Below are 288,358 nucleotides of genomic sequence, written 5' to 3'. Positions count from 1 at the left end.
GAAATCAGGGGACAGAAGGGATGACATGGGGCAAATTTTCCCGAGCCGGTCTAGAATCTGGGTCCGCTGCTTGAACCTGGGCCAACAGTTCTACCAATTGAGTTACAGTATACGACGACCCTCAATTATTATTTTTGTGGCATTTGGTAGATTTTGACATCCTCCTAGATCCATCTTTTTTTCTATACAATCAATTTGCCCTATATTATCATTTTATAATCAGTTTTAATCTGTACAGACAGCCTCTATTGCACATGTATCTATCCTTTGAGATGTAGCTGTGTTCTGTTGCTCTCCCTGAAGTTTCTTCCATTTTTTGGGATTTCCTTTGGTAGTTTTACCTTGTCTGCTCCAAGGGGTGCCGCATGCTGTAAACACCTTTAATCCACCTGAGACAAATGTCTAATTTGTGATTTTATAAATAAGATTTTATTGATTCATTCATTCACTGATTGATTGATGACCAAAAACAAGACTCACAGTATTTCAGTGCAATTTCCCATTATCCACACCTCCCTTATTTCAAAATTCTCTCATTTAAAATGTAATGTTCGACTGTTCAACCATCTACTGAAGTCAGTAGCACCTTTCTAATATCCATTACCTTTCTGACACTTCCGATAATAAAAATAGTTTCTAGTAAAAGGCCTTAAGATGTAGCCTATGGTGAATGACACACATCTTAAATTTCCACATAGAAAAAAAAGAAATGTATAATAACTTGTCATTCTTCATTTCTCTTTACACCAAACTCTGGAAATTAAGCTGCAGGGTTGTGTGTGTGTTACCTCAGCAACAGTATTATGGTCTTTTTCCAGCTGCATCTCCAGCTCATGTGAACGCTGCTTCTGCCGATTCAGCTCGCCTCTGAAATAGAGAGGAAAAAAAAAAGAATAAACCTTTATTTTCAAGTTTATCAAAATGTTCAATACATCTCTACAGTTGTTGCTGAGGGTGAAACAACTGTAAGTGGTGGGTCAATTTTTGTTTCAACTCTGATCAAAATCATTATTGCTCCACTTTAGCTGTTGCTCGTTCTTTGATCAAGTGTTTGTGATCAAACTGATGAAGAGCAGTCCTTGGGCAGGATCAGAACAATGTATTGTATTGCACCTGAAAGATTATTTTATTACATATTCTTTGTAATATCAAACTGTATCATATAAGGCATCAGAATCATTTTGCAGTCTGTCAGTTACCCACCAGTTTCCAGTGGACTGCTTATCTTTACATGCTTCATTTTGGTGGGTTTCTTCGACCAGACGCATTATTCTGAGCACAATGGATCATATTATCTACACCCTGCAAAGTCACACTGACTGATAATGTTGGAGAAGGTTTTCTTTCCCCCTCTATGTTCCCTTTCTATTCTAACCTCTTCCCTTGCTTTGGAAGCCGATGTTCTCAGCTTATCGTTAGTGTCTTTCAACGTTAGCAGCAGGCTACAGGAAAAGCTACAGGGAAGCAAAATCTAAAATGATGCTTGCTTTTGGTTAGTGGAAAAGGCAGCATGGCCATATTCAAAGGGGTCCCTTGACCTCTTTTCTTACATCTGGCCAATTTTTCTAAAATGACGTGTTGACGACTTTCTGCACTCTATGTGATGATGTTACTCCCCATGGAAGCCATTCATGTTGTAGTTTAGAGGTGAAGTGTCCGTTTATAGAAACTGCGCTATATATTGAGGGCATTCAGAGAAAGTATAGCTTTCCAATGAATATTGCCAGTAAAGGTGGTTTTTGAGCAGTCTTCTGAACATAATTGCTTGCCATTAGATCACAGTTTTTGATAATTAAGGACAGCATGAATGTTTCTATGGTGTTCCGCAAGGTCTTGTTGTTTTACTGTAGTAATTTAGAGGGACAAAAATACATTTCTGATCCCCCGCTACATTATGTACCATCCAGAAGGATCCGCCTTATGTCCCTAGACTCGACACTAAACATGGATAAGCAGCTCAGTTGTAACCCTCCATACATCTACAAAAAAAGGCAATGAAACCATTTTTTGCTGTATATAAATCTTAACAAGTCCTTACTTGAAGCCAGTGATTTTAGTCTCGAAGGCCTGAACAAGGTTCTTGGCCTCCTCTTTCCAGCGCTGGGTGCTTTTCTGCTGTGCCGTGAGGAGGCGCGTCAGATCAGCGCAGGAGCTCCGGCTGCTCTCTTCTAGCTCCTGCACACGTGCATCCAATCCCTGCTCCTTCAGGCTGTATTCCTGCTCCATCTGTGCCAGCTGGGGAGACACAATATTCGTTTTCAACGAAAAAATGTCTTGCTGGGTCTGAGAAATAATCCTAACAAACTAATTATCTCCTTCACAAAAAGTTGACCTCTTGTTTGGCCTTCCTTTGGACCAGCATGCTAGCCTTGCGCAGCTCTTCCATCTCTTTGCGGAGCTGCAAGTTCTCTCGCTGCAGTTGTAGCCGCTCCTCGCTGACACCAACACAGTCGTCCCGGGCCGCAACCAGAGAGCTCTGCAGGCGCCTCACCTCCTCCTGACACCGCGAGAGCTCCTCACTGTAGCTGCACACAGGGCGAGAGATCCCGGGTCAATCAAGCAATCACATTTTATTCATAAAACTTAATATCACAAATTATACATTTTCCTAACTTTCCTCAGGGGGATCTACAGAGTACGACATTCTCTGTCTTAATGACATCACGATGTACCACTTACAGTTCTATTGGCTAGCACTCCAACACATTGTAAACTAAGAGGAAACATGTCTTAGTTTACATCTCGGCTCTGTTTTGATTGGACCAGCTGACCAATGAAAGCAGTCTGGGCTCTGGTTTCAGACAGAGGGTGAAAAGAGGTGCTGCAGCACAGGCAGTATGAGAAAAATAAAGAGCTGTTTTTTTTTTTTTTTTTTAGAGGCACAAAATACAAATATAACCTTCAACCTGAAAATAAGCAAAACAGGGGAAATACAGGAAAAACAAGGACAACTCTGAGGATGGATCCCCCATATGTCCAACATATGTCCTGGGTAAAGGTTAAAAAAGTTAATACAATTAAAACATAGACAATCCGAGTGATACTAACGTGAATAATATTAAAGAATGGACTTAGAAGGATGCCACAAATGTTCCAGGTGCTGCCAAAATGTTTGTTATTAAAGATAATATGACAAAGTGTTTTTTTATTTTCACAAAACTCTCAAATCTGCAGCAATACCCCAGGACGTGAAAAGCAATATCAGTAGTGAGTTAAACTTACTCCATCTCCATCTTTTTCAGTCTGTTTTTGGTGCTCTGCAGAGTGCGACTCATGTCTTCCTTCATCCTCTCTGCATCTAGACACCTCTGGTGAAGAGCGTCAATCTTCCTGAACTCTGGTTCTGCACGCCCCTCTTTATACACCTGAAACAGAAACACAGCAGGCAGCATTAGAACAAGCGTTAGCCTCGCCTGAAGACATTTTTAAAACCATGTTATCCGCACTCTAGCTAGCTCTAGCAGCTTCTTTCCTGCTGTTCCACCGAGACGTTAACAGATACCTTCTCCAGCTCCTCCTCTACAGCTTTCCTCTCTCGCAGGGACCTTTCAATCTGAGACTCTTTATCTGCACACTCCTGCAGAGAGGTGAGAAGAGAGAAGGAGAGTCAGAAAGACCAAACATCTGGTGAAGACTGAAAAAAGGATTTAGTGTAATGTTGAAAGAGATTTGTCCTTAATAGGCCCTTACAAGCTGCAGCGCAGACAGCTCCTCGGCCATACGGTGGATTTGGACATTGCAGTGCTTGCGCACATTATCCACCTGTTAGAGATAAAAGCACACAGTTCCCAAATGGGAAATTACTATTGGGATCTGGAAAGTGCTATGATTTTATTCCTTTAGATAGACAGTGACGTTTTATTAGACAAACAATACGGCACTTGAGTTGGGAAATGTTGTCGAAACATATGTCAGGGAGGACATTTTGCTTTGATTGTGCATATTTGGCTAATTATTAAAATCTCCAGAAACATACAAGTCAACAAGACTGAGGCTATTAGGGTTTGTCAAGAGGATTTTTTACCCCCAGAGTTACAAGCAAGCATGTGCCTTTATTACCAAAGGAAGAACAAACAGACTGATAAAGGAAGGGAGAATCATGTGTGAAATATAGTGTAAATACTTCAGAAAGAGTATGTCAAATTGAAGTAGAGAGAATGTATGAGGATATAGGAGGAAAAACAGGCCTTAATTTTCCTTTACTGTGGTGTAGTAATATAGATTTTTGTGCATGTAAATAGTCTTTACAGGCTAAAATCCCAAAGTTCACGCCATAAGGGGGTTTCTCTCCTACACACTCCCCCTGTATGAAACCCATTTTTCGATATTTCTTGGCTCGTAGCATCCACCATTAGCGGAATCCGATGAAACAATGACATGACCTTTCTGTCCATTTGGCCTTTGTGCATCCTTAGGTGTGTAGCAGTGCACAAGGTACTAAGAGAGCAGGGACTGCTTTGGCACATAGTGAACGCCTGTTCACTTGTTCTAAATTAGAATGCAAAACTTGTACAGTTTACATATAACTCATCAGTATTCACTATATTGGCAACCTCAATCAAAGCAATAATACATCTCAACACGGGGGGATCCAAATCATGCTCAGCATAATAAAATAACAACAGAAAATGCATAATGTGTCGTGTTCTTATATGATATATAATATAAATGTGCAAAAGAGCTTCAACACCACAATTATCAACACGGCTCCATAACAGTACTAGTGGTGAGAATCTACAATGTAGGCTTTAGCTGAACAGTTTGGATGAACCTGTATTTCGGGAAATGTCCACCCTCACACATACATGTATCTGTGTTAAATGGTACATTTTTAATGCATTCATGTTGCACTTATCCAGTCTTTGCGAACCCCAACGCTTCTTCATACACCCATTAACCAGAGTGTGGGAATACTCTGTTACAAGTAAAAGTATAAGCATCAACATATCCTTAAAGTACCAAAAGTAAAAGTACTCATTATGCAGGTTGGTCCATTTCAGTATAATATATATTTGTTTTGATTCTAATTATTGATGCATTAATGTGTTATCAAAGCTGGTAAAGGTGCAGCTCGTTTTAATCTTCTTAAGTCTTATTTTTGGTTTCATTAATCCAGATCTGCACAGTAACTAAAGGTATTCAATAAATGTACCTCTGACTTGTAGTGGAGTAGAATTACACAGTAGTATAACATGGAAATACTCAAGTTAAGTACAAGTACCTCAAAATTGTACTTGAGTACAGTACTGAAATACTTCACACCACTGCCATTAACACACATTCATACAGAGGCACCCATACAAGGTGCCCCCTGCTCAGGGAGACTAACATTCACACACACTCATACAATGCTAGCCATGCCATCTGAGGCAATTAGGATCAGGTGTATCCAGTGATTTACGTTCCAACTGGTGGACAAAAACCCCACTTGCTGATTCTCAGGTAAGTCTGAGATCTGACTCACATTGGCAGAAGCTTTAGTATTAATTCTTCATTAAACTTTCATTTTCCTAAAACTTCCAAGTTAAAATGAGATTGCAAACGCAACGGAATGGGTGTGTAATTCTCAAAAGTCAAGCACATTATCAGTTGCTCTCTAAAATAACATATTTTTTTGAAGGCAAGTCAGAGAACAAGGCGACAGCCAGTTTGCAGTGCTACCAGGGCCTCATTAACAGGATTAAACAGTTTAGGACTTGATAGTGAAGACTCATTAATTGAGCATTAATCACCATGTCCCCGACTGAGGCTAGGCAGGGGGAAGAGCTTCTCTTTGCTTTTGGCTTCTTACATCAGCATGGGGTCGAGTCGCCGTGTTAGGCTAATTATAAAATCAAATATTTGGTGGTTTCTGACGTTTTTTCAGGGATTAGTTTCTTTGAGCATTTAAGTATAGAGTTGGTACCAAATATCCCGAGGGATGTTTCCATTGCATTTCATAAGATCTTTGGCAAACACACATTTATGATTCTTACACGTTTTGTTCAGCAGGATAATGTCCACATGTTAACACCACTTTTATAATAGTTGCAGTATGAATGCAATCGGGTCAGTAACTAACTTAAGTAATGCTATACATTAACTACATGACATTTGCATGAAGTAACGTCACCACTGCTAAGCTACAGTCAGCTAATGTTTTCCTTAATGATCAGTAGTCTCATTAAGCCGCTTGTTAGCAACACTTTTTTTTTAACGACATGTAAAAGCTTCAGATGTTCACCAGTGGGGTATTTACTGAAATGTTTTATATTGTAAAACAAAGAAAGATTATTGTGAGCCAGACCATATTTCAGGAATTAACCAAAAACCCATTAAAAATACATCTACTTCAAGACGAGGGAGCAAGGAAGTGCTAAAATGCTAACATACTTTTGGGTTTACGACTCATTCCACTTTACTACAGATGAAATGATTGAATGGAATGTAAATACTACTTCATCTCAAACAGAAAAAGCCCATCACTATTGTGGAACAGCCTTTTGATACATACGGGCAAAATATCTACAGTGAGATTTGCAATGATTTTATTTTCTCGTTGTCCCTGTTTTTAGTTGTGGGAATTATAAATTGTGATTTTGGATTTCAGTATTGTTTTCATATTTAAAAGGAGGCCATACTATGGTCATTTTCAGTTTCATATTAGTACTTTGTGACACATTTATATGCTTTAATATTCAAGAAGGTCTTTATTTTTTCTCATACCGCCTGTGTTGCAGCACCTTTTTTCACCCTCTGTCAGAAACCAGAGCCCAGTCTGCTCTGATTGGTTTAGAAATGTGTTGGAAATGTCCCATCCCTTAGCCTATTATTTCCAATGTGTTGGAGCATTAGCCAATAGAAATGCAAGTGTTACATGACACAGAGATGTCAGTATGTCATGGAAGTAAACAAAGGAATCCGGTTGAGGCGTTTCAGTCAGGGGGGGAGTTTGTGGGGGAGAAACTCCCTCTTGAGGGATCTTTGGGATTTTAGCTTTTGTAGACCATTTACATGAAGAAAAACATGTAAACACACTTAAGGGAGAACCCCAAAAAACATAATAAGGCCCCTTCAAGTTGAGTGTATTGGGCTTTACACTGTTTTCTTGGTTGTAAAACCTTTTGGCACAATGTTAGAAATTCAACCTTAATATTATCCATTACATAAATTGTCAGAAAATGTGTAAGTTAAATCAATGAATCAATCATTCTCTAAATACACACCTCTTTCCTTGTCCGTACTGCAGCATCCTGGATTAACTGTTTGATAGCCTCCTGTGTCTTCTCCAGGTCCTCTGTCTTCTGTTTCTCTCTTAACAGGATCTGACAGGAGAGGGTGAAGAAACACGCAACTACACTTTCAGTCGGCAGTGATTCGATTGTCAGAGGATCTTGCAGCTCAAGAGATTTGGAGGGAGGTTCAGCCAAAGGAAAAGATAAACAAATAAGGGATGGTTACAGAAAGCAAGTGTCACCTGTTCCTTCTGCAGTGCAGCCTCCTCGGCCACCTGAACACTCTCTCGAACTTTGGCCAGGGCTTCGTACTTCTCGTCTTCCAGGATGGTGCAGCGAATTTGAAGTTCCCCCACCTTTCTCTCCCACACAGTTTGATCCCTGCGAACCGCCTCAGCCTCCTGGGTGGCAGCTTTTAGTCTGGAAGAATGACGAAAAGTTAGAGCAAAATGAGTACACGCAGGGGGTAAAGACAGGAACTGCTGCATAGCTCTTCAATACTGTCATTTGGACTGATTCAGAAATGTTTTGATTCGATAACCAGAACGTGGTGTGATCACAGTGAACCATCGGTAAAACACTGCGACAACAAAGATTTATACAATGTTGTCACTAGTTTCAAAATGCAGCATTAAAACGGTTTCATTGAGTAATTTTTGTAATTTCATTTATAAAAAAACGGCTGAAATATGGAAGTTCTCTTATTTATCACATCACTTTGAATATCTTTAAGTTATGAACTGACAAAGAAGACATTTGAAGACATCAACTTGAATTTAAGATAGTGGGAAAGATAGGATAGGAACACAGATAGAGTAAAGCAGCGGAGGTTTTACTCACCTGGCCTCCAGCTGGCTCAGGGCTGCCTGAAGCTGCTGGAGCCGTCTGTCTGCTGCGTCCTCTCGACCCTGAGCCTCTGCCACATCTTCCTCCTAGATATAAACACATACATTTATTTGTCAATTATCCTGGGAACAGTTATTTGGTTAAAAACATTTTCAGGATATGGGTAAAAGGTGGCCACAATAGCCCAAAAGTGATACCGAATGCAAAAACAGACAACAAAAAATCAGATAAATGTTCTAAAAAGTACAAATAGCAACTGCTGTTTAAATTGATTAAAAATGACATTGCTCCTCTCACCCGTCTCTGCATCTGGTCCTGGAAACTCTGCAGCAATTTGGTCATCTCCTCCACTTTGGCTGTGGCCGTCCTCAGCTCAGCCTTGGCCTGCCTACAGGGACAGAGACAAAAATATTTATAGCAACAACGAAACCTGGCGGCCATGTTGAATTTATAGTCCCATTATTTGGTTATTAAAACATTGCTTATCTTTAAGAAAAATTCACTTAATTCAACGTTTGATTGGATGCGACAAATGATATGCAACATGTTAACTTGGGAGCTTTGGAGGCGTTCATAGATTTATTTAGCTAGGTTTTTAACAGAGTCCTAATGCTAAGCTAAGCTAATGGGATGCTGACAATAGTTTCAAGCGTATTTTATCAAAATGCCAAACTATTCCTTTAATTTGGATGCTTAACAACAATGAAAATATACAGAAAGTAAAGCTGCTATTATTAGTTAGCCTCTCAAAAAATATGGATCTCTTGCTTTTCTCTGTTTCACTTCCCATTGAAGTAAATGTATTTAGGGTTTTGACTTTGACATTAACTTGGACTTTGATAAACTGGGATGAAAATTTCTATTTTTGACAAAAGCCTTTTTATTTCACCCACAAATGTTTTCTGCCACAACATGGTTTGAGCCATGGGTAGGACTGCTTCAAAGCTAACTAATTGTGCATCTTGCATCTCATTGTTTTTCCTAGAGTCTCATAACCTCTATGATGCATCAGCCACGTTGAATCTCTCATGTATTTGGTTACCTGAGCTGGCTGTGTTGCTCCTCCATCTCCTTGCTCTGCTCCGTCACAGTCTTCAGGAACTGCTGGTTAGTCTGCGTGTGGCAAGAGAGACAAGACTGCCATTTGTGTGGCATGACTCCAAACACACACACACACACACCACTAAACTATATCCCAAAACTAACTTTCTCCAGTATCTCTGAATTGTTTATGTCCTTTTAGAACACACCCTAAGGAGACTCTGTCGGTCATTCATGGCTCACAAAGTAGACAGAGAAAAAAAAAGGCTGCGTGTTTCAGAAGTCAGAGCAGGGAAAGCCCAAGGCATACCCTCATTAAAAATGCATAAGAGGGATATAGTATTACCCTCCCCTCACACATGGCTTTGTGTCCAAGGTAAGCACCAGGAAAACTGTGTGAGTGTATCGGTTTGTGTGTAAATAGAAACGCACGCAACACTAAGCCTGTCAGATAACTACTGCAAAAGAGAGCCTTGTAGTTGGATGCTGAGTGTGTCTTCAGGTTCATGTTTGTATTTTGTGCCTCTACTATGTCATTCTTCCATGCTTTTATGTTCAAAAAGCTTTTCATTTTTCTCATACTGCCTGTGCTGCCTCACCTCTTTTCACCCTCTGTCTGAAACCAGAGCCCAGTCTGCTCTGACCTGATTAGCTGGCCAGCTCTGTTGTGATTGATCAGCTGTTAGAGATGTCCTGCCCCTTAGCCTATCATGTACAATGTGTGTGTGTGATTGGTTGGCTGCCCAGCTTCACTATACTTAGAGATGATAGACCCGGGTGTGTCAGAGCGGTAGCCAATAGGAGCGCGAGTGTTACATAGTGATGTCAATATATAACGGAAGTAAACAAAGGACTAAAATGGAGGCGTTTCAGGCGGGGGAGGGGGTGTGCGGGAGAGAAACTCTGTCTGGGAACTTTTGGATTTTAGCCTTTGCAGACCATTTAGATGCACATAAACCTATATAACACACTGCAGGGAAGGGAAACCCCTGAAAGAATAATAAGGCCCCTGTAGGAGCCAAAATGCTTGTTTTGCCATAGCTAATTATTTATATTATTATCTTCATTTCAGTTTGCACTACGTTTAAATCCTATTGGTTATCACTTCCGACAATTGTCACATGGGTGTGGTTTAATGGTAGACATCCACATCTATTTTTTTTTTTTTTTAACTAATCAAACTAGAAAAAATAAGACAAAGCTGCATTCTTATGCATTTTGATAAAAAGAAATGAAACTACTTAGAATCCTAGGTTTGTATATTCTGTTCTTGTAGTAGATTTGTTTATTATAGTGTTTTCTAACTTTATCTTTGTATTTTATATTGCGTTTGCATTTGATACTGTATTGATATCCGTTCTACTGCGCTATTCACGCTGTATGTTTATTTTTTTATTTTATTGTATCATTTGGGATGATTAAAACTAATCTAATTAGGGAAGCAGACTAGGCTGCTCAAGCTCAAACAGGCCTCCCATTTCCCAACGCTTTCCTAGTTTCTGTAATATATATTGTTTTTAACACTTAATGGAGTTAAGAAAGGGTACATACAGTGGGGAGAACAAGTATTTGATACACTGCCAATCTTGCAGGTTTTCCCACTTACAAAACATGTAGAGGTCTGTCATTTTTATCATAGGTACACTTCAACTGTGAGAGACAGAATCTAAAACAAAAATCCAGAAAATCACATTGTATGATTTTTAAATAATTAGTTTATTGCATGACATAAGTATTTGATCACCTACCAACCAGTAAGAATTCCGGCTCTCACAAACCTGTTAGTGTTTGCTTAAGAAGCCCTCCTGTTCTGCACTCATTACCTGTATTAACTGCACCTGTTTGAACTTGTTACCTGTATAAAAGAGACCTGTCCACACACTCAATCAAATAGACTCCAACCTCTCCACAATGGCCAAGACCAGAGAGCTGCGTAAGGACATCAGGGATAAAATTGTAGACCTGCACAAGGCTGGGATGGGCTACAGGACAATAGGCAAGCAGCTCGGTGAGAAGGCAACAACTGTTGGCGCAATTATTCGAAAATGGAAGAAGTCAAGATGACGGTCAATCTCCCTCGGTCTGGGGCTCCATGCAAGATCTCACCTCGTGGGGCATCAATGATCATGAGGAAGGTGAGGGATCAGCCTAAAACTACACGGCAGGACCTGGTCAATGACCTGAAGAGAGCTGGGACCACAGTCTCAAAGAAAACCATTAGTAACACACTACGCCGTCATGGATTAAAATCCTGCAGCGCACGCAAGGTCCCCCTGCTCAAGCCAGCGCATGTCCTGGCCCGTCTGAAGTTTGCCAATGACCATCTGGATGATCCAGAGGAGGAATGGGAGAAGGTCATGTGGTCTGATGAGATAAAAATAGAGCTTTTTGGTCTAAACTCCACTCGCCGTGTTTGGAGGAACAACAAGGATGAGTACAACCCCAAGAACACCATCCCAACCGTGAAGCATGGAGGTGGACACATCATTCTTTGGGGATGCTTTTCTGCAAAGGCGACAGGACGACGGCAGCGTATTGAGGGGAGGATGGATGGAGCCATGTATCGCGAGATCTTGGACAACAACCTCCTTCCCTCAGTAAGAGCATTGAAGATGGGTCGTGGCTGGGTCTTCCAGCATGACAACGACCCGAAACACACAGCCAAGGCAACTAAGCAGTGGCTCCGTAAGAAGCATCTCAAGGTCCTGGAGTGGCCTAGCCAGTCTCCAGACCTGAACACAATAGAACATCTTTGGAGGGAGCTAAAAGTCTGTATTGCCCAGCGACAGCCCTGAAACCTGAAGGATCTGGAGAAGATCTGTATGGAGGAGTGGGCCAAAATCCCTGCTGCAGTGTGTGCAAACCTGGTCAAGAACTACAGGAAACATCTGATCTCATTATTGCAAACAAAGGTTTCTGTACCAAATATTAACTTCTGTTTTTCTGATGTATCAAATACTTATGTCATGCAGTAAAATGCAAATTAATTAATTAAAAATCATACAATGTGATTTTCAGGATTTTTGTTTTAGGTTCCGTCTCTCACAGTTGAAGAAAAAAATTTAGACTTCTACATGCTTTGTAAGTGGGAGAACCTGCAAAATTGGCAGTGTATCAAATACTTGTTCTCCCCACTGTATATGGAGTAATGTTTTATCTGAATTAGCTTGCTATAGTTTATGTACACCGTTTTCCCGGTAGAGAAAAAAAGGTTAATTTCTGCTTAGTTCAAAATGTCTATGAACAGAGCTATTTTTTTGAAATGTTTGAACTGAGATTCATGCTGTATTTGTCATTATTTGTTCAATGCTTTGGCAGCACCTATGTCCTTAGGGTCATGCAAAAAAAAGATCTGAATTTGAGAGGAAGTGAGGACTGCATAAGGAAACAGTATGTGCTGGAAATTAGAGGATTGCCTACTGGGCTGACAGTCCATTACCCAGTAGAGACAGTTCTGGCCAACTACCAGAGTGATTTAGACTCATTGAGTTACACGATTCATTATTAAAGCAGGGGGTTCATTTCGGAGGAGTGCACAGCATTTTCGATCCGAAGGCTAATTAGGAGGTAACGATTCCAACACGGTTTTAATTAACCGTCACTTACCGATTCCAGGTTCTGATTGGCCACTTGAAGTTTGTGTGTGTGCTGCTGGAACTGAACAAGCTGATCCTGTGAAATAGGGGCGAAAAAAAGAAGAAGAGGCACTTAATAAAAGCTTACTGCTTGCAATTACCTTGTGCTTATATTGAGCATTAACTGGGGCCAAACTGCTCTAATTAACCTTATTTCCACCTGAATGGCTCCATCTGGTGGTGGAGGCCTGATGCGCTCCTGCATGCTCGTGTAAATATCTGCACCTAAGGGAAACCCTCATGTACCCTTTTCTTCTAGCTTTGTGAACTGCAAAAACTTGTTTGAACTTATTTATGGACTTGGCTTAGTCAGTCTTAAATATGATTTTTAAGTTAATTATATTCTAATTTTTTGTAAATTGTACTTAAATAAGTAAGAAAAATGTATGTAAGTGCATCTTAAGTTGTGTGTGTTTCATAATGATTTTCTTGACTTTATTAAGGCCCTTACTTTAATGATAAAAAAAAAAAAAGTACAGCACAATTATTTAGGATAATAGAAGAAGGGGATTTACATAAAAAGCATAGCCCTTTGATGCATTTACTTTACTTATTTATCTTTTAAATATTACATTTTGATGGTGTCCCTCTTTCATTTGTTCAGTCCTGTCTTCTGTACCTGTTATTTTATAGTGAAAAATTATTTTGTAAGTTCCTTTTTTATACAAAAACAATAAAACAAACCGCACCTTGAGCTGTTGTCTCTGAGCACCGTGGATCTGTCCGTCAGTGACAGTCTTCTGGAAGGTCTGCTGGAGGCGGTCCAGCTCCTGGGCTGCCGTCTGCCACAGCTCCATGGCCTGCACACGCTCCTAATCAAAGACACGCAAAAATATGCACGTTAAAAACTAAAAATGCTTTCTTAACGCAGGTTATATCCCTGAAAGGCAAAGTACATTTATTTATATAGTAACATAAGGCAATTCAAGAGACAAAATAAATAATTAAAAGCAGTGAGACAAAGTGCAACAAAAACACATAAGAAAACGTAATATCGTAAAACTAAAACCTTATAGTGCGGTGTGAGATATACAAATAAAATAAAAGGCAGTGGCTAATTGAAGTCCGGATTTAAATTAAAGTGAAATTTGCAGCAGATTTCTGGTTGACTGTTCCAGATATTTGGAGCACAATAACTAAACACTGCTTTTCCAAGCATGCCCATTCAGAAAAGGGAAGAGCAGACACTAGCAGTGTTTACAAAAACTAAAATCTGTAAAAAGAGAACTGCTCCAAAGTTATTTTTGTGTTGTGTCCTGTCAGCTATTGAGTGATTCACCACTAAATTAAATAGCTGTCCTGTGTAGAGCCATTGGGGACAGCTGTTGTTGTTGTTGTTATAGCTCTTGTCAGTAAGCCTGAGGCCATTGTTTTTCGTAGCTACACCTTAAAAATACACAATATAGAAAAACAATGGTTTAAAAGTCGTTATTTTCTTTGGCTGGAATGACCAGAAGCTTCTGATAGATAATTAAAGCAATTGTTAGGTTAATACACGTACTATTGAGTCATGTCACTGTCTCTTCTGCTACCCATAGATGTATTTCAGAAGTGAACATAGTTACTGCGATGTCACCCATTGCATAGTAAAGTACAGTGTTCAACCCTTGAGTCTGTTGTTTTGGCCATTGCCATCTTGTTTTGTTGGAGCCAGAAGTGACCATATTTGGAAAAAAAGGGTGGAGCTAGGGAAGCATCTTTCCTGATTGACAGGTCACAGTAGGAGCATAATTTACTGAATAAACACCATGCTGTAGGAACGACTTCAAACTCTGAGCCATAACCTCTTTAGAAAATGTTACCAGGGAATGACTCAAGAAAGAAGTAGGGTCATTTGTTCGTAGTCTTCTACCTGACTTGTTGTATGGCCTCGGGTTGGCCATTTACACTACGCCATTGGCTTCACTTTTCAATCTAGGGGCTACATCCAATTCTTTTACACAATCTATGCTGCTACTGTCACATGCGTTTTTTATTTCAAATAAATGCTTGACAGTAATTTGTCTATAGGATAATGTGTAGCGAGGCGGTCATTAGTGAATAAAACACAGAGAGCCCACACTGGGGTTCTGTTAATGTTTACTTCCTGTCTGTCTTGTTCTGTTGATCTCCTGAGGTCAAGTGTCTTTGAAAACTATTTTTCTGGTAGTTCAAGATGTAAGTGGGCGCATTCTTATCAAGAGGTCAGAGGTTAAATCCCTGCCCCTACAGGTGACTTGATGAAGTGTCCTCTGGCAAGACACCTGAATTGTATAGAGGTATGAACAGACGTATGGTTTCTCTGCCTGTCTCACTTGTTTAGGATTTTCCCTATTTATTTTTGGGGGTTTTGTGTCTCATTGGTTGTTTGCATTTTTGTTTTTTCTGTAGCTTTAAAAACAAATTGAGAGATTAACTGGTTTAATTGTATTAATATTGTATAATTGATGTTTATGTATCATTATTAAACATCTCACGACTGAATGCACAGAGATTAGAAAACGTATTAACTATTTTTTTCCCTTTGGTAAGACAGCAAACAAATCTGGACTTAATCCTCTTATGTTTAGACATAAGGAAGTATGCAGACCTGTTCACAGAGCTGGAGCTGTTCCTGGAGGTTTCTGATGACTGATTCCTCTTCCAGCGTACTGCCCTCCACTCCTGAAGCCCCCGGCAGCACATGAAGCTGCTTCTCAACAGACTCCCTCAGCTCTGCATGCAGCCTGGCAATGGGTGAAAGGTCATATTGAAAAATATGAAATTAGAAAGTTCATAATCTAAAAAAGAATACCAAAACCTTAATTACAGTCCACAAAGCACACTTTATTTGGTTGTAATGCTTTCAAGACGTCTTTTAACATCAATCAGAACGCCTTTTCAGAACTGTTTCTTGTGACAGTTGCTCTGTCTTAGAATTATTTAAAATAATATATATATGTTTTTAAAAGAACAAAATATGTATACAAATATATGAAGTTAGAGTAATAACGTGCATTTAAAAGACAAAAAAAAGATTTAAATGTAGATAAATATAACAAGGTCAAATACATAAGCATTTATTTTTTAAATTTAAAAAACAAATATTGTGCCAAGTAAAAACGTTGTAAACATTGCACTACAATACTACCTGAATAGTTTTTTTTGGGTGGGACATACAGATACAATCAAAGCCACTCAATGTAAATTAATGAAAGTAAACATAAATAAATAATAGAAGCATCTGATATTCTTTAAAAAAACATATTGAATGTCAGAAAAGAGCTTGCATGATGTTGACTGATTCAAGAAATAATTGCAGCCGTCTTTCTCTTACATATTTACCTTCCATTTGTTAACACCCGTAAAATTGTTATTTACCTTTCATTCTCCTTGACAACCCTCTCCAACTTTACTTTTGCGTCTGTCATCAACCCCTGTTGATTTTAGCAAGTAGAAAAACATATCGTTATGGTTTATTAAAGACAATCTTTTTTTTTATTTAGGAAGGGAAACACGCTACACAACCTCTTTCTTGATTGACAGGTGGGCATGGTACCATCATTTACAAACTGAACATCATGCTTTATTTAAGACTCAGAACTCTAAACCATAACTTCACTGGGAACATTTTTACTAAGGTAATAAATCAAGTGAGAAGTTTGGTAATTTCTTCTTAGCCTCCTCAAAAAATGACTTTGTTTTGAGACAAGCTAATTTGTCTCCTACTGGACATTTTTAAGGGATGCTTTATGACGCACTACTGCATTGACAAACCTCTGAACTCCACTTTGACATTTGTCATTAGTTCTTGTTAATTTAAATGAGTAAACAAACACAGCTTGTTATGACAGTTAAGAAATCCTTATGCATATTTTATTTAAGGTGGCCAGCACACTAAAGGACCCTCAGTCCTGACTGACAGGTCGCTCTCATATCTTAATTTACAAAACAAACATCATGACATATTGACAACTCTAGAACATAAACTCAGTAAGAAATGGCAAACAGCCTAGAGTTGATCAAACTCGGAGAGCTGGGCATTTTATTAATTATTCCCAGGCAGTGTTCTACTAGTTAACTTACCGATTCCAATCATTTATATTTATCCCTTAGTATGTATCTGTATTTCTCAGTCCAGATAAAGTCCACATATTGAATGTTTAATTTCACTTTCCAAATTGAATGTGTGTCTCGTTTTGCATTACCTCATATCTTTGCAGCTTTTCTGTCATTTCCTCCATGTGCAGATCATACTCAGCGATCAGAGGAGCCATTATACTGTAACACAGAAGAAGAATCATGCCACTTTTGTACAAACAAAATATCTTCTCACAATTATTTCAAAACAAGATTGTTGTCCTTTTTTTTAGGCCTGACCTTCTATCTGAGATCCAAGGTTTGGGAGCCTCGACCCGCCTTGCATCCTCAACCTGATACACATTAAGATGTAGGAGGTTAGAATTCAATAATGGTTGATAGATGTATATTTGCAGATGTTTCTTTACCTGCGATGATGTAGATTGAGTACCATGACCATTCTGATACTGGTTTAGAGCAGAGTTTAATCTGTGGACTGATACAACAAAACAGTCATACACATGTTCCCCACCAAATTGGACTGTTTTGAAAAGGCAAATCATCACAAATGGGGTCTGGTATTAAGCCTAGTATAAAAAAGCTGCTCTGATTTCCCTAAAAGAAAAACACATCCAGATCAAACAGCCATAAATTCATTCATTACGGCTGTGGCGACATGTCTTTGGAACCCTATGGTCACAAATTTGAGTCATAGTACAGCCAAAAAAAACAAAAACCTGTTGTGTGGATTATTTGCTAGAGAGTTGCCAGTTCACCTCCTCGGCCGTGCCAAAGTGTTGTGCAAGGCACTGAACCTCTCAACTGCTCCCAGACGCTGAAACACAGCAGCCTCTTTGCTTTGACAGCTCCATTAAATTAAAAATGTAAATTAAAATGTGTATTTGCTTGTGTGTATTTTGGGCCAAATGGTTATAGATCCTTTTGGCATGTGCGTTACAATGACTCATGCAGATTTCTTGATGTATAACAGCTATTTTTTTATATTGTAATTGACTCATGATATGGCTGCGCAGTTCATGAAATATGATTCAAAATATTGGCTGTGTATTTGGAACATTTTGTCTTCAATTTGAGTGTAAAGCTACACTAAGAGTCTTCAACATTGCACTCCAAACGATGTCAGTTTGAGTATTAATTAAGGGCTAACGGCCATTTCATCATAATTCAATCAGAATATTGATGCATAAAATAAATACGGATGTAAATCTATAATATTATTTAAATTGTCTCAAAACATGTTTTCTACAGTGTGTTGTGTGGTATGGTAGACAATATAGCAATGATGGAGAAGTCACCATGGCTTATGTTTAATGTACAGGCTGTTATTATTCTCCATCTGAACACTTGGGCTAAACAATTATTTCAAAAGGATTTTTTTTTTTTTTTTTTAAAGCTTAAACTGGACAATTCTGATACACAACATACTGTATGTCTTCCCTGGTTTGCTTACCTTGATCCCGTAAAAAAATAACTTCAGCTTCCATGTTGAAGGTGCAGTCTAGATAGAAGCAACACAACGATAACGTTAGACATTTTAAAACAAGAAACACTAACGATACCTTTAAATTGTTAACTTAATTGTGTCAAAAACACACGCCCTCTTCTAACGACGTTAAAAGAAAGCTGCTGAAATATAAATGAGTTTGCGTCACCTGTGGTTGCCTAGTGCTGCTAGCGCTTAGTGCCTCAATCTCAGCTAAGCTTAGCTAGCTAAACCCTCTGGAACGGTAAATAAAGTGGCTAACGTGTGACATAAACCATTCTAGAGAACGGTGACACTTACGGGTTGGATATATGTGTCATTTGACACGTGTTGATTTAATATACGGAGATATACGGCTGTTTTTACATTACTTTCGGTTGCGCCGTCAGTTTTGAAGCAAACAAATATCAACCAATGGCAGTGAAGATGTGCACCCGCATAATTGGTCCGTCAAAACAGGAAACTGAAAAGGTTCCGCTCTACATCGGGAAGCGTCAGTCGGATATATTTTGAAGAATGTGTTGATTCGGGACATTCATATCGTTAAGTTTCAGTGTTAGTGCTATATGTATGAAGTTCTTCCGGAAGAAACATATTGTGGTCTTACCCTGACGTGTTTGCATGCTTCGTTCTGATACAACAATAAACAGGTTAAACAGGATAGCTCTTTGTCACATGATTTGCTTACAGAATAAGAGTTAAATGTTACTATATATGTCTTGTCTTTGTAAATCACATTTGGATAATGTGTTGATGTTTTAAGAAAAGTAACCACAACTTGGACGTCACTTAGGTTCACTTTGATGGATTTCAATATCAGGAAAGACATTTTGACCACCTTAATAAGTTATTGAGTAACAGAACTTCATTTTTCATTGACCTAATTTGATAAGAAACTGTGGGAAGAGAAGAACAGGGTGTGCATTAAGCACACAGTTGAGAGCATTTTACCAGTGAGTCTTTGCAGCTGTGACAAAATGGGGGTAGCTCGTGGATTACATTTTCTGACACTTATCCAGTTTGTACTATGCTGTAATTCTGTGTAAGTTTTGCGATCTATTCCTTCACTGTGTCAAATAGCAGATTCTTATTCTGATAGATTGTTCTTCTTCAATCCTTTTAGGAAAATGCAGTTTTTGATCGAGCACACCTGGGATAGCAATCCTGTGAATCATGACCCTATCCGGATCAATTTCTCTGCTGGGCAAGGGGGGCTGAAGATAGAGATGTTTGGTCCTTTCTTCAATGACCCAGAAGGTCCTGCGAGCCCCCCCAGCCAACCCTTCCCTGGACTCTGGGATTATGAAGGTAGGTAGGAAAGTAAAGCTCTGGCAGTGCAACATCATCTATGTCTGCTACTGCAATACACAGTTTCCTGTACATTAACCCTGAGCAAATATATCTGTAGAAAAAACTACATTGGGAGTTATTTACAGTCTGTGATACATTTAAAACAATTTGCAAAAGTTACATATTGGTACAGACAGAGTTAAATGTTTGACCTATTTACCATATGTTTATTAGTTTAATTGAAATGTAATTGATCATGTAGTTGTCTTTTTGAATGCATCACTCATTAAATGAATAGGTCAACATTTAAGGCACTAACATGTTTACTCATTTCATATATGTCCGTACAACAAGACACCACAAACAGAAAGCTCGGTTCAGTTTATCTCCATATTCTACCTGCAAACAACTCCAAATCTTATTTCTTTACATTTCTAGTATTGTTTATTTGATTTGTGTAAAAACCAAGTGTCATAGCTACAGGTTGTGGTTTACCCTTTTACTCGAGGTATAGCAACACATAGATATGGATCGATGTATAGATTCATCAGATTAATGCAGAAAAGCAGTGAAAAGCAGACCTAATTTAAAACTCTTTTTTTTTTTTTGTTCTTTGTTGGCTGAATTCAATTAAACTGACAGTTCTACATGGAAATATAACATCATCTCATATCAATCGCAGGCCGCTGTATTGAATTAAATCGATATAACATCGTGGCAGACTCTTATGATATCAGCAAATGTGATATCATTGTCCAATAATCAATATAATATTGAATTGTGATGAAACTTGTGATTTAGCTACCTAGTCATTATGCTAAGCTAACCAAACTTTAGCCTCAGCTTCATATAGATATAAAGATATAAAATGTTTACATTTTTGCAGAAAACGCGAAACTCTGTGTAAATGAGAGATCGTTGAAGCAACATGTTGAGCTTTTCCTGTAAGTGTTTATTATTCCAGTATGTGGTGTTGATTCACACATAACCTAAACAACTTGCAACAGCTATAACAGACTGCATTATATTATACAAGTGTTGCTTTCACGGTTAAAAAAACCCAACAAGTTGTCTTATTATAACTTGTTATCACTGTCGTGATTTAGGGATTTAATCTCTGTGTGATGCAATTTTAGGCCAATAGAAAAGCTGAGATATAATCATGAAAATATTGCAATGATGTTGTAGAGATGAGAGACAAGCTCTGTTTATGAGGCCCTATTAGGGATTGCATTATCATTATTATGGTGACACAGCAATTAAACTTTGTAATGAGGTTGAGTAATAACAATCCTATCTAATTGACCTTAAGTAAGTTCGATTTCCGGTTAATGAGCCCCACATATTTGACCTCATTAATGCTACTTATTAGATTTGAAACCAACGTCATTATAATCTAGGTAGATAATGAGCATGCTGCGAGGTGAGCTAGTCTTTGTATCTTATTTGAATGTTTGTACATAATATTATTAGACTGTGACTCAAAATAAATGACTGAAATTATTTAATTATTCTTGATTAACTAGTTTTCTTCCTCTTATCAGTTGTGGAGTCCTTCTTCCTCGATAGCACTACAGAAAATTACCTTGAGGTTGAGTTTTGTCCGTAAGTATATAGCTAATTTCTAACAACCATATGTTTTGTTTTTAGACATTCTCTAAACATTTTTATTGTTTTACTTTAGACGTGGACAGCACCTAATATTGTTACTGTCAGGGGTTGGCCAAGCATTCCAGGTAGGCAAACATTGAGGGAGTTAGTGATGGGAGGAGCGGTACTTTGAGTCAAGTATTTATTCAATTTGTCTCAATATTCTTTCTCAAGCAACAACTTCCCATGATGTTTAATGCCACAATCAACGGGGACAGGTGGATGGGGGAGGCTCTCCTCCCCTGGTCGTACTTTCCCCCCAATATCAACAAGATGAACTCCTACGCTATCCATGGCTCAGGAGAGGAGCGCACATATGAGGCTCTCTACCCTATCCCGAAGGAGGAGATAGTGGAAGGCCAAAAACCCAACTTGTGAGTATTCAGACTCCTATGAGGTCATGTAGGTCATCTAAAAAGTGTTTATTTTAAATCCAACAATTTAGTATTTGACTTTCATGAAGTTTGGGAAGATTCATGAAAATCTAAATCAAAGCAGCAGAGGTTGAATTATTTTAATGTCAGTAACAAGTTAAGCTCCAAAAACATTAGATTCTAAATGGCAACTCCAGGGCGTCTTTTGGTAGACTTTCCCTCATGGGAAATGACTACATCTTCCTACCTTTAAACCCAAATAGTAAGTGTCAAGACCCATCAGAGATTACCCTGGTGACATCATGTAATTTTACACTTCAAAGCAAATATGATTTAAGATTGTTTAATGCCACTTAAAATGAAACAAATATATTTCATTCATTTTTGTATTGCAACACCATCAACTTACCTTTCAAGACAGATAACAATACAGGTTGCAAAAAACATTTAGATTCATTTTATCACTCTCCAAGTCCAATTTTCCACTATCTGGGATCTGCAAGACATTCATGTGACATGCACATAGTAAAGACACAACATTTCTAATAGATGTACCCAATTATTTTGAAATTCAACAGTGAATGGTCAGTACAGAAACTATTCAAAAACAGTTCTGAAAGATTGCTAAGACACATTCATACCGATTGAGGCCCCTTTTCCAAATTTTGGAAGTCCTTCGTCCAATTTCAGTCTGTTCATGAGTACTAAATCAGAAAGAACTTCAATGCTACTGTAAATATTTGCTGTTATTTATTGCCATAAAGTTTAAAACATCTTCCCCAACAAGTCTAGTCATACCAAAACGTTTGCAGAATTTACATTGTTGCTTCAACACAATTTTTTCTAGTTGAGAACTCATTTATCGAGTATTCCGACAGCAGCTGAATGCAGCACAAATGTCTTACACAATGTGTATGAAAGGGAAAAGTGATTTGTGTATCTACTCCATGGTTTGGATCCGCTCCAAAATGTAATATGTTCTTCCTATTCCCACGCAACGCACTTCCACCAAATTTCATGAAAATCAGGCCAGTAGTTTTTTCCATAATCCTGCTGACAGACAGACAGGCCTAGCGGAAAACACGACCTCATCCGTGGAGGTAATGACATGTGCAGTATATGTGTGTATGAATGTGTATAAGAGTTTTGTGCATCCTATATTAAATATTCTCTCTGTCTCCTAGCCACCGCCTGGAATATTTCAAAAATTTCCGCCTCCAAAGCATCATGGGAGAAGGTTGGGTCCAGCCACATTCTGATCTGTGGATTGGAAAGCCATGAGCTCTTAAAAAAAGACTCCTTCCTTCCTCTCTCTTGCACCCAAACACACACATAAACACGCTACGGCGGCAGGCCAATATTACAAACATTGATTGACGGGGAACAAAGGGCAATCAATCTTTATTAGTAAATGATGCCAAACGATATGATGCAAAATATGTTATCAGCCTGTCAGAGCGTATTAGCCTTCACACATGTTGGTAGGTACACGCACACAGTCACGCACACATCCCAAGGTATTGGACGTCAGCTTAATTTGCCTCAACAGAGTGCGACCTGCACCACTTAAACTGTGCATGGTGCAAATGCTCACTTTGACATTCTGCTCCTGTGTAGCCTGCGCCTTTCACTCCAGTAAAGTAATCCACAACAGGTTCTTGTGATTCCTTGCCCTGACCGTTAACAGACACACACATACAAATCCAACACACAGTGAGGTCAAAATGTCAGTGTGAAAGATTTTGAATCAGTCCTTAACTGTATAAAAGGTTATTTTGCATTTCAATTGCATTAACATTCATTGATTAGCATTTGCAATTAAAAGTGTTTATCTGCTGGTGAAGTGTTTTGTCTTTTTGTTCTGTTAATGAATTTTTGCCGCTTTGTCACAAAAATGTGTAAGCAACATGCAGTGCTTATGTGCTGGCTATTGCTCCATAGACATTGTAGAGACATGATAATTCATTGTATGAATCTTGTCATTTACCATTCATTATTTTCCCCAAAAGTTGTACTACCTGCTTGAATACCGTGGAATACCTGAGCCCCAGTGTCTGAACATTAACATTAACATAACATTACATCTATATGAGACTCACTAGGCTTTCAACATACTAAAATTGAAACCCATTCAGTATACTAGGATTGTGTTGGGTGGTCAAACAAATTCAGAACACTTCAGGAGACCTCTTTTTTGCCCACTGTGAAACCAGCACTCAACATAGACATTTTTTAAACAACTGTTTGTTATTTAATTTACAAACTTAACTCCCAAACACAAGCTAGCTAATAAACAAACTTATTTTAGCCCAATAAACTATATTTTCTTAACCAAACCAAGTTGCCTAAGTGGAATTGTTGCGAGTTGGTGAGACATCAAGGGGTCTTTATCATAGATTGGACGTATAATCCCAATGGCTCATGAATATGTATCTGAAGAGCAGTTGTGAAGCTCAAGAAGATGGCATCCATCAGTACAGTACCTTAAAGTGGCTACTTCTCTAATGATGGTGCATAACTTTAAGCCCTAGAATAACTAAAACAGATGCGTTAAATAGAGAATAATTCACTGTATCGTAATGAAAATGGAATTCAGCTGTAGAACAAAACTGAGTTTTTGTACCTGGTTGTAAACATGCATATTTTTTGCTGTAAAATGGGAAGTTAACAGGGGGTCTTTAGAGATTGACTCTCTTCTAGAGCTGGCCTCAAGTATCCATTCGATTCAAACTGCATTTTTGAAATATGCACTTCCTGTAAGCCTTTACTGCTCATTCCCTGGAGGTTGCAGCCTGGTCCTGATAAAGCGTCCGTATGTGATGAGTTGGGAAGGAAATGTGTTGGGAATATATGTTCCCTCATTATACCAAATGATTGTACGATATGGATTCCTAATGGCAAACTAAATAAAGTAGGTGGAAAGCTTCTTGGAATATTAAATGGACTCTGCAGTTCATCCTCCCTCAATTAGACATATATCAAAGTCCCCCTCACTTACTTTTCTACCTACTTTGAGATCACAGGGCCTCTGATCCCCAACAAAAACTGGCACACACACATATGATGATTTGGGACATGCTAATCTGTGTCTTCTCTCCATGACCTTGCACATCTTCCCCCTCTTGCTCGCCCCTGCTTCAGCCCCTTGTAGAGCCTGTGTATTTATCAGAGGCTCCTCTCGGATCACTGGCTGGCAAACTGCCTCTCCTGACCAGGAGACGGGGGGGCTGATTGATTTTCATGTTGGACGTGTTGCTCTTCGCTGTGGCAGCCCCAAAGCCCATATTGAGCCCTATCACTTTTAATTGGCGTTCTTACCTTTGAAATGCTTGCAGTGATTAGGTTTATAGAGCCCACTGCTTAAGCCCCCTTCTTATAATCGCCTGCAGTGCTATGCCACCACACTGCACACTATTCAAATGCACACATGAAGTTTGCACATTGTATAACCACAATGCAACATGGCTCTTCATCTAATACACCGTGGACCTACAAATACGGTTCTGGGAAGATTAAAACAAAATCGGGGTCTTCGTAAAACACTTTGATGAATATATATGACTACCCACACCCACCTGGGCGCAGGCTGAGGATGTGTGTCCCCACTAAGGTTTAAACTCAGTTCTCTCTAATTAGTGTGAAAAGATGAGAGGGGAGAGCAGAACAGGTAGCTGCCTCTCCTCTACCGCCAAAGCCCCGGCAGACAAGCAGACACAAGGGCTGTCTTATCACCGTCAGAAAAAAGAGACCAGCCTGCTCTGAAACATTCAACACCAGCTTAAGGGGTGATTCTGCGTGTCAGAAACTTTCTGGTGATCACCCCAGACCTGGTTCTCTTTTTTTCCTCTTTTTTCCAAGAGCCATGGGTCTCATTTCTGGAAGTTTAAAAGAGCGTTTGAGGGTATGAACAAGGATAAAGTTGTGATGAAAAATAGAACGCGAGGGATAAGGGGAGTGATCTCGGAAAATGAAAAGAGGGAGAGATTGAAAAAGTGGAAATGGTAATGGCTTTTTCTAGATCCAGGGATGCCGTGCATGATAGATTCATACAGGATCTAATAAGATACTAGAAGAATTTATGTAGCATTTGCGGGCCAACGCCAAACACGGTTTAAGATTGACAAAGAGATAGCACTTATCAACACTGTGCAGTACACAATCCTAGTATGGCTGGCTTCCAATAAACCACATCACACAAACAGAAGCAAACTTTGATCAGCGTTCATGTGGGACTTAATTGTACCAAATTACAGAACTTCCAAACAGGCCATAGTCTGCATGGATTGCAGTTTTGAAGCCTGTCTTTGCCATTGTGGATTTTTACAACCAGGACTGACTTTTCTAGGCTTCAGAAATGTTACAATTCACTTTTATAAAAGTATTTTACCCTTGACAGCCATCAGGGCCTTTTGCCATTCAACCAAGGAAGAATCATTCAACACAATAGCGCTTCTTTTTGCATTTAGTGGATTCACCACCTGAAAGCCATTATGAAAAGTTTATGGGCACTGTTGTTTCACTTTTAACACTGTGAGGGTCGCCATTGAGCAAGGGTAGAGTAATTTTCTCATAGACTTATATACTACGACACGACCGTCATCGGCCTGATCACAGACGGCGACGAGACGGCGTACAGAGAGGAGGTCAGAGCCCTGATATCTTGGTGCCAGGACAACAACCTCCATCTCAACGTCAGCAAAACAAAGGAGCTGATTGTGGACTACAGGAAGAGGCAGAGAGAGGCCACACACCCATCACCATCGACGGGACTCCTGTGGAGAGAGTCAGCAGCTTCAGGTTCCTCGGGGTAAACATCAGTGAGGACCTGACATGGACACATCACACCAGGGTCATATCCAAGACGGCTCGACAGCGGCTCTTCTTCCTCCGCAGGCTGCGGAAGTTCAACATGGACTCCAGGATACTCTGCAACTTCTACAGGTGCACCATCGAGAGTATCCTGACTGGCTGCATCACCGCCTGGTATGGCAGTTGCACCGCCCTCAACCGTAAGACTCTACAGAGGGTGGTGAAAACTGCTCAGCACATCACCAGGACGGAGCTGCCATCCATGGAGGACCTCTACACCCAGCGGTGTAGGAAGAAGGTCAGTAGGATAATAAAGGACCCCCATCACCCCAGCAACAATCTGTTCTGTCTGCTGCCGTCTGGCAGACGGTACCGCAGCATCCGGACCAAGACCACCAGACTCAGAGACAGTTTTATACCACAGGCTATAAGACTGCTGAACTCCTGACCTCTGTGAATGTCTACTCACATCTTTTTACACACATACATATATATATATATATATATATTATACACATCTGCCATACATATCTGTTTATAGTACACATATCTATATATTATACATATCTGCCATATACATCTGCTATACATAATATATGCATCTGTCCATACCTCCTCATTCCACAAGTATTTAAATACTTTCAATGTATTCCACATATGTATATATTTCACATCCTCAAATCTTTATTGTTGTTACTGTAAATATTCTTCTCTCTTTTTGCACTATTTTATTTATGTTATTTGCACCATGTATGTTGAGTTGTTGGAGGAGCACGCGACATAAGATTTTCATTGCCAACATATACGCTGTATCTGCTGTGCATATGACAAATAAAACCTTGAAACCTTGAAACCTTGAATTGCACTACTTTTTGCATACAGTTGAATCACCCCCGTGAAGGCCATTAGAAAAAAGTTAAAGGCACTTTGGCTTCCCTTTTAACACAGAAGGGTTGCCATTAGTCCAAGGTTAAACTGTAGGCACAGTATCCCCAACCTTTTTTCTATTATACCAGTTATACATATAAATACGCTTAAAATAAAGGCAGGTAAAAGGCATTTCAGTGTATCCTCAGAGCAAGCAAATGCTTATTAAATCTGTCTAATTTTTGTCCACCAAGTCCATCATTATTGAGAGGACTGCAGGGGTGAAGGATGGGGAGAGTGGTGCTGGGCACAAAAAAGGATACAGACCTAAACTATTTCAAAGTGTGTATGTGTGAGTGTGTATGTGAATGTGTGATGACCCAGGTACTAATTGCAGTTGAAGCCTGCTGGAGATTCGGGTATGATGGTGACATGGGTAGAATCTGGGATGAAGCAGTAAGAGCTGGGGAGTTGAAAAAAAGAGATGCAGAGCCAAGTGAATGCCAGCGACATTAATGAGGGCCAGACAAGTTCTTCTAGTGCTCAAAAAAACACTGCAGTGAGAGAGAGAGAGAGAGAGAGAGAGAGAGAGAGAGAGAGAGAGAAAGAGAGAGAGAGAGAGAGAGAGAGAGAGAGAGACATGGAGAACAGAGGTGTTTCATTAAAGAAGAATGCTTGACAATCATTTGCAAATTTAGGTAAGTAAAGTTCTTTTTTCTTAGACATCCATGTATATTTCTCAGGGCAACATGAAGACAAATTAGAGACACAAACAGGAACAGAAAGCACAATCTACTCCGACCAGATACATACAGCAATTGCTTTCATGTTAATGAATCATTGCTAATATATGCATTAACGTTTTCCAGTCAGCGTTAATAATGAACAATTACGTCTTCTTTACTTAGGCACGTACACAAAACACACGTACGTACACGCACGGAAATATAAAGACAGGCCCCAATGCTTAATTTATTTGTCACAACAGGGAATGGGATTCATATATTATCATCGCATAAACATTAGGAACAAATGATATCAGTAAGAGGGGAAAAGAAAAGTAAATTAAGCTTTCTTTGTTATCAACACAGAATATAAATCACGAGTGTTTGCCTAATTGATTCCATTACATTCCCACCTGCCTGCCGACTCTCTCATCCACCCGTACATTGTTTATCTTCATTTTAAGCTAGATGGATGAAAGGGGTGTTATTGGATGTGAAGCCCGCTGAATTTCATCTTTTTACCGTGCACATTAATTGCCAATTAGATGTGACACACAATTATTATTGGGAATATTTGTTCTTGTACAATAAACTCCCAAAGAGGCCAACTTTTTGATGCAGAACTTTGGGGAGATTCCCTCGCTTTAAAAAAAAAAAGAAGAAGCAAATAGACTGCATTATGCCGGAAGGTAATTTATGTGCAGCCTGATAATACTGCTCGTAAGTGAGCAAGTTCACTAACTCTTAATTGGGAAATAAATCACAACGTTGCCATGGTAACCAACTAGAAAAAAAAGGAGTAATGGCAAAATGAGAGCATGCTTATAGTGGTCCGGGCACGTTGAGGCGATGTGTGTGTATGTGTGCGTCCACTCATGCATGTGTCTGCACCCCCTTCAGCTCATTACCACAAAACCTTGTTAGTATAGCTGCTGCTATGTGCTGTACATGGGACACCGTTTCAGTCCATTAGCGCTTGTTTTGCCCATATTGCTCGTGCAGAGGGAAGAGCTGCAGGCTTGTTCATTTAAAACACTGACAAATGTTGAAATAACAATGTACTTGATCGCATGCAGTGACCCAAACAAGGAATTACATCATTCAGTATCACAGTCTACAAATCATTTTCTTCCGTTAGAATTATTTTTGCGCTCTATTTTTACCATCTACTATGAAGGTCACATCTGTGGTGCATTTCGAGGGCATTCATGGTGGATTTTATGACTTGACTGATGCACTTTATTAAAATAAATCATTATATGACTTGGGTGCTCTTAACCAGTGGTGTAATGTAACTTAGTATCCTTACTGAAGTACTGTACTTATATGAAAATATGAATTGACAAAAATCTTAAAAAGATTAAGCTACCTAGTACTCTATAAAGTAATTAAAATAAACCCCATCTTTACCAAGAGCAACACTGAAGTGATAAAGACATAAATGCACCATTCATTGTTGTGAAATAATTCTAACATTGCTGCCGCTTGTACTTTTACTTGTGGTACATAAAGTAAGTTTGAATACAAAACCTTTACTTCTAACTGAGTATTTTTACTCTGTATTGCTACTTAAGTAAAACATCTGAGTACTTCTTCCACCAATGCTCTTTACCAGTTATTAACTACATTTTAGAGGTTGTATACTGTAACATATTAGGACTACCTATAAACACCTCAACAGTGTAAGGACTTGCACGTTTTAAGTCAATTTAAGTACATATTAAACAATCTATGATAATTATACATGCTCTTTCATCATTTTCCATTGTTGGAGTTAAGAGTTAATACAAATTTGGTGCATCATAAATGTTTATTATACACAAAAAAATTCATTACACTTTATTGACTATAAACAATTAAAAGTTTTGATGAAGCATGCATTATTATTCATGCATCAAAATGTACTTCATACGGGAGGATGTGGCTCAGTGGGTTAGTGCTTTGCTCTTTGGATCAAGGGAGAGCAGGTTTCTGTACCACTGTAGTCAGCATGTCGTTGTGTCCCTGGGCAAGACACTTCACCCCAAATTACAGTATTGAGTCTGTAAGTGGCTTTGGATAAAATCGTCTAATAAGTGACACCCATTCACAATATCGCTAACTATAGGCAATAAAAAACGTCCTCAATATAGGCTCTTTATACAGTGATTCATTAAACACATAAATCATTCAAGTCATATCTTTAATATTTTATGACTGATGTTATAGTGGATCAGAAAGCATGACGTGAGAGCAGTCAATGTAAATGTCTTTTATATTCACAAAATATAGTATTGATTTGGAATTCATAGAAAGTGTAACTAAAACTTGAAAATGTTTCAGTGTAATCTTCTCCTAGGCCCTGTCCTCTTCTCCTTCAACTTGTAAAATGGATGGAGGCAGAAAGGGCATTAGCGCAGATGAATGAGTAGACTGGCCAAACACAATCTGGCCCACTTCAGTAGACAATTTAATATGGACTCGCCCACGGTGCGGTTACCCCGCCACTAAATCTCACTTTGACTTGCCATGATGGATACAGATCTAACACATCAAAATGTATGTGTGTGTGTGTGTGTGTGTGTGTGTGTGTGTGTGTGTGTGTGTGTGTGTGTGTGTGTGTGTGTGTGTGTGTGTGTGTGTGTGTGTGTGTGTGTGTGTGTGTGTGTGTGTGTGTGTGTGTGTGTGTGTTTGAGTAGGCATGATGGATACGACAGACGATGGGCAGACGGGTGAGCTGTGAGCGGCAGGAGTGATAATTATAGTATTTATCTGGGTTAGGTGTCATGGCTGCCTGTGTTGCATTATGAACAGATAAAAGGCTGAAATGACTTGCAATGCATTCCATCAATTCAACACCTGCAGCTCACTCTTGAAAAGGAGCAGACCATGCAGGAGAGAGATGAAGTGTATAATTTAAGGAAGACTTTTGCCTTATGCTGATTACAGAATTTTATTCCCCTAGAATATAAAGATCTATGCGGAGAATACAGGAAGCCAACCCAGGTGAAAACATGATTTATTCTGCCCCGAAAAAAAAGCAGTGCTGGAACGTATAAAGCAATAATATTATAAACTAGAAAAATGGACCTGTAGTCTGCAGATAACCTCCAGGTGTTTACCTCCCAAATAAAACAGAGTTAAGTCACACTAAGTTGTCCCGATAGGCTCCCTTAAAATTAAGATGATAATAGAACTGGGGATTTGCTATTATTCTCTTACCCTAAATTAGTGGATTTTAATGCCTGGTGTATGGAATTAACCTAATACTGATGCTCTGGTTTGAAATGAAACACAAGGGTTAGTTGTTGTTGACTTGCTCCCCTAGGGCTTTTTAAGAGGATGGAGTTGGCAGTTAATGATATAAGATCCAAAAATTGCGATTCAAAGTCCTTAAGCATAGAGTAATAAATGAGCACAAATCATATTAAAGGGGCCCTATAATGTCATTTTAGGTTCATGTTTGTATTTTGTGCCTCTACTGTGACATGTCTCCATGCTTTAATGTTCATAAAGCTCTTTATTTTTCTCATACTGCCTGTGCCTTTGCTTGTCGAACCTCAGATTGAAGAGATTTAGTCTCATAAGGATCTTGGAGGGGGCCTGAGAGTACGCTCATCCGGTCTACATGTGCTTTGTGGATTTGGAGAAGGCATATGAACGATTTCCCAGGGAGATACTGTGGGAGGTGCTGCGGGAGTATGGGGTGAGGGGGTCTCTACTCAGGGCCATCCAATCTCTGTACTTCCAAAGCGAGAGCTGTGTCCGCGTTCTCGGTAGCACGTCGGACCGATTTCCGGTGAGGGTTGGCCTCCGCCAGGGCTGCGCTTTGTCACCAATCCTGTTTGTGATATTCATGGACAGGATTTCGAGGCGTAGTCGTGGGGAAGGGGGTCTGCAGTTCGGTGGGCTAAGGATTGCACCACTGCTTTTTGCAGATGATGTGGTCCTAATGGCTTCATCGGTCTGTGACCTTCAGCACTCACTGGATCGGTTCGCGGCCGAGAGTGAAGCGGCTGGGATGAGGATCAGCACCTCCAAATCTGAGGCCATGGTTCTCAGCAGGAAACCGATGGACTGTCCACTCCAGGTAGGGAATGAAGCCTTACCCCAAGTGAAGGAGTTCAAGTATCTCGGGGTCTTGTTCTCGAGTGAGGGAACAATGGAACGTGAGATGGGCCGGAGAATCGGAGCAGCGGGAGCGGTACTGCAGTCGCTTTACTGCACCGTTGTGACGAAAAGAGAGCTGAGCCAGAAGGCAAAGCTCTGTCTACCGGGCCATCTTCGTTCCTACCCTCACCTATGGTCATGAAGGATAGGTCATGAAAGAACGAGATCGCGGATACAAGCAGCCGAAATGGGATTTCTCCGCAGGGTGGCTGGCATCTCCCTTAGGGATAAGGTGAGAAGTTCAGTCATCCTGGAGGGACTCGGAGTAGAACCGCTGCTCCTTTGCGTTGAAAGGAGCAAGTTGAGGTGGTTCGGGCACCTAGTGAGGATGCCACCTGCACCTCCCTAGGGAGGTGTTCCAGGCACGTCCAGCTGGGAAGAGACCGAGCGGTAGACCTAGGACCAGGTGGAGGGATTATATCTCTTCGCTGGCCTGGGAGCGCCTTGGAATCCCCCAGTCAGAGCTGGTTGATGTGGCCAGGGAAAGGAAAGTTTGGGGCTCTCTGCTGGAGCTGTTACCTCCGCCACCCTGATAGGTAAGCGGGAGAAGATGGATGGATGCCTGGCTGTGCTGCAGAACCTCTTTTCACCCTCTGTCTGAAACCAGAGCCCCGTCTGCTACATAGTGATGTCACAGGGAAAGCGTGTGCGAGAGAAACTCCCTCTGGATGGAACTGGAATGGGAAACCCCCAAAAAGTAAAATGAGCCCCTTTTAAAGTGATGGGTTTAGTAGTTAGCAAGATTTTCTGCAAACAGTGACACACACACACACACACACACACACACACACACACACACACACACACACACACACACACACACACACACACACACACACACACACACACACACACACACACACACAATCCCCCTATGAAGTATTATTTCTACTGTAAATATGTCACTAATGAGCAGTGTTGGGCAAGTTACTTCCAGAATGTAATACAGTACTTATTACTTATTACTGTCTTTTTAAAGTAATAAGTGACATTACATTATTACTGTCTCTGTTACTTTGAGTTACTTTCACCAAAATAACCAGGATTTGGCTGACAAGCTTTCTAAAAGTTGGCGATTCCACAGGGAACAGAGGCTACAGATCTTCAATACTCTGAACTTCTCGGGGTTCAAGCAGCATAGCAGACCGAGAGAAAGTTATCTTCTGTTGCTTTGGCCTGCGCACACTTGTGTCTTTTTCTTTTCTTTTTTCCGAGCCTGCAGCTCTGCACTGTGAGCCTGCAGCTCTCAATCGCAAATCTATTTGCAGCCCTCTTAACCAATAGTAGACAGGCTTAGCTACCGTATTTTCCGGACTACAAGGCGCACCTGAATATTAGCCGCACAAACTAAAATTAGGGGACAATCCTGTTTTATTCATACGTTAGCCGCACCGGACTAAAAGCCGCAGGTGTTTTAATGTTTAATTACCATATGTAAGAGAATATGCACAAAGGGGATTGTCAGGAAAGAGATGGCTATTTGGGAACACATCACTTTTATTAACATTTTGAAAAACAAGTTAACGGTACATATTTGCATAACTTTTTACGTATATGTGCAAGTACTTCAAGTACAAGGCACTTCATCCATGTTTATGATCTCGTCCGGTCCGATGGAATATTCGTTTATCTTTCTTAGTGTGAATTTGCGGAAGTTTATTATTTTTTCCGCGTAGTCGGGAGCATAGGCGCCGATTTATGTTTCTGCCGGTGGGTGCTCTAAAAAGTTTAAAGCCCGACCCTCGACAATCTCCGTGTGTGCGGTTAAATCTCCGTGGGTGCTCGGCAATCTCCGTGGGTGCTCGGGCCCCGAAGCACCCACGGTATCGGCGCCTATGGTCGGGAGGGAGTTGCTGACACACAGTCGTCCGCGCACTGATGGACAGTCCTTTTCGTTTCATAAATCTGTGACACCAGGATGGTCCACCTCTGAAATGTTCTATCTTCATTTCGGTGGCGACTGTTTTGGCTTTCAGTCGGATCTGCACAGTTGAAATACCTTGCCCGCTTGCTCTCTGTGTGTTCACCCAGTCTTCAATAAAGTCTTCAAGTTTTGGCCATCTACTTTTATTACATCTGAAAGCATTTTTCGTCTTTTTGGACTGAGCCAGTTCTTCACGCTGGCGTCTCCAACGCTCACCATTGATTTGTTTATACCAAGGGTACGTGCAGCAGCTTTATTTCCCTCGTTGAGAGCCAAATCGACTGCCTTTAATTTAAAAGCTGCATCATATGCATTTCTTTTGCTTGCCATAATGAGGGTTTGTGGATGAAAGCTTCCTTTGCTCCTGTAATACTCGTCTTGCTCTTGCTAATCTAGTCTCTTTTTCGCGCACTACTTTGCCTGGCGGACGGACATGTGACCAACATACCACTCTTTTCCCCCGTGACTGTGTCTGATCACATGCCCTTCCGCCAGACAAAGTAGTGCCGTACAACAGCGGAACAAACCAAAACAAAACCTCTTACGATGTCACAAAAATCATGAAAAATCCATAGAAAAGCCGCACCGGATATAAGCCGCAGGGTTCAAAGCTGATGCAAAAAGTAGCGGCTTATAGTCCGGAAATTACGGTAGGCTACTGAGTTACTATTCTACCTGCACAATTAGTTCTCTGGTGTCGGAATGTCTCGCAATGTTTGTGAATTCTTCAAAACAAAACACCACATAATTTCGGTTTAAAATGTGTTGCAACTGCGTTACTGAGAATTGTAACGGGTATTATATTACCCAAATTTCAGAAGTAATGCGTGATATTACTGCGTTACAGCAAAAAGTAATACATTACTGTAACTCCGTTACTTTTGTAACTAGTTAAACCCAACACTGCTAATGAGAAACATATTCATAATCCAAAACTGTTGAGCCAACAAATGTTCCTAGTAGGTTCAGATTATACAAACATACATCATTACTTGTAATATCTGGAAGGCTCTCCAGGAAATGTTTATTCCCAATTATAATGCATGCTGGGACGTGTGCTTGTTTCACAGGTAAATGGAATTCAGCCATTGTTCATTTTATTTAACATATAATATGTATAATCACACATGCTTTCCATTTGTGACATGGCAAAATGTGAAACATGCTTTAAACCATTACTTGCTACATTGCCTCTAAGAATAATTATTTCTCTGGTATAATAAAGTACTGCTTTTTGTTCAATCCTTCATAATGCTGCTATGCTAATGCTAGCAAACTATGCTGATGTTAATTATACTTACTGAAAAAACTGCCAAAGTTAAGAAAGAGGGAGCATTAGATGTCTTTGTTCTGAATAACCACTGCCACCCTGTTCTCCACTTACAGCGTCTTATTATCCAAGATAAGGGACAAATCAATGGTTTGAAAGTCACTCGATGCTGCAAAGTGCATGGCCATTCATCTCTACTGACTCAATTAATTCCGCTGCTATCACTAAGCAGATCAGTCAGTGCAACAAGGGACAGTGACAACTTCACTAATATGCCTTAATTGCCCCTCATTACTGGAAAATAACCACTTATTTTAAGAATGACCATATGTTATCCTGATGCCAATAAATTGTGAATAGAAACATTTCTCTTTCACAGCAAACTCCCAGTAACAGTCACTTTCTTTGTCAAAGGTGTTCCTGATCTTCTATTGAGCCATGCTGTGCTCCATCATGGCAAAACACAATATTATGTGAGACTAGGCACCTTTTCTAATGAGATAGTCGGAACCAAGGTTAGCATTTCTATTTCACTTGATCCAATCAGTTTTTTGTTCACATTTAAATGATTCAAGAGCGATAGAGAGCTACTGTTCTGTCATTACTGTATGTAGGTGCATATCTCTATTCTTGCATGGTTGGTTGGCAACCGTGCCCTCCTTTTTTTTTTGTATCCTCTCTCTCTCATCGTCACTCAAGAAAATTGTAAAGTATATGAATCATTTTAGGTATATTTTATCCAAAAGCTCACTATGATGTATTTTGTCATTTAATCTTTTCAACTACTGTGACGTTTACATGCTTAAGGTTAAAAAAGTGCATTAAATTCTCATTCTGCCTGTGCTATAAAACACACTTCAGGAAAGGGAAAACCCCAAAAAGCATAATCCTTTCTTTAAAAGCTATTTAAAAACTATAACCAAGGTAAAAATGTTTTGAGAATATAAATAAACAAACGGTAATTGCAATAAGAATATGAAGAATTACGCATAGATGTACTCAGATCTTTAATTTGACTAAAAGCAGTAATACAAAAGTGTAAATATTCAGTTTGAAGTAAAAGTACAGCATTATTCGCTTCACTATGTACTTTAAGAACAGCAAGTTAAAGCCCCAATTATGCACAGAGGCCCATTACGTGTTATTGGATTATATTGATCAATGCATTAATGTGTTCATCATTACATTTAACATATAATAAGACTGATATAAATTATTTATTGATTGTATCATTAATGATTCATCTGAATCAGCCAAGTAAACAACAGATTTGAAGTAAATAGTAAAAAGTAGTCTGGGTAATGTGAGACAGTTGTGAAAGGGAACATAAAACATGTTGATACATAATTTCGACAGAGAGGAAATCAGTGGATTCTAAAACACATTTAAGTGGGAATGGCTTGGTGCAACAGTGAAAGGCTTAAAAACCTATGCCCTATACAGCTTCAGGACATTTCTATACAGTGTGATGTGATGTTTCATGATTTCTCCCCACAGCCTGTCTTGTCTACTTCACTTAATGATGTCTTACATTACCAGAATGCCTTTAATCAATCTCCATGGAAATTGAATGTAAGTGCTGTACAGGTTGCGTTCACATGTACGTACAAAACATGTCAAGATAATTCTATATGCTTGTTTCAACATAGCATTCATTACACAAGCACAACAAACAAGCAGGCAATCAATCACATTCTGCACAGGGAATTCATGTTTAATGTTAATGTGGAAAAACCACCGCCAAGATGTCAGCATTAAGAAAGTAAGTGAAGGACTAAACTCTGTCTATTAGCCCATATAAATGTATTGCAATTTATTTTTGTTTTGTTGTTTTGTTAGGTTTGCCTTTGAGACATGGTCTAATAATACATGTTGAGTAAACCAGAAAAAACGTTTCAAGTAGGCATGATGAAAACATGTATATGATTAAGGTTTTCCAGGGAACTTGATCATTTCCATTTTATATTGAAAGGTAAATAAGGAGATCAATTTATCTCCCTGTGTACATCTAGTAAATATGAACCTATTGCCAGCAGCAGATTAACTTTTGCTAGCAGGTTAGTTTAGCCTGGCACAAGAATCAAGGGAAACTAACTAGCCTGCCTCCATTCAAAAGTATCCAAATGGTTAGCAACCTAAAAGAAAAGAAAGCATAGCAAACATAGCATACCTTAGCACACAAATCAGGGAGAAATAACAAGCCTGGTTCCATCAAAAAGTAACACACTTGTTACAAACAAACAAGTAAAACAAGCATAGTAAATATTTGCTCATTTTAAGGACCTTAATATGAATGCTGTTCATGATTAGCTTTTCCAGGAAACTTCATTATACACTTTGGGAGTTAGATGAGAACATAGATTAACTGTATATCTTTAAAGTAAATATAAACTTACTGCCCGCAGCAGGTTAACTTAGCTTAGTTTAGCAAGTTGTCTTACCTTAGCACAAGAATCAAGGGAAATAAAAATATCCTGTCTCCACCTAAAAGTAAAAAAAATGCAACTTTAAAGGTGGGAAAGCATGATCTCTGCAAATTTGAAGGATAAGACTCTTGAATGAACCATCTCATATAAAATGGGTCCTTAAGACGAAGCTACAGAAAACAATACACACACAAATAAAACATTCACACACACACACACACACACACACACACACACACACACACACACACACACACACACACACACACACACACACACACACACACACACACACACACACAAAATCTCTCCAAAGCGTAGCTTCACAGACACCATTTGAGCGGCCTTCACCAAAAAAACAAAGAAAAAAACCCTAAACAATACACAAGTAATATACGCAGCACTACAGCGGATGCAAATACAGTTTAATCAAACACAGCTATAACGTATCTAAATGAGCATGTGTCAACATATTTAGAAACGGATGAGAGACGAGGAAACAAAAGGAAATCATTGTGCTTCAAATTAAATTAGAAGCAAATATAATGTTTTCCACAAACACTGGCATGAACTTCATTTTGAAGCTTTTCTGGGGGACTTTATGCTTTGAGGAATTTGGCAATATAGCAAAGCGACAGGGCCGCATGAAAGCAAGACAGAGATAATGACTATGATGTCGAGACCCTCTGCAATGTGTCCCTTCACTGTGACAGTAGAGATGGCCCCAGATATGATGTACACCAGCAAGTATTCTATTATGCATTCATATATAAGGTGTGGAAGACAAGCAGGCAAACCCAAGGACAATGGTGCATGTACATGCTCCTTGGATGGTCTAAGTCATAATAAAGTGACTACATTGTTGCTACAAAGATGTGTCATATTGTATTGCTGTTTCAGAGTTGTTTTTAAAACCGTTTGGAATTCACATATAGTAGACAAATAATTTATTGAATTATTCCAATACTTATTGATCATAACAAAAATGGCGCTAAACTTGTACTGTTAAGGAAAGTGGAACAAAATTCCTATTCTGAAGCCCTTCTTGTGATTCGGCTCAACGTCAACGTTTAAAGGGTTCTTCCTTGGCCCAGGCTACACACCTTCACCATTAAAATTGATTCAGCATTGTTCCTGTAATACTGCTGATAGCCAGCTGAGCCAAAAATACATGTCCATACAGTGGCGATGTGATGCCATTTATTTGTAGGCCAACTCGGAGGTCACCATTGCAAAGGCCCACATATTAACACCACATTTATACTCTTTGAAGCATAAGTGCAACCATAAGTAAAAAAGTCAACATTAGGCAATCAACAAATTAAATCAAGGTCTCGTGACTTCACGTCACCACCGCTAAGCTAAAGGTGTACTGGTGTTCGGAGTGATAGCATTTTGTTAGTAATTGGGTTTTTTATGAAGTAAAAATCTCTTTAGCTTGTGTTAACCACTGATCTTTTTTCAGGTATCAAGCCAAAACACATTAAAAAAAACCTAGGACTTTAAGGTAACAGGAAGTGCAAAAACAATAACTAATTTCTGGGTTTTAGGACTCCTGCACCATTGAACGGTAGACAGTGAACCAAACTTTTTAATGGAGGCACTTCAACATAATGGGAAGTGGAGTCATGGTAAACTGAAGTAAGGGACTCAAACAGTATGAATATTTAGATATGAATTTAAAGCTAATGAATTAAAACTAGTAAGAAACCTGGTTTGTTGTCTAACAGTGATAGAAAAAATGTTCAAGTTGATACCCAAGTTTAAACAGGGTCATTCAGAATGATATTGCATAGATTGTAGTCACTGCAACTACTGCCAGCTATTGACAAGTAGCACTTTCATCATGTTGACATTGTGTCCTTTTCACTCTAACATGTTGAACTGTTGAACTTGTGTGGAAATATTCACTGTATTGCTTTTTTGCTCTGCAGCTTGTAGTAGGTAAACTCAGAACACTAAGTACTACCGAGTCAGAAAAACTGACAAAGAAGTGTTGTGTAGTTAGAAGGTCATAATGTGGAGTGTTAATATTCAGCCTTGGCTTTACAGCTTTGAAAGGATTATAAGCAAGTTTCATCACATGAAAGTGGTGCCTCCTGGAGGGGTAGCATCTTTGATATAAAGATGTGATCAGAATTTGATTGGTGCTGTACAAGCAAAGTGCAGCAAAGAGAGATGGGATATACAAAGAGGTGATGATAATATAAAGTAAGAGAGTTGAGATGGGAAGCGCACAAACAGCATGGAAAGAGAGAAAAAAACAGATGAAAGCAACATAAAAACTTGTCTAAGGCAAAGAACTTGCGTGAGAGAGAGAAATAGAGGGCAAGCCTAAGGAGAAACAGCGGAAAATGGAGAATATAAATGCTAAAAGTCAAAACTGTCTACTGGGACTGTGAACATGGGGAACGCACAGAAAAGAGGCCAATAGTGAGGTTTTATTTTCAAGTTATTTTCTATCATCGCTGATGTTTGCCGACTGGCAACCAGTCAAACTGCTCGGGTGAGGAGAGTCGCTCAGTGATGAGTGAAGGAGATAAAACAATCTCCACTTTCACAGATAAGAGGAAATTAAAATATCTATTATTTTACCCTCTTCATGGCCCTTTTCTTCTTCTCCAACTCTTGTTTCCGATCTCCACTGCCGTTTTTCTTTCTCTTTCATCGCTCTGTCTTTCTTCTTCCCATTCCTGCATCCTCTTCTCACTTCTTATCTTGCTGATAAGGTTTCCAACTAGCTGCCAGTCAACTCCAAGCAGACACTTATAATATTCTTGCAACTGCAATTAACTCTGGATCTGTGTCTTCCTCCAGAAGATTTTAGATTATTTTACCGTCTGTCTTTTTCCCTCCTGTCCACCTTATGAACATGTGATCAGAATGTTCGAACATGTCTTATTTTTAAACCTCAGGGACAGGAAGAGCTTCAGTCCTTTGCTCTGTACTGCGCCTCTCAGTATGTCCGTGACGAGGCAGACTTTAGCCAGCGTGGCTAATCCCAATTCCAAAAGTTAGTGTGTTTAATTTGGTTAGCAAGTGTGCGTGCACATGGCTCACCGAGTGAGTGAGTGAATGAGGATAAACTGTCACAGCTGCTCTGCTCCTTCACAGAATTACATGGGTAAGGTGTCGGGCGACTGCTAATAGCTCATTCGCTGCTCCAAATTAAAACACAATCACTTAATAGGGGTACAGGGAGAGAGGCGGGATCTAACAGGATTTATGAGAAAATGAAAAATGATTGGATGTGAAGTTTGAATTAGAGCAAAGCAGTCTGGTGTCAGATTCTATGAAGGTGACTGACTGGACTGGTGAGCGGGCGACTCTCAGTGGACCAAATCTCATCCAAAACCTGTCTGTCAAATTAGCATTATAGGTACTTCCCTCCAAATACTTACGCTGGGCAAGCAATTTGACATCTATTAATTATGCTTTAGTTTGAATGGCCTTGCGTGCCCTTTTCTGCTCTTCATGTGGAGGCAAGACATCTACCTGACTTTACATCAACCCACATCTACTCTATAAGCAGGTTTTAAAGTAAGAATGTGTAGTTTACAAAACAATCCTTTTAGGAATAAAAAAATAATAAAACCCTCAAACATTGTGGGAATGAGTAATAAATAATATGAAAACATGTAATACTCTCATGCAATTAGGAAGCTTCTATATCTTATCTTGTGGAAGGTAAAGATTGGAGGACTGGAATGCACTGCCATTTTTCAAGGAGGAAAGGTTGAAATGAGCAAAACACTTTTTGCCCTCTTGGTTGAGACGACGGATCCTTTATGGTGTTCAAAAATCCTCATTAATAAAACTGGAACTCAACCTGTTAATCATCACCTGTTTGGTTAATGGCAATATTCACAGTTGGAAGGCTCACAAAATCTGACCTTTCGGGAAAAAAATGTGCATGTAATAATCTTAAAATTGTTAAGTGCAAATGAATAGCACAAAAAGAAAAAGAAACAACCCTGGTGTGTAAAGGCCTTCTATAGGTCAGGTATGAGCAGTTTCTCATGGTTGATAATATCAACTAATGATAGACTGCCTTTGATAGCTGTGTAAGTCAAATAATGAGTAACTATCTTTGACTTAAGGAATCATCTCTTACACTAAGTAAATGGTTTATCAGAAAAATGAAACCAGGGGTAAACACCATAACCCTGACTCAGAAATATGTTTGTGGTTTCCTCCTGGTGATGATGTCTTTAAAGCAACTGACTGAAAAAAACACTAACAATTAAAGTAATCACAGTGGTACATTTTCTGTGCGAAGACTTCCTCTTCTGTGCAATGGTCATTGATTACAGTTCGATTTAAGTCAAATCATTGTCAGAGATTGCATTTCCACTTGTGTGTTATGCCTCTATTGCTCTTCACAGAAACTGTTCACCTGCATAAAACCAAAGCATGCTTCTTATACAACAACTACATAGAAACCAGAATGCTTTCAATACGAAATGGGTTTCCAGTTCTGATTCAGATATCTGTTTAAAAAGATGATACCTATTCCCACAAAATGGTGACAAGGGTGAATAGAATTGGTTGTTATTGAGTAAGTCAACAATGATCCATACATGTTCCTGTCTGTAGAACCTTTAACTGAACCACAAAGAAAAGACAGCACTTTATCAACTAACAGGACCAAGAAGTTTTTAATGCAATTCTGCATTATGACATTTAGTTTTTTCTCAAATAAGTTGTGATAAAAGCAAAACTTTCGAAACAGTTTCTCAATGCCATTAAAAAAAAAAAAGTAGAAACTTGCCGGTTGTTCAAACTTGCAAACCTTCTTTATGCATCTGACATCCTAGATGATTAATTTCTTTGTTGTTTGAGTAAATAATCTATTTCTGCCCTTGAGAGAGTGCCTCTCCTTAGAAATATCAGCTATGTTTTTTTGGTCTGCAGCTCTCTCTTTGATTTGAGTGGGGACCATTAACCGCCACCGCAGACATGCCCTAATGTTCACGAGGTCGTTACATAATTAGTCATGCTTTTTGGTATCATGTTTTAAACAGACAACATATTTTTTTTCTAATGGAAAAACATTCTGAAAAGGACACTTCACTCTAACCTAAGCCATCATCTTGTTGAGGTAATAATTTTGCAGAACACTGAGCACCATATCTAATCTATGTAATAGCAACAGTAAGTGCATCTCTCTGCTCTTGTACATCTTTTCCTTATTACCCTTAGGGTTATGACACCCCCCGCACATGCCTCTTACTAGACCCTCACCTAAATGCTCCCTCATCCTGTGTTGGAAGCCGCTATCATTAAAGTCTTCCATGTATCTTGGAGACCAGATGGGATTGCCTTGTTGCAGAGGAGCACTCCATCCATGGCAATGTAAAGAGGATACAAATGCCCCAGAACCCCATCTCCCTTCCCCTCAAACCTGCTCTTTTCCTCTGTCACTCTCTATTCTCTGGTTTCCCTTTGGGTGTCTCTTCCCCTTCCCCTTTGTGTCTCTCTCAAAAAGTGGCTTACATTGAGATCTTCTCTCTCTTTCGCGACACTATTGTTCCTCCCCTTGCTGTCCCCTGTCCTCTTTAGTGTAATTACCGTGGTGGATACAGTCAGGTAGGACGGGGGAAGGGGAAATAAGAAAGAAGGAGAAAAAAGTGGAGTGGTTGGAAAAAGGAATAAGAAGAGAAGGCACAGAGGTAATGTAATCTTACTGAGGGAAGTGAGGTAATATATCACCCGCCACAGTTAATAAAATGTCTCGATGCCACAGCTTTAGACAGGAAAGAAAGGTTAACTGGCGCTGCATATATAAATGTACTTCAACAAGCACAGGTGGGAGAGATAAAGCCTCTGTGCACTCACATGTACTATATACACATAAAGGCATGCAGGTTTGAAGGTAAAGTAGACAAATGAGCTCATAAAAACCAGCAAACGCTAACGGACAATTTGAAGATGTGCATGCTAATGTACATGCAAGCAGGTAGGCAGCACATTTTTGAACAAACACATGATGTTTCTGCACATTCACACTAAAAGACTTTCATCCTAATCATACGTGGTGGAAAATCTCATTTTCTTAAAGTGAGGATATTTTTTTTCGCCATCACTCTTCTGTTCTCTTCCCTTTAGTCTTCCTCTGCTACAATCTTTCCATTTTCTTTCTTCTCTCCCCTCTCTATGCATATCTCCACTCCTCATTCTCCACCTCCTATCTCACCCTCCACCTCCTCTCCTCCCTGTGGTCGGCTCATCCCTCTCTCCTACTCTTTCCTTTGCCCCAAGGATATCTTCCCTCCTACACGGCTCTCGCCTCATCCCTCTCTCTCTCTCCATTTATTTATATCAATGAGCAAAAGTCATCCTTTCATCTTCCTCCAGATGAACATACTCCGCTTGTGGAAGAGGACAGAAGAAAGAGGAACAGAGGAACACAGTTTCTCTTCGTCCATAAATTCAACTGTACCAAGCACTGGGAATATTATATAAACTCTCCCTTGTTAGACAAGATAATTCAATGTGCTTTTGGCTGGCCGGTAAAGGATTTGTTTCACCCCAAACACTCCGATCGCATATTAATATTGAATTGACGAAAATCAAGACTTTATTCGAGTCTTTACGCAATGGACATACAAATGTTGGCCTTACATTTACCAGCCTCACAAAGACATGTTGTTCGCAAAACTGTGAACTGAAAGAAAACACCCAAAAGCATTATGATCTTTTGAAAATACTGGATATTAGAATCGTTTCGAGTTTGTGGTTTTTACACATTTTAATATAACAGTCTGCACATTGTGGTGCAATTATTCTGCAATTATAAAGTAATTATGGGACATAGTAACAGAGCAAGTAAAAGGAAGGATGGGAATTAAACGCTAGTTAATGGTCTGAATTTTCCTTAAGTAGGATTAGGATGTATAGGGATGTACATTAATGTCATTTTCATAGGATTTTATTATAAGGGCACTAGCACCAACACACTTGGAGTAAAGAACCTATTGAAACTGCTAGGATTATTACTCTTATGATACATTTGTTTTTTTCTGTTTGGGCGGATTTCTTAGGTGCTGGCCTTGTTTGAAAATCTTGGATTGGGGGTTGGGCATGGGCACGGTAAGACCCCCGTCCATGCCCCGCCACCTCATCGAAGACATATCAAATGTGATACAGCATGGTGAGACATACAAAACAACCTGTGAATGTGGATCGTAAACCCAACAGGAAATCTGCCATTTTGGATTTCATGTTCGTTTTTTGCGAATTTTGGCCTTTTAAAGGGGTCATACTTTAACACACTTCTCATACAGATTTAGTCCCATCAACTTCAAATTTAGCCACATTTTTGCCGTACAACAAAAAATGCAAAATGTCTCAGGTGATTCAATAACTGGGGAACTAATCTGTGCTTTACCCTTATATATTCATGCAGAACTGTCGGTAGTGCCTTACGGTAAGATTCACTTTCAGTCAGACTCATTTTGTGTATTCATAGATACAGTATTTTTGTACATATTGGTTAAATGTGACTTTATTCCCAGGAGAGTACAGGTTCATTTTTGTAGCCCTTGTCTTTAATAAAAATGTTTAATTAGCTAGCTTAGCTTACATTTTGTCATACTTCCAACACTCCCAATGTAATCTTTAGCTGTATTTTCATTGGTATAATGTTACAGGCTATTATTCAAAACATACTCGTCTTTTACATTATAATCTTCACTAACATGCAGATGGACCACATTCCATATTCTACATACTGATGGTAATGTTATTTAAACGTACCCGTTTGTTAATTCATATAAAAATGGAACACTCTGTCTCTTCGGAAAACATTGGTGTCATTTTTGTGTAGAGCGTTAGATCAGATACGCAAACACACCTGACATCTTGTGTTTTCTTCTCTTTCTGAATGTTGAATTCTAGGCGGGAGGAAGTTGTGTTGGTTAGTGATATAAGTTTGTGTATTTGTAGCTTCAGTAGTCTGTCTGCCCCCCAGGGTGCCTCAGTATATACATTTTGTATGGGCTCTTTGTTTTCTTGCATCATTACAACAGACAAAATAAGCAAATGTGTTATTTAGAATTGTCAACTTGTGAAAGCTGTTAAAATCCTCCTAAAGCTGGTAAAATCCTCCTAAAGCTGGTAAAATTGACAGGATCAGACTTAAGAAAGCAACACACGATATGGCATAGTGTTGATGGCCAGCTAAATCCCATCTCTATAGCCTTTCTCTTACCAATAACCAACGACAGAAGGTGCTGACACAAAGGTTTCCGGCTGTGTTGCTGGTGTGGAGTATTATTTAATGATAGACTGAATTGCACAATGTGCAGGCTAATTGTCGTGTAAAAGCAATAAGCATGCAGGTTTATGGACAACACTACAGTCGGGATTGCATCACATGGATGGCACAACAGTAATGTCATGGTTTATCTCCTTTAACATATGTTTGAAATGTCAGATGGGTAAACCTTATTTTCTGAATATTATTTTAATGCCGTTAGCAAGAGGAACCGTGGGCTGAATATGAGACAATAGGCCCCTGGGCACAGTAAACCACCTCTCATACAAGACACACACACTTTAAAGGTGTTTAGATCTTTTATAGTTGTTTGGGTTGCTTTGTAATCATGAATCCCTCTGTAGTTTTTTCTCGTTTTGTGTCATTTTTTATCTGTGTCTCTCGTAGTCATTTTTAATCTCTTTGTAATTGGTTTAGTAATTTTGTATTCTTTTTGTGTCTCTTTGTGGTTGGTGTTTCTTTGCTGTGTTTTATGTCTCTTAGTAGTCATTTTTGGCCTCTTCAATTTTTTTTCTATACAAAGTAATCTTTAGTCCTTTTGTAGTTGCTTTGCCCCTTTTCATAGTTGTTGTGAGCCTCTTTGCAGCTGTTTTGCATCTCCTTGTAGCATTATTGTGTCTCTTTGTAGTCGCTTTATGTTTTTTAGGGTCTTTTTTAATCTCATCCTGGTCGGTACATGACTTTTTGAGTGACCTTTTGATTGAATGATAACAGTTACATTGTCATTTATTAACTGTGTTTTCATATTGTAAAATACAACAGACCCTTCACGTAATAGTATTCACATTTGTTGATTAGTCTGTGTAGGAAGCACTCGGATGAGTGTTACTTTATTACTCACGAGAAACATATCAAGCACCGCACATGTTAAGTTAATAGGTTAGTCATTGGGAAGAGGAAGACATTTGATAGGAAAGTCCTATTAATAGAAACATGTTCTCATGCAAGCATGCATGCAATCAGTTGTGGAACCAATACCAATACATATTCAGGGACTTCTTTTTCAGAACAATCAAATTGCAGGATTGCAATTTTCCTGATAAATCAAATTTTGGACCTTGTACAAATGTTTCCTGTTTGCATGAATTACCTTTACTTTGTTTATCAAGTGAAATGAAACAAAGGCAACCTGGAAATCAAACACAAAGATGAATTACCTCTCTGGCAGTTTTTTATTTTTATGATGCTCAGCCCCGGAAATTATGTCAACTTCAATCAACCACCAATGAGATGCATGTGTTACTCATGTGTCACTCTTTGCAGGAACAATGCAAAGCCTCTCCCTTGAGAAAAACCACAAAGTTTATTAATCCTTTTTTTTCAAAGTAAATGACAGTTAAGCAATAACCCGCATTTGTTGATACAGCTGCCTTATTGTTATACAAACTACAAAAAACACATTTCTAGAAAACTGCATCTGCAGCCAATCTACAATGTGTTGTTTGGTTCACCTCTGTTTTACATTTTCAGCCTATGTGTACAGCAGACACCCGGTGCAAACTCAAGAGGTTTTGCACCTGTGGTCGACAGGTGCAAATGGTGGTCTACATGTGAAACAACAGCCCACAACACTTCCGCCGCATAAACAGAACGCTTCAAATAAAAACTAAAAACACTGCAAGAAGCTCCAAACACAACGGAAATGGGGACACAAAAAGTACGCATGTTTCGTCAAGTTTGTGAAGTTGTTTCTTCAATTGCATATGTACAGTATTTGCACATTTGTGTTTTCTTACTGTATTTAACAAAGATGCAAGTGACACGGGAACAAAAAACACACATTTGCTTCTGATGCAGTTTCTCTTAACAAATGTCTTTAGCAATAGGTATTTAGTTTGAAAAAATGTAATGTTATCCTTGCAGATTCGTAACAAATGGGTTATTTAGACTAACTTTTCTTGGAATTCTGAGATAATAGTCTTAATATGGTTTTCTCAAGGGAATGCATTGCACCTCTCTGTACATATGTATGTATATAAGTCAATTCCTTAACTGCAGGAATGTGAACTTCTCTAAAGTGGATGGTTTCAGTTCAATGTGAGTGTACTTTGGGGGATGGCTAAGAGTTTTTTGATGATGTCTGAGACGTGTCATGCCAATCAGCCCTCCCGCCGTGACCGATTCAGACGGTTAAAAAAGACTCCACACTGTGACACCTGATAGGTCTATAAAGCTCCGCCGGGACTTCTTAGGGAATCACGCACGCATACACAGACACACTGGTGATAATGGAATAACAAGCTCTGTTTGGAGAGTTATTGCGTTAGACTCAGATGAACGCGGAATGAGCCGGAACACCTTTAGTATTCCATTAGGAGGGGCGATGTGAGGGAGGGGAGGCTCAACCGGAATCAACGGTCTGTGTCGGGGGGAAAATCGCAGAGCTGGATGGAGAGACAGAGAGCGAGAAAAGGATGATGATGTTATTGGATAACTGCTGGGACTGTGATTAAATCCTCCTCATTGCGATAGGTCTCTCCTTGTCAGCTTGCCTTTGCTTCTCAACACATCTCTGTCAGTTACTCCAGGTCAGCCCCTGCTCTTTCTCAGAGTATCTGTCTTGACACTTCACATAATCTTTCTCAACATGCATTTAACCTCCATCTGCCTTCACTTCTTCACTCTTTGGGCCTTTGTTTTCACAGGCTTCACAGCTGAATCCCAGTCATATCCTCACGGAGGATCACATCAAAGCTCCCCACCACATTCTATCCAAATCCCATGCCAATGCTTACTCTGTCAACTTGCTACCTACTGTGTGTATCAAAGAAAATACGTCTTAATCCCACAGCACAGATTAGATAGTTATGTCTTTACGGAATAAAAAGGATGGATAAGGACCCTATAAAAAAATCGCCTGTGATTTAAAAATAAGATTATTCCAACTGAGAAAATCAATATTAGTGATGATCATCGTGAGAGTTTCCTCCACAGCAAGCAGAGAACTGTGTTTGGATCCAATATTCTGTCAAATCGAGTGGAAAGAGAAAATTATTCATAATGCCATGCGGAATAAATGATTTAAAAATCTCCCTCAAATGTGTCAGTTTTTAAGTAAATGGAGAAGCGAGGGAGCAGAGGCGCATCCTTCACAGACTTCACAGGAGTCTCTTAAAAGGGAGTTTCACTTCTGTCTGCAGACTCTTTTTTCTCCCTCTGTTGCTTTTTTCTACTCCCCCATTTCTTCACAGCTTGTCATTTGTTCCCTAATGCCACCTTGCTCTCCAAGTGGAAGATGCATAATTAGCTTCCCACTGCTTTTGCTGTCACACCCTTTCGGGAAGCATAGGCAAAAAGATGTTGTCCAACAATACGAACTGGACAGATATGTGCAAGATAAACATTCGAGTGCCAAGTGCAATCACACACCCCACGTCCCTTGGCAATGTGAAGAAATGTTGAGAGTTCATGCACTAATTGTTGCAAGCAGTGGCTAAAAAAAGGATGCTAATTAGGGGAGCGTTTGTTTGTTTGAACTAACTCGGTAACATCGGTCAGCTTAGAGCGTGGACTAATTATGTTCTATATTACTGTCTGAAAAATGGAAAAAGGCTAAACACTGGAGAATTTCTCCATTAAAGATATTTACGGTGGTTTATAAGCAGCAAGACTCAAGACCATGACCAGAGAGGGTTGGTAGATTAGGCTACTTAATGAGACAGTAGGCGGGTGAGATATTTCTCACTTTCTGACAACATGTTGGAGTACTCTATAGGAGTGATTGATCAAGATACACAAGGCTCTCAAACAGAAACAAAGCTCTCTTAAGCAGTGTTGTCACAATCCAATTAACCATGCCTAGCTGGCTAAAAAGGCACGTTATGTTATTTGCCAATGTGACTTCACTGTCACTCTTAAGGATATCTCTTTTGACAGTTTAAACTAGAAGTGGGTTCTCTGTGATATCACCAACAGGTTTCTGGAAAAGTATTGTTATACTTTATGTGAATTGCTTCAGCCGGTACCATCAATAATATACAAAATTGCTAAGCAGAAAGCTAATAATGAGCAACTTCAATTCAACATTTTATTTTGATGGGCGAGTTAGTTAGAAAATGCCCCCTCGATACAGATATAAAAAAATAGACCCTCTGACTATCTATACTATATCATGACTTCAGAAGCACTTTTTCTGAGCATCTAATAATGCTGCAGCATTAAGTGACAGGTGACATCCAAAATGTCGCAAAAATCGCACTTTTTAGCAATGCCATTTGGTGAGAATAGGCTGTATTATCAGGCGTCAACACTGCCCAGATTCAATGGTGCTCTTGACCACAAAAGGACATAGAGAAATCAATGGGAATGCTAGTGCCAGGCAACAAGTATTCGTAATGCTTTTAGATGGCTTTTTAAAATGATGTGCAGTTCCTTTCATACAAAGCAGTGTCTGAATCAGATTTGATATGGTGATGGTACAAAATCTGGGCTCTTACCGTTAAAAAAATTGCCAGAGGGATTCATAACAACAGCACCTAGGATTTGATCTCCTGCCTGGCAGTTCTACAAAGTCTTTGAAAAAGGAACTGAATGCTTTACCATTTGTTCTTTTCACCTGAAACTTGCAGAGAAGGAGACATGCCAGAACTTTGAATGTGAATACTAAATTGATGAATGAAAAGGTGGAAGATCTATTGAAAGTAGTTTGAAGAGACGCAGTAGTGTTTCCCACTTAGAAAGTGACGGATAACATTTACTCAAGAGGGAAATTGTGGCTTTTGGCCCTGAATAGCACTGATTGTTGAGCGGCTTGTTGCTCTTGATTGACCTTCTAGCCTTTGATGAAACACGAGGACACACATATGGTAATCACACTATTATGCCCACACATACAAATGTGTGTGCCGCCACACACCTACAAGAGTCCATCTCATCACCATTGTAAAACTCACCAAAGGGCAGCACACTTCACACAGGACCTTTAATCATGCCTGTGAGAAGTTGCCAAGCAAGGCACCCTCACACTGAGCCAGGGTGATAACAAGATCCGTTTTGAAACTGACAACAACATCAGAGAATACTGTCCCCTCTCAACGCAACTGAGTCCACCTGCAAATGAGGGAATAACAGAATTAAAAGAGATTAAGGAATGACAAGCGCTCTCTGAAAGGGGAATGAGTCGCTCGTGGCCTTTTTGTGGAGAGAGCTGTACGGCGAAACCATCCTGTTAGCTTCTGATAAGGAAAGAGAGAAGCACGGGGACAGAGACAAAGAGAAGAAGAAAAGGAATGTAATGAAAGGAGAGGTAGATGTGAGGAAGACGAGGGGGAGGGAAGGAGCAAGAGGCTGGATTGGGTGCCAAGCTGTCTTTGAGCACGTACAAATATTCTGAAGAGAAGCTGAAACTGTCACCAGTGGAATGGACTTCTAACTAGTGTTTGATTAACCTTTCTCTCCTTGATCCACAGGAGTTGGTATAATCTCTGATGCCCTCCCGCTTCACCTCCACACACACTCACACACCCGGTGACAACACAATTTCCCCTCCAGGTATGAAAAAAATGGTCTAACCTTTCAGCATCTTTTCCCAGCTTATTAATATGCCACGTCGCTAAAAGGCAAAAAGGGAAAATGTCTCATTTAAATTTGGAGCGGCTATGAGATGGATGTGGGTTTCCATTAAAAGGTACCACTCTCTTTTCATTATATACACACTCACACTCATATGTACACACATCGGCAGTGTTCCACGCAGCATAGCATGACTCAATGATTAAAAGGATGGGGGTGAATCTCAATCCGAGCACGTTCTTACCAAATGTGGCATTTCAACTCTTTACTCCTCTCTAATCTTGTGTCCATCACACGCATCTAAGTAGCTAGTTGGAAAGCTCATGTTCTTTTTCGCTGAATAGTACTTTTTTGAGACTGATAAAGGACTCTTTGAACTTTTTCTCATTTATTTGACTATTAACTTCACTTTGTTTTGAGTTCTCCTTACCTAGCTAACCAGAAATACACTTTTGAAAGTGCAATTTATTGGTCACATAGCTTGTACATTTCTGATCATGTACATTTTTTTAAAGCCCCCTACTTCATTATTTTAACCAAATGTTCACTTTCAGGTACTGTAGTACTCCATTAAACTCGAAACATATTAGCAAGGCTAATAATGTGCATGGACCTTGAATTAAACTACATGCTTTGAAAAAAGGAAACCAAACTTTTGCCAATGTCAAAAAGATCTATAAGAACAAGGTTTAAAAATTCAAACTTTTACCACAATCACCTTAATGTTTCCCTTTTTTCAAACATTTTAATCTTGTTTTCTTCAGTATATCTTTTCAATTATTGGGAAGTGTAGCACTGCATTAGAGCTAGTAATGTACTGACCCTTTTTTTTAAGGGTTAACTGAGTTACAGGGATAACGATACATCAGAGACCAGAAAAGTTAAATTGGGTTTAACCCTGAAAACTTGGAAGTTTTATTACCTCATCTCACCTTTATGCTTTTAAAATATGCTCTTTCCTTCTTTAGTTTGTCCACAGAAGAAGCAGTTCTGATGTTTTTTTGTCCGTGACAGTGTAGTATATCACCACTTTGCTGATCCATTGTGAATGTCAAAGAGCTAAACCCAAAATTCAATGAACACAGATCCTTTTTTTTTACATTCTTTCGGAATATTCTTGTTGTCTAAATGAACTTGTGTCCGTGAGAGTATAGTTTCTTTCAGATATGTTTTTAAAGGAATATGCTTATAACAATTCATCTCTTTCCACTCACCAAGTTTGTCCTGAAAACGCATCTAATAGGTTTTCTTGTAATTTACTTGTTTCCCTAATGTAAGATAATTACCTTTAACAAGGCATTTCCAAAGTGACAGGACATCTCAGACCTGAAAATAACTTGATTTTTAGATCCTTAGTCATACTTTGGACAATGTTACATCTTACAGTCTGTCTGTTTTTTGTTACCTGCACATATGCTTCTGAAGGTAGCCCTATTGCCGGTGAGTGCACTTTATTAGTGCTGCTTTGACTAAAAGCTGCATTGAAGCCACTGACCATGACATCCTTGTTTACACTCAAATCCAATGGGTCGTCAATTTTGGAACAGTTGTATGGTGCATGGATAACTTTATGGACCCCGATTATGGCTCTGTTATATATGAGGTTAAGCTCTGGAGCCACTTTTGTTCCCTTTTTGTCAATGATTTTTCTTGATAATCTGTCAATTTCCCTGCTGCTATTTTCAATGCTATGAGCTATAGCCAGTATTGGGCAAGTTACTCTCAAATGTGATATATTTCATTACTTTCATTTGTAAGTTAACATCTTCACAGATTGCTGTTTGTGTACACTAATGTCCTTTTATCTAAATGACCGAAAATACTTAAATTGCCCTATAATCAACCAAGATTTGCATTGAAATGTATGGAAGTAGTTTTGGACAAAAGAGTCAGCGGTAATACGTGAAAGTCTATAGCCTTAGACAATGATGGGCAGGCTGACGGGATTCTTGCGGGGATGTTTCTTTTTGCGGGTGGATGTTCAGCAGACAGGATGAATTAAAGCATTTACACAAAAGCACTTCATTTTGCGTTACGTAAAATGCTTAATGTAATTGTCTCACTGAAATCCTTAAGTAACTCTTTACATTACTTCGTAATATGTTACAACTTTAAGTAATGAATAACTGTACCTCATACTGTGTTCTCAATAGTCAGTAAGTGTCTTGCAGTGACCTGTTTCCCGCCCATTCAACCACCTAACCTTTTGAATCTTTAAATGTGTTCTGTCTCATAAACGTTAAAATCCTAGAGGCAATTTGACTAGAATTAAAAGAAAAACATGAAACAATTGTGATCCTATTCCTAAATTAGAAATGTACAAAAGTTACATTAAAATAAATGATGAAAATAATTGGAGGGCCACAACAAACTGACTTCATACGTTACGACTTCACAAACACTTTGTGCAAAAACAGCAGCTATGTCTGTGCTCATTACCTTCTGTGAGCCAGTACACAGCCTGAGATCCCTGTGCAGAGCCCTTTTGGTTTTTATGTGACCAGATTTGCTGAGAGGACCAGTTCAGTTTAAATGTAATTGCCTGATCTTATAAGGCCGCTAGAAACAGTCATTGCATATTCTTCCTCTTATTATCATGCAATTTTATTAATATTATATTGCAGTAATATATCATTTTGTATCAAATTGTTTTATATCTAATATCATTTGGTGTATTTATTTTATCCCTCAATAAATCATATTGATTTAGGGATTAAAGAAGGTACTGTAAGGTCATTAATTAATTATAAGTGATTAACAGAAGAAAAAAAAAGTCTTTCTTTGAATGAAGTACAAATGGAGTAATTGTCCTGTTAGTCATGTTGAGTTTAGCGTTTGTTGAATTCCAGAAGAAAACCCTGAAAAGAAAAGCTGAATTTTAACTCAAGGAAATACAGTATTGATTAATAATTAATCAATTATTGGAAAATGTTAAATTGTATGTTTTTAAGACACATTTCATATTTTGTGAGCTCATCTGACCTGCTGTGCCAGTAATTAAGTAGAATGAATGAAACACTAAATTACACATTTCTCTCCAGTACACTTATAGGAAATGATTCACATGCAACTATTTAGCTCTTTTCTAACTTTCTACATTGGCCTCTCATAAACCCATTTGCAAATCAGAAGCAACTTGGGAATACATGTAAGAACACAGTGAGCCAAATTGCCAACTGCTCTACCTCTTTAGCCAATCCTACAGGAAATCCTGCATCCATTTAAATGAAAATGAGATTGACATCATCAGTTCTTCACTACCATTGTAATACCGTAGTTTACAATAACTGTCTTCAGACGGGAAATTGCCGCAGTGCTAAACATGTGGTCAATGTCAATTAGTGTAATCTGATGTTTGGACAGCCCTTTGGGTTACAGTTGGTATTTTGCTCAAGTTACTTAAATAAGATACAACTCTTAATGTAAGTAAGTTTCGTATGTTACATATGCCACGTCAATCAAGTGCCTTTAATACGTTTCACAATTTTAAATAAAAAACATTAGAGATGTCAAACAAAACTCGAATAGCGGACCCCCAGGGGTGATTTTAGTCTAAGGATTTTTTAACCTAATTATTATATCACGGTAGGTAGGTATGTGGCGTAAATCAAGTACCTTACAGACCTCATGTTTACAAAAGTTAGTTAAAATAAGTCAAAACTCTTGGTTTCACACACAAACAGCTGACCCCTAGTTGTAAGTTTGGTGTAAGTATTTTTGTGAATAAGTTTTATAAGATACATCACGTTAGTTAGGTAGGTTACGTACCTTTTGTAAATCAACTACCTAACATAAACTCCGTAAATTAAGTTACATACATAACTAAGTTTGATGGTTTCAAATGAAACTCAAACAGTGGCCCCTTAGGTGTATGTGTTTGAACATTCCACTCCGACCTACATACCTCACAGAGTTTGTCATTCTTTTAATGACTTAATGTAACGGGATCCTATTTTGCTCTAGTCATAATTACTATGGAGGTAGAGCAGGGCCCAAACAGATCAAATCTATGATCGTGATGACAACTGATAACAGCCTTTCAATCGGCTGATCAAATTTGAATCGTAACAGTACGATAAATAACCGTAACAAAACGTTTTACCGATATACTGTACGTGCAGTTGCTATATTCCTCGTGAAAACGGGGTATTTTCACCTGATACAATCCTTCATATTCACCTATCTGAGCGGGTTAATCCCTTTATGTTACAGCTCCTGACAGCCCATGTCCACACACACGTCCGAAATGTCCAAAACTGTGATGAGGGGTCACAGATGTTGAGAATACCGTAGAGTTAAACATCATTACTAAAGGAACATCATGACCACATATTCACTCTCACTGTAACACACCAGACTTGAGACTTGTCAGTGTTGACACACCAGTGTGAATACCAGCTGTCATCACTATTCTAGTCTTGCTGTCTCTTTTAAGCCACCCCCCCCCCCCCGCACCCTGTCACTCTTTGTATTCCTTTCATACACCCCCACCCATATTCCTTTTATGTGCCGCTCTCTCTCACCTCTCAGAGTGTGAGGCAGGATCTGACATTCTTTTTTTGTGTTGTTAGTTGACATCACCAACATCCAAGTTGTGTAAATGACACACCCACACAGCCTCATCAACAAGGTCTGCCCTGTTGTCAGCAAAAAAAAAAAGTTATCTACAATCTGATTTTCAACTGCCGCCACTCCAACTGAGAATTAAATACAACTGTGACAACTGTGATTGCATTAAACAGGCCCTATTATTACTTTTGGAGTTTCCCTTTCCTGTGGTGTGTTATGTAAGTTTTTGTGAATGTTAATGGTCTGCAAAGGCTAAAATCCTGGAGTTCCCTCCAGAGGGAGTTTCTCTCCCACACACTCCCTCCACTACCTGCAACGCCCCCATTGGACTCCTTAGTTTTCTTCATTAACATAGTGACATAACTAAGTAAACATTGCGCTTCTATTGGTAAGCGCTCAAACACATTGTATGTTAAATTCTAACCAACGAGACACCTCTGAAAAGAGGTGCTGCAGCACAGGCAGTATGAGAAATATAAAGACCTTTTCGATACATTAAATCATGTAAACATGTCACAGTAGAGGCACAAAATACAAATATGAACCTGGAAATGAGCACAATATGTCCTCTTTGTGTGTTTCTCAACTCTTTTTCCATGTGTCTAAGTGACTAATAGGGACAACATGTGTTTTAATTGTTGTAGCACTCAGCGAGGCGGCTTTAGCTAATTTAAAGTGTCAGAGAAAATTATTGACAAAACCACACAGAGAAATGAAAAGATTTGCTTAACCTTTTGCTTAATCTGGTCTGTTTGTTAGGTTGTTCTACCAACCAAGTATTGATCAGAAATGTTTCATTCTGAGACCCATGCGGGAAATGTGGACAGTGCAGGGTCAGGAGTGCCAGAAAGAGTTTGTGTTGTTGTAGCTTAGTGTTATCGAAAACATTTTTAATTGACATGGCCTAATTTTTAGCTGATTAAGACATGTGGATGATGCCAAACCCTCTTACAATATTTCTGAGACTTTTCTGAGCGAGACCTGGCTAGGCCAATTAAAATCATATGTTTTATTTCTCTGTAGGGTCCTTTCTGTAATGATGTCAACCTTCCTAACAATTGGAGCCTTTTAAAGTGAAAAACAAACACTTTCGGTCGATGTAGATCAACAGTGCGGAATTACCATACAATAAACTGTACAGAAAGACCACAGAAAAGCCCTTGGCCCTGTTAAGCAGATAAAACTCACAATTTATTTTTCATAAAGACTGAAAAGGCAGATACCATAACATCCTCTGCCTGACTGCACAAAAGCAATGAGGTGTAATAGTTTGTTTTACCTTTTCACCTCAGGAGTTGGATCCAATGAACATCTTCATTAGCTGTACTGGAGACATGCATTTATTGATAGCAAGAAAAAAGTTTACTGCTCAGAAAATGTTGCAGAATTTATGATCCCAGAACTGAAATCACACAGTTAAAACCCACAAAGCCCCTTGTCTTCAATATTTAACCACCAGTTAAAATAAATTAAGGTCATTCTAAACCTCAACTTCGGTTCTGTAATTCATAGTGACACATCTGCTTTATTCAGTTTTTTCCCCTCATTAAATATTACTGGAGAGCGGTTATTGCGTAGGATGATGGAGAGATACCAGTATGTGTTTCAACTCAAGGCTACAGCAGCAATGCTCTGTTTGCTTTCTTTTTGTTAAAAACCTCTTGTTTGTTGTTGTTACAAAATTCCAAATTTATTCAGCAGCATTTCTAAAAAGGTCAAGTAAAACAGAGAATATTAAAACAGAATTTGTAATTAATTCACGGCTCCCAATCAACTCAAGGATCTCTTAATTATTCAAGCTTTATACACTTGAAATAGCTGTACATGCTTGTTGCAGCTAAATCAAATGAAGTTGAAGTTGTTCTGCTTGAACAGGTTAAACAAAACTAACCACAAAATGAAAACGGTGTCAAACACATTTGTCTAATTCCATAAATGTGTAAAACCTGGATTTGAGCGCTATTTAAATGTAGGTATGTTAAGGGTATGTATGTATCCTTCAAATTAAATAGAATTTACAAAGTGCAAACATGTCTCAAGTCAAAAGCACCCCTTAGGAGATTGTTCTTGTGACAGGTTAGGACATATTATGCTAAATTTCAGGTTTATATTTGTAGTTTGTGGTGCTAATGTGACATGGTTACATGCTTAAATGTTCAAAAAATGCTTTAATTTATACTGCCGCTTTTCACCCTGTGTGTGAAACCAGCTGTTTGGTTAGCTGGCTGGCTCTATTGTGATCGGTCAACCACATAGATAATTCCTGCCCCTAAGCCTATCACTTACAATGTGTTGGTACGCTAGCCAATAGAAGTGCAAGTGTCACATAGTGATGTCACTATGTTATGGAAGTAAAAAAAGGAGTCCAATGGAGGAGATTCCAGGCAGGGTGTGAATGTGTGGGAGAGAAATGCTGAACGTTGGGATACACATATGTGTTTTAATCAACATCAGCTTCCCACAACAGCATTTAGCAGTTGGCTGACTTACCACGTGCCAAACTTGGATCATTGAGAAAGATAAATTAAAGTAGAATAAAGTGACACTTCAGTGAATAACACATTTGGAGTGACTTGTAGTGTATGTAGTAGCTCAGTCACTTTTTCTTAATTGCAATTTTATCTTATCTTATAATTACAAAAATACATGTGAAGCTACACTTGTAAGACTGAAATGTAAGTTATTGTGAAAAGTCCAATGTGAATTACAAGGTTGTAGAGAATAGTGCACTAGCTAGCAGACATCGTAAAGCTTTAATTATAAATATCCAGTACAGTATCATAGGTTGTGAAATAAAGTGTGCTGGTCTGAAACACGAACATCACCAGTTAAAAGCTGAGTGCCCTCTGTGTTTATGTCTCCTGGTGCTTGTTATTAAGTATAATTGTTTAACACCCACCAATTCCAATGTTAAAAATGTGCGAAGGAGGTGAAAAAAGCTGTAAACTTTCAAATGGAAAGGCTAGTGAGACACTTTGTTTTAGTTTGGTGTTGCCGCAAATTCGTCTTTGGAGTCAGAGTCATTGAAGCGTTCTGTGTGGGTTTCATCACAGTTTAAAACGAGCAAACTCTGTGGGAATCTATTCATCTGTTTATTCCTTCGAGTGTGTAAGGAATTTAGGCTGAGAAAAAAACAAAAGAAATGTACGCATGATAAATGCACAAATCCACTCTTGATCAAACTCAACCCCACCCATGATAGCAGGAATAAACTGATAATGAGAAGCAACTAAATTAAAATAGCATATCCGACACGTCACTTACATCACAGCATGTGAATTTCATTTATATATTCAAAAAGTTATACCGTCAAATTTAGTCAGTAATTTATGCACTCATACAACGCATGCTGGGAAAGGCTCATTTGATAGTCACAGCACGTTAAGGAACAAATGGTTATTGAACTCCACACAGACAAGAGAATGGTCTTTTATGATCACCTACACTTTCTGTAACTCTTTATATATTAAACAAACTCACACACAGAAGGTTTTTATGTTTAACTTGACTTGCCGAAGCACAAAAAACTTTTTTATTCACTCGCGCACAGTATGCCTGTTTCCCCATTGCCACTGTGCTTGTTTACTATCTTAACCAGTTTCTCTGTCAATCACATGCTTACTCTTGGCCCAAAAAAAAGATTCATTTATTGATCACTCATTCACTCGGTATGTCTGTCAGTGACTCAGCCTCCGCCTCGCCTCCAATTCACTTACTTTCTCCCCATCTCAGCTCCATTCTTCCCTTGTTTTTGTATTTCTCTCCACAGTGCCACAGGGAGGACAAACATAAGATCCCGAATGACTGTCTAAACATCGGAGAGTTTATGTTACACTGATGGACAAGCCGAGTGCAGCATAATAGTGGATATGGTGGTAGTACTGCAGAGTGATTAATAACACACCCAGATACATTTGTGTGCATACTTTATGTTCCACTAATTTTTTCGGAGTGAGGTGCACTCTGGTGTCTTCGTTTGATACTGAGTGTTGGTGCATTAATGGGAGGCTTTGAAATTGAATTTTAATTTTTGATCCGAGGCAATTAGAGGGTTGTGTACCAGATATAAACATAAACACACACCCTGAGGAGAGCACAGGGGATGCGAAATCTTTCACATCTCAGCAGGACTGTTTATGTATCAATGCACACACCAGGCCACACACACCACAGTGCTTGCCTCATAATTTGTCATGGAAACACACACAAAAACTATGACTCTGACTTTGGACTCGCCATTATAATACTGCATGAAATAATTTGATTGATGTGTGAATGGGTGTGAACCACAACCGGTGTCTGCTTTCTGAGCTCTCATTTTCCCCGTCCGATAAAATGTTTTCGTTTGGGGAGTTTTTCCTCCTCATCTTTTCTTCAAGGGGTAAAAAGGACAGCTGTCAGAGTTTGCTGCACTGTGGTTAGGCTCAATGGGCCAACATTGTGAAATTGGGTTTAATAACTTCACTTAACCATAAGATCCTGTGCTAAGATTGTCCAGTGATCCAACACTTTCAAAGTGCAAGCAGTTCAAAATAATAACATGGACAAATTAACAACTCGAAATGTGTAATAATGTTTGATACAATAAGATCTTTAAATCCAGAGAGTGGTTGAACAAAACTAGATTCTTATTTTGAGACGATTAATACCCATTCTGCCGGCTGATTGATTGTACATCTTTTGCTAGTAGATATCTACTATAGCGACCAAGCTAATAAAGATACTGTAGGAAGCTATTAGCCTGATATGCTAACTTAGAAATAACACTTGGACAATACTGTAGAAAAACTGTTAGTTTGATATGATATCTTAGATATAACACTTGATCAAAGCTGTAATAAGTTTTAAGTTGTATATGCTAACGCTTAGAGGTAATGTTAGAGCACACACAAGTATTTGGAAAGAGTATGTAGCTATACTGCATACTAAATTAAACATTACATATGCCATTATCAGGTGATATATCTACCTTAAGGTTCTAAACAAATGTTGTATTCCTGTCTTGCAAAAGCTAATTCCGTAAAATAATGACAACATTATGTAACACTCATGCTTCTATTGGCTAGCGCTACAACACATTGAATGGGATCTGACACGTCTCTATCAGTTGACCAACACCAACAGAGCCAGCTAACCAATCAGAGGCGGCTGATCTCTGGTTTCAGGCAGTGGGTGAAAAGAGGTGGTGCAGCACAGGCAGTATGAGAAAAACAAAGGCAACATTAAAACACATTAACCTGTCACAGTAGAAGCTGAAAAAATAGCATTATGTGCTCTTTAAAAAAGAACACCACCAGCACAAACCAGCCGGGCCTAGTTCTGGTTCCTCAGTATTGATTGGACAAACACCGTTTGGGGGACTAAATTAGCTAACTGTCAGCTGCATGGATTGCATGCAAATGAAACTCGAATAAACAAACGGAATAGGCGGGTGAGCGAAAGACAGTTTGTGAGCCAGTAAATGAATAAGACTGAGAAAGTAATCCGGTAAATGAGTGAGTGAGCAGGCAGCAGACTAATCAAGTGAGTGAATGAGTAGGTAAGTGACTATGCATCTGACTGATTAAGTCACCAAGCACTTAAGCCGAGAAAGCAGTCGAGGCATTTTATATGTTAATGTGTGCGAGAGGAAAAGTTACGAGAGAAGAATGTGGTGTGAAAAGAAATGAGAGAGCAAGCAGCGGTGACAAAAGGTGGAAGCTGGGCGGGAGGGAGGGTTGTAGGTAGCCGGGAGTGGATGAAGGTGGGGGAGCAGAGAAAGAAGCGAAAGTCATTGGAGTGTGGAGGAGGGATGGAGAGAGGGAGCGAGGGTGGCTGTGGAAGCTGGTGGTAATCAGAGGGCAGTGATGGGTGGTCAAGGTGTGCGTATATGTGAGTGCGTGCAAGCCCCACTGTGGTCAGAGCTCTGTGACAGGCCGACACCGAGTTCCCCTGCCCTCAGAGTGTGACGGTCTCACTGTGCACAGCTGTGTGTATAAGTCGTATTTTAAGGTGGCTGAATGGATTTTCAGACACTTTTTCTTCTCTCCTGCTGAATCGCTGGGTGCCTCTACCCGTGGAATTCATGTACCCTGCAACTGCAAGAGGTTTAAAGTTTTCATTGAAACTAACTTCCTGGTATTAAACAGGATATTTCACTCTTTTAATAACAGCCAATGAATACAACAACAAAATCAAAACACTATAATATTTTTTAACCTTTACATTTTCAAAATGTACTGACCCCACGCACTATGAATCACTACAGCTCCGTAATGATAAATGGTTGTACATTGTCGGCTAGATGTTTTCATATTTAGGAAATTACAAAAACAAACAGGTTATGTATCTCATTATGCTTCTATTTTTGGATGACCAGAGATTTTTCAAGGATTTAAGAAGTATGAGCAGCACTGTTTGTTGCCATAGGATAATGGACATTTAAGCTTTCTTTTTCATTAATATGTACGATCAGGTCAACATGTAATATGATTAGTTATCTTATCACACCACAAAATCAGCTAGAGACAAACACGCACTGTTAGCTAGCTAATGTACCCTATGATGCAGTGAAACAAAATGGATTGGTTTTTGATCGGGGGTATTAAAAAAAACAGGCTGAATATATTACATTTGGACTCATAATGGCAGGCAACTATCCGGTTTCAAGTATAAGAAACAGATTAGTTGAACAGTTGCCGGAAGTTTTCACGGTGGCTAATATGTTATCTTTTGTCCCATAAATCATATAGGCTCAGAACCCAATGGTTATTGGTCTGATGACGATAAAGCCTCCTTTGGGCAACGGCGGACATTTTGTCTGTTCCCGTTTAACCAGCGAATATCTGAAAAACGGGTCCATTCAAGACTTCCTCATTCAATCACTGGTCAATGTTTAACGTCCTTATCAACTTCACACCTGAGAAGGGAGTTGGGAGACAATACCTACATCTTCTAAAACAAAATATTTACATTTATATGCAGATAAAACATTTGTTACCACTTTACAATAAGACTACCCTTACAAAGGGTTTACGCATAGTTTGTAATTAATGTATTAATTAGGTTGTGAACACAAATCATTAATACGCTTTTATAAGACAGGACATAAACAGGGCAACTGTGACCGGTTGCTTAACATCAAGATGGATGGGGGGAGAATCAACTCAGTGAACAACAGATACCGAGGATGCTGGCTGCTGAAGAAGATAAAGTAAGCTAGGTAGCAATATAAGGCTTAGCCATCTTGCCAAATAGTGAGCCTGTGTTGGTATCTGAAAAGAAATGGTTTATAAATGGTTGTCAATGATTAATAAAGTGTTTACAACCTAATTATACACCTTTATGAATCCTTTATAAGGTAGTCCTATTGTAAAGTGGTACCAAACATTCTTTATAAAAAATAATCTAAAGTTAAAATATTCGTCAGACTTCTGCCACATGGACTGTTTACCTGCATTCAATCAAAGCTGAAACCGTGATGGTCAATACTTTTTGGACTAAAAGGGGTAAACCACATTGCTAAATAAATCTTATCCTGTTGCTTACCTATTCTGCAATCATATGCAGGTAGCCATTCATAAAGATAATTAAGAAATTATGCCTCTCATATTGGCAAACTAATCATATGAAAGTAGCCACTTTAACCACTTCCACACTAATGGGGCGAAACCTGAGAGCTAGTTCAGGCAGTCAACTCAAGCACCAATGATACATTCGCACATAACGCCCCTCGTCACTCTTGCAACCAACCAAACATAGACTCCTAATCTGGCGCTCTATTTAAGCTGTTGGATCCGCCTACCTCTGCCTCGCTAATGCTGCTGCCGCCACTGCTGTTTCCACGCTGCTAATGCACTCACCTCGCTGCTGCTGCTGCGTTCATGTTGGTGATGCTCGCCTGCCCCACCACCACCCCAGCTTCCTCCCCAGCTTCCATCTGTAGGCTCGCGGGATAGTTATCTAATCATCACTCAATGTTCTATGTTAATATGTGGAGTGATGAGGCCCGAGCCTAGACAAACTCAAACTATATACTTCTTCTAATAAATGTATTAATGAAACACGTGAGTTGTCTAACTGAAATAATTTAATCCTGTAGATGCCGGCCAAGCTCCATTCAAGTAAATGATAGGGCTTTGTTTTTCATGCAGAACTAAACTGGCCTCACCCCCACTGCTCTGGTTTGGGGATAGAGGTCCGGTAACTGATAGTCCCTTGTTTTACTTTCTAAATTTACAGATTTTTCCTTATTTACTATATTCTGCTACAAAGCTATTTGACCATGCATGACAAATGACTGTAAGATATCGGAAGATATTTTACCTCGAATCCCCAGGAAATACGAGAATATGAGAAAAGTTAAATCTGTTTATGTTTGTTTTAAGACGGATCACTTCATTTTCTCAGGAGCAAAGGCAAATAAATGTGGTTGGATTAACACTATAGACTGGGACAAGAATCAATTGGCAGTGCTGTGGAACAATTCACATATTTTTGTCTTGTTTACCCTAAAAATGTATATGCGATTCATCTCACCGTAAGTGAACTTTCAGTTTCCTGTCTTTTTATTCGTGTAGCTCAGCAGATCCTGCCCTCTTACTTGGTCTACTGGGTGATAAAATGTATGTATTCTGAATGCTCTATGTGTTGTATATGTATGCATACATGAATCTGTGTGTGGGAGGGTGAAAATGTATTTACTGTAGCAACTCTCTCTTAAGTGCTTGTTGAAGTCCCCTGAGAAAGGCTGTGTGGGGATAAGCCATACTTTAAAAGATTTAAAATCAGCCATTGTGCATGTTTTAGAGATCATTTCGCAATGCATTTACAGTATATGCTGTATGCTAACCTCCTAATATTCAACTAACACTTGTTTACTGGTTACTGTATTTCATGCTGGTAAGGTAAGTTATATCACAGTGAAATATAAGTGAAATAATAATGTAACCTCAGTATAATATGGGTGTAATAATGGTGTCGCATGGGTCAAATAGGATTCCATTAATGTGTACTGTGTGTGTAATAAAAGTGTAATATTGGTGTTACATGGGTGTGATACGGTTGCAATAATAGTGTCACATGGGTATAGCAAGGGTTAAATACGGGTGTAATAATGGTTTAATGTGGGTTTAATAATGTGTTATAGAGTATATTAGGAGGTTATTAATGTGTAATACGTGTCTGATTACAGTGTAATATGGGTGCAATAGGTGAATGAGATTGTCAATTTAATAGTTCAGGAATCAATTGGTGCCTAAAATTGCACCAGGTTTATGTTTTTATTATCACTCAAAAGAGATAATTTGTCCAAACATCAAAACTGCAGAATGGTTACCCAAAGCTCTCTGTCTCTGTGTTTTTTTTTTCTTCTTGTGGCTCCATGTCGGCTCACTGTCTTCCGACTGGCTAAGCTTTGAGATCACCTTTCTGTGATCATTGTACTTACTACTGTGTGTGGGCGAGTGAGACAGGGATGTAGACAAAGAGAAAAGCGAGAGAACGCTCTCTTGTCTGCGTTTTATTTCCCTGCTTCCTCTTTGCCACCGCTCTGCTTTGATTTCTCCCCTTCTCTCGTCTTCTTCCACTTTTTCCTTGGATGAAAATCTCACACAAACAACATCACGGCAGTGCATACATATTGCGTGTACACAAACTGGCGTCCCAGTAGGATGGTGGTACCCAAATCAGTATGAGCCCAGTCACAGATCTTCACGGTTGATCTATGCCCCTCTGTGTATTTGTGTGTGTACACTCATGTGGAGCTCGCTGAACTTTATGGTTCAAATAATGACTGTAAGCACAAACACAAACACACACACAAACACTTCTCCCACACTTAGACACGATAAGTATCATCCACATCCCTTGTTGACATTTGCTATTAGTTTAAATGCCAACATAAACATGTCTATTCCTTTTTATAGACACTCTCCAACACACACACACACAAACACACAGAGGGAAAACCTGCTACTTTACATTCAAATCTTACCTTGGCTCGGCTTGTGATTAAATTCCCTGTCTCAGAGGAGAGCAGATGCTATTGTTTCCTCCCTTTGGCTGCCATGAGCGGAATGAGACTTGAGATCCCCATTCTGGCTCAAGCGCCTCACAGTTGCACCACCTCTATGAGGCCCGACATGCAGTGGAATGAAACTATGGGGTAATATATGGTTGCCATTACACAGAGGCCCACCAGCTTAACCTCTATCATAGATCTCCCAGCAGAATCTCCTCTCGGTGTAGTATTCAGAGTTAAAGCCTTTTTCGTCTAAGTTTACTTTTGTGGGCGCCGGTTTCTACATTCCAGCTTTATTCATATATGTATAAGCATGTGGAAGTAATATGTCCTGTGTTAAAACAATCATTTTGTCCTCCCCCAACATCATGAATGTTAGTGCCAAAGCCAGCCAACGGGTGGCACTGCAGCTCTTTGTTTTTGTGCTTTGTGAGGAGCTATCCCTCGTGCTGAATGTAAATCTCCCTGATCTGCTGTTGCAAAGGAAGAAGAGATGGATGGGAAAGAGTAAACAACAGAAACAGATGATAGGAAAAGAAGGTAGGATTTAAAGGAAGGAAATGGGGAGTTAATGGTGAATATAAAAAGGAAAACATGATGGAAGAGGGGGCAAGAGAAAGGGCATAACGAAGGGTGATTATAATACAAAGAAAAAATATATATAAAGGGAGTAATGTAAGGACATTTGCAAAGGTGAGACAACATATGAATGGAAAGAGCAAGGAATAAGACACAACAGAGAGAAGAAAATAAGAGGGAGGCATGTTAAGTGAGAAGAAAAGAGAGGGATTATGCCATGCTTGCCACTTCAATGAGAAGAAGGTAGGTTAAACAGGAGCCAAGCGCACCCTGTGGGCATTAACCGAGGTACTTGGATGTGGGGGAATGTTGGACACTGAGGGAGGATGACCAAAAAGAAAGGAAAAAGATTATAAGAAGACCACAACGTGCCAATGATGAAGAAATATCAAACAATAAAATAGTAGGTATCTGTGTGTGTGTGTGTGTGTGTGTGTGTGTGTGTGTGTGTGTGTGTGTGTGTGTGTGTGTGTGTGCTCCTCAATATGCTCATTTTGTAGTGTGTGTTTCCTGCTTTTCTTTGTGTCTGTCACAGTGACAACAGTGTTTATGTGGCGCATGAGATGGGAGAGCAGTGGAACAGACGTAGACAGATGGGGCTAAGAGGGGTGGAAGACATTAAGTGTGTCGTGTCCGTCTGTGTTGGAGTGTGTGTGTGTGTGTGTGTGTGTGTGTGTGTGTGTGTGTGTGTGTGTGTGTGTGTGTGTGTGAGTGTCGATGATCTGTGTGTGTGTTATAGCTGATGATCTCTGATGCGGTGGCAGCAGCAGTGGTACAGTATGCATGACACAGATAGCAGGATTTATGCTCTCCACAAGACTACAGATGGTGACAGGGGAAGTCTCCGCTTCCCTCCATTCCCCCTGTATGACTCTTGTTCTCCGCCTGCCCCAACCAACCCCCACCACATGTCTCTCTCACCAACCCTTTCCTCAGGCCCTGCTGTGTATATTTGCTTTGCTTTGTCATGCTCTCTGACAATGATCCAGTAATGGGATTGTCAAAGTCAAAAGTACAGTATATCATGTCTGTCTCTATAGACTCTTCTGGAGTGGAAACGGTTAGTGGAGCAGTGTGTCAGGCTCCTTTGGGGTTCATACAATAACTTTCCATACACATCGATATGATTTTTAATCTGATTATATGTCTTTATATGATCAGAAACATGCATGTGTAAAAAAAAACAAAAAAAAAAAACATGCTAATGGAGAGAGTTTCGAGAACAAATATAGCCAATAGCACGCAAAGATAATGTACACCACGCCAGGCGGGAGTTTAATTTCATTGGTGAGATAATGGTGATACCAAAATACAGACGTAAAGCTGCGTTCACATGAACAGCATGACTATGTGATCCTAATGGGAGAGCAGTGCTGCAAGAATAAGCGTTAGCGCTAACTTTGGATATTGAACCTTTAACATTTTTGTTAACCACTTGGCTTAAAGTTTAAATTAATTCAACTTTGATTTTGATTTTGCTTATCTCTGATCCGCAACAGTACGAAGGGGTGCAGAATATGGTAAAGTACTGTAGCTTGTTATGGTCAATTACAAGTCACATGTTGCACACCTTGAAAAAGGAGATCGCTAATACAAAACCATCTGGGTATAGTCTGGAGTTAATAAACCTTCAAAAAGTGATTTAGAACATTCTATCATGTATGGCATCTGTCTTTATAGTGTATTCAGTAGTGGAAAAAATATGTTCTTTCCATGGTTAGTTGAGCAGTAATGGTATGCACCTTGTATCTTGGGTTCCCTTTGGAGTTCATGATCTAGGAGGATCTGTAGGAGGAACAAAAAAACGTGTTATATATAAATCCATACATGTATATTTAACCGTTGTGATACATGTATTTTTGTGTGAGCAGGTGACCTTTACAGATTTGCTGCTTTCTTCCAGTACTACATCTGATAGAGTAGCTTAAACTTCTTACATTCAATGCACAGTATATGTTGTACATCTTAAAAAAGTGCAAAGCTTTACAGCTGATAGTAAACTCATCTGGGTAATGCAGAAGATTTTCATAAAACTTGGTGGAAGGGTGTAGCCTTAGGACACACTATAATTATTAGAGGGCAATCTGAATAACACAGTGGATTTACTAAACGTGTTTGCACTTTCATTAGCATCGGTGTGGCATTTGGCCTTAGTGGGTATATGTTCTCTTTATTTGGAGTTTGCTCGACTACCTGGCATTTGTAAGTCAATTTATTCTCTTTAAACTCTGTATTTATTTGCCTTTTTCCTTACTAACTACTGAAAACACGTTTGTATCTTTAAAGCTTCACTATTTTAACCAGCTTGTCGCTAACCACTTAACTACTGTTTTGAGCTGCTAAGTATGTTTTAATTTTTGAGAGCCTTGTGTCCGAAAGCAGCTGCCATTGTTTTAGCGTAACTTAATTCCTTTGCGTCAAAAAAACTCCTCAGTGAGTGTGTCATAGAAGAAGCCAAACTCTCTTTAAACTGATATTCTCAGTACAGCCCCTTTGACATTGCCACGATGTCTTCCAAGTTTGAATTTAACCTTTACCGCTGTACAGGCATTCTGTCTCTTTGAAGTGTCAACGCAATGTAATGTCTTATTGGCACGATCCTTTCTTAAGTCGCTTTTTAAAATGAATTGATGGTTTCCGACTAGGCAGTACATACAAACAGGGATGACAGAACTTCAAATAAAAAATTGTGAGAATTTAACATACAGGTGGATAATTTGACATTGATGCCTAACAAGTATTCCTCCCTGAGTGTTTCCCTATTAACCATACAGACTTCCTTTCAGTTTATGTTACTGCTTTGAGTAACTCTCTTGGTTCAGGTGCCACTGTTGGACCATTTCATTGAGCCTTGCAAGTTCAAACACATTTTGCTACAGTACGTGTAACCACCCTGCATTTTTGTTTCAAAAGTTACATTACAAATGATGTGTCCAAAGAAATAACTAGTACTCTCATGTGCACCGGCACCTGTATGCCTAAAACAGACTCACAGATAATTTCAAAAAGAGTAGGTTTATAGCACCTGATTCTGCATCACTTGATACCGCTATTTGCCCTGTATGAAAGTTTTAAAGTCTTTTTGAATAGAAGGAAAATAATCTATGTTGCAAAGTTCAAATTGTGCCTTTGCACCGAGAACATAGTAGATAGAACAACAACAGAGAGCATTTTTCAAAGTCATTCATTCAGACCCCAAGCTACTATCTTTCCTCAAAGGTTAAGGTGAAAAAAGCTAAAAAAAAGCTACATTTCATTTGTGATTTCCCATCCCAGTCTGTCATTGCTGTTAGTAACAGCCCCTGTAAATGCACTCAGTTACACCAACTCTCTAAAGACACATACATTCAGCTTAACTGTGTGGCTATTATCGCTAATATTAGTGAACTGGACTATTTTTGGAAAGAGGCTCATTTGCATAAAATGAAGGACATTGAGCATTAAATGCATGCATTTTACTTAAATTAGATACCTGCAAACAGCACAGGATCCTTTGTGAGTCCTTTGAGCAATTTACATTTGTTTATAATTTGTTCAGGTTAAGCAGTCGCAACATCCTTCTGTGGTTTACTCTTTAGAGTACTCACATGCCCTGGTTCGCCTTCGTTTGAAACAGACGAATATGCAAATGTTGATGTGGCAAAAAAAAATCTGATATGTATGGCTTGATCTGGGGCAATGGAATAATGTGTATATCTAGAGTTTATATGTTTTTCTTTCCTTTGCGGCTTGTGTGTTTGAATACTGTATTTTCCTTCCTCGATGGTCTGAAGTCAACTGGTTTATTCAGCACTCTTTGTCTTTTGTACATTCATTTTTCTTTGTTCGTACTGCAAAGAGAATTACCTTTTTCCCTCACCTTTTTTCAGTCCTTCTTTCTTCCTCGCACACACTCGCACACACACACACACACACACACACACACACACACACACACACACACACACACACACACACACACACACACACACACACACACACACACACACACACACACACACACACACACACACACACACACACACACACACACACACACACACACACACACACACACACACACACACACAGATCAATGCCTCCCCCAGGTAGGCCGGGTCTCAGTTATTCTGCCACACTGTGTGGGTGAGTTAAAAAGGCAGACCAGTGGCATACTGAGTCAGATTTTATGCGCATCTCAATGCTCTTTGCATGTTTGCTGTATTTGAAAATCACTAAATTGGAGTGAGACTAGACATCTTCTCTTATCCTGCAAAGATCTGAGGGCAGGATTCAGCGCTGTGCTTTGGAAATGAAAATAGCACAAAGGTTTAGACAAGAGGGGGCTGTGAAAGGCAAGTGATCAGTTTGCCTTGGAGCTTGCCTTTGTGAATGTGTTCTGTCTTAAATGCTATTTTCAAGGATCGATAATGAATACTAGATGTTGAATACTAGATGTTGAATACTAGATGTTGGGTTAATTTTTTGTCTTGAGAAACCGGGCTCAGCTGGCGTTATAAATCCCATGGTGCACCAAATTCCACCCTTTGCTTGACCGCATGCTGCGGTAACTGCATGGTAGTGCACACAGCCATGTCATTAGAGACATACAACACAGCATTACAAGCTGAATCACAACAAACACCACCATTGTTTGCCTGATAGTGTGTGCAGGGCTCAAAGAAAAGCTCGAGATTAACTCAATAATGTTGCTGTTACCATAAAAAGCACCACTATGAACATATTGAATTCCATATTAACTTTATTTTAGCAAGAGAGTTAGACTAGCTCATTTCTATTATAGCGAATGGATTTCATCCATTTTGATAGTTTGTGTTTCCGTGTATGTTGGTTGTTATAGTCCTAAAACTGACACAACTAAGAGTGTACATAATGAGGCTAATTCAAAGCTGAACTGATATATTTTGTAAAATTGACCTTGTGAGTAAAATGTGAGTAATGTTAAGAGGGTGATGAAGCTATAGTGAGAATTATAACCCAGCTCTGCTGCTCCATTCTTCTCTGTTGAGCGTTTTAGCACCTTTCAGCTTTTTGTTTTGGTTCTGCACGGCTCTCATCAATGAAGTTTCCAGCCATAGATAGAATAGATAAAATGACTTTATTGATCCTAATTTGGGAAATGTTTTGTTGCAGCAGCATAAAAACAAAGCAATGTAATTACAATAAAATTAAATAGCATTTAAACACAACGTAAAAAATATACATTTGGGACCAAAAATGTACAGAAAATATAAACAAAAACAAAATATGAAGCAGGATATAATATGTACAATAAGTGGGAAGGTGTGGAATAGCATAGCTGTAAATCATTGACACTTAACTCCCGCTGCATAATTGAAAAACAAACAGATTTAGCGTCAAGCTGGTAAATACAAAGGAGCATTTAGCAGAGCCAGATATCTCCCTGAGGAGGTGGTGGAGACCAACAACAGAGCTCAAAGAAAATAAAAGAAGATATGCCAATGTTGTGTTTACAACTTGTTTCTGGAGGTTAAACCTAAATTGACATTTTGTATTATCAGAATTTGACTATGAATTCTACAGGGGTGTTCAAGAAAGTGGGATAAGAAAGGTCTTGTCCCACTTTCTGGAACACCCCTTCACCTCCCTTGTATTTGCTTGTTTTTGTACACACAGGTACACATAGTTTGTCTTTTTTTAACGTCAGCTGTTAAAGTTAAGGGACCTACACCCATCACTGCACACTTATGCAGGTCCTGAGGTGTTATCTCACTGTTCTTTCAGCAGAGCTGGGAGCATTTATCAATCTCAGTTTCACTTCACACCCACACACTATTTCAGTGTCTTTTTTTCCTGCTAATACTGTGTGAAAGTGTGTGCCTCTGTATTCATACCTACAATATGACAATATTGTTTTATTACCAGGAGGGCGAAGCGCCTAATTTCCCTCGAACAAGGTCATATCCTGCCTAGCGAGAAACAGGAAACAAAGGCCATGCTCGTCAGGAGGAGACCTGGATCCCAGTGCTGCAAATCACAAATGTCACGCCTTATAAGTGGAGCTGGTCCCCTTTCTCTGTCGAGCACATGAGTGTACACATGGTTGAATGCATAATGCAAGGTGATTCGAGATCTAACTCACTGCCGTTCTGTTTTTCGCCTTACTGTGACAGATAAACGCAAGTTGTGGTTTTGTGCGTCTGTGTGTGCATGCAGTGCCCACGGCACCTGTCAATCAGACATGTCGTTTCTGAATGAGCTTCACTGGGAGATGAGGGCCTATTTGATTTGATCGCTGAGGGGGAGCATACGGCCTGTATCACTGTATCACACACACAGAGGGGAAGAGAGAGTTGCTATTCCTGCAGTATGTCAGATCCTCTTGAATGCACACACACCGGCAGCATGCATAAAGACCATCAAAGACCCAGGCAGACAAAAAGGCGCAGACACATGTGCAGGAACAGTTCCTGGATCTATTCTATTGCAGCAATGCTCCATTGCGTTCAAATTAACACTCTCCATCCTTATCACTTAGGTAGGGAGAGAAAGAGAGCTCACCCAGTAGAAAAAAAGGATGGTAGCTACGAGCTGAAGAAAGTTGAGCATGCGAGCGGGGTAAAGGGGGAAGAATAAAGGAGTAAGGAACAGGGGAGGCGGTGAGAGGAAGAGTGACAGAGTGAAAGGCTGGTCAGAGGGCTGGGGGCTCGTCTCCTCCAGAACACAAAGTGCAGACGGAGTGTGGGGTAGCTTGGCCTGCTAACCTTGGAGTGCTAGTAATTGGCACTTAGCATTAAACAGCCCCTCTCCCTCTGGCTTAATAAGACTCACGGAATAAAAAAAAGGGCTGCAATCTGTAACAGACTTAAAAGAGTCAATCACGCTCTGAACAAAGAAATGCGTCACACAAATACAAATCAGTATATACAGTAAGGGACAGTTCATAATGGATCCTTATACACTGCACATACACACTTATTTAGATTTAATTATGGCTGTGAGATTAATTTGAACAATTATGTAAAGGTAAATGAGAAAACAAAAATGGTGTCACATCTCTTTTCGCAATGATGCTCTTGCTGTGTGTTCCAAATACTTCAAACCCTGCTTTCCTTTCCTTTTCTTTTTTTACAGCAGTTTGTTTTGTGTTACTAACAGGAATAGGATTAATATACAAATGTATTTTTAGTAGCTTGTGGCAGTTCCCTAAGACTGTTTGTATTTATTTGTTTACATTAATGTCAAATACTTTTCAGTATGTTATGGAAGTAAATTGAAGTGAAATTATAGTTGGATAATATTCTTTATTGTGAATCTTTGTTATTATTATTTAAGATTATTTATTTCAATGTTGGTCTTTATATACATAAATAATGTGTTATTATTATTATTATTATTATTATTATTATTATTATTATTATTATTATTATTATATTGTACTATATTATATTTTTATTATTTTACATTATATTATTTATTTTTGAATTAGACCTAAAGTAATTACATTTTTAAAAAGAACATTTCTTTTTTTTAAATTTTATATTGCATAATGGTTACAAAGTCATTGAGAAATCATGTGAAATAATCTTGTGATCTCAAAATTCAAATAAATAAGTATACCCTTGTTTGTTTGTTTTTTGCAATACTTTAGCAACCATAGATTTAAACATTCAAGGACCAGCAAAAGGTGTTAAAATGCGTCGAAAAAGGAGCTGAAGGTTAGTACACAGTTGGATATTTTTCTGCCCTGGCTTTGCCTCTTTTCATATTTTTCCAAAAATGACATGAATGACTGACAAAGCTTGAATACACTGTGTGCAGAGTGCAGAGCCACCTTCAAAGGGCTGTTCATCATGTGTGTACCACTTGGGGTCCAGATTGAGCCTGCTGTGATTCACTGCACTGGGCAGTAATATGTACTGTTATTTTTGGGAAGGGCGGTTATGTCTTACGAGTATTTGTGACAGATGATATCAAAGATTGTCTGCATTCCTATATATTTTTTATAGGAAAACAACTTAGAGATATATAGACACAACTAATGCTATTAACTTTTATCATTATTTAAAACTGTGCTAATGTTTTTTTTCTACCAATTGGGGGCAGATGTCAACAAAACACTGCCTCATCATATTATTACGTTTTTATGGTCACCTTGTTTTGCAATTGCACGACAAAAAACATCCCTCGCGGAATTAGATAAAATTGATTTGAATTCAAACAAGAGTAATCATCTTTTACTCTCCTGTGAAAGGAATAAGAATTATTGAAATAACAAAACAATATATAGATGCTAGAAAGTCACAAATGTTTTGAAATAGGCAGAAAAGCACAGGTACAATACGGTATTGTTATCTTATAGACGTGAAGGGATCACATGTCATTCTTGAAAAAAAAAAGTATGGTTAGTCTTGAAACAAGTTCTTGCAGTTCAAAAACTCCTCTAAAAGAGACCATGTGTCAATAATCAATACTTTTACACAAGCAGCTCTTGCAAATTACATTATTCCCTAATTCATCCGATATTTGTAAATATATTTAAATCTCTGACTAAAGAAACCTGACGATTGTTACTCTTTTAATCCATTAGGTAACTGAAATATATCAAGAAATATTAGACTTTTCATACCAGAAAGCTTTAGATATACAGCTCCGGAAAAAATAAAGAGACCACTCTAAATGTTTGTTAAATCTTTATCTCTACACGTATGGCAGCAAGCATTTATTCATTCAGACTTTAAATGGAACTAGATGCACTTGTGGTAAACAGGAGTCTGAGTGCGTGGAGAAGCACTTTGTCAATCACAAGTCAATTTATACAGCAACCCTTACTTATTTTTCATAACTACATTCAAGCGTTTGATTAAAATGTGTGTTAAGTACTGATCCTGATTCTGTGGAAAAACAATACATTAAATTAGTTTTCTTTTCTCTTTTTTTGAATTATCACAAAATGCCTCACCATGATGAAAATATCATGAACTAACCTTATTTTCATGATGAGCATGTTAAGCAAACAATACAAATACATGGACTTAATTATGTTTGAACGAAAATGTTAACCCATAAGACATCAACCTTAAAAGAAAACTATTGAATAACGACAACTTTTAACTAAACTAATTAAACTGCATTCCCCCAGTAAAATGTAAAACATAATCTGATTAGTTGAAAAGTAACTTCTCAAAGTTTTTCAAGACAAAGAATTCAAACACTTCTGCCTGCACTTCAAACAAAACCATCAACAAAGAATATGATAAAAGAGTTTCTATAAATGGTTTACCTGCTCTTACTATAATTGGGCAACATACTGTATGTGATAGGCTCATGGGCAAATTCTCTTTTCAATGAAAAGCAAACATTGTGTTCAGAATGACCTGAAATTATCACCATGTACTATGTAAAGTTGTTTAACACAGGGAAAGTTCAAATAATCATTTTAATTCAAAAGATGAAGAATTTCTTGATTGTTTGAACCCTCATAAAGAGTTTATAATGGGTTTGCAAAAGATTTCAAAGAAGCGTCTCAAGAATGACCCCAACTATATCAGTGTCAAATTTGAAATTCTGTTAACCCATCAAAGTGCAGAGAAAGAAAGACAAAAACACCAAATGGTGCGGTAAAGAAATACATTGTATTGTAGGTAAAAAGCCATTTGGTGCTTTTCACTCATCAAAGTAAAATGCTTCAGTGAATGTACCAACAACAATCTGACCATAAATTCATGTCTACTGCCCAGGTAGCTTTGCTTCATCCCATCATAATTATATTTTTCTCCAGGATTACGGCTGTGATCTAGTAAAAAGCCTGTGCCTACCTTTCCTGGGTCTTTTCTGCTGCACCTCACATCAAAGTGGACTTTGTTCCATCATAATGAAACTGTAATGATGCTATAGCACAATGTGGTTGTTTAATTGGGCTGTGCGGGAGATGTGTTGAACATTTTACGATGTTCTGTCCATGGCTGGTGTTGAAGCCCATTCGGAACGGACAGAAACGTTCTTTACCAACAAGCCATGTTGACACCTATAAAAAACACTGCATCATGTACACTATCTGTGTTTTCTGTTTGTTTTTGTTTTCTTTTTCTGTACTGTTTTGTCGCCATGCACCAAGCCTGCATCTCAGTACTACATTTGATCGAAGCAAGTTAGTTAGTTATGGTCATTTCTTCTATGTAAATAATGAATGCTCTGGGGAAGATCCTTAACCTTTGCACTGGTTAAATAGTAATTGACATACCATCAGAACATATGCACACAAGAGTCCCAAGAGTTTACTTTTTTTTTTTTAATCATTTGTCTCCTCTTCTCTTGCTTGATCTAATTATACTCTTGGGAGACAGTTCTTTAACAGTAGCTATTCTTAGTTTGTATTAATATTGCTTTCAAGCAGAAGATAACACTTCTACACATTATATATTTAACACCTTGACATAACATTTTGTTTGTTCAAAAGACAAGCTCGAAAGAAAAAAAAAAGGCAGAGCGATCAAAACTTAAATCCAATTTTTCCTAGGACGTAATATTCCCAACGTAACCTAATTCCCTCAGGATATACAAGGTATTGTATTTCTTAATTGTTGTTCAAAGAACATCAGAGTAGTTTCTTAATAAGGATTATGTGTGTGCTAAACTTTGATTGGAGAATAAAAACAATTTACCCTTTACAGTTAAGAACAACCCATACCATAACTTAGCTTTGCCCTAAACTAAGCATACCCTGCTTCATGTTATTCTAAATAGGAGCATCATTTGCTAAATGTACATAATGATTTAAGAAGACTTGAAACTAGCAGTTTAGACTATACAACTCATTAGGAAAATGTTACCTAAGGTAATAAATCAGGTAGGGTCATTTCTTCGTGGACTTCTATACAATACGAGTCCCTTTCGCAACCAGTAGAGTAAAATGCAGGTTTAAGGCACTTCCCTATTGGCTTCACTTCCTATATTTTAACTTTATAGAGGTAACATACACTTTATACACAAAAGTATTGAGACACTCCTCTTAATCATTGAGGTGTTTCATTCAGACCCATTGCCACAGGGGTATAAAATCAAGCACCTAGCCATGCAGTCTGCCTTTACACACATTTATGAAAGAATGGGTCGTTCTAAAGAGCTCACTGAATTTGAATGTGATACTGTATAGGATCCCACCATTGCAACAAGTCAGTTCATGACATTTTTTCTCTCCTAAATATTCAACGATCAACTGTAAGTTATATTATTACAAAATAGAAACGTTTAGGAACCACAGCAACTCAGCTCCAAAAGGTCAGACCACGTTAAGTTACAGAGTGGGGTCGCCAAGTGCTGAGGCGCATAGTGCGTAAAAGTGGTCAAAGCTCTGCTGACTCAATAACTGCAGAGAGTTCCAAAACAGCTCTGGCATTAATATCAGCACCAGAACTGTGCTGGGAACTTCATAGCATGGGTTTCCATGGCCAAGCAGCTGCATGCAAGCCTTACATCACCAAGCAGAATGCCAAGCGTGGGATGGACTGATGTAGAACATGCAGCCACTGGACTCTGGAGCAGTGGAAACCTGTTCTGTGGAGTGACCAACCTCTATCTGGCAGTCTGATGGACGAGTCTGGGCTTGGCGATTGCCAGGAGAACGTTACCAGCCTGACTGCATTGTGCAACTGTAAGGTTTGGTGAAGAAGGGATAATGCTATGGGGTGGTTTTTCTTGGGTTGGCCTAGGCCCTTAGTTCCAAATTGGGATCAATAAAGTACTTATCTATCTATCGAATGTTTCATCTTACCAGGTCATTTTGGACAATTATGTGATTCCAACTTTGTGGAGAGTTTGGGGAAGGCCCTTTTCTGTTCCAGCATGACTGTGCCCCAGTGCACAAAGCAAGGTCCATAAAGGCATGGTTGAAGGAGTTTGGTGTGGAAGAATGTGACTGGCCCACACAGAGCCCTTACCTCAACCCCATTGAACACCTTTGGGATGAACTAGAACGGAGATTGTGAGCCAGGCCCTCTCGTCCAACATCAGTGTCTTAGTGGAGCAGATAAGTGAAACAATCGTTCAAATAGTGATACAAGCACCAAACTTGGTAAAAATACTCCTTAGACATTACTCTTTTGAAAAAGTACGCGGGCTACTTGAAATTCAAGATGGCCACCCATTTTCCAACATGGCAGCCATACAGACTTGTAATAGTGCAGCAGATAAGTGAAACAATTGTTCAAATAGTGATAAAAGCACTAAACTTGGTAGAAATACTCCTTAGACATTACTCTTTTGAAAAAGTACTTGAAATTCAAGATGGCCGCCCATTTTCTAAGATGGCCGCCATGCAGACTTGTAAATGGGGATATTTGACACATAATCTCACCAATCTGATCAATTTGGATGATCTTGGTGTCTAAAAGTATAGGGAATTTGAACGTTTCCTAACCCTCACACTTGCAGCTAAATAGTCTTGTGCAGGTAAGACCATATCGGTAGCATTTGCACTTCCATAGCATTCTGAATGGCATCCACACTTGGTCAGCTGTTGGCAACTCTCTGCAATGGGTGGAAGTGTTGTCCAGAAGACCTTCCATGTATCTCCACAAGAGCATTCCTTTGTTTTTTTCCAGTCCGACAGAGGTGTAAAAGTCATGTATAGGAAACCACCTCAGGTTGCATCCTTGGCCAAAGGACACCAACAACTGCAGCAAACCAATCTGTTGAAGGAGTGGCAGAACACTCAGGACCTTGCTCCCCTCCTCCACTTCATGCCTGGCATGTACAACAATGTGTGTGTCAGCTTCCTCATGACTACATGGTGCTATCCCATCCAAGGTGATCGTGTTGTTGCAGGTAACATCTTCATCTTTGGTCACAGTGACCAAGTTGGGTGTAGACATATGTGCAATCTGGTCAGCCAGGAACCTGAACAGCTCAGTTTTGTTATCACTGTCTCGTAGGAAGTTCCGCCAGTTTGAGGGTTTTTGCCCTTGTTTGTTACTCTGCGTTTTACCCCACATCCACGCTTTGACCTGGTTTCAGCCTTGAGACTTGATGACTGGTAGACATTAAATACAATGTCTGTTCTCTTGTACTTTGGGGAGCACATCCAACATGGCATAGTCTCCAAACGTCTTTGAGGTTCATGGTGGCAGGGTATTCACCAGTGCTGAACCATCAATGATGATTGCATCAGCCTTTGGTTCCACATCAGGTATTGTAACATGGCTCAAGAATGGCTGCAAGCTGGGACTTCAGACTGGGGGAATAGTGGCAGCCTTTGACAGGATGGATGCAGCTGTGCAAGAGAAGTGGGTCAAATTATTCAACATCGCCTACTTCATCGCAAAAGAAGAGCAGCCCTTCACCCTATTCCGCAAGCTGATGACGCTTCACAAGACCAATGGCCTCGACCTTGGCTCAACCTACCACAACGATGTGGCATGCAACACCTTTGTTGAAGTCATAGCCTCATGCTTCATTGAAGACCTCAAGGAAGAGGTGCAAGCAGCCAGGTTCTTCTCTGTGATGTCTGACTCCTCAGTTGACCGTACGGTGAATGACCAGGAGATGATCTACTGCAACAAACTTGTGGATGGCAAACCAGTGAACCTGCTTATCCAAATTGTGACCCTGGATCCCGCCCACAGCCAGGGCATTTGGGATGCCATTCTGAAAGGGCTGAAAGTGGTTGGTAGTTGTGTTTACTTTTGAATGTAATGTATGAATGAAAGAATGCATGCTTCTATTGTATTCATATTATAACCTAATGTGAGGATGCTAAGTCTTTTTAAAATTCCAAATTTATCTCCAAGGTGGGGGTTCAAGAGGAGGACCTGAAGCTGCGTCTTGTGGGCTTTGGATGTGATGGTGCTTCCGTAATGCTGGGAGTGAACAACGGAGTCGCAGCCAGACTAAAGCACCTGTGCCCCTCCCTAGTGGCGATATGGTGCGCTCGATAGTTTGAAAGTGCTTCCCAAGCTGAAGGAGCTGAACGAGGTGCTACTTGTCATCCACAAACATTACACAGTCTCTTCTAAGGCATCACGGGAGCTGGAAGAGATCAGCAAGGCGATGGAGGTCTCTATTCTCAGGCCAGGGAACACTGAAGGTATTAATATAATAAAGATATGTTTATTATATTTTATTTTTAATTGAAAGAGACAGTGCACATTAATGAACATTACTGTAAATATGCCGGTTCAGCCAGGGAGGCTAGTTTTCAACCGTAGTCCAAGGCAGATGTTATGAGTACTACACATAAATAACATTGAAAATATACAATGTGATAATGTGACGATGATAATGATTAGTTAAAACCAAAGTGAAGCGGATTGTCTAATCGCTGCTGTCTGATTGCAGGTACCCGCTGATTACCACACACATCGCATGCCCTTGAGTCCCTCATGAGGAACTACAAGCCTCTACTTGTATACTTTGAGAACCACATCTGTGATCCCAATGACAGGGAAGCGAGTGCAGCCATGAAAGGGAGGGCAACGTTTATAATGAAGTCTCTGAAGCAGTACAGAACACTCCTCTTCATCCACCTCATGCTGGATATCCTTCCAAGAACTGAAGCACCTCAGCCTCTTGTTCCCCGAAAGACAGCCTCACACTCCAGATGGTCTCAGATGGGCTGCAGACAACATGCATGGTTTGTGTAGCTATGCAGGTGAGGAACAATGTTCCCTTATTTTACATGATTGCATATTCAATTTAGGCTGTAACAGCTGAAAGTCACAGCTGTATGATTTATTTGTGTTTTTTAGTGATGAAATTAGTTAAACTGTTTGTTCATGTTCAATGCAGGCAAACCCAGGCCCAACGCTGCAGCGGTTCCTGACTGAAGTTGGGACTGGATCCACCTGGCAAGGTGTTGAGATCAACAGGACCAGCGCCGATGATGACAACTTCAACAACCGCAAGCTTCGCCTCACCAACAGATTCTGTGAGTTTGTGTCAGAGCGTTTCAGGAGTCTCGAGACCGGCGTTCTGAAAGCGATTTCCACACTCTTCAACTTGTCCAACTGGCCAGAAGACACCAACACCCTGGCTACATTTGGCAGCGCTGAACTGAATGTCATCATGGAGCATTTCCGCCCAGTCCTGGAGCCATGCAAGGACTTTGAATCTGAGGATGCAGCAAGACGAGAGTGGCTTGACCTCAAGATCCTAGTTGCCTGTCACTACAGGCATCTCGATTCCCAGGTGAGTGATCCTCCAAGGGTTTCCTCCACATTAACAGCAACATTGTACTTATATAGCACATTTCCTACAAGTTGATTGCAGCACAGTGTGCTTGGGATCTACAAAGAATCCCACTTTAAAAACATGACAGATGAACAGACTTTCAACCCATTCTCTCAGGTGCTGTGGCAGCGGCTGATCCAGGGTGCCATCGGAAGAGCTGACCAGTTCCAGCACATGCAGGTGGTAGCAGAGATCAGCCTTGTCCTCCCCATGAGCAGCTCCTGCTGCGAGCGTGGTTTCTCCTGCATGAAACGGGTGATGTCGGACTGGAGGTCTCGCCTAGCCAATGACACTCTTAACAGCCTCATGCAAATCTCAATGCATGGCCATCCTCATGACGACCCACTAAATGCAGTCACTAAATGGTGGAATAGTGGCAGAAGGTCACGTAGGCCACAGCTCCGTGACTGCGGGTGTTGGTTGTCATCTTGAAGCTAAACAAATCTAGTCTGGAAATAAATATATTATTTTTATTAACATAATGTATTGTGTTTTTATTATATTATCAGTAAGTAACAACTCAAAATGTAAAAAAGATTTTCGGGAAAATTTGGGACGATTCGGGACGGTTCAAAATGTTTTTCGGGACGTTTCCGGGATGGTGGTGAAAAAAGCTAAGTTTGATCCCTGACAGCACCAAACTCCAGAACTGAAACTACGGACTTTGAAGCTTGCGACTATCACACCAAGCATCAAAGCATAGCGCTTCCTCAGAGTTGTCCGCTGCCTCAGTGCAATAGTCATTGTAGATCATCAACAGCTGGTAGAGACTGCATGTTGTTATCTGGTGGGCCTGGCATGTCTTAGTGATGCTTGCTGCTGATAGGAAAGAGTCTGCGGTCCCAGAGGAAGCCACCCCTGCTTCCACCAGGGCTCCTTTGCAACCACTCTCTTGTAGAAGTTTTCCAATTGACTTCAGTGCAGCCATCTCAATGTGTACGCCTCCATACATTATGACAAACTTATCCTCACCATACTACTCAGGCCAGTGCCACTGGATTTGCTTTGCCAATGCATAGATTGGCTGGTCGGCAGTCATGACAGGTATCTGACCTAGATTCAGGAAATATAGTCTCTTAAACTTTGTCCATGACATGTCTGATGGTAGCAACCGAGTGGGCTGGGTCTCGCAAGAGCGATAGCAGTGATGTTATGCTAACCTCAGCTTCAGGGCTTCTCTTGTTGGAAGCATGGTGGGTTGGCCAGGACATGTTCACTGCCCCATCTGTCTCTTCAGTTGCACTGACTTTTTCCAGCCTCTCCAAGTCTCACAGGTTCACGGTATTCACCCTGGTTGTCTTTGGTTGGATGTTGGAAAGCTTAGAAGCTGGTGCCATGAAAAGAGGTTGTTGCAGTTGTCGCAGTTGTTGCAGTGGGGTTGTGGTCAATGGTGTCCAAGGCTGTTGTGGTGAACAACCCTCTCCTCAGAACTTGTGGGCAGACCACCCCATCCTCTATGTACCTGTTGACCGTTGCATCTCCAAGCTGTGCAGATATTTCCAGTACTCTGTCATATGAAATGCTAAGGCCATGTTCATAAAGCATTGTCACCAGCATCCTCTTCCTAGTCTTGGCATATATTGACATTCCCATGTAGATGGGGAATGGTGTTTCCCGATCTTTGGAATGCCTGTGAGTCGATGCTCCTTCCTTGTGTCTTGTGTAGCAGTTATACTGCAGGGGCTGTGCAATTGCAAGGTCTGACTTGGAGGCACCAAATCTCAGTTGTGATTTGATGTCAGCCCTGTGTTCAATCATGCCTACAAATCGAAGAAGGCTGGGTGGAAAGGCATCCTCAATACATCCCTCATTGAAGGTTCCATCAAAGGAAAACTTGTGGTCCAGCATGTGTCTCCTCAATATCTTGGCTGCTTTGGCAAGTGTCATAGCATCACTATAGTCAGAGGCTTGTGACAGGGCAAAGCCTACATCATTTTGGAAAGCCAGCAGGACATCTCTTCCCTGAGCTTCCAGCTCAGGTATTTCAGCCAACGGTGTGTCCTTCAGTCTGGTGGCGTTAACATCCGGTGTCTCCATACCCAGCTGTTCTAGACGCTGTTTGTAGAGGTTGACCATATCTGCAAGTCTGAATATTGCAGGTCCCTTGGAACTTAATTTGGTCTCCACTTTGTAGGTTACTAGTTCTGAAAATGCCAGTGGGTGGACATCCCACTGCTGGCTGTGCTCACTCTTTACAACATTTCTCAGGTAGGCTCTCTCTCTGTTGTACATGGATGTCAAACATGCAGCATGATACTTGAGCTCCTGTGCTATGACATCTCCACCATTCAGTACTTTCAGGAGTCTTCCATCATTTAGAGTTTTAGCACAGTCATTGAGTCTTTTGTTAAGCTTCATGGTCTTGGCATGTCTCAGTTCTGATGCTGGCTCTTTTTGTTCACAAAGGAAGCACTCAGACTCCAGACCCTCGCGGCTGGTTCTTCGAAGTTTGTTTTGCCCTTCTTCTGATTGAGCACTTTGAGGTCCAAGCCTTCTCTTTCTTGCCCTGTCCAGTTTGGTGTTCTTGAAAAGATATCGGCAGCTCTGGTGGTACTGTGCCATGTTCCTCCTCAGTGTTTTCTCTATTCCACTACCCTCATCCAGTCTGGTTGGATCCAGAACAAGGGGCATCTCATTGAGGGCATGGAACAGGGGGATATTGGTCGCAATCATGGTGTAGCCATTTTGTTCAGATGCATAACGTTGAGGTGGGGATTTTAGATCCTCATTATCTTTGTTCTCTTGGCAAATACAACATTTATCCCAGTCAGTTTTCCATTTAGATGATCCTGGAGGTGAACTTGCCATCTTGTTCGGTAATTAATGAATTAATGGAGTAAGGCCGAGGGTTTATCCTTTTACCACCTTTACCACAGTATGACTTTACACATTCAGGTATGGGATACAACTAGGTTCAGACATAAATCCTACACCTGGCCCGATTGTTCATTCAGTGCCATTTAAGTCCGTGTGATCTGTACAGCTTCTGGGTGACTACATGCAAAGTCATGTAAAGCCCCGTCACCCTTGGCTCGGCTCTCCCGCGCTGGAACACCCTGTCGATTCAGGTGCGGCTATCTAACTACATATAACTAATATCTAACTACTAGCTAACTGTTGTGAGGCTTGAACTAGATAGCATTTGGGACACCAAACTATACTATTACCACTACTACTAGTTACAGTAAAGCTTGTTTAGCCAACACCGAACCCCATGCTGAGTTTCACAGCAGTGTGATGTCACCAGTGTGCCCTGGCTGTGCCCTGACATCCACTCTTTTCTGACTCTCTCTCCACCCTCACTGGGGGTGCATCCAATTCAGTTCTCATTCCTGGGATATGTTCCACATCAATCAGCTGTGGGTGCTGTCTTCATGCACAATGTGTTAGAGTCTGAAATGCTTAATCACACACAGAGACCCTCACCTGGTTTAGCCCGTGAGCCAACATAGTGGATTATTTTTATCTAAGGCCAGAATAAGGCAAAAGTAAGCTTTTGAGAGGTTTAAGGGTCCCAGAAATGGATTCTACATGATAAAAAATGTATTGATGTCAGAATCATCCATATTGGCCAGGTCTGTGCATATTTATTACTGCTTATGGCGGCTTGAAAATGGGCGGCCATCTTGAATTTCAAGTGGCCCGCGTACTTTTTGAAAACAGTAATGTCTAAGGAGTATCTTTGCCAATTGTGGTGCTTGTATTACCATTTGAACGATTCCTCTGAAAATATGATATTATCTGCTGCACTCTCTGACCTCACAAATGCTCTTCTGGATGAATGGGCAATGATTCCCACAGGCATACTCCAAACTCTTGTGGAAAGCTTTCCCAGAAAAGTGGAAGCTGTTACAGCTGCAAACGGGGGGACCAACTTCATATGAATGCCAAAGAATTTGGAATGGGATGTCATAAAAAGCTCCTCTAGGTGTAATATATAGGGATCCCAATACTTCTGTCTATATAGTGTATCTTGAAATGGCTTTAGCTGAAAAATGCTCACTATTATAAAAAAAACATGGTTGATTCCACGAAAATCTTTGCTACATTTTAAATATATAGCAAGAATCTGCGGGTTTTTTATTTATTTACATGTATTAAGTCTTTTACCACAGTTTTGAAATCCAAGGACTCCACCGGGAAGTATCCAAAATGTTAATATTTACTTGTGCCAAAATGTCATCTGTTGGGCCGAATTCAGTTTCTACAACAACCGCTCTGTCACACCACAAAGGCCCTCTGTAAAATCCCGTCCTCTCAGTGACTGGCCCCCGTCTGCATAATCAAGCCCGCAGATCATTACCATGTGTGCCATATTACAGTCCTGCCAAACCCCAATTAAGGTAGGATTACCTATGCATGGGCAGTTTTATCCTCATTGTGGTAGAGGCGGTCCATTTCCATAAGCAGCTCACAGTTAATTTGGGCTTAAATCTAACATGTACCTGTGTTTGTTTTCCACCATTGGCGTTTAATTTGCATATTAAAGTGCTAAAATAAATCCCATTTATGACCAATGGAAACTTTGTGTTACTTGGACAGCAATTACCGTAAAACTTTCCTCCCTTTGCAGTCTCAGTGCGGCCATGTAATTGATTCCCATTAATTGCAGGTGCTGCTGCAAGTGCATGAAATTAGCACAACGCACCAACGCTGTCCTCATCAGGAAATATATCTCCATATGATAGACAGTGAAGGTTGAATTAGGATTTTTAAGAAGATGAAGAGCTCATGCGAAAACTCATTAAAAATAGTTAACAACTGACATTGCTTTATTAAACATGTGCTTACAGTATGCACACGCAAAGACACACATTCACCCGGCGCCACTCCAGGGACTTAATTATTGCTACATATAAGCGGAAGCTTTCTTATAGTATTTACATAGTTTCATTTTCCTTTTAATATTCAAGGAAATCTTATTAAAGTAAAAAAAAAAAAAGAAAAACTCCTTTTGCTGAACAGAGAGGAGATCTTGATTAAACAAAAATATCTTGCCTTTGACATGTTGTAAGGATGAGGCCGGCAGGTTTAAGCCTTTGAAGAAAAGAGTTTTATCAATATTAACAAGACTTTCCTTACCCTCTACCCTGACCTCCTATTCTTCAATGAACACTTTTTTTTGCCTTTTTCTTTTTAAATTCCACTGGACATTTATATAAAACTTGGTCTTGTTGCTTTTGCAACAAATGCGCCAGAATTGTGAAGAGATCCTTTAAACTCCCTCACGACTGAGCCACGTTGACAGGCTCCTCACAACAAGGATGTTTTTATTTAAATGATGCACCCAAAGACAGCTGCATGCTGAATTAAAATCACATCCGTCCTGATACATATCTGAATCCTGTGATTTCATATTCCACACTTTTTCTGCACTGCATTTCATTTCAACATCTTACTTTCCAGGCAACATGAAAGGGCTACACAACACCCTGCAGGAAACACTATGTTATGCATTACGTACGTGTGAATTGTTCATGAAATGACATCTCGTCATGTACGGCATGTTACTTACATCAAATAGCATGCTAAATGATATTGAGCCTTTGTAATCACCACCTTAACTCTTACAGGTTGTTTTAATGTTGGTGCTACATTAAATGTAGTAGTATTGAGTAGTTTATTCATGAACAAATTACTGAGCAGGCCTACTGGGAATGGGCTCAGGGGTCCAAAACTCTTGAACTTACTGAAAAGACACCAACAAATATCAAAAGGAGAAGCCAAAAAACATAAAAAGAAAGAATAAAGCCAAAAATGGATGCAATATGTGTTCAAAGTGATGCCGGAGAACAAAAAGAGACAAGACATATACAGGTCATGAATATGTTAAGCAGGTAACCTGCTGACTATCAAAGAAAGGAATCCGTGTTAAACATACCTCTTCGTACATATGTTTCATTGGCTTATTTGACTATTGCCTTTTGTCTGTTGTATGTTGTAAGGCAATATCACAATTTTGTCTATTGATTGTCTATTTGTAGCATTTACCTATTTTAAGACGTGTTTATCATATAGACACATAGCCTTTGTGTCTGTAAGCATGCTGGTAAATGCAAAGGCAAACCGGGCAGGGTTTATTTTGTTTAGTGCATGTCACTTCGAGCTGTCAGGTTGTCGTAAATTGCTTTTACTCACTCATTCATGAAAGCCTGTTGGATGGTTGGTGCTTGTCCAAAGAAATGCTTATACCAAATTACAGTTGGTGCTCTTCCAGTTGTTACTTTACATGCAAAATTGCTCAGTGGTGGGGGTGCCTCGTCTATCATGTGGTGGCACACAAGTTCAAATTAAGGTCATTCAACCTACGATAATAGGGCCCTTCCTTAACATGTAAATTAAGTAAAGGCAAACAGGAACAAAGAACCCAGTGTGTCTTTGCTTGCAGGGCTGGGGAGATTGGCAGGAGAAAAAAATTGCATGGCCATAAACCCTTTCAGGTCTGTTTTTGAGCAGAAACAAATTATAAACCACCCACATTTATTTTCCTAGTAAATACACAGACATTTTAGCGAGTAGCCATTTCTCCATCCAGATGTATAGCAAATTAATCCGTATTCAAAAAGTTGCAAAGGAAAAGTCACATTAATGCATAAAAAACAAAAAAAAATGGCCGATTATTTAGGAGTCAGTTCATGGACAAAAGCAGGTGGTGGTATCATATCACCAATCAGAAAAAAATCAACAACGTAAAAATACAAATCTGCATAAATGACATTTACGTTTGAAGGTCACATCAGATTAGGTTACAAAAATATTTTTTGTTTCTTATGTGGAGCAGGACCGTTAGTGGACGTTGCACTCATGAGGCGTGTATTTGATTGAAAGCAACCAAAACGTTGGCAAATCTAAGTTTATTAACATGGTAGTTACATGTGTGTAAATAGAGCGAGTCACCTGTTTTCCATCTATTGAATGGTAACTTAAATCTGAAAAATATCGGCAAAAGGAAAATGCGAGCAATGCTTGTTTCTACCCTTGGTCCATAGTCGACAATTTAGGAATTGGTTTATAGAAATAAACAGCAGAGCCAGTCCAATTTCAAATGGTGAGTAAAGTAGATAACTGGATAGAAAACTGACATTTATGTTTGTGTATTGTCTTTAACATTTTAGAAGGATACAACAGATCTGTTTGGAGCCCTTAGAAGATAATGTGCGGATATTTTGGTACCATAACTTACAAATGGACATCATGATGTATTTAAGAAGACTTGAATCTAACAACTTGACACCACTTAGGAAAATGTTTACTAAGGGTCAAGTGAGAAGTAGGGTAATTCTCTCGTAGACTTCTATGCACGGTATATACTTTTTCTTATGTGGAACAAGAGCTTCAGTAGACGTTGAAGTCCATGTTCATCTTCAGTCATACAAATAAACTGTTCCCATTGCATTTTGCTTTCATCGACAGACCGACTTTTCAAGATTATCTTTGCCACAAAGGCTTTTCAAAAAAACGCAACTAATGACACCAGCTGCCCTCAATGTTCTACAGTTCTGGGGCTTCATTTATATATTTGGGTAGGATTCACGTGAAAAGATTGGGGTTTGCACATGTATGTACAACACAGTTGGGACTTAATTTAAAAAAAACTATTTATGTCTATTTCATGATTAGTGTTCCAGCTATCAATCAGCAATCTACCAGCAACTTAATCAACCAGTTAAAGGATGTAAAAATAAATGTGTTTAATACATCAGCAGTACACCTTAGCAAATACATGGTGGTATTAAGTTTCAATACCTCGTTTGTTTTACGAGTGATGTATCAAGTCGTGGCAAACGGCAAACAAACTAATTCACATAAGTTGTAAAGCACAGTTCAAAAACAAAGTTCTCAATTGCTTAAAATTGTAAACAGACTTTTAAACATAATTATATAGTATATAAACCACAGACTCGTATCTATATAACCCAGAAAAAAAAAAAAAAAACAGCATCAGCTTGAACTTAATTCTGTCCTTCTGTTTACCGCATCATTTATGAGAACATGGAAGTGGACATTTTTGTGTGTACTCAGGAGTATCAAACAGGCATTTGTTGTCAGATTGGCTTTTATCAATTGTTGCTAATGAATCCCTCATACATGATACACGAGAGGTAATATTTAGATTTATGGCATTATTTTAGATGTTTCTCTCCTATCATCCTTATGCCAATGGTGTTGCAGTTTCCAATTCCTCCCGTTTTGTGCGTACACATGGGTCAAAGTGTCCTTAGAGGACCGCACACTTTCCTGCCAAGTTTGCTTTTTATAAAATCACAAAGATTGCTTAGCAATTGGCGTACACCATCTTTTGAGCATACGCCACATTTATAAATGAAGCCCCTGATGATTAGAACCTAAGGTGCACATAGCAGCCAAAGTTGGTCATTTATTGGATGTAACAGAAGAGTCTTGGCATGAGGAGAAGGTAAGTTAACCTGGACTCTAAGAAAGTCCTTGAATTCTCTGAAGTTTAGAGCTGCTCTGTATAATTGGCAGCCTCTAAAATATGAATTGGAGGGATTCACTGGGTAGTTCGATATCTAGGGATGTGTTTCGAGTTTCTTCCACCTTGAGGATCTGTCTATTTGAGTGAAGGGAATCTAGACTAGAGGTGTACTGTAAGCAGGAGTGAGAGAGAGGAAGATATATGACATAATCCAAACTGAGATTGGTTGCTGTGTGATATCTTGTTTCTCAGCCCCACAGACTCAATCAATAGCTGCCAGAAAGGGAGAAGAAGGCACTCTCTCGTACACAACCACACACACACAAATGCACACACACACCTTCACACCTGTCAGTGTGGAGGAAATGTTGAAGCTAATGAGAAAAGCTTTAAGACATCTTTCTAGCTGTCCACTTCAGGGACATGTGGACACTTTACCTATTCTTTCTCTAAGTGAGTACACTTTATCCAATAAAATCTTTCAGATACAAAGCCGATTTAACAACTCGCAGAATATCTCTGTGATTGAAGGGACACAATAGGAATAGTTCTAAGTAGAGATAATTAATTCAATTAATTCTACTGAATAGGTTCAGTAGGTGACATAACGGGGTGAGGGTTAGCAAAAAGGCCATAATGCGTGCCATGTGTCAACCTGCCCAAAACCCTATCAGTAAAGAGAGAGCAGCTGAAGTTTAGCTGTAGATTATAAGCCAATCAAAGACAGAATTATTCTCCCAAAAAAAGCATTTTCCCCATAACAAAAGACATCTTTAAAACTGTTGACACTTCCAACTGCACACAAGGCTAAGGTAACATATAAACTTGTGTTTCTTTTTCTGGAATCTGAAAGTTAACTTCCCAGTGCGTAGAATCCCAATGTAAAATGCATAGGTTGAATAGAACATTGAAGTATCTCAGAAGTTAGAAAACTGGGTAAGTGTATGTGCAGTGCTCATCACAGAAACACCAACAAGGCGGGGGTCACGCCAGATGATGATCCAGAGGGTGAATGAAAAAGAGAAGGCCCTATCACAGGTACTGAAAGCAGACAGGAAAACCAGACACCTGGTACCTACTTGGCAAGATACAGATGTCTTGGAATCTATAAGCAAGACCCTCGGCCCACTGCTGGAATTCACAGACACGCTATCTGGAGAACAGTATGTCAGTGTGTCGTACATCAAACCGGTTCGCCATCTTTTCAACAACACTGAATCAGCTGCAGCTGATGATGACACAGAGCTGACCAAGGACATGAAAAGAATCGTCCTAGAGTACTAAACGAGAAGTACCCGGACCAAGAAATGGTTGACCTGCTGGATATGGCCTCATTGGTCGACCCACGGTTTAAAGATACATATATAGCTGATGACCGCCAGGGGTTCATGAAGACCAGAGCGGTAGCAGCAATTCAGTCACTGTTGCAAGCTGCAATGGTTACAGAGCCACACACAAGCACAGAGGCTGCAGCTGATGGTGCTGAAGTTGCTGAAGTAGCTGTTGAGAGACAATCCAAGAGGGTGAAACGGAGCCTGGGAAGCTTTTTCAAAAAGGCCTCTGATGGCACAGCCGCTCTCGCTGACAGAAAGGCCATCGAAGAGGAGTTAAAAAGTTCCCTGCGGACAATGCAGGTTGATGGAGAGACTGACCCACTGGATTGGTGGCGGCTGTACCAAGCTAATTTTCCAAGGGTGGCAAGACTGGCCCAGAAAAATCTCTGTATCCTGGCCACAAGTGCTCCTTCTGAAAGGGCATTTAGCACAGGGGGGCAACGTAGTTACAGGCTACCGGTCTCTGTTGAAGCCAGAGACAGTGGACAAGCTTGTGTTCCTAGCGAATAATCTTTAGGGCCTAACAAATGACAAATGGTGTAACACAAAATGTGCCCAATTTTAAGATTTGTGTTTTTCTGTTCTTTGCATCATGTTTTTTCCAACATTTGGTGCCTTCTGCACTGTTTACACTTTTTACTGTCTATGGCATGGCATTACTGTAAAGAACCTTTTATACTTGAAAAATGTTCTTTAGTTTACGTAGATGTGCCTTATACTGGAAGTATTTTCTTTATTCTACAAATGATTGTGCTTTCATTTTGCACTTTTATGTTTTCATTTGAAGTATATGTGCACTACACTTGGAATACTTTTCTTTACTTAAAATAGCCATGCCTAATACTGGAAGTATTTACCTGATTCACAGTATCCGTTCAGGTAAGAAAGTTTAGTATACTATCTATGAACGTATAGTATGTGTCATTACGCAGAAGAATTTGCTTTGCCTTGTACTGAAAGTATTTTCAGTACAGTGTCTGTTCCTTAAAAAGACACCAGTTTTTTATTTATCTGCAACATTATGTTTACAGCTTACTGTATGATTACAGTGGGGGCACAATACATGTTGTATTTCTACATACTATGTTCTATGTTTCTTTCTTTTTTAAATACATTTAGCAGTTTGGCTTTCCTTAGGGTCTATGTAACCTGTTCTGAAATGGTTCTATTATATCATTTATATATCGTGATATGTATCGTTATTGCAAGAGGCTGCAATGTATATCGCAATATGGATTTTTGGCCATATCGCCCATCCCTAATGTGCACCATCTTTGTGTCTAGTCTTCAGGATCAAGTATACATTTGGATCTATTTGTGGCACTAGGGAGTAATGGCTAGACCATTAAGCATCCAAACGGATCAATGTTGACATTTGCCAGACCCATTTCTAAGCTGTTGAATGTGCTACAGATGGTTGACAAATTAGCTGGCCTATTCATCTAGCCTTCAAATTGATGTCATCCCTGGTGGATCTTTGGTAAATTGCTAATAGAGTAAGCCGAGGTGGCACTAAACATGTCCCTTCCTGGATATGAAAAGGACACATAAGCTGCACGGCATTGTCATTGAAAGTCGGCTCTTTATGTGTAATGTTGTCAGTGAGTGACAGCCAATAGCAAAATGATGGAACAATGCTTAATATAACTGCAGTTCACTGCTAAATGCACAATGGCAGGGAACACCACCATGAAAAAAACCCCAAAACAAACTACAGTAGAATGGCAATCAGATAATGCAGACCAATGTCAACAGGCCAATGGTGCGTTCAAGGGTTCCTTGGATGGTACCATTTTCCAAATTTGGACCTCATTCTTTCAAATACCATTGAAACAACAATGCAAAAATAACATGGTTGTATTTCACTTACATTTTGAGTGTTTACACAACACTTTGACAGCTGTTTCCAAATTGTTTTTTCGACTTCAGTTGGCCCTTATGTGATTTCTCACAGTTGGGAACTAATTTGGCCAATTATTTCCCCATTGATGCAGCCAACAATTTTGTATCTCCCAATGTTAATAAAGTTGAAACATAATTTGTGTATCCAGCTCGCATTTGGCTCTAAAATGTCATGGGTTCTTCCTTGTCCCAAGCTACACCCTTGCAAAAAGTTTCACAAGTATTGTTCCACTACTATTTCTGTAACTCTACCGACAGACGCACAAACAAACTGAGCCAAAAAGTATTTTTACTCGTTGGAGGGAGGTAAAAAAGCACAGGATGTGTTCATTTTGAAGCACATCTGAGCTGTAGCAGGAAAAATAAACTTTAATGCACTCTAATTCCAGTTTAATTAGAAACCTTTATATTCTCGGTGAATTACGAAGTCAGAGACAGAACAACCTTCTCCTTTCACACTGGATTTAACAGATTTGCAACCTAAGGGGGGCAGAATAGAATGATGTGGTCAGCATAGATGGCAATGTCTGGCTGCCCGGCAAACTAATCAGTGGGGTTAGGCAAAAAGACAGGCTAGTGAAAATACAGACAGATGGTCATCACAGGGCACATGTATGCAGTCCAGGATCTACAGCTGCAGAGTGTTGCTATCCTGTATGCAATGAAAATTGAGGCGAATGGTGCGCCGTGATGCTGTCTGGTCCAGAGAATATTCTGCCAGTGCGTGAAGACAGCAGCAGGGAGCTGCGCCAGCTTCACCGCAGGAGAGATAAATAGACATTAGTACTGACGACCCAATTACCTGCAGCTGCGACTGCAGCAGCATGCCAGCTTCAGCTGCATGCCAGCCCAGACAGATGCACCACACCCGACCACCCCCGACCACCCCCGCCACGTCCCCCAGGCAGACTCCCACAGGTGCTCTCCCCCTTGTGAGGCTGAGCCAGCAGTGGAAAGTTTGTCAATTAAAATAAGAATTAAATAAATATATGGTCATATTCTTTTAGAATAGACTGTATTTATTTTATATGTTGATGAAATCATGTGACATACTCAAAAAGACATAAACAATAAATATAGTAATATAAAAGCTATCATTGTATATATTATCATTTTTGGGTCAAAAAATCTTGAAAACAAATGTACTTACGATCCTCAATGTTCAGGTTTACTTTTTTGCTAAATAAATGGAGCGCATCTTTACTTCTTTATCCGCACCTTAATTCGGATTTGTGATTGTAACAGACTTCACTTTATATATATATTCACAAGCAACACTTTAATGAGCTCGTGAACGCTTAGTCTGAGAGCTGTAGAGCGAGAAGGACAGTCCGCATGTGGAGATAAAAGAACACCTTCCTGTAGTAATATCCAGTGTGCACCTGGCCAATTGACTCAAACAAATGACATTTTCGGGCTTTGTTATGCTATTTGTCATCTGACAGACAGTAGAAACTGTTTCCACAATTTCTACATTGACCTCACCTCCACATTTCTGAAAAGTTAAAATATTGCATGCTCAGAAAAAAGACGGTGGCGCAACTTCTCTTTTCGAGGTGGCTACATGCTGTAGCATACGCAACACAAATCATAGAAAAAAAGGATGCTGGAGCTCATAAAAAGGTATTTTGTGGAAAGATGCCCTCAAAAGTAATTAAAGCCCAAACTTTGTTTAAAAAAAGCCTACATTTTTCCTATATCTTTAAGTGTCAGCTTTAAGAAAATCTGCCCAGTTCTATCTCATGTGTTGTGAATATAGGAAAGCACTGATTGCCAGACCACTTTTTAAAATCACTGATTGCCAGACCACTTTTTTAAGGCTGACAGATGTTACTAATTGGCAATCGACCACAGCAAGTATTTGCCATGCAATTAAGTGTAGCTGTGTTTACTGCGAAATTTCGTTCAAGATGCAGAGGCAGCAGCGTGGGTCATAGTGCCATCACTAGGCTCATTTTTCAAACCCTTTATTTCCTCATTAAAAATTTACAAAAGAGCAAGAGTGAAACGGGAGATGGACTTGAGGCCACAACACGGGTCACATACATCCTGAAACCACAACGCCTGGTACATTTGCACCACCACAACGACATGTCATATAGATCCAATCCAAACAAGAAATAGATCAAAATTGGAAGTCAGTACCCCGCCATCTTTACTGGGTAATTAATTATCTTCTTGTACAATAATATTACTGATATTTTAATCAGTGTTTAATTCTGTAAAACTTCACAGATACCTAAACATATTGGTAAAACTTTTTTTTCATTAGAAAAGTCTTTGATAAATAAAAAAACAGGGATGATATTTAAACCCAAACAGGTGTCTGGGGCTGTTCCATATTTGAGTATCAGTAAGCATAGAATACTTTTAATTCTCAGGAAAGAATAGAGTATAATGAATCCCTCTGACACCGACTTGCCAGATGCCAGAGATGCATGGGATAAACTAATATTCATTGTTTTTCATTCATTTAACTATTTATTTTAACCTTTCCACTTAGAGATCCTTCTATTTTAGGAATTCAAGGCCCCCTTATTTTCAAACTTTCTACAAGAAACAGGATTTTCTCTTGTCAAGAATTTCGCTTGATTATTCCTTTCTCTTAGGGTTCTCCATTTCTCTTGATGTCTCTCACTGAGTCGGAGGAGGTGTGAGTCTGAGTGGAAACACACACTGTCCGTGCCAGAAACAGGTTGTGATAATGCAAGGTAAAAAAAAAGTGTGAATATTTTTCATAAAATCAGGAGAAATGTGGGATAATTGTAGAAACCCAAGGAGGAAAATGTCTTGTGAAAAATCTAAGGGCATTAGGGTTTAGCGGCTAAAGAGAACAGAAAGAGATGGTGAATAGCAGAAGAGAGAGAACGAGTGAATATTGGACTTGTCCGATGGAAAGAAACATGACTTTAATGTATGTTAATGTTGCTATAATGTATGTCAAATGCTTGTTTAAATAAGCTAACACACAATATACACCATACTGTATAAAAAAAACAGCTGTTTGCAATCCTGATTCCAACATTGTGGAACAAGCTCCCCATCAGGGCAGCAGAAAGTCTACACATCTTTTTATGCAAATTTAAAGCCCAGCTGTTTTGCTGGTAAATTGATGTTTAAATAAAATTGCATAAATAAAGAAGCTAATAAATAAAAAAGAAAACACATTTAGATGATTTGCAACTAATGCTGAAGCACTTCAATGGTTTGCCATGTTTGAAGCAAATATTGGAAATGGAAGTTTGACTCTTCATGGTTTAGTGCTAAATGAAATGTAATTTGATGTAATGTAATCTTATCAAATTGAAAAGGTGATGAAAGTAATGATGCAAACATAACTGCTGTTACCAAACCAGTTTGATTTCACGCTAGCTTTATGTTGCCTTGATAATTTAACTCCTTAGTGTTTATGTGTGCTAGATGGTTTGATGATTTAATGGACGATCACTTTGACCAAAATGAGAGAGAAGCTCTTGTGCATAGGATAACATGAGACTAGTACAGTGTTTGTACTTTAAGTTTAAATATTAAATAGCTGATTAACAGACATTTATTTCTAAATGTAAGTCTGTCGGAATTATTATTCCAGTTATTCCCTCAAAAGGGAGTTTCTCTCCCACAGAGAGAAAGAGTTTCTCTTAATGGAAGTTTTCTGGGCCGTTGTAGCACGTTTGTACCCGTCAGCCACCATACTTCCAGTACATACGCTGCTCCAACTATAGTGAAATAAGAAAGTCCTTCTCTGAATAGAGTATCATTCATATTTGGTCTGTAGTATTCTCCCTCAGCAGGCTAACTGTAAACTGAACATATTTTTAAAGAAAGCCCTCTAACCCTGTCCCTCCAAAAAAACTCCTCTAATAATGTGAATGCGTACAATGTAAACTTACTGTGTAACATATAAAGGCATGTTGAGGTTATAAACTGCAATGACAGCACCCCCACTCACTTTCTCTCAAGGCCTGTCATCTTGCAATTACTCTCACCTCCTTTTAACCGCTACTTTTCTCCTGTGTTACCCTGTTTTTTTCTGTATTCCCCACCTCAATTCGGTCGATTGGGGAAACTCTTGCTTCTTTTTATTTTATCTCCATCACACTTGACAACTTAATAAAACTCACTGGCCTGCCTTTGCCTCTCTACAATCAATATGCTTTAGCTTTATGTTATTTAATATATAAAAGAAGAAGAAAAAAAGAAATCACATTAAATCGACTGGTATGTGGGACTGGTTTGATCGTTTGTAAATGTGTCCCAGAGTTTTCTGCGAGGATTTCATGTGTCACATATAAAAGGCACTTTTATAAATACAAGCTCATTAAAACGCAAATGTTTCTCTTCATTTCACTTCAGGAACCCTGGGTGTTATCTGAGAGCAGATGAGGGAGTGCCTTTAATATTTCTGAAAGCAAACTGTTCTCTACTTGATTTCTTTTGTATTGATCTGCGACAACATTTAGGCCCCTAAAACCACATTTTCTAATTGAAAAACAGATAATGAAAATGATTTATAGCCATAGGATTTATTTTTCTATCTAAATCAACTACCTAGTATAAACACTCACATTTGTAGGTCCTCAAAGTTGTAAAATGCGCCTACAGCCGAATCCACAGTTGTTTCTCCACTGAGACCGGCCGTGACGCTGCACAAAAAAGGCGGGGCTTAAAGACAATGCAAGTGCGCATACTGCAGCCGTGTCTCAATTCAATGGCCACATCCTTCCGAGGCTGCAGTCGTAGACCGCTTGCGTAACTTCCGCCGAGAGAAGGCTGTCCCAATTTTAAAAAAAGACAAGACTCCTCCGAATGCGGCCCACTTTTTTCTGGATTCGGAGGATACATCTGATGGATGCAATGCGCACTGGTGGCGAGTGAGTTTTATTCAAATTAATTAGCGGTCAGGTCTCTGCAGCAGAGTGGATTTAAAAGTAGCAGCAAGCAAAGGAATCACTAATGAATGTGAATACAAATAAACAACTTGATAAACACACAATCTGTTGGTATTTGTTTTGCTGCTGGTGATGTTAAATGACATGAAGGATTTCCTCTGTGTTAGTGATGGAAGTTCTCATAATAGAAGACATGGAGCTACAGAGAGATGATGGATTTACTCTTACCTCTACTTTGAAATAAGATGAAAATTTAAAAAATGAACCTAAAAAGTAATTGTTAAATACATTGTTTATTTCATTTACTCAGGTTTGAACCATCATTTACAACATGAAGTATACCAGTGGAATAACAGGATATCTCTAGGTCATTAAACAGTCTTACATTCTATTTTAATTATATTAATATGTCTAGGGGTAGAAGGAAAATATAAAGAATGATAACATTAGAAAACTAATATTGTTAATAATCAATCTATACGAGATGCGTTTGTTGATTAGTTAAACAGATATGTATTAAGAAAGATTAAGATTTATTTTAAAAAGGAAAGTATATGATTAAATGTTGAGGCCTGAATATTCCTCATGATAATGTTGGCATGATTTTGACAGATGGATTTTAGAGTGTGCTGGATTTGGCAGGTGATGCTGACTCCGCTTGCATTTGCCATTTTGTGAAATTCTCTTCTTGATGTGACGTCCATTCTTAACAACGGGAACATCTCTGCTCATCAAAGCAGCCTTTGCCATTTTAAATTGAAGGGACCATTGCAATATAAGCTCTCGTTCGAACACTAAATCTACCTATCAAATCTCCTTTCTACATATCCAACATAAATACAGTTTTCTTAAAATACACTGGCGTGTATTTTAAGAAAATTTGCCACTAGGTTCTACTTTCACCAGTCAATCATGTGTTACCTTCCGCCAAAGGTTGATTATTAATTAATTTAGCTTGGAGCTACTTTTTTGGAATATTCCTTGAGCCTCCATTGTATGAGCTCAATATGCATATTTGTACGTCTGTCAGGAGGAACCAAGGGGATACAAAGGAGGAAGAAGAAATAAAGGATAACATCTGGTGTCTCACATCTGCCCCAGGCCTGCTCACCATGGGGAATCATTAGAGAACACAAACACATATACACACAACCCATTGAAAGAGTCCTTCAATAGATATAAGAAGGTAAAGTGGATAGATAGATGGATGGACTTCTGGACGACATATTTCACACAGAAATATCAGTATCACGCAGGCCCCCTCAGAGTGATCTGTCGCGTTGCAAATTTCCATGCAGCCACGAGCTACGATCACTATCGACTGAGCTGGCTTTGATGTGCTCATTCCCCGTCCCTCTGTCTCCGCTTTGTCTCAAAGTAATCTTGATGACTACCATTCCAGGAGTGGGTTTGTGTTAGCGTTTTCTGTTTCTCTCTCCGTGTGTGTTTGTGCAAATGTGTTTGTACTTTGAGCGGAGATAGTGATAGTGGCTCATTTGTGGTGCCATTGCCTGGTAGGGAAATGAAGCTGGAGTTGGGCGACATCAAAGGATCGAGACAGAACACGCAGTGGCAGGAAGAGCCGTTTCATCACCGCTTATCATTGTTTTAGATAATTGCTTCATCATGGGGGGATGATGTGTGTTTAGTTTGCCATATGGACTGACACCAACGTATAACGCTGATAAATGGCACTGGTTTCTCAGCTCGTCTTTATCAGACAATCATGTGTAGACACACAGTCCTTTAGCGACTGTCAACCGAAGTTTTAGCACGTTAGCAGCAGCCTCACCGTATGAATACAGATGAGTCAGCGCCAGATAAGTCCATCTAAACCTTCTCTAAATTCATACACAGCAATTATGCAAAGGCACACAGACAAAAAGAGTCTTATACCGAACGGCACAACAATTTTGCATAAACATATTACTAGGTCCATTAAACTATGATACACTGCATTATTCTCTGAAAGTAATTTAAGTTCACAGACCTCCTAAAAACAAGGACACATGTATTAGGAAAGCGCATTGAAATTCAAAGACAATTAAAGCTCAGCAGTTTGACCTGAGAAATAACAAACCATGTAAAGCTGATCCACTGACAAAGAGCATGAAGAACAGAACTGAATGAGGAAAGTTTAAGCAGTTAGGAAAGACCACAGTGGTCAGTCATTTCAATTGTCTTTAAGTAAAACGTTTGTTCTGATTGAGCTAGCATTGCAAAAAATCCAACCCGTACATGATTGTACTACGTCGCACAATTAGGAATTTAAAAGATTGTATTTCATGTTGTATTCATCAACACTTAAGGAAAACAAAAGATATGTCATTAATACATCACTCAAGTTGTCAGATTTTATGTCCCGTGCCTTGCTCAAGGGTACCACGGCATGGCCCAGGAAGTGAACTGGGATCTCTTCATTAGCAGTCCGCATTCCATATTTCAAGTGTGTTCGGGGACTTGAATCGGCAACCCTACGATCCCAAGCCCCTACTGACTGAGCCCCTGCCGGACATGTTGGAAAGAGCATAATGGGTAGTGTGTGCAGTGTTCGATCACACTGCGTTTGATACCAGAAAGAGGTGTCGACATGTAACACATTCCATATTCAGTCTGACATTGACTCAATGTTTTTTTGTCTTTCAGGGTGATTTTCCCTAAATAATGTAAAGGTATTTAAAGTTGAAGCTGAAGTGTAGTCATGCCAACATATTGGTTTTGCCAGGTTTTAATACTAAGTTGCTTTGCTCCAGGATCTGGTATCTTTATAATCAAACAAGTTGATTGCAAACGTAGAGTAAAGAGTTGACCACTCTGTTACAGCATTAGGCCCGCCCTAATTCGCTGATTGGCTCATTTCTAGCCCCCTGCATAGCTCATTTGCTCTGTAGCTTTTTATAAAATCATGAAACACTTTCAAGTCGCTCCCTGCTCTGGGACATATAAACACATTCTGAATCCCTCAACTCGACAAGGTACATTCAACAATGTGGATCCAGGCAAACACTATAGTTCTTCTGTAATTTTAGTATACTATTTAATCAGTTTTATTTTTATTTGAGCTCTTAAAGCTGTTGTCATCTATTTTACTTGTATGTAATGCTTTTGAAACCCATTATGTCTTTTTAAATTGTCTTTCTTTTATTGCCTTTTCTATCTTTTATAAGCTGTCTTTTTGTCTTGATGAATTGCAATGTTTTTCAGAAATGTTGATTAAAATACATGTGTTCTGTTAATAGCAACCAGCTTTAATCATTTGGTATTGATGATAAACTGTTTATGATATGCCATTGATTCTACATGAATTATGTAGGTCAGATCCTGTGTGGTTGTGTTGTAAAAAATAAAATAGAATTGCTTTCTTCCTTGTGGTGGTTCAGCCTCCTGTGTGATTGATGGTTGCCTTTCATAGGTGTCTCACCAGTGACGACTGCTATTCTGTCATCTTGGGATGACACTGAAGTGGATCTCTGCCCCCATCCTGTGGCACTGATGTCTCTTTTGTGTGCGGCAATCAGTTTTTTTGTCATCCTTTTTAGGCCGAGCCATATTTCCTTCACTTTCTACACATTTCTTATCATGAGGGAGAGGTTTTCTTGGACATGTTGGTTTGGAAAGGGAAACTTTGGTTTACCCGTAAGTCAACCTCATATAGGTAGGTTTTCTGTAATTTATTCAAAAAGGCCTAAAGTTCCACCTGTTTTATATTAAGCAGGTGGATGATTTACCAAGCAATGTCATACTGAGATGCATGGGCATGCAAGAGTAGAAAACCAAATTGTTATGAATTGTGCTGTCAATATCAGTGCGTGGTTATAGTAAACTGATATGTGCCAAAGCTTATTAACACATACAGTATGTACAACGTGTTTATTTATACATTCTATGTACAAATAAATATGTTTTTTTATTTTTTTTTTAAGTATACTGAATTTACCAACAGAAAATAACGTTTAACAGCAAGCTTACTGATGTTTAATATTTGAATGAGAACTGTCAGAATCCAGGAAAATAATATTAGGCAATATGTATAACAAAACATAAATAGTCAATTTGGTACAAATAATAATAATAATAATAATAATAATAATAATAATAATAATAATAATAATAATGATAATGATAATGATAATGATAATGATAATGATAATGATAATGATAATGATAATGATAATGATAATAATAATAATAATAATAATAATAATAATAATAATAATAATAATAATAATGATAATAATAATAATAATAATAATAATAATAATAATAATAATAATAATAATAATAATAATAATAGTAATAATAATAGTAATAATAATGCTATGAGTCAAATGTATCTTTATTTGTGCCTGTCTTTAAAATGAATGAATTATCTCAGAGGCACTGGATTATGCACATAATATTATCATGTGTATTGTATCACGATATGATATGATATGAAGATCAATGTTATTTTTTCATTGTTGGAATATCATGTTTCTTGCATATAGCAAGTTGTGCTGTTTGTACTCTATTTTCTGCCTCTGCTGCAGTCAAATTGTTAATCACACATTTTCAGTTTTTCATCTTTCAATAAGTCAGTCACTTAGATTTTTCTGAGAAAGGCAAAGGTGTAATTCACAACTTAATGAGTACATTAAGCAAAAACATAAAGCAATGAAGTATGAACACAAGGGCCATTACTCTGAAATACAGACATTTAGTGTTTGCATTGTTTTGTAATAGCATGTGCCACTTTTTCCAGTTCCTCCGTCCCAGTGGGAACACTATGAGGTTGTTTAAGAATCAGTTTTCTACTTTATTGCAATAGCATTTGATCAGTGAAACATTTTTTTGTTGTTGGTGTACCTGTGCAAATCTATTATAGTGTTGTTATTATGCATCATGTCTAATTTATTTCCACTAATAGCATCTTTGAAAAAGATAAGGGGTATTGCACGGAGCAATTATGATGAGAGCGCAGCGTATCACATTTGAATTTTATTTCATGCAAAGGCATACGAGCGGTCTATTTGAGTATTCTCCGATGTAAAACCGAAAGCCTGCAGGAAGACAAACAGAGATTGCACTTCAAAAAGCCTGCAGTGGCAGAAAATGCCTGTGTATTCTCATATTCTTTTAGAAAACAATAAACACCGCCTTTTAACTCTCAAACTCTCCAATGGGGGCGCGGCACTGACTCACTCAACTTGGGCGAGGCAAGGATCTTTGAAGGGGAGCGGCGAGGACGCGAAAGAGACAGCTTCTGAGAATAAACATTTCTCCTGAGATGTTGGGTGTTTTTGTGTGTGTATCATTTTTGATGACAACAATTATTTTTGACTCTATGTGTAAGTGTGTATGTGTTTGCATTATTCATTGGCTATTCCTTCAGATGTTACACCTCCGCGACACAGCAACCTTCTTAGTGTTTGTTGGTATAAACCAGCATGTTGCTCACTTTATTTCCATTTATTCATGTAAGCAGGTGTAGTACAACCCCTTATTAAGGTTTGCATAATAGATAAAGAACATAGTGTACTTGAACTCAACAGTGTGAATAGTCATAATATCACTTCAAGGACTGACTGAGTAAATAATAGCCCTGAGGCTCTTGCACTCAAACTGATCCAGCTGTTCAAAGATGCCCTCACCGTGAACAACTCCTTGATGTATTGCGAGGGATTGCATTAAAGAAAGTTAGACTCACACACTCAAATTCTAAGCGTACGACATTTAGAAGTGTTTGAAAAGAGATTATGGTAGACGTGCTAGCAGTAAGCAGTTATGATTGAAGATACTATTTTATTTTAATCTAACAGATGTCTTCCAATTCAAATAGATAAGCATATCCCCATCCCCATAAAACAGGGATTACGCAAAAACAGGTATTATTAGCCAATGTTGGACTGGCCATCTGGAGTATTCCCAGTCGAAATTAAAAGCTATCTCTGGCTTTGATGTCTTGGGTTTTTGTGAACAAACCAACACAAAAGATCCTTTTTTCGGTTTTGAATGACAACAAACTTTGAAAATTAAATTCTTGTGACAACGTGGCAGTGTTGCGACAGTTACCTTGAAAAAGTAATCTGGTTACTGATTACTCCTTTAAAAAGTAACTTAGTTACTTTACTGATTACTTGATTTTAAAAGTAACTAAGTTTACAAGCTGCTTGATATTACACGTGAGTTGTCCTCGTGCTGAAAACGTGACTTAAATTTTGCATAGACGTCATTCCCCGAGACGCAAGAAGAAAGCAAACATATCTTTTTTACTAAGGGAAATGACAAAAATAGTAACGCATTGTGACTTGGATAAGTAACTTTAATCTGACTACTGGTTTGAAATAGTAACGAGTTACATTACTCGTTACTGAAAAAAGTGGTCAGTGGTCATTAGAGTAACGCGTTACTAAGTAGCACGTTACCGACATCACTGCAACGTGGACATTTTCTGACCAAAGCACGACCTCCAAAATAGGACGCAAGTTTCTTAAGAACTCTAAATGACATATGCTAATATTTAAAAAATTCAAAGTTCATACTTTAGGTATGTGATGTTACTGTTTGTGCCATTTTGTGTTGGATGTAAAAAAATATATATAGGTATTGTGCTTTAAATTGGTCGTCACTTTGTTGTTCCTGGGAAATGTGAGGTTTATTTGAAATATTTCATTTACTGAAGAAAAAAGTAACAAGAAAAGTAACATTTGCCTACAACATGTAGTTGGGTAAAAGTATAAAGCAACATACTGTGAAAATACTCATTTGAAATACAAGTACTTTTAAGTTGTACTTAAAGGTGCCATAGAATGCAGGCTATATGGTATTTTAAATTGTTCTCTGATGTCTACAAAGAAGGTATACAACTTTGGTTGATCCAAAAAATGTCCAGATACGGTTTTACAGACCCATTTACAACCCAATGATTAAATACAGTTTTCCATTCTATGGAACCTTTAAGACATGTATTTGAGTATCTGAGCTATTACAATATTTTGACAAAAGAAAAAAAACGTCTTTATTGCCAACATAATACTTCAAAGCATCAACATATTGATGATGAATATGGATAAATGGGCATCTACCAAGCCGATGGTCAGTGGTTGGAATCCCGAGCCCTCTCTAGGCAATGTCTAAGTAGGCATGTAGTCTACATGTATGGTATTGAAGTGTACAGTTTGCAAGTCAGATTGGTTTAAAGCATCAGTTAAAGGACACATGTCGAAATTAAATTAAATTAAATTAAATAAGGTCAAAGAAGGGTGTGTGAGAGAATCTGAAAAAGTATGAATGGGTGCCAAGAAGCACAGCAAAGAGAGTCATGAGCGAGAGAACTTGCATTCATGATTCAGTACTACTGAAGATGTCCCTATCAGGTTATACAACTTCCCTGGCAGAGCGTAAAGGTGGCGAGGTAAACAACTTTTTTTTACGTTTTGCATGCACCTCACTCTGACCATCTGAAGTATCTCTTTCTCCTATGACAGATCTACCTCTCCCTAAACTCCCAGGGGCTTTGATGCAAGAGGTCCATCAAGTGTTTTGAGGTGTGCATGACATGCCATCAAAGCAGGTCTGTTCTATAGCACTGGCTGCCACCGTTGCGTCGCTCTTGCATGTCCTTGACAACGTGCAGGTGTCAAAACAGAGGCCCACACACTTAAAGATAAGCGTGAACATCACACTGCCCATGGAGGGAAAATGTTGGCCCAACTCTAAGAGAGTGCGAGGCACGTGCAGAGAGATTGAGTGAAGATGAAAAAAGGATTGGTGACATTTATAACCTGAGCGATGGCACATCATACGCATCTATTCTGTCACAAGCTGGAGGACAGATGGAGTGAAATAGACTGGGGATGAAGAAAATAGTTTTTTCGAGTGAATGGGCATGATAAAACATCTAAGCCCGTTACAGAGGGAGAACATGAGCCTTTCAACACAAGTGTCTCTTTAATGTAGTGAGAACCATATTGTACAGGCTCAGGTGGGCTAACCTGCCCTTCAGTGCTACCCTGCATCCCTTTTTCCTCACAACCTCCCACACCTTGGATCTGCTTTTCATCATCTCCCCAAGCAGGGATGTGTCGCTGGCATCTGAAAAAGGGCGAGCGTGCTGGCCGAGAGGATATTTATTTCTCGGTATACTACCTTTCTGATAGTCAGTCTTTGTAACCATAGCAACAGGTGGCTGACTAAGAACCGGTGCTTTTGTAACAGGTTGCAATGGCTTGGCCAAGGATATGGCAGGATACGCACATTTCCACAGAGGATGTGTGATGGATTTATACTGCAAGACTTTGAAACTACAATGAAGCTGGGAACACTCTGTAGAACAAAGTCAGCCTTTAATGATCAAGAGATGTAATTTACATATCATAACCTTGAATGTAAATAAGTCCCGGGTTAATGTAGGAAACGTCTTTTAAGTGAAGTTTAATTAACATTGATTCAACGTGGATATCAATCTCAGTGCAATGATTAGATCTGTCCATCCTGACAGAAACTGCTGTAAACAGCTTCAAAAATGATGCAAATATAAAAACTTGCACACTTGCAAATGAAGAAACATCTTCATCAACTATAGGAAACACAATTCAGAATCAGAAGAAGCTCAAAACACAACAAAAAAAGTGATGCACACAGCTGGGACCAGATTAACAAGGTTGATGATATTTTCCCATCAGCCTCAGTTTTTGTCAAATATCAGCATGCCTACAGTACCAAGATAAGATAGTTAGCAAGAAAACACTACATCTACAAATGAATCTTTGTCAACAAATGAATATTCAGATATAATTCAAGTCCTTGGTCATTTTTCCGAGTGAGCTAAAGCGACTTCCTGTACAAACCACACATTTTTGAATAGTTGATTTACCATCAATTATGACCTCAATTTTCTTTCGACCTATCAACTGTTGACAAAACCACAACGTACACTACACCAACAAAGTGTATGACATTTCTCTGAATGGTTGCTAAGGTAAGGATTCAGCAAGTGTCACATTATGGTACCAAAAGTGGGAAGGGTCGAACCATACAGCGGAAACAAAGAATAAGTGTTGTTAGTTGCCTCTTTGGTAATCATATGTTTTACAGATGCTTAGAAAGTGCTACACATTGCTCACCAAGTATTTTCTTTTTACAGTACATACACCTTATGGATGAAAGAAAAGGGTTGCCTTTGTAAAATGAAAATGAGCTAATGACACAAGTATTATAGTTAAAGATCTATACAAATTGATCCATAGTAGCATATTATGGCCTCTCTTCTGCTCTTACTTAATTAAACGTATAAAAGACTAATGTAACTGCATTCCAATTGAGGGACTGGAATTTGTTAAGTTTGCACTTATAAACGGAATACATCAAGGCTCAACAATGTCTCTTTCATTTTAATGGCTTCTTCAAAAGCAGCTGTGTAAAACATAGTTTATTGGATTGATTTCAGATAAAATGGATGTAAATCTGAAAGGTATTGCAAAATTCACACATTGGTTACATGTTTGTAACCAGGATGGAAATGTCTACAGTATATAAATGGGAACAAAAATAAAACTGGTAATGACTGTGTATTGTCGAATGGATTTAACAACAATAGCTTCTATATTGGAAAAGGTTAGAACTGAATTATGATTTTAAAGGTCATTGGTGAAAACACTTTTATTGTTTCTTTTCTCCTTGAGGGGGCACTGTCATTTATGTTTAATATTAGTACCATATGTATAGCAGCATCGACCCGCAGCTATACACATCATATTGCCAAATCTCCACAGTGGAGATGCCAAAATAAAACAACTGGAAGGGCGGATGTGTTCTTAAAGAGGCCCATACAGAGTGTTATATAGGTTTATGTGTATGTAAATGGTCTGCAAAGGATAACATTCCAAAGTTCCCTCAAGAGGGAGTTTCTCTCCCACACACTCCCCCCCCAGCCATAAACACCTAGGTTGGACTCCTTTATTGTCTTCTGTAATATAATGACATCACTATGTAACACTTGTGCTTCTATTTACTAGCGCTCCAACACATTGTACGTGATAGGTTAAGGGGTGGGACCAATAACAGGGTTTGCCAGCTGACAAATCACTGGGCTCTGGTTTCAGACGGAAGGGGAAAAGAGGAGCACCACTGGCAGTATGTGAAAAATAAAGACCATTTTGAACATAAAAGCATGGAAAAATGTCACATTAGATGCCCACAAACTAAGAACTGAAGGTTTGTCACGACACTCGTAATTGAAATGTACTGGAAAGGTTAAAACTAAGTGATGTCAGGCTCTAAATCCTCTAGAACTCTGAAACAAAATTCCACATCAGCTATTAGAAAAAAAAATCCATTTAAAATGTCCTAAAATGATCATTTTTGTTAGAAATGTATTTCTGGTTCTATCTGAATACTTCTTGTGATAATTGTCATCACACACGAGAAAAGAGGAGAAAAGGGTGAAGGCCGAACAAACTTCACAGTGGATCCGAGAAGCAGAAAGTTTCAAAACAATGTGTGTTCTCATCGCTATAAAGTGGAGTACGCTGGCGTCCACAGCTGGATCCATAAACGCTCTCTGGCAAACACTCAGCAGGCAGATATTCACCCACACACACTGAGATGTGTCCTGAGCGCATGAAGAGGGGTCCTTTCTGCTGAGTAACAGGGGAGGTGGTGGCCACCCCACTGCCTCATTGATTTATCCGACAGCCTGCTACTGTTTAAAGCGCAGCTGTCTCTGTCAACACATGTAGTATGTTCACACACACACACACACACACACACACACACACACACACACACACACACACACACACACACACACACACACACACACACACACACACACACACACACACACACACACACACACACACACACACACACACACACACACACACACACACACACACACACACACACACCTGTGCTGCCATTTGCTGATATTCTGCCAACTGCTGCTTCTGCCACTCGCTGCTGAGCTTGGCCTGGCGCCAGAGGTGCAGCAAGCGTCTGCGAGTGCGCGTGTGTGTGCGCGCGCGTGTGTGTAGGTGGGGACAGAGAGATGAATCTGGAGCCTATTTGCTGTTAATATCTGCCGGGCATCGTCTCTACATCACGCTGACTTGGTTTATTATGGGCTGCACAAACACACGCGGGCTCTACTGACCCATCATCTCCGCTGATGGTCGTGTTGATGGCGACAATCTGAGGTGAAGCTGACCGTTTACATACGCCAATATTTCACTGCTGGGACATATTACTCTCCGGCAATTAGTCGTGCATGAAGGTCTCCATTACACTGCCTGAGTATAAAAAAAATAAAGTGTGCAAAACTTCTGATTATGTGCTATTTTGTGGAGTTGTTGTTTCTAACCTTTTCTTTCCTCTTCCATGTACCTGTGGTGCTTTTATTCAAGTAGTGAATCATTTTGGCTTGCACAATTTGGAAAAAATAACAAATTGCTTGACTCTTGACTCACAATATGTTAAGCATCATTATCTTTATCACCATTGAAAAACATGATGATCAGGGTTTGATTGTTTTAAGAAGATCTGTACCAAACAATCTTTGCAGCACCACAATACTTAAGAATAATATTTGCACATATAAAAATTGCTAAAAAAATATTTTGTCCTCCTGCAATTTCAATATAGCAGTAGCCCATATTGTGATTTTAATACAATTTGGATTAAATATTTTTTGTACAGTTATTTATTGATGCTACATCTTCCACTTTACTATACTTAATGTTATTTGAAATGCTTCCACCTATTTAAAAGGTGCCATAGAATGCATCTATCTGGTATTTTAAATTGTTCTCTGATGTCTACAAAAGGTACTGTATATAACTTTGGTTGACCCCAAAAATGTCCAGATGCGGTTTTACAGGCCCATTTACAACGCTATGATGTGGTCCTAGAATGAAACCAGCTGAATTGCCTTATTTGGGGCTCATTTAAATAATTATGATGAGCTCTGCTCTGATTGGCTGGTTTACATGGCTGCCTCAGAGCCCACAGAAGTAAGTGAAGTTCGCAAAACTGTGAGAGATGAACCATGGAGGCTGTTGGCATCCAACCTTACATGTTTGAGCATTTATCGGAGGAGGAAACCCATGAATTTGAAGAACAGCCAGTTGGTCGGAGATTGGAGAGCAACGTTACGGAGTGGTAAGTGTTAGTGTTTCCAGTAGCTGGTGTATGCAAATGATGGGGCTGGACTACCATGTGTTATGTCACACACAGGTGTTGTTGTAATTTGCCCGTTTTACCAATGTGATATGCATATTCATGATTTGCATGTGAAGGAGGAAACAATGGTGTTGGAAGTTCACGGTATGTCAGCTCAATGTACCAAACTCTCCTTATTCAACTATGCCAAGGTAAATACAGTTTTCTATTCCATGGCACCTTTAAGACATGTACTTATTACCGCGTGCTTACCTCCAAATGTACTATGTTTACTTATTGTATTAGCCCTCTTTATTGCACTGTTCCCTTTGCTGTAACAAAGTCAATTTCCATGGTGTGACTAATAAAGGATTTCTGATAATGATAAAGTTACCAAGTGTTTCCATTTCTGGAGATGTTAATGAAGGCCTTAGTATCAACCTGCTTGCCTCCACCTACAGGGAATAAGCAATCAACAGATATTATGAAATATTATCATGTTAAATATAGAGGCCTGTGGCAACTGTAACCTACAGGAACATATCCCTGTTCCAAATTTAGATGCCAGGTTAGTCCTAATCGTGTTACGAATGTGCGCGATCGCCAAGGTTGCTCAATTATACATTCTCCCTTGCCTTTCATTCGTTCTGCCACCTCTTTTTCTCTTTCTTCACCTCTACCCCGTCACACAGATTATGCTCCCCTCTCTCTATATCCTCGGTGGAGATGCAGGAATCACACACTAAGCTTTGAACATGAAAGGGAAGGCAGAAAAACAACAACAAGGACAACAGATCACCACGTGTGTCTGAGTGTGCTTTTCCGCGGGCGAGCAAATCTTCCCTTTCTATATGCGCATGTATGTATATTTAAGATGTCATTTGGATGTGTTGTTGGGGTGGCTTTCATGCTTTGCTTTTTGCATTTACCTGTGTCTTCCCGCATGTCACCGAAGATATGAAAGCTTTGATGTGTGTTCGTGTCGGGAAACCCTTTTTAGCATGTTCACAGACAGACATTTGCTAGTGTATTTGCAGGCTTGTACGGCAGTCAAGTGTTGTTGTCAAGTCATTAAAACGTTGGGTAGGCTCGGCGTGAGTCCCGGCCCGCGACATAACCAACTTTCTTAAAACAGTTCCCAGTTGTGTCCTTTACAAAAGTTCACATTCAGAAGTAAGTCCAAAGAGTTTGAGTAAAAGTGAAAACATTATATAGCTCAGTACCTGTATAATGTATTCTGCTCAGGGACCTTGCCTACTCAAGCAGACCTAACCGAAGATAAAGCGCCGTGTGAATATGATTTTAGGGTAGGCTCGAGGTACAATGCTTGCAATATAATTTTGACAGTTCTAGCGCACAAAGGAGCAACCCAGCGAGAAGTTAGACAGAATAAAGCTTGCCATCAAATGACACTCAGTGGGCTGTCAGTTGAAATGAGCCACTGGATGAAAGAGAAAGGCAGATAAAGAATGCCACGCACACAGCGAGTGCAGGTAAAACACTATTCCTTTTGCATACAGACACAGATTTGAGAAAAGCCACTGGTGTGAGAGTAAACGTGTATGTTTAGTCACAAATAGGAGATCTGAAAAAACTACACCTCCTGAGCTGACATACTCGGTTTGAACTCAGTCCATTCAACAGCCTGCCAGTGGAGAGTGGAAAAGTATTATCCGTACGGGTAGCTGTGTTTGTGTTGCCAAATTATAACCGTATTTGGGTTTATGTTATATGTCTGCCCTGCTATTGACCCCCATTTGAAATGAACAAAACAATGTCCATGGAGCTGTTCAATTCCGTAGCCTTTTTCGGCGTGGACAGATTTTTTTGTAAGTATTACTGACAGTTGAAGGGAAAAATCGAACAACCACTGGTTTCAGCAAGCGCTGGTTAGTGATATATTGTCAACCCCTGTCTCTCTCATTCTGCCTCCCCCTCTCTCCCTATAGAAAGATTTCCTCTCTCACATCCCCTAAGAAATTGCTCCCACTATTCTGTAAAGCAGGATAAAAACCTGCTCTTGTGTGACTCGGTGATGATGCCTCGACGGCAGGCAAAGAGAGTAAATGAGCAGAGTACAAGGAGAAATATGGATTTATTGGTATCAGGGCGCAGCCCTGCTGTCATCCCAGGACACGTTGTTGTCATCAAGTATAATGTATGGCGGTGTTCAGGCGGGCCCGGTTTTAGTTTTACATGTAACATCAATCACCGGGGATTGTCATTCGGCTTTTAACACGCACACAAAATGCACACATGCATGACTGGTCACACACACAACTGTGCTTTTAGAGTGAAAGCCAAGGCTAAAAGATGGCCACTGCAAACAACAATCCATCAGGCATACGAAACAAAGCTGATATGTATAAAAATCCTGCAATATCTGCAATCCCCCTGAGTACACAGACAATCAGTAATCACTGCGACAGCACTCCCTCTCTGTCTGCAGCTGGGCTACACAAGGAAATCTCTCTGACTGCTGTTCTGAGCCAATTGGTGCCACTTTTGGATTGTTAAGGTGGGTCCAATTTATCTGGTTCATTGTGCAACTTTGATTGGCTAATAAACACATTACGTCGTTCTTACTCTGTTCTTTTTCTGGCTTTATCAACTTCATCAACATGTAAACAAACCTCAAGAAACATGCATCGACATTACACAAAAACAGACACACATGCAATTGAGTATAAGCGGAGAGTTTTAAAAAGGACTTGACATTTGATAATTGATGAGATGAGGTGGATGGCATTGAAAAAATATCTTGCATTCACAAGATACGAGGTAAAACGGCTCTACGTCGGTGTTGCGTTCCTATGGAGAGTGTCACCCGACTCTGCGACAAGCACCACTCGAAATTGTAACAGAGCGCTCAAAGCTCAATAATGTCAACTTTGACCTTGTTCCAAGTATAACCAATCAGATGGCATTTGTTTGTGTCGCTCAACTTAGCAGGGTATGTAAACATAGAAACAAGTCTGAAGGTTTTGGCTGCAAGGCTTTGTGCCCAACCTCATGTTGAGCAATGAGTAAATGGCATATCATGTGAATGCAGCTATAGGAGTTTGATAATTGGGAGCAGTGCAAAAAAAAGTCAATTAGGCAAAAAAAAGTTTGCTGGAACGGATGGCTAAAATGAAAACACAGACATTTTAATAAAACTAAACAAAAAAGTACAAGAAAACTCACCAAACATCAGAAAATTGGAGCCTGACAACACATTGCCAATTCCTCCTTACTTCAATCAATGGAATGTAAGCTCCTTACCCTCACCAAACTGGATAATACCACCTGCCCAGGTAATCATAGGGGGAGCTTAGGTGGCAAGCAGCCACATCACACAGAATAAGGAACATACCATTAATACAGGATCTCTAAGTTATAACACACCTTTCAATCAGTCTCTGGGCACATTTTCACACCGATGAGAACACAAAATAAAATAGTATGTCATTACCCACAGAACCGTCTTACCTATCGTTCTACATGTTAACAGTGCCCAGCCCCTCCCTGATGAAAGGGCATGATTAGGCACACCTGTTGCAATTAACCTGATTGAGTTGCAGCTGATCTAGACCAACACCCCAGGAACGACAACAACAATCCTGTGTGAAACAACACACAAGATTAATATGAAAAGCAAAGTAAAAAGATTATATATTTTTGGGATATTGATGACACTAGTGTTCGTTCTTTTGTTATGTTTTTATCTTATAAGGAAATATTATTCAACTTACATTTATCTTATTTATGCTTTTAATGGTTACATTTTTTTTAGGTTGTATAATTTCTGGATTATATATAAGTATATATATACATGTATTTGTCTATCATTCAAACAAATAATAGGAATTTATAATACACAGCTCCGGAAAAAATTAAGAGACCACTTCAAATGTTTCTTAAATATTTATCTCTAAATGTATGGCAGGCATTCAGTGTCTGTTGAATTCCAACACATAGAAACACTGTCAGTAGTTGAAAGAATACAATTAAATAAAATTAAAAAATAATTTAACTCGAAGACATACCTATAAATAATAACACAAGGGAATATGATAGTGCTGAAGTGGTCTCTTAATTGTTTCCGCGGCTATATACCTACACTACCTGTTGTTGTAGCTATTTCTTTACTTCTTTTTTAAATTACTAATATTTTAATTTTAAGCTAAAAACAATTGATTTGATTCTAAAATGTATATGCTGTGTCACATTGTCAAATCCTTATCAATGGTGAATGAATTTGGGGGGGTCATGTGTTCAAGTTTTGGGAAAAATAAATTTGAATAAAGCTACATAAATATGAGAGGAGAAAATGACATTCTAATTGTGTCTTGCAATTTAAAGTGGGGTTGAACTCATTTGTTGACACAAGTCAAATATACAGTTTGACACAAGCCTCTCAGGTGAAGAGCTGAGTGACAGGTGTAGCCCAACTGTAGCCCAATTATTCTACAGCAGTGTGGTGCATGAACTACTTTGTCATCACCCCAGGGATTTCAGAAAACTAAATTTGATGTTCAGCTCCAGCTTTAGTGGTTGACAAGACCCGGATTGGCAGATTTTGACTCCAAGCAAACAGTGATTAGTTCCTCGTCTCTGGCTAAAGGCTTATTATCGATATTTGGCTAAAATAAAAAATCCAGATTTTAGAATATTTTAATAAATGCCAAAATCCGACAAGCTCATCGAGAGCTATAATTTATATTTCATGGCATACTGAGTTAATGAACAACCTTGGACCAATAATAGTGCATATTTTCCAGTCTAGCCCAAGATAAAATGACATGTATGTGTTTTTTTCAAATGCTAGATTACTCCTTTTGGAATAAATCTTACTATAAAATAGAATATAATTAATTTGATAAAAAGAGAGAAGTAAGTGAAAGCTCTTATCAAGGACCAACATCATCCCAAGCGAAAGCAATTATTTTTCACAGTTTCATTAAAATGTCAAACCAGCTATCCCAAAAAAAGTTGTCTCCCACTCTTTTTTTTTTATGCATGGTTTCAGACACATTTATACAAAGGTGTAAAACCAAGCTATGTTTCAAACCAATAAAATAAATAAATAAGTAACAGGTTCCATTTGGACAAAGTCAGGAAAAGTTTTTGGGGATCATTGGAAACCGAGCCCCAAACATGCGGGACAAATGATTCAACTGTCTCTTTGGAATACGATGTGATTGTTTGCACACCGGAATCCAAGAATACTTTTCATAAAACTAAAAGTCAGGGCTACCAGAGCAGTTTTTATACCAGTTGAGTGATTTTCGCCTGTTGAAACTCACAGAACAATTCAACCCAATACTGGAGCACGTATGGGGATTGCTGGCACATAGGTCAATCCCAAGGAAAGGACAAACAGTCTGTTCAGTTTACAGCAAGTAAGCGTTTCATACAATGATTTGGTCAAGCAATAAAGGCAAGTGAGGAGACATTTGTTTTTAAGATCCAACTCTGATCTAAATGGTGTTTTTCCTGTGTTTATGACCTACAAAGTTCCTATTTTCTTATAACTTATATGGACCAAAATGTTTGGCCTGCATGTATTTTTTCTTCTTTTTATTTGAGAAAAGTGTATGTTGTTGAAATACACATTTGAGCCACAGGAGCACACCACTACTTTGTATTCAAATGGAATAAAGTATTCATGTTTTTTCAAGGTAGGTTTTAAAGGTCATATATAATGCAACTTTTATGGTTGATTTTGTTTCTTGTGTATAATAAAATATGATGCTCTAATTGAAATACAAATAAACCTTTATTATTTTCATTATGCCATACTGTCGGCCTGAGTATTACGTTAGTCGCATGTGACACGTATCTCTTTGAGCCCCCCCTCCTTAAAAAGTACATTAAAAAAAAATGTTGATAAGTGCAGCTTTAAATTTGCTAAGGGATAGATTCATGGGTATATTTTGTTCATTTGCGACGTCGCGCATTTACAGATTGTACACAAAGAGCAATTCCTCATTGGGAGATCACCCTTTGGTTTGTGAAAGAACAAGCATATTTCTTTAAGACGTCTCTATATTGTTTTTGGAACTAAATGTTTTAGAAGAGAGTGGAGCAAAGTACAAATAAATTCTGATGAAGAGCTTTTAAGGGAACGCCATGTTAAGATTTATTTTCATGAACTGAAACACAAGTAGATGAATGACAACACCAAAATCAGACGACAAATTGGTAGAGTCATTTCCAGCTAGCCATGGCCAGGTGAACCCCTCTTTATAATACATTTTACTGTAAATGGAACAACAATTTAAAAAATGAACATCGTGCTGGAATGAAGAAGACTTGAAAGTAGTGATTGAGAAGAAAAACTATCATAGACTTCTATACAATTTGTATCCTTTGTTCGCCATTAAAAAGAATGCAGGTTTGAGGAACTTGTGCATTTTTTAATAAAGAAATGTTGGTGCTTTTTAATGTAGCGTGAAAAGGCTTTATTTTGTATTATATACATACCAGCTAATGTCTACAAAAGAAGCAATAAAATGTTGATAATCATGATGATGATGATGATGACGATGATAATAATGATGATGATGATGATGATGATGACCAGAGACAACACTTCATGTGCCACATAATTTTACTAATGATCATACCAACAGAGAAAATAGAGGAGGAAACTAAATATCAGCACTAGTGCAATGAAGGGATATTGCTATTAGACTATCATTGCCCTTATATAACTGTAGGTGAATTAGTATACAATCACCATAATCCCCCCACGGCCTGCCCTCCATTCATTCCATAGACTGCTGAAGCCACAGAGGATGAGATATTTGGAAAATAAAAACACACTTCTTCTTAGCCATATGCTGTTAATACCGTCACTCTAAAAACAGCTCAATAAGCAATCTGTATCTGTCTCTGCTTGGCCCCTGGCTCTGATGTGATCCGCTCGGGTCTGTTTTGTTATGCAGTGATTGCCTCCTTCCCTGCCCTCCTCACTTGCTGCCTCCGAGCCTCGCAGCTTCAGCGTACACAAAACTGCATTTCTGAGTCTCCCCAGACAGTAGACCAATCTATGTGCTCATATTCATCTTAGCTGGAACTGATCTGTTCTCTGTCTAATGCACTGGCCTTTCCCCAGAGGTTAGGTGAGGCCCCCATCATATTCCTCCCACTCTTCCACTCTGTCTCTCTCCTTCTCGCTCTCAGAGAAAATGAAAGATTTAATCCAGTGAAGACGGCGCAGACACTCAAACAAATATAGCGGTCGATATTCGTGCAGGCATACTGTACGTGCGCGTGCGGCTCCCGCGGGCTCGGAGTAACTCCTGGCTGCTGCTTGGGATTGATTGACAGGGAGATGGGGAGGTCCCACTCACTGTCAGCGGGGGAATGCTTGAAAGATTCAGACAGGGGGATTGGTCTCCATCAAATCCTTTTTAAAAATGGATGATTCGTCTAATGACTCAAGAGGCCAACTGCCCCACCCTAACCCCTCCATCAGAAAATAGATGTTTATGTTCAATATCCTTTGCTTATTTTCCCCCTCTCATCCCCCTACCCCAGCCTCATTCAATTCTGAAATTGTTTTGTTATGTGGTGGGCATAATAAGCTATGATCGATCTCCTGTGTGTGTGTGTGTGTGTGTGTGTGTGTGTGTGTGTGTGTGTGTGTGTGTGTGTGTGTGTGTGTGTGTGTGTGTGTGTGTGTGTGTGCACGTGTGTGTGTGTGTGTGAGTGTGTGGCTACAAGGCCTATGTCTCGGGGCTGTCCATATAATATCTGCTAAGCACTCCATCTTAGCTGCAAGACAAGGAACTAGAACAATAAATATAACCTGATACTCTCGCCGCTGTGATAATTGAAGGATTCATGGTCTAATGGATTTGCAAACTACAGCAGTGATAGGGCATTTACGTTAGCAGCAGATTTTGGTGTGTTTGTTTTTCCGTATTCAGAGCATCCTCCAAAAGACAAATGCCTTTAGCTCCAAACTACTCTGCTGAATGTTTTCACTTTCCTTTGGGCTTTTTTTATTTTTATGTTTGAGCAGATCTTTGTTTATTCAAGCAGTGTTGCATTCAAAGTTTGTGACATTGGATTGGTTCTGCAAGAATGTGCAGCCGGTAATGCTGTATATCCCCAAACCTCATAATCACCAAGGTACAGCTTGCTTCTTTGCTGTATTAAAGCCTCAAAACTCCTGGCAGTCAATTAGGGGCCGTTGTGTGTGTCAACGAAGCGAGGAGAGTTTGCTTGCTGATATTATGGCTAATTAGCTCAACTCAGCTCCCCCAAGACGGAGAGGGAGACACCGAGGCATTGTTGTAGTTTCACTGGCGTTCCAGGCGGAATCTCTCTAAGTCGTGTCTGCATAATCCCCTCCTCAACATTCCTTCAACTGAATAAGTGAAGATCGTTTGTTCTGGTGAGACTTGGATGTCTTTTTGGATACAGAGGCAAGCTGAGATGATTGAAATTCAATAGTTTCACTGCGTACTTCATGTGTTCCGGGATTTGTAAGGCAGCAAATACAGAAGACCAGAACTTTGCATTGAATTTCCTCAGGCTATTATGGGTTTGTTGAAAGGTCCATCAGTTGCCAAGTCAACTTCGTAAACCTAGTGTGATAAGGTAGCCCGATTGGAGTCGGATATCTACAGAGAAGTCATTTGTTAGACATGACGTCAATGAGAAACTTTGGTTTCTGAACAGAAACAAAATGAACACAGCTAAATGACTGGAAACTTATGATTTACTGCTCATATGTTACCTGCTCACTTTGACCGCTAAACACATTCTGAGTTGTATACACCATTAGAAATAAGGGGTTCTTAGCTTTCCAATTGTATCTTTACTGATCCCCAAATAGTATGCTAAATACAGTATGTCACATGACATGTTGACTTAATGTTCACAAGGTATCTTTTCGCTTAACACATTTTAAAGCTAGCAGCTACCATAGACAATAACGTTCTTTCTAGAGTGATGACGAACATTTCAGCAGAAGAATATTGGTGAGTGTGTTTTTTGTGTATTTTCGAAGGAAACATACACAGCCTCTGCTGTTGCTCAAATGTGCTGCTCGTCATCATATTCTTAAAGCTTCAACGCTACTGTATTTATTATATGAATTTGACAAAATTATAATATTTTGACAATATATATATATTTTTTTTCTTCTATAAATTAGACCAAAACCAACTGTCACGGAATCTGCCGTGTTACAGCTTATCACTCATTATTTCAGGAACGCATAGGGAGGGAGGGGGAGCGGCGATAACTCAAGTTTGTCAGTCCGTCTTTACTAGCTTCAAAAATGTATTAATTGTCTGAATATAGCATAACTGTTCAAATGAACCGAAACCCCAAAATGAACATAACAGAAGTTGTTGTCATAAACCCAATTTCATCTCGAAATGGGCCAACTGATTTTGAAAAAGCAGGTCGAGGATACACTTGACCAGTTTTGTTGTGGTTTGATCTTATATGTGTTAATGCAAGGACAGATAAATTATTGCTGTTGCATTGCTGTGATGTAATCAAAGGAAATATGTGCTATCTGGCTGTAGGATGGCATGCTAAAATAATCTTATGTCATCTGAACCTGTCATGAATATATCTTAATGTGTTGATACGCTCCCCAGCCGAGTCAAACGGATCACAGTGAGGGAAAACTGACAAAACCTGTCATCTCTGCACTCTCAGCTAAAATGTTCCCTTCAACAATAATGTCTCCTGCAGTGTCATATATCACTAAAAGGGATTCTTATCTAAGTTGATATTTTGAATGTTTTTTAAATGTGACAATATTTCTGAAATCTAGTGGGCGTAGTAAAGAAATGTGATGAACAAAAAGTGAATTGGGGTTTGACACTAATGTAAACATGTTCTTTAAAACTTGCTCTAACCTGATATTTCCCACTTGGTTTTTTGTTTGTATGTTAACATCTTCAGCATTCATCTGAAAAAACATTCATATTGGACGATTCTTGTTTCATGTTCCATGCCAACAATCAGTTAGAAGTGTGATGTTCTTTTTGTTAAGCAACACGGAAAGAAGAGAGAGAAACATCATTCTACTGTTTATAAGTGTTCATGCATGTAACTGGTCTGCAAAGGCTAAAATACCACAGTTGCCTCCAGAGGGAGTTTCACTCCGAAATACTCCCCCTGCCTGAAACGCCTCGTGGTTGACCTGATCGCAACAGAGCCAGCCAGCTAACCAATAAGAGCAAGCTGGGCTTTGGTTCCAGACAGAGGGCAAAATGAGAAAAAGAAAGACCTCTTTGAACATTAAAACATGCATGTAAACATGTCACAGTGGCACTACAACATACAAATATGAAACTACAAATGAGCATAATAGGGCCCTTTTCCAAATGAATGGATTAATTATTGTATGCTTTTCAGGTTATTACTACAGTCAAATTCAATGGGAAAGTTCACCCCATATATAAAAAAAAAATCAATCATTCAAGGCTTTTTTGCAGCAATGCTAATGATCTGATGTGAAGCAGCAACCATGTTTACCATGTTCACCATCCTGTACGCATGACATCTGCTAATTAGGATTCAACAGAAAGTATAGTAAGGATGATGGAAATGTCTTTAATTTTGCAGGTATCTGGACATAAATCAAAGTATTGAACCAATTAAAATATGAGCTAGATGAAAAGTCGGGGGATCACCAATGTCATTAATATTTACCCTGAGGGTGCTCATCCAATAGTTGGTCGGAATTGGATCAGATATATCTTCACCAAATGTCATTATATTGAATTAAATAGTATGATAAATTCAGAGTAAAATGGTGGATTGACCAACCAACCAACAGTAAGATATCATCAGCCATTCTAACAGCCAGGCCACATGAAATATTTGGAGCAAAATCACCCCACTCCATTGCTTTGTTTGGAAAATGGGTTTTAATGTTACATCTAGTAATTTACTTAATTGCAGCTAGAGTTATAAAACTGTTATTAATTTATGAATAGCCTGAGGGATGGTCAGGTTAGATCATACTTCTTGATGTGAGACAATCAAAGTTGGTTCTTAACATCCCTAAAGTCTCTCAGTTCATGTATTTCAGAGTCAATAAAAGTGTAAAAACTGGCAGCAGTCTTCCTCATAATCTCTCTGTTCACGTCTGCATTAGAGGCAGTCAATTAGTATAGATTGGGTGGCAGTGAATAAACTTTGATTAAGAATAAAGCCAAGAGACGGCAGTTGGATCCCAAGTCATTCGGTTTCCTGCCAGCCACTTTTCTTTTGGATCTTGATACCCTCTCTCCTTATCAAAACAACACTGCAGTATGATTGAAAGCAGCTCCAGTCTTCTCTTGGTGCATCAGATAAAGAGAGCAAGAGATGGAAAAAAAAAAAATCATTATTTTCACACAAGAAGCAACAGTCACAAGGCATTTCTGGAGACTAATGTTAAACGTGTCATCTGCAATATTAATCGAAAGGCTCACATAATCCACGGGCTGATATCACATCAGTGCAAATGGCCTAGCTGTGGTTTAGAGAGGGGGAGCAAGAGTGTGATGAAAAAAAACAAGGATCTTACTTTGAAAAGAGCGAACAGAAAATGATGAAACGTGGCTGACACACTGTAGTTTTGCTTGGCTGAGTGGGATGAAGGGGAAGGGAAGGGATAGAGTACAAAGACAGGTAGACAGAGGGCTGCTATGTGTGGGAAGGATAAGGAAGTAAACACACACAAAAAAAAGAGAACACACAAAGTTGGCGAGTATTATTAACTCTGTGGTAGCAATGGTATTGAGGATGCAAGGAGGCTTCTTTTTCCAATTAAACACGCAATTACAACACGCTGCACCGCTGGTATCGCCACTATAGACCACTGCAATCACTTCTGTTCCCTTCAGTGCTCCCTACTCCTTCGCAACATGGTGTGAGTGGACACACCTCAGCGTGCCCGGGTCTCTCTGTGAGTGTATGTGTGTGTGTGTGTGTGTGTGTGTGATTACCACAACAGTAACAATCAACAAGAGGGCGATCCATCAGCTGTCAGACCTGCTGTGAAGTTTTAATTAATTACTCAGAGGGAGACAAGGTCAACGCTGGACACCACAGTGGACTGCTAGCCTTGCCTCTCTGCAGGGGATCAATAGGGCTTTACACGCGCCTGTAGACTTCTATACAGAGAGTTATTAAGGGAGTGCGACCAGGCCTATTGTGTCTCCAGCAGCCTTGTCAGAGCGAACGGGCGTAAAGGATGTCAGCTTGGTTTAAGTTCACAGTAGGGGAGGTAGTGAATGAGACTTAATGGAGCTAATGGATCTGGGGGAGGCGGGAGTGCTGAAGAGGAGACGGACAGGAGAAGAAGAGGTACGAGAGGTTGGTTAATGTAGTGTGGCACACGCAGAATGGCTTGAGGATTCTTGTACAGTACTAGATTTTCATTATAAGCAACCTTTTATTTATCTACACAATATCAAGTGGTGAAAGACTATAAAATAAACAGTTGTTTAGCATTTGTTCCCAGGCTGTGTATCATTTAAAAGGGCATGCCTCGGCGCGGCAAAAAGGTTTTGCCGACATCTCTCAGAGCGCGACCCCGCCGTCCTCATCAGTCAACCCTGGGAGGATCGTTAAGCGAAAATGAAGCACTTCGCGGAGAGGGATTAAGACCTTCACTTTATTATGAAGTGCAAAGGTGTGAAAACACTTGAGACACCGTACAACGGCAAGCATCGCAAACACAGAGCGTGGGGAGGGAGAGAAAGAGAGAAAAGGACCGGAGTGAGGAAAGCGGGTTTGAAGGGGGTGATGCATTATTCATCACAGTAAAGCACACAGCTCATTGATTTAATGGAAATACGATTCTTATCTTTGGATCTCTCAAGACAAAGGCCTTATTTCTCACCATATGTCACTGTCTGATTGGATAATGCTCTGACCGACAGGCGGAGACAGTAAATGTCATCACGGTGTATACAGTGTAATGGGACAGTTCCCTTTTTGTTTTAAAGTCCACTTCATGAGCACTTACTTCGGAGACTTCCTGTGCAACTTTATCTCTTATTGCACAAGGAATAACAGCTATAAAATATAATCTACACACAGTGCATACTGCTACTTGTTATCGTTAAAACGCAAACAATTTGCCGCCTCTATTTAAGGCCCTTTTTTTTAATGATTTTGACAAAAAGAACTTCATGATTCATTTTGTTTCATAAAAGAGGCTCACAGCCATTGTATTTCTAGACAAGGGCTGAGATTTCCTTTGTGATTTCATAAAGCCCATGATATGGTTAAATTTCAGCAATCAGTCACTTTGCATGTCTACGTGTTACAAAAATCACACCTACTGTATTCTGACAGCTCAAACTGGTATGATTTAAACCAATACGGGATCTGTCTGTTTTGCATGAGTGCAGTTGTGAAACAAGCCACCTGGGCTGCTTTGAAGGGTCTTCAATCTCATATTCCTCAGTGGATGAGTCACTTTACTTGTACAAAGCTTGTTTCACATCATGTGCTTTCACAGTCCAACACCGTTTAAGCCTTTGTGTTCACGTATTGATGCCACTAAATGTATGCCGAATTAAGCAGTGCCTGTTTGCAATATACCCTTAGACGTACAGACTGCTATTAATGGACGACTGTAATACTGATGTAAACCTAAAAACCTGATGATTCTTAAGAAAGTTCTGTTCTTTTACTTTTCTATGATTTCTAAAGGGAATTATAGAAGTGTACTCGCAAAGGACATTTGAGATAATGAAATCCTTGGAGAGTACATTTCATACTTGCGATTTTAATAATGACTCCAAGAAGGATTTAAACTTATGACACTTTTGTTACAATCTGGGGAAGTAATGGTGCTGTGTCACTGCTAAATGAGTAAATGGTCAAGGCTACAATAACTGAATTTCTGTTGTTTTTACAGCTATGCAATGCAGCTGATATTTTAACCCCATGCCAAATCTTTGCTTCAGTTTTCTCTATTTGTATCTCTCATGGGAAGCATACTTCACAGTTTGAAAACCCTTGTTTTAAATGAAAGAAATGTGATGTCACCACATTCTGGCGAAAGTGAATATTGCTCCCTCCATAAATGAAGACACCTTGGACACAGATTTGTCCGTACAGGGAAAAATTAACGCTTGCTGGTTTAAGCGGTTTATTCCAACATGACATTTTCGAACATGAAGGATTATATTGTGTAACGACGGGAATGGGCAAAGTGTGTTTCCTCTGTTCCAATATTGACGGATCCAGTGAGAGGTTTGTCTCCTGGAGGGGGGTTTGCTTTAGTCTGAGAGACGCACTAAAGCGAGAAGAGCCAGGGGGTGATGCTCAAGTGTCTGTCTATTTATTGCAGACAGAAATGCACACACACACACACACACACACACACACACACACACACACACACACACACACACACACACACACACACACACACGGATACACTTCATCTCTTTTCTACAAAAACACACACATAAATGGGGCACGCACACTCATCACCAGTCATACACTCACACCAGCTCGCTGAAGCAAATCAAACCTTCATCTCAGTGGAGTGAATGTTTAACCCCTTAAGGCCTGCACTGGAGAAATAACGCAATCCTTTTCCTTTTACATCGCCCCAAGGCTTTCACAAAACAAGGCTTAACCCTTCCACACACAACAATGATACCAATATGACTTTTCTTCCGGTTACCCAACGTGTCCCGAGGCGGTCAATGCAAAAGCAATGGTCTCCTTTTGATTCTTCCGTGGGTTCATCCTCAGGTGGGCGTAATTCTCTGGGTGGCAATGACTTCTAAATGTGGTGTAAAAGGTGAATCTGTAGGTGGAGAGTAAATGACACTTGGGGAATAAATGATGGGCTCAGGATACATCAAGTTGGTGGTTTAGAGCACAGGACAGGCCATTTGTAGTCTGAATGGACAGAGCCAAAAATCAAAAGATTCGAGTGCAGCTCAGATGAAGGTTACAGATCCGGTGAATGCAAAAGGAAAAATGTACTTCAGGCAAAGCTTGAATTACAGGTATGGAGACTTTAAAACCTTATTTTAACACTGACACAGGCTCCATCAGATAAGAAATCGATCCCAAGAGAAAACACTTTCTTCGCTTTTTAAAATGACTCACCTGAATGTAACAGTTGGCTACAATCTCGGTCAAAAGTCTGAAAATTGCTAAAATGAGAACTTTGTTAAACTTTGGTGCAATCATCTGCTACACCAAAAATGTTAGATGAGCAAGTATGTGGGACAGTGGTACATGACAGAACATGCTGTTATCAGGTATTATACAATAGGTAATTTCAGCCTAGTAATCTTACTGGTTAAAGTCACACTTGAATGGTTTTGATAACTCCTGAACTTTTTTTTCTCACCAACTGTGAGATTGTTAACAGTTTTTCACTTTCTCCTGTTCGCAGAAGTATTACAATGAGGTGCCGCTCTAGACAAAATGCCATTTTAAACAGCGTGATAGAAATTTTGAAAAAGGTCTGTATAGTAGAAACTGCCTTTGCAAGAAAAAAACATTGATTTGTTGTTTATTTAAATTCCTTTCCAATTGCCCATTCGAGTAAAACCGATCTGACGCAGGATTAACATCAAAGGTCTGTGCCGCAACGGTCCAAACCTGTATTGGTTTCAGTTTGTTTGGGACCAGAAAAATGCCGTTGAGGAAGAATTGTTCCAAAGTGTGATGCAAACAAACCTGAAGGAACACAAACAACTTATTTTCTGATAATGTCAAATTGTGGACAACAACGCTGTGTTAACAGGGAGTATGTAAAGTAAGTCGCTAGCAATCGGTGGGCAGGACAGTCCTGCTTTGAAAAAATATGCCAACAGCTAACAACATAAGCTTCCGTTGAGTTGCATCAGTATGCATTCAAGCTCTACTCAGTAAAAAAGAAAATATTGGATGCAGGTAAGTTCAGTTTATCATGAGTTGTTCAATTGTTATTTGGCAAAATCTACTCTTTTTGTTTGTAATCTGCTTAATTCCACAAATGTCTTTTAATCACAGCAAATACTCAGATACAAACGAAACCATTTAATTCCCTATCATTTAAAGTGTGTGTTATTGCTCAAATTAACCTCAATCTAAGTCAAACATATGTGAAAACTAATTATTTCCTGTATGTATTCTTTTTCCACCAATTGGTTCAGCAGGAATATATGAAGAATTGGATTGACAAGAGAATTTGGTTATGAAATCATTATCGAAAATCTATTGCCATCCATTGTTACTTTCAGAGTTTTGGAGCATTTGCTAAAACGACTGAATGATACAACATTTTCTTAGATGCAGAGTGCCCTCTTTTATTTAAATTGCAAAGTCAGAAATATACAATGGTGTAATTAGTGCTGTCAATAAGGAGGTCAATCAGGAGACGATGTTCACTTCCCAAGTCCTACTGACATGTGAACATGTTAGGTATTATTAAGTTACTAAGTTATACCCTAACCCTAACTAAGACAAAGATCATTTCCTAATGATACCAAATATGGTGTTTTCCTATCTGTCCTTCACTTTAATCATTTTTCTTCTTCGTATCACAGCCAAAAAAAATATTTGATTCTCTTTTATGAAAACACCATTAGCAAAAACACAAGCTGTGATGGATAATGAGGTCAAAAGCGTAAGCATTGGCTACACGAGGGCTAACTTTGAAATAACCTGTTAACAGACGGATGCGATTGAGAACCTGATTATCTCTTTTATGCCCGGCTCTTTGTTCCCTTTAACCTCAATTAATCTGCACTGCTTTGTATCCCCTCTGCACTGGGCACCACTCAGCTCTCGCTCTAAATATCAAAAGAATCAAAAGCTCCAAGCGAATTGAAAGTGATACGGATAAAATACATCATGCACAGGTCTTCGACACGGGGAATCAGACCACTTTGACTGATTGTATTTGATTGGTTTGTTAGTTAGTTGGCTGAGTAGCTTCCATTGCTGAGAAAAGAAGCACATCAGTCCAAGGCAATGTCGGCAACTCTACTGCATTGTAAATCAGAATGGCCCGACAAGCCAGCTAAAAGGCAACGCAAGGGGTCCACGAAGACCAGCATAAAATAATTGCTCATACAACATTAGGAATAAAAATGCTCTATATCTCGGAGAAACAAAACAGAGCAGCTTAACAAATATAATTCTGTAACATACTGTAAGTGTCACTTCCTATGCGCGCTTCCATTTGATATGCAATTTATTTGACTACACACATACATGAATTAGATACAAACACGGTTTAAACAATTCCTTTTGACGACTGGTGTGAAATTAATCACTTCATTTGAATTTCTATATCGGAAAACCTAACACACGGCAATCCGCTGTGGCGCGTAGCTCCATTGAATTAACCGGCACATCAAGATGAGTTAGTGTTGTTTCCACTTTGCACCCTTTCCTTTCTCTCCCATCTCAACTGCTCACTCCTTTCATCAGGAGCAGATGCTGAGGTCCACTTGACAGATAAACAGAGGCTGTGAAGAGTCTAAAACAGCCCCTTCACTGTCACTTTGAATGTTCATTATCATGCTTTGTCCCAACTGCTACGTGCAGAACACAGTTGTCTCCTCAGCAGAGACCATTATAGACCACAGGGAACCATATCTCCTGATATGTCTTGTTTTGTTTTTTATTCACACACCAGCTCCACGCTGGGAGTGAATGTATAAAAGACAATGAACAAATGAAGATTAGTGAATCACAGAGAATTATTATTGTTTTACATATTGACATTTTTTAACTGCTGCGCGGGGAATTGTGTCAAGCTCCAGTCTTAATTGGGAGGCATAAATGAGAAACAGTTTGCAAATAGGAGCCTATTTAAATTAAACACATCTTTTTTGTAAAATACATGTTGTTCGTATACATTACTCTGCATTTAATCCATGAAAGGAGGATCTATCTTGAGGTATGAATGAGAGTAAGTAAATCAAAAAGTACAATACTGCATGTGCCGCAGCATCTCGTTTCACCCTCTCTCTGAAACCAGAGCCTAGTCTGCTCTGATTGGTTAGCTGGCCGGCTCTTTAATGATTAGTAAACCACTTAAAAATGGGTCAAAAATGTCTAGTCACTAAGCCTATCACATTCAATGTTTTAGAGTGATTTTACCCTTTGCAGACCATTTACATTCACAAAAAACCTTAACACACTAGAGGAAATGGAAAACTGCAAAAAGCATAAATATGGCCCCTTTAATGATAAAAAGCCTTGGTAAGCTTTGGCTAACCAGCAACAAGAAAATGAGATGAGCATATTATATAAGAAATATCAACTCAAGTAAATGCTGATACAACAATTAGCCCTGGAGCGAGTCAAAGACAGAGGGAAACAATAGGAAGTAAGGGGAAAGACAACATGCCAGTAACAACAATCAAACTGTGAATCAGTAGAAAGGTGGACTTTCTGTTCTGTTTAGATGGCCGCTAATTTTTATATGCTTCAGTAATCAAAAGAAAGAACATATCTGCTGCCAATTTATGAGCATGAACATGACTGCACAATTAGGACCATGGCACTATTTGCATGTCTGTAGCATCGATGTATAAAGAGAACTAAGTAATGTGGAGGCGGGCCTCATTCAGCCAAAATAACCTGACTGGGCCCATAGAGTATTCTCACTTGTTTTTGTCCTAAGCAATGCCTCCAATCTGCTCCGTAATGCAATTATACCAACTTGTAGGACCTAATGATCTAAATAAGGGCAATTCAAGTGTTTGCCACTTTTACCTAATGGATGTCAGTGGGAAAATGTATTTTTGGATCCAATGATGTCAAAGACTGATATAGAAGTTGTAGTACAACCGTTTGGCTATTGTGAAGATTTCCTTGGGGCTTGGTGTGGAGGCTCACTCTACTGAAAAGGGTTTTCAAGGGTCAACAAGAACTTAGATCTCAAATGGGACTAGCTTTTGTAACCAAACCGTTCTAAAATCAGTTTTTGTAATGAACAGGTTCGTGAGACATGGCACAATACAGCTGTTGTTTTTTTCTAGCAACCCACTAATGTTGAGGAAGCTCAGTTTTGCTAAAATGCTGCATTATCAAAACGTGTTAGTTCAGCCTGCTGCATTAGTTATTTTTGTCCGGCACCTTTTTATTGCAACACCTACCTTCTGTGTGTGCATACCGTATGTAAAAGCAAACAACACAAGTAGTAATGTGTATGGTAGGTTCAAAAACCCTAAGAGATTACAAAAGAAAATAGAATGCACTGCGGTTGCCTGATTAGAAAGCTTGAGATCTCAACCTCCGCTGAGGTAAAAGAGGAATTACTGGAATTGATCAGCCCCCGACTCATAAATTATGTTTAAAGCCTGCTATGAACATGTGCGTAAATTATGCAAACGGTTCTGGGGAAAGAGAATAGATAGGGACCACACTACGTCGATGTGAATGATGCAGGTTTATTGATTACATGGCATCTGTAGGAGGTTTTCTGTGATTTGATACTGTTGGAAAAGGGTTATATAACCTTTATTTGAAAGGGTATATCTGTGTCTGATTAATATAGTTTTTCACTAATATTACTCCAAGACAACCACGGTCATCAGTTGTGTCCAAGAGCCAATTGTGTCTGTCTAAAGTTCCCGAATAAGTCCTTTATTGTTATTTTTTCTTACAGTTATAATTGTCAGTTAAATTTGTAATGTTAGCATGTGTGGAAGGCCGAGAAATGTACCAAAATTGTGGATCCAAAAAACTGATGCTATTTATTTGTAGCTTTTCAATCATGTAACAAATAGTCCCCAAAGTATACCATGAAAAAGTATGGACTTTCAAGTTTTTGAAACTTTTTAACTGTGGTAAAAAACGAAAGGAATTCCAAAGGAATTCACTGAAGAAATGTTTGTCAAAGCCCTTTATAAATATAAAAGGAGTTTCAATGCTGTAGCGCCTTGTTTGCCTGTTTGAACACCGGGGGTTTATTCAATTGGCCATTAATCGGACACAGTGAAGCCGACCAGTCACAAAGTTGGTGTCTTGGTTTACAGAATGTATTACTATGTGCTTGTTGGGTGTGTTCCCTGTCTGATATCACAGGCTCATACCAAAAAACACATTGCCCTGGCCCTCTGATCAGTGTTCCTGGAAACAAACAGCTGCTGGCTGGCGAACACATCGTAGGCTTGATTGCTCAGACAGATTTGTGAAACTGCAGTGTGAATGTGTGATAAAGTGAACCGTTACCCATAGTGGGCTTTAAACCCAACACACTTTTTTTCACGTTTTAATTTATTTCGTTTTTTCTGTGCTTACGTGTTATTGTATGGTGTTGTCGATGTGTTTTTAGTTACTGAGCACACACCAAGACACATTTTTAACAATGTTTTATTCAAAAGGAAACAAATAATTGAATCTTGGAAATGTATCATGAAGCCTCAAATGAATTGGATCGGCTTATGATATATTAGGGATTCAAAATGGAGATGGTCTGTCATTATAGGTTATCAGAACTAAGCATACTGTATAGTGTTCTGTATTATTAAGATAACAAACAGCTTTATGTAGCGTTAAGGTATATTCAAATACCGTTGGTAATTGAGTGTTTCTGCGTTAACCATCAAACATAATTAAAAATAAACGCCTGTTTCACTTCTGGGCTTATGCCCATTACCGACATTACTGACTTAACCCATCTCATAAGCACAGAAAAGCGCAACTTCCATTTATTTCTCGCCTCTTCCAAAGAGCTTAAAGATCTGTCAATCCCTTTGTTTAGGTTTGGATCACGCACTGTGTCTTCAAAGAAACAATGCTATTCATGTTTAATGAAACTACATGTCATAAACAGATGTGGAAGCAAAAGCAATCATGATTAGTGCAGAGCCAGCCATTAACATGATTACAATTTAATTCATGCACGGATTCATTTTGTTTTTAGCTCTCTTAAGGGCAGATCTTCTCAATCATGCAGCTCAATTATACACTGATTGTTAGTTGGGCTTATATCCCCGTCATGTGTTGATCATGATGTGAAATCACATGACCTTAACCTAATTGTATTTCTGTTGCATGCCAGCATTGGTTGTGAGTGCTTCTCCCCAAGAGGGTTGTATTCAGATAAACCACCGACAACCGCACCATCACAGCAGCAGGCTTCCTGGTTTTAATCGTCCAATCAGAGCTGCGATAAAGGAGGTGTTACTAATTTATATTGCAATATGAGCCCAATTCAGATTCAGAGGATCATTTTCAATCTCACAAACAAACAAACAAACAGATTTCAACAATAGCTAAGGACTGACTTTAAGAACACATTACAACATTGAACAATAACACAAAAGCAGATTCCAGTGATTGCGATGCCTTTGTAAGATACACATTGAAGAAATAACACTACGGTTGAGGCATTTGTAGCTTGTGCCAGTAGTATTGTTACAGCTAGTGTTATCAGAATTAAGATCAAGTTTTACATAAACAAAGCTGCTCCCTTGTACAACGAGGTTAGCGCTCTCTCTCTGTGTTTTTCTTCACACAGAAGGAAACAAACACTTGGTGTTGTTTTCTGGTTTTGGTAAGTGTGGGGGAAGAGAAACAAGGCACTTTTAAAATACTTAAATCAGAATTACACCATGGATTACACAGCATGTCTAAGTGTTTAGATTTCAGATTTTTTTTGTTTTGGCTGATGTGAGGGTCTGAGAGGTGAAGCCAATATGGTGTCAGAGACCTGCATTTCAACATTTACAGTATGTTCTACATTCATGAAATGAATTTCATGAATGTAGATTTGTAATCAACCGGCTCCTGTTGGTGCATAACAAATAAAAATGGCTCCAAACAAGCTGTTAAATTTGTGGCTTCTGCCAATCATTGGGGAACATCTTTTGTCCACTTCTTATATACTGGTAATGTTCAAATATTCACCAAATCAGTTTTCCTCTTTTCATAAAATCCTGTAAAACACTATGAAATTCACAAAACTAGTTGTTATAGTAGATTAAACTAATAATTTCTTGGGAAATCAATAACATTCTCTAGACTAAAGTTTCCTTAAAACAGATTATGTTTGTCCTCTGCAGAGTTTTTCAGTTTTTCAGCTGAAAAAATTAAAAAGATGAAGTGAACTGAATAAACTCCTTCTGTGGAAACGATGCAGGACTTGGGCTTATTGTTTAGACACATGGACAATGGAAACCTCTCTATTGGGAGTGATCAAACTGCCTTTGTCGCCAAAACAAAACCTGTTAATCATGAAAGTTTCACAATTTTAAATTAAACTGCACTTTCCCAGTACTTCAAGACTCCCAATTTAGTTTAATTTTTGGTGCTGCAGTTTCGTGCTCATCTTTGAAGTAAGTGTTGGCAATTTTCCCCTAATTACCTTCGGTTCGGTCAAAATCGAAGTGAGATCAAAACAAAATCAACTTTAGATTAGAGGCTGCATCAAACTGTCACCTAAGCAACCCTTGATCCAATCAGCTTTCACCTTGCTTCCCTGTCTTCTGTCTCCTCAAAAACACCACTCATGCCCACCGGTATTCAGTATCTACATATATTCATTTACTTACTCCCTCACTCTTTATTTTCTGGGAACAATATCCGACATTCTCCCCTTTCTCATCTACCACCTACTGCATTATCTGCTAACAACCTGAAATTTGTTTGCCAGTGTGGCGATACAGAGGGACGCTGCACGTCCTATTACCCCTCCAACCTCACTTGGTTTATAACACCTCTTATTGAGTCTGATCAAAAGCCAATTGAATCCCAGTCAAATATTTGTATTTCCCCCTCGTCTGTTTGATTTAACTGCCGATTCTGTCAATCCCGCCTTCGCTGCTGCCTTCCTGAACCCTGCTACAGCTCACTGCCCCGCAATCTAGTTTCCAGATTTACTGTGTAACAGCTCCTAATGACAAAGAGACTCCCTGGATCCCCAAGTGGTGCATTCAATGCCAAGGCAGTCAAGGTTATTCAGGAATATAAATCAGGGATATGTTGGAACAATAGACTTGAGCGTAAAACCATGTGCATAGTATACCTTTGGTATGCTATGCTAGAGTGAAACACTCAACACGTGACAGAATGCGCATGTGGAAAGATGTTCTAGAAGTAAAGCATGCAAAAAAATTCATGCTGATTACTTTTTCATAGCTCTTCAAAAAAAGTCCCTTTAAAAAAAAATACCCATGAAATATTGATGCAAATGAAAAATTGGAAGTGCGTTACTGTACTGCTGTGCGTAAGAGAACATTCTTGCACACAGCAACATGTCTGTTTGTACATGTGTCCTGTACCCCTGCTATTTTCCCAACTGCTGCTCAAGCAAGCAGCAACCGAATCCCTCGGCTATTTCTCAGGCTAAAATGAGTGTGCCTGACTTCTGAATGGTCCTCATCTGTTTCCTTTACGAGTGTTGAGGCAGCGGCCTTACCCCCTGGCCAGCCATATCACTACTTTCTATTACACTCCGAACTGGAAGAGAAGGAGTGGGGTTATAGCTGTTAAAGTTTGCAAGTACCTGGTCCTACCTGATTCCTTTGCCTGTTGGAGTGGATGTAGCCATGGTCAAAGACACCCCAGGGAATAACACTGCTTACACTCACAACCACACAATCCTAGGCCCACATATCTCACCAAAGCTGACTCTTACTGTATGTAGGACAGGACATTGTACATTTCTAACATCTCACCATTCTCACTTTTGCAATCCATCAGTTTCATTCTTTTCTCAATGTTCTTTCTGTTTCACTGTCGATTGAACTTTCTTTCTCACCATGTCCCAATCTTATTTTAAATATGAATTTGTGTATCCTTCTTTCTTGTGCTAAGACTTATAAACCTTCTTAGAAAGCATCTGAACCCAGACCCTGAAATGACTGCTTTCTACCAATGTCTAGGTGCCTTACATCAATGTTGTGGCAGAACTGCTTCCCCTCCACTACTGCTTTAGAAGGATGTTATTTGTGTGAGGTGGTGACTGATCATTTAGGTGGCTGCTCTGAATGAGCGCTGGCACACTCCTATTACCATCCCCACCTGTCCCGCTGCAGCATAAAGCTAAGACTGCAATCTGTAGGCTTCTTTTGCCAATTGCTTTCAGACAGCAGAGACTGTAGGAATGCTGAGATGTCTTAATTTGCAGCTTTGGCGACGAATCTCACACAAAAGACATGAGGAAACCTCAGAAGTGTATAACGTTTTTGTTCAGCTTGGTGATAGAATACTTCTGCAGACCCAAAATATCTTTCTTTCATTTTGAGTCGACACAAACATCTTCACATACAATCATTCACCCTTCAGCTACCCAAGACTTTCTCAAAGAGTATGGACATAGCGCCGGAACCATTGAACCACACTGATGACAGTAGATGGGACGTGTGAAACAGATGAGTCTCACTTCATCTTCCAACTGGAGATTAAAACAGTATACGCTATTGTTGTGTTCCCCTCTGTTTTCAGTGACAGGCATCTTTTATGGCCATGATGCTATTGAAAAAAAGGCAGTATCAAAAACCACGTACCTGATCCAGGGGCACATTTCTCAGAGTGTTATGTCTGCTGTTTCAACCAAATGTAAAGGGGGATGTGTTTATGGTTGCACTCTGTCTTGAAAGGCTTTCATAGGTATTCCATTTCTATCCGATGTTTTAATGGCAGATTATTCAACAGTTTAAAGAAATGCTAGCAATGCTTAAGTGGAACAACATCACAGATAAATGATCCAATAGCAGCATGCCAGTTACAACTGATGACAAAGGCAGATGTGCATTAATTATTCAATATCATGCTATGTTGAATCGACAGCTGTGTTATAATGCAAGTAACGGTTCTTCTTCTTCTATGCTACCTGTAAGAGACCATCTGCAGTACTCATAGTCAGGCTCTTGTGAAGCATTGTCAAGAGACTGAGGCAGATAGGCCTGGACCAAGCTTGTGCTAAAGTGCTTTACTGGGTCTGCAGAGATCTGCAATTTCGGTTGTTTGCCCATCAAGGTCACATGGTTACTAGCATTCATCACTTTGACAGCACAGTTATTGTTGATAAGGTCCACAGTCAAACCTAATACTATATACAACAAAGCCTATGGCTAAATCAATGGGTGACTATGAACCATAAAATATAGCTGAGGTGGCCACCCAATTCCCAAAATGAGTCAGCTTTTATTCCAACTCCCCCTCCCCTTCACTTGAAGGATTGCTAATCAATGGAAGAAGTATTTGGGTGGATTGAAAACCTGTAGATGGTTGGCTCCCCATTGCACATTTTGGTCTCCCTTGGTATATATTGTAATTCATAGTGACCTATCCCATGGCCCATTGACAGTGCCTAGGGTGTGCATTGACACAGCAGGTGGTTCAGGTATCAAGTTTCACCCATAATCCCATAAGGGCCCCCCTCTCCACTGGTTTAGTTCAATAAATTCTTGAATTTTGGGGCTTATCGAGGGTTTGCTGGCTTAGTGTGCATTATTCAAATTTTCAATGAGTGAGTCTGCAAGCTTCAGAGTTAAAACCCATAAAGCCTGGATAGAGAGCTATGCCTGTGTTCATAAAAGTGAATTACAGTCATTATTACATAGCAAACCAGTACAATGTCAGAGATAGGGATCCTCGTTTTACACATTATCGTACTGGTTATCACAACGTTAATTCAGTGGATTGGAAGAAGAACTATTAGCTGATATCTACAGTAAGTCAGTTTCAGCGTTCTCCACCACATTATCATCATGACATCAGCCAAACCATAGTTCTCATTATGTCTAAAAGAAACATCAAACATCAACAAGATCCATATCCCTGCTTTTAACTCAACTGTACATAGAATGTGTAAGGAAACTAGAATTAGCATTGTCTCCCAGTAGGCCTAGCTTTCTGTGGAGAAATAACCACTCCTGACATTTTACGCTCTACCCTGTCAACACACACTATGCTTTCCCTTCTACTTTGATTTGCTCGAAGCCATTAAACTACAGCTTGTGGACCTCCCAAAGGGTCTCCGCGGGGTCTCTGAACCCTTTCTACCCCCATTTTTTTTTTAGCTCCCCCCTCTCGTTTTAACCCACCACGTTCTTAATACATGGAGAAGGTAATTATCAACCATCAGGGTACATGGGTCAGCACGATTACACCATTAACATGTCACCTTGGCTGCCTGCATGGAGTTACCCTTTGCCAATAGCCACTTGGCACCTGGACACTAATGAGGAGCTAGGTAATTAGAGGTTGGCTTGATCCTACCTCACTCACAAATATAAACACACAGTTTTCTTTTCCTAATGCAACACATATGTGGCTGTGGGTTTCACGTTTTCCCTCAGCCTGTATAGGTGGGCTAACCATATGTCAAAGGAGTTGTGCTATGTTAGTGCAGTGGGCGATAATGAACCTGGTTCTGAGGAGGAAAGAGGAGGCGGCGTGCTTCTGACATTTGTTTTAAATGGTAATTAATGTCATAGTTTCTAGAGGTGGGAGGGTCAATGGCTGTAGGGGACATATGGGGGTATTAGCCAGTAGTTAACTAGTGAGTGACTGATTGCAGGTGTGAATGTGTGAAACCATGTTGATTTGATGTATGTGATATAGCATGAGGACATGGTATCAGGGTGAATTTATATTGATTTTGTTTTGTTATATTACACGTTCTAAACTTCTACACAACCCTCACTTTGGAACTGGCAACTACTCCTGCAAATACAGTGTTTCACTTAAGTACAAGCTTGCTTCCCAACCTTATCTCTTCACAGGAAGATTGCCACCCTAACAATATCATAACAGCTTGACTGTAATATTGCACGCAGTTCCTGGCCCTGGTGTGTCATTAGAGGAAAAAGGAGCCACAGTCTCTATACTTGTCACTTTACTTTTTATCAAGCTCAGTCCCATTTTTATTCGGACTGTAAAATATGTAATGATACAGCGTAAAATTCATTTGTTACGGCTGTCAGTGGCACTCCCAGAGGCAGCGAGAATCAAATGGAAGCAAAGACCAAAGAAGGGAACATGTACAAATATCATCAAAACAACCTTGTACTCTATGTTTCCCACTGGTGGTGCAACCAAAGCCCTTTCTATGTAGTACTGTCACAGTACACTGAGTTAGATTCATCACTAGAGATCAGTCAGTATCCAACCCAGTAAGAATGACATGATTTGTATTAAATGTGGAAAAATGTGGAAGGCCTGGTCCTGAAAGTGTTCCCAGAAGTAAGCAAAGTAAAACTTGCAGAGCCTGCAGTGACTACATTTGAAAGAGACACAAATAAAATGTAAAAATCCCAAAGTTTCCCACAGAGTCAGTTTTGCTCCTACACACGCCCACCCTGCCTGAAACAGTGAGTGACATCACTATGTAACACTTGCGCTTCTATTGGCTAACGATCCAACTAGGGCTGCCCCCGATTAGTCGACTAATCGTTAGTCGATGGAAAAAAAATGAAAGTCGCTGCATGTGCGCAGATGGAACGTCAGCCGGAAGCTTCCTCAGACTTCATTCAGAGCTGTACCTGGTCCTGAAGTTAATTTTGTCGGGCAGGATATACAAAGTGTGCGATCCTTCAGAGCATGTAAGGGACGAGCCCCAAAAGCTGACATGCAAACTCCGCTGGAAAAAAGGTGCCCCCGTATCCACGCCATCATATCAAAACACAGAGCTTTATTATCCCCGACAACGTGTGTTCCTTTATCAGATTCGGAGGAAAACAGCAGGAGTGAGTCAGGCAGTAGCCTAGCTTTGTATCAACATATATAAACCTATAATATGTAATCATTCTGAGCTCACAAAACAATCGATTCAAGCTTTCATTTCATGATCAGCGCGTAATGTGCGGAGGGATTTTTGCCGACGAGCATATTTGTCGCTGTATCCATTTCCTGTGTAGTATTTATTGGGTTGTTATATTCAGATTTGAATAATAGAAACTACAACTAAATGCTCAGTGTGTGTGCTAACCTGCTTGTTCACACACACATTAAGGATGTGCTTTTCTATATCTACAATTTAATTTATATTTCAACGGTTAATTATTAGAGTTGTATTTTATATTTCATGTGAAGCACAACACCATCCTGTTACAATCATGTTCTTTATCAGTCTTTGAAACTGAAACCATTTTGGGAGAAGAAAAAAAACAATTGATTATGATTTATTTTTTCTTTGTAAATCATAATATATCATATACGTGAGACGATTAGTCGACTAATCAAATTAATTGCTGCCCTAGCTCCAACACATGTTATGTAATAGGCTAAGGGTTGGGACATGTCTAAGCAATTGACCAATCACAACAGAGCCGACCAGTTCACCAATCAGAGCAGACTGGGCTCTGGTTTCAGACAGAGGGTGAAAAGAGGTGCTGCAGCACAGGCAGTATGAGAAAAATAAGAGCTTTTTGAACATTAAAGCATGGAAACACGTCATTACACCATTGTAGGGAAATCCATCACTTTTAGCTGCCCTCATCAAACCATCAATCCTAATGTATTTGTAAAGCATCTTTCACACGGGTTAATGAAGTACAAGTGCTTCAAAGACGACTGACATGTTGAAAAAAACACATGGCAAGTGTCAACAATGAATCTTAAAAGTCAGAACAAACCTATACTGGATTTTGACAATTTGATACCAGTAAAAGCAAGACAATAAGAAATAAGTCAAATGAATAAACTATAATTAAAAGCTTTATAAAAACAGTTTAAAATAAATACATGTATTAAAAAAACGCTAAAATCATATCAACTACAAATAATAAATATACTAATATGGTGAAAAGAAATTGTAAAATGTGTATTTTTCTTCAGTTTACGCCACCTCAGATCTTTTGTAAATAATATACGTATAGAAAAAAAAAATCTAATAAACACACTTTATGTGAATGGGTTTGCTTAAAGTGACAAACCAAAAGAGTATTATCCTTCAGCACCAAAGGTCACTGTTGCCAGAAACATGCTATTTTGATTGAGTCTCACAGCTATCATCAATGTTGAAGATTTAGTACTGCCCATGAATAAACAGCACAGGGACAAAACACGTTTAACTGGTGGAGCATTTAGCAGCTAAAGAGCCAACCATTTTGTGACTTGATCAAAAGCGAAGTTAAAGGACAGCGATTATTCCACATGAAAGCAGGTAGACACAAACAGGACTCCGCATGAATGCTAATGTTACTCCGTGTCTGCTCGATGTGTACCATGATAAGACACTGTTTTCTAACACGCTCACATATCAATATATTTATGAGGTAACAATGTTAGTGTTGTGTTTACAGATTGTTGTGCTACCCCTTTGTAACAAAAAAAACCCCAATGAATACAGGTAGAAGAATAAACAGTTGTTCATCAGTGTGCTGTTACAAGCTAAATATAAGACTGAGCTGTATGGTAAAGGAAATTACTCATAAAGCAGAATGGCCCATTTAAGAGCAGATAGTTATGTTATTTTGTTTTATATATGGTCGAGGTAGGCCCCATTTATGTAGAACAAAAGTGACTAGCTGCAAAACAATTGCAATGTAGTAAATCATTTCATAATGAACGACATAAGGAGGTAAGTGTGCAACAGAATGATATTAAACAGGCATTTTTTGTCTTTTCTTTTCCTCCTTTCTTATCGATCACCTTCCCTTCAGTGATGGAAAGTAACAGTGTACATGTACTCAAGTGTGCTGTATTCAAGCATTTCCATTTAATGCTACTTTACACATTTACTCCACTACATTTATTCATTCTTAAATATTTATTGAGATTTTGTGACTTTTCAGATTAAGATGTTGCATTAAAAAACATCTTAGTTTTTAAACACAATGCATCTCTAATTAAACAAGTGACTAAATGTTTAAGGTAAGAAGAAGTTAAATTATACAATATACTACAAAACATTCTTAACATTAATAATGTGTGTATCAAAAACGTTGTGTGCAACACTAAAATGCTACTTTATGCAACAACGTTAATAATCAAATAATGTCATATATTTAATAAGATATCACAAATGGAGGCCTCTTCTCTGCACAGTGCTATTTATACTTTAAGCACATATGATCTTATGTTCTTTTACTTAAGAATGTATGACCATGGGTTTTTTTTTGACATTCAATTCTTTGCTATTTTTAGTCTAGTAACGGATCTGAGCATCCTTACACCACTGACAATAATCCATTAATGTCATATAGTATCTTGAAATGGGCCGACTTTTAGTTGTAAGTACTTCTACAATGTATTTTAAACTGCCTCCCTGGCTGCCCCCCATCACGGGGAACCCCTCATAACTCTCTTAAGAGCAGCCCGATCAATCACCCTGTATTTGAGTAAACATGTTTATGACCCATCTGTCTTGAAATCTGAGGCTCTTCCCCTGTGAATATACCTCCTTTCTTTTCTAAACGGACAGATTAATCTGACCGGCTCCCTCCAGTCATATGAAGCTGCTGTGAATCACGTTATAATTAAGAACATAAGGGCAGAGTGGCTGTTAATGCCAACCTTGTCAACTGATGGGATGGCTTATTGCTATGCACACGATAAAAGAACGCACACAACCTCGTGCATCATTCAAGATGAAAAGCACAATTGGCCCACACTACCTCTGAAAAAACTGTCTGACAGTGTCATCCCTGACATTCTCAATCCCTTCCTTTAGATGTGTGTGCACCTCATGCCCTGCAGTGGCTTAGTGTTTGTGTGCTCGTGTGTATTTATACCATTTCCTTTCCGAGATTATGCATATGTGTGTATTCATACATATGCATGCACCCATGTCTATCACTGTCTTTGTCTCCATGCCTGTGTTGAGGCTCCGCGCCCTCCGGATTCACCAGCCTTAATAACATTAGCCTCTCCCTATGCTGCGGGGATGGGACAGATCTTAGCCAGGGAGGAAATGAGGGATGGGATAAATGAGGGGGAAAGTGGTCAGCGTTGTCAGAGGAGGGTGCGAATATTGTCATGCAGAGAGTATGTGGGAGTGGAACTTCGTACACGGAGATAAAGATAAAAAAAAGGAGTGTGTATGGGAAGCCGAGCGGAGATTGTCAAGGAGGGAGCAAGGGAGGGAGTGGCAGGTCTTAGCGGGAGCATGGCTAAGTGGAGGGGGCATGTCTCGGTGTCACTCAGCTTGAGTTGAGTTTAACGAGTCAGACCCAGTGTACCATGTCAGTTTCACGCTAAGGAAACACTGTCAGGAGAAATATGTTCACTTCAAAAGCCATTTTCTAGCATAATTCTAAAACATGTTTGAAATTATTCTGATGGCACACTATTTTGTGATTAAATATGTGTTATTATTGTATGTTATATTATTAATATTTGACATTTTTAAGAACTGAAGCATTATTTTGAACAGGGATGGGTGAGGTCTGTTTTAAGTATAAGCATCAATACTGAGTTAAAAAGAAATGTTATGCGTAATGGCTTATTCCAAAAACATATATGTTCAGTTTTTCTCTTCTCATAAAGGTCTGCCTCACTGCACATTGTCCCGCCTATTACACGACCACATACTATATGAACCAACAACTTAAATCACAATATTAATTAAAAAGGCTTCCGCTAAGAAAAATAGTCCGTTCCACAGCGTACCAACAGCTGGAACAGTTTTCTGAGCTTTCTGTCTTTTAACCTCATCTCTCTTGCTCTTTTGTCTTTTCTTTACTGGGGACAGGTTAGTCACCGTGAAAAAAGAGTGTTGTGCTCTCCCCAAATATAAAAGTAAATATTTAAAAAGTATTCCGATATTGTTTTTTGTATAAGCTAATAATCTGAATTTTCCAAAAGTTCATGCTGTAGAAGTATAAAGAATTATGAAGTACAAGTACATTATCACTGTACCTCCATTATACATTTTAAATATACTTGGGTGAATGTATCTGTTTTTCTATTTGACTCGATAACTCCAAGTAGTCTGGATGACAATGTCTTGATTGAGTTTCACACACGTAATTTATACAACACAGATGTTTGTTGTTAACACATTTTCCAAAAGTTACTCATTAGACTGCACACCTAGAGTTGTTCTACTTTTATCAATTAGGAATTGCATTCTCTCTGTTCTCAAAAATCACCTAAAACAACTTTTTTCCTTTAAAGTAACGCCTTGGGTCAGAGGTTTTAGTTTTATAAATTAATTGAATTTTCATTCAGTGTGGCAAACTTATAATCACTGCCCCTATTTATTCACCAGTTCCTCCTTGAAGCATGAAACAAAGTCCCTGACCATTGGCCTTTCCATACATCTTTTAGCTCAAGCACCTTACAAATACTTTATCTGGTGAGCATTGAGCTGTTTTATATTGGGCTCATACAGCAAGTAAATAACCCTAACTAATAATTACCCTGACCCTTCAAATCTAATCACTATAATAACCTTTTATTAAGGTGTAGCCCAGTTATTCCCTAGTTTAATCAGGGAAGGGCCCTGAGTTCGTTAACTCTATAAATCAAATGTACAATAAAGAATACATAGGGTAATGTTGTCTTATTTCTCTTTCGTTATCCTGTTTATGTTACCAATGTACCCTTTGTGTTATCTTGAGTCCCTTTAAGCACCTTTAAATAATGTAACTTCACTAGTCACTTACCTTAAACACATTAGTTTAATTACCTCTATTAACAGAAATCACCAAATATCACACTGAAATCAGTTGAAGAAATAGAGATCTCAATTATTTACTGTATACTTGTTTACATATAACATGAAATTTACAGTCAGAATGTGCCTTCAATAATGTCAGATTAATAATCCCTTTAACTGGAAATTATTATAATATCAAACAGTTCAGATCACCTTTGTATCCATTTCACACTGAACTCAGTGGGCCCACACTCATTCACACACACACACACACACACACACACACACACACACACACACACACACACACACACACACACACACACACACACACACACACACACACACACACACACACACACACACACACACACACACACACACACACACACAAACTGATAAAGATCCTCAGGGTGTTTATGCCGGGAAACCCCAAAATGAAGCCAATAGCTGAGTTTGCTATAACATGGCTAAGAGTACATTCACTTTATTAATGAATGCTAACACTCAGTTGCTAACAAGCTAATATACACACGTGGGTAACTCTGTGACAAACTTTGAGTAGAAAGGTATCCAGTTCTTTGCAGACGGTGTGCAGAAAAGAATCCACATGAAGATTGTCGAGCCGACAATCCTGGGACACTAACTACATACTTATTTGCCACAAACTCTTAACGTTAATTCACTCTCGGTGATAAGAGCTTTTGTAAAGTTAAAAGTCAAATTTGACCTTAAGAGCACAAATGAAAGAAGGAAGCTAACTGTCTTTTGTTTCCCATTCCTCGCCCCTAACAGTATGTTCCTCTTCAGCTGCTCAACAATGTACATCCATGATATAATCTACTACTTTTTTGAAGCCTCTTTCTGAGCCATAGCTAGCAGGCTGAAAAATGAGCTAATAAAGCACATTCTTTTCTAACAATCAAAGATTTGAACTCTTTTGCTAGTAAATTAAGATTTGTATGCTCACAGTAGAAGATGGTGAGGTGAAATATGACAGAGCTCAGCAAAATGAAGCATGCAATATGGAAAAGACATAAAAAGGATAAAAATAGGTTGGCAAGATGTTGTATACTGGAGAAGTATGATTTACAAAGATAAGACAAGGAGGTACAGGTCGTGACTAAGGTATGATCAAAAACAGAACAAATTAAACATGTAAGTAGGGAAAGTTTCATAAAGGGGTTGAGATATGCTCATAGCAGGTGGCTGGAAGAACCCAAAGGTTTAAGAATGAGATGGCCAGGGGAAATCTCAGGAAAAAGGAACATTGTTGAATAAATCAATCTGAATCACTGACTGAACAAGTAGGTTCAACTCCCACTTGGCAGCTTTTACCTTTTTTTGTCTTTTTTTATTGTGAACCAAAATATGCTTGGATGTGCAAATCCCTGTTTTTGCTAATTCCATAATTCTATTTGTGTGCCTATCCTTATTTATATTTTTCCCTGCTTTGGTATTTGCTCTAACAACCTCACATTTCCCAACAGAAATTATTTGATCCTATTGAAAGGTTAACAGAGTAAGTCAAATATTAGGAACACCTCACAAATACTTAACAGATATATGTCACAGGTGATATAGTCCCTTAGTAATTAATAGTACAAACCCCCCCGGAAAGGATTAAAGCCACAAGGTGGGGCCTTATTTAATTTCCCAATTTCAGTCAACCATCTGAGTTGTAGAAACAAGTTGTTCCTAAAGCCGCTGTCTTCTGAATTTTTTTATTTCTCTATGTCAAGTATCAAGTCCTCTCGTCTAAATGGAGGTAGAGCGTAACCAACTTTTTGCTTTTTGATGCCAGTTTCAGCGAACACTAAAGTTATTTTATGTTGGCAGAGTTAACTCAAGGTTTTCATTTCCACAAAGGTAAAAATAAGGTTGACAATCAGAAGGAAGAATAGAACATGGAGCTGCTCATTGTGATCCTCAAGTTCGAAGAAAGTGCCAGCTGATGAAAAAGCACCGAAACAATGAATTCTCTGAATTACTGTTCAAGGTTTCTTATCACCTCTCTTAAAATTTTGATTTGAAGGAATTTGCTCAGAATCCTTGAATTACCTGAAGTCTTTGGAATACTGAGTACAATTCCTGTCATACCAGGTACCTGTGGCTCAGTAGAGTGAATATATTGATGAACCATCAGCTTTTCCATTGGCGGAGGGCTACTGTCCTAAAAACAACACCAACAATGTGCGTGAAAGCTAGTCTCCCTGCTCCGGTGGCTCTTGTATTAAAATATCTGCCTTTGTGAATGAATGAAAACGGGGGAATAGTAACCTGTATATGACTTGTACTCATCATTGCAACATTTCTTTTTCCCCCTCTGCCTGAAACCAGAGCCCAGTCTGCTCTGATTGGTTGGCTGGCCGGCTCTGTTGTGATGGTCAATTCTTAGAGATGTCACGCCTCTTAACAAACCATGTACAATGTGTTGGAGCACCACATATTGATATCACTTACGGAAGCAAAAAAGGAGTCCAATGTAGGCATTTCAGGCAGGGGGGGAGTGTGTGGGAGAAAAACTCTCTCTGGAGAGAACTTTAGCTTTTGCAGACCATTTACATGGACAAAAACCTAAATTACACAATACAGGAAATATAATTTTTTTTTTTTAAAGTGTCAATTCACGTTGGTGGTTGTTGTTAACAGTTCAACACTCAAATATCATTTCTTTAATTGTCTTTGTTTTCACATAAAGAAAACCTGACCTATCCGAACCAACCAACAGACTCATACATCCATTTGTTAAGCAGCCTCATCATCATCATCTTGAATCAAATCATAGATTATTTCACCATGGATAAATTGATAGCAATATGATCGACAAATAATTGTTCTTTTTGAGTTTGAATTCTTGCTCAACATTGTAATAAAGTAATCATGGAAAGAAGTACATACACTTGAATGAATATTAAAGGAGGGTTGGATGAGATGACTGAGTGCAGGAGCAGTGGCATTGAGATGCAGAGAAAATGAGGGCTGTGTCAGAGACAGCGGTGGTGTCAGATGGATTTACATAAGAAACGCAGTGATCTAAGAGCAGCCAGAACCCGGCTTTAGTGAAGGGGCTCAGCTAGGGCTGCTGTGGCATGACATGACACCATACCTCATTTCAATGCAGAGGGTCTTAAGAGCTTCTACACCAACGCGAGCACACATGTAAGAAATCTAAGTTGTTCATATATCAACATTTGGAGAAAATTCTGGGCTTAGTAGTATACCTATTCCTTCATTCTTCCATCTTTTTTCTGCCACATGTCCGGAACATAGTGGCAGAAGGCTTATTAAAATGGCCCAGATGTCCTCCTCCCCCCGCTATTCCATCCAGATCTTCCCTGAGACATCCTGAGGTGTTTGAGGAATATTTAGTATAATTAATTTCAGTGGAGTCGGCAGTGCATGCTCTCAGCAGGCAAAATAAATCCAAATTTATTTTAATCACTTTTATTTTTGATGAGATTTGGTACGATATTGTGAAGGATTAGTTTTTACCAAAAGCATGTTAGATGCTCCAAAAACAGCAATGGTTTGCAGACAGCAGTAAAATTGGTGTCTAATAACAATGTCTTTGCTTAAAGAGGCCCTATTATGCTTTTTGGGGTTTTCCCTTTTCCAGACAGAGGTTCTCTGCCACACCGATCGTAACAGAGCCAGCCAGCTAACAAATCAATCAGAGCAGACTGTGCGTTGGTTTCAGCCAGAGGGTGAAAAGAGGTCTTGCAGCACAGGCAGTATAAGAAAAATAAAGAGCTGTTTGAACATTAAAGCAAGTCAACATGTCACAGTAAATGCACAATATACAAATATGCACCTGAAAATGTGCATGATAAGGCCCCTTTAAAGTATGTGACGAAGCCAGAAACATTACTGTCAGTAAGCAGGTCACCAGCTTGGAAAAATTCTTTTAAAACTCTCTATTGAACTAAATGATCTGTTCCTGGATCGAAAGGCTTTTACTGCTTTTGAATGAAATAAATGTGACAAAGTTGCCAAAAAGTTATCAATATAGTTAAATCCGAAATATAGTCCAAATAGAAAAAAAAAGACAAGTGTTTATTTGAATTGTTAACTATTTAGGAAGTAGTTAATCTTAAACAAAAATAATGAAATGATGTTCAATCCTGAGAACATAATGCCATAGAGGTAGTAAAGGACCGGTACTGAAAAGAAGCTTCAAAAGCACTTACTGGTGCGTGCACACTTCCTAGATTGCTATTGTGTGATAGTAGATTACAGTACTTTACCAACTAGCCCTACGAGTAGACTCCACTTCACCAAGTTCGAAGAACCACATATAAATTATGGATAAATGTTGCTGTGCCATGTTTTCCTCTGACCAGACCTATAGTATTCTGGGAAACATTCTGACCAGACTGCAAAGCCACTTTATTCATCCATCTAGCCCTGCAAAGGACAAACATTTATATTTCAAATTACAATAACGCGATGGAACCATGTTGAATTATTTGCACACACACACACACACACACACACACACACACACACACACACACACACACACACACACACACACACACACACACACACACACACACACACACACACACACACACACACACACACACACACACACACAGCTTTCTTCACTTGACTGTGAGAACCTTAGAGTTATTTTTGTCTCCCAGTCTCACACACAAGGTTGTGCATTTACGCATATGACACAGATTCACATGTGCACACCAACATAAATGCACACAAACTAATTCATACTCTCCCACACATACACAAACACGCACACAAACTCACCATGCCGCGCCCCACGTTTAGGGAAAAAAGTAATTACTTTCTCTCCCTGCCTCAATGCCTTCAAAAGCCTCAGTGGGGCGATTCCCCGGTGAGCCAGTGAAATTCACTTAAACAGCTTTTGAGAGAGTAAGCAGTCTTATTGTTGCGCTCTGAAACTTTGATTGGAAAGGGAGAAAAAATGAGAGGAGGAAGAGGAGGGGGCAGGGGCTGATTGGTAAATAAAAGTGTTGGCCGGTATTATTTTTCTCTGTCATTTTTTCCCTTTTCTTTTACCCCTCAGAGTCTTTGTTCTTGGTTAACAACTGCAGCCAGACAACAACGGCAGGTTAGGACAATCTGCACAATATCATGCTGTTTTTTTCAGAAACACTGGGGGGCAGGGCACGTGTGTGTGTGTGTGTGTCGCTGTCACAATCTCTCCTCCTCCATTAAAAATCCATATCTCCTCAATCTTTCACAATCAATTCTCATCAAGTCTTTATGAGCAGACAACTCTATTTTAAGATTGCTCAACCTTGACTTTGAGCCGCTCACTTAAGACATTTTTAAGGTTGGGGCTCTTTAAGTGGCATCAAAGTGGGCACACACACAGCGACTAATATCCCGCAGACTCCTACCCGGGGCCGCAAACAGGAGAATCCCAGCGGTTCGCCCCGGGGAGAAAAAGTAATAAATAAATAAACAAAGCTGAGTCTAAAAGCTCTGATGATGCATCCCAAGATGGACTTCGGGAGTGGGGGGACTTCCTTTGAGCGAGCAAACGCTTTGTGACGAACTCTGGAGAGATTTCCAGTGTTGTGTTAGAAATTTCATCACGCTGCTGTCAAGCTAATACTTTGGTGAAGTTGTGCAAACAATGTGCAGCCGTTGTGAATATATTAAATGGACATTCTTAGAAGCGCACACTCTTGCTGCTCTTGATCATGACTTGTGTGTGTGTGTGTATCTGTGTGTGCGTGTGTGTATATGTGTGTGTTTGGAGACTATACAACCCTCTGGGGGGAATAGAAAGGGATGGATGAAGCAGCTTGGAGAACAAAGAAAGTCTAGAGGGACTTTATTAACATATAAATAGTTTGACTGTATGTAGGTGTGGGTCTGTGTAGTAGTGCATGCGGTATGTATCCTCACACAAGCCTATATTGCCATTTTTCCAAGTGTGTTCTTACGTTTTTGTGTGTGGTTTAACTCCCCCTGCTTTATGGTTAAACACAAAAAGAACAACAAAGGAAGCAAAGACACCAACACTAATAAGGCTGTTGAATTATGAAAAGAACATAGATGCGTACCCACCCCCCCCCCCCCCCCCCCCGGCAGCTCCTCAGGAGGCTGAGCATCTCCATGTATGTGGGAGCTAGTCTCTGTTCTTTCCTCTCATCGCTTTCTCTTGTGTGTTTCATCTTGAAATCTAGTGAATCTTTGACAGAGAGCTGGTTTATCTTTTGTGTGTTCCTCATGTGTCGGAGTGTGTTTCCAATGATCCTCCGTACTGACGTCAGCTGCATCATCGTGTACTCAGATCAGAGGAGAGCTGAAGGAGAAAAAAATGAGTGAAAGAAAGAGATGTTGTACAACGGGGAAAGACAACACAAGTGAGACGGCAAGATGGAAAGTGTACAAGAAAGAAGAGGTAGAATGAACAAGTCGAGAAGGAAGACTTGGATATTGCAGCAGGAGCAAGAAAAAAAAAGAATGTGCAGGCGTGATATGTGCGTGGGGGTTAGCGTTTGCCTCTCTCCATCTCTTCCTCCCTTTGATCTCTGTGACTTTTTGCCAGTAGGAGAAAGTGAGGAAGGTAAGAGAGAAGGAATGAGAGGTTGAGTCAGGGAGGAACAGAGATGAGAGGGAAGGGAGCAATTGAGAATTTGGGTGAAAAAAGAAACGACAGCGAGAGAGGAGGGAGAAAATTCATCATGAGTGGAGGAGAGGTGAGAGGGAGCTTGAGGTAGAGATGCTGAGTCATGCGGAGAGATGGAGACAGATGAGACGGCAGGGAGCAGTGTGAGAGATGAATGGGATGAGGCGAGATGGTGACAAAGTTTCGCCGCAATTATTACTATTAAGCAAAGCGATCAAAGTCACTTAGCATTTGAGATCAAATTACTCGATAATGGTGCCTGTGAGGTAATTCGTTGGAGAAAACGACGCTTAAAAAAGGCTGTGACCCCTAAGGAGGAGCTGTAGGAGCATCGTGGCAACACTTTCAACGTGCCACACTTTATCTATACTTAATAGGGAAGTTATGGCTGGCTTGAAATGAAAGAGTAGCCACCTGGAGACAAGCAGTTGAACTAATTGGATAGATTGCTTTGGAGAAAGGCAAGGATGTTATGTTTTCCATGATGAATTATAGAGTAGTGCTGTGAAAGAAGTTCAGTGGGTGTTCAGGTTTGATTCTTTCAAAGACAATGGGATATAGAAGGAGCATTCCCAAGACGGATACATGCCTTTGTATGTAAAAAGTTGCACTTCTTCAAATGGCTGTATGAATTATGGATCAAATCACTATGAGGAATGTGAGAAGGGTCACTTGTTGTGACAAACTCACAGCAACAAATCTCCTGATACTCTACTTCTGCTTCCCTCCTTTAAGCGTTTTAGCGACTTTGGTAACACTCCATAATAAGGGTCCATAATAAATAGCATACTAGTCATTACTTAACCCTTTAATTAACATTTGCAAATTGTTACTAAAATATCTATTTGCCATTACTTAATGTTTTTGTCATCATTAATTAAATATTAGTTATCTGCATAAAATCTGTATGTTAATGTTTTAACAAATAGAAAACAATCTATTAACTAATATTGTATTTTATATTTGTTAATAGTTAACTAAATGTATTTTGGCACTAATTAACAGTTATTTCTTACATTATTAAAATGTTAAATGTGTATATTCAAACTATATGTTAATATAAAAGTTATTGACATATTATTATTTAACTAATTGTTATTAAACTGTTTCTGCCTATCCCAATATGAACCACTCCTCATAGGACCCTTATAATAAAGTTGGTTAAGTAAGGGATAACGGCCGCCGAGAACAGCATTTCGTTCCAGAGGGAGATAAGCTTAATTAGAGTAATATATAGCTATCAGCGTGGGGCCCCTTATAATAAAGTTGGTTAAGGGTTATTAATATATTAGTAATATATAACTATCAGTATTGGGGACCCTTATAATAAAGTTGGTTAAGCTTAATTAATATATTAGCAATATATAACTATCAGTATGGGGGACCCTTATAATAAAGTTGGAACAGTAATTATTAATTATTTACAAATATTTAAAGACAACAAATATTTTACACTGGGTCTCTCACACTGGAAATGATTGATCACAGCACACACTGTTGGGAAGGGGGATGAAAACACTTTATTTATAAAGTTAAAGAACTCTCCAAAAGCTTTTTATTTTCTGGAAAACTGACCACTTAAAGGAGAATTCCGGCAGTTTTCACTTTTTGGGGTTAATATCCCATCTTGTGTAGGCCAAGGGAAGTTTTTGAAAGGGAAAACCGCGAGAAATTTTCATGCGTGCTGCGCAAAGTTGTCCAACTGCGCAGATTTCAATGAAAGCGCGGCCAAGCGGGCAAGAAGTTAACCTTCTCTGAAGCTCTTAGCGTGTATCAAAACGCTTTTGAACGATTTGGCCGTGGTGTCTGTATCAATACAACACTATCCAGTGGCTAACCATACCATTAGCTAGCACAGACATGATACATTTTGAGTTTTCAGAAACGGCGCACCTACCACTCTCAGCTTCCGTCTTCCACAGGCGTCCGCACAAATTGATCGCCGAAGTGATACATTATAGTAATCCATTTTATGTTTGTCCACCAAAGACGACCCTCAGGAACCGAACTACACGTCTGCCATGTTTCTTATTCTTTCCTAGCAAACAGCTGACTCGTTTGAACACCCATTTTCGCCGTGATGTCACAGCGTCACCTGCGCAGCGGGCGGAGAATACGGAGGGGAAAACACTCGCAGCATCTTGTGCCAACAACTCTTCATCTGTGTATTCCGGTTCAAACAGATAACCCCGACCATCAAACTCGTCAAACTCCTCCATTCCAACATCCGAATCTGACGAACTACTAGCCATCTCAAACTGGTAAAGAGTAAAATCCCGCAGGTGCTTCTCTCCCGCAGCTGAATAATGAGTGAATGTGCGCTCCTGCCCGCTGCGTTTTAGCGACTTTCAGTTTATTGTTTTGAGTTTAGTGATTTACGGTTTTGGTTCAGTATCAGAGACCTCATGATAGACGCTTGAGCTGTTGTTTTTAGAAGACATTCTGAACCTTTTGACCAGCAATATAATCTAAGAATGTCTAAACTTTGACACTTGTAGCCTTAAGTGGACACGATGTATGTAAAAGTAAGGAATTTTGCAGGCTCAAATCTGTGTCATTTCAACAAAAACATCTATTTTTTCAAATAAAATGGCAGGTTTGGAATGGAAAGGGCGAGCTAACGGCATTAACTAGGAGTCAAACAAAATGCTGTGGTGCATTTTCATGTGCTTTATAAAAAACATGGCTGTACTAGAATATATCAGACGACGACATTTCCATCAATGGTTTCCAGACTGTTTGGGCAATGCTTCTGTCAACAATGTTTCCAATGATGGCTTCTGAACTGTTTCAAATGACAAGGATTGCATTCAGAGCATCACCATGTGTTCAGCTTGAGTCTTCAGAGGTGATGTGGAGGACGTCCTGCCTGGTTTCTGTGCCCCAGACACTGTGCCTAAGATGCTGGCTCCCTGTGGCTACAAGCAATTTTATTGCACATTTTACCTCAATTTATTTCTATATAAATATGTATTTATTGTAATCTGATATGGTATAACTGTCACAAAACCCAATTTACCCCTTGGGTTAATAAAGTATTTTGATTGATTGATTGATTGATTGATTGATTGATTGATTGATTGATTGATTGATTGATTGATTGATTGATGTGTCTGGAGGATGGTTAGTGCCTGGCAAAGGCCAATTCTTTCTGAACAATCAGTGGTCGGTATTTAACTCCACACTTAACTCCCTCACTTGGAACAAAAGCTGAGTTTGTGGAAGAAAACAAAACAAAACAGGTGCTCTTTGTTACTTTTGCAGGTGAAAGAATATTGAGTTAATATGAGCTGTTCTGTACCATGCAGTGTCATTAAGTCAACAAGGGCCAAGATGGGTTTGTTTTTTAGCTGAAGAAAGAAACAGAGCTTTAAGAAGAGTCAATATTGGTTCAAACATGTCTCCAGAGACACACGGCAAAAGTAAAAGAAAGGTCCGAAAGGTCTGTAAGGGATAAATAAAGTACTTTATTCAACAGTGACACACCTATGATGTTTTCGGTCAGAATTCACCATCATAGGAAATGAATGGGTATGGGTATATTATGTTCATCCTGCAGATGGAAAACATCTCAACACACACACACACACACTGGGAAGGGGGGGGGGGGGGGTATGACCCAACGCAATGTTCCAACTATTCAGTATAAGGCTATACAGGATATCAAGCGTGTTAAATTCAGCTTGAGTCAGGTGAAAACCCCCAGATCTATCAATTTTGCTATTTAAGAACCTGATAAAACACTTACTAATTCACATTTGTGACAGCATTGGAGGTGTTGAGCATCAACAATGAAGAAAAGCAATAAAGCTCTAAATTCATGCCTTTGGCTTCTTCTCCATAGCAACGGTGGTTTTGGCTCAAAGCTAACTGCAAAACCAAACTGAGAGCAAAATAAACAGAGTGATAATTACAGACGACGGGAATAATATAAACCTGTAAAACTGTCAAAATATCCAAGAGATTTAAGGAACTCTGAGGACGAAATTAAGACTTTCAAGTGGAAATTTGGTTAAAAAAAGAACAAAAAATCTCCTACTCTATAACTACATTAGACATGTGTGAGGCAGGGGGCCCCGTGAAGTGAAGTGAACTTTTGCTGCGGCTTCATTAGCAGTTTAGAAGAAAGACGCTTTAATCATGAAAGTATTCCACTCTGGTCTTCCTCCTTTCATATCAGGACACAAGGCTTTCTATCTCATTCTGCCAATTTTAATATAAAATATAACTAATTCAACAACAAAGTCACAGGAATTAAACAACCGTGTATGTGCCAAGGATTTCCCTCCACACATAAAATGTCCCTATTTGAGACCTTTTCTTAATCTGTGCCTCCCAGCAAAGTCTATGGCTCAGGTGAGAGCATGACAACTTGCCCTCACTTTGTTGGCAAATCCGACAAACAATTGATCGGCTAGTCGAACTTGGTGAGCTCTTTCATGTTCTGACATGTGTTCCTGGATAGATGACGGTGATAGGACGTTTGAAGAAGAGAGCTGCCGCCGTAATCAGGACGCCCTGTCAGCTTCAAATGGATTAGCGCTTGAGTTGCGTGCCTCCACTTCACAGTTCAATTGCGAAAGGGGTGGAGTGATGAAGGGGCAGAGTTGCAAGGCAGAGGAGAGACGGAAATGCATTTTAGAGAAGGTGGCGAAAAATCAGGATGCTCATTAGCAAGGAGAAGCTGTTTGAAGTTGGGATGTTTGGCGGTGTTGGCAGCAAATACGACAAGAAGGCTTCGTAATATGTTTTAGGTTTCCTCACAAGCTTCTAAGAACGATGGGAACATAGCTAAAATCCCCAAATGACAAAAATCCTGTGGCTAAATGTTTGCTCTGAATAAAAAAGATGTATTTACAATTATAATTTAATTTCCTTTAATCTATTCACATGGGTCTGCGGTTGGGTTCACAGAACTATAGGGGCTTTTCGACAGTAGGTATCACTGAAGCTGTAAATTATACACAGTGTGATATCTCAACATTGCAGTAAGGTGCCATCTGTCTGACAAGATGTATTTGTTATGCAGCGCTGACTTACATTTCCGATTCACTTAGGATGAAAATTTGCTCATGCATTTGTTTGCTTTGTCTTTCTGTTAAAGATGTATAGACTGACAAAATGTTTTATTTATGGTATTCATTAATCGACTGCATTTCGATTAATGCATTTCTATACATAGTCAAATCATAATTCTTTGAATACCTAATGTAATGCTTCGAGGAGCTCACTGTACACACGGACTTTATTAAGTACAGTGAGCTTGATTACTGATGGGACTGGAAGCAAATAAAGGACATAAATAAATAAAATAAAGCAAAGAACTGCAGACTTGACTGGTGGGTGCAGCTCAGGCCAGTGTGTTAATTAGTTTGAATATGAGTCATATTATTAAGCAGTGTAATGAAGGAGGGCAGCCAGACCGTTTTGTCAATTCACAGGGTTGCGATCAGCCTACGTGGGCACGGGAAAAGGGTCAGATGTTAAGTGAAAGTAGGGGCAAAGAGTGCGGGTGCTGATTAGTAATAACACAAGTTTTTTTTAAAGAAGGTGTAGTTGTTTACTTTGGGAACTAACAATCCCCTTCTCTTGTTTAATAGACTCAGGTGAGTGACTTTGACAAAATACAGAAGATGAAATTCATGCTCACGAGATATGACGACCAATTAGACTGATTGGTTAAAAAACTGGGCGTCAAACATCGTCTTTTTTTTCTCTAAGCTTATACATGTTTCAACACACATTTCACACACATATTTTAAGTCAGATTATTCATCCATCTTAACTCCACAAATGTGTAGCAAATTTGTATTGAACTTTGAATTGCTTAATAGTGTCAGATAGCACACAAATTCAGCCTAACTTCAATTTTTTAAGCCTTGAAACATGACAACCATCAAATGAATGCCTATATTGAGCCATAAAAAAATTGCATGGGTGCAAATAAATTGATTGGAGACTTCTATTAACTATACTACTTTCATAGGATATTCTCTTTCGACCTTGGACCACAACTTTCTTTGAGTTTTACTTGTTTTGATATGTTTATTTACCATTTATAAGTACACATAGTAATTTTCTCAAATCTACCCCAGTAGAGTCCAAAACCACATTTTGCTTGAATGACACAAACATGCAGACTCACAAGTTAAACCCACCAATTTTAATCAAAAGGAAACCTAGCCAAAAATCAGGACCTTGTTGGTGGATGTACTGATGATGGTACATTTTGGTGTGACGTACGATGCAAATGAAATTAAATGTCGAGGCGAAGCAAAATGGGTCATGATATAAATTAAGAATCACACTAATTTTCGAACTTCTGCTTGGCCAGGGGCCAAAAGGCCTGGGGACCTTGGCCTCCACTGCTTGGTCCTCACCCATCTTTGAAATCTAATTATTATCGTGACCTAATCTTGCATTGCTACACACCATTTGCAGAGACCAATATGTCCAAAAACATTAATAACAACATCTGGCAAAGAACCCAAATCTACGCTGGTGGGAATTCTTGAGAAAGTAGTTTCCAAGACTGCATATTCCCTTAATGCTACACACACAGACACACAGGCTAACAACAATACCACTGTTGCTGTAGCTACTAACAGCCACCTCTGAAACACTAATAGCCCATCTGATGACTTTATCCACACTTTTTATACTTTCCTATAGTACCATTTTGTTCCCGGAAAAACAAAAGCAGCTCTGAGACGTTGTCTTGTTTTCTTTTCATATGTTGGCGAAGGAACATAAAGGAGAAAACAAGGACCTGAATTGCTCTTCCCCCACGAGAGCACTGAAGTGGTCTTCCCCTGGCACCACCAGGGACACCTTCCATCCGCCATCGCCCACTTCGGGGAGCGTTGTCTGTCCCCAAAGATTCCGCCACATCCAAGCTCCCTTGAAATAACTAGGGCATCTGGGAGAAAACTCTACAGCATAATTAAAGGAGGCCTACACCCTCTTCTTACTTTGTGTGTGTGTGTGTGTGTGTGTGTGTGTGTGTGTGTGTGTGTGTGTGTGTGTGTGTGTGTGTGTGTGTGTGTGTTTGTGTTTGTACATCACAGCACAAAGATACTTTTGGGACGAGAGTTAAGTGATTAGTCGCTATGTGAAACCCAAATGAGGATGACAGCCTTCTCACTACCTGCTTTAAAGACCACCCTTGATAAATAGTGCTTCATATAAAGCAACTGTGGGGTTTTTAAAGATCCAAACGGAACATCTTCTTGGGATTTAAGTGGTACAAAATTTCCCCCCAAAAAACTAACACAACAAAAGACTGTTGAATATGGTAAAGCCATTTGTTATAAATCAGGACTACACTGGCAGTAGCACATTGTCTTGTTATACACCCTTCAGTCATTCCCCTTCTTTTGGCCTCATTAGCTTTTGTACACTTCTCTTCATTTGTTTTATTCCCATTCCCTTCTTCTGCACAGCTCTCTCCGTCTCCCTGTGAGTTATTTTCTCTTCCTCAGAACCTTAATGACCTTCCCTCTACTTGTTTCTTTTGATTTGAGAGGTGACGGTGTTCAAAGGAAGAAAAGACAGAAGATGTAGGAGACAGTGGAAGCAGGAGCAGCCGCAGAAAAGAGGCCGGGCGGGCGTGAAGCTCAGTCATTTTCCCAGCCACTCACTCGTTAAGTCAGTCACTCAGTCCGAAAAGACTGTACCCGCACAGTGACTTCCTCTTAACTCTCCATTTCATGGATGTAGACAGAGAGGTAGCACTCACTTTGCAAAACATGAAAGAACACTTTACACGGCAGAGTCCCCTCGGATTCCCTCCTCTCTTCGCACTCGCTGTCAAAATATTGACTCAGGAGGGGGAAAGCAGGCTGCATTTTACTCTCATGTATCAGATGCTTTGTCCTTTTGAATTATTGATATTTCCGGAAGAGGGGTTCGCGCCGGACACAGTGTTATCCTCAGGTCTTTTTAACACATCTTCAGCTGTGGTACCTGTGGAACCAATCCATGGCTGCCTTGAGATTGCCGTCTCAAAGCTCTTCTCCCTTTTACAACTGTAGTGTAGCTCAAGGCTGAAAAGAGGCTGAGTGGCTCTTAGTGAAACACCTGTCCTCGGGGCTTGCAGCTACTTTCAGAGTGTTTAGCTAATGGCAAATTGTAGAGGTTTTATAGGTTCAAGTACACAGGATGGTTGTGTGCCAAATTGCCCTTAGGTGTAGGGACCGGCATATCCATTTGAATCAGTGTTGAGAAACATTCAGAGAGAGAAACAGGGAGTATGACTGAAAGTGACCTTAGACTTTCCATGAAATGCTTGGAGAGAAATAACACAGATTAATGCATTTGTGGCAGACCAAGCAGTTAGGTAATAGCCATAGTTGCAAGATGCTAGTGTTTTGTGGGGATAAAGGTTTTGTCTGCATTTGGAGAAGTTGTTCTTATACTGAGGGTCAAATTAATGGAATATAGCCAATGATAGCATCATGAACTGAGTTATTTGCAACAGTTATCTGGTTATTGAAGTTTGGATACACAAAATACATTGCACTCATGATATTACAGTGCAAACACGCCCTATAAAGTTGAGTTAAATCATTGCTTTAAATTATCTATGTAGAAACATAAGCAATATTAGGGTCAACATAACTGCCATAATTTAGGTTTCAGATTTAGGAGGACAGCATGGGCCTCAATTTCCCAAAACTCTATGAAGAGGCCAACAATGACTATGAGTATGCTCTCTCAAAGTGCTCTTCTAGTAGGTCTGTTTTCCAGGAAGCAAGCTTTTTTCCAAATCGGTCTCTCCTTCCTAACAGCTGGGGAGGACAATCTGTAATCAGTAGGAGAGTATAAATAAACAGGTAAATCAGTACCATATAAGCAGGAATGAGCCATCACCATGGATACAGGCAGACCCCTCGCATGCTCAACAGCTGGTGGTATATTTTGTCCTGTTAACCTGTAAATGCAAACATTACCTAAGTATTGAACACATGCTACAAACTATATATCAGTTATGTTTGTTGTTAAGTCCTGCGACACAGCTACAATACAGTAAAGTGTGCAAAAGTTGTCTATGCCTCACAAGATATGATGCTTAGTGAAGTCAGAATGAAACTAAATTATTATGATGGTCTTCCAATACGGTATAGCAGGTCAGCACTAGTTCAGATGTTGTCTGATAACTATTTAGCGTTTATTTGCTAAGAAATAAACGTCAGGGTGACTTGCCTCCCATGATTCCCAAAACAATCCTTGTATACATGTCATCTTACAAATCCAACCCCAGTCCCAATTTTCTTGTCAAACCTCAATAAAATACCAACGCATGAAAGAGTAACTCAAGAAATATTGGCCGTTGCCCTCAGAGGGAAAAAAACAATTGAAGCGATAGTCAATGAGTTACATATTTAATTATGAATATCTGATTATAAAGTGCAACTTTATAACACTATATATGACTGTTGTTGGTTTACTGCAGGTAATACTTGGCTGTTGATTGTGTAGGCAGCACACATATCTAGCACCCACTGATTAGGAACTCGCCCAACAAATGCAATTAAATTGTTTGTAAACAAGTGTTTCTGAATGAGCAAGGAATCTTTCAATTTATTATTTTTAATTGCTTAAAAATAACCAACCAGTTTATTGAAAACAAGGAAATGTCCTCTACAGTAATATTTGTTCAGATAATTAAATTAATTGCTGGCTACAATATCTAAAATACAAACACTCCCCTGCTGCTAAGGTTCAGAATCATTAGCTTCTGAAATCAGAAGACCACATGTTGTGACTGGCAAAACTCAATTGATGATCTCCCAACTAAACAGCCAACATACCTGACACCGCATACATAAAAAGAATCCTAGTACACTGTCAACGTTTAGCATGCAAAATATGCTCTCGGGTGCTATGCAGCGTGCTGTCTAGTTAATCAGGTGATATCAATCCCTGCAGTTTTTTACGCTCTCGTGATCATGGAGTTCAAAATAAAGTAAACAAACCAATATTTTTTCGCAAGGCAACTTCATTTGCAATTTTAATCTCACCATTTGGCAGTCACATGCGTATTAATAGATTTCAAAGCTGTCTAAGGGAAAGAGAAGTATTAATTGAAACATACAACATACCCTGCTTTATTTACTGTAACGAAGAAGAGATGTACTATTTGTCCTGATGAATCACATATTTTGCAACTTTGGTTTAGTTCTCAACTGAAAAGCAGACTGGTGTCTTATCTTCACCCTCATCTTGTACAGACAGATGTGCACCACTATAGGTTTGGTTTTAAACTGACCTGGAGAGTGAGATTGACCTCAGTGGTATCTCTGAGTGCTGCCTGGGGGTACGAGACAGTGTATGATAGGAGCAGGGTGGGCCCCTGACATTTAGCAAACAAAGAGCAAGCTAGCATAACCCCTGTAGGGTTGTAGGTGAGTCCATCACTAAGCCAGTGTATCAGATGAGCCGCTGACATTTTTTATTATCAGCCTTACAGGCGCAGTCACTGTCACTGCGAGAAGTCAACTCCACATCCACTTACCTCTCAATGCATTTACAATGAGTAACACGATCGAGCGAGTGCTTAGAAAAAGGGGATGGAGGTTGAAAGTCATTTTGCATTATCTTCACTTTTTTCTTTTTGCTTTCTTAACTGTGTCATCTGCTTTTAATGTGCTGTCCCCATTGTTTGATTTTTTTTTGTGCCATGGGTAGGGCTGGTGATGATCAATTCACTTTTCCTTAATGTATAAATCAAAATATTTTCAAAAGGCACCCTTATAAGTTATTATAAACAAATACACAGCTAGTGATAACAAGATTGATCAAAACCTGAACATTTGAAGGCTGAGTAATCAATTCGATACCAAGGGTTTTTCTACCAACTAAACAAACAAGTGAAAGTGAACATTGACGGGTTCTTTTGTGTGCAAACAGTTACAACAACTTGTTTAAATTAATGCAATAAAACGTTTTGGTCCTACGGTTTTCAAAAAAATGTTCACAACATAACCTACGTCAGTTAATGGCTAACTCGTAATGTCCAAAGCTTTTATGTGTCATAATAAAGGCAGTTACAAACAAGTGACTCAAGTCAACTATTAAACATCATAACGCTGAATATTATCCACATTTTAGAATAGTTGTGGTGATGTTGTGACATGTCTTATTTTATATCCTATAGCATCAGCATTTTACTACGTATATTCCTATATATTTTTTACATACTTGAAGTGATTTTAATACATGGAGACTATCCGGCTGCAAAAAACGTGTTCGTATCATAATCTTTTTTTTACCACAGATCTAATATTCCTAAATCTATCGGTATATTCCAATACATTCTGTTATCTGTGTGTCATGTCCCGGAAGATTATATAAGTGCTATTAGTTAAATTAGTTTTTGTCCTGTCCTTTTGTTGTCTTGTCCCATGTCTTATTTTGAAAAGTAATTCTCCCTCTCGTTTCAGATCGCTGTGCTCCCTGCCCGTGTCTCCTGCGCTTGTGATTGTCTGCCCCGCCCTGATTGTTTCCACCTGTGTCCCCTTGCCTTGTGAGTGTATATATTGTCCTTGTCTTCCCCTGTCTTGTGTCAGCTCACCTATCTGTTTGATGCAGACACACCAGCGTATGCCACGTCCCAGTAGTCCTTTTGCAGCGGCTTGTATTGAGTTCTAGTTCTCCTCGATTGAGTGATTTTGTGTTTTTTTTTACTGTGTCCAGTAAAATACTTTATTCCTGAAGATCTACCGTGTCCGAGTTGTGCATTTGGATTCATGCCTCAGAGTTCGCTCCTTGACACTGTGTCTTCTTACAAGACATATTATCGCTACACCAATGACTGAAGAGGCTGATAACAGCTGAAAACAACAGTTTGATGGGCTAAGAACATCCCAAAACAGGTGTTAATATTACTGTAGCATTGTTAACAGCAATCTAGTTTGTTAACTTTCGTGCTTTCTTCAGCACAAGAGGTCACGATTCTCTTTGAACTGCAGTCAATGGTGTGTTCTGGCAGAAAACAACTATTAGATATTTGCGAAACATGACATTAACGTATCTTAAAAATTCCAGCAAATTTCTTTTATTAATTTGAATGAATATTTAAAAAAGATTCCTCTATTGCTAAGGCCTTAAAATGCTAACCTTCTGTTAACACAACACTTGATTCGTGGGTTCAGTGCTTTCAAATAAAAGGTCGGTGTCAGAATTTCAGTGTTCACTATACATGCCTGCAATCCACTCAAAACAGACGTGTGACCCATTTTTTTGACCCAGCAGATAATCACAAAGGATACAAACGGTAAAAGAAATCTTGCTCAACATATTAAGCAGTACTAATCAAATCAGTAATTGCCTGATTTACATATAAATCGTTGCAGCAATAGATTTATTAGCACATTAAAAGTGCACCTATGTACACACACTATATTGCAATATCAAGGAAAAAGTGCATCATCCTTCATTGTCCTATTACTTTCCCTGTTTGCTCCCAGGCATGTGCTGACACACACAGACTTTGTTCCACGGTGCAGCGGCTGAATAATTTCCGTTGACTTCCTGGTGCTTTGGCCACCGGAGGCAAATTCATAAAAGCAAAGATCTAAGACATTAATTCACATGATTTCCTTAAAGATGTGTGGTTGCATTAAGCCCGTTCGTTACCCTGGCAGTGTGTATAGTGTGTGTGTCGCCTCCTGTTGTGTAATTTGATTCAGGGGATTTCCAAGCTTATTTCGTCACTTAATTAACTAGAGAGGAGTATATTTTCTTCTCCTGTTCTGTTTCAGTGTTGTTTATCTCTCGGCCACAGAGGTGCGGAGTCATTCGGAGGTCTGCTGTGAGATTAACACCTGTCTTCTTCGTGGAATCTTCCATTCCAACACTGATTAGAAGATGACAAAATCCTTTCTAATGAAGCCTCGTTCCTCAAAAATCCCCAGTATGTCTTAATGGGTAATACTCCCATGTGAAAGTGCCCATTATGCAGCAATTAAAGGTATTTGAGAGGTATTTCTTTTTCAAAGACAACACAATAGGAAATTTGAATATTGTTCTCAATGATATTTCTCATAATAACATCAACCTTCACAATTACCCCTGCCTTGTAATAATTACAGACAATTAGACGCAGGGACAGGTAGAGATATCAGACTCTTTCATTAATTATTATTTGCGGCCGATTATGAAAAAGAGGCACATTGCACTCCCCATAGGCATAATTGGGTCTTGGATGATTCCAGCGTTGTTTATTTAGCCCTGATTACACCTGGGATAAAGGCTTCAATTAAAACCAGAGCCGTAATGATCTCGTCTGAAATGCCAGCCATGCACCAGCAATGGCCTCTTACAGAAAGGTCACTATAGCGCTCACAGCGGCACAGTGTAGAATCATTCTTTTCTACAGATGAAAAGCTCCAGAGATAGTGGCCTTGTCAAACGCTAAACACCATAAATACTTAATCACAAACTTTCTTCTCCGAGCCATCAGGGAGGAAGACAACAAAGTTAGCAAAGGTACTAAAATGAGATATTTATTCTATCTGTGTTTATATCAAACGGCGCCTCAGGGCTACAACCATACCAAAGCCTGATTAACATGCCGACAACAACAGCTGAGGAGCTGTTTGTGTGTGTGTCCATGCATGTGTGCGGTGAAGAGGAAGAGTGCACTTGAACGTTTCTCATTTGTTTCTCTTGTTTACCTGTAGGGCATTGCACTAGAGCAGCAGCCTGAATTGCTTGCTATTGACAAATCACCCACAGCTGATTGCCGCATTAGCTCTGCTTTTAAAAATCACTCCTGGCTTTGATTGCTTCATCATTGCTTTCTGAAAAAGCTAATTGTGAATGTTATACATATATATCTTACGCTATTCCGAGGTGGCAAGAATTGATGCTACAATTTGTTTTTCTGACTTTTTTTTTTCCTGTCAGAAATAATAGGGTTATAGAGCCGTAGCAGCGGTGGCGACAGGCACACAGGAAACTGATTAGGCCACACAGGAAGTGGGCTTTTCATCTCCTATTTCTCCAGGTTGCATCAGCGTGGCTTGTCATTGACACATCCTTTCTCGATGAAAACACAAAGGGTCTAAACTAACATTTCCCACCTGTCAACTTGTTTCCTTTGTTTCTTCGATAACATCATTGTCGGCTTGACATCATGCACACAAATGTCAATTTAGTTAATTTTGACAGCGTGCACAGCTGTAAAGCCGCTTCCGGCTCTTCCCCCTGTGTCACAGATAGCCTTAGAAGACTTGTGTTCCACTTTTAATTGTCATTGGGAGTGCATGAAACATTCCTCGCAGCATGATTCACCCCGCATCCAACCTCCAATTGCATCATGGTAGTCCCTGGCATACATTGCGGTTCCAAGAGGCAGCTGCAGTCTGACATCCACTATCACCGTCTAGCTTATATGTCAACCTTAATAACGGAAAATGAATATAGAGATTTATATTCCACTCCGTAACATGCCCTTTTCACTGTTTAATGAAATATGACATTCTTCCATTGTGATGTTCTACTGGGGTTTTGTGTTTGAGGCAAATTGAATTTTTTAATAACATTAGGGTAAATGTACAACCTATTTTCTAAATAAGCCTTTGTGTTTTTTTTTCATTAGATTTTTAGATTATAGGTTTTGTCTGTGCTTCTCATATTGGTTTAAAATGGCGTCTAAAAATGAATCTGTTAGAATTTAGAAACATTTATAACAATATGTGATTAAACCATACACTCAATTCTGATAAAGCAGATTATATTACATTTGAGTATTAAAGCCTTACTAAAGACATAAATGTAACTTTGGTTATTGCAAATTTAGTAATAAAAAATTCAAGGAGCAGTAACTGCACTTAATAAAAGCTGAGGGACTCACAAAGACAACAAAAGTGTTACCTATTGTAAGTTTAAATGTGTAGTATAGGCTTCACTCCAAAAATACAGCATACAACATTTTCAATAATGCAATATTGAATTGCACTATCCTTTCCAAACTGAGATAACTTCCCAGAAATCATTCGCAATGTACCCCTGAGTGAAGTGTTTTCATTGTAATACCCTGATGGCCACATTGACAGCTTAATTATATAGCAGGTATATGTTGAAAAGGTTTGTTCAAGGCTTCATTTAAGTCGGCCAACACGTGCAAACACCTTACAACGGCCCAAAACACATCCATTAGGAGAAATTTAAACTATGCAAATACAATTTAAAAAATGAAGAAAAATTTGCACAAACTTGACAAAACATGCACGTTTACTAAAAGGGTGTGTAAACGTTATACTGCAAATTCCAAATGTTGTAAAAGATGTTTCTTCATTTGCATGTGTTTGGCATGTTTGTGTTTTTTAAGATTGCATTACTTTTGTAAGGTGTTTGCAACTGTCGGCAACCTTATACAACAGTGAAGATACAGTTTAAGTGATCTTATTGGATAAACAGCGTTATTCTTTTTATCAAAAATGTTAAAAATGTGAAACTGCATTTGACAGACATCTATGTTACCCTATTGTATGAGTAAAGTAGGTATACGATTGCAATTCTTACTTTCCAGGTCTACGTGCTACAGTATGTTTATGTATGTGTTTTTTGACATTGTTGGCATGTGTGTCATTTGCTGCAGCGGCTTGGAACTCAAGACAAATGTTGCTGCGGTTCAACAAAGTATATTGTTTTCTCCTACGTACGGTCCAATATGTGTAAAACCTTAAACATGAGCTTTAACCTTTCCAGTTGCCAATCACAAATAAACAAGAATTTCCTTTAAATTTCAGCGTTAATTCCCTTGCTATACATGTGGCCCAGCTTATTCAGTACTGTGGCAAACCCCACCCATCTGTTACTCCCAGCATGATACGACAGAAGCTAAGAATATTTTGCAAACACCCATTTAACCTAGCTCAGATTCCTACTTGCTCAACAGTGAAACACAGATGATTATGTGTATGTGTTGAGGAAAGCAACATACAGCCATATTCCATCCAGATTGTAGTATTTGTCACTGTGCTATTACTTGAGAGGCTATCTCGCACTCTTTCTGGCTCTCTTCTCCTCTTTCTCCCAGATATGCATGCCGTACTTAGACTCCACAAGCAGCATTATATGACTCACCAAGTTAAGATTTATCCCTTCCATTAACTCGCGCCCTTAGTGTCTTAATATTACACCTTCAAACTGGCTCCATAGTGATGAAAAACAAAGAAAAATTACAGAATATGCTTGCCTTATTTTGTTTTTCAGCATCCACATAATTTAAACAACCTTGAGATACAAATGTATTTTTGTTTACCGTAGAAGCATTTCCCCATCTCTCTTTCTCTGCGTCCCTTGTTGTCAGAGCTTGCTTGGGAAATGCGAGTGACAGGTTTGTGTTTCCGCTGATGTATTTGCCCTTTGCATATACAAATCCGATTCTCTACGGTGTGCAGGATGGCGCTTTTAAAATGTGACAGGTATCAGCGTTGAGATCAGCAACATTTGAGGGCGCGGCACTGCTTGCTTCTTTTCTGCTAATTCTGTTAAAGCCACTGGGATTCCTAATGAGGAACAACAGCGCCTTGATGTTTGGCCCTCTGGCGTGCAAGGTTTATTTGTGGGCGGTTGTGGGATGACACTCACACACACACAAAAAATATCTATGCACCCATATATACATGCTTAGCAAACACACATTTCCACTTACACTCCGCACACTCGCAGTCACACACTGCCACAGGCGAAAAAGAGGTGCAGAGATGCTGGAGCATTCATAACAGGCTCACAACAGAAATAGGGGCCTATAATTTACTTGTGCTAAATGCAGCTTTTTAGTAAGTGCCAAAGCGACCAGCATCCTGCTCTCCAATTCCACTCTCCTCTGCTCTTACTCCTCCTCCTCTTCCTCCTCCTCCTCACCCCTCCTGCCCCAGATTGTAATTGTCTCCTGAAAGAGCACACGGTAAATAAAGCTAATGCAATATTTTTTGTCTGAGTTCGTCTTGTGATGTAGTGTCGTGTTTGGCTTGCCAGGAGTTTTGAAATTGAACTTGGGGGCTGGTTAGATGAATAATGGCTTTTTCTGCAATAGTTTTCAAGGTTAGCATTTACTAAAAAGGACACACTTTCACATCTGAAGTCCATTTCCCTCGTGTGGGAAATAAAATAAAAACAGCTCCTGGAAATGTTCCGTTCCCTCTTTTGCTTTAGTGCTACGTTTAGTTTATAAAGAAACATATAGTGGCTGTCTGATTTTGTCTCTGCTTCTCTCTCGGTGTCAGCGCTTCTCTCACCTCCTCCCTCTCAACCCCGGCTGCCCCTGCACTGCCACTGTGACATCTCCTTCAGCATTTCCTCCACTTCTTTTCCTCTTTGTGCCTACAGTCCTGTTCCCTACCTGCCATCGTCCTTCTCTCATCCGTAAGTGCTGCTTTCCCCTCTCCACCCTCCCAGTCAGTTTCCCACTGCTGTCTCCATGGTGTAGTGATGGTCACCATGGCAACTGTCAGGCGAATGGAGGGTGGCTCACAGGACTGCATTGGAGTGGGGGGGGGTTTGCGGAGGTAAAGGGGCCGCTGTTGTATGTTGAAAGGGTTCGGCAATGGCACAGTGAGGCATTATCAGACTCCACTGAAAGCTTTCACACACACACACACACACACACACACACACACACACACACACACACACACACACACACAAACATCAGAGCACGTAGTGAACATACAGTATACTCACATACTAATTACGGTATAAGCCTACACACACACACACACACACACACACACACACACACACACACACACACACACACACACACACACACACACACACACACACACACACACACACACACACACACACACACACACACACACACACACACAGAAAAAGAAGCCCTCAGCTCAAGAGCATTAGAGTTGAGAGGCTTACCACTGGAAATGGGGCTTTAAGACTACCTGTGGATTCCCTTACAAAGACAGTGAAGCAATGTAAAATTGCCGTGGATGGAGTGGAAAATGCAACATGCAATTTTATGAACCGCATCAGAGAACTGAAAGTGAGTCGCTGGAATGAAATGAAGAGAAAGGAAAGTGCCCATTATCCGTGCCTGGGGAAGAAACTCCAAGCTATTGTTTTATTTACCAATCTCTCAGGATCCGTCTCATCCTTATTTTTTTCATCTCCGCTCTGTAATCTGAGTATGCAGCTGAGCTCCCCATGAGGAGGTATTGCATTACATCGGACAGGTTGGTCGAGGAAGGTAGAAGATGAGAAACACAAGCAAGATATAAAAAATACACAGTGGCTGGTGATGTGAAAGTGAGAGAAGGAGAGGAATGAGATAAATACGTGTACAGAAGAATGTACAACACACGGTAAAGTCATGACTACTTAAAAAGCAACTTAAAAGCAAATGCTAGTGGAGTTGTGGCCACAATTGTTGTAGCCATATCACAGTGATATACGGACGCCAATTATGAATCTTTTATCTTATAAATGATTGATTGTTGGTAAGAAATGTCAAATCAGTTGAGTATTTCTGATCAGTGGATCGATGTGATTTATAGAAATTTTGGTCAAAACTAAAATGGAAACATTGGGGAGAGAAATCCAAAATCTGCCAAAAATGTTATCTGATTGGGTAAAACAGATTTTTATTGACTGAACATTTTGCATTTGATAAAGAAAAAATATTACCAATATTTATTATGCAATTGGGTGGCTGTAGCTCAATATGTAGGGACTTGGTTTGGAACTGAAGGATTGCCGGTTCGAGTTTTGATTGGACCAAAAATAGCCTGTTGACTAGTAGATACAGTTTCCAGTTCATCTACTGGGCACAGCTGAGGTGCCCTTGAGCAAGGCAACAATCCCTAACTGCTCCCTGGTGTCACTCTACCACCTCTTCATCAGTGCATCTACTGTATATAGGTCCTGTTTGTTCTTGTGAGTGTATTTCTGGCCTAATTGTATACTAACACTACAGTGAAAAACAGAATTTCCCCTCTGGGATTAATAAAGGTTCATCTTAAATCTCCAGAAGTTGTTCATTATCGCTAACATACTGCTGATAAGAAGAACAGACTGGTGTTAAGGATGATCAAGGGACTATGTGCAGTCATTTGGTCAATTTAACGGACAACAAAAATGTGATTTCTCCATCAGAAAACATCATGGAATAATCTTTGACTATTCACATTTATATTTGTGGAGACCATGACGTCTTGGAAGCCATCACGGCTAGACTTCACCAGGTAAATAAAAGAGAAAGAACACAAAAGAAGGAAAGAGGTCTAAAGCTAGAGTGCTGGTCACTTAAGGGAACAGTAGAGGAAGACTTGTTGTTGCCGCAGATCCAGCCATTAGTACGCATACAGACCATGTTTGCTTTAGGGAAACAACAAGATTTTTGAATCAATAAAATCCTTTTTAATCAATAATTTGATCCGAGTCGCTGGTTTATTTAGTATCTAACTATGGAACTTCACGCCGGCATCATGATCACCCAGTTGGAGATCCTTTTTCATTAATGACCACCTCATACCCATTCCTTACCTAATATTGTGATTTGCATAGATCATTGGCAGAATGGTTTATTTTGTGGCCTCAGGTGATTTAAACCCCTAGCAGTTAAGTTTGACTGACAAATAGTGTTCTGAAAAGCACCCTGGCAGGTTGACAGTCCAAGTAGGTGTCAGACATGTTAATAGGTGGTTGTCGGCCAGTCAAGCAATCATAATCCATAATTCCTTCCTCATGCCATCAGAACGAATGTATTTGGGACCTGTTTTCATTAACCTTGAAGACCCTTGTGTTAGTGCAATGCATATATGCAACACTTGCAAATTAACTCAGGGCCATGCACTCACACACATACAACCCAAATGTTCTTGCACCGTGTAAGCCTAATGACTGGAGTTTATTTGTGCACAGAAACGTAAAATGATTGACCAGCCGGTGCATCATTTCTGCAAGGGCTGTCCTAGTTCCAGACCACATTTTCCTCGACTAGAGTTGGGAGGTAACTAAGTACATTTAAAGTCAATTACTGTACTGTATAAATCAAAATACTGTACTAAGGTACAATTTTGAGATACTTGTGTTTTCATTTTGTGCTACTTTGTACCTCTACTCCACTACATTGATTTAGTGCTTTTAGTTACTTTGCAGAATGATCCAAATATAACCAACAATTAAATAAGACTTTAGTTACACCTAGAGTAAATTCAAAAGCTACCCTGCAGCATTCAAAGTGATTAAACTATCCGCACGTATAGATAAATAAGTCAAGTTGACCTATGTGGCCTAAACAACTCGTTTGAATATGTTAATTAAGTATTCAAACCTTCAATTCCACGTAAATCAAACTGAAACTGTTCTCTTTGACAATCACCCCTTTTTTTGGCAATGACTATGTTCCTTTTTTTAAACAGACATCAAAGCAAAACAAATCCTGGTGTAACAAGACGCCGTTAAAAGCTAAACTGCATTTCTGGAAAGCTGGAAGCTGGACCTTCATGTATGGCTGGGATCTGAACAGCACTGAAAAATCTCTGGGAGCTAAAAGTGAAATGCTGTCTTAACTTGTTATGAAGAAGCAGCTGAAGGAGTATGAAGGGCTGGAATGACAGAAAAGGGAACGGGGTTGTGGGGTGGAGTGTAAGCATAAGCCATATAAGCACTCCTGTTTAATAGGCGTTGACTATAAGAAGAATAGTTACAGAGTTTTTCATTTTGAAATGAACAATAGTCATTAAGCCAGTCGTAAGGTCCTGTTACCTTGTTTGGGATCTCCGTTGAATGTTTTTTTTAAGCCTGGGGAAACTTTTCTTTTGAAAGTCAAGCATAACCCAGACCCCTAGTTATCAAGAAAGATTCACGTTTTAAAATACAGACTCTTGTAAAGTCCTTACAATAATTAGCAGAACGTATCTTTACGTTTTAAAAAAGCTTTCCATTTAACAGTGTCAAAGTATTTATCTCTTCAAGTTAGCAGTTCCATTATATGTGTCTTTGAATAAAGTAAGCTAATAGGACACAAGCAGGATCATACGGAGAGACCAGCAACATCATACTGACACGATTTCAGAGAAAATGAATCCACCTCGATAACTTTGAAAAACAGTTCTTAGAAAAAGAACAAAAAGAGCAAAGTGCTCGGAATAAGAGGAAACAGAGTCTTCGGTCAATCAAGGTCAGAACTTGACAAGGGTAACAGCTTTACGCAGGGACAGGTTCCATCTCTTTCATTTCTGTCTGTCCGGGAAGACAATGCAGCTGTAGTTATCCTAAAATCCCTGTTATTATCTGTGGGGGAGGTAGTAAGGGGCAAGCTGCCAAATTGAGAGAGTGAGAATGCATTGAATGTAGATTTTTTTAATAACCATTAGTATGTCTGCCATCACAGAATGCCTGATTTTAATCTATTCCCAGTTTTGAGCTGTGAAACGATAACAATCGAGGTGATGTACGTGTGTGTGCACGTGTTGAGTTTATGTAAGTACTGGGTATGTTTGTTTTCCTTGCTTGGGAGCACACATTTTGCAAGATATATGTAGAGTTTTTGGGGGACTGAAAGGATTAGTGTGGCTGTATAGTTCACACTACCATAAAGCTAGAGCGTTTTGCATATGCATCTGCACATTTATGTACTTTTTTCGGTGACATCTGCCTGCACACTTGTGCTTCTTGAGTGTTTCTGGTTGTTTAACTTTTCTTAGTAGTTTTGTATGCCAGCATGCATGAATGACTGTATCAGTGTGTGTGTGTGTATGTGTGTGTGTGTGTGTGTGTGTGTGTGTGAGGATGGGGAATGAGCAGTCTGTCATGCCTGAGAGGGAGCCAAGCCTGTTTAAATTGCCTTCTGGCTTCCAAGCCTCTCATCTGCAAACTGGCACCTCTTGTTCTCTCCCCCTCTACCCCCATCCCCTCTCTTTGCTCTGTATGTCCGCCTCTGTCTCTTCCCCTATTTTGTATGTATGCCTTTATTCTTTCCTTCCCCATTTCTTTCTACTTTTCCCCCGTCAGTTTTTTCCGTCACTGTCAGTTTCTGTCACTTCTCCGCCATGACGCACCTCTATACCAAAAACGGCGGCACTATCAACTTCACTCTTTCACTTTCAGACCCTCCTGCTGTCGAGTTGAAAGTGCACAGAATCACAGATACTGCATGCCCACTTGTTGCCCACATTTACTACAGTGCCAGACTAACTTACTAGCTATTTAACAACTTTTTGTAATTACACTAAAAAGCGGCATGGAGCTGCTAAAAGCAGTGGGCTTTTAGTCCCAGTGCTTTGTCCCCAATCCTCATTCATCACACATAGACTTTTGAACACAATTTCTGTGCACAAATCTGCCTTTATATATTGGTGTGTGTGTGTGTGTGTATGTGTGTGTGTGTGTGTGTGTGTGTGTGTGTGTACAGTTTTTGTGTGCATCTGTTGATACGCCGCTAATAACCCCCATTTGTTTGTCCTTCAGTGTAATGGCCTCCATAAATCATATCATATTCTCCTAAGAGATTGTCCACGGGGCCCTTCGCTCCCTCTCATCTAGCCTTGTGTCTCCCCTTCTGCCCCTCCCATACCCCTGCCTCACCTCCTCACACGTAGTTTTTCCATTTGTTCTTTACTCTTCTTGTTTCTCACATTTATCCGCTCAAGGTCTCCGATGAGGCCCCGCTTCGTCGAACTTTGTTGTTTGCGAGGCCTTTTTTGTTTATCGCCTTAAGCACTTCGACCCTCTGCTTTTCATTGTCCATTGATTATCACATTAGTGGGGGCTTGGTGTTTGAGTAGATTTTGGATTGCGTGAAGGTTGTTGTTAGGTTGTGGCGCTAAACGAGGTGAAAAGGCCACATGTCAAACGGAGTGATTGGCCTACTTTAGGATGAGGTACTCCAACTTTAATGGCTAGCGGTTTGCTTCAGGACCCCGCAGAAGGTGTGTGTGGGTGTGTGTGTGTGTGTGTGTGTGTGTGTGTGTGTGTTTGAGTGAGAGGAGGGTATTCATGATTGTCCTTGGATACTTTGGCGGGACATAGAATTCGGAGTGGTTTAAAAGCTTCATGCTGTTCCAGCCAAGGTTGTTTTTTACATCAAATAGTCCCCTCTATTTTTTTTCTTTCTCTTTCTTTTCATCTCTGTCACACACACACACACACACACACACACACACACACACACACACACACACACACACACACACACACACACACACACACACACACACACACACACACACCTACACATTTTGTACTTCTTTGTCCAAATCTTTGGAATCCTTGTGTAGGACTTCTTTGTACGACAGACTTGCTACTGTACAAACACACTGGTCTCACATACATTAGTCCACAACATAATGCTTTTACTCAACCTATTCAGTATACCCCTTATCTTTTAAACTGCACCCACAAACACAAAGAAGACACGCACACTTTTTCTCTCTCCTGTACACACACACAACCTGACACAAGATAAGCACATTTACAGTTTCAACTACGCATACTGAGAACCTTATATACTTCAAAAGTAGGGCAGCCTATCTCTTGAGCAGGCATCACTCTGGTTACAGCATTAGAACCTGGATAAAGAAATATTTACTCAACCTGAACATATGATCGGAAATTCACCTAAACCCTCCGGTGGAGAAGAAGGGGAGGCTTTTGAAGTTTGGTTGAGGGAAGCAAAGGTGTAAAAGGGAAAACGACGTGGCAGGGCATAAACCCACCCAATCTTATTTTATCCACCTTCTTTTATTTGATGAATAGGGTTAAGCTGGCTTTTGAATCCTGTGTGACTTTTTTTTAATCATTATTAAAATACTGTGACAAATAGTTATAATACCTTTTAAAAGTTGAATAGCCAAATCCCAATTTAATTTGCCAGTTTGGGTTGATCCTCCAATAATTAATAATGACAGCTTAACATGATATTCATGTGCTTGGGGGATCAGTTTTTTGAGATTGTTTGTTCTTCACTGAGTCACTACATTAAGTTAATTGATCTTAGTTGTAAATGCTCGCTACATGGCAGGAAATACAAAGTATAGCTGATGGTAAGGTTAGGGTTGGGAACGTCAATACAGTTCAGAACATGGTTAAGTAAAACTTATAACTACTGATTTCTGTAAATAAGAAATCCCTTTGTTACAGTTATTACAACAGATGTAATTGTATATAGCCAAACACATTGTTTATTATGTTCACCATTTTAAAGGTGCCATAGAATGGAAAACTGTATTTACCTTGGCATAGTTGAAAAAGGAGAGTTCGGTACATTGAACTGATATACTGTGAACTTCCAACACCATTGTTTCCTCCTTCACATGCAAATCATGAATATGCATATCCCAGCGGTAAAACGGATGAATTACAACAATCCCTGTGTGTGACGTCACACACGGTAGTCCAGCCCCAACATTTGCATACACCAGCTGCTGGAAACACTAACGCTAACACTTACCACTCCGTAACGTTGCTCTCCAATCTCCGACCAACTGGCTGTACTTCAAATTCATGGGTTTCCTCCTCCGATAAAGGCTCAAACATGTAAGGTCGGATGCCAATAGCCTCCATGGTTCAGCTCTCACAGTTTTGCGAACTTCACTTACTTCTGTGGGCTCTGAGGCAGCCATGGATTGCTCCTTGTAAACCAGCCAATCAGAGCAGAGCTCATCATAATTATTTAAATGAGCCCCAAATTAAGCAATTCTGGTTGTTTCATTCTAGGACCAAATCATAGGGTTGTAAATGGGCCTGTAAAACCGCATCTGGACCTTTTTTGGATCAACCACAGTTATATGCCTTCTTTGTAGACATCAGAGAACAATTTAAAATACCAGATAGATGCATTCGATGGCAACTTTAATGTGAACACTCGCTAAATGGAAGGAAATGCAAAGTGCAGCTATGGGTTAGGGTTAGGGTTGTGAATGTCATTAGTAGTCCTAATGAGGGAGCTATATAGAAGGTCACCCACTACTCATCCTCTGGGGACCATGACTGCTTACACAGTGTTTTACACAACAATCCATCCAAAAGCTGTTGGTGTCAACAAAGGAAAAACACTTTAGTTTTCATCTGCTGGGGATCATGCATTTATCTTTGAATTTATCTAACAACCCATTTAGTAATTGTTGAGCTGTTCCAGTCGGACAATGGAAAATACCTGCCCACAATTAGAATATATCTAGAGGTTTTCACTGTAAAAGTAAAGGAAAGAAGAAGCAGATCTAGTATAAACTTGTCATGTCTAAGTTGAAAAGCTTAATATAGTTTGCCATTTTGGTTTGGACTGCCATCTCTCCAAATTAGATATAAAATCCTTACTTTCCTCACAACATGATTTAGGCTTAAGTTAATTACAAAAACAACAGTTTCTAAAAATGTATTGATGCTAACGCCCAACTAGAATGGCCTTTTTTGCTCTGACAGTAACAATCTATGTTACTTTTATGAGAGATGAGTAATAACATTAAAGAAAAGTTATATTTATGGTATTGAGGGAGTGCCCTGCGCTTTTTAAATTACATTAGTCTTTATTGAATTAAATAAGCCTTTTAAATTTGATGATCTGCACCACCCTAGAATGTTGCTTGAGCAGAGCTTGTTGCAGTTGTATGTATTTATAGCTAGTTGGTCACCTAACAATACAGCAATCCTTGGCTTTAAGAATCTAACGTAATTTATCTAAGAGCATAAATGTTGTTGGTTACCTTTGATAAATGATTGTCACTCTTTTCACTGGATATTAAAACCTGAAATGACAGGAACTTTTTATCAGCAGAAACATGCACGTAATATCAAACCTGAAATGTGATTCTATACACATTACCCCTCGTAACCTCAAAGGTACAAAATGAATGCTTGATATCTTCATTGTTGTTTTGTTTATTTGATGTTTCACGTTACAATCACGAACTCCTGATTGAAATATTTCAAACAGCAATATGAAACTGCTGCCTGTTCACCTCCATATCAAATATCTCAAGATCAAATATTACAAAAGTCTGTTTAGTCTTGGCTCCTTGTGGTCTCTCTGGGGAGATTTATAAATGATTGTCCCAGAAACAGGTTGCAGGCAATGAAGCAGACCACAGAGCAAACTCAAATAAAGAATACAACAATGTTTGAAGTCACCACTGCAGACCGTCTCCTTGCAGTAAATGGGTCATGCCTCAATATTTCTTAAAGTTTCAAATTATTGCACAGCCTTGCCTTGTTGAACTCTTCCTTAATTTAAGGTAGAGCTGTCTGGGCAAGTGGAAATAAGAAGTATGTGAAAAAAAAATCTTTCTCAGGGCTCACGTTCTGTAGGATTAACTTTCTTCTCTCTTGTTTATTCTGTCTCACGCTCCTTCTTTTTCTTTAAGCCATTTCTAAGACATGGGGCCATGGGGATGGTAATGTTAGTTTCTTGGTTGGTTGCTCTAACACTTTGTTTCAGACTCTAATATCTCAACAACAACTAAACTGGTTGCCATGAGAAGGTGTAGAAAAAATGCATGGTTCCCAGAGGATGAACACTACAGTTTTTTTTCCTCTTCTGCCAGCACGATGTTACCAGTTTTGTTTGGACAATTATTGGATGTTTTCCTGTGTAGAATATGTTAAAAGCAGTTATGGTCTGCACTCTATGATCAGTTGGTGAATTTTCATCCCACCTTTTAAATACTTCCCTCATCAGCACGACATTCCCAACCCCTAACCCTAATCCTCAACTGTAGTTTGCTTTTCCAGCCATTAAGTGATTGTTAGCATTCAAACTATGAAGGTTGACATAATAAACATTGTGATGGGATTATAAAATTCTATATTTTGTAATAAGTATTTTTTCTATCAGAGGGTTTTTGTTTACTGAAATCAGCAAATCTACTTTTACTTAACTCTGCCGTATTTCCAGCCGCAACCATTACAGAGTCCTTGACATAAATCACATAAAAGTCCCGATTTACAGTGTCAGAATGGAAGGGAAGAAAGGAGTTCATTCGAGGTATCAATTTACATGTTTCAATGGTTAAATCCATTGGCAAGAGTGGTAGGGAGGCCTGAAAAGTGGTCACGGAACAGTGGTTTGCACGACTTTATGATGGGCTCTTTTATATCTCCATTTGTATGTTTGGTAATGTTTTATTCTGTTGTTGATTCTATGATAAGTATCAGGTTATTGACGTCATGTAGTTTAATATTGTTGGTTGCACCTGGTGCGTTGTACATTATTTTTGTTTTATTTACTTGATCAATTTTGCCAGAGTTTCTGGTCAATTCTAGTGACGCTATACTGCCCTGCACTGATGATCAGATGTATACACAGCACTAAAAAGTGCCTATCTATGAAATATAATCGAATGGCCTGTTGTTTAAGGAATACATTAATAGCTAGCATTAATAGAGTACTTGTTTACACTATACCTTTAGTTTACATTCACTAACCTATATTTTGACACAAAAACATTTATACTTTAAAGAGGATCTATAATGCTTTTTTGGGTTTAACCTTTCCTGTAGTGAGTCATTTGTTCATGTAAATGGTCTGCAAAGGCTAAAATCCCAAAGTTCCCTCAAGAGGGAGTTTCTCTCCCACTGCGGTGGAAACAGAAAGAACCGGAGCTTAATCAGGCTCTATACCGGAACTGGCCCTGGAACCGGTTTGGTGGAAAAAGGGAACTTGTAACACTTGTACTACAGTAGCTCTCCAACACATTGTAGTGCTATGCTAAGGGTATGCACATCTCTAAGTGATTGACCAATCACAACTGAGCTGGCCAGCTTACCAACCAGAGCAGACTGCTCTGGTTTCAGACAGAGGGTGAACAGAATGTAATGTGCTGTGTTTTATTTTATATCAAAGCATGTAAACATGTCACAGTAAGCTGAACATGTGAATAATATCTCCTCTCTACCTGGAGTAAAAAAACTTTCATTTAACAGTACTTTTAATTGAGAACAATGACCTGGTACTGTTTCCACCTCTGGTAAACATTGTATCTACTGCACATCAGCTTTGACATCGAGAGCATGGCGGCATGCTGAAGATAGTATTTAGCCCTAAAGTTGAGTTTTGTTGAGTATGAGCTTGTGGCCTTACATGATTAAAGTCAAAATGCCATGCAATATATTTCATTTTAATATCTATTACCTTCTAATGAGCGGGTGCTGCTATGATTTCTATCGTGATCAAATAAGCGGTTTTTGATTTATTCATTTTTTAACACACGACATCTCTCTACAGCTCTGCATCATGACCATGATGGGGGGTCAAAGTTCAGAACCAGGTCAGCAGCCAGCACTCATACTTAGCAATCCTACAGCGGCTGTTGTTGTCCCCCCCAACTGCTTTGTTTTTTCCATCACTCCCATGCCTCATCAACAACAACAACACCATCAACACAATATACTCGCAACATCTGAACTATCAAATATTTATACATCATAACTGTACGTAGTGCTGCCTTAAGCCCACAAGACCATACATCTTTGTGAGGAAAAACGTTTACCTTTGTCATTTTTACTATGCACTACAATGGTGCCGGAGTAAGGAAACATTGCAGGTTATTGTCCATATGTGGTTTGACTAGCCATAAATTCCGCTGTAGAGAATATGCAACAGCATCCGGTACGCTTGTTATGAGAATATTAACATAACGGGATAAAACGAGGTGAAGAAGGGAGGAGGGTGAGTTTATGAATCTTGTTTTAATGGCGTCACATTATTCAGAAGTCCTCTAGGCCAAATCCAGCTGTTCACATGTGGCCTCTCACTATTAGTTTCCTTCTCCCTATCCCCTTTGCTCTCATTCTCCTTCTCTGTCTCCCTGATGCACATTCTTGATTTTTCCCTATATTTTTTTTGAAAGCTGCTCCAACCAGCCTCGCCTTCTCTAACTCACGCTGCCCCTTCCTCCCTGTCTCCCACGTTTTCTTTCCTTAATCCCATCCACAGTAGTTGAGTGACAAACCTAATTGGAGTGCAGAGAGGGTCCAGTGGGAACCCAGACATGAAGCAAAAGAGACACTCACTGCTGTAAAGAAACATGCAAGACAGAGTGATGGCCAGTCAAATAGACTAGTGGGCGAGAGGCAATCAAAGTAGAATGAAAGAGTGACGTGTGTGTGTGTGTGTGTGTGTGTGTGTGTGTGTGTGTGTGTTGTCTGTGTGTGTGTGTGTGTGGGGGGGGGGGGGGGGGTGTGCGTGTGAGGGAGTCTGCAAGTGTGTGATACCTTGTTCAGTGCTGAAATGTCAGGAAACTATGTCCCCGCGGAAGCCATCAATCATCCTGATTTCACATTTGTTGTTAATAAGTCGTTTTGGATTACTTAGCTCTGTGTGAAATAACCACTACCTGCAAGCGTTGCAAACTTTCTTAAAAACTGTTGCTGCAGTGTCGCCAAGTACAGATTTTATCTCAGGTGTCTGGGTATTCATCCTTCAAAACGTCAGTGTGAAATGCTGTTGAAATTGCGAACTGATTGAAAAAATCTATTGCATATGGAAAGAAAAACACTCCAGGTTTGACGCACATGGCTTCTAAAAAGGCTTGGGAAAAATATCCAACTATTGTTCAAGTGGCACTTTTACTGCTTGTTTAAAAACATTGAAATACTTATAGAGACCAGTATCCGTGGTTGTTACATTGATCTTGGACAATTCTGCGATTCACAATTCACGTCATGATTAAACACACAGGCTACATGGTCACTCACTTTAAAGTGTTTTATTTCGACTCTGGTTGAAGGGTTCTTCGCTCATGAATCGAAATGGGGTTTTTCATTTTTTACAATTTACTGCTTTAATTCTGTTGGCTTTATGACCTGTTCTGGAAACCTTTCTTAAAAATGAAATGTTGTAAAAATGAAGTTTCTGTTGTATATAAAATGACATGATAGCCCTAAAGTGTAGATGTATATTTTAATTGTATTTTGTTTTGCTACATTTTCTTCTTTCTGTCTTTATGCACCACATATAGCAAAGCAAATTCCTACTTGGTAATAAAACCAATTCTGATTATGGTTCTGATTTTGAAGAGGATAATAAAACAAAAATAATTAAAATAGCCAACAAAGGCAAACAGAAATACCCCATTATGCCTGTGTGTTTTGTTTTTGTAGCCTTTCAAAAAGCTTTAAAACAGGAAGTAATGTGCTGTGTATCATGGCTGAGATGATATCCGTCATTATTTGGGTCAGCTCCATGGCTAATATGTACTTATATGTACTATTTATCAGTATAGTTTAAAGATTATTTGTTACAGATTCCTTACTACATAGATGATTCCAACCTGGACGGCTCACATGCTGTCAAGAGTGTAAACACTAAACCAACATACTCCATGTGGACACTTGAGACTAGAAGCAGAAAGTATAACATCAGCTATAGTTAGACCTGATTTGTAGGCAGACAATGGCAAAATAATTGGCCAGTAACTATCACCTCTCCATAATTTTTTAGGCTTTCAGGCACTATTTATTTTTATTAGGAGGCAAAAAGTCTGTCTATGAACCAACAAATTATTTCATTGACTACACTGCTATTTCTATCCCTAATTCATAGATGTTATGGACACACAACCTTCAGAATAAATAGCAAACAAAAAAGTAATGAAAGCTTTTACTTTTATTTCTCAAACCACCTGACGAAATTCAGCCCTAGTGCATTTGGCACAATCTTTAGAGTGGTACACAATGTGTCTGAATGCAAGAGTCTTTTTTGTATGCATGTTTGGTGAAGAGCAACTCCTCCGTCATTGACAGACAAGCAATGACAACCATACCCAGAAAGAGCGGTTATGAAAAGCTTGTATTGGCCCGTGTCAAGGCAAAGATTATGAGTCTTGTATAGGAATATTTACAGTCAATTGCACCCAGTGTGTATTGGAGCGCCTCGGGGCCTTAGCTGTTTTGACACCAACAAAAATGGTGTCAAAGAGAGATCTATGAGAGGTTTACCTTTTGCCTTTTATGCAACTGACACGCACACCACCCCCGTGCAAATGCAAACACAAACAGTACCCCATCAACCTCAAAGCAAAGGCAAAATCAATGTTAGATGACTGATTAAACCTTAACTAAAGTCCCATCAAACAAAACCAATGTATTCTGACACCACTCAACACTCTGCTACTGGCTGAAAACAAAAAGAGTGCGGCAGTGGGATTTAAACCAGCGTAAGTCATAAGAAAGATAAACGAAAAGAGCCATCAAAAGATGTTTAATGAAATAATTAGCTGTCAAAAGGCAGGCTGTGGAGTTGGCAAGAAATCCATCAAATAGAAGGGTAAAATCCCCCCGGTTTATGTTATAATCCAAGCTTTCAAGGGCCCGGGTGAGATGGGCTACTTTTTTCTTTGACTGCATTTTGAACGGATTAATTGACAGGCTTGTCACAGGAGTGAAAGCTGTTTGGGGCATCTGGAAAGTCAGGACCTTACAGGGTAAATCTGTGGCTTATAGAAACGGGCAGCAGCAGAGCCACTATTGGTTCCATAAATCCAGAGTGTGTCTGATTCTGTGTATTTTAGTTTTTTTGAAAATGGACGTTTTGATTTGCATCTTGAAACAACCTCTGTATATGCAACATGCTTTATAAATAAAACTTTCTTTCCTTGACAATCTCGGCCCTGAAATTCGCAACCGTCCATTATTGTTCCGTCAAATTTCTCTAGTAAATGCTACCCGACCACCTGAAGACTCACATTCTGCGCTGCGACAGAATGTCCTTCCTTGAACCTGCTTCTTATCTCTCTGGTTTTTTGAGGGTGAGAGGTAAATTCAAACCCCAGAAAAAACCTTATTTAGCCTTTTGAAGTTCCCAGACCTGTTTGCGTGAAATCAATCGCTGGCACCTTTTTTCAAACGCCTCACTTCAAAGTGCTCTCCTGTCCCACTGCTGCTGTTAAGGCCCCCTTTCCATTTCCATCAGTGAGAGATCGGTGCCTCTCGGTTGTTAAGTAAGATTCTGCTCTCTGATTACATTTCCCCTAGTTGAGGGATTGTTAATGGAACACAAAAATGACTGACCCTGAAACTGTTGATGGTTGGAGCATTTTTTAACTGCTCCCACCGTCTCCTCCATGGAGCCAAGGAAGGAAGAGGGGATAAGAGATGGACTTTACAGAGGAAAGAAGGTGAAAGAGTGCATACATAGTTGTAGCAAAGCAGCTGCGCAATGTAACTTACAACATCCCTCTGCTTGGTTATAATAATTCTTTAAGGGTCACACATCCTGATGTTTTTGTAATTGGTCTCCTGTGTGTAGATAAAGTGCCTCAAGGCTTTGGGTCTCTGTGTCTACATGTGTTACTGTACAAACAGGTGCTGGTGGGAGCAGGAGAAGAGGTGTAACAAAACAACAATGGCTGGACGAAACATGTTCATGGGGAACAATTCCCACCAATGATATACAAGCTATTCCACGTCTGTTTCATGAATAATTGATGGCAGAGCTCTTTTGTGTTTCCCATAACAAAAACAATGGGGATAAATGAGGAAAACTGGGCGAAAGATGGTCTTTGTGTAAGACTGTGTCTGTGGTTCATTATCAACAACAACAACAACAACAACAACAACGCATAATCTGTCAGTTTGTCCCTGTTAAGTCGTACTCTGATTTTAATAATGGTTGGCATATGGTACAAACATAAAAAAACGTGTGATTTGCACATGATTTATATTACACATATGGTGCCTTTTTAAAAAGGTGCCTGCTTGGAATGGGAAAATTGCTTTGCTTGCAGTTTTCTTGCAAACCTCCGGACCAAACTTCCTACTAGACAACTCCTGAACAATTCACCTGCATGATATAGTCACATTACCTAGCAATGCTAGATCAAATTGATAATGTGGGTACACCGATGGGGTCCTGTCTACATGGTAATCCTATTTCTTTTAGAACTCTAGCATAATGGTAGAGCATATTCCAAATGTACCTATTCAGAATGGGCAGATAGCTCTGCAAGCAGTATCTCAAAAACCTCTCAACCAAATTTCAAACTTGACAATGCACTTCCTTGGGTCCTGATCAATACATCTGCTATGACTGCATAACATGTGAGAATATACACTTTATTTGGGTGCAAAAGTTCACATGAACATCGATGGAGTCGTGTCTAGAAGTGTCTAGTGGCATAACTCTAGTATAATGGTGGTAAATATTATAACATGTGACAGAACAGTTCAATTGTTTTGCTTGACGTTTGTCAAGAACCCCTTGACAAAGGAGCTGAGCATTACATTCCCCATGACAAATTGCATCCCCAAGCAATGCTATATTTTACATGTCAATCATGTGCAAATTGTGGGTAATGTCTAGATGGTCACCCTCTATTTACGAATCTCAAAAAAAAAAAATGGTTTGGACAGGTGGTCAAGGAGCAAAGTTTAACACATTGAGGATTGCCATCATGACATGACCCATCGACAACAAATTGATGCTGTACCCAGCATGCCATTCAGAAGTGAACATTTACATTTTGTACGATTGCCAAAGAGCACTGTCTCAGAACACTACACGGTTTGTAAATAAGACCCTAATCATAAATATGTACCACAAAACATAAGACCAAAGCAGCAGCCAATCGGATGAAGGGCTGTCGAGAAAAACAAGAGACAGATGTACAGACAGAGTCAAGGAGACTTCATCCATTTTGTTAGATAGTGTCTTTGACACCACAATATCCCAGACAGTCTCATTTCATTCTCACTATATCTGTTGACCTGCAGGTATTATCATTCTCAGACATTTTGCTTATTGGTGTCTTGGCCACGTTTTATTATGGCCAGGACACAGAGATGTGTGGCTGTTTAGATACAGTTAAGAAGCTCTGCATCACAGCTGTCCTTCCATGGTTTTCTGTAATATGTCTTATAATGTCCTATAATACGAAGGTCGTAAACAGAGTCTCCTCAACACTTGCATGAATAAATCATGATTTTTAATCAACAGCCGCAATATTGTGGTGCATTTTACCTGCTTGCTGTCTTGTATTACATCAAAACTTCAGGCTGCTGTTAATATTTGTATTTTCTTGTTGCTTGTTTACTCACCGAGAGTGTCTTTAGAATAGCATAATTGGGCATTTTTACAGCTGTCCTCGACTAGAGCAAACATCTGACTTCATAGCAAATAACTAGGCCGTATGTATTATAATGTTCCCTGATTGGCCCTAATCTTGATCTTGTGGACCGCATGGGACTTGCTTACTATTGTACTGGAGCTGTATCCTGGTTTGGATCAAATAATAATATGGTATTACGGTATAATGTTTTGGGGGGTTTTAAAGGAATACGTTGATATTCCCAAAAGCGTCATTATACATTTGCTTTTCATGCATTAGGTTTCCCCGTTTACTGGTTTGCTACATTTTTAACCTTGGAGGATTCTTGACGCGAACAGTACATTTAATATTATGGATCAACTCATGTTGCTGTTGCCTAGAAGCACTGTTCTCGCAATCCAACCACTTGACCATGCATATTGTGAACAATACTTTGCATGTTGTAAACTGGAGCTTACAAGTTCCAAATGAAGACAGCATTAATGCCATGACAGAAACCATTGGCCCAAATAGTGTCCGCAGCATCCGGTGCATTGTTTAGTGTATTGGGTTTATTCAACAATGTATTGCGCAAAGTGACAGGCTGTCTCCAGCTGGTGGCCCTCTAGCTTGCCAATGGCTAAAAATGGCCGTGCTTGCAAAAAAAAATATTCATGAAGTCATGAAGGTAGGGGGAAAATATTCACTTATGTCAGATCTCTGCTTTGAACCACATGTGCATGCTCACATAGACACACAGTTATTAACATTCAGTGTCTGAGTGTATTGGCCATGAATGACATCGGTTGTCTAGCTGTGTCTTTCACAAGTCTAAGGATCCTTGGTTTGAATCTGCTTGGCATTCTCTATGGACAGTTTGTATTGTGCTCTAAAGAAGCATTGAGCTGGAGGGTCTGGTGCTCAGACACACATACACTCATGGTTATGCATACAGTACAAGCCCACAAACGTACACAAACATGCACACATTTTTCCACCAGGGAGTCTCATTCACATGCTGGACTTGTATTCCGAGTAACACAACCTCTTGCTTTTTTTCCTTCCACTCGCTTCTCAATTCAGTGTCATCAAGGGGATTCGCTTTTTGGGTCTCTAGATGGGTTGTGGATTTCTCTGTGTCCATCTGTCTCTCCACTTGTCTTGGCTTCTGCATGTCGTTTGCTCTGCTTCTTGCTGCATGGCGTTCTCTCTATCCTTCTGAGTGCCATCTATCTTCCTAAAAATGTAGTGAATTTTGGGACTTCAGAGTTACATTCAGTTCTGATAGCAATAGCTGTAATTCTCCTTTCTTTGTCTGTCTCCTTACCTCTCCTTTCTCTGAGCTTCAAATCACACTATCTATTGAACTTCAGACATCAATATAACACATGAAGACACACAGAGTGATTTATTTATGTGTGAAGAATTTAAAAAGGGAGTCTGGTGCAAAGCTTCAAAGATGGCACAAAGGAGAAAGGTATCTATAAACCCATCACACAGTCATTTATTTTGTCAAAAGTGAAAAAGAGTTATAGGAGTTAGCTACATTAGTTTACCGTACATATTTTGGACAATTAATTGAATCCCCCAGGACACTGAAACGATTTAAGGATTATAACAGAAGTTTCTACATTATTCTGCTTAGAATCTCCTTCTTTTAAAAGATACTATTGTTTTTAGTTTCTTACACCTTTGCCAGAGTATTAGTTAGACTGATAAACATGATTTTAATACAATGCCCATCTGTTCTCTCTGCACAGGTGCCCATCATTGATTTTCAACGGGGACAATGGCACAATGAAAGAAAACACTTATACACCAGGTAGGATCACATTAATATTCAGGGGAACATTTCCAATGCACTTGCAAGAGTGAGTTTAGTGAGAAAACATCTTTCTCCTAGCAGGATTCAACAGTACATGTGCTGTTTGAATGATTTGGGCTTTTACAATTTTGAAACCAGGCATGAGGTCACTGGCTTGGAAAATATCATGCTTTTACAGCAAGCCTTTCATCTCGGATCTTGGAGTGATCTCAAGTATTATACTTAGGTAAGACACTTAGTTGAACACAGGCCTTCAGATGAAAAAATAACACATACAATCTACCCTACGTATTGCACTCATCAATAATTCTGAATAGATACAGCATAATGCAACTTGAGTCACACAGACTTCCCATTGGTCCTTTGTTTTCCTCAGCAATAGAACAATAATCGGATGAATGGTTAAACAAATACCTGAAGGACAGACCTAATCATAACCCTTTCATTTGAGTTAGAAAGAGTGTCTTTGAACTCGTAATATTCCCCAAAATTTTATTTTCATCACAATTTCCGGCACTGACCTGAAGGTATTACGAGTATTCAACATTCACTTATTGGCATATTGGTTACGTTGTTATGATGACCAGCACATAAAATGGAGTAGCAATTTAGATACAGCTGAGGAACTTTGCATCATAGCCTTCCTTTGATGGTTTGTGTGATATGTTGCATAATGTCCTATATTAGGAAGGTCTTTGGAGATACTTTCTTCAACACTAGCATGAATATATTATAAGCACTGTTTTAGTGTGGTTCACCTGCTTGGTGTTTTGTAATATGTGAAAACTGCCAGCTGCTGTTTATTTATTATGTTGCTTGTTCATTCGATAGTTTCTTCAACAGGGGGTAATTAGGCATTTTTGAGAGCTGTCCTTAATTGATAGTAAATAGGCCATATCCACCAAATATTTCCTGATAGGCCCTAATATTGATCTTGCAAATCAAGTTGGGACAATTTTTTAAATTTTTTAATGGTTTGGATCAAATTATGTTATTTGAATAAATATAAGTAGGTCAATGGCTCAGATTTCAGTACATATGTTGCTTCACATGTCAACAGCTCTGACAACTGAAAAAAACAAACAAACAAAAAACAGACCTTTTTCTTTTCATTGATTTGTTTCCACATACAACTTCACCAGACCAAGTGTAGGCACATTTTTTGAATATCTTCTGATATTTGTATCTCTGTTGTTATTGGTTTTGGGGGCTTTAAAGAAATAACAACATGAGACTGTGGCTTTCCTATAGTGTACAAGGTAAAACTATATTTTAAAGTAGAGCATGTTTAATTGTTTAAGTGTTATACACCTTTCTGAGCTGCACATGTTGATATATCTAAACATGCTGGAGCAATCCCAATATTATTGATTGTTGTTGAGCTGGTGATAGGCATATTCCTTCCTTAGTGACATAATTGTAACTGAATTGCAACACCCTTCAAATGAACACATTGCCCTTCTGCTACCATATTTAACTAAAACTCAATCTTCACAACACCTTTTTTTGTCAGTGGCGCACCATTTGCTATTCACACAATAGTGCGATAAGATACTAAAGGAGTTGGCAAAGGCACTTTAAAGCTGAACTCATTGACATTTTGTGTTACCAATGGGTCTAATTACCTTGCGTAAGGTGTGAATGTGTCTCTTATTGATGGTGCTGCATGTAACTATGTCTTTGAATTTGTATGTAACCTTTATTTCATGTTAAGTTAACCAAGAAGACCCAATTTTTCTGACCAGAAACCATGGCCAAGATCGTATACAAGATACTGGTTGAATAGAAATAAAACACACAATGGACATGCACCAATAACATGGCTTTAAATTATCACTTAGATTTGTTTGTTTCCATGGATTGTTTCAGCATCTTGTCAGCTCACTGTTTGAGTTCAGAGTCCGCCAATGTACTGGTTCATTCTCACTACTCTCAGTATTGTTTCCTGATCAATAGTAAGTCCAGTGTCCAATACCTGCACACCAACAAAAAGCTAAAATAACAAACAACTAGCAACTACCAGGTGAACAGAGCGAAGCATTTGGAATCATAATATTTCCCTTATGGAGAAGACCAAAAACAGAGCTAAAAAAGAGCAAATATTGTATTGCCCTTCATTATATCACCTTATGCACGCCTCTTAATCAAAAAACGATTTGTCGTAACCTGTAAAAGTTAACTGTCTGCTGACAATAAAGGAAGGTCAAAATATATCTGTGTTGCGTTTACATCTTGTTATGTTCTACCTAAGAAGAACAAAACAATACTTAAATTCAATAAATAATTATATGATCAATTATAATTTGGCTTTGAAGGCAAGGAAATAGCATAAAGAATAAAATGTGGTACGCACTTTTGGTAGATCTGTTTTTGTAAGACCAAAACTCTCTCCCTGTTAGTCCACAAAACAATATCTCAAGTATGGGGTGTGTTTTAAACTAACCAGTGTAGAAGTGTCCTACAGAGGCAAGCTTATTTTTCAGGCTGGTGCACATAAATAACAGAGACGTCTTCACAGTTGGTCGAAAAAACGCCTGACATGTGGCGGGAAAGCCTTTGTAAAACGGCCATTAATATTTGTGAAACCTTTGTTCCCAGAATAATAACCAGCATACATACCCATCAGCCTGAAACCACACATACAATCCACATGCACACAGTGGATTTTTGAGAAGATGTATCAAGGCAAAAGCATGCAAGAGCCTGCAGGGACAGAGTCACATAATGAGCCAAATCTGAAATGTGTGAATCTGACAACGAAATCCATCAGTGCATTCTCAAGGCCCGTCTTACCCCTTTCTCCCTTCTCTCTGACTATCTCTGACTCCGTTCCCTTATCTTCTGCCGCTCGCATTCACACACACACACACACACACACACACACACACACACACACACACACACACACACACACACACACACACACACACACACACACACACACACACACACACACACACACACACACACACACACACACACACACACACTTTATCTAATCACAGTACCAACATAACAAAATTGACTGAAAGTTCTGAAAGTTGTGCCATTGTGTACACCCCCCGATTATTCCAGCTTCAATTTGCACGTGTGTGTGTGCGTGTGTCTGTGCATGTGTGTGTGTGTGTGTGTGTGTGTGTGTGTGCCTGTATGCATATGTGTATCTGTGAGTAAATATAGTCCCTCAGCCATGGCCTAATTGGAGTATTTGAGGCTTGGGACACAGCGCTGTGGAGTGCTAATTTGATTTGTGTCTTTTGGCTCTCTGAGAATGGCTTGATGGAACTGATGCAATTAGCGGTGTGTGTGTGTGTGTGTGTGTGTGTGTGTGTGTGTGTGTGTGTGTGTGTGTGTGTGTGTGTGTGTGTGTGTGTGTGTGTGTGTGTGTGTGTGTGTGTGTGTGTGTGTGTTTGCATTGCATTGCATTGATGGGCTGTATGTTTTTGTATTTGCATTTCACTGTCCAACATGTTCTTGAAGTTATGTTTGTTTTATGCATGCTGAAGTTACTTGAGAAAGACAGAGCAGGGCGGGGGAGCAAATCTTACCAACAAAGCAAAGTAAACATGGCTGATATCCTGTCTTAATTGATTTGTTTGTGTTTGTTGATTGAGATGAGAGATGCAGCCACAGAGTGTAAATGTTCAAATTATGAAAAGCAGACTCCATAATTACGTCTCTGAATATTTCCCTATGGGAAACTCGCTATGGGACTAAAGTAAAGAGAGGTAGAGGAGCAGAAAGCAGACACAGAGTGACAGACAAGCATTTGAACAAACTACCAAGTAAAAGAGAGAATAAAATAAGTTTGATTAGGGACATTTCAATCATTTACACATATCATGTCTCAGCCGCTGCCCGGGAGACGAGTGGATTAGATCTAAACACTGGATTAAATGAATCCGCAACCTGGGATTAGGATTATGAGTGTGGGGTTTTAAAGAGATTCATAGCATGTTGGATAATGGATTAACAAGATTTCTACGGGTTAAAACCAGTATATTGAGATCCCAAAGGGAACAGAAAAGTACAGTAGAGTGAGAAAGAAGATGCAATATAGAGTGGATTATTTTTTAATCACGTCAGGCTGAGAAATACTGAGGAAAATGTGTTTGAAGTTGGACTTGTATTTTTTGGAGATGCAATTTAGTCTAGCCAATGATTAATGTGTCATTTGATATTGAAATAACAAATGCCACAAAGGTGCCCAGGAGGGACAGGCTATGTTTTATTGGTTGCAAACAGTTTTTCACTCACAAATAAACAAAGAAAGGGGAGGCAGATAGACACTGTGAGATGAGGCACACATACAAATGAATATTCAGGTATTCCTGTTGTGCATTCGATAAAAACAGACACAACTAAGTACCAGGCAGATACACAACAGATGCTCTACCAGCTAAAACACTTGTGTTTTTTTGTCAACTTCTGCCATCTTAATCCACATTTAGATTATTAAATTAAGCAGAGTAGCACATGCAGGAGCTGAGTCATATATAGTTCAAGGGACTTTCCTCTAACTAGGCAATTCCAGCAACAGTTCTCCAACGAGCTAAATCAGTATTCACGCGATCACATAGAAATACCTATATAACAGGAAACACAAAAGGGCCCCTTTAAGCCTGCTACCAAGTTGTTGTTGTTGTTGAGTACTTGTTTTTGTTTTTTCTAGATGCCTCATTCAATCTTCAGTTATACTCAGCTCCACCCTCTTGTGTCACTTCTGGTTGCAAAAAAACTAAGATGGAACCGGTCGGGATGTCAGAATTGTGGCTTCAAAATGATGATCTGCAGACCAGTGGCCGACGTCCCAATTAATACATTATTGTTTAGGTTTTATGTGTCTGGCCCATTGCCTGTAGGCCTTAATTACACTATTGTATATCTACAGCATTTACCCTGTGCTTTGTGACATCAGAGTGGTTGTCTGACGTTACAATACGTTCAAGGAAGTTACGTTGTAAGTCAAAGTCCTGCAGGGTCAGCCACACTGCTGTCATACCTAGTAAAGTGGTATGACAATTCTCCTCTGGGGTCCACTTATGTTGCGCAGGATTCCATCAGAGAGTCTTGCACAGACACTGTTGCGCGAGAGGCAAATCTCTGCAGAGGTGGTATTTATGCTGGACTTTCGGGGTGTCTAGCCCCTTCTCCGTTATTGGCTGAATGATTACCAATCGACATGTGCGATTTCATCATTCGCGCAGCAATCCTGGTGCAACTACAGCATGAGCTACTTTCACAGTGTGGAACATGTTCATGGCAGTCTGAGCTGTTATCTCATCAGTGAGTGAATTTTGCCTAGTTTAGTGCAGGACCTTATTGCAATCAGTTGGCAAAGGTGCAACATTTTTGGCTCGATAATGACTCCCTAATTTCCATTCTCAGGTACAAACTGATAATATATAATGGGATAATGGGAAACCTGCTCTACAGCGTAAATGCTGAGTGAGGTCCTGTAGCACCTTATGTTCACATAATCACTGGGATGATCTAATCACCACCAAATGTCTACTCTCGACTGAATTTACTCAAAAATGCTGAGTTTTAACACCGGTTACTGGCTTGTGCCAAATGCGATAAATGTACAGAAAATGTAAATGCGACCAGAGCGGAGATAAAGTGGCAGCTGGTAGTTATGATGGGCCATACAGCACAGGACTTTTTTATGGGACCCAATCTAAACCCTGGAATGGATGCGCACATGCAAAATAGACATTAGAAATTCACAAAATCAAATTAGCATATTGCCGAATCAACATAATTTGATGTTTTTTAAATGTAGTGGGATTGTGGCGTGTGATGTAAAATACAAAATCATGACAGGGGGCACAGGGACCATACCCAATTTAATCTGAAAAAAGCACATTTTTATATATTTATGCAGCATCAGTCAGACATTGTAATGTGCAAAATCCTGAATAAAGACCCTCAACAATGTCTTCCAGCTCTGCCTTTTCTGTTCTAAGTAGAAACTGTAGTTTAACTATTTCATCCAGTGTCTTTCTGCAAGTTCTTTCTGATTAGATTCGTTTAAGAAAAGTATCGCTCCGCTGTCACAACTTTGACAGATGTCGCTTTGCTTGGTTTGCTTCACGCTGTGGTCATATGTCTCAGGGGAAATTATTCTGCTGTGAATTTCAGGGACTGGAGTCAGTTTGCTACGCTACCTCCAGTCAGCCTACCCTAGTTGAACATTATTAAGCACTGGAGTAACTCTTTCAACTGTAATGACATATTTTTCTCACTTGAAGAAATAACTTGGTGCAAACTGCAAATGGTAGGGTGCTCTTATATTAAGATGGTTTATCTTACATGTAAACAAACTAAAGTGCTGTTGCTTGAACACAGTCAAACACTCTCTCTCTCTTACACCCCATTGGCCCTTCTGTCTGAGAGATCTTTTTGAAAGCAGATGCAACAATTTCATTCTCAGGGTGTGTGCCGACTGAAAGTGATTGAAAATGTTCGATACAATTGCATATTAAGTGCATGGAGTCATGTAAAGGAATACAAAAAGAACATTATATTTGTAGGGAAACAAATGCTGAAACTGATTGGTTGCGCGTCGAAAGGTTGTTATAATTTCAACTTTGAGCGTAGTGCTTGGCGCCAGTTTTAAGCATTGTGAGACGCCAAGGTTAGTGCTCCCACCTAGTCGGCACCACCGCTCTATCCATAGAAACACAGCAGCAATGTAAGCACATTCATTTTGCCGCATTTCATGTAAATTAAATTGAAGTTAAAATGAATGTGTTTGTTCACCCTGGGATTCAGATCTTCACAGAAAAACATTGGTTTCTTCCTTTGCCCATGCTACACAGTTTATACATCCAACAAAATGCATACAGTACCTGCTTTGTCGGAGGCAATACAGCAGTTGATTTAACATGAATAAAACCGAGTGAAAAGTCCACATAATTCAACTGGAACACATATTCTGTTACTCAGATCTTCAGGGTTAAAGGCACATTCAATATACGCTACACTTTTATGTTCTTTCTTTGACCTTATTTTCACTCTCTGTCAATGCTAGAAACATTTCTACTAGCAGATTAATAAGTCATCACCTTAACCTCGTACCCCTTTGATTCAATAGATCTTCAGCTACCAGGTGCAAAGTGAGTATCACCATCCTAAACAGAAGTCATTCATCTCCTCTTCCAACCTCCCAACACATCAACACACTCACAAACTAAGAGAGAAACACTTACTGTACTTAATAGAAACACAAAGTATGGCAGGCGAATGGTGTTTTCACAAACCCAACCAACAGGTCGTATCGGCCACAGCTCGAGCAAGCTTTAAGTAATCACACCAAAAATCCCAGAGCATTCAAAAGATGAGAAGTGTTGACAGAGAGGAGATCACAGTATTCCACCGTAAGATTGTAACCTTTAACTGAGACCTGCTGACGCTGTGTGGTCAAACTAGAGAAAGAAAACAGTTGAGAAACTAAACCCATCCGCACAGGTGGTAAAGTATTGCACTTTCGTGTGAACAAACAAACACGTTATGGCATGATTTTTTTAGCATACTAGAGATGATCTGTGTAGTATTTGTATACTACAATACTTATATCCCAACATATGGGATTGAATTGCAACTGTTGCAAGTTGGCACTAAATTAAATATATCCATACAGCTTCTTAAAGGTTTCATTTTATTGGTCTCTCTGTTTATTTAAAGGAACCAATGTGTTTTTTGTTATCATTATTTTTCATATTAATCTTGTCGTATTACCGTTATTGTATGTCACTTTTGATGGGTTTTACACAGAAAAAGATTCCTTTCCTACACAGTACAACATCTATTAGAATGAGAATTAAGGGGATCATGGGTCAAGCTAAAGGCTTCATCACGGTCTGTAGCTTGTTACCAGTGCTGGTTAAGAAAAGAGGGTGGAACTAAGAAAAATGCTACGTTGAGAACAACATTTTAAGGAGACAAAAATGTCACCATGACCTTTCATGAAACACAAAGAGGCTTTGAAATGATTCTAGTTGTAAAATGAAAAAATGTAATGGCCACAAATCGGACAACACCATCATATGGCAAGGTTTACAAGTGCTTTAAGAAAACCCTGCTTTTTAATAAAATAAACATCATGCTTCGTGAAGAATATCTTCTAACCAGGGATTGAGACCATGAAGTTATTAGTTAAGTTTAAACTGAATAAATAAATCCAAGTGGGGTCATTTTCTTATAGTCCTCTTTAAAATTGGACTGTTTGCCATTGTACGTTTGCACCCTGCTGCAAGAAAATGTAAGTTTCCATATTTTCTTCCATTTTCAGACCTTCAAGCTTAAACACAAAGCTATGTAAATAGGAAACACTGCACAATAACAAACAATATGGTAGGTTCTATGAGATCCTTGATTCGCATCGTAAAAGTACTATTTATCCATCTTTATTTGTATCGCACACACCACAGTTAAAGTATAAACTTGCCAAATGACTTTCCATTACAGATAATGTTTCTTTTACGAGTCATCGGCACGTTGTTTGAAGATAAGAGCTGCGCTGTCCACTGGGTGTATTATGTTAATTACATTTCATTTGTCTCTGTCGTGATCATGGGTAAATATAAGATGACTAACACCAAGAAACAGACAGTGGCAGCTCTGCCTCTTCATATTAACCCAACTCCTGTCGCGCATACACTGCATCTGTCACAGGGCAAACGTTTTTATTAGCTTTGAATTCCATCTTTATTCTCTAAAAATGTATGATATCAATGGGGCAGCAGATATAAAGACACAGAAAGAGAGACACGATGTCCAGTAGACATTGTGATGTGGTGCCAGCAGAAAATAGAATTAATTTTGTGCCAGCAATCTTGTTAAAACTCCTACCCTAGCCCCACCCACTACCACACACATACACTCACAATGGTCCTTGCCAAGCAATCCTATTAAACAATGAGTGTGGCATTTAATCTCTTAACAAGAAGTGTGGGGGGGGGGGGATCTGTGGACAGGCAGAGAAGAGACAGGAATATTTGCTATTTCCCCCCCACTCGTACACTCTGTTTAGTCCCCACCCTTCAAACCCCCACTCCCCCTTGGTGTAGCAGCTCCTCATTATCGACTCGCTTTATTCAAGGTGTGTGCGAGCGATAACTCATAACAATGCTTCAGTAAGGTAATGCGCAGTAGGCACAGCACCATAGCCGGCCCTTGTATTATGTAATGAATAGATCAACAGGGAACATTTAAATGGTATCGGCTAAAAGCTGAAATAATCCTGTAGCAACAGCCTGTAGTTTATATGGTTCTAAATAAACAGCTAAGTGAGTTGTAACACACACACACACACACACACACACACACACACACACACACACACACACACACACACACACACACACACACACACACACACACACACACACACACACACACACACACACACACCTAACATGCATACCAAAGTAACCACTAAATAACTATATCCATACAGCTGTCTCACAGGTACTGTATTATATGCATGGTATGCATATGCACATGACGGCAGGTCTTTCATGGTTGTTCATGATTTGCTACAACTAAATGAGAATTCTTAAGTGTAGCAATGCAACCACTTGTGTTTTCACGAGCCTCAAAGCCAGATAACAGTCAACAAAAGCTGGGAAAAACATTTGAAAAGTCACCAAAGTTAAGAAGATTTGTCCATTTCTTCTAAATATGTCTGTATGAGCCTCCATTAATTCCTGAGTAGCACTTTAGGAGTGATTACACATTTCATTGTTATAGCTTCAATATTCATCCTTCTACAGACATTTGTCCTGTGACTCAGAACTATCCCAATCACAAAAATGTCTGAACCTTTAAATACGACCTAATAGCTGAAATCTGCCAACATTTAATAATGACAACTACCCTGCATAATACAGCCTGAGGTACATTTTATGGATTCCTTTTCAGAATTAATATAAATATAACTCTAGAAAAAAAATCTTTTGAGTTCCCGAGAAAAGGTGCTTCACTTAGTATCTGCCTCCAGTATGTTAACAGGACGATACACTTCTAAGTGCCCCATAGCCTTGGTTTATGTGAGCTTAGATTACAATCAACTCTTTATTTCTATATTTACCACAAAGTCATAATTATATTATGTTATTCCAATGTCCTATTTGTGCCTCATCAACTGCTTAAAAAGTTCTATATCATCCACAGATTTCATATAAAAAGATAAAAACGTTTTACTAAATCCTTTGTTCTATGAAGGTTATTACTGATAAGGCTTTATCGCCACAGCGTTGTCACAGAAGTGGAAGGCCAATCCTCCATTTTCTTTCTTTTAGAGAATTGTCATGAAATATGACGACAGATGTTTAAAGCTATATGTTTAACAAAGAACATAGACTCTAAGCTATTTAGCTAATTTGTTCTTAAGTTAAACAAATGATTTGCAAATTACTGAATAGCAAGCTTAAACTATGAAATTGTACTTGTGTAGGATGCAACTACTTAGTAGGACAACTTACTTTCTACCACTGACATTCTGTAGGATACATGTCGCTAGAGACCAGTCTCCAGACCACTTCTTAAAGGTCTCGGTCTAGTCTCCATCTCTGACCTATAGGACTCGAGATTTTAAGTGTCCCAAGATTTTAAGACGGTTGCACAAGAAAGAAACCCAAGGAGAGCTAAGTGCTAGATATCTCGCTTTAGCTGGGCACTGCCTTGGTCTTGACTTGATCTTGACCCCTTAAAGTCTTGGTCATGACTTGGTCTCGGTTAAGGTGGTCATAACTACACAACACTACATGTCGCCGGAGCGTGGTCATATCATTGGTACCTCTAGTAGAAAGTAATTAAGCGCATTTCTTTCAAGGAATGGTCTTTTGTAGTCTTAAAAACAATTCTATTCAAGTACAATTTATAAGGGAATTGTACTATTGACATCACATTTAAGAAACAGTAACTTTAAACATTCAGATTAGCAAAACAAAATTATTAATACCAATCTGTAAATGAATTTCAATGCTTTCTGAATCAATAACCACAATCGAAAAACACTTTTGAAACATTTCGTAAAGTGTATAACCAATCATCGATCCATTCTAGTATATCATCTTGGCAGACTAAATATCCTGTGCGCCTACAAACTCCTCCAACTTTTCTTTTCTATCCTCAAGTACATGGAAGACCACTGGGAGATTTAATCCCCCCAGCATGTCTCGGGTCTATCACAGGGTCTCCTCCCAGTCAGTCATGCCCAGAAAATGTCCACAGGGATTGACCAAGTGACATCTGTATCGTCCACACTTCCTTTAGCTTGTCTTAGTGCAAGAGAACATGGTTTAATAGCGCATTCCTCTTGAGTTTTTTTACTTTGTCAAGTTAAGTGAGGTGTATTTATGTAAAGCTTAACCTACACCAACATAAAACTGAAAAACCAGTGAGAACTGGTCAAACTGGGAGACGTGAATACAAGCTAAAACATATACCAATGCTGTAGAAAAATTGCAGAGAAAAGATAAGGAGAAAAAAAAATAGAAAGGTGAAAGAAACCACTTTGAAGGCCAACATTCCTCAGAGATCAATAAAAACCTCGGATGTCTTAACACAAGGTTAGACAGGTATACAAGAGGCTAGTGTGTATCTCACGTTCAATCCTCATCATCACTCTATCTCATTCTCTCCCTCACACACACGTACAATCTCACACACATACAGTCAGAAGTGATGGAGGCTTGGGTGATGTAAGTGTGCTGAAACTGAGCATGAAGGTCAGAGGGATGCTGGGAGAACACAGACCCACATTACTGAAGTGACAGAAGAGAGATCTCATTCTCACTCTTTCTGTCCTTCTCCCTAAAACACACAGAAATGCAGACAAAACACACACACACACACACACACACACACACACACACACACACACACACACACACACACACACACACACACACACACACACACACACACACACACACACACACACACACACACACACACACACATATGGGCACAAACACATGTGCTGTATGGCTGATGGATGCTGTTTGAGTTGGAGTGGAAGTATCCTGTTGTTTTCTACTAAGCACTTTCTGCTCAGCAATCATTGCCAAGAGTAATGGTCAGTGAAGAGCCCCACTGCTCTGTGAGTGTGTATGTGTGTCCGTGTGATAGGGGAAGGCTTCTTGATTCCAAAATCTTTGTTGTATTTTCAAACACACTTTCCACTCTGACTGGATTCGTTATGCTTTACCACTCTTCCCTGCGGACCCACACATTGAGAATTTACATATATGCGCTCAGCCAAGGAGCTTTTGACCACTTGACCGTGAGGCAGCTGGCCCAGTGTAAAGACTGCATTCCCTCTTCATCCACAAGACTCGGGTAACTAGAAGGCTGGCAAAAGCCGGAGCTGGTCAGGATATCATGCATGACCCTCCTCTAAAGATCTAAAGAGGTAGACATAATGTGCTTTTGGTTTTGAGCTGTTATCATATTTTGGGCTCATTTATTTGAGGGCCAACATTGGGTTTGTCTGTTCTTCTGTGCACACATGTCAGAGCCTGCTCCTTTTCGACTCCCCACTCAGCAGATTATTTTTTTAGTTTGGACTGCTTTCATTGGTGCACTGGGAAACCAAACACGACACATTCACTCGGATTCCATCTTAAGAAGCTAGTGAAAGCACCCTAAGGGTTGGTCTTGACCACCAATTGTACATTATAATTCTCGTCTGGTTCCTGATCATCCTCAGAACACTTGAGGAGAATTGATCGGGTAGAGTTTGATGAACCGGCTTCAGGCTTCTGATGATGGGGAACCCTCAACTCGCCCGGATCACTGCCGCTGCTCCGCACGCTGTGACAGAATTGAGTAAAATGGCAGCTGCAGTTTAGGCATATTATAATTAACAATGGTATCTAATTCTGGCACTAGCTTAACTAATAATATTTGTGGTGACTATTGCCACACAATATCACAGAGGGATTGGTTTAACTGGTTAAACGAATTGGACGCGTGTAATCTCCATTCGCCACAAAGCTTTTAGCTTTCTAAACCATTTTATTTCCAAAGAACAACAGCGTTTGCACGGCTACATAGTCAAAAACTGTTGCTCTTCCCAGTCCCAATCACCCGCACCTTTGCCGCTAAGGTCAGCTCAATACACTGTGCCCCATTGCGCCATCCAGTGCTCACAAACAACAACAAAAACATACACAATAATATTATTTTGATCCTTTAGTATCGGGGCAAGTCAATTCGGACATTTCAGAGGTTAATATGAAAGTAGTACAGACCGCTGTTAAGCATTATAATGAGCGTAGCTAAGGAGGATCAAGAAAGAGAAAGGAAAAGAGGATAAAATACAGTCTGAGGAGCAGACTCTGTATTTTATCATTTTGCCATAACACGCCAACTTCTACATCTACCACACCTCACCACCCAGTCATGATCAACCGCAGAGTCAGCATTTTATCTGCCTCTTCCAGCACAGCAAGTGGGGCAACATACTGTAGACTGTAGGTCTGAAAGGTTTTAGCAGCATCTTAGGACACACGCTGAAGCACCCCACAGAGAGGCCTAGTCAGCCCTTCACCGAGGCTTCTCAGCTTCACGGTAAACTGACATCAAGCAGCCCCTGTAGCGCCTAACACAGGACAGGAGAGAGACGTAAACATGGCACGAGACTGCCATCCTGACACAAAGCGCCACACCTAGCTGTAGCCGAGCAAAAGGGAGAGACAGGAAGGGAGCATCCCCCCCTGTATGTGTGTGTGTGTGTGTGTGTGTGTGTGTGCCTTCTAAGTATGCGTCTTTGTGTGTGTCTTGTTTACAGAGCTTTCTGTCATATGTCTTCATCTCCACTTTTTATCCCCTCACTGTTCTTCAGCTCTGTGGCTAAGCCAGCGTGAGGCAGAGACACAGTGTGCAGGTTTCATCCCTTAGCTTAGAGGTGAGTCTTTATGTTCCTGTGAGTGTGTTTGTTTGTGTGTGTGTGTGTGTGTGTGTGTGTGTGTGTGTGTGTGTGTGTGTGTGTGTGTGTGTGTGTGTGTGTGTGTGTGTGTGTGTGTGTGTGTGTGTGTGTGTGTGTGTGTGTGTGTGTGTGTGTGTATGTGTGTGTGTGTGTGTGTGTGCGTGTGTGTGTTTGTGTGTGTGTGATAGGGAGGAGTGAGAAGGGATGATTGTGTTTATGCGAAACAGAATGTTCAAAAAATGTTTCTCTTCTCCGAAATTGCGCTTTTGTACCCCTAAATTTGTTTTCATATGCCCTGTAGGTGTGTGTGTGTGTGTGTGTGTTCTTTGTGTGTGTGTGTGTGTGTGTGTGTGTGTGTGTGTGTGTGTGTGTGTGTGTGTGTGTGTGTGTGCACCTCTGCAGTCTGATCCCGAGCTTAATACTCTAGTGAGTGGCAGCCAACGCCATTCAGAAACTCTCTCCTTGGGGCAAAATGCATGGAGAAAAACAGGCTTAGGGGCACATCAATTCCACAGGCTTAACCCAACGATGGGTTGTGCGATGGTGTGCGTGTGTGTGTGCTTTCGTCAGCTGCATTTCTCTCTAATAGCGCTGCTGTTTTCTCGACAGAGAGAGACACAAGGGGGGATTTTGTCACATGCTAAATGCTGTGATAATGAACGTATTGAACCAAATGTCAAATAAAAGCAGGAGGATTTAAGGAGTTTCAAGCCTTTCATTAAACCCTCATATTGTTTTCTCCACACTTGTGATGACTGAGACTAACTGTTAAATATAAATGGATTATCATATCCTCAAATAAATATCACAATCATGAAAAAACGTGATGATGATATCAGATGGAACGTGTATTTTGTCTCTGCACAAAAATCCTTTGACAGCGGTTATTAAAAGGTGGTTTAGACTACTCAAAGATGAGGGATTGATCCCCGCTTTGTTCCGTCTTTCTGTTCCATTAGTGTAAGCAGAATATGAGGAATATAGTATTGATATTTAAGACTCGCTGTTCACATTAGGGAGACAAATGAAACGGCATTTGAGAGGCCTCTGTTTGTTTCTGATTTACTAAAAGCCTTTTTCATGTCGTACGAACAAAAATAAATTGCTTCATGCAGGACACTTTGCAAAAAGAAGGAAAAAAGTGAACAAAATGCATAAGCGTAATACCATTTCACATCTGTACTTTCCTCATGCAGTGTGCTACTGCCTCGCTTACTTTACAGGCCTCTATACAGTATGTAGATATTTCCCCACTATCTTAAAGCAAAATCATATTACATGCAACAAGATTAGTTCCCCTAACTCGGTCTTTCTGAAACTGAATCCCACAAAGCATTCATTTTGAAGAACATCATCATTATTTCATTTTCCCCGGCAAGTGAACAACACAATTTCGTTTGATTACAAGCCGTGCACTCATGCATTATAAACGACTGGATCATTTCATTACATTTTAAGTCATTGCAAGGGAGCGCCACATGCTAAATCAGTAACCATAAATCCATATTTCTTGTTTGATGATAATTTCTCATTTCGCAAGATTAAACAGCATATTTTGGATAAAGGGGCACATAAAGCATTCAGAGTGACTGGCATAGGAGAAAGAAAAGAGAGGAAGAAACTAATGAAGGGAATTTTTAGTCAAGATTTTCGGATGTACCGTATGGTAAACTGGTTCTTTTGGTTCTAAGGAAATGTAATTACACACAACAACAGTCTCCCCCACTGTGTGTCAATGTCTGGCAGCACCAAAGTGTTTGAGAACTGCCTGCCCCTCCCTTAGTATCCACTGAGCAGACACCAGACAGAGCTCCGTCCAGAATGGCAGTCAGAATGTTGGTTCCCCGCGAACGATCAAAGAGCTCCGTGGCTCTGTGCTCCAACCACCAAGGGATTTACTGTCCCCATGATGAGCTGGGAGAGAGAATTAAGAGGACGGGCTTGAGAGAAGAAAGGGGGTGATATCGAAGAGAAAGAGGGGAAGCAACAGACAAGGGCTGTGCAGAAATGAAAGTAGAAGCGAGGGGAGGGGGAGGAAGAAGAGGGGGAAAGCAGAATAGCTAAGCATGGCTGAAAGGAAGCGAAAAAATGAGAGATGAGTAACAGAAGGGGGAAACGGGACTGAGGGAGACAGATGAAGAGGAAAAGGGGAAAGAGAGAAAGAAGAGGAAGGCACCATTAGAGCGGAAATGAATGGAGAACTAAAATCCTCAAGGCCGCAAGCTTCTTAGAAGCTGAGATGATTGCAAATATCGCATTGCCCCCTCGTCTTCAGTCTCTCGAAGTTGCTCCCCTGTTCCAACATTTCAGAGAGAGCCGAGTTGGATGACCGTTGGGGAGACAAGAGAGAAGTGGGCCAGTAATGGTAGCTGAAAGACCTGAAGCTTCAAAGTGTTCCGGGATGTTTTAATCATTTTCTCTTCATCTACCCTGAACTTGACTCACTGCTGCTCTTTTCTTTTTGAGTCCCTATAGACCCATCAATCCATTGTTTTTCCTCACTGCTTCTCTACCACCTTCCATCTCTCTATGCATTTGACTTATAATCAATATCCTCATCATTAAGCAATGGAAACAAAAAAATATGGAGTACCGAGATACATTTTCATATCATGCTGAGATAGCCCCAAGAAGAGACTCCCAAATGTATACCCAATCGTGCGATCCTTTCGGAGTCAAAAGATGAAAACACGTTTGTGTGAGGCCAATTCCCAGATACTCGCATTGAGTAGTTGTCTTTCTTTATGGCTGCATATGAATGTGCTTTCCAGTCATAGGGAATATAATGTGGGGGAATTGGAGAAAATGTTAAGTACCTCTCTGTCATCCAGTGTCAATATTAAGGCTTTACTGAACCCCTTGAATTGCTCTTAGATAACACTTTCTAAGTTGTCTGAAAGAAAATCACATTCGCTGTCCAGGAAAACTTAACATTGGGATATGAGCAATACAGCTCTTCCAATGACTCGTCCTACTATAACTGTGTGTTCTCTGAAAAACAGATATCTGGACATCCAAGCCCCAGATTTGCCCCAGAATTCCTGCCCAAACACAACTACCACTGAAAACAATAATCTACTCCTTGCCATTTCCATTTGGCAGATTGTTTTCTATGGATGTTATTTGCGGATCCATACAACGGTTTGTCAACATTCCATTGCATTCAAGCATGTTGGCTGCCTTCCACAGATGTTTTTAGCTTCCATCCTTTACCCGTCAGTTCTAGCGTCCAACTAGACAGCCTAAAGAAACACACACAGGTATAGAGAGATGCAAAGTCAAAAAATGTCTGCCCTAATGTGATTGTGTACTTTCATACACATAATTGCAAATATTAAATGCATATTTTTTGGACATTTATAAATTCTAGGTTAGCCAACAGTCGTAAACTGTTGCTGTACACAACGGGTAATGTGCAGGTAATGGTTGACGCCTGACCTCATAGAAAAAACTAGCACACCTACCCGCCGACGCACACACTCAATAAAAGTGTGCAAGTAGCCTACTTTCAAACTATTTTAGCCTTCTGGTAAATTATATTTTCATGTTCATTTAATAAAACTCAGTCAGTCAGTCAGACTGTCTAAAATACATAAGAACACATCAATGAATAAATAAACAAAATGAAAAAATAAATTATTTGATTGATTTTTTAAAAACTTATTGAGCAATAAATGATCTACTTTATGACGCATATATATCCTAAGCCCAAGTTCATTTAATAAGGACCACATTAGAGGTTAAAAGCCTACAATGATTAGGCTCCTATGACCATACACATCAAATGGTTAAACAGGAAATGTTATGAAAAAAATATCAAGAGATATTGAATCTTGCAGCTTAGCCATAACATATCAAAAGCCTTATTGCACAGCCCTACATATAAACATACCGTATGTTTTATGCTGTTCAATTTAATGTACAGTGATCCCCTTGCTGCACAATGCATATGCGATGCACCAGTCCAGGGCTCCTGTATGCTCTGTAGCACATCCAGAGGCAACCTGTCACACACAACATCATAAGCATAATCAAAGAGTTCAAAGCTGGTATATGAAACAAAACACCCACATCCCCACACCCACTGCACCTTCTGGCACTGCAGATGTGTGACATCCATGTGCAAACTAAAGTAGTGCCAACTAGAACATCACTCACACAGAGCTGCAAAAGCATACGGAATATGTCAGCACAACCCTCACACATATCAGTACAAATACCACTTCCGAGGATAACATGACATAGAACCACCAAAGCTATATGAAAAGGCCCAGCTTTATGCACCGTTAGTGTCATGTGGTACATATCTACCCAGTTTATTAGCATATGCCAGCCCACAGTGTGGGAGCCAGTGAAACACGATGGCTATTTCAACAGAAGGAATAACATTAATTTCCATCCAATTCTGCAAGCGGCGAGATGGGCTTTCATTGCAATGTTTTGACCTTGCAGTGTAGATGCTTAACATCCCAAGAATGAAATTGGCACTCCCAAAATGGATTTGGCCTGATGTGCAGAGGCTTATAACAAGTGCCAACTGTGTAGTATTTAAGAGGGTACTGGTGGAGGAACACTGCATGTGTGTGTGTGTGTGTGTGCACGTGTGTGTGTTTGCAGGCGTATGTTTTAGTCCACACAAATCTTCTAGTGTTTCATTCCTGGCTAAATATTTATAACAGAGAACGACACTAAGTAAGTCAGACACACACACACACACACACACACACACACACACACACACACACACACACACACACACACACACACACACACACACACACACACACACACACACACAGACTCAGGGATACACATGTGGGAGAGAAAGTGAGGGTAAGAGAGAGACAGAGGAGAAGGAGGAAGCTTATTATTTAATGTCCTACTTGGCAGAGAGCTGTCAGAAAGCAAGGGAGTGGACGCTTGCCAGGGAAAGCGGAATCACTATTCGTCTTCTCCTCTTCAAGACACGGACAAGACTAATGAATTAAGATCCAACTCAAGCCCACTTTTTCTTACTCTCACTTCTCCTGCTTGTGATGAGCGGGGCTTCATATTTGTAAGGTTGCATCGAGATCCGAGCAACGTGACGTTAAATCAAACGCATAGGGCGCCATTCATTCTTTCACAGCCTCATTAAATGGAATGAACACTCTATCAAGGCTCTAAACTACTTCAGGTTCACACACACACACACACACACACACACACACACACACACACACACACACACACACACACACACACACACACACACACACACACACACACACACACACACACACACACACACACACACACAAAGCCAGCATCCCAAACAATAGCTGCAAAAGGCAAATTAGCAAACAATACGATGTGCTTCCCTAGCCTGAGTGATGAAAAGAGTAGAAGGCGAGCTAATGCATCTCAGGCGGGTCAGATTCCTGCCTCCGCTCTTATCTTCGCCTAACACGCTATCACACAAATTAGCAACGGGGTCCACTTAAGAGTGTGGTTTGTGTGCGCCTGTGTGTGTGCCATCTTGTGTGTGTCTGCACATTTAGCAAAGGGGTACTCATCGTCTCTGCCTGCTCTTCTAATGTTATTTATGGCTGTTTAAATGATCTCAGTCACCTTTCATTTGTTTAGACAGCTCCAATTGGCTTTCTGTCTGGAGGAAGAGGTGTAGAAGAGGGGCTACAGAGCGGCAGGGGCAGGAGAAAGACACGTGGTGAGAAGGGAGGGGGTGGTGGGGGCAGGGGCGGTTGAGGGCGCTAAAGTGTGAAGCAGTAGGCCATGGAGATGAATGATAGGTGAAAAATGTGAACAGATGTGTGAGGTTAGGCACATGGGTAGAATAAGGACAAAAGAAAGATTAGGTAAGAGCCATGCCCGAATTTTGAAAAACATCGGGTCCTAAAAGACAAGAGATCCGAAGGTGCATTTAGATACTTGCTCATATCGTGTTGTTTTTTGCTGCTTTAATGTGGAAAACAGGTAAAAGCACATCACTTAATTAATAATGTTTAATGAAAATGAAATAAAAAGGAAAGTGAAACTTAATGGTTGCTCTCGTTCACCCTATGGTCAACTCGTATTAATCCACATAACTATGTATTAGTATTAGAAAATAATACCTTATGCAATATACTGCATACTCGTTAAGCTTAAACATCTATTTCCATGCATTTCACCATTTAAACATCTTGAAAAAGGCCCTTTTGGGGTAGCATGTTATCTAAAACCCAAAAGTGGCCTCCAGAGGGATTTGTCTTCCAGACAGAGTGAAAATCCTCTGTTTTCAGAGCGATTAATTTTGTTTAGTCGTACTGGAGCAAAAGTTACCTTTCACCAACTACAGAAACGTTAATAAAATCCATAAAGTATGTAACTGTCAAAATACTTCAGTTGGTTTATATAGCACTGAATGGTTTAGGGACAAAATGTCTGATCCTTTTCCATGACAAAATATTAAAAGGAGCAGCGTTCAATTTTTATTCTCCAAATAGCTATTACGACCCCCTGTCATGATCCTTGTTTTGTGTCTGTCATGTCTTTGTCTTGTGTGTTTTATTTTGAAATGTTTTCCACTCTTGTGTCATGTAAAGCTTCACTTCCTGTCTGCGTTTCCCGCCTGTGCCTGATTGGTCATTGTGTTCACCTGTTGCCCCTGTGTTTCTCCTCCCCCTTCCAGCTGGCTATTGTCATGTGTATTTAGTCCCTGTTTCCCTTTTGTCTGTTGTTCGGTCGTCGTCATTTCTTCCCTGATCTTGTCCAAGATACCTGCCTGTTCCTGTCAGCCTTCATTTCTAGAGCTAAGTGTTTTTCATGTACTGTGTTACCCTTGCTTCGTGTTTTCGTCAACAGCTTTTGAATAAAGCTTGCTTTTTGTTTGGACCCTTACCAGCCTCCCCTTGATTGAATGAATCCTGACACCCTTTTTTAAAATCAAATAATTGGACATATCCTACACTGCACCATTACTTTTATTCTTTATTTTACACCCGTCTTATTCAATTTCAGCTTTCTTTTATATCTACTTCATTTGCTCTTCCTGGACTATGCCTTTATGCTTTTAATGAGTGTTTTGAAGCAGTCAGAATTTCCTTGTTATTGAATTGTGCTATATAAACAAACCTCCCCTTAATTCACACAGTTACAGTTACTTTATAACACTGTCAGACTTTATTACACTAACAGACTGTTGATCAGGTTATTTCCCTTTCCATAGATACAATTATTAAGATGTTTCCCTAAAGTATCATAAGAAAATCTATCACATACCTTCAGGCAAACTATATTAAACTGTAATGAAATATCAGGATAACTCCGCCACCAAACATATAAATCCATCTGTCAGCAGTGCAGACAGTATTGGGGTATGACAGATTAAGATCATCCATATATCATATAAATATTTAACTAGCTTTTATTTTTGAAATACACTGCCTGGCCAAAAAAAAGGTCACACACTCTAATATTCGTTGGACCGACTTTAGGTTTGATTACGGCACGCATTCGCTGTGGCATCGTTTCCACAAGCTTCTGCAATGTCACAACATTTATTTCTGTCTTGCATTCATTTTTTCACCAAGATCCTGTATTGATGACGGGAGATTCGAAACACTACGCAAAGTCTTCTCCAGCACATCCCAAAGATTCTCAATTGGGTTCAGGTCTGGACTCTGTGGTGGCCAATCCATGTGTGAAAATGATGTCTCGTGCTCCCTGAACCACTCTTTCACAATTTGAGCCCGATGTATCCTGGCATTGTCATCTTGCAACATGCCCATGCCATCAGGGAAGAAAAAATCCATTGATGGAATAACCTGGTCATTCAGTATATTCAGGTAGTCAGCTGACCTCATTCTTTGGGCTCATAACGTTGCTGAACCTAGACCAGACCCACTGCAGCCACCCCAGATCATAGCACTGCCCCTACAGGCTTGTGACCTTTTATTTGGCCGGGCAGTGTATATGCAGGACAGGTTTGGTGCAATTAAGTTAAAGTCCTTAATCCTTGATTATTCAATTTTTAATAATGTGTGCTATTTTCTTTTAAATTAGAACAAACGGATAAAATGTCTTACCTGTTATGTATTGATCCACAAAGGTTAAGCACAATACAAGATGAATGAATCCTATGCTGTGTCTTAATTTTTTTTCTTTCTGTACGTAAATGTGGTGTCTAGAGTGCATAAGTGCATCTTAATGCGAAGTATGGCCAAATGCATTGCACTGTGATTATTCAGATGGTGCACTCGTAACGACCAAATTGTGTGTAACTCTGGACTCTGGATTCTTAGGATCAACGACCGCCATCTTTGATACATAACAGAAGACACACGACCAGACGCTATTGCTGAAGCTTCAGTGAACAAAGGTTTAGACTGCTAAAGAAAAGAAGAAACTGTAATTGCATTGATTTAATAGAGCAATCGTTAGTCCTTTGGTACTTTGGAGTAGGTAGCTAACAGCTTGCTAACAGTGGCAATCGTTACCTCAGGTGAGGGGACAGCAGCCATGTGTGATTTGAGACAAGGCTGCATGGTAGAAATGTACACATTGGATATACTAAGATAGTGTACAGGAAAGTATCTCAATAGAGACAGAGCACTAAGTTTTCATTACGTTTGCCATCTTCTTGACAATATGGGAGCCTGGAGAGATAATGGAGTGAGATTCAACTCTGTTTGAATAGTAGAAAGGGGCACACAGTAGGGGGCAAATCTCAACAGTCATCTTCCAATACACAATAAACAATATCCATTGTGAGCAAGCATTCCTGAACCTATATTTCTGCAACTAATGTCTTCTTTTTAATAATCTAAAACAGCGATACTCAACCCGCGGCTCGCGAGCCGCATGCGGCTCCTTTAAGACTAGTTGCGGCTCTTTTAAGTCCCAGTTAAAAAAAATAAAATCTCAAAAAATCTTTAAAAAACGAAAAACAAAAACATTGTCAGCAGAATTCATCAACATTTCATTATCACTCACAAGTCACGTGTATTAAGCCGCCCCTCCCCCCTCCCTCTGAACAACCAATCACAAATGATTTCAGGTTTCCCGCTCTGATTGCAGGTGCGCGAGATAAATGCTCCGTCACACTGGGAAAACTAGCATACAGCACTACGCAAAAATGGCAAAGGAATATAGGAAAAGAAAATATGAAGAGGAATATCGAACATTTAAAGAGGACTGGGAACTCGAGTTTTTCTTCGTCTCCACTGGTTCGGGAAAATGCATCTGCCTGCTTTGTGACAACGTCATTTCACAATTTAAAAGGTCCCATTTGCAGCGCCATCACGACACAAAACACCCGAAGTTCAGCACCGACTTTCCGAAAGGTGGAGAGCTGAGGGCGGAAAAGCTGGCGAGACTCAAACAGAACCGAACTGCTCAAAAAAACGTATTCCACACTAATACGAGTGAAAGAGCGACAGAGGCATCCTACAAAATCACACATGAACTAATGAAACAGATGAAGCCATATACTGATGGAGAAATGGTGAAGGATTGCATACTGCTGGCTTGTTCAACGTTGTTTCCTGAGAAAAAAGACCTGGAACGAGAGGCAAAAAAAATTCACTGTCGGATTCTACTGTAGCTAGGAGGGCATCAAACATTTCAGAGAACATTGCACATACTCCTAAGGACAAACTGTCATCCGCTGAGTTTGTCAGCCTTGCAATGGACGAAAGCTTGGATATCAATGACACGCCACAATTACTCATCTTTATCCGAGCCATCAACAGTAAGTTTGACATTACAGAAGAACTGCTTGACATGGTTTCACTGGAAAATGGAACAACGGGCATTGAAATAAAAAACGCTGTGCTGGAAACATTAGAAAAGTTGAACATTGGACCAGAAAAAATCACAGCATTCACAACAGATGGCGCACCGGCAATGCTTGGTAAGAGGAACGGAGCCGTGGCTTTGTTGAAAGAAACGCTGAAAAACGGCGGGGTTGCTGCTGAGGGTATTTTCTCATACCATTCTATTGTGCATCAACAAGCCTTGTTTGCTAAGTTCAAATGTCTGAATGAAGTGATGGCAAATGTAATCGAAGTGGTTAATTATATCAGGGCCCGTGCAAGAAACCACCTACATTTTAAACTGCTGTGTGAGGAGTTTAACACTCACTATGGAGATTTGGTGTTACACACCGAGATCAGATGGCTGTCTAAAGGACGTATGCTTGCACATTTCATGGACCTGCTTGAACCCCTGAAATCCTTCATTTTCGGCCAAGGGGAGACTTCCCGATTTTCCTTTTTGGATGATGAAGAGTGGGTGCTGTCTGTTGCGTTCCTGTGTGACATTACGCAGCACTTGAACGAACTTAATCTCAAGATGCAGGGAAGAAACAAGACCGTGTATGAGCTCTACACGGCTGTCAGAGTATTCTCTGACAAACTGGATGTACTTGAACGAAGTGTCCGTGGTTCTGATTACCGTTTCTTCCCCACCGTGCAGAAAGTGATGGCGATGCATGCAGACGCTCTCCTGCCCTGTCAATCACAATGCTGTGACGTGCTAACTGAGCTCAAGCAAAACTACACATCAAGATTCCACGACTTCAAGGACCATAGCAATATTTTTTTACTTGTGAAAAACCCATTCCTGATTGAGGTCAATGAAATGAAGCAAATAAGCGACCAGCTCGGACTGCAGCTTCAAATGGAGTTTGTGGAGTTAAAGAGCTCAGATGAACTTCAGCTTCAGTTTCGGATTACAGATGTCGTGGACTTTTGGAAACTGGTGGGGCATCTACCAAATATCTCCAGACTGGCAAGACGCATCATCTCAATGTTTCCGTCCACATACCGGTGTGAAGCAGCATTCTCTGCGCTCTCAAAAATAAAATGTCGCAACCGAAACAGATTGAGTCTGCAGCACACAATAGAGGCCCTTCGGATCGCCGTTTCCAGCACAGAGCCCGACTTCAAATCACTTGTGCGGCAGAAGGAGTGTCAGAAATCACATTGAGTGTGAAGTAAGTACAACATTACTCTTCTGACAACCCCTGCTGTCTATAATCTGCTGTTATATGGACTGTGATGATCAGTAAACATGCTGTCTGTTATCTGTTGTTATGGGCAGTGATGATCAGCAATGTGTGTTTTGTGGTTGCAGTGAAAATAATAAATCACAGTTATTGCACTGTACATTATGCTTTTCATTCCTTAGTAACATATTACTATGATCCATATTCTCAAATGCATAATGCTTTCAGGGAGGAAAGGAGCGTTTTTGGATTGTGGCTCTTGCAAAAATATTTTTTCGTCAATGTGGCTCCTGATTAGGACAAGGTTGAGTACCACTGATCTAAAAGGTTCTGAAACGCAATGGCAACACTAAGCAGAACCAAAGCCTGACGGCCCGTCAACACGGTTACATTGCCTTGATGTTTGACGCACCTTCCCATTCACTTTGAATGGAGTGACGTCAAGCGTAGCCAAACTGCATTGTGGTTCCGTTGCTACGCTTTGGCTCTGTTGCTCGCGGTGAAAGTTGAGAAAAGTTCAACTTTTCAAGTGGCGACGGAAGCGCCAGCCAATCAAACCCGCGTATGCATATATGCCAGCACAAGCGCTAGTCAATCAAACCGTGTGTATGTGTGTCCGGGGCGGGAGATTGATGTGATTGGTTGTTTGTCGCGTTATCCCCAAGCGCCAGACACGCCCACCGGCAAGCGTCAACGCAACAGAACTGTTTGTACGCGGCGTTACTGCCTAACTCTACGTCACAGGCCATTAGGATCTCAAAGTGGAAATGCCTCAAAGCATATGTGCAGTCACGTCTCAGGTTTGCATGCAAGTAGGTACCTCTATCTCAGTATGTATGCATGTGTGTATGTGTGTATTAACATGGTTGTTTGTGGAGCTTAGTGAGGAATCAAAGCCTACGGACCAGTAGTGAGAGAAGCCTTACTTGTCTGATTAGCCCACTGTAGGGAATACAGGGAGCCGGTGGGTGGGAGGGAGGCTTCCCCCTGCTCTGGTTGTTGAAACATGACTCTACATACACACTCTAATACTGACATACGTACACACAAAACATAGGATTGAAATACTCAGATGTAAACACAACAGCAGACGTACACTAAATTAAATTGGAATGTTTATGATGTAGTTTCTCCTTTATTGTGCCACGGTAGTGGTCTCTGGGCACTCTGATGCTAATTGCCACAGAAGCTTGTTGTTGTTTCTTGATTCTGACAAGTTTGCGTCATCGAGCTAAGTCTACTATGTTGTAAACACGAGGGTCAGATCACGGGGCGCATTCAGGCTTTGAGCAGAAGATTCTTTCATGGAAATGGAAATAAGGCTGACTGTAAGAAATGTGAAGTTTCCAAGGAACAAGGCACACTTACATCTAACACTTCATATATGAAGACCATGAGATATAAATAGGATTGTAATGTGAATATTGTGCCATATATTACAGTCAAACTGTGATAAAAGTAAAAAATGAAAGAAAATTCAGCTTGTAATTATTACTACACAGCATAATTATGCCCAATCTTATTGTCCAAAACCAGAATCAACAAAATTATAAATTAGTATTCTTTACCCTCAAAAGAAGCTCGACCGAAAACACTAAAGCACTTTGCAAAATGACTGTTTTTATTTAGTCTCTTTATTTTCATCTCGCCAAAGTCACAACACATATTTTTCGCCTCCAGTCCCTTAAACCCCTCCCAAAGAAGTGTGTTTCCTAAACCTTTTTGTCCTTACTTATATTCTGTACGGTGAACTCTGCACATTTCTGCACAATACCACAACAACTGCAGAGCTTTTCCACTGAATTTATTCATCATTTTTTATCATTTATTTTAAACATTTGTTTTTATTCTTTTAGTGAAGTTTTTGAATATTTGCTCTTATTTACACCATTTTGTCTTACTGAACCTACTGTATCCACTCTTTACACCAAAGCAAATTCCTTGTATGTGTGAACCTAATAGGCAGTAAAACCTGATTCTGATTCAGAAATGATGTGGTCACATTGCTGAAGAATTTTGTACAAGTTTGCTTATATTTTGTCTTTTTGCATCTGTGTTCTTAACTTGCGGTGGGTCAAGCTCCCAAGATCACCCTACCTATCTTTAGAGAGTCAACTATCATTGTAGCAGAAATTGTTTACTTGACAAAGTCTAAAAAACGCTTTAGCTTTGCATTGCGTGCAATTACATGCAAACAATGTGGTTTTGTTCCCTTTCTACCGCACAGTCTAATTCAAAGGTAAGCTTTCCTCTCTCACCTACACCTGCACCCACCACATCAAAGAACACAGCAGCTAGAAAGCTATGCACTAATTATTAATACAATGAGACAGGTTTAGAATTCCTGCATATTTGGAGCAGTGACCTCTGCCGACATGTAGATTTATCTTTGTGATGTATCTGCTGCAACGGTACGGGAAGGCAGTAAGCGGCACAGTTTTGGAAAGTAAGAGGGGATTTATATGTGGTGGTGGTGAGTAAGCCGATGATAAATGGGTTAAACAGATGCTTTCCTTTGAAGGTAAATGAAATAAAACTAGGAGAAATGTGGAACTGGGTCAAAGTGGAATAGGACTGAGCTTTATGGCATTCTAAAAAAAGGAAAAAAAAAACAGGGATAATTATAAAATGTGGGAAGAATGTGCTTGCGTTTCATCAGGATTTATTCGTAATGGCATGTCAAAGTATCATGTGATAATAATATAGGCAAAGAAAATCTATGCCAAAAAAGGACCTGTACAGTTGATATATGTAAATTCAAAATTAGATGTTGGATTATAGTTGGTATGAAGCAAAAATGTAGGCATTTAATGAAGGATTTCCAGTGTAATCATTAAATGTATAACAACAATTACAAAAGGGAAGAATTTCAATGGAAAAACTAACCCCAATTGTATCTATCGTAGCAAGATGGCCAACCTTTCTCAGAACGTTCACCTGCTACATCGTAGGTCGGTTCGTTTGACTTAGTTTGACCGAAAAAGAAAAGATAGCTCAAGATGAAGACTGATGAGCCAGACTGTTGGCTTTACTAACCAGGTATCGTCTTTGATTGATATATGTTTTTTCCATTTTCCACTGTTCTAAAAACGCTTCACAGGCACCACAAGCCAACATGACACACAATGATTTACATTTGGAACAATATTACTTATACAAATCAATTGCCTTGGACACCGCTTTTTGCCCACAGCCATTAGTCCTGCAGAGTCAATAATTGACCATCTTTAGGATGTTGGACGGGCACACAAACAAGTATTTATTCAAAACATTTATAATTGCACATTTCTTTGTAAATGTCACCAGTTGCAACTTATTCTGTTGTTGTAATTAGTTATATAATGTAACTCACATTAACCATTGGTGGTATTAACAAGTTATTAAAATCAGATTTTAGGCAAGATGTTTATTTTAAATATATATGGAAAATACCAAGGACAAAAATGTGTATGTTCATGTCCTCTGTAAAAATGTGCTGTGCCATACTGTGCTTCCTGAGTCAAGCACAGTCTGAGCAAACATATTAAATGCAAATAGTGATGACTATGCAGAAAGTTAATAAGCAGTTTCAATCACAGGAACATTACCCTTTGATATCTGCTGCTGTAAAGAGGGTATATGAAACAAATGAAGGACAAAAAGTACAGGACTGACATCCCGTCCTGACCCATCGCTCTGCTTCAGCAATCAATTCAGCTGTAATTACCAACAACGGCATCTGTCAGAGATCTCTATCTTATCTGTATGGGCGATTTGAGAATAGGGTTTATCTGTGGAAATGACTGCTGAGATCTTAACCACGTCAAGGATACTCAAGGGTATTTAAGGTCAGGGTTCCATGAGAACAGTAGCTTATCAGATGGTGTACTGTTAGATGGAAAAACAACAAAGTTTTAAAAACAAGAGGAAATGCTTTAACTGCAATACTACAGTTTTGTGTTAAAATATAGACAACCAAAATAAAAACTGAAAAGATTAGGCATGATGAATATAAATGAATTAGTGAGTTTATGTCAAAATAATTGCTAGTGTCGTATTGACAAGAGGCTTTTTTAAAAAACATTCCCCCTCACAACCATTGTGATACTTAGATGTTTTGTTGGTGAAGGATGGAGTCTTTTGCAATCTGTGATATACTTTGAGTCAATTTTTGGCTAAACCAGCTTTTATGAATGAATAAAGCCCACTGGCTTCATGCAATAAAGATAACAAATAAAACAGATTTGATTAAGCTAAAGCTTTCTAGTTAGAGGAATTGTGTGACATTTGAGTACAAATGCATATTCTTTTTGCTGCCGATTATTGATTATGGTCAAGAAATGGAATAATGAAGCAAACATTGATGACATAGATTACTATTGTCTATGGTTAAACACTAGTAATCCACTTGTGGTCCCAATCTGTGATTTTTGACCTCAAAATTAACACAGTAACAGTTGGAAAGTGGTGGTGTTTTAAATATGGGAAACAAAGTGTGTTGAGAGTAATGTTTTTCAATTGTTGAGTTTGTTGCTGGAAATTAAACAGCACGCACCATGTGTAGGTAAAGATTGAAGTTGTTGTCTCTATCTATTTCAAAACTTCTTTATCAAATCATTTTTTTAGGTTTGGAAATTGAAGAGTAAAATAGACCATATAGCAGGATAGGTTTAGGGCTTGGCCACATTTTCACAAGTTCTTATCGACTAAAGGTGTGAACTGTGTTTTTGTCTTGGAACTCTAACTCCAACCCTTCATGTAAATTCTGGTTCCAAAAACCCAGTATGGCGTTGGCAAAAACCTTGATGGCGTTGGCCAATATGATAAACTTGTACCTTCAAACCAACCGGCGAAATCAAAATTACTTTCATTATTGAAGTTCCAGCAAGTACTGTATGTCTAGGACAGCGGTTCCCAAACTTTTTTTGCGGCGTACCCCCTTCTACGTCCCAACCGGGTTGACGCACCCCTCAAAAAAACGCAAAAAAAAAAGAAAACGCGACAAAGCTTTGTTTTATCGCCATATAAATAACTTTGTCATGAGACGTTCCAGCGGCTGTCTTCTTCTACGTTTCTATCAAAAACTAATAAATTTAAAATAAAAGGGATTACAAAGGAAACGTTTATTGTTCCTGTTTTTTATTGTAGCCTATGGAAAAATCCCACTTAAAAAACAAAACTGTGTAATATTTTTATACCAGACCACCATTACATGTTTCATCTTGCGCACCCCCTGGTGGCAGCTCGCGCACGCACCACACTTTGGGAATCCCTGGTCTAGGAGAAGGGGGACGGACTGAGACTTATGAAGCATTCAGCTGTGAGTTGCCTGTCAGCTAGCTGGCCAACAGCTGGGAGAGGGATACCAAGGTGGGTGCATTTTAAACACTAAATACAGTCACATCTCGGAGCAATTTAAATATCACAATTTAAACATTGTCAGCGGAATCAGTTCACTGTAAAGCTGGGGGATTGAGATTCCAGAACGCTTTTGCTGCAACGAGACATTACTAACCACTCGTATGGCATCAAACAATAAAGGTAAAGTTGAGCTTAATGCTGCCTGTTTAAAAACTCACATAACATTAGTCAGAGCAATTATACACAAACATTTCTAGAAAACTAAATACATTAACAATCATATCTCCTCTGTTTGATTCTAAGATCTTGTTTATTTCTTCTCCCTGAAAGAACAAATGCTTTTTTCTACTACGTGACTCACTGTGTGACAAAAATGGGGAGTCAGAAGCAAACATGTACGGTTAAAACTGTGTGGGTCAACATTCTGGAAATGCAAAGAGTGTTTTTCAGATGCTTCTATGTGGTGTTACACTGATGCTTGGAGGTGCAGCAGTGACATTTCTCTAATTGTATGACATTTTTATGTCAGTCTCATTGAGTCTGCTATTGCTGCTATGCTTTCTATGGAATACCAACTGCAACAACATATTTACTTCAAAAATAAAAGTTGATACAATCAAAAGCACACAGAACATGGCATTTTCTTTCTTACAAGTTACATTACTGTATTTTAGATGTAAAAAAAAAGCAAACCAAATGTGTTAATACAATTTGAGGGAGTTAGAGGTGTAGTATCTTTGTTTGGTTGTTCCTCAAAGTGGTAAATTAATAGTTAAAGTTACAGCTGCTCACTGTGAAGGTGAATCCTTCCCTGCGGTTGGAGCATCTTTTATCTGTCTGTGTGACACTGACATAGCTGGTGACATTATTAAAGTTGAAAAATGTTTAGTTTTGAGCATGCAGGGATGTGCCCTTGGCCATATCCAAAAACCATGCCTCCCCTCGCCCTCGCCCTCCTCCTCCTCCTCCTCCACCTCCTCCTCCTCCTCATCTCCCCTGGTGTGTGTGTGCGTCTTTCTTTACTTTTTCTCCCCCCTGGTGTCCAGCCTTTTTGTCACACTGGGAGCCTTCATCTGTCTCTGTTGGTGGCAGTCCCTTTTTCTTTTTCTCCTAAATCTTAAAAGATGTGAGAAATATAAAAATTGGACGGCTCTTTCTTTGGTGACCCATTTGGGACTCTATCAAATGATTGGTAGAATATGATACTGTTCATACCAAAATTGCTCTGGGCTTTAGAAAAAAACACAGTGAACCTTGTTATACTTGAGGTAAGTAAGTTGAGGACCTATCTTTTTTAATTTGGCTTTTAATTTTGGGGCATTGTAATTGTAGTAGTATCACTGTTCATGTCCTATTGTTTTGTTGTTTTATGGTTCTGTGACTCTTTCTGTTTGTTTATACCTTGTGTTTTATTATGTTTCTCATTTTCGAATGTCATATATACAGGTGCTATATACATAAAGTTTGTTATTATTATTGGACCTCATTCTTTTGTGCCCCACTTCCACAAGTGCAAACATAAATACATAAACTTTTTTTTTTGAAGGAAAATTCACCCTGATCTCTGACCCCACTTTGGTCCCCCTCAGAAAGAAGAGTAATACCACTTGTGGAAGAAGGTGCTTTTACTTGAGCCAAAGGTAGCAGGAATGTTTTTGTTGTTATTTTTATTTGATGAAATGTAATACTTTTTTTTTTACATTTAAGGTACAGACATACATTTTGCTATTGAAACAAACACCAATCATGTTATTTTACAGGGTTTCTTGTGAGCCATGAACAAAAAATGTTGAAATCTTGGTCAATTCTGAACTAAATACACATTTTTTAAGACACTTACATTTTCTCAGCCACGTATGCATTGCAAGTGCACCTCACAACTAAACCCTTATCTTAAACTAAGTTGTCCTTTAACAACTGGATTAGAACTTTATTTGAGTGACATAACCATCATCTTTTCTACTTTTGAAATGGATTTGTGATTCAAAGAATGACAATAATTTGAGTTTATTTATCTTTCCTTTAGCCTTGAGAAAGATGTACAAGCCCATGAGCCTCTAACAAAATCTCAAAATAAGAAAGGAAAAGGTGAAATACAAATGTTTACTTCCAAAGTGCAAAAACTTGCATCCAGTTCTTTGTCTTAATTTGATTTGGTTGATGTAACTTTAAGTATTGATGTTATTATTGGTCTGTCAGTTTGGCAAATTATTGTGTTGCTAAGAGTGGATTCAAAAGCCAGCACTGATGTGGCGCAGATGGAAAGTTCTGACTGATGCAACAATGTAAGCTTCCTGATATTGGTTGAGTAAACTATTTCTGATTCTTAACACGCCTTTTTTGTACTCTTTGATGAGCAGTAAATAGACATCTCTTACAAATATGTATCATTGTCATTTTGCCTCAACACTGGTGGGTGTAGTGTCGTAAAAGGGTAATTTCCATTCACACAACAAGATTCATTTAATTATAGGATTGTTGGCAGAAAGTGGTGTCAAATGGGAGTAGTGAGCTTAAATGGATTTCTAACAAAAAAGGTCTATTTCATGAAGATCTTTTTCTGAACCTACTCATCAGGTTTGTTTCATAAACCTAAGAAGATGTATAGCAGAAAGGGCTTTTATTTGGTTTTATGTTAAGTTACTACCATTTTGCTTGGTTTTGGTGTTTTCAATGTTATGTCTTTGAATTTCCACCACTTGTAATTGTATCAGTTCAAGAAGGTTAATTGTTCCATTTTGGTTGCCCCCCAAAAAAGGATTGATCAGTGTTGGTTGTTAAATTGTCAATTGTCACAATCAGTCAGCCATGACTTTCTTATATGGATGTATTAACACAACATCCATTGGTTCAAACCTGGTTTTCATTAAAGGACATGAAGTTGTTCACATATTCCATTCACCAATCACGCATTCTGTTAAGTTAGCCAAAAAGTGCTATTCCAGAGTAGCAATTTTTCCTAAAACATTTTTGAGCTAACTCAGCAACAGCATTCCAGAGTATCTTAACTTGGAGGAACCTGGCCAGCTTAATAATGAACAGGGGCAACTGCCTGCTGGAGAACAGGAGTAAGGATTCGATGTGGTGTAGTAAGGGGAAGCAGCAGAATAAAGAAAAAGGAAGAGTTGAAAGAAATACCGCTGTCCCAGATGAAATACAGGCTGAAATACATATTGTCTACAGCTTGTATTGGTTTATTTGGCTGTTTGTTTCCAAGTGCCGAGAAACTACTGGCAACTTTATTATGAAAGATGGCGGATGGCTCGGAGAGAACCCATTACATTTTAAAGCCACCCACATCACAGGGAGGACTTTTGTTTTTCACCTATAAAAACAACCCAAGCTGAGGTATGCTCTCTCCAAGATAGCTTTTAGTTATCCAAGTACTTACAATTATATGAGTGTAAACAAAGTAGGTTTATAGTAGTAAAATATGTAGTCAAACTTTTTCAAATAGAACCCAAATATCAATGGATGTCCAAACACTTTTTGCCAACAAATCTCACCTTGAAGTACAACAAAGCATTGAGGCTTTTGTATGCCTATAGACTTTTCTTTGTTCAATTGCAATGTGCAATCCTAAATAATAATGAAAAAATGCCTCTTTCATCATAAAGAAATACCTCAAGGAAATGTGTACAGTATAAAAGGGACTTTGAAAAAAAGTAACCACAACGGAATAAAGCCTGCATTTGTTGGTTTGTCATAATTAAGAATACACACTTGCATGATTAGTACTAAAATATTCAATGATGAAGGTTACCTCGTAAAAAGGTGTTATTAATATTAATTCCAGTCAAAATATCCCTCTACCTGAAAAGTTAAGACTTCTCAAAGGGTTATAAAGAGTTTCTTTCTGACAATATTTGCTGAAATTATACATACTGTATATTAGTCAAGAATCTGAGTGTCTTGGGTGTTTGATATCCAAGCTTACATAGGACCAAAACAACTGACGACCCGGTACCAAAATAATTGTTTCTTACTTCTCAAAAAAGTGAGACTCTCAGCATCCCTTTATAAATTGAGTGTTGAGAAAACATCAGATGACCATGTAACAAATCTTCAAGGTACCATATGAAAGAAAGGAGTGAAGGGGCTGCAGTACAGGTATGTAAACTACACCTATTGTATAGTGTACAGTTGTGTATTTTCCTTTGATATCTACGCCAGGCGTGTGTATCTTTTTACCGCTGATCTTGTATACCGCTGGTCTGATCAGCCTAATTTTTCATAGTTATGTATGCTAAAGGGCATGTTGTTGTTGGCTTAGTCACGTTTTTTGAAAGATGTATTAAGTTGACCATTTCATACTGTCATTTACTCCTCACTCAGCCAGTAGGGGTCTCAAGCGATCAATATCGCAAAGGCTCAAAAAAAGTCTAACAAAGTCGGTTGAAGGCTACATTTGCTCCTTGCCCTGGGTCGAAAAGGAGATCCTACAAAAATTGTTACATTTGCAGATTAATTTCATACCGTTATGATTCACAAAAATTAGGAATGATTCCCCTTTTTAATATCTTTGTCGCAATGTCGACTCTAAAGGGGTTGGGAAGAAAAGACGAGTGAGATGGGAGATAGTCCTGGTAGCAATCTGTACTCCGTTGAGTGTAGGTACATACCTAATAAAGTAACAGAGAAGAACATGGAATACATGTCATTGCATGACTCCCCAGTTACATTTTATTTAGATTTTTTTATTTTAGTGGAGATACAAATGGCATTACAACAAGTCAAATCCTAAACACCCTTGTGTTTCAGGAATGACACTTTGTCAAAAGCTTGAAAAGTTCCCAAAATGGTATAGGGGTCACAGTGGAGTGCCAGGTCAATAAAGGGTGCAATATCACTATGTGCACTGCAATATCTGAGAGAAGTGTGAGTACACATATCCCCAATATTGGATCCAACAACACCCTGAGAATCTTTGCTTTTTTGGACACCATCTACAGAGTTCCCGTCCAAAATGAAAGGTTTGGAAAGGAATTACTTTTTAAATGTTGAAATTGTGTGGGATTATGTACCCGATTTTCCGGACTATAAGGCGCACTTAAAAGCCTTACATTTTCTCAAAAAACAACAGTGCGTTTTATAATCCAGTGCGCCTTATATATGGATTACGGTAATTCTGGTTGTGCTTACTGACCTCGAAGTGATTTTGTGTGGTACACAGCGCTCACGGCGCTCTGTCAAAATGTTTTAGTACGACTTTGGTAAACTACAAAGCCGCACCGCTTGCAGCATTACGGCTACCGTAGTCAGGAGTGTCGCGGAGTTGCACCAAATGGCACCGGTCAAGAGACACGCTTAAGACGCGGACTTCAAACTCAAGGCTATCAGTCACGCAGTAGAACATGGGAATAGAGCAGCTGGGAGAGAATTCAACATTAATGAATCAATGATACGGAAGTGGAGGAAGCAAGAAGATGACCTGCGCCAAGTAAAGAAGACCACACAGAGTTTCCGAGGAATCAACGCGAGATGGCCGCAGTTAGAGGACAACATTGAAAAGTGGATTATTGAACAGAGAGCAGCAGGTAGAAGCGTCTCTACAGTCTCTATTCGAATGAAGACAACAGCGTTAGCACGGGACATGAATATCAATGACTTTCGAGGCGGTCCTTCTTGGTGCTTTCGTTTTATGAAAAGACGTCATCTCTCCATCCGCACACGAACTACCGTCTCGCAGCAACTGCCAAAAGATTACGAAGAAAAGCTGGCCGCTTTCCGCGCATACTGTGAAAACATCACTGAAAAGAAGATCCGGCAAGAGCACATCACTAACATGGACGAGATTCCCCTCACCTTTGATATCCCCGTGAACCGCACTGTGGAGAAAACAGGGACCAGAACGGTGTCTATACGTACGACAGGGAACGAGAAGTCATCCTTCACTGTAGTTCTCGGTTGCCAGGCTAATGGCCAGAAACTTCCACCCATGGTCATTTTCAAGAGGAAGACTTTGCCAAAAGAAAATTTCCCAGCCGGCGTCATTATCAAAGTTAACCCGAAGGGCTGGATGGACGAGGAAAAGATGAGGGAGTGGCTGAGAGAAATTTACGTCAAGAGACCGGATGGCTTTTTCCACAAATCTCCGTCCCTATTGATCTGCGACTCCATGCGCGCCCATCTCACCGATGCTGTCAAAAAACAAGTGAAGCAAACTAATTCGGAGTTTGCCATCATTCCGGGTGGATTAACTAAAGTACTCCAGCCGCTAGATATTGGTGTAAACAGGGCGTTCAAAGTTAAACTGCGAGCTGCGTGGGAGCAGTGGATGACAGAAGGCGAACACACATTCACCAAGACAGGGAGACAGCGCCGGGCGACTTACGCCACTATATGCCAATGGATCGTGGATGCCTGGGCTAATGTATCAGTCTCAACTGTGGTCCGAGCTTTCACGAAGGCCGGAATCATCACTGAACTGCCAGGTAGCAGCAACGACACTGACTCGGATAATGACGAAAGGGATCCGGGCATGCTGGATGCCGTAATCGCCCAACTGTTCAACTCGGACACTGAAGATGAAGAATTTGAGGGATTTGTGGACGAGGAATGAACTGAAAAAGTGAGAGTATTGTGTTGTATTTTACATGTTAAGTGAACAATTTTCAGAGTTATTGTGAATACGCTAACGTTATTGTATTTTACGTGTTATAACTGGACTTATTACTGACTTATCTGACTGTTTTGTTTCTGTTATATAATTATATAATATGTATCCGTTTTACGACATGTAGAAAAGGAGTGTGTAGGAGAGCGACATGCGGGATGGGCGTGTGTGTGCGGAAGAAGTAGTTTTGGGAAAGTGAAGTTGTTGCCAGGTTGGCTGCGTTGTCGGGTGTTCGAAGACAATAAAAAAGGATTACTCCAGCTCCGCTGTTTCCCCCTCCTCTTTCCTCAGAGAGTGTCACATACCCAGCTGCTCTTCACTACGGTATAGAGCATAACAACGCTGGAGGTAACAACATTTCGCTTAATGCGCCTTATAGTCTGGTGCGCCTTATATATGAAAACATTTTGAAAATAGACCATTCATTGACAGTGCGCCTTATAATCCAGTGCGCCCTATAGTGCGGAAAATACGGTAGGTCATTTTTTCCCTGTCGCATCTCAAGGGGAAAATGTAAGATAAGAATTCTTTAATTGTCCCAGAGGGAAAACTTTTATTGGGCAGCAGTGCTAAACAAAGCTGCAAGTACCTTAAAACAACAGGTGGCCCCATAGCTTCACTATGAAAGGCTAGGGTTTACTTTCTTTTCCTTTTTTTTTGTTTCCCTTTAGGTCTTATTATATGGTGCAGTGCAGCTTTTTTGTTTACTTGGGTAAAAGACAGTGAAAGTGTAAATGTCTATAGACAGATACAAAGTTCAACTTCTAAGATATCGCACTCCATTCATTTATTAAAGTATCTATGATGAAATGGGACAAGGCTTACATTAAAGGAACTTGTCCTTCCATACTGACAGAAAATATCAGTTAAAGAAATGAGCAGCCGGTTAGTGTTGATCTGTTTGTTTAAATAAGTAAAAGGTAAATAAGGCTTCTTTTTTTTAAGGCATGTGTGGATGTGTAGTACAAAATATTGTTGTGTGGTTATGAATTATGGACTGAATACATGTGTTGATTCATATTATCTTTTTGATTTTATTCAATCCTTTCCTCTTTACTGTATACCATTGTACATTTTAACATTATTTAAGTGGAGGGCATCAAATGAGCCCAGTAGGTTTTTTGCCTCTTCCTGCACTGTGTATATTTTTGATATATGTCATTGGTGTTTATTTTTACTTAGATTTTCCTCGAAAAGTACTCAACGATGCAGTTTTTGTTGAAGACGAACACCGTTTCAAGAGATCAGGCGGTTTGGTTATAATACGTTATATGATCGAGATAATTTATTGAGTGTCCTCAACTGTGATTCTGTAGGTAGAATACCTCATGAATAATGAAATGCATAAAAAGTTACTTTGCATTTTTGAAGGTGGAATATTTTGACTCTAGCCATGCCATAATATCACTCTGATAATAAAATGCACGTTGTTTAACGGTGGTTTAATGTTGAAAGTCCCTCTTACAAAACTTTCCCGAAATCAAAAAAAACAAACCAAACAGAACTTTTGTACCCTCTGACTAGAAGAAGAACAAACAATTATTTTCTTTTCTCTTTTAATCCATCATCAGATCCATCTCTGCATTACATCAGTCTCTCTCTATTAGCTTTGCTGACCTCATTTGTTTTGGTACCTTCATCATTTCCCCACTCCTGTTGTTCTTTCTCACACACACATATTTATTTTTTCCCCCATTCCGCATGTCAACTCAGTGTCAAGAAGCTCCGTCTTACGCGTGCTCATTTCTGTGCATGTTTGCGTGCTTTGGTTTCTGTCTGAGGAAGAGAATATTTGCACATTTGCTATCTAGTTGTATACAATTGCTGGTCGTTCAACCATCTTTGAAACAGCGAATGACAGACAGGATGAGTGGTGGGAAAATGAGAGAGGATTGTGAGTGGGAATGGGATTACTCCTCGTTTTTTTGATGCTGAGGTCAAGTTTATTTACAAGGAAAATCAGGCAAGATAAAGACACCTGAATTTCAGCCTAGATTGAAGTCCTGTGCAAACAGACAATGCATAAAAGACGATTGCTTCAAGACGCCCACATGCTCACGCACAAACATAATTTTAAACAGATGAATATCAAGGTCTGCATACTCTATTCCATGCTTACGAACCCCTGCACTATGAGAGCAATGGAGCAAATTAATGTGTACCTTGAGATTTTCTCAGAAGTAAAGATAATCAGTGTTTTCATCATGTTATAATCCATAAGACGTATTGTAATTATCGTTATTATTAGATTAAGTTAATGCATTATGGAGGAAAAGAGGCAACATTATTATTTCTCTGTTTGAACGGCACCACATTCTACATTAGCAGTATGAATTGTAAATAGCAAATGTACTTTATTTATATAGTGCTTTATCCAGTCTTTCCGACCCCTGAAATCGCTTTACATATTATAAGTCATTATTCACCCATTCAAAACCCAGGGCAATGTGCCACTTTTGCTCAAGGAATCTAACATTTACACACATTCATTGGGATTGCAAGACGGCCGCATCCCCTCAAAGCCACAGTCGCCAAAGTTTGAATATAATATGTAAGATTAAATTTGTTCATACTAGCAGTTGATTTTGATTCAGTTAATCTGTTGACATCAATACATTTTAGTTTTAATTGTATTCATTTGATTTTGGTTACTTGAGTCTTGGTCGACACAAGGTTGGTTGAACAGGCTGGTTTTCAATATGACTACATTTTTCAGCAACACTGTCTTTTCTTCTCAACCCGTTTTCTTTTATAACCAAATTGTCAGATGTAGTCAGGTTCATTTTCATTTCACTAGGTCAGCTAATGATGGCCAGGTGATGTTGCCAAGTCCAAAATCAAATGCTTTGAAGAGAACAGTTATTTATCGTGCCATCAATCATTGGAATAATTGCCCACTTAATATACGTACAGTATATTGAATAGCAAAGTACCATGTGAGAATGCACTATTTAAATGTGCGAGTAGGGAATGGTCATACCTACTGTATGAATGCAATAATGAATGTAATAATTTTCTGAATAATTTCTGATGATGTTTACAATGATTTACTGCTTTTAGATTATCATTGTTAATTACTTTGTGTATGTTGTGTATTGTTATGTTTTGTGTTTGGACCCCAGGAAGACTAGCTTGTCCCGATTTGGTGACAGCTAATGGGGATCCTTTTAAACAATAAACAATAAACAAGGTCATTTTAAATTTTCATGTGTGTTATAAAAAGTCAACAAAGTTTATTCAACTGATACATTCTTACCGTTGACCTGCATCTAATGATGACTGCAACAATAGCTTGTTAGTGGAATTGTAATAGAACAGAGGACGTTAAATAGATGAAAATGGTGTTCTGATGGGCTTCACTGTTTTCGACTCTTACGCTGGAATTAACATGTCAGAGATCACCAGAGATCAACTCTACGCAGACCACTCACATGGATTTATTTCACTTTCTGCAGCATATCCTCTAATTAGCGAGTCCATTGGAATGAATTGAATTTGCAGTTTCAAACCCTGGTGTGTTCTGGCCTTATGTAGTCTGAAATTAATGAAATGCTATTTGGCAAGAAAGGCTGATACTAACATATTGAGTCCAAACAATTACTTGGAAAAAATTGGGATTGTTTTGGTTGGTTAGCTTTTTAAAAAGATAATTCTGGTCAAAGTTTCACGTGTGTTAGGTCTGCTAGGACTGTCTTTACCCTAGGGTTTTTTTGTAGAATTCCTGTTTGACTTTACTTTAGGTTTCTTCCCTTTCTCTCAAAGACACACATTTGTGAGATCATTATTTTGTCTCATGAGGTTCTTACTGCAGAGAGTCATTTGCTCTGGAATTGAACACTCATTTTCGGATGCTTGGACAGGGCAAACACACTTTAGGTGACATGGAGGGACTGAGAAAGAGGCATTATCATTCACCAGTCGCCTTGTAAATCCTCAGCCAGTTGTTTTACTGCTGCTGACTAGGAAGGAGGAATGTAAGCATTACCATCACAGACATGCTTTATGTTCCCTATTACACTGACTAATTGAATGTTTGTCTATATCTAATGAGGTGGTTGGCCCTGGAGTATTTGTATATCTGTGTGTGTGTGTGTGTGTGTGTGTGTGTGTGTGTGTGTGTGTGTGTGTGTGTGTGTGTGTGTGTGTGTGTGTGTGTGTGTGTGTGTGTGTGTGTGTGTGTGTGTGTGTGTGTGAGTTATTTAGGGTATCTGTTGTCAGCAGATTTACTGTGGTGTAGTTCAATGTTGGTCACTACTTCAGTCCAATGACATTAGGTTTTACTCACTGAGTTGTTTTAGTTGTGTTCCTTTGGTTAGTGGAGGTTATCATTACCTCTGCCATGGATACATTAAAAAATGTAGTGAAAGGGTGAATGATGGACAGCGGAAAAACCCTTTTTTATGTTGCCGTGGACTTAACTTTAAATAGGGCATTTGTTCTCTGATAGTTTTGTGTTCGAATAATCGTATAAAAAACATTTTCCCATGAACTCCGCCTCAAGTCGGAACCTCAAGCTACTGACGGATATGAACCTTGTGTTTGAACTCTCTGAGCTATGAAGTACAACATATTCTTCGTAGCGTTGTTTCGACATAACAGCGTTAAGCTCATGAACACATTGAGCCGGATTGATTGACTTCCCAACCTTGGGAATTGCAACCATTTTAAGAGAACATCAATGCTCCATTGTTTGTCGAAGTTCTGCTCTCTCCGATTACCATTTTTGTTTGATATTTACTTCCTAAATATTATAGGATTGAATAAATTTTTTGGAATAACTATAAACACATGTTGTCCAACCAAGTAAGTGTAGAACCCATATTGTGTCCACTGCAAACAGACATAAAAGGACCCAAACACGGGGACTTACCTGGTTTTAGAGCAGAAACGTCCGCCAATCATATCTTCAATCTCCACGTTCAATCAACCTAACTTTGAGGTGCCAAGAATCAGGAAAAAAGACGACATTGTGAAACCTCAAATTAAAGGCATGACACTGTGCCAAAGAGCAACACACTGTAGGAAAGTCAGAGACTTAAACACATGTCAAATCTAAACGCCTCTTGTCTTTCTGTCGCAAGTCGATTCTAATGAAGGTCTTGAAAGCTGCAAATGTTGGCAGCAATAATAGCTGATAAGTAAGGCAAAGGTTCTCCAATTTATGAATAATTGCATGATAATGTCAAGAAAATATTCCGTCTAGCTGTTCATTTGTCAAAGTTGAATGCTTTAGAGACGGGAGTTGGCAGGAATGAGCTTGAAGTGAGCACAGCTTCTGCCACTTTTATTTAGACGAGGCTTTAACACTCACATGGCCATAGTTGGACCGACTTCACTGAATACTTGAGGTAGGCTATACTTGTATGTCTTCTTTAAAATCGCTGTCTGCATTTCATAGCTCTCCTCATTAAACCCCATAGGAACCCACCTTACGCTACTTTCCAATTACTAATCAACAGACCAATAAAGGTAGCAACTAGCTTCTGAACATATTGGTGCATCTACAAGCCAAATACCAAGGAAAGTCAATATTAGCCAAGTAAACACAACAAAATAACTACTACCTTGTTGCTATGGTTCTACTGAATGTGTTATTGGTAAAAAGGCGTGCTTAAATGTTGGCTATATCACCTGTATGCATTAATAGGCAGATTTTGTGTCACTAAACACACGTTTGCACTGTTTCCAAGTAACCCAAAGTGCTGTGATGTATCATTGCCATTGTACATTATGTTAGTATTTTAAAGCCACATGAGGACAGTGAGTCTAGTGACCTGAATTCATGAGAGTTCGGGTTGAGCTTCAACAGTGGAACAATTCAAAAGGAGTCGTTTCTTTCATCACCTTATAAGTCTGGTAATTTACAGGCCTAACACTACAGACTAAAAACATTTCAAATGCTGCTTTATCAATGTCTGTATAACATTTTGACACAGTTAACAAGCAGCAGGAGGTTGTCAATGCATGACATGTTCTCACTTTGATAGAGATTTCATGTACATTAACTTTGTTCTTCTCCCTGTGAAGTTTGTTTGCGATCGGATCGGACTTTAGAAACCGTCATCAATGACCAACTATTTCACTTTGAATTCTCTGGACAAGGTGCTGCTTCATTCACACGTAAGGCAAAGCAGATATTACAAGGAATAGGTTCGAGGGAACTAGCCTGGTAAAGTCTGTTAAATTACAGGTCTAAATTTGTATATTTCCATTCTGACACACAGCACCTCAAAGTAATGTCACATGCTTTCCATGTTGCAGTGCATGTGTGAAAAGGGCTTTTGGCTTTTTGTTCAAATAGGATCTCCTTTTGCTTTATTCTTTTCATTTTGGCTCACAATTACTGCCATCCACTACACACCCTGGTTGTCTACTCAGACTTGTTTGTCAGCTGGTGCTGCTTCTTTTCGGATTATTTTTGATATTAACAAGCCAACATATCTCATTACTGTCATTTCTCAAGCAAACAACAGATAAAAAGATATGATAAAGTAATTGTACAACAGAAGTATTGGTTGTGCTTGAAACCAAGATTTATTGGAATAAATCAACTACAGCATTTTCATTTCAACTGAATTCTTGTTGCGACTGCCATAAACAACTCTGCTCAAGTCTGAAGAGTAACTCTTCAAGCCTTGGGTGTGCAGGCCAAAGCGGGAATGGGCCATCTGATCTGGTTGAGTGAGATTTAGATTTGCTGGCATTGTTTTGTCGCTTCACTTGTTAAAAGATGAAACATAACTCTCTGAATACATTTAGGTTCCATTATGTGGCTCACTTCAGACAGATCATAGGTTTGACTGTTTGACAAATCCATCCTGAAGTATATTTAGAGGTACAGAGAAATCCTTTTTTACCCACCAATGATATTGATTTACTTGTCTAGCCGACCAGGCGCTTGTTCTTGGAGGACATTATCGCTGAAAATGGTGGAAAGCTATTGATCAGCTGTGATGCATGACATCATAGAGTGAATATTATGCATTTGTGTCTTATTTCATTTTCACAATTTAAATGTATTTGCATGTAATGGTTAATGTTTTTGGGTTCAAACTGTACATTTAATAAACTACATGTGTATTTGCTTAATATCTCTATGCATATGAATCCCTGGCTAATGGCTGTCTAAGGACCGAGGTCATCCGAGGACGAAGTTCTGTCTTAATAAGCAGGGAGTGGAGGAAAAGCGCTGATGTCAGCAGAGTCTGGGGGAGCTGCAGCAAGCACCGGCTAGCCTGATGTGTATTTACAGCAGCACAACCTATCTATTCCATATCTATGGTCCTGAGCATGCATAATCATATCAGCACTGATCTAAAAAGCCACACATGTTGCAGCGCTATCTATTTAGAGGCTGGATTTATTGCATTTTACGTATTCCCTAGGGAGCTGTGTATATCTGTGTGGTTGTTTGTGTATGTGCATCTCTCTCTATCCGTGTGTGTGTTTGTGTGTCAATACTTATCTTAAATCCCTTGTGTTCCAGGCCTAGTTGGTATAATTCAAGCTGATCTTGATCTATTTTCTTCAGTGTCTTCTCCCAGGAAAAAAGAAGTACAACTACAATGATAGGGTCAGGGTCATTTCCTCCTGCTAATGGCTGCTAATAGGTTTTGTTACAGATAATCTGGGTTAAATGACGTGGTTAGCGGGCTTTCACACTTGCTCTGGGGTCAGACTCACTGTTGGAGAGTTTCCCGTCAATACATGTTCAAGACAAGGGCTTCTAGACTGGTGATGCTTGACTATACAGACAGGATGACAGGAGTCTTTCGAAGTTTGTGGCAAAGCTACAGTACTACACAGCTAATGTCAGAAATAAAAGATTCCCCTCTTTGGAGATGAGTCACTTGTATCAAATTAACCCTTTCGAGTTTACCTGAGACGTCAGAGCAGTTAGAACAGAGGAATGTGTAATCTGAAATAAATTCAGTTGCAAACAAGACATTTAATTTCAAGAAAAGATGGTTAATTCAAACACAATTTACATGCTATTCTAGACACATTGTTTCTTTCAGTCAGTGTTTCTTTCGATGGTTATCCACCATTGTGTTTTACATTAACCTGCAGGTGTTTTACTTGGAGGTAAGGCAATAGGAGCTCACTATGGCAGGTTAAGCATGTCAGTTGAACCACGAAGAAGAAACCATAATATCAAGTTTGAATTAATGAACATGTAGAACTTGATTTAAGATTATATTGTGGAATTTACACAGGTGTGATTCCATGTATCTGCTTTCATGAATGTTCAACATGCAAAGTAACATTGGACATTTTGGATAACTGTTTTATAATAGGGAAAAGCAAAATGCAACAAAATGTGCACTGTGAACATATCACGACATACATGAGCATGCGATTGGACTTCCACTGAAGCTTCAGCTACACCCAACAGGTGAACATTTGCATTACCTGCCAAAGAGGACACTGATGTTCTTCAAAGGTGTTCTATACTTCTTCCTACCATTTGCGGTGTTACTGGTGCTCTTTCAAAATACATCATGAATTAATTCCTTATGTTTGTCACAGCTACATTTCACTGAGTGTACTGTACACTCAGTGAAATGTTTTATCTGAGTTTGACCCATCCTAGCATTGGAAGCTGTGGGCAGCTATAATATATGAAGAGCATTAAAGTTCCAGTCCACACTCTGTTCTGCGTCCAACTGGCGACCTCACCAGTTCCCAAGCCAACCGAGACACCAACCATTGCGCTTCTGCTCCCTTCGTCATAATGACATAATAGTACTTATATGGAGAATTACTGCTATCTCCTGCTTATTCCTAATAATCACATCCAAGCCAGCACCTTCACTAACTAAATTGGTTTATGGTCCCATGTGAAACCAAAGGCTTTGTACTGAAAATGGTATTCCACATTGTTAACTCGAACGATGAACCCTTGCCCTAATCCTTAACCTTTAAAAGTGGATCTGCTGCTTAATTCTAAAAGAGTGATTCTGTTGCCTAAATCTACCTCTTTAATTACTCAGCGTTAACTGTGTGTTACAATGATGTTGGGTCATGTGATGCTGATTCACTGAGACAGTTGGTAGTAGAGCAAACCAACTGGGTCAATAAAGTATAAAAGCTGACTGCCCAAGCAGCAATATATGAGAGGTAGGGATGAGTCGTGCCAATAGCTACAGGTAAAAGGCAATTAAGGGTAGCACAGAAGTTCAGATAACTTAAGATGGCCTTTCTACTATCCACATGTCATGTGCAAGGTGCATGTGTAGTTGGTAGGGATTTATCTGTTTCGATCATCTCTGCCTGAGACTGAGGTTTTGGTTTATTTCCACTTGATGACTCATCCCGGAGTACAAAGTCAGTGCCAAAAGGCTCTCTTCGTGCACAATCCCCACTGCCTAATCCGACCACTCCAAAATCATCTTGCCAAAGAAACACAGACACGTGTGCTACATTTAGGAAAAAGGTGGACCTGCTGCAGACGTAGGAGTAAACAGTGGCAAAGTTTTAAGATGCTTGGATCTAAAGAGTAAACCACAGTGATTTATGAGCTGTGTATATGAATGTGCTGCTCTGTTATCAACCAGTGTGAATTCATATTTGTGTGTGTGTTTAAAACAAGGTTGCCCTGCACTTTCAGAGCTCATGCAACCAGCTGTCCATCTCCAGCATCCAAGGCTTCCTATTTAAATCACACAGATGTGCAAACTTGAACACAAACCCACTTAAACACTAACTTGAATGCTTCCCTAGTCTTCCCTAGACACTGACTGGTTATGTGTTGTTATCATAAATACTGGTATTTTAGGGTTAAACGGACCAGGCTAATTTTCCCCACAGTAAGGTTAGAATTCAAATCATTCATTTTGCAAAGGCTCCTGTTAGCACTGATAAGAGGCTGTGTGTGTGTGTGTGTGTGTGTGTGTGTGTGTGTGTGTGTGTGTGTGTGTGTGTGTGTGTGTGTGTGTGTGTGTGTGTGTGTGTGTGTGTGTGTGTGTGTGTAAAAGAGAGGGCAAGAGAAAATGTTGATTGTCCTTATCTTGTCTCTGTATCCTGTGTCTAGTCTATATGCACTCCTATTAAACCTGCATCTATTGTACGTAGTATTTTAATTTAAAGTCATTGAGAAGAAAAAAATGTGATATTCCAGCTTTTAGAAAAGCTGAGAGGCTAACAAACATAAATAGAGCAGAACCTGAAGCTGAACGGTCATATTATTGTCAATTTTAGCATTATTGTTGATTGGCCAATTGGTACATTAAGCTATTTCTTGGCTGATATGCTAACTCCAAATCTGCTTACTGCCACGGCCTCCTCCACCCCAACCTCCTCCTAGAGTTCTATATTGATGCTTCTTGGCTCTGAAAAGTTGCGATCTACCAGTGGAAACTCCAGGAAGAGACTGATAGCAAGAAGGAGTAGCCCTGCACTTAACCATAAAAATAAAATAAAAAACATTCCATGTAGTGTTTTAAATGCTGCTTATTGTAAGGATTAGACAAATATATTGAAAAACAGTGCACTGTTCCTTTAAGGGGTGGTCCTTTCCTATAGATTATAGAAGAAACATCATACATTAAGGAATATATCAGATTTGAACTACATCTGTACATGATTTTCATGGTAACAACAATTCAATGTAACTATATTATTCCAACACCTATAGACACTTTTAAGAAAGAGTAATGCCATTAGTCAAATGCATCTTAATCTTTGGTTATTGTGCGTTTGTGTCTATTAATTGGCTAATTATATTTATCTGCATGTGGGTAGTTGGGTTAGGGTTAGGGTAAAAATGGTAGAAGCCGAAATTATTAGAGAAGCACTGGATTATTTACATGACACTATCGTGTGTATTTAAGACATGATATCAGTACTTCATGAAATATCTCCACCAAATGACAACCTTTCCTCAGGCAGCAGAGCCTTTTCTCACCAATCTGTTAAACTGTGGTTGTTTCCTTGACATAAGTGTCGCTTATTGACGTACACTCAAGTTTTAATTATCTGGAAAAAAAGCCCACACACTTGTTTCTGTTAGATGAGGGATTGATAAAGTCAGTGTGTGTGTATGTGCAGTAAATTGTATTTACAAAGTGAATCCTGTGTTGTAGGTGTATCTTGAGCCCACATGGCTTTGGTGGCAATCATACCAGACTGCTCAATTACTCAATGCGAGTCCCTGAGGTCTGACTTTATACATTAATACCCACTCGTTCATTAGTGTAAGCAGCCTATCTGGATATAATCCCTTCTCTCTAGTGTTTTTTCTTTTTAAATCACCAGCCGGTATCTCTTGCGCTGACACTCATGTTCAGGTGTAGAACATGGAATCTTTTAATAATGAAATCTCATCATTTTTTCTCACATCAATACTGAGCTAACAAAGCTATAGGTTACGTCACTGGTGAGAGTCCTGTAATGAGTCACACTCAAAATCGGAAACACTATTTGTTTCAGATTGTGCCTATGTCATGATTCCCTTGTATATGTCCACAGTGAAAGTTGGTGTGCTGAGGAGCTAAGCAATGAACCACCAATAATATTGGAGTTTGAAAGCATTTTTAAGTAAACCAATTCTTAGTGACAATGTTATGTAACCATTAGGATTACTCAAACAAAGTTGTAAACAAAACTGTCCTCACTAGTGCTACATTACACTTCTGTTTAGAATAGTGGACGCAACAGCCAAGTGTTCACTTAGATCCTTTTATAAAAAAGAATGACAAAATAGCCAATGATTAATTCAACATTAATACAGATAATGTATAAGAAGACATCTTGTAAAGACGGTGGGCAGAAAGCATAGCATTTAAAGAAAATAGCCCTCCCATGAGTTATCCAATAAAATTACCCCTGTTCAAAGATTTCGGATATCATGTCCAATTAACTACAAACTTCTGATAAAGAAGATCCAAAAACAATAGAAAAACCAATACATTTTAAGTTTCAAGGTATTAATCCAACAAATTCACCCACAGGGTCCAAACAACAACACAAAATCACAATGGATTTAGTGTGTCAACGTAAAGTATAAATGCAAAAGTTGTAAGGTGAGGTCAAAATCAGCAAAAATGGCAATCAAGCTAGCTAGCTTCACTAAGATTATTTTTTTGGGTCAACGGACTGTCGGACAAATACGCTCTTTGATGTGTTTTTTACTTTTAGATTTTCTGAATATTGGTCCAATGACTTTACCTACATCTTCAGATCATTGAAGATTCATACGCGAAATGTACGTATAAGATGAAGGATGTGCACATAATTGCATGCTTAGCATGATAAAAAAAATCCTGTAGGGCCTTTATGTTCGTAATTGTCCTTCTCACGAAAAACAAATACTCATCTTGGAGTTATGTTTGTTGCTGGGTGAACATGGACTTACCTTTTCTCTTTTCCTTTTTTTTGGTAAACGGTGGAAATTGAAGTGGAATTGCAACTGTTTACAATGTAACATTCGTTGTTTGTTGCAGGGAAATGAAAACACTCACATTCTTGACAAACAGCACTGCATAACATGCCTCAGGTCTCCCCCGTTGTGAACCCATGTCGCCAACCGGAATGCTTCACCACTGGACCATCTGTGCATATCATCGAAAGGAACCAGAGGAATATTGTAGATCAGTGTAAAGCCACAGAGACTTCCTCTTCATCAACCTGCAAAGAATGACAGTTAAAAAATGTCAAACTGGAACATGTTGACGCTGACAAAGTCAAAGTGTTTTTCTTTCCTATGAAAAAAATGAACATGAAAAACCCCTGATAGCTCAACTGCTAGAGAGAGAAACAGTCTGGAGGTTGTCAGTTCAAATTTCAACCGGAAAGCTTCTGTTCATCCCTCCAAGGGTAGGGTAATTGCTAAGATTTAATATATGGAACATGTGATTATACAAACTTAAGAATTGCCAATTTGTACAACACATTTAAAGAGGCCTTTTTAAAAATTGGGGATTTTCCCTTTCCTGTAGTGTTGTATACGTTTTTGTGCACATAGTGACATCACAATGCAACACTTGCGCTTCTACTGGCTAGCGCTCTAACATGTTGTAGTTGATAGGTTAAGGGGCAAGACATTTACGACATATCTTGGTGGTGGTTGACCATCACAATAGAGCTGGCCAGCTAACCAATCAGAGCAGACTGGGCTCTGGTTTCAGACAGAGGTTGAAAAGAGATGCTGCATCACAGGCAGATTGAGAAAAATAAAGTCCTATTTGAACATGTAAGCATTCAAACATGTCTCAGTAGAGGCACAAAAACAACTATGAACCAAATAATGAGCATAACGTTCTACAACTTTTGTATCTGTGGTTGAAGGAGAACTTTGTTTGCACTGTTGCAAATCAATAAGCAAGCCTGTGTTTTGGATTTTTAGCCTTGTTCAGTCATAGAATATGTGAAATGGCTGTCTTTATCTACATTACATGAAGTAGACTTAATGTGTTTTTGTTATTCAGACATTAGTTGACGAGTGGTGTCTATATGCTGTTACCATCTCTCTCCTTGACTTTTGAGTGGCTGAGCAGATGCAGACCAATGTATTAGGATATGTTATAGCAAAAACAACCCAAAAAAGCAAACATCGACATACTCAGCCAATTGATTATATAAACTTCCAACCGCTCAATCCTAGTGTATATCCATATCATCCATTGGGCTCACACACTAAAATATATTAGGAAGAGCATGAATATAGTTGCAATAGGCCGTTATATTAAAGCTGATTGCAATAATTGCTGATGAGAGATAAGTAACAATGTGCCCAAAGAAAGATGTGTAGGGGACATTCATATAACTCGCAATGACTCAAAAAATATTACCTTAAACCATTATAGTCTACCTTGGCATTCTTCCTAGTGATCAAATCCTCCCTTTTGTTCCTTAATTAGTGCATTTACCTGGTGGGAAGGAAGAGATAGTGTAGGAGAATTACAATTATTTTGTGTCTCCATAAAGCTTAACATGCATTCTGCTCTGCTGCTTTGGTATGGATGGGACATCGAGAGGAGAAAAAGATGGCTCAGCATTACTTAACACGGCCATTTAAATGCACATTCTGTCTCGGACTCTCATAAATACACACAGAAGACACAGCGACACACGCGCACATACAAATGAATATATTACCCCGCATAAGCACACGTAGTGTTTTGTCTTGTCTGCCATAACTTTTCGAAATAATCCTCTGACGATGGCCGTGTGGGTTTTTGCGCTTGGCTCCTAAGAGTGTGCGTGGGTTTGCACGTAAACACACAGTGTATGCAGAATTGTGCGTGTGTGTCTTTCGCATTGTGAATCCTCTGTCAGCACATCGTGTCAGGGGCTGGCTAGGACTTTCAGAAATGCAGGCACAAGCATATCTTATTTGGATTATGTATAAAACACTGATAGAGGACGTCTGCTTGCATCAATCAGGGAAGCGAGAGGAAGAGACGGAAGGAGGCAGAAAAAAGACAGGGAGGAAGAAAAGGGAAGTGTAAGCCTGTGGGGTGAGACGGGAATAAGGTAGTGAAGGTATAGGGCGGTTGAGTATCTACAATACAGCAGCGTTTAAATATGCAGAGGGGGAGAATGGCTTGACGGAGAGATGAGAGTTTAAGATTCAAAGAGGGAGCGGAGGGAGAAAGGGAGGGAGATTAACAAAGGTGAGGTGGTGCATGAGAAATTTGGTATACAGAGTATTTATTGGACAAATAGAAAGGATGAGAAAGAGGGATGATGAAGGAAGAGAGAGAGAGAAAAGGAGGCGGAGGAGAGGGGAAGGCTAGCCAGGAGGGTTTGATAGATGGGCCAGAGACAGGGCCCGCCGTTCTCTAGAGCAGAACCACTCCAGCACTGGACACCCGCCAGACACAGCAGCCCTGGAGAACCCTAGAGTGTGTGTGCGTGTTTGTGCATTTCTGCAACTGTCTATGAATGGATGTGTCTCTGTGTTGCGAGTGTGTGCGTATGGGCTTATGCAAAGCTCTTCTGTTACAATCTGATGACGCAGACACACGCAGCGAGGGCAACAGAAACAGGTGTGGGTGACAGCCGAGTTTCTAACATTGTGTGTGTGTGTGTGTGTGTGTTTGTCCAATTTCACATCACGATTATCCTGCCAAAAAGGATCACAATATATGGCATGATCCCAATAATTATTAACAATCTATTAGAAACATATATTTGGACATTTGTTTGAATTAATAAACAAAAATGGCAACATAATGCAACCTGTAAGTGAAGTTATGTTTTTCTACACCATATATTGTTTGTGTGGGTTTGCATAATTATATGCATATAAGCATATGTGCTATGTTCCAATGCAGCCTAAATTTGAATATCGAGTTATTTATTGTATATGTATTTATGCATGTTTATTTATGAAGATTGGTACACCTGTTTGTGTGTGTTCATCTGCAGGTGTACTCTGCAGGTAGCGTAAGACGGCTCAATGTTTTACTTAATCACTAAGGCTATGTTCAGACAGGCAGCTCATATTCCACATTTTCTGGCACATCCCTTGTGGAAGCAGATTGCCTTGATCAAGCCCAGGCAGAACCAAAAGTTGAATAAATCAATGTTTGGAAATCAAAATTAAAACTAGAGCGCTGCATCAGATTAAAATCACAATGTTCGGTCTCGGCTTGGATGTTGTAGACTTAATTAAGGGAACAGTAATGTAATTATAGTGATGACAAGCTGAATATCAACATGAAATACAAACACAGTCTAATGAACTAGCACAGGAAGCAGCATCAACATGTGCATCATATTTGATTTCAAACTAGATGAAAATCTAAAAGAAAACATCAACGACTCTTCCCAACGCATCGCCATTCAAAAGCAGACCACCATAGCGTCGTCTAGTTTCTACCTGTGTCACACAACTATATAATGTGCTTTTTCCAGTCTTTGCAAACTTAAATTCAGCATGCACCTACTAACACATTGTCACCGAGGCAGATACAAGTTGCCACCTTCAAACATCATTTATGTCCATGCCATTGGGAGCAATTTGAGGTTAAGTATCTTGCCCAAGGACACATGGACATGTTTACTGCATGGGCTGGGGATCAAACCCGTCATTTTTCGTTGTGCCAGGGGTTAGTGATTTTCCGACACTCAATAACCGTAGAGGGAGGAAATACACGTTTCTATAATGTTAAGTATCTATGTTAACAAGACTAATGGCAACCTTTAACGCTAGAAATGAAGCCAACATGAAAGGGCCAAAAACTGTTAGACCCCAATTTCCAAATGCCTAACTTTATGTAACATGTAAACAGACTGGTACACAAAAAAAAGGTTTTGGTCTCTGTAGCTAATTTACCTGTTCATGACAGGGGTTGAATTATGTAAGAAACTCACCCATTTGAACTTATATTGAAGCTTAAGGTTATGCATATACAGGAAATGTGTTGCTCTTTAATTAATTTGCAGGCATCAAGGTTCAGTTTAAAACTGTGATCTCGGTGCTTTTGCCTCTATGTCTATCTTTGAAATCAGTTTTTCTCTGCTGAGTCAGTTTCAAACCCTGTCTGCTTCTCCCTAAAATCACTTTTTAATTCATGGGAAAAAAATCTATATACATAATATTTCTGTAGTCAGTGCAGTTTGTCATAGTGTGGGCTCAATGGTACAATAGCAGGAGTAATGGCAGGAGGTGGGGCTTAGCAAAGAGTCAGTTGTCAGTATGGGGAAAACATTTTAATCTTGTCTGTAATATTGAAAAAGAAGTCTGGAACGTTTTTTTAGCTGCAGTCTTTGAGCGACTTCTGTGGATTTTTACATTATACCTTTGGGATATCCTGACCGTTAAATCAAACTGTGTGTTCTCCAGTTTCCAGCTTGCTCAACAGAAATGTGTGAATTGACATGCATAAAGTAAGCCATTACACAAGAGAAACTCGAAAACGATTTGTATCTCAAGCTTATAGCCAGTTACATAATCATAAAAAATGTAATCTCATTCCCTCAATCTTCAGCACCGCTTGAAATCAGACTTAAAAATTGTCCTTAACGTCACTCAAACGAAACACTGACATAGAGAGTGTGATCAGTCCGCCATGACTGCTGCACGGAGCATATATTAGCCTCCTCTGTAGCTGATACTGGCTGCTGAACACTTCTGTTCCCTGATGATGTACTGCTGAGCCATGAAGTGCAGAAAGACATCTCAATATTTTATTCAACATACAGAATGCTTTTGCTTTGTTTTACTATTGAACAATGGTTTTGGAATAATGAATATAAAGTGAAAATGAATGATTATATAAGTATATAGTATAGTCTTTAGTATATAACTAAGATGAATAGACATAATTATGGGAAAATATATTGGACCGAATAGTCCCTGGTGTCAATGTGCTTTTCAACTAACTGGTTTAATACGCTTCAAACTAACTGATGTTTCTGTCCATATGGTTTGGTTTGATTAAAACGTTCAAACTGGCTTACGGGATTCATGCGCAGTCAGTCAGAGAGTCAGTGGTTAGGTCCCATCCACCTCAAAGAGGCCATCCCAAGTTGATCCCATAGCCCACGGTACTGAAGTGTATGTAAGTCGCTTTGGATAAAAGCGTCAGCTAAATGACAATCTAATTCTTGTTCGGATAAAACCCACACATTCTCAATCCCAAAAGTTAAAAACAGAACACTGAGGCACCCTTATGTGTCTTTAGGAGATCCATCAGGCTTTTAGCTAATTCCAATTCAAACCAATGTTCAGCTCTATTGTATTCAGAGTGTGCAGAGTCTTAATTGTAAAAAAAAAGTCTGCTGAGGAAGGATTGGTCAGACCAAAGTCAGACTACTAGTTTAACCTTACTCTTGTTACATATCTAACATACTTTACTGATGTCACAACTAACTTGTCGTTGGGACAAGTAAGTTTACAAGGAAGGTGTATTTTCAAAAACATTTAAAGCATGTTTCAAAAGGAAATTGAAATGCAGACCTTGACACAAGGTTAACCTTGTTGGAATGCAAAACAAAGCTGTATTTCAAAAAGTGGGCCTATTATGCTTTTTGTGTTATTTCTTTTCCTGTAGTGTTATATTTGTGTTTGTGCATGCAAATGATCTGCAAAGGATATAACACCTATCGCCCCCCCAAAACAATGGGTCTTCTATTGGCTAGTGCTCCAACACATTTACGACTGTGGCTGCGAGGGAGTGTGGTCATCTTTCAAACAGAAGGTTGTTGGTTCAATGCCAGCCCATTCAGTTAACATGTTGATGTATCCTTGGGCAAGATACTTAACCCTGTGTTGCTCCCGATGACACGGCCAATGGTGTGTGAATGTGTTAAGGTCCTAAAAGTTGTAAAATTAGATAAAAACTGAATCCAGATTTATTTTATCTCTCCATTCATTCTAATGAGCCAGGAGCGGTAGATCTGGGGTGGGGCTTAAGGGGAAACTCAACTGCGTATGCTTTATGCTCTCGACAGCCAGGCATGACGGGCCATTTGTAACTTTTTGCTCTCGACAATTTCAGGCCATTTTTGCCTTCATGCGCCAATGAGCAGCTCTCATAAGAATGAACGAGGCCCCGCCTCCAATGCTATATCCTAGTCCTAGTTCTTATTATACATCCATGGTGCCTCCTTGAATGAATGACGTGTGAATGGGTAATTTACTCTCAGTACTTAAAGTGATTTGAGGGGTCGAAAATATCTACCATTGTACGATATATGCTACTGGAAGGATGAACAGAATTGGCCAGCTAACCAATCAGTGCAGACTGGGCTTTGGTTTCACACAGAGGGTGAAAAGATGTGCTGGCAGAATGAGAAAAATGATGACCTTTTTGAACATTAAAGCATGGAAATATGTCACAGTAAAAGCCCAAAATACTAATGTGAACCTGACAATAAGCCTAATAGCGCCACCTTATCCACGTCATCTAAAGTGTAAGTTTAAGGGCATAAAGGTGAAATAATGATTAATTGATATAAATGATTTATTTTCATTTTTGTTCACAAATAATACCATTTTTGGGACATACTGTCTTTGTCACATATACTCGTGCTAATGGTTTACACATATTCAACATGTTTTACGAACAGGTAGCCATTAAAGCATGTCACCTCTTTGAGTTCTTCGGGAGCGAGCTGCTATAAACAGCTTAGTGAATTTGAAAGGAGCAATGTTTAATCAAAGAAGAACCAGCGAATAAAATACACAGGGAGCTGATTTGATTAACATAAAGATAAAAACCAATGTAGTGCTTTCTCTTTTGATGTGCTCTTCTCCTTGAAATAACACCCTGTTAAAATTAAAATAAAAGGCCTAATGGGAATTTCAGCGCTTTTGTATTTTGATCAAAATGAAGGCTGTTAATGTGCAGCAGTAGCAAATTAGAGAGAAAAAAGAAAGACAGGAAAAGAAAAAGAAAAAAGGAAAAATGCCCTTTGATAGCTAAATTAAAATTTTAAGCGCTGCTAAATGCATTTCCGTGCCCCCCGTTGAGCAGGCATTTCTGTAAGTAATTATGTCCTGACCCTTTAAGAACTATTATTCAACCTATTATTCCATCTTCTTTTATTTCTCTATCAAGCCCGAAAACATCCCAACCTCTACCTCCTTCTCTCCATATTTCCTCCTGATAGAGGTCACTCAAGAAGACAACTTCATTTTTATTCATGTCCTCATGCATGTGAAGAGCTCTCTGAATCCATTTCGAGGTAATAACCACTTTTATATTTTAACATAGATGGCTACATTGTTTGTGTAACTCTGTAGCAATGAGTATTTTTGAATAGGGATCAAAAAGAGAGGAATTAATATGTTGTTGCTTTATTATAAAACATTTCAAAAAGAGGCAATATGGCTCTACAGCGTATTAACACATCAGTACTGAGTTTACACTATTAGCAGCCAAATTGCTTGAACTGATTTTTATGGCTGGGGTAAGAGTTTAACTCTCATCATTCATGCCCAGGCATATACTGTGGCATCTATTGCCGCAAATTAGGTTTAAAAAAGGATTGAAATATATTTAATAGCTATATGTATGCTCGGAGGTGAATGGCCACTGTCAGAAACCATTACAACATTCTGAAGAGGCTAATTATGAGTCCATGAAGCAATAACTCCTATACTTTAACAGAATTAATTGTTGTTGTTGCTTTTTTCAAGTTGCAAGTTTCAAAAAGTTTAAATTTTTACATATAAATCACTGATGATCAATTGTTTGACACAATATTGTGTTTTTGATGAAACTAGCCAATTGTGTTGACCAAAAACTCACATGGTCAGTGACGTTTCAGTTCTCTTATTTGTCATTTACTCGCTCCTCAGGCTCACCGGGAGTTGATTTGTGTGCGCCACCTCGAGCGTCCCATGGCGCTTATTTGTGCAGGAGGACCGACGATGGAGGAGCGAGGAGCGACAACTGAGGAGCGATAACCGAAGAACCACCATAACCATCCTCCAGTGAAATCCTCAGCCACTCGCCCCGCCCCCTTACCGTGTATCCATCACTGATTGGACGCTGCAGAGCATGCACTGATCTAATGCAATCTGTCTTAACATGAGAGCAGTTTAACAGGGGAGTGAAGACATTAAACTCAAGGGAACCACTCCACAGTTTATACAGTGTTTTGTTTCAATTAAACGTATCATGTCTGAAAAAAAATCTGTTTATTAATGTATGGGGGACCTTTTTCATGATCTCCAATTCATTATTATTATGAACACAATAAAATCAAGAGACAGATTTAATATCTGTCTGCAGGAAAAGCTTTTCCGTTTTACATTTTTAAGAATGGCTTTTATCTTTTCTTGAAAATGTGTTCTTATTTCATTAAATGTATTTGGGTCTACAACAAATCAAATGTGTCAGATGGGTGGGTGCGTTTGTGTGTGTGAACAAAACGAAGAGAGAGCTGGCTGCTGTCAGACGATCCAGCTGTACCGGTGTCATCAGAAACGGACATCGCTTCACGTGGCGCTCCGAAGGAAAGGACGTCCCATTGCTCTTAAAACGTATTTCCTTGCTTGGTCTCTCTCCGCCTGGTTTCTCCATGCATCCCTGGTGGGAGGGACTGGGAGAAGCAAGGGATGCAAGTTAAGAGAACGAAAGTTACGGATGTAACTACGGTTCCATGAACCCTGGATGACCGCCAGATGCAGTGCTTTAGCACTGGATATAGTCCGTCTCGCGCCTGCGCAGGTCGTGTATTTATAAGAGCAAAGACACTTGTGACCTCGTATGACCCGGTTCTGGTATAAGTTCAAGTGTCATCTACGGGATCAGTCCTACAGAAACCTTCGCAGAATCACGAGATTCTGAGCGACCAAGAACTCTGGCGGTCATCCAGGATTCAAAGAACCGTAGTTACATCCGTAACTTTCGTTCTATTTCATCTTTACTGACCGCCAGAGGCAGTGCTTTAGCACTGGATGACTTATAACAACAGAGTCGCGAGAATCCTGAGTACTCACCTCATAAAAGTGTAGTAGAGGAACTCGAAGAAGAACCACGCCCAATGGATGGGAGGTGGCAACATTCACTCTGTAGTATCTGGAAAATGTGCTCGGTGATGCCCATGAGGCCGCAGCACATATGTCCTCCAAGGGCACCCCTCTCATGGTCGCCCATGACGTGGAGACACTCCTGGTAGAGTGGCATTTTATTCCAGACGGTAGAGCACGGGCACTTGTCCTGTATGCATGGTCAATGCGGTCCACGATCCAGTGGGACAGGCGCTGTTTTGTCAGAGCACAGCCCTTCCTAGGACCACCGACATAAACTCTAAGGGCCCACACTGGGCATAAAGGCCGTGAACGTTCTACCCCCTCTCCAATTGGGGGGGGGGGGGGGGGGAGGTCGAACCGTGCCAGCTGGATAGGCCGATTAAGAGGTGAGCCTTCCAGCACCTTAGGGAGGGACGCCGTGTTTGCCTGAACCATCGGAGTTCCACCTGAAACACAAGCTGTTCACCAACAGGGCATGTAGTTCGCCTACACGCTTTTGTCCAAGTCAAGTCCGAGTCGAGGCCCTATTGATCAAGTACGGGAGGGGACACACGACAGCAGAGCGAACACATGAAAGCAGAGTGAACAGGTACAGGAGGCGTAGAGTGAGGAGATCATTGTCCACTAGTTAATTGATCGCGGATAGCGTCGTGCTCGTGGACGGATAAAAAAAACAAAACTAAATGGGTCGCGAAATACACTTGGGCGGCCCGCCCAAGTAAAGTCTATGTGTGGGAAACCCTGTGTTGTTAAACTTTAAAAAAAAAACATAACAGTGGTTCCGCAGCTCATAGGCGTGTCCTAATGGCGGGCGCTATGAACTTTCATATATCATTTCCTTGATGGGCTCTATGCAGTCACTCAGCAAAGGGTTCGGCCCTCTAGTGGCCAAACCCACAGCTGAAGGCAGCAGGGGGCGGGATGCCAATTCCGACCCCCCAGCTGAGACAATAGGTCCTTCATGCCGGGGAGGCGCTAGAGCGTCCAGCAGCAGAGTCAGTGCAGCAGCGTAAATCAAGTCCGGGCTGGCGAGAAAGGGGCCACCAGAAGAAGCCTGTGGCCCTGTCGAAGCACTCTGAGAAGTGTCGGGAAGATCAGAGGAAGGGGTGGAAAGGCATAGAGAAGAACCTCTGGCCATGTGTGGGCCAGAGCGTCCCGACCCAGGGGGCTGGTCCTCTCCTTTAGGGAGAACCAGACGGAACAGTGGGTTGACCTCTCTGAGGCAAAGAGATACACCTCTGCCCTGCCGAAGAGACCCCAGATGCTGTGCACCACCTCTGGATAAAGCCGCCACTCCCCGGGAGGGGGTTTGTTGCGGGAGAGGAAGTCCGTGACCAGGTTCCGCTCCCCTGGTATATACATCGCACATATAGCTGCCCACGTCAGAAGCGCCTGGGACACTTCTAACAACTGTGCAGATTTGGTGCCCCCCTGATGGTTTATATGAAAGACGGTTGCAGTGTTGTCCAACCGGACAAGCACATGAGTCTCTCTGAAGTATGGCAGGAAGTGCTTGAGAGCTAGTTGCACAGTCCCTAGCTCCAGCACATTGATATGCTCTGTGCGGTCCTGAGCAGACCACTGACCCTGACCTGTCCTGTTCTGCCACATTGCACCCCATTCGGACAGGCTGGCATCCGTTGTGACGGTCACTCTGCAGAATGGAATGGAGCCCATGGGCACGCCTCTTGACAAATATGATCTTACCCTCCATGGGGATAGAGCAAGGAGCCACTGCTGTGATCTTCCTGTGCCTGTGCCACTTGGCGTCCAAGTGGAGGCCATTCAGCCATCTTTGCAGGGGGCGCAGTGATAGTAAGCCCAAGGGAACGACAGCTGAGGCAGCTGTCAACTTACCCAGAAGGCGGAGGAACAGAATGTAGGGCAACGACCTGCCACTTCCGAAGAGGGGAAGGAGGTGGAGATGTCGTTCATGCGCTGAGCTGACGGACAAGCCCTCATAGTGACTGTCCAGAGCCACGCCAATGAACGTTAAGCTCTGAGAGGGGTTCGAGAGCTCTTCTCGAAGTTCACCCTGAGACCCAGCTGGGCCACGTGAGAGAGAAGGAGAGCCGTGTCCCGGGTCGACTGAGACCCGGAATCTTCATTCCCTGCAACTGCAGGGGCAAGAGAGCTGCCGCAATGCACCTGGTGATCACCGTGGGAGTCCAAATGGAAGCACCCTGAACTGAAAATGACGGCTGTGGAAGGCAAAACGAAGAAACTGCCTGTGATGAGGCTCAATAGGCAAATGAAAATAAGCGTCCTTTAAGCCGACAGACGTGAACCATTCTTCCCTGACAACAGCACAAAGAACTTCTGCTTCTACATTTGGAATGGTAAGACCTTCAGGAACTTGTTGATTGCCTTCATGTCCAGAACCGGGCGAAGACAGCCGCCATTCTTTTTTTAAGAAACTAAGTCGAGTAGAACCCCCCAGGTTGTGCAAGGGGGTCCAAAGTCTCGATTGCACCTTTTATAAGTAGGACAGATATCTCCTGGTTCAGGGCTAAGGCCTTCACCAGATCTCCAATGATAGTCATCTTGATCCGGCTAAAGGCTAGGGGCCGGCGTCGGAATTGAAGCTTGTAACCCGGGGCTAAGGTGGAAACCACCCAGGGGTCTGAAGCTTGAGCTGCCCAGTGGCTGAGCTGCTGCTGGGAGAAATAACCGATCGCCGGCCCCGAGATCTCAGTTCCGAGCCCCCCGGACTCTGGAGGCTCTGTGGGGGCAACAGTCAGGCACAAAGACCAGCGGTTGCCTCAGAGGCAACGGGGCAGGGCCACGATGGTAGCGGTCCGGCCTCTCAGAGGGGTGCTGAGGCCCATGGCGGCCACTGGGGCGAGCTGGTGGCTGGGAGCAGCCTCGGGGTGCAGAAGTGGAACCCCTGGACCTGCGAAGATCTGCAAACTACTGCCTGGTCTGATTAGCTTGGACAGTCCGCTCGAGCACCTGCAGAGCGGCTGAGCCGAACAGCTCCCCTGGTTCCACCGGGACAGTACGGAGGGTCCTCCTACATTTCTCCGACAAGGGTGACTGCTCCAACCAAACCTGGCGGCGAGTCTGGACCAGAGTGGACATCAGGCGCCCCAGCTCGTTTGACATCAGGGCAAATGCCTGCAATGAGACATCATTGAGGCTGGTGGAGGAAGCGTCAGAAGCAGTCTGCTGCAGGGAAGCTGAGAGGGCGAGCATGAGGTACGACAGGGATTGCCGATACGGCCCATGCGCTCCACTGTATCGTAAGCCTTAGACAGCAGGTTATCGGTGATCCGGCATTGGGGTCGAGTGCACCTGGCCTCCGGTCTCAGAGCCTCGTCAGGGGAACCTATGAGGGAGGCAATGGTAGACTCAACAGCTGGCATATGGTCAAGGCCAAATTTTGCTGCATCCTGCATGGCTGCCAGGGCTCGGCCATCAGACGTAGGACGGGAGAGAGCCTTAGTGTTCCTCCAGCACGCATGCAACTCCCTCAGATATTCATCGGAGGGAGGGACGGTGAAGCAGGTGGCTGCCGGAGTGCGCCTGAAGAAAGCACTAGCGGGCCGAATTTTTTGGGCAACCAGTGCCTTTAATATAGTGACAGTGCAGGTCAGAATCAGGGAGAGAGGGGAAGACGCGCGGCAAAGGGACCCAGGCCGGATTTGAACCCGGGTCCACCGCATGGGGATCAAACCCCAGTATATGGCCGCCTGCTCTACCCACTGAGCTATACGAAGGCCGCAGGCGCCGATTCTGACCGCCGTACATCTAGCTGCAGGCGAGCCAGTGCCATGCGAATGACGGCCCCCATCGAGCCATCTTCTGCCCCCTCCGAGGAGCCACAAGCCGAGGAACGGGAGCCAGCCCCAGAGGCCTGGGAGGGCTGCTCCTCGCTGTACCCATTAAAGTGAGTGGCAGAAGCTGCCACTGACATAATGTCCTCCTCTGAAGCCAACTCAGCCATGGGTGGGTTGGGTGCAGCAGCATTCTATGCACCAGCACCGGAATGTGGGGCCAGGAGGAGTGACTTAATCTGGGCCAGCTCAGCAGCTAGCTTGTCAGGCTTAACCTTCTTTTTGGAGGGAGCACCCGCAGCCTCTGCAACCCAACGCTTACCATGGGTAGGTTGGGCCGGAGTCAACTGCTCAGTTAAGGGGTCAGCATTCCCCATCAGTTCCACCTCAGCAAGACTAGCAGCCCTCACTGCCAGGGCATGATGGTGCAGTTCACCATTTATCAATTTTTTTCAAATTATCAAATTTTTTCTAGCTGCCTATCAAGTTAGCTTGGACGAAAGCACTCCAGTAACTATAAGGAAAAGACAAAACAGTAAGGCTTTTTAAAATAATGTACCCAATCAGTGGCGGCTGGTGGAGTTTTCTCCAGGGGGGGCTATAACTCCAAAATGTATAAAAAAAAAAAAAGCATGCATACATGTACTAAGGTATCAAACGAGTGTATTTACATAAACGAAAACAACAAAAACAACATTACAGATAGATAGATAGAAGTGCAAAGAGAAACAAGTGCGATATATAGAGTATGTACAGTATATGCAGTTAAGAGTGATTATGTAAAGATATGGGCAGTATAAAGAGGTGGGAATAATTGGCATAGTATAAACAGATGTAGTATGAACAAATATACAGATGTGCTATATTACTATACAGATGGCCAATATACATATATAATAAATATCTATCTATCTATCTCTCTATCTATCTCTCTATCTATCTCTAGATATATCTCTATATCTATATATTTAAATAATATATATCATATATAACATGGACAATACACATACTTTATGACAGAAGGCTGTGACGTCAGCCCCGCCGCCAAATCCAGCTGCATTCAGCTCGGGGCGCAGGAGAGGTGCGCCCCAACATCGTCCTATCTCTTGTATTGAAGAGGAGCTACTGCGCATGTACAACTTTTAACGAGAGTCTTGGGCAAAGATTCCTGCGCCCCAGGGCGGAAATACGTCACCAATCAGACAATGTCAACGAACAAAACAACTTTACTCATCATTAACTATGAAATATTTATCTTGCACATTAAAAAAATATATACATATATTTCGAAATATTTTTATTTTATTATTTCATTTTTATTTAATTTTTTTTATGTCTTATTCAAGGAAATGTGGTGAGTGGTGGGGCGGCGCCCTAGCGCCCTCTATTGGCCAGCCGCCACTGTACCCAATACTCCTGCACCAGGTAGCCTGAGCTAGAGCACTCTGCTAGCGGTGACTTATGGGGGACAAAGTATATAGCAACAATATCAGCTCTTCACTAACGCCCGCCGCGACAGCCTTGCTCAAGGGCAAACTGTGAAAGCGAGACACGAGTCAGCACACGCAGTGAGAGGAGAGCCGGACACTTTCTTCACTGACACAGCACGCTGCCAATCTCGTTAGCACAGCACCAATTAGCTCGGCGAAAGCACTCTGCTAACCAGCAGTCACATTAACGCTAGGAACAGTGTCTCACCCAGAGGTCGCGTTAACCGACAAATGTCCGTCATTGACGGATATTTTTTAGCTATGACGGAAAAATCTGAAGGCCGTCCGTCATTTTGACAGATTTTTACAATGATCATTACCAATAATAAACACAACAATAAAAATCACAATTGAAATACCAGGCAAGTTGTGACAGTTTTCTTACTCTGCATAAGCTTCATTGCCGACACCAACTTTCAATCTGAGCCGACGTTACGGCTGTTCTGGTGTTCAGTGGGTCGATACATTGTAGCCAGCTGCGCAAGTTCAGCTCCATCGCACTCAAAGCCATGCTCCGATTTAAAACCATTAGCGGTCTGTGCCATTAGCACAGTCTGAGATGTAGCCTATGGCTGCAGTAGTGTAGGCTATCTACCTGTTTCAGTGGGCTGTTTCCCCTTCTCAATCATCTGCAGAAAGCATGTGGGCGTAATTTTGCTATTTAAAAGAGATGCATTGAGTCGTTTGTGTCACTTCGCTGTCTCCTGTACCGCATGCAGAGGGATTTTCTCCCGATGAAGAGAGTGCTGGCAGGGTCGGGAAATCCCTCGTTCAGGGGCTCCTGTCGGCTGCTCATCACTTCGCTAGGGGAAATGTTTCCCGATTTTAGAGCGTTGGCTGAGGTGGCGCTGGTTATCCCAGTGTCTAGTGTTGCAGCTGAGCGGGGGTTCAGCCTTCAAAATAAAATAAAAACCGCCACGAGAAGTCGTCTGTCGGAGGCAAAGGCGCAGCATTTAATGTCAATCGCCTCGGCAGCAGAATCCATTGACACTTTTGATTACACGCAGGCAAGCGCACTGTTCAAATCCATGCGGCCAAGAAGGAAAGTTTGAGCTGCTTGAGCTGTTTGTATTTTCACTATAATTGACTTCGTTCGGCTAAAATAGCCCATCGTTCTAAGGCACAGCCGCTATGTTTTCACAGCTGAAAAAGTTCTGATCGTCAGAAAGAAATGCATAAATAAATAATTATTATTAAAACACGCTTGTTCTGTGAATTATTTTTTTTATGACAATAAGTCAATAAAAAACAATTGAGGCTATTAAATATAAGCATTATGGCTTAGGCCTAATATAACCATTTAAAAGTTAAAATACAATGACAGATAATAATGGACAATGACGGATTTTTTACGACCCTGCCCGTCAAAATGACGGACAATGAAAAAGTCTAGCGCAACCTCTGGTCTCACCGTACTGATGTGTAAACGGCAGGAGCATCCGCCGGTCCGGTGCCCCTTTTTGTTCAAAGGTCCGAGCGGCTGACACACAAGTTCCCTCTCTGGAGAGAGACAGCTCGTCGAAGCCTCTGGAGGGCGAGTAACCCGCAGCTCCGACTGACACAGTCACGAGGCTACAACAGCGACGAGCTTCAAGTATTAAATCATTTTTATTTGTATTATTTTCTGTAGCTCAGAGAGCAACACTCTGCGCAGCGAGAAGATGAAAAAGGACTGATCCCGTAGGGAATTTATACCAGAACCCGGTCATACGAGGTCACACGTGACTTTGTTGTTATAAATACTTGACCTGCGCAGGCGCGAGACGGAATATATCCAGCGCTAAAGCACTGCCTCTGGCGGTCAGTAAGGATGAAATAGAACTGAGAAGTACCCTCTGTCTGCTGTGGTGTGGCTCAAACTGAGCTCAAGTAATCCTTCCTACAATCAGAAGCATCATGCAGCACATCGTTGTTTTTAGGCCCTGTAGGGGCAGTGTTTTCAGGACGCACAAACCTGCAGCACACTATTTGTTTGCTTTACCGTGTAACTTTTACCGTTTTGAGATACATTCAAGCACACATGAATGAGTCTTTATGTGCTAAGAAAAGAAATGGAAATATAAACATTTAAAACTTTCCTGACAGCTCAGAAAACTATGGCCTCAGGGCTGTGTGGGTACGATTGACAGGTGCCTGGCAACAAAGAAAACCACAGAATAACAGATTTTTGTGCAAACATGTTTAAATGTTGTTTGGTGGATGGACGTTGGGGGCTTTTAAATGGATTATGAATGCAAGTCAATTCATATTCTATTTTATTGATCGATAAAAAAAAAAAGTTAAACCCTATTTTGGCGGAAGTAATATGGACCCCAAATTTGGCAAAGACAACTATTCTCCTCAAAACAGTTCTTCTATCGCAAACACCTACGCGCAACGGTGAGAGTTTAATGTTAAAAATGTAAATGTCAAACCCACATATCACTTAGAGTGACAGCGTGGCGTGTGTTGACTTATCATTCTGTCAATCCGAGCAGGCTTTCAGTGACCTTCTCTATTTTAAAATGGCAACTTCCACTTTATGTGCTTCTCTGCAAGATGAAAGGACGGATGATGGAGGGATTGAGGGGAGCAACACGGGGTGTGGAGAGGTTGTGGCAATATTTATGGTGTCATGAAAGGTAAATAATAGCACAGTGTTACTTATACCAGCCTGATCTAATGATGTTACAATGACTCAATAAAGATGCAATGTTAAATGTTCGCTCCCCATAATTCACCCAAAAGCAGTTTTAGCTGTCTACTTTCTTTCACTAACAGATGCTTTTGTTAATGCAATCTAAGTTCAATGTATTGAATTATATAATACTAAGGTTATTCTGAAAGTTTTTGTTACAACAGGTCTAAAAGTACACACCTATATGTTTGCAATTCCTCAAACATCTTTGACATGTATGACCTTAAAAGATAGTAAGGCTGACCTGTTGCCTCCCAAGGTCAAAAGACAGAGCTCTATGCATCCATTAATGTGTTCACTGGGCAGGCTAATGCTTGAGGATTGCAATGTGTGTGTGTGTGTGTGTGTGTGTCTGTGTGCGTTGAAGCCAGGCAGTTCCATATATAAACTGTTCAATTCTTCCAAGCCGGAGACCCCACGCGTTTGAGTGCTGGGAGCAACGTGGTGTTTTCAGATTATTATGCTTGTTACTTAACAATATAATATTTAACCTCATCCATTTCTGTGTCTTAATGAGTTTCTATTGATTAATGTTGTGAGTGTTAAGGTCTCGGATCCACAACACTTTACTAGATTTGTGACATTGGGAAAAAGCTTGAAAACAAATAAAAAGCCTTCTCTAAATACTTTACCACTTCAGGTAGGAGCTAACTGGACTTACAACAAACCAAAAATAATGCCACCAACCTATTTCAAAATAACCATATTTAGTCAAAATCTTCACCTCTACATTGAAGAATGAGAGGGAAGTCAAAGAGGAACAAATGTTAGGAGCAAGAAAGTGCTGGAAAGGAGAAACATTGATGGAGAAACAGTTTTAAAGAATGAAAAAAGTGTGGTAGAGAGTAAGGAAATAAAGAAGCAGGAGTAAAAGAAAGGCATCGGATAGAGAGGACTATTGGCAACTAGGTCATTCCATCCTGCAGATTTATTATAGGAAAGGCTGGCTTGTTACAGGCTTCTGTGCTTCTTGCTTTACAGAGCAAATAAAAGGCAGACATAATTAAGACTACCAAAGGTATAAATCTTGTATGTGAATGGCCCATTGCACACATCGACCGCACAAGTAATTTACATGGCCCTTGGAGAATTTCCCTCAGAGTTTTCTCTGACACTCACAAAAGTAGTGGCGAGGGAGAAAAAGCTAAAGGAGGGAGAAAAAAGATCCACATTGGAAAATACTTCTCATTTTAAAAGCCTCATTCCAAAAATTCAACTCAATAAAACTATTACTACGTAATTACCAACTCTTCTTTCCATTCAGCGTCGAATGATGTGTTACTACAGATCATCAATACCCATTTGTCCCAAAGAAAACTACTGTCAGAGGAAGTACATGTTTTATTACTTCTTGTGAAATTTTCTTTTAAATCTTAAGTCAACGGTTATAAATTGACTACATGCAGTTGTTTTGATGTTGTGCTTCAGTAGATATATTTAATGCTTTGTTCTGTCATCTTGCTCTGTTTCATAAAGTAGATTGCATTCACAATGCCTTGACAAATAAAATAAAAACATCCTGCACATAATATAATATTCCATTTCATTGCCTTATTTTTACATTTGTATAATTCTCATTTTTATTCATTTTCGGTTTTAGTCTTTAGTTCTAATTATTTGTTATTTGTTTTGCTTCTTTTTGTATTTGGCTGCTGCTGCAAAAAGTTTCCCAGTTTGGGATAAATGATAAATAAAGTATTTCTGATTCTGATGTGAAAAACGTATAACTCAAATTGTCATGAGTATCCAGCATATGCATATCCAATATGCGTGTTGACAAAAAATAAGAAAATAATTTAGCACTATGCAAAACCAGGCAACAATTTGTAAACCCAACAGGCTCATTTAACCAGCTTAACAGAGTTAAGATGAGTAATAATCCATCCTAACACTGCCCAATTGGAAGGAAAAAAAAAATCGGGCAACATACCTTTGTGTAAAGCTTGAGAGCGGTCCAGCCAATAAGGGCTACCATAACAATCCGAGCATAATATCCAGCTACTAATATCAAGGTCCAGCAGTGGCTCAGTCAGTAGGGGTTTGGACTGGGAATTGTAGGATCGCCGGTTCAAGTCCCCGAACAGACTTGAAAATATGGAAGGTGGACTGCTACTTGGAGAGTTCACCTCCTAGGCCCTGCTGTGGTGTCCTTGAGCAAGGCACCGGACACCTCCAATCCCCCCTCCCCATTGCTTCCCGGGCGCTGCACAATAGCTACCCTCTGCTCCTAGTACTAGGATGGGTTAAATGCAGAGGACACATTTCACTGTGTGTGCTCTGCTGTGTGCATGTATGTGACTAATAAAGAGGGCTTCATCCTCCGATTCTATTCTAAGTGGAGAAAATGCTTTTTAGCACTCAAAGTGTTTCATTAGCATGTTTGGATAATATAACATTTATCTGAGAACAATTACTGAAATATACACACACACACACACACACACACAAGCAATACAAGAACAATTTCACTAACATATGCATTTCACAATCTGAATTGAAGTACCACATGCCACTACCCAGTAGCCTTACTGGCATGCAATGGCTGCAATTTGTAACCATGGTAACATTTCCCATTGTTACCTCCAACTCACACTACATACAAACAGGGCATTAGAGTGTACTGTAAAGCCTCATGGGAGGTGAAGTTATAGAACTACCTAACACATCCATTGTTTGGGTCTAGTAGGGTTTGTAGTAAGTGTTGGAGCTGAACACAGCTGGAAATTGAGCATTAGAAGAACAATGGCAATGATCACACGCTGATATAAGGGAAATGACATTGTACATGTCGATTTTAGTTTGGAAAATATTTTACAAAAACGTAATCGAAAAGAGAAAATGTAACCGGATAATAAAATAACAAAGATATTTTAATATGTTTCAAATGAAATAAAAGTAGGACTGTTAATGCTCACAATTAGTTTGGAAACCTTAGATCTGAACAAATGCTAGAAAAACGCTAAATATTCACATTACGCAATTTTATTTTTATTAAGTATCAAAAAGCAGTGAAATTGGTACAAACTACTAATGCCTGACAGAAGACCACTGCGCATTATTAAGAGCCATACCTTGGTGGAACGGCTATGAGAAAGCATTCTGCTTAAGCATGCGCAAGCCAGTTTTTTAAAGTTATACAGGAGTGGGAGATAGTGGACAAAGCTTGCAATAGCGGCAGCAACAATACTATCACACAGGAATATACTGTGTGTAGCGCACATTATAGAGTTGGTGATCACAGTGTCTTTCAGTGACAGCGGATTTGTCTGTGCATAAAGTGTCGTACAATTCTTGGCAAATAATTGAGAAACTAGTCATCAGATTTGTTCTTACCAATTTGTCATGCATTTGCTCTTACAAAAAAAAATAGAAATAGTGTAAGCTTGTGACGAGTCATGATTATACATTATTGTGATTTACACAATTACATTTTTTAATTGACAACACATCCAAAAATAGATATGAGTTGGAGTGTAGAATTCCAGCCATCTTGTCAAAAGGTCCAAACTCCCTTTGAATTGCACCTGTAGACTGGAATGTGCATTTTTTGTTTTCTTGTGACATTACTGAAATACAAAGAGCTTCCAGCCTTTCTCTCTCAGAACATTCACATTTGCAAGCATTCGCTCTCTCATTTTGCTATTGTGAGAGTCCCGCTCCAGTGGCAGGAATAAGCAGCACAGAGGACCACGCCATGGTTCAGAAAAGAAGCTCCGTCTTTACCCCCGCTAAAGGTGTTAGCACACTCTTTTGAAGATGCTCTTAATTGGGTTAGAAAAAAGGAGTCGGGGGGGTGCATTCAGCACAGTCCGTCGTTTGAAATCCTCCCCTCCTGATTTGAGGAGTTGTAAAGAGAGGTTTAATTGATCCCCTAGTGGTGTACGTAGCTCCCTCTCAGATAAAGGTGGAGGAGATGTAACGCAGGGCTGGCTTAGCAATTGCAGTCAACCATTGCTACACACTGAGGACTAAGGATACGTATTTTTTTCTTGTATCGGATGTATGAGTTGCTCGATTCTTCACTTTTCCATTGCTCTAGTAAATGTTGTCATTACAATGACATAAAGTATGGTGTATTACACACAGAGGAAACCTGTAGCTTTGTTAAATTGCTCTGCGAGAACTTGAAGTACCAGCTTTCAACCGATACCCCTGGGATAACTATAACAAGCCTCTTTAGTAACACAATCCATGTGTTATCCATGTCTGCATTGAGTCAATTTAAGAAATGTGTTTTCTTATTCCCAGCAAATTAACATTATGACGTGATTTTTTTTGGGCAAAGGTTAAGAGAAAACATTGGAGTAGTGCAGGTGCAGACACTTTAGCGGCGCCATTTACCAAAGCAATTCAATTAGATGTAAAATACCGATGTGATCTAACATAATGACAACTCATACTCTTAACGCTTGGCCGAGGCACCGCGGAAACACAAAGTGATTTTTATAGCAGATAGAAAGAGTGCGGATAGGTTATTGCTTAAAGTGAGAGACTTAAAGTCTGCTGCGTGGGTGTCTGTGTTTGCGAGCAGAGGATAGGGAGCCACAGAATGGGGAAGGAGGGGGTGTATGTATTGAAGATAAAACAGCAATGTCAAATTTGTTTAGGAAATGTGTTTTTGTAACCTGCAACATGCACTCTCAAAGTCACATTCTATTTAGATGCTGGGGTTGATAAATCAGTTAGTTTGCATGGAAATGCGCTCTCTTGACACTCAGTTTCGTGCAGCCTCTACTGATGTACTAAACACACACTTGCACACACACCTTTTCTCTTTCTATGCACTTACCTGCGCCTCTTTTTTTCATACAAGCACTCAAGAAGATGCACTATAGGGCACCAAGTAGAGTTGATAAATGAATCATCAAATAAATAAAGTCCTGTGTTCCCTTGGTCTATGTGTAAGAGTGACTTCCTAGTTTCCTATTCTCCACAGGACTAAACCCTAATCAGACACTTAACTCACACACCAAACGTGGAGGCGGGAAGAGGGAGGATGGAAATCACCTTTTTATCTTTCTATCAAAGCCAAAATCAAATGAATTGAGAAAAGAAATGCAGCTCCATTGGGGATCGCAGCCATGTGAAATCTCATCATGTGAAATAGGTGCTCATGTGGCCTGGTCTTAGTGGTTCCGGTGAAAAATCCCATTACAGGGTGAAACAAAAATAACCAAAGCACTTCTTCCCTAAGCTGACCCGGTTTTTTTCTTTGTACTTATACCTTCTCATTATTCTCTCATCCGCTTGTCAGAACTTTTCCAGGTGGGTGCATTTTACCTTTCCTTTACCTCTTCCTCATTTAATCTCCATTGATGTCCTTATCATGGGTCTTATATCTAATCCTTTTAAAATACCCCCTCTCTTTATCTACCTCTCCTTTTTCTCTGCCATCTCGGTTACTTATGTCTTGCTCCTTTGCTTTTGGGTATTACTTTCGATAATTTCATAATTTCTCCCTCCTCTGCACCTTTCCCTTCCTTCTCATGTTTCTCTTCACATCAAGACTTCAAGGTACAACATGATCCTTTATCTCAATCTGACTTGGCTCCTGTATATTATTATTACCAAAGTGTGTTGAGCACATTACTTTTCAAATGTAATACATTGCATGCTGTTATCTACTTTAATTTCAAACGAGTAGGTTGCATAAAGAGTTCCACTTCTTTTGCGTTTTTTTTCAACTTCGCATTACAAGTAGAAGAGGGTAATGCTGTTTCATAAAACTGTTGTTATAGGCTAGATTTAGATCAACCCTTTTCATTTTGATGGTCTTTTTTGGGCTTCTTAGTATTTGTTTGTCATTTTTTATTCACCATCAAGATTAAAAATATTTGATTAATCCCCAAGGGAAAATTCAGAGCACGTTTTTTTCCGCCCCAATAATATAAAATGGGATTATATGAATGAAACATTACATTTTAGCCGGGAAGGCATTGATTATTAAGTAATGTAATATAACCAAAACTGATACAAATAACTTATTATCTGACTTTGTTTCTGCTAAAATGTATTAGTGTAATTCATTAAAGTCTTACTTCAAGCAATAAGGAAGTATTCGAGCACATTACTGAAATGAAGAAAAAAGTGATGGAGTGAGAGGGGAACATTTGTAGAAACAATGATTAAAACTATGGAGTGAAGCAAAACTTCACATTAGCTGATGTTTAGCTGAGATTACTGTGCACCTGTACTGGCATGATTGTTGTATCATGTTTGTGGGTATAGTAAACATTACATTTAAACTTGAAATACCATTATCATACAACACTTTGGCTTAATGAGGGTCCCCAACATCAATCTCCTGGAAAAAAACAAGATCACAGTGGCTAAAAATGCCAATCCCAAAAGCTGAAAAATCATCAAGCAGCTAGCAATGGTTGATGTCAATGACAACATTCACATGGTAAATAGACTCTATTCTCTATATTTAATGTCACATTCTCTCTTTTTATCTGTCTCTCAAATGCATACTTGCTAACATTACACACACACTACCTATGCAATAGGTATTTCAGCCTTCAAATCACTTTTCTGTTTAATTGGTCCATTATTCCGATGATTGTATATTCATACATAGGGATTTCTTCCAGAATAGCCTTGACTTTACCTTTTGTGTTCTTACGACTCTCATATTTTATAAACAAGCAGCGTACTCGAACAGGGACAAATGTCCCAATTGTTACCATCCATTGCCGTTCATTGTGGCTGTACAGGTCAAGCATTTTGTGTAGGTGGGCGTGTGCAAGCGTGCAGTTCTGGGAGGGTGCTTTTATGTGCATGTGCTATTCAATGCATACTAGCACCTTATTACACAATCAGATTATGCCTGTGTTTATCAGTGGCATGATTAATGGACTGGACCGAGTGGAAGCAGAGAGCACTAAGGATTCATTTGGGTCCCTGACAATTTTTTATGTATAGGCTGTAAATTACAGTCCCCACAAAATGTAAGTGTATTATTGAAAAGGATGCTTCCACTCTAAGCATCAGTAATAGCTACGGTCTGTGTGTGTGTGTGTGTGTGTGTGTGTGTGTGTGTGTGTGTGTGTGTGTGTGTGTGTGTGTGTGTGTGTGTGTGTGTGTGTGTGTGTGTGTGTGTGTGTGTGTGTGTGTGTGTGTGTGTGTGTGTGTGTGTGTGTGTGTGTGTGTGTGTGTGTGTGTGTAGGTCTGTGTGTGTCCATGCATGTTTGGAACAATGGTAGTGTGGGAGCCGCACATGCATTTTTAAATTGAAAGCATGACACACCCGCAGTGATGATTTAGTACTGGGCTAGAGAGGTGTTTTGAACAGTGAATGCTCCCTTTGAACAGCAGAGTGGAGAGACAGGAAGAGGGCCATGGTGTTATTCAGCACTAAAAAGTAGAACTGCCACTGTGGGAGAGGCACTTAATAATAACAGTTTGCTGTTTGCCAAGGCTTCTCATACACAAAGTTAAGACATTTTATTCAGCTATTTATTAAAGGCACTTTAATCGGCATAGCCTTGAATGTGCTTGAAAGGTACGTATTTGCAGCATCAAGTGGGGCTAATTCCATGTGCAAAACACTTGTACATTTGTAAATATGTTATGAATATTTTAAATAAACCGACATTTTCCGTATCAATGCTAATACATGCATCCTGACCAATTTTTGGGTTTTACAGTTACAGATCAACGAGCTCCCATCTTGCGATTCGATCAAAGTGGCATCAACGTCAATGTTGGCCAAGGCGTAAAGGTTGGTCGCAATATTCCTTACTTTCTATGCCCTTAGTAGTTAAGCCATTTAATTGGAACACACACCATTTTCTATGTTCATTTTGATCCCAGCCGCACACTGGTATAGTTTCATGATTGCATTTTGCACGATTGTAAAGTGATCATGGCAACAAAATCAACAAAGGCAGACAAACACACCCACACCCTGGAAAAGTACTTTAAACCTCTGTTAGTGTAGTTCCTGCTAAAATAGGTGTCTACAGGAAGACATTTTTGCCATTATGATGCACACAAATTCAAAATAGGATACTTTTGTGACAAGTATCAAGCATGGTAAGCAACTTCCTTGGTCTTTGGATACCCGACTGGTGATCCAAATGTAACAAACGAGGTAGGTGGTGGTGGGTAGGGATTCAGTAGTTCAGTTGTAGGGTTGCCCCATGGACTTCCCCATTTGATTTCGGTTTATCTGGGAAAATAAGCTTTGTTGCGAACACATGTTTCATGTGTCATGTTTGTCGGTCATTGTATTCAGCAGGAACATTTTTACTTATTAGCACCGCTCTGGAATTTTTGAAGTGTAAATGCAATCGGCAGAAATGAAACGTTATTGTTAGGCTATCAACAAACTACATCAAGGGCGTACTCGTTTCTGCAGTCGTTTATGTAGTCACTTATTAGCATCACACATAAAAGCTTCAGAGTTTCACAATTCAATTACTGATATTTAATGTCGTAGGACGAATGCTTTTTTCTCACAGTCAATCTTCTGAGCTTGTGTCAACTACAGACCTTATTAATAACTTAACTAATTTCCAAGACTCAGTACTGCACTAGTCTATAGGTTAAGTGATCGTATGTTGGATATTTCATATCAGCATTCTTTAGACCACATCCATAGGCCTACAAAGGCAGCGGTGGCACAGTGGGTTAGTGTACTGATCCTCAGATCAGGGGAGCTGGGGGACACCAGTCCAACCCCACCTTGACCGCCACTGCAATGAACATGCCGTTGCGTCCTTGGGAAAGAAACTTCAGCCTAGATTGCTCCTCTTTGTATTGTCCACAGTTTGATGTATTACATGTCTGATATATGTAATGTAAAGTGCTGTGAGCACTTGTAAAGCCACTCAAATAAATGCAGTTAATGTTGTGTATTTTATTCACAATTTGTTAGGAGTATGCAGTTCCACTAATGGTTTCTTTATGTTATCACAAAACTGCCAATTGTGTGCAACCATATCACTATGTAACCAATTAAATAATTACATATCATGGCTCTTAAAATAATAATGTTTCTTGTATTTCATATAAAAGTTTGCAATTATCCACAATATCACTATGATGCTGACATCACGCTAGCCTGAATTTGGTTAGGGAAAACTGTGCCCAGTTAGGTGACATGCAGGCTGTCCCAGTCTTTCAATCAATTTTCCTGCAAATGCATGGCAGAGGACACAGAGGTTGATTAGCCTCCTATAGAGTTAGCGTCAGCAATGCTGCATATTATTCCATCCGCCATTATAGTCGACTGGGCTCATAACAGACTGCTAATCCAGGCAGAGGGCCGTCTGATGGCAGACAATAACTCTACAGAGAGAGAATGGAAGCGATAAAGCAAGAGAGAGACGAGGCTTGTGCCCGTGTGTACATCATATACCTCAGGGCAGGTCACGGTTCACTGGCTGCCGTCCTCTAGATAACAAAATACTTTATATGCAGATGACGTAAATGATGAGCGCCCTTGGTAAAAACCAAGACATGGGTCAACTGTAAACTTGGGATTTATACTTCTTGACACATCCACCATTAATGATTCAGTTAAAAAATGCCTTTCGTGGGATTGTTGACCACAACTTGGTTTCTGGAAATTTTCACAAACATCACTAGTCAGTTCAGTTACTCCATTCAACTTGTGAAATCCCTCTTCCCGCCCGTCACTGTCTTCCTCGGCAGATGCTGCTCTGCCATCTTGTCACATGAATTAATGAATCTGTATCTACTGTTGATGATGTTCTCCTCACCAGATGCAGTTTGACTTGTTAGGCCAAAATAAATAATAGAAGCTGACAAACTTCAGCTTGCATCAAGAGCGGACCCTCAAGCATAAAATTGCAGCGCACTCCAGCTAGATTTTTCCATCAGCAAGTGGTATGAAATATGTAATAATTATGCTATTAAACATTGGTATATTCAATAATGAGCTGGTTAAGATTCTGAGCATGCAAAGCCTCCAAAGTAAAGTAATGATCTCGCCAGGGACGGGCTCACACTTAAAACTATGAAGCCGTCGAGGGACTGAAAACCTTGAACAATGTGTGTGTGTGTGTATGTGTGTGTGTGTGTGTGTGTGTGTGTGTGTGTGTGTGTGTGTGTGTGTGTGTGTGTGTGTGTGTGTGTGTGTATGTGTGGGTGTGTGTGGTAAGGCTGGAATGTGAGTAAAAGACAGAGCCAAAGCCTTCCTGTGTGTGTTTGTGGTTGCATGTGCATTTGTGTTTTGCTTTCGTTTAGGGTAATTAAAAGCTAATACGCAGCAGAATCGGCTCTGTGTTCATTCCTCAATTACTAGTCATCTATAAAAAGGCACAATTCCATTCTTTATGCTGTCGCTTAATTATTATAGATTTCCTTCCCATTCTACTTCGTTTACCCCACGCTTTTGTCTCTCCCTTTCTTCTCTTTTCTTTAATGAAAAAACATAACTAGCGGAGTCATTTTTAATTTAGCAAATACTATGGATTTTGATCAAAATTAGATCTTTAATGCTCACTGTAGCAGCTTGATTTAAGACTGTTTTATTTTTGTTGCTCATCATATTGGTTTAAATTATTATTAAGGATCATTGGTGTTTACACGGAAACACAGAGAAACAAAAGGTGTATTATGGAAGCTTTAATGGAAGTTTTTTTTTTTTATTATGTTGAGTTCTGGGGAATGTCGTTTATTATCTGTAAAATATAGAGCAAAGATCTTTACAACATGAACCCAAAAAAGTATGTATAGGTAAAAAACTGAAGAATTGCTGAGCCAGAAGGCAAAACTTTCAATCTACCGATCCATCTTTGTTTCTACTCTCACCTATAGTCATGAAGACTGGCTCATGACTAAAAGAACAATATTGCAGATACAAGCAGATGAAATGAGTTTTCTCCAGAAGGTGGTTGGCATCTCCCTTTGGGATAAGGTGAAAAGTTCAGTCATCAGGGAAGGATGCAGAGTATAACTGCTGCTTCTTGAGAAGCTAGTTGAGGTGGTTTGGACACCTTGTTAGGGAATATTTCCAGGTACCTCTTACTATGTCCTCTGTTTAAATGTCTCTCATAAATAAAAGTATTAATAGAAATATCAATCGTTGGCTGAAGGTGATTTACAAAGCAAGCAAAATGACAGAAGCACTTCAATGCTCCTTGATATTACTCTCCGTATATTTAAAGACTAGTTGTGGAGCAACTTTAAATCCTGCGCCACCTGTTTTTTTCTTCATTCCTGACGGGGTCCATCATTGCATATGGGGGTTATTGATTCTGTAGGCGTTGTGGTTCCATTGTATACACAAATGCTGGAAAAGACATGGAAGCACCGAAGCCTCACACGTCAATGCCAACTCAGTCACTGATCTGAGGAACACGAGAAAGAAAGAGATGATGGAGTGGCGCGCTTTCTTTGAATATGTATATTTGTTGTGTGGAAACTCATCATAGTCACAGCCAGTCCCTCAAACACAAGTACACTGACACAAGCACGCTAATGCTTGACAATTTCCAGGTGAGCCCACAACTTTAGATTGATGGTGTAGACAGAGCAGCATATGTTTTGTCATCTCTCCCTCCCCCCTTACTCTCTATTCCACTCTCTTATTGTCACTGTTTTAGTGCGGTCTATCTGGATCAATCATCAATCTCTCTGCTGTTCTTCGGATCCTTTCGCTCGTCCTCCGTTCCTCCCCCTCTGCATCCTACTCCCTTTCGATATATTACAGGCAATTTTTATTCAGCGCGAATCCACTTAGCACAATGGAGACTAAACAAATGAGTGTGTCAAACCCAGATGGCGTGATCCCAATGCTGTAAAGGGACAAAGGGATGGGTGACAGATTCTCTGGCAAAGGAGGAGTGGTTGAAGAAGGACACCATCAAAAGAGGAGATACTTGTGATGTGGTTGGAAATTAAAAACAGTAGGGAGAACCTATGGTCAAAGTCTGAGAGTGTGGAAATAACTGATGCAGCCAATTGATTGCATTGATTGAATATGTATACACAACTCTTCTTCATGTCGTGACAACTTTGTAGTACAACACAAGATATTCTGGGAGGCAAATTGCCTAAAGTACCTTATGACCAACACATTATTTAAACAGTTTATACTGTATCCAATTACAAACAAATATATATTAGGCATTTGCATCTGTTCCATTTTAATGAAAGTATGATATTTGTCAACCTGGGTCGATGGGTCCACTTTTACTGTAAAACTTTACCCTCCACTTGCAGTAACCTCTAACCCAAATCTGGATGAAATATTGCAACAACGGGGAGGGGGGGACTCCCTATGGAGAGAACTTTGGGGACACACTGCAGGAAAAGGAAAACCCCAAAAAGCATACAACCCCTTTAAAGTAAATAAACATTGAGTTCAAGTTTTACAAGGGATACAAACTAAGGTTCTTGTTGAAACAAGGGTTACTGCGCCATTGTACATCTTTCTCTGAAAAAAAACAAAAACCTGTTAGATTCCCCCTGTGTTCCCAAAGTTAGGGTTACAGTATGTAACCATGCATTCATATTGCCATCTTTTACAGCAAAAGAACAGGTGCGCCTACTCTACTAGGCGGGTGTTATCTTAAAAGGGGCCAGCTGGCACTACACTGCTACAACGCTGTCACCACTTGTTTTTTGTTTTGTTGTGAAGCCTTGGTTTTGCGAGCTTAGGGAGGGCATCCTTTTTTGCTTTTAGTCCTGCATTCTTTACAGTCTTTGTGATAATCTATTTCATGCGGCTGGGCTTAGCGATGTGTGTATTGCTAAAGGAGGAGGAGAAAAAGGAAGAGGAAGAAGATTTGAAGAGAGGTGACGGGGATGGGTAGCTCTGAACAACTCTGTCTCCCAGTGAAATCTACGTTTTTCTGAGCGCGTTCTCTATTGAACTATGCCCCTTACCGATCCACCCCTCTTAATGTACTCTGTGTGTATGCGCGCATATGTATGTGTGTGTTTGTGTGTGTATGTGTGTGTGTGTGTGTGTGTGTGTGTGTGTGTGTGTGTGTGTGTGTGTGTGTGTGTGTGTGTGTGTGTGTGTGTGTGTGTGTGTGTGTGTGTGTGTGTGTGTGTGTGAGTGAGTGAGGCAGTACATGCACTTTTGTGTGTTGGCATCTGATGATCTTCAGTAAGTGTCTTCGTAACCATAAAACCAGTAGGGAATATTCTTTTTTTATCAGGATAAACTTGCTAAAAAAAAAGGAAGATAGCTGCGTACAGAAAAATACTTCAGTGTGGAACGGTGCGTTGAGGTGGGATGAAAAGGAAGGGGAAATATGGACAAAAGGCTTAAGCATGGTGTGAAGATACACGTAATGTATTGTCAACCTTAAGGGTAGGAATAAATTACCAAGAGGATAGGAAGAGAGGAGAATATGGAGATAATTTAAAGAGGTAAAAGGCTCATGGGATCCCCCAGCGTTTTTCACTTTCACTCTCTTAACTCGCCCCCCCTGTCTTTCTGCATAAACACTTGGCAATTTCCCACGCATACACACAAGAACATCCATATACACCACTCCGCCCTTGCCGCGTTTTTTTTTTTTTTTTTATCTCTGGCCTTATTCCACAGCTTATGAATTTTAATAGGCCTCAATCAGAACACCTCAGCAGTGTTTTTCTATCTCCCAAAGTAATGGACTTGAACCACCAGAGAGTTCTTAGACAGCTCCATATTCGTGGAGCTAAAGGAAGTCAGAATGGAAACGGGGAGGAGAGGAGGGATGAATGATAAGGGCGTACGGGATATGGATGAATAAGAGGGCCAAGCGGTGGAGTGGTGGGAAAAGAGAACATGCCTGTGGAGTGATCGCCGATTGCCGTTGGGGTGTCACAGGGAGACAAATTGCACGCAGGAGAGTGGCCTTGGCTTCAAAATGGATTCCTACTGGATGTCAACACATATGTCAGCATGCGTGCTATCCCGCACACAAACACACGCGCAAACCCACACTCACACAAATGAGACTCTGATTGTTTCTGGGTTGCCTTGCTCCTGATCCCCCCCACCCCCCTCCCCCCTTAATTACAATCTGCACTGACAAATGGGCCTGCTTGGAAATGCAAAGGCGGGCACACACACGCGGTGAAAGAGAGGAAGAGAGGTGCACTGTTTTCGCTGATTAGGTGTGTCACTGTTCTTTTCGGACCCTGAAGTTAGACATGCAGCTGCACACACCTTCAATTCACACACACACACACACACACACACACACACACACACACACACACACACACACACACACACACACACACACACACACACACACACACACACACACACACACACATTATTTCCCCGGCAGATCTAAAACAAAAACTGCTCTGCATTTATTCTGTTGGAAATTGTCTCTATTGTACCACCCTCGCCATGATGTGTAGCCATTTGTGGAAATCAATGGAGCCCAGAAATTGGTATTATTCTTTCAATGGTTCATTCTCTCTAGCACCGCTCACTCTCCGTACCTCTCCCTGTGCCCGTCTTTGCTAGTGCTTGAATGAGAAAAAGTGATTACCAGAGAAAGAAAAGGGTTGTTACTTTAGTGAAAGGTGGCAGTTGTGTGTCTGCTGTGAAAAGACCTGGCTGTTGCACCTCTGCACATCTTCCCGACCGCCTTATCTCGCCCCCTCTTGCTTCGACTCCAAGGTAACCACACACACATCACAGCACAATGAGCCGTCCACACAATGAGGTACACTGTAAGCGCTCACAGGAAACACAATCCGTACTCTACATGTGCCAAAGTTGATAGCTTGAAAACAATGCCTCATCAGCTCCTGCCATAATCACAGCACTTTTAAAAAAGATCTCAGCACTGAAAGACAGGAGAGCAGCACAATGCGTAAATACAGCCATAAGCCAAGCTCCATTCACAGGGCATGTAGTTTTACCAACTGTTATAGCCATTCTCCATCTCCCAAAAGCAACAATGGAGCGCAACGGAGAGAAACTGAGGGTCTCTATTGATATTGAGCGCTGCTGAATTGTTGGACGGACTAGCGTTCACTGTCACAGCGGATGGATGGTTTAATTGTGGACTTGTGTGAGAAAAAAGAAGAGTGTGTGTATTTTTATGTGTTTGTTCCTATGTGTGAACGAAAGGACCCGGGGAGGTGACAGCCGTTATCTCAGGCCTACAGACAGACACTTAGCCCTCCGCCAACCCTCAACCACTCGTCCCTATGGCATGCTCAGAAATGTCACGAGCTGGCACTGTCAGAACACTGTGTGTGTGTGAGTGGTCGGGGGGTAAGGGATGGTGAGGGTCTGCGTGTGTATGTTAGTACTACTGCATCAAACTCCTCCGTTGGACTTTGCTATTTGAGGCTGAACCTGTGTGTCAATGAAAATGCAGTCAAATATATGTCTGCTGCATTGTTGATAATTCTCGATTGATTAGTTCACAGAAACAAACACCAACCCAGGCCAACAAAAAAGACACTATTACTTAAAAAATGTATTCTGTTACGATTACTAGTTAACTGTTAACAAAAATGTATTCAGTAATCTAATCTGAGTATCAAATTAGAAAAGGAATAGTGTAACCTGATTACTTTCAGTTACTTTTGGATAACCTCAATATCAGATGCTATGCTAATAAATATAAGAGAAGATAAATATCAAGTGCAATGTGGAAGAAATGATATTTAGAAATGTATTACATTTAGAAATGTAACTGTAAGCGAAAACAGTTACCTTGAAAGAAAATCCTGTTCCGTGTAATCCCTTGCTCCACAACCTTGTTTATAGTAATGATTGGAGCCACGTTGTCGGGTATTGCTGCAAATATATAAAGCATCTTTAATTGAATATAGGTTAATATTCACCTAAGCGTCACAGGATAATAACTTATTTATATGACCTTATTAAACTCTTTAATTGAACTTGTGGGAGTATGCAGCCTGGTCCAAGGAAGACACCATAATATTTAGCAGCAGATCCAAAGCGGGGCTGTTCCACAAATTATCTTTCACTTTCTTAAGAATTGGAAGCATCACCTATGGTTGTAAAGACAACTCCCAAAAAGATATCGAAACATAAAGTACAACACATCTTCTTTGTACTGTCAATGTTGTTTATCAGAATACGACTAGATCCAAAAGAAGCTTAGCACTAACCAAAGTCTGAAAACGGCCCCCAAAATCAGGAAATGGGAGTAGTTTATGGGTACATTCTATCCACTTAACTATTAATTGAAACAGAATGTCAGCATCCTAATGATCCGCATGGTTAAATGCGGCAAATTCAACTAGAAACAAACAATTACACACTACTTTAAAATCACAAGTGAGAATTTCTGAAAATGGTGTATTTATATTATTTAATGTGAAACCATGGATGAACATGCTATTTACGATAAAAACAAAAGATAAAAGTGCAATACTGAGTATTGTATAAAAGCGATTAGATTAAAAGAAGGTGTATTGATCCTTTCATGGGTGCTGAGTTGAGCACGGCTATGTGGAGAAAGGTGAGGCGGGGAAAGGAAGTTTATATCCGGCAGTGGGTTGTACAAAGTTGAACTTGTGGTCAGAAAGACAACTCATCCTTGACAGCCACAGAAGAGCATAGATAGACAAATACTGAGAGGAATTGGTAGGACTGAGAGTGTCAAAAAAAGATGGCAAATAACCTAAGGTCCCTGTCAAAGCTGTATTTATAACAGCAAACTTTTGGACCAAAATCAATTTCTCTTTCAATGAAATTGCCACTATTTTCTGACAAAGTGGAAAGTAACACTGTAAGAGGATTTTATGCAGAGTTCAACTTTGTTGAACTGTTGCAAACATTGGCGCCATTGACAAGATAAAAATGTTGTCAAGAGCACTGACCTTGTATGAAAAGTAAAGCAGAGGGCTCCAATAAAGATTGCGTTGTGTGATAGCTGTGTGACACCATTCCATTGTATGTAACTGCCTGCATATGGTTTTATGGATGTGAATGTGAGACTGTGAGCCGTATATATTTTTTTTAAATAACTCTGCCATTTCTCGACCCCTAAATTTACACATGAACTTTCTGGTAAAGTGCATTGTCGTACCACCAAGTGCATTGTCGCACCTCTACTGAAACATAACCCTCACCATAAGCCCGATTGTCAATGGCCTGTCAAACATGACAGATGGTACTCAGTTTTTCAACAAACATAATGTTATTTTTATTGCCTTTTTTATTATTGCCATATAAATTATTTTAAGTGCCCTTTGCCATTGGTGGGCCTTCAGGGCCAGCAAGTCCTTCTCTGTTGGCATAAACACTTTCATAATCACTGAGTTTTTTCATTAACAAATTATTTAAAATAGTCTGTTCTCTTTATTTTATAGCCTTGTTTCGCTGCGTCCACTAATTGGTTGTTAATGTTGGAGGTTTTAGCTAATCAAATTTCAGTCAGAATGTGTTGCTGGGTCAAATAAATCTGCCCTGAGGCCTTCAGAATCAACAGTGCAGGAGCTTGTAGCTTAAAATAAATGGCAATGAAACTGTAGCATTGACCATTCAGATTTCGAGTTGGTGACTCCGGGGCCATCTAGCAGGCGTACGGTGACGTTGGCATTTTCACATCCTTTGACTGGGTTGACAGCGCTAGCAAACACTAGCGTCTGTACCGGAAGCTGCCGACAGCAACCTGCTGGCAAACAGTATCTATAGCGTCCTTAGCAACCTGCACAAGGTGAAGTATGCCCGTGTAGATTTTAAATATGTTTTTTCAACCTGCAATGGCTGACAGTTGAGGACAAAGTGATTAAGTGAAGCTAGCAAGCCTGTCGCAGCCAGTGAAAGTGTCACAAGCAACAGTGCTTTTGATCACTTTTGGGAAAGCCCGCGTGGATCTACAGCTTAACGATTGTGCACTGGGAAACGGATCTCCAAAATGGTGTTTGCCAGAATTAAGACTGGACAGATTTGACTTTCAGCATTTGCCTCCATGGCGTTAGAACAGGACTTATTATTGGAGCTGAAACACTCAGATACTCTGTATAACAGGAGTAATTGAACTCTTCTTGAGGAAAGACAAGAGGATGGATTTTGCATACAAAAATCAAATGTATTGGTGAGTAAAGTCCATCATGACTTTACTTAATGTTTTTAATATTTTCTTGTCACTTTATCAAGTAAAGATTGATGATTCTGCTAGAGATGATGTAGCAGCTGTGGCTGCAGTGAGGGGAAACTTGTTGAATTGTTTTATTTAAGTTTCTTCCTTTGTAATCGCATTAATTCTCACTACATCAGATACCTGTCTGTAATGCAATGCCCTGTTATACTGCGTTTCTGTATAATGGTATGAAAAGGTGGATTTATTCAGGTAGAAAACTATTGAAGTCCTAGGTATGCAATGCACAGCCCACAACTGCCGTTTGTCATTGTGCAAGGACATTCAAACTTTCACTTATGACGTGTCTCACTTTTATAAAAGGAGAGCAGTTTCATTTTGTAAAGGCTTAAGAAACAGGGGGTCTTAAAATTGTACAGCTAGCAAACATTTTGCGAGAAAAATACTAAGTGCAGGGTATCAAAATGATCAACCTTTGTTAGTTCATATGCATGTCTTGTTCTAAAAACTTGACTCCTTTCTTTATAGGGTTTGTATATAGACAGACAATAAAGTCCAGGAATATTTGATAACAGATCCGTCCTTCAAAACACTGGGTTGCATGTTTAGTCTCCGGCGTTTTGGCGGTAAGACTCGTCATACAGCCAACTTGCTACTTTTACAGATTTTGGGTTTTTTTGTACCCCTCTGGCATTGGGAGAGTAAAGCAATGAACAACCCATTGAGCATTGGCACCTTTGTGCATGCTTGTTGCTCGTACATCAGCGAAGTTGTTGCCATTTAGATACATGGCGCTTTCAGTATAAATATAAAGGGGCCAGCAGTCATCTTTGTGCCGGGTCTTGTGCTGACTAAGTAAAAAGAATGTCATCCACAACGGGCCTTCCAGATATGCCGAACTAACCTTACAAACTATTTTTCTTTCTAGAGTCAATGAGCACATTCAGATTAATTAAGACAATCGAAGTAAAGCACTGAACAATTCTGAGGGATATAAGTTGATTAACGTACACACTGACCAGTTTGAAGCAATGTGTTTGTCTTTACCCCCTCAGCTCAAGAAGAAAAACGATGTATGATAAAGTCAATGGGCTTACTAAAAGACTACAAAAGATATGCAAGATATAACAGTCTTACATTATTGTGGGTAACTCTCGTAATGGGGTTTCACAGCACAAGAGATGATAGAGCTGTCACTTCACAGCATGTCTAGACCACCACCCACATCTGCCTGCAATTTTTGTCTTGTGGCCATCTGTTCTACAATACAACCATGCATAACCGCAGGAAGCAGGAACAGATTTGAAGCCAGCTTTTCAGGAAGTTCCTCCAAAATGTTCTTCATTATTATTCATTATTATTAGTATAATTACCATGCAGCATGACAAGTGCATGTTGGATTTATGCAAAGCATGCTGCCTACATAAACAACTGTTTTGAGAAGATTATCGGTTCTTATGCCCCCACAAGGTATTGTTTGGACCGAATAAAACCGAAGGCGTTTTTCCATTTAAACGCTTTGTTTTGTGAAATGTAGAAAACAGATCGCCTTCAGTTTATAAGACACTGACATATTTTATCTGTGTGCTTTTCTGACATCATGGTGTGAGTAGTGCTGTATTTTTCTATGAGCAGATACACTTCATATTCTTTGCTTGAGTTTCTTCTTCTGTACTGGGTCATAAAGAGTCCTCGGCTATGGAGCAAGACTCAAGACCACCGTAATAAAAAAAACCATTGTTGATGTTGCTGAACAAGGTTAAGCAGGCAAAGAGTGAGAATGTCAGCCGCAGAGAGCAGTCTCAGGGGTGTCAATTGCAGAGAGCAGCTTTAATGGTAGGTATCCGGAGGACTGAAGTACTAGCATGGATTACAGTGGTGAAATCAGCCACCTGCAGAGGATGTCAGAGGGCAAGGGGCCTAAAGGCATAAAAGGGCAGGCCGGATTTTTAATAAAATTACTATTTTGTGACAGTGTTAAAAGGATTTTAAAATGTATGTATTTAAAACAAATCTGTGACTAATTGTTCAAACACTGCTTCATGACAGTTATTTAAAAAATAAATGTGGAGAAATAAAACAGATTTCAGTCAAATTTCCTATCATGATACTTTGCCCAACTCTTACCTAGCCCTGTGACTGACAGAAGCTCTGTACTCCGACAGATGCACCTGCTCTCTTGAATGATTCAAAGGTTTTATTGTCATAAGCACAGTGGCTACAGTGTGGTTATGGCTAAGAACAGCTTAAGTCCCAGACTGCTTCAACAATGCAACATAAACATATACAAGACATCAACAACAAAACAATAACAAAAAAGTGCAACCAGAACAAAACAGATATACAATAAAATAGTGCAAGAGAATGTTGCATGTGTTCCAGGTGCAGGTACATGCTTAAGAAGTAAACTATATACAGTACATGTACAATGAAATAAAATGAGATAGAAACAGAATGTAAAATCCAATACTGTACAAGGAAAGATTACTGCTTATTGTAGTCATAAATAAATATGTGAAATGCAAAGAGATGCATGCTTAAAAGTTATCAAGGCACTTAAGAGTTCAACAGTCTTATGGCCTGTGGTATAAAACTGTCCCTGAGTCTGGTCTTTGTCCTGATGCTGCAGTACCACCTGCCAGACGGCAGCAGACAGAACAGTTTGTTGCTTGCCCATATTCCTCTTAATACTTTATCCTTAAAGGCATTAGGCATAATTGCTTCAGTAATAATGGGCATTATGAAAATGCTGATATGGTATGTATTAGACATGATATCAGCATAAAGCAGCATGAAGCAACTTGTTAACCCTTTGTGAAGTGCGCCAAAAATTACATTACAAATTACATTAAACATGTTAGGAGTCAAACATGCCTGGTTTACGAAGAAACTGACGGCAAAATGAACACTAGCTGGACTTCACTGCTAATGCTAGGTTGAGCTAGCGCTAGGATAAGCAAGCACTAGGCTAAGGCTGCTTCCAGACTCTTCTCAGAATGAGAAATCAACTTAATAGTAATCTTCATAAAATATTTTTACTTTTAAGTTGTCTTGAGGGAGACTTTAATGTTACAAACAAATAAATCAGTCTCTAAAAAGAGCTCTACCCACGTAGTATTGCTAAGTCAGTGGTCATATTGTGTTTGTTGTGTATGCCTATGTTTACCTTTTTGTCATCTTGTGTGAGTCTGTCAAAACATTGGCTATCATAAACACACTATGCAAAGCATGTTCGCCCCCCACTTACACACACAAACACACACTCCCCTGGCTTGTCTGTTAACAGTTGCATCTCTCACCACTTTATGCCACAGGCCCCAAACAAGCCATCTGCACTAGTGTGTGCCTCTGCCAACCTGGCCCCGAGAGATGGACGTTGTGTACGTGTGTATAAGAGGACATATTTGTGTGCGTATGTGGGGAGGGGGTGCCAGGTGCAGCAGTGATTCAAGAGAAGAATCTGAGGAAGGAAGCATGGATTACAGAGTATAGGTTAGAGAGCATGGTCAGGGTAAGGAGGTATTTAAAAAGATGACAAGAGATATGAAATGACAACATTGGAAAAATAGGGAAAGAAGGAAGAGTGAAACAGAATATCTACGAATTCTACAGTCCAACCATGATAGGGGTTCCCTGAGGTTGTACAGCATTTTTGTGTTTTTTTTGGTATCACCAATTTTACATGCTTAAACATATTAATGCTTGTTTACAGAAATTATTTTAAAATCACTTGAAGAGGTGGAAATAAAAAAGGAAAGAGGATGAAGAGGGAGAAAAGCAAACTACAGTTCAATGCTTCTCCAGTGCCAGGGCCCAATCAAAGAACCCAACATTCCGCATTCAACAGCAGTAATTATCTAAAAGATAATCAGTGCCTTTTTACATGCCAATCATGAAGAAAACACTACACATGCAAACACAAATCAACTTCCAGACCCACATCCACACTCCCACACACACACATCTCATGACTGAACGCTGCTCCCAGCATGTGTCCCAGTATCTGATATGCAAACAGCTCTATCTCTGTCCCGCAATATCAAAACATGTCATTTTGAGGAGAAAAAAAACACACCAATATATTTTGACTTGTGTGCCACCCACCCCTCCCTTTTCCCAAATACTCACACCTGCTTTTGTAGCAGATAAACATCCAAACACATTTCCCCTGTCAGGTTTTGAGAGTTTTGTGCACCAGTTTCACAAAAAAATCTAATTGCATGTTCTCCAGCAGCTCCATTTTATGTAATTACAATCCTATCATTGCAACCTCTAGTCTGGTAAATATACAGAACAGGTGCTGTCGCGAACAATGGCGTTATGTCAAGTAGTCAAAGGCTATTTTAAAACTACTGCATATAGGAATAGTTCCTCAAGCATACATTAACACTGCATTTCAAACTGAATAGTTTAACATTCAGAGAGTAGGAGGAGAACATTGATATCATGTTGGGTCTTTGGGTTAAGTTAGTGCTGCTTTGGATCAGAGGTTAAGTGGATTTCTTCTAATCAGAGCATCAGGGGGTTCAATTCGCAGTGAAAGTGTTCTTGGGCATGACACTTAACTTTAAAATGCTCATTGACCATGTTCACGGTATTGAATGGTGTGTAAGTTGTTTTGGAATAAAAAAAAATGTTAATGTAATGCAATGTCAAAGTCCAAGACAGAGTCAGAATGTGGTTTGCCTAGCTTAGCACGAATAACGCTAATGTAACCCGTATGGTGACATCACTATGTAATGCTTCAGTTCTATTGACTGGCGCTTCAACACATTGTACATTTATAGGTTAAGGGACATTTCCAACACATCACCATGCGGTTGACCAATCACAACAGAGCTGGCAAGCTAACGAAGAGAGGTACTGCAGAAAAATAAAGACCTTTTTGAACATTAAAGCATATAAACACGTTAAAGAAGAGGCAAAAAAATACAAACATGAAATTAATACAGTGCGTCCTCTTAAAACTAAAAGAAGACCTTGCTTTCGCCCCCTTTCTGCGTAAAAATTGATCATGTGCTTATGGGATAGAGAGTGTTTCCAAAGCCCAGTACGATGAATGATTGTGTTCGGGATAATGGTCTGTCGGACAAACGGGCTTCGAGTCAAATGATGAAAAGTGTAATGTTTGCACGATTTAATTAAGTTCAATGCAATATCATTAAATTCTTCTTTATAAATAGTGCACACCAAAAGGCAAACATACTTGATGATCGCAGGTGTGGTTCATCTTTCAGTGCAATGGGACATTTTTCAGACATTTATCAGGGTTTGTAAACGAAGGACCTTCTTAACAATAGCATGGCACCATAGCCACATTCATCAGTTTAACTGAGTTACGAGGTAGATATTAAGTAATTGATGATATTCTTATTATGTTTCGATGGTTGTGTAACCCAGGCTTATTTTGCAAGTGAACATGTGTTACTGAAGCCCAAGTGGAAAAGCTAAGGAGTGCATCCTGAAGCAAAAACAGAGAGAAAGGGAGGAGAGAAGGAATGAGAGAGAAAGACTCTGTGTGTGTGTGTGTGTGTGTGTGTGTGTGTGTGTGTGTGTGTGTGTGTGTGTGTGTGTGTGTGTGTGTGTGTGTGTGTGTGTGTGTGTGTGTGTGTGTGTGTGTTTGTGTGTGTGTGTGTTTGTGTTTGTGTGTGTGTGTGAGAAAGAACTCTTTCATCTTCACCCCAGAATCCCTGGCGAGGGCTTCCATGCCAATCCATTTCCTGGAGTTGGCTTTGGTATCACCCAATGGGACGACACACACATACTGTACGCGCACACGAACTTGGCTTGCTGTGCACCACTGTGAAAGCTCTGCAATCTTGCCCCTACACACAGACAGACACTCACAAAACGCGCACACTCGGCCCATTGGGAAGACAGTGAGGAAATGGCAAGCAGCAGCGTGGGGGTCCCTACGCTCCTCCACAGAATCCGTAGCACCCCAGAGGCATCCCCCGGCCCCTATCTTAACACTTGGTTACTGCTGCTGCATTTGTGTAGGTGTGTGTTTGTGTGCTAGCAAATTTGTTGCTGAATGGCAATGTGTGAATTTGTCCCCCCTGATCACCACCAGGGCTGTCTCGCTTGCTCCTAGCACCCTTGTGTGTGAGGATGTGTGTGTTTGTGGAATTGTGGAATTGTGTGTTTAGTCGCTCCTTCTATGGTTCCAGAAAGAGAGAAGGAAGGTGGGGTTAACAGGGCCAGAGTTCCGAAATAAGTCAAACAGAAGTACGTTTAAAGTCATCTTTATATATTTAAATGTTGCTATGCTAGTTTCTATCTTTGATGTTTGTATGAATAGTTTCTTTATTTGAAGGTGTGGAGAGATGTCGTTGCATGGTGCAGCTGCCTGTTAAACTGTAGATATGACAATACAATATCTTGAATTTTGAGACCTCAAGTCTGCCCTGCTTGCTTGAACTTTTTAGCTGCATGTCAAGGAGTTACATTTGTGTTGCTGCTATTTGTGTTTATTTGTTGTTGTCATGTTGAAATCCACGGGCGGTTTGAAACCATTTTGTGTTTATTAATGTGTGTTTGTGTGTGAGTATTTGTGTGAAACTAACCGCAGGCGTCCAAGTCTGTTCATTAGCAGGCTTAGCTAGCAGAGGGAAGCATGTAAAGATGACTGCTATTAATTTAGCATCTCACTGGCCTCCCTCGCACTTGCTCTCTTTCCCTCTCCCTCACACACACACAAACACACACACTAAGGCGCACATACACACACACAAATGACTGCCAATTCATTAAGTGAACGTTTGGAGCCCCAGACTGTACCAACTGGTAGAAGCTAACTAATCTGCACTGCGCCAGTGGAGAGAGAACGCGCCAGAGAAACAGATAACATTCACCAAGGGGGACATTCAGCCTCTGAAAAAACAACTATTAACATCAGCATTTGGGAAGGCCACAACTTCAGAAAGATAAACACACTCTCTCAAGTGCTGGCATTTTCTCGTGAATGCAAATCATAAAACATATGGGACATTGGAAAGCAGCAGCAAGGTGTATAGTGGCTGTATGTGGCTTTTGTCCATTTCTTTCAGTAAGTCTTGTCGGAGAAAAGTCACTCTGTGTTTATTGTCCCTTAGTTTCTTAATCTTTGTCATATTTTCTCTGCTGTGGGAGGCTCCAATTGGATTGACGATGCCAGTCTGAGGATGAAGGTACCTGTATGAAAGAACCTTTGAGGCTTGCGCTCTTGCACACATGCCGTGCAAGGAGAGAGAAGTTAAGTTTGAACAATGTGTTTCTGAACTGTATAACCACACTATGAATGGTTATGGAACCTTGAGCATAGGCAAATGAAAAGATGAGGTTTAAAAAAAGCAGAATCTTGGACTAAATGTTACTTTGAGTAAACAATTGTTTCTATAGTTAGGAATTATACCATTTCATGCACACATTAAAATATATTAATATGCTGTTCTGCTTCATCTGATAATAAGTTAATTAATAAAGAAGTCAAGCTGTTGCATTTGACAATTAGTAGTTGAAAATGGGATAACCTTCAAATAACAACTTCTAATCTGCTTTTGCAATTGTCACATTTTTCCTACCACATCTACTGGCATTAAAACAGGAAGAAACTTGTGTTTGATTTTATTGGCTGCCTGGGCAAAGTTTGACTGTCTCAGGTATTTGCAACTCGATGGCTTGCAAAGAATATTGAGATTATTTTAACCCTTAAACGCATCTTGCATAAAACATCATTATGACATGTTAAATGTGACACGTAGTAAGAGAGGAGGAAAACAATGATTTTGCTGGGGAGGCTATGTTTTCCAATTTGTCTTGGCCAAAACCAACAATGTCTTACTAACAAGTTATATCTGTTAAGATAAAGGTCAGTATTGCCATGGTGTCCTTCTTCCCTCTCTTTCTATTCTCTCGATGCTTGCTTGCCTCGTCTAGTGCCTTGTCAGTCTGTTTCTCAGCCGTCAGTCCAGCTAACATGGCTTGCATTGCTCTACTGTTGAATAAACTATGCTGTTGAACTATACTTAACCTTGTCCAATTTGGCATTTGGGTACAAGGACACCAATTGAGCCAAGATACTGTCAAAGGGCCATTCACAGCAAGATGGATTACTAGAAAACTTAATTGTAGATGTACGTATGATTTTCAAAAGTCCACAACCGAGCAATTTAGTGCAGGCATAACCATTGAGATAAACAGCATCTGTCTCTCCTGACCAATCTTCTGGCATACTCAGTAGCTCACACAGCAGCGACTGTTTTCAGATTTTTCATATCTCATCTTAATTTCTTCCTCTTCCCAAGGTACAGCAGGAAAAGGTCATAAATATCCATTTTTGGAATCCAACAATGCTGGAGTACTTGGCACAACTGTTTACAGAACACTATTGTTCATCAGTGTGGATGCTCACATCATTATATTTATCGTTGTCTTTACAGATAAAGCTTATGCCTCTGCACACGATAGATAAAGAGCTGTATCATACATTATAACAGGCACAGAAAGGGGTAGTTAATTCTTTTTCTGTGTTTTATTTAAAAGCGAACTACAGTCAGTCTTCATTTTAATGAAAGAATAGGTCACTGGAATGCAACGGTATGACTCTTTAATGTGTTCTTAACGCTGTTTCTAAAGCACAGAGGCATAAGCTACTGCATACATCAGGCTGTGGCGACAGACAAAAGGCATTAGTAAGATAAATTCACTGTTGGTTTCGGGACTTAACAATGATAAAAAGTTACAATAGCTCTAGCCTTATCCTTTGGAGTTATAAACACATTAAGAACACTATGACACCTCCCTGCTCTGAGAATACTAGCAAGAAAGCTGCATGTTTCTTTTTGCTACAGCACTAAAAAAGTATACCTCGTTACATTGTTTTATGTGAATCTATCAACACTGCTATCATGTAGGCTGCTAACTCGTTGCTGTAGCTGAATGTAAATCCCAAAACATTTTGAGCTTATCCAGCATTGATACATAGCAGGGAGCCAGTGTTTAACCATGTGTAAGTCTCCTTCGCCATCTCAATAGCTGTGTTAATCATCCGCGCTGCCACTCACTCTCAAGGTCTTAGTGGCCCTCTGTTGAAAGCTGCAAGCCACAATTCAAATAGAAACAGAAAATGGTGTTGCAGCCACGTTAAGCAGCTCAGTGAGGCATTGGTCGGAGACTCAAACAGGCCGCTCTGATTTCGCAAGGGTAGGTCATAACTTTGTTAATCCGGCTGATGATTAGTTTATGGGTTAAAATTTATATTCAAGCTACAAGAGCTATGGCTTGGCTGGGTCATGGCGTGCAACATCAAAGGTGAGAAGACGAAGAAGACGAGTGTAAGCTAAGACAAAGGCTAGACAGCAATTTGTTCACTTTATCTAACTCACTGTTGGTCGTTTATCCAGGAAAAGCTGCAGAGGGGAAAGCATACATTTTCATCATGCAATTAAGAACAGAGACTGGTTCTTCCGCTTAGGCAAACTTATTGTATTAATATTTCATAGTGAGAGTAAATAAGTTCTTTGTGTAACACTTGCTTTTTGATCCCGATATTTAAGTCCATCATACCTGAGAGCAAACCGTCCAGGTACTTTCCTTCTACATCATGGCGCTGCTGGTGGCGGGCAGCAGGCTCACACTTAAAATTGGATATCGTTGGCTTGGCAGTGTTTTATATTAAATGCAACATATACAGTCACCACTTTGACTTTTGACATAGCATTTTTTTATTTTGACATTAACCTTATTAGCATCATAATTTAGCTATGAGGAAGTGTTTCCCATAAATCAACTTGCCTTGCCTTGTCTTGCCTTGTCTTGAGTTGCCTTTGGAGGGCCGGAACACACAGTTATATACTTTTACTGGTCAGAGTACAACATATCTGAACTTTAGATCAACTTAATACACAACACTGCAGCTTTTAGGAATGATAAAACAAATGTTCTCCACTTAGTGTCAATTCTTTGTTTTCAACTGGAAAGTGGGCGGGGCCATTTTTCACCAGGGTGTGACTTAGCAGTGCTTTCCTCTATAAAACGCCATATGAAGCCACAACCATTTCAATGATTGGCTCCACTGTAGATAAATACATTGCAAACCTTCTTTGTTGAAGTGTTAATCAAAACATGAGAAGAAGTCAGTTCATCAACAATTAGGAGTGAATCCCAAAAATGTTTTATAAAAACAGCCTACATATGTAGTTGATTCTGACACGAAACCTTCACTTATTAAAAGGATGGCACTTTCCTTATGATAATTTATTGCTATTCATTCGTAATAATCTCTGGTGTTAGTAAAGGACCTTTTAAATTGTCCACTGATGTAGGTGTGCATATGGGAGATAGAGAGGTAGAGTGGTAGAGTTGAACAGACAGAGAGACAATGGGAGGGACAGAGCCATGTGTGCATGTTGAACATAATTAACTGGATAGTGCTGAGAGTAAGATGAGGGCATGGCAGCTTTAGAGCTTTGTCAGACCATACTGACCTTGGTAACAAAGGCTTTCTGCCCAAAGTTATTAACAATAATTGGACCTAATTATATGATGTATAAAAAGAGGGGGAAATTGCAGAGGAGTGTTCGATTGAACAGTCACTACAAAGGCTGGAAAATGGCACAATAACAGGTCAAGTGGAACTAGCGTCTGTTGTGTGTTGTTTGTGTGTTTCAGCTCAAAAACATGTGTCCACTTCTAAAATAAAGGAAAAAAAGATAGAAATTGCATCTGAATATGTTGAATAGCAGTGAAACAGCCAACACCAAATCAATTTCATCACAATTTAGATGACCTGTGAAGAAACCAGACAACCTGACAAATTCACAAATTCAATACAATACAGGTTTATTTGTAAAGCAACTTAAAACCTCCAGACAAGAGTGCTGTATAGAGAAATAAAGACATGTGTGAATGATTCACACAAACCAATGTAGCATTTGAAAATAATAAATACATTCACAATTTGAGTTCTAACAATTGAGTTGTGATCCTTTCTTTGTCTTTAGGTCAGGGGATTCTAGTTTTCTTCAAACTTAATTTGATGCCAATTGTAGAGATCCCATTTTAAGAACCCATCCTGCATAAAATACCAGAAAATTAAGGTCTGCGTTTGTTTGTTTTAACTTGCTATTTGTTGCCGTCTTTGCCGTGAGATGGGATGATCTACAAACATGAAAGGTGTCCCAAGAATTAGAAATGATCAATAAATGCAACCCCTTATGGCCATGGTAAAGCTGTTAATAACCAAGACATGGAATGAATTCCACTGCCTGCCTGCTCACCTCCACTTGACACCAACACAACATCACTCTGGCCTTCACAACCTCCACTGGGCCAATTTAAATACAGGATAGAAAGACCAACAAAGTCCTCATTAACCTGTCTATCACTTTGACGTCCTCTTACTTTACATCTTTACTCACTACCTGGACTAAGCTCTGGAACCGGGTTGACAGGTTCCTTTTCTGTTGCTGCACCCTCCTTCTGGAATGCCCTCCTCAAGCATACCACCCTACCATAACTTCAGAACAAGCCCTCAAAACCCACCTTTTCAAACTTTTTTCTTTTCTTGCTAAACACCTCCCTGACAAGTCATAGCTCTGCCAGTTCATCATGGTTTATTTTCTAAAGTTTCTTTGTATGTTGTCTAATTAACTTAATTGCATCTGTGTTTGATGTAAGAAACATTTTGTAAAATTACTTTGAGGACCTAGCTATATTTGTATCAAATGTTTTGTACTTTGTAAATACCACCACTCATCTCCTTGAGTCCAATTTACTTTAAATTTGACAAAGAAATCCAGCTCACTGCACTACAAAATAATATTAAACTATGACACAGTTTTGACACTCACTACAAAGTTATGTAAAGCAGAGGGCAGCTGAAGATTCAGGTGATATTCAAGTGAACTACGGATGGACCCAAACACACAGTTTAACTTTGTTAATGCAAAATAGTTCCACATCAAAGTAATTCCAAGGAGAAATTGTTGTGTATAGTTTCTGTTTTGTGTTGTAGAATTTTATCAAAGTAACATTCCTAATGTTCAGGTTTTGTTTGAGATGAGATTACTTGACCAATTCCACTGGACAATACAGCTTGAGTTATTATAATACAGAAAATAGCACAGAACACCATTTATTACAACTGTTTTCAAAAGTTAGGGAATGTATATTCAAAGGTTGGCGGTAACCTCCAAAAGTTCATTTTTTCTTACCTTCTTGTCATTTTATCTCCTGACACCAAAGTCGAGCAAATCAAGCTTTCAACTCTCAGAAAATGCTAAACATTTCAAACATGTATGTGTCCTATTATCAAAACAGTAATAGGATGAATTTTATTTAATCTGAATTGCGTGTCCATATATAAAAGCCAAAGCATATCCATAATAATAAGGAATGAAAGAGAAAGGAGGAAAGGCAAAGACTGCTGGATGGGGCAGGCATAGTGAAGGTGTGCAGGATTACCTCTAGAATATCAAAGAGTGCCTGCCTCAGAAAGGGTTAGGCCTTCCGTCATTAAGCATGCTCTCTTAATGATGAGGCTCTCACTCCTGCACTGATGAGGGAAGGAGAGAGACCAGCGGCCGGCTAATTGGAGTCAAATTCCGCATGACTGTGTGTGCACGTGTATTTAAGCGGGTGTGCGTGCATCTGTGCATGTAAATGTCTGGGTGTTTGTCTGTCTGTAAGAGGGGATGGAGTGTGTCTCCATTTCGGCCCACTTCGTGCAAAGAATACCTGATTCCAGCTCATTTTACTGCATTTTAAAAACACCCTGTCTCAGTCTCCTGACCTAAGGGGAGAGACAGACACCAAGCTAACAAGATAAATTTAGTCAGGGAAGCAATTGAAGGGCGGACATATTGACAGACACCGAACACAATTGAATCAAATTAGTCCAGAGTGTATTTATTTAGACCAATTAGTTCCAGGACTAATGCCAGAAAAGGGAATTGGCAATAAACAGCTCACCTAAATGGCACCTTACATCGTTTTCAGGTGGGCTAAAGGGCAAAGTCGGGTGTAAACGCATTCTCAGTCAAGTAATTGATTAGGACATTTGAAAATACAAATCAAACCACCGTTAAATTCATCGGTTCTTCAGGTCACCAAACACCCCTGACAAGGACAGTGCTTTGCACTAATTGGCACACACATATTCTCATCCCAGGAAGTGGGCTTAAACTTGTTAGTAGTTTCCTTATTGCCACTTCAGTTTGTCAAGTCTTAATAGGAAAGTGTGACTGACCTCTAACTTTAAACAAAGAAAGGCACAAAGAAATATCCCATAAATCTTCTTGTGTACAAATTGTCTTGGAATTTCAAAATGCAGAGTTGTTTTAATAAGAATGACAAAAAAAAGCTAACAACAAACCTACTGTCTTTTCATGTCCTGGATGTGGACTGGCAAAACACATTCATTTATCTTCTTGGGTATGGACATACGCACCAGAACTGGTCAATGTGACACACTTTCACTGTGTCAGTTAGCATTTCAGCAGAATAGCTGTAGCAACAACCGTCCTGTGCATGTATTTTTGGTAAGTAAGGGTGTAAAGCATACCACTAATGCATGTCACTGTCAGAATAAGTGAGCCACCCAAAAGAAAGAGATATTTGAGATCAATTCCAGAACCAGAAAACATTTCTTTAGTCTCTAGTTAAGTAAAGCATTTAGATTAGATTTGAGATATCATCCCAGCACTAGAAGCAAAAAATGAGGTTGACGGTTTTTTGTGAAGGCCAATTTTCTACAAAATAAAGAAAATATGCTGGCATGTATTTATATTTTATAATAGCACTGTACTTTTGTTATTTAGGAGTTCGCAATAAACAAGTTCACACTGACAATATTGCAATATGCTGATGATGTAAGACTTGATGTATTTGTGCTACCTGACAGACCACATTTGGATAAGTTACATAATTATCTGAATTGCATTTGTTTATCGGTGTCTCCTTGTTTTCATGAAAACAAAACAAAACCAGTCGGTTAATCTTTTAATCAATACTGTAGTACCCTGTTATCTAGCTTGGGATCATTTTTATTCTATACTATTCAACTCTACTCAAACTTTTTTTTGACAATTATTAGCTCATCCTCAAAACCTTTTGTAACCCAGTGACAGAATAAACAATACATACAGTTATAGTTACAATATGTATTAGAATAGATAAATAATGATTCTGCCTCATTCAAACAAGTAGAGAGGGATCAGCCACTCGGAAAAGGTGGTTTTGTTAAGTCCCGCCTCTAGCTACGATTGATTGACAGGTCATGATGCACCTACGTGATCAGTGTGTGTGACAGACGGAGAGTAGATATGTATAGCCTATGGTGAGGATCGAAGCAGAAACATTGAATGAGCAAACAAAGTTAGCTAAAACCAATGTATTTACAAGTTACTAACCAATACATTGAAGGACACCAAAAGAAGAAGCAATCGGGAGTTTGAAAGTCCCGCTTTCCTTTTCAACTATCTCAGTAAGCTAGCAGAATGATGCTAAGGCTGCTAACGCTAGCTACCTGGTGTTAAGTTGCTGCATGTTACCAAAGCCCGTCTACGGAAAGCCCCTTCACTCTCTATTCACCCCCATTGTACCGAATTTGGCTGCAGTTCACCTAGGGGGCGATCACAGGCGAGTGCAGAATACATGGACCCCTATGGAGCTAGGCGGCTAGCTACATCATTCTCCTAGCATATCGTCTACAAAATCCAAAATACTACTGTGGTTTCCGAGAGGTCGACAGGGATTTTTCGTCAAAAGTGGAATAATCTGGGGGTCATAGCCTTTTGTTTTCTTACAGGTTGGGCAGTTGCGACCCAGGTTCTGCTAGCATCTGGCTAATGAAAGCCGATTGGTCAATGAAGAACTCACGACTGGTTACGACCGAAGAATACGCTTTGTGGTACCTGTCCACAGAACATCAACAACGCTCTTAAGGTGCCAACCGCCGTTAAAAGAGAAGAAGAAGAAAGCTCTTAAGGAGGACTCTGAAAGGACATTACAATCGAACTTTTTTATTTGATTATGGTCAACTTTGGATGTACTGATCCTACCACACACATACATTGTATTGTAAAAATAAATTTGAAAGTTAACTGATTACGAGCATGTGTTTGTTTTCTTACCTTGAGCGTATGTTCGATATTGCTATATTGCTACCTTAAGGATAAATCCCGCTTTCTAGAACATTAAACATTAAACATTCCGTAAAAAAAAGTTGATTAAGATAAAGATGCCGCGTCAGTGTGCTGCAATTAATTGCAAAAATTCTCAAAAAGGACTGTCCTATTTCAGCTTCCCCAAGGATGATGAAAGGTAACATGTTTTCCTTCTATATTCAGTTATATCTGTACTATATGCAGCCTATCTGCGCTCGGCTTCGCAAGAAAGCCGGTATTTAAAAAATTTGGAGGGAAAATCTGCGCAATTGTCAATGCCTGAAGGAAGTTGACAAATGTGACTAGAGACATCACTGATTGTACTTTGCTCAATTACTTCATAAACACAGGTCTGCGAATAATTTGTCAAATGCTAAAGGAGGTGTGCCTTCAGGGTAATCTTAGGATTGATTGCCCATCATCATCCTAACACAGACAAAAAAAAAGCATGCATCAGCCTTGTAACTGGACTGATTTTAATGACTTTTATTTAAAACACAAACACATACACACACCACCCAGAAACATGCCAGCTAAATGAGGCGATCTCAATTACATAATTTACAATGTGCAGGCTAAGGGCCGAGATCAGAATATGGAACAGGTACGGGGGCCTCTCCATGAAAAAGGTGGCAGAGAAAAAAAAATGTCAGCATTTAGGAGCTCAACACATGGTCTTCATGGATGTCATTACTCCATACATAGATAACATAAATACATATATATATATATATATATATATATATATATATATAGATAGATACATAGATAAATACATACAACTGCAGACTTCAAAGCCTTCGTGAATGAGAGATTACAAGAACAGAACAGAAGAAAGTAATACCCAATTCATTGTACCCAATTGAAACGTGCAAAAACACCTATACAGCTAAAAACTTAAATGAAGGGGATGATGTGAGCGGTCTAAAATAGGAGAGAGCAATTTAACAAGAGAACACAGAGAAGAGAGCACACACACACACACACACACACACACACACACACACACACACACACACACACACACACACACACACACACACACAAGTAAACAAAACAATACAGCAAACAAAGTTGTGGCTGAACAGAAACGGAATGAAAACCAAGACACCTACAACAGAACACAGGTCCAAAAAGACTACATTTAATCAGATTTCACTTTCAGGAGGAAAAGATGGCTCATTAATATCAGAAGGGCTGACCTCAGACTTAGTCTGTCCCATGCAGAAATGATGCAGGGAGGATATGTGGTGTGTGAGCTACATTTTGAGGAGCGCTTTCTTCGAAAAGTGAGTTGTGCTGGTGTGTAACATTAGTGAAACATTTTTAGTCAACAGTGACATTACTGTCCTTGACGATGATGAAATGATAAGGTCACATGGCGCCGGGAGCACGAAGATCTATGCATCTCGTCAAATATCGTTTAGCTTTAGCCTAGCTCCCATTTCTGATCTCACTTACAACTTTGGATGGATGACTAAAACAATATGTTAACATTATATAATCGACAAACTGTTTTCATACACGCTTGTATTAACTCGTCAGCATCATACTTTCACCAGTTAACCACACACTTTTATTGTCAAAGCTTTTTCTGCTGACCATATCTAACGTTAGCAAAGTTCCCTCTGGTAATAGTACTCACAGTGCTAATATAGCCAACTGAAGCGACCAAATAACGTATTTTTTCAAAAACGACATATTCACATCAGAAAGTCTTCATTAACACTTAATTGTTTGTTAAGATTTGTAAATTATGAGTATCAAATAATGTCACACCTTTTCAAAACATGTAGAGCCGAGTTCAAATCAGTCCCACCGAGCCAAATCAGCTGCGATCGTATGCAGCTGTTGCTGCGAGGGAAAGGAAAGGGAAGGAGAGACACAAGGTGCCGTAAAGCAATTTATCACGCATGACGTCATCCGATTTACAAAAACCTAATTTTAGTCAAAATCAAGCGAATATAAAATACTAGCTATGTGTCGTTTGTGAGGATTATCCATTCCATGTTTAAAAAACTATAGCAGTGATTTAAAAAAAAATTATATCCAAAGAAATGTAGGAATCTATGGGTGGGGCTCCATAGGACCACATTCATTCTGCACTGGCCCACCAGCGCCCCCCAGGTGCAGTACCATACCGGAACGGTTTTGAGAGTGAACGTTCTCGTCAATATTAAAAGTTCTCTGATGTTACTGAGTATTGCGGCATGCATCTGTAGTTGCTTTTGGCTGAGATTGATATATTATGTTGTTCCTTGATTTTTATATATTTTCCAAGGGATAGATGTTTAAATTGTAACATTCTACTGTGGGAAATGTGAGTTATGTATATGTTTACTCTTAGTAGAGAGTAGGCATTGCGAGGCCGCATGTAACAAGTATACTTTCTTCTTTATATTTGATTGAGGTAAACACCTGATGCTACTGTTGTAATGGCTGTTATTAGTGTTCAATGTGAACTGTAAGTTACAGTTGATGCTTGTTAGAAAAATATAAATATTTGATAGACTAGCAGGCCCGTTTCTAGGATTTTGGGGGGCCCTAGGCAAAGAAGTTGTTGGGGGCCTTTAAAAAAAAAATTTCCGCAATTCTGTGCGTTTTAATCACAAAAGAGGTCAAACATACACTGAAAAGTAGCCTTTATTATTTTTTTTATTTCCTACTGAAACTGCTGCTTGCGGCCCTTGGCCTCAGCAAATGCAGACACAATCCCCTCCAAGTCCAAAGACCTGCGGACGTCACTCTCAATTGACATGAGTGCCAGTCCAGAGAGCCTCTCTTGGCTCATAGTTGACCTCATGTAATTCTTTATGCGCTTCAGAGATGAAAAGCTCCTCTCTCCGGAGGCAACCGAGACAGGAAGGGTCAGAAGTAGGCGCAGTGCAATGCTTAAATTGCTGTACAGGTCCAACAGCTTCTCACTGTATATGTAGTCCAGCATTTTAAATGGGCACCTGGATACTTCATCTGGAAAGGTGTGGACAGCAGAGTTGATCTCCAATGCCAAGTCGTCTGCATCAATATCATGGAGGGTTTGTTCCACTTTCCTGCATCTCTCATGCAATTTCCCAGTCTTGATTGTGGCCCTCATGATATCAATGCTGAACAGGAAGTCGTACAGGGCATACACCCCCTCCAGTCTGGAAAATCTGTCTTTTAGGCTGGTGATGGCAGTGTCAACCAAAGGCAGGAAGAAGTCCCTTCTGAAGGCCTCTTCTGGGGTCGATTGGGTTTCATCTGTACTCTCGTAAAGGAACTGCCTTTTCTTTTTACGTTGCCTTTTCTCAGGCAATTTCCTCTCAATTTCCAGATCTTCTGCAATCTCCATTGCATCCGTTTGGCTTGATGCGAGTCCATTTTCCCTGAAATCTTCTAGGTACTCTGTCACTCCCTCGGTTTCTTTTTTCAGTGTTTGC

General features: G+C 39.8%; 2 protein-coding genes and 1 long non-coding RNA gene across 6 annotated transcripts in view; 1 reads left to right on the top strand and 2 right to left on the bottom strand.

Annotated features, from left to right (window-relative positions):
• sclt1 (sodium channel and clathrin linker 1) overlaps nt 1-18,726 on the bottom strand; it is a 20,214-nt gene extending 1,488 nt beyond the window's left edge. The window contains exons 1-20 of one of the 2 annotated variants that reach the window (XM_063884487.1): nt 18,579-18,726; nt 18,246-18,293; nt 17,203-17,270; nt 17,075-17,127; nt 16,903-16,975; nt 16,076-16,131; nt 15,306-15,441; nt 13,426-13,548; nt 12,708-12,773; nt 9,103-9,173; nt 8,358-8,448; nt 8,055-8,146; nt 7,457-7,634; nt 7,206-7,304; nt 3,691-3,762; nt 3,503-3,577; nt 3,223-3,365; nt 2,333-2,525; nt 2,039-2,235; nt 789-867 (exon numbers count right to left, since the gene is read on the bottom strand). In XM_063884487.1, the coding sequence (XP_063740557.1) occupies nt 789-867; nt 2,039-2,235; nt 2,333-2,525; nt 3,223-3,365; nt 3,503-3,577; nt 3,691-3,762; nt 7,206-7,304; nt 7,457-7,634; nt 8,055-8,146; nt 8,358-8,448; nt 9,103-9,173; nt 12,708-12,773; nt 13,426-13,548; nt 15,306-15,441; nt 16,076-16,131; nt 16,903-16,975; nt 17,075-17,127; nt 17,203-17,270; nt 18,246-18,279 (1,899 nt within the window). In that variant the 5' untranslated portion in view covers nt 18,280-18,293; nt 18,579-18,726. Of the gene's footprint in view, nt 1-788; nt 868-2,038; nt 2,236-2,332; nt 2,526-3,222; nt 3,366-3,502; nt 3,578-3,690; nt 3,763-7,205; nt 7,305-7,456; nt 7,635-8,054; nt 8,147-8,357; nt 8,449-9,102; nt 9,174-12,707; nt 12,774-13,425; nt 13,549-15,305; nt 15,442-16,075; nt 16,132-16,902; nt 16,976-17,074; nt 17,128-17,202; nt 17,271-18,245; nt 18,294-18,447 lie in introns of both variants that reach the window. The other variant, XM_063884486.1, reaches the window with a different exon arrangement.
• On the top strand, nt 18,682-23,431 carry c5h4orf33 (chromosome 5 C4orf33 homolog). Of its 3 annotated transcripts, none has more exons than XM_063884490.1 (6): nt 18,682-18,820; nt 19,402-19,586; nt 21,113-21,173; nt 21,253-21,304; nt 21,393-21,592; nt 22,777-23,431. In XM_063884490.1, the coding sequence occupies exons 2-6, from the start codon at nt 19,406-19,408 to the stop codon at nt 22,871-22,873; spliced, it is 591 nt and encodes a 196-aa protein (XP_063740560.1). In that variant the 5' UTR covers nt 18,682-18,820; nt 19,402-19,405; the 3' UTR covers nt 22,874-23,431. The 3 variants fall into 3 exon arrangements, with proteins under 3 accessions (XP_063740560.1, XP_063740559.1, XP_063740558.1); XM_063884489.1 differs by having other exon boundaries at nt 18,726-18,928; XM_063884488.1 differs by lacking the exon at nt 18,682-18,820 and adding an exon at nt 18,994-19,320.
• Nucleotides 23,432-68,183: 44,752 nt separating this feature from the next.
• Nucleotides 68,184-250,675, bottom strand: LOC134864951 (uncharacterized). Its single transcript, XR_010165880.1, has 3 exons — nt 250,514-250,675; nt 234,865-235,030; nt 68,184-68,484 (listed from the first exon to the last, which is right to left on the bottom strand). It is a non-coding gene; the product is annotated as an uncharacterized LOC134864951 (long non-coding RNA).
• Between the last annotated feature and the right edge of the window lie 37,683 nt (nt 250,676-288,358).

The sequence above is a fragment of the Eleginops maclovinus genome, chromosome 5, assembly GCF_036324505.1.
Source record: "Eleginops maclovinus isolate JMC-PN-2008 ecotype Puerto Natales chromosome 5, JC_Emac_rtc_rv5, whole genome shotgun sequence".
Classification (NCBI taxonomy): domain Eukaryota; kingdom Metazoa; phylum Chordata; class Actinopteri; order Perciformes; family Eleginopidae; genus Eleginops; species Eleginops maclovinus.
This window is presented reverse-complemented; position numbering and strand designations above follow the sequence as displayed.

Coding starts and splice junctions, on each gene's coding strand:
- c5h4orf33 (XM_063884488.1), top strand. CDS start 19,256: ATGGGGGTAGCTCGTGGATTACATTTTCTGACACTTATCCAGTTTGTA. Junction 19,321..19,401: donor GTACTATGCTGTAATTCTGT/GTAAGTTTTGCG, acceptor CAATCCTTTTAG/GAAAATGCAGTTTTTGATCG. Junction 21,305..21,392: donor GGGTTGGCCAAGCATTCCAG/GTAGGCAAACAT, acceptor TTCTTTCTCAAG/CAACAACTTCCCATGATGTT.